General features: G+C 33.2%; 2 protein-coding genes across 2 annotated transcripts; both read right to left on the reverse strand.

Annotated features, from left to right (window-relative positions):
- Nucleotides 1-15,597: 15,597 nt before the first annotated feature.
- Nucleotides 15,598-49,621, reverse strand: LOC118187252 (uncharacterized). Its single transcript, XM_035357435.2, has 5 exons — nucleotides 49,489-49,621; nucleotides 38,590-38,701; nucleotides 33,978-34,117; nucleotides 25,638-25,836; nucleotides 15,598-15,985 (listed from the first exon to the last, which is right to left on the reverse strand). The coding sequence occupies exons 1-5, from the start codon at nucleotides 49,529-49,531 to the stop codon at nucleotides 15,745-15,747; spliced, it is 735 nt and encodes a 244-aa protein (XP_035213326.2). The 5' UTR covers nucleotides 49,532-49,621; the 3' UTR covers nucleotides 15,598-15,744.
- A 6,254-nt stretch (nucleotides 49,622-55,875) lies between these two features.
- LOC118187255 (uncharacterized) lies at nucleotides 55,876-231,989 on the reverse strand. The gene is made up of 27 exons (XM_035357438.2): nucleotides 231,697-231,989; nucleotides 140,464-140,815; nucleotides 137,211-137,339; nucleotides 133,210-133,331; nucleotides 125,393-125,686; nucleotides 125,035-125,283; nucleotides 122,650-123,042; nucleotides 118,746-118,843; nucleotides 113,994-114,389; nucleotides 110,310-110,583; nucleotides 108,370-108,631; nucleotides 105,064-105,302; nucleotides 104,776-104,976; nucleotides 97,064-97,686; nucleotides 95,850-96,062; nucleotides 92,386-92,656; nucleotides 88,856-89,200; nucleotides 84,314-84,662; nucleotides 79,010-79,319; nucleotides 75,348-75,682; nucleotides 70,303-70,811; nucleotides 69,033-69,296; nucleotides 66,685-66,969; nucleotides 63,063-63,259; nucleotides 60,518-60,816; nucleotides 58,622-58,859; nucleotides 55,876-57,455 (listed from the first exon to the last, which is right to left on the reverse strand). The coding sequence occupies exons 2-27, from the start codon at nucleotides 140,807-140,809 to the stop codon at nucleotides 57,449-57,451; spliced, it is 7,248 nt and encodes a 2,415-aa protein (XP_035213329.2). The 5' UTR covers nucleotides 140,810-140,815; nucleotides 231,697-231,989; the 3' UTR covers nucleotides 55,876-57,448.
- Nucleotides 231,990-260,986: the final 28,997 nt, after the last annotated feature.

The following is a 260,986-nucleotide window of genomic DNA, read 5'->3' on the forward strand; positions in this document are numbered from 1 at the left end:
GCAGTTACTTATACGATGTCGTATGATCTACCATTATTTTAAGAGTTTATTCAATTAATTGTTTATTAATTCTGAGTTTTATTCATAAAATACATTCAAACCACAGTTGAGAAATTCAGTTTTTGAATACCCTTTTGGAAACAGATTTTATTTACATAACGTTAATTGCCCGGTATGAAAACGGCGTCAATATTCACGGGCTTAAGGTAGAGTGGGAAGTGTGATAATTTCAGGCGAGAGCGCTGCAGGAGAAGATGAATCGGTTTACTAACTCAATTCTTTATGGACATTTCGTGGAAAGAGTGTTAAGTGTTACCAGAGCTTATGGTTGACGTTCAAAGAACTACACGCCGAAACATCTGGTTTCAGCATAATGGAGTGCCTGCACATTTTAACGGCACTATGTGGGAATACCTCAGTAGGACATATCTTGATCGCTGGAGGCAGAGGAGGACCAGTCACATTGCCACCCTGATCCTCCGACTTGACTTCCCTGGATTTATGCCTCTGGGGATTCATGAAGCCTATTGTGTACGACGTGACCGTAACATGGACACGCATCCGCGATACACCTGCCCATTTTGAAAAGATCCATGAATCTATGCGTCCAATTTGTGAAGCATGCAATTTGACATATGAAAGAAATTTTGAATATCTTCTATGATTTAAGTCTATTCTTTACTAAATGTCATACTAATACTTTTTTCTACATTCTTTTTTCCCATCTACGCTCTAGCGGTCGCCGTTCGCATTTTTGGACACAGCTCCTATATAAATCTTGTTTGCAATGGTATGACAGACCAGCATGTTAAGTTTGACAACGACCTTTTGAGACACCCTGTATATGTTCAAAATTCAACAAATGTTCAATAAGGTAATATTGCTAGGGTCTTCAAAGTTTTAAATTTGATATCAGAAGTGTATTATTATTCATTTCTACGTCTTATAGTTGAATATTTAAAGGTTTATTGATTATTTTGTAAGAATGCGTAATATATAGGTGGATCCTCCAGTAAGCAAATACTTAGGAAGTCCAAAACTATTTGAGAAAAATGTATAAACGAAGTCTTTAGAATGCCAACCACTTCTATTCCCATTTAAATTTTAATCCAACAAGGAAAAAAACATTAAATTACTCTATTACTCATTCATCTAAAAAAGAGAAATTATTAAACTCCCACAATAGTCTTTTCTTTTTCAATAGGTTGCGTTTGAACATGATTATCTTTGAATGATATGACAGATTTTTGCATTTTATCAACTTCCTATGGCTATAGATTACACATATCAGCCAGTTTTGTTTTCTGATTAACAAAAAACATGAAAAGCAATAAAAGATTTGGGGCACTAATTTGGAAAAAATAATTATAGGTTGATGATCAGTGATCGAAAGGGCAGAACAGGCTACGGGCAGATGTCCTTAAACTTCTTTCTCTAATGTGTGTTTCAGTACTCAATAATCTCGAGCAATAGGCAATTTATTTTAACTCTACATGAGTTTATAAGGTATTTTCTTCTTCCTTTCTGCATGCCTTTTGGAAGCACTCTCAATGCGTTTATTCGGAAGATCCGATGTTCAAATACTAACGAGAATATTGCAATTTTCTTCGATTTCCTTGCTCCAAAGAAAATTCTAAAAAAAAAATGTTTCTACAAGTTACATTATAATTATTAATTATGTACTTTTTAATACAGCATACAAAATGATAATATAGCGTTATATAATCATTATAGCATATAAATATATACATTATTTATAGCAGGGTTCTTAAACAGGGGAAAATGGAATCAGCTTTTTATTTGTCATTGAAGTATATATCTTAAGTTTATAAATATAAAAAAAATTCTTTTATTCAAGGCGCCCGTGAGCGGCCGGGCGGTAAAATAGTTGAACACTGGTAATTCCGACTTGGGTTCGAAATCAGACGAACGGGTTGGGTGCATTGGCGTTTTCGTGATTTTTCCCATGTGTAACGCATGTAAGAGCTAATTCCCCTTAGAAAGTCCTTCAAGAAGGCAGATAGCCCTAGTGTGCTTTCAGATAATGAACTAAACTTTTATTCACGTTTTAGGATGTATCAACATTTTGTTTTTTAATTTATAAAATACTATGAAAAATCATATAAATCTGGATAAATATATATACTTATCTTTCGAGCTTCAGAAAGAAAGGGAGAATGATCTTCTAGCAGTGGTGAAATGGGTGCATGGGGCAAAAGAATGTTTGAGAACTGCTGATTCATAGCATAATATAGTAGCATATCTTATTTAACACAGTATAAAAAATCCATATTTATACACATGATAGTTTTATAAAATATTCTCTCCTTTCGTGTGTCTTCGCAATGCAGTCTTAAAGCACGTCCGGCTAGCATAGGGATTTCGAATCCAGCTTCCATGTCTCTTGCTCCCATGGAAAAAAAAATATAACTCTACAATTTAAACTCTAACGTACTTAACTAGTTCTTATGTTTATAAATTTTTAACCTCATTTCTCATATTTATGAAATCTGAAATTCAGAACATTTTAAATTCTGTGTTTAATGGATGCGTCTGTTAAGAAGGGCAAATCAAAATGCCGATATTGAAAGATACACTTCTATACAACTGCTCTTTAGGTATAGAAGAAATGAGAAGTCTCTGATAGAAATACAATTTACCAGATTAAAAATTTTACATCTTGACATTTTTGCAATCATAAAACTGCAATTTTTAACATTTCTAGTGCTTGCGTTTAACATGGCACTTAATAGTTAATAGCATATAAACATAGCACTATTATTAGAAAATAAAGTTTCTTAGAGGATTTGTAGATGCCATTCCAGTGGTTCATATATGTTTTTAATAATAGCAGAAGTATACACGACGCATACATGTTAGCAGCATTTGCACTGTGCTTCAAAAAGACTGCATTTCTATACATTTTTTTAATCGCCGATGGTAGAGCACTGGAGGGGTGCTGTTTAACAATCAATTAACAATCAATTAAGGCAAGCAGACGCTTCGGAGTGCAATAATTTTAGTTGCGTGCTATGTATTTATAAAAATACACACAATCTGATTTTTAGTGAGCCTCTAGAGCAAAATTAACAAAACTAACTTTCCACAGCCGTATTATTAACATTAAAATTTCACAAATTATTGCTTGAAATATCATTACTTAAAATTCTTGTGAACCATGTATCAATATTTTTAAGTGTGTGCGTGTGATTATGGCAAAACCTCGAGGGCTATCTGCCTAAGAGAAGGAATGCCTTCGTGGAGGATTTTGTAAGGGAAACTGGCTCATATACACGTTACACAATCAATATTTTTAAGATTTGTAAATATTTTGTATTTTTAAGATAGTGATTAGTTTTCAATGTAAAATCTTAATAATATGTTTGCAGAGTCAGTAAGTTATTTTAAAGCAGGAGACATGCAAAATCAGCAATACCCTTCCCGGGACTCGAACCTGGACCTTTCGAATACGCGCCGAGTCTGCCAACCGTTATACCTGGAAGACATGCATGAAGGAGGAAGAAAATTATACTCCTCCTTTTAAAGGGCGACTAAAGATTAGGAGATCCAGTCGCCAAATCCTGGTCGTGAAGAATTATCATCCATTGTCTTTTAGTTCGGGCGCCACTGTATAGACATTAGGATTTTTTTAAGCAGGAGAAGAGAAAAGCGTGTTGTTCCCTCGACGGGACTCGAATCTGAAACTCTCGAATACGCGCCGAGTACGCTACCGTTACACCAAGAAGGCATGCTGAGAAGAAGGAGAAAATACCTTATATATTTGTAGAGACATTAGATTAATTAGAAAAGCCAAAGAGATGAAAAATTAACTACGCCTTTCCCGAGAATAGAATCGCGGAACTCTGGATACCGGCCCAGTGTGCAGACCACCACACCACGAACGCACGCCAAGAAGGTGGGAGCTATATCTTATATATTCTACGTATATAGAAACAATAGCTTAGAATAGCTATTGTTACTTCGGAATTCAAAATTTTGGATTTAAAGAATTCAGGTATATACGACTCCTATGATTGCCGCTTTATAACTGAGTAGTAATCGATTTAAGGAACGCAGTTTTGGCAATTATTTGAAAGGCCATATTTGTAGATCACAAAACATATTTTTCATTAAAAGCATAGAAAACATATTAGAACAGTTAAAAAACATTGCAAACTATAACTTTCTCTACAGGTCCTCATACAAAAATTAAAATTTTATAGATTTTAAGTGACATTGAATATAAGGCTCCAGTTCCATGGTAAATCAAATGAGGTTAATTCTTCAGGCTACTCCAATAACTATTGCAGTAGCCTGAAGAATTAACCTCGTTTGATTTACCATGGAACTAGAGCCATGGATTCTTGAGCAATCACTGACTGGCTATTATACTAGAAATCCTGAAGAACCATGCAGAAATCAAACAACATTGTTTCAGATGAAATTAGGGATAAATTTATATATCTAGCAGCATCTGAATTCTTAAGCCACTAGGTACTGATAAATTTCTTCATGGATCTAGTTCCAAGTTGTGCAACCGGCTAGCCCCTTACAAGTTTCTATGTTTTCGCAACCAAAAGTAGATATTTTCACATGCTTTGGCATAACCACTTCATTCACTAGTGTACAACTGCACTTTCTTCATGGCTCGGCTTGACAATGCGGGTTTTGAAGGTCAACCTGTTTTGTTTTGTTTTATACGGGCGCAGCCCTTCCGCCTGGTTTGTTGAACCTTATGAAGAAAAGCGGGCGAAACCCTTTCTACAACAAACGACACGAGCCGGCGAGCCGGCCGTGTCCAAAAAAAAAAAAAAAAAAAAAAATCAATTTAGCAGCTTAACAGAAAGAAAAGAAAATTAGGTTAGTATACTAAAAAGAATAACACGGCACATAAAAACACAAAAACATTTAAGCTGTCCCTGGACCTTTGCATATAAAGTCTTTCTCTCCCTTTAAGGGTAGTTTCCATAAATTGAACGCTTTCAGTATGTTAGCTCGATCAATCAGAGATACTGATGACATGTTTATGAGAATTGATGACTTTCATAATGTCTTGTGCAAATTTTACTCCTCTTTTATAATTTTGAATCATTTCTCTTACACTTCCGATTCCCTGTAAGGCTCTTACCCCCCCCCCCTCGGTGAGTGTACAACTTTCAATAAAATGAATGCAGTCACCAGCAATATCACATTTAAGGCATAAATTTACCCCTGGAGGTGGAATCTCTGTAAGTACATAGGAAAGCGTCCATGCCCTGTTACTAATTGATTATAGTCTTTATCGCAAAACATAGGCATATTCTTCTTAATTATTATATTTAACAAGGCCTCTGATCTTCTACCTGTACAGTCATGAGGTCTACCTGTACAGTCATGAGGTTTTTTTGAAGCAGGATATGTGAAAAATGTGCAGTGCTGTCACCGAGACTCGAACCGTGCACCTTTCGAATGCGAGTCAAGTATGATTCCAGTTACACCACGAATGCATGCGAAAAGGAGGTAGAAAATACCTTATATACTTCCCCTTTTAAAGAGCGATTGGGGATTAGGGAACCCAATCACTAAATCTTGGTTGTGACGAATTATCCTCTACCACCTTTTAGTTCGGGCGCCACTGCACAGTCATTAGGATTATTGTTATTATTAGTAGTAGTATTTGGGGGGCGAAGCAGGAGACATGAAAAATGTGCAACGTCTTCGCTGGAACACGAACCCTGGACCTCTCGCATACGCTTCGAGTATACTTCCAACTACACCACAAGAGCATGCGGAAAAGAGGATGAAAATGCCTTATATGGCTATGATCAGTTGTTTATATCAGAAAATTTCTTTAAACTTTTGCTCTCTCCTTAGCATTTCTCTTTTTTTAATAGTAAAAATATTTAGGCAAATTCATAATTTTTATGAAAGCTTCCAGAAAAAAAGAGAAACAGGTATTTGTTCTGCTGCATTTAGAATTAGTCACTTTAAAATGAAGCATTTAAAACTTTATTTTGATAACAAACAAATATTAAATTCATAGACCTGCTATCACATTTCAGTTCTTAAAATGTAATATCCTTGTAACGATAATGATAGCAAAAATATATATATATATAAATCCTGTTCGTCTGAAACCTTCAAATATCTGCAGATGATTAATTACCATGCGAACTGATAACTCATATCAAATAAGCTCATATCACCATTCATATCATAAGAACTGATATGTTTATTTATTAGATAACTCCAGTCACCATTGATACTTTCATACTCGATTTAGCACTTTTTAGTATTCTAAAAAGTGGAGATCTGTTTGCAGTATTTTCTTTCTTCCGAATAATAATATGAATTAGTAGTTATTGCACTACAAAATTATTTAATTGAAGTGTATTTTTTCTTTGCATTCAGAATAACAGGGTTAGGAAATATAAGTTTAAAATCATCAAGCAAAGAAATATATCCTTTTTATATCTTCATCTAATTTTGCCCCTAAGAATTAAACTGAAAAGGATGATGAATATTTATAAAAATTTGATAAGCTGCAGCAACTGAATCCCACGGGGTAAAGATAAATCTAGCAGACGATAATCAAGTTTCAGGCATTTTAGATTACGTTTAAATAAGAATGAAGTCACAGAAAAGTAATGAGGTATTTTTAATTAAATGTAATTTCTCTACATTGAGCTTGCAAACGAAAACATTTCAAATATCCTTAGTTTAAACAATTTAGCGGTGGTGAATTCTCACTTGTGCAATTGTTTTTACAGTATAATATCACTTCCTTTAAAGTTTTCTGAATGTTGGTTACTGAAACGCGTACAGCTTTATAGGAAACAGGAAATATTGAGAGTTGTAAAAGCAAAAAGAAATAGATCAAGAATGCTTGGGTTTTAGAATACTTTATTAAATGAAAATTACTGCAGAAGAGCAAATGTTTATTTCAACAACATAAACATTAGCTAAAGTTCCATTATGTTTGTTTAATGCCTAAATGGCTGAAGGTATATTTCGAGCAAAGAGAATGAATTGGAATTAAATACACATTACTTCAGTAAACGTGCTCTTTTTGACAAGGCTGCATTTTTGGAAGAATACATAATTGTCCACCTTTTGGAAGAATACAAAATATCCATCTTTTGAAACAGTATGAAATATCCATCTTTTGAAACAGTATGAAATATCCACATTTTTTTAAGAAATATTCAGAATTCGCCAACTACAGAGTTTACTACTTCTGAAAAGTTAATCTAACAGAATTTTCTAAAAGCAATAAAAGTTTCTATTTAAAATTTATTACTTTTCAAATCACATCTATATATTTTTCTTGCATATAATTGCACGAAACACATTTTTCGGGCAGCTATTTTAACTTCAGTTATGGTCCAATCAATCATCAATTGTACAGCTGACAATGTTCTCTTTTGTATCCAGTCCAAGTAGAATTACTAATTTAAAACGTGAGCTAGAAAACTTTAATACATAAATATATTATGCAGCATTCATTATATCAATTAACAAAAATATTAAAAAGAAGAAAAGGAGAAAAATATCAGGTATGCGCTTATTTTTTATCTTCTTATAAAATAATCTTATAAAATAAGTATCGATAAGGAAACCACTACTATCTATCATGCTACCGGGATGGAAACAAGGATAAAAATAAGTAAGGAAATACGGTTTACATTACCGCATATTCCGACGTAATTTTCATTATTGGATAACATGATAAGTTCGTTATACACATCATCGAATTATGTTTCATTTTCACCATCAGTGTTGATCTCATCCATAAATCAATAATCGTTTGAGCTAGATTATTAGACGCATGACACTTTTAAATGACTTCTGAATTATGTAGTGTTTAATTTCATTTCATGCTTTCTAGCCTGGCATAATGCATTTGGCCTCCTTTTGTAAAAGATTTTCACTTTCTAACATCCACGTATTCCATTGGTGTTTTACATTTTCTTTGATTGGTTTATTGATACACACATCTAAAGATAGAACAGATGACGTTAAATCTGTCTGTCTGGAAGAACTGCCCTGTCTATATTACATTCTTTCAACAATTTCTTTGTACTTTCCGTTAGATGGGATCTGCACTTGTCTAAAACTAAAACTTTTTGGGTTCACTTCGGTAACAGCACACTTTTGCAAAACATTTCTTAAGATAATTTTACACTGTTTTCTTTCCCCCATTCTTTATTGTCAAAATGAAGGCAACCATCGTTAGGGAATATCATTTCGGCATCGTCTTTTAAAAATAATCATAGATTTTAATTTCGTACCTTCCTTTTAGCAGGAAAGCGAGGTGAGATTTTTCGTGACCTTATTTTTATGTATTCTTATTATTCTTATTCTTATTTATTATTTCTTATCCTTATTCTTATTTTTATGTAAACCGTTAGTGTTCTTTTCAGTTGTTCTATTTCCTATCATATCAAGCATTAGTGGAGTTTTTTATAAATTGTTTCCAATATGTTACAGTAAATATTTTTTTGCCTTCGTAGGTCATCAACATACTTATTGAAACTTACCAGTCCGGTTTATAAATCTTTTGGAAGCCTTTGCAAATCTTTTGTTTTTCTTGTAGAATTAAATTATTCTCTACGATTAATCGACTACGCAAACTCTAAGTTGCTTTTCGGGATTTCTTCCTTTTTTATGTGAACCGTTTTATTCTATTCGCCTCAATTGTTTTATTTTCTATCATACCAAATATTACTAGAATTTCATCTAAATTTCCAGTATGTGATGGTAAGTAATTTTTTGCATTCGTAAGTCAATAACATTATGGAAGCCTTTGCGAAACTTTTGTTTTCTGTCGTAGAAATAAATTATTCCGTGCCATCGATTGATTACACCAATGCAAAGTTGTTTAAAGTTTTAATTTCTTTTGCATTATTTTTGCCCACTTTAAAGCAAATAACCGTACGCTGTTTCTTGTCACAATTAATCCATTCTGCAATTTCCTGGAACCCATTTCGTAACACTTTCTTCTCAGATAAGCCATTTCATTACTGCTTTACAAAAAGCACAGTTATACTTTGGGATATTAACTGTGATTACATTTTTTTCCTGTCAGGTATGGAGTTTTCGACAACCCCAAACATCCTTGTAGCATCATGATTTCTATTTACTTTCACAAATTGAATGAATTTTGTATTTGAAACTAGCACTGCATTTGTTTTATTTGGCAGGAACCATATAGACTAGTAAAAGGAACGCTAGATTAACTGTATTTCAGCTAAAGCAAATGCAATTTACCGATGCTCCTCCCATGTTCTCTTCAAAATCCCGGCTTCAAATGAGTACAGAAAAAGAAAACTAATTTAGCAAATTCATTTGGGAAGTGCATTCTTACCCTAAATTTATTTCCCTTTTCTGCAAACCCTATAATAATAATTTTATGCAGATCTGCATTGAATACAACCCATCCACTTTGCAAAATTATTTGCTGCCTCAAGCATTTCCCCCTACACATTTATTGTTAACATCATCGCTTGTCAATCGAGAACATCAGTGCTCGAAGCCTGGGAAAAATCTTCGAATGAATGACTTCAAAAGATACGAGCATCGCACTTGTATATTTCATGTTTCTCGTAAGGAAAAGGATACGCATTATACAGTGATATACATAAAAATTTTTAAATGTAATCTGAAGTTATACGTACGCGTTATACACTGGAATATATACGGAATATAATTTTTCTTGCAATATTTTAGGCCAGATAATGTTTCAAATAAAAGCTTGTAATTTATGTTTATGTTCACCAACTGATATTGAATGGTAATACGTTTAATTTTAGATATAGTATGTATTCTTTAACCTTCGTTTTCTTAGTCTGAACTTTTTAACGAATCCTATTACTAAAAATTCTAAAACATACAAAAATATGTACTCAGTTGTTTAATAGTTTAACTGCATGTTTATTATTATATACTTAAAAGAAATAAGAACAGGAGTTTGTAAAATAGGTTTTTGTAAAATATTGTAAAGCAAAAAATATTAGAAAAGAAATCATGCTTTTCCAAAGCTTTTATTAAAAAAATATACTTTTTATTTTTTTCTCGGAAACTAATTCAGCAACTGCAAAATCGATCCTAATTGTTATGAAAAACATTCTAATAAATATAGAATGAAAACAGAAGCAAAATCACTGAAAATGAAGGAAAAAGAAGGATAAAATAGACAACCTTGTCTTTGGCACATATTTTAAGTGAAACTCTATCGATTAAGAGAGCAAACATTTACAGGCCCTTCTTCGAAAGAAGCAAAAAAATTCCGTCTGGAGAAAAATAGTTAAATTTATAAATTTTTCTTTAAATCTTCCAGAAAAATGTTTAGCCTAAAATCATTTTGTCTAAAAATGTTAATAATACCTTCATAAAAATAAACGAAAGTTTTTAAATATAGGATACCATTTAAAGGGTACCTAAAACCCTTAAAATGCACTCAGCATTCAGATACTTTAGACATTTCAGCTGTGTGTTGTTATCTTATTTACACAGTACTTGAAATAGTAGCGAATTGTCTTAAAATGCGACGTTAAGCTCTATGTACACTGCCAGAAAAAAAATGGGGTAGTTCTATAGCTCCCAGTCTACTAGACCGATTGACGAAATTCAACTTTATGTTTTCCATGTCCCGAAAGCGCGACTTAGGATATGTATTAGATTTATATATGGCATTGTTCTAATATAGATATTTTGAAACAAAATCGGACTTTTTCTGAAATAACATACCATGCTTTTTCCATGATTCCATTCTACGACTCAAATTACGCCAAGTAGTTCTTAAAAAACTAGCTCTCAAAATTTTAGCTCTCCAATATTAATTGAGTTTGGTATATATTTATTAATCTCTCTTTTTTTATTAAACTTATTTGATTCTTCCTTTCAGATTTCGAAATTCGGGTTCAAACCAAATAAAATTCACCCATTTTTTATGATTTATTTTTAAAATTTGTGTTTTTATATAATTTTTATAAATTCTTCAAAAAACATTTTGAATTATAGTCTATAAATTTTTTACGATCATCTTAAAACAGATGTATTTCTAAACATACTTGCAAAACATTACAGTATTCAAATTTTAATGAATATTCAAATTTTAATAATGTATTCAAAATTTCCGAAGATATACGTAAATTTTTATATTGGCGTGTTTTGAAATTTGACATATTTGTTGAAAGCGATAAAACATCAAATGTGGTTTAGGCACTTTGCTAAAATTATTTGAAAGTAGGAACGATGTGACTTTTTTTCCGCTCATGCACAATGTAAAATGTTAGGAACGACGTGCCTCTTTTTTCCGCTCCGGCATAATGGAAGGGAAAGGAAAATTGTTTGCTCTATATCAGGGTTTCTTAAACTGTGGATCGCGACCCCTAAGGGGATCGCGATACCTGCAGCAGAGTTCGTCAAAAATGAAGCAGTTTTGATATTTCTTTAAGGGGGCTCATACACCTTAAACCCCTTATGATCTTCGAATATGTGGCTGTTGCAAGAATTGGGATATTTTATTTATTTTAAAAGCAATTATTTCCAACTTTTACAGCTGACTACATAATGTAGCTGCTTTGGGATCTAGTTACCAGAAAGTTTGTGTTGCCACAAACATTTTTGTAATTTAATCCGCTTTGTGGCAAAATGTTTCGTCATGTTTTAACATTGCGCGCATGATATTTTAAAAATGGCTAATGGTACATACTTGAAGTTTGATGGAATTCTTTATACGGGCACTATCTTCTAACTGAACCAAAAACCTGATGAACATTTTAATAAAAATTTTATGCACGAAAACATTACAGATTTTTTTAATAAAATACATTTTATAAACTCGACTCCAAATAATATAAAAATTTAACATGAAATTCTTAGAATTTTTGGTTCACAGTAGTTTCCAAATGGTACAAAAGCTACATATTAATTATGGAATTAAATTATGCAACAGAATATTTTAAACTGTGCGCGCAATTAATATTTGTGGCAACACAACCTTTCTTGTTACTATTTCAGAAAGTAACTATATTATGTCGTCAGCTGTAAAAAGTTGAAAGTAATTGCTTTTAAAATAAATAAGTTATCCCAATTATTGCAACAGTCACATATTCGAAGATCTTATGGGATTTAGGTGTATGAGTCCTCTTAACTTATTACCAAATATTTTTACACAATGTATCTGAAAACAGATAAAGATAAGACAATACAGACAAAGAAGAAAACGAAAACGTTTCGACACATTCTTTTTGTAATATAAACGTTCACTTTCCTTACATTGCACGTGACGTTACTTATTTAAACTTACTTACTTTTGTCTGTTACTTATTTAAAATTTTCACATTGTTCTATGTCTTAAAATTAGAAATTAAAGTTAATGACCTAAAACTGCAATAGTATATTACACTACAAGTGAAAAAATTGACAGTTTCACTCACGCGTGCGTCGGATTTGAGCAATACTTATGAAGTATTTTACTTATGACGTACCACACAAATTTCGTAAATATTATAGAGTCCTGGGGATCTCGAAAAAATCTTACTGATAAGAGGGGGCCCGTGCAGTGGTGAATAAAATTTGACAAATGGTTAACTACCTAGCCACACAGGGTCAAGACGTCTGTCACCCGACTTAAGCAGCTGCCATGATCAACGTCCATCGCCGTTCTTCACAGAAGTCCTCAACCGCAGTATATTGAGTGCCTGTGCTAACTGAGCTATGCTAACTGTGCTAGCTAATTGTGCTATACACTGTGCAACAAACGTGCATAACAGACCTAGCGCATCATGTTAAAATTTCTTAAGCATGATATATGTCATGCATGTTTATATCCCTGTTTATTACATATGTGCACTATGTATAGTAATTTAAGTGTCGGGGTATAGTATTTTGTATCTTAAACGCATGAGTTTTGTTCATCTGTGTATTTTGTTTTCAGCATTGCGTTATATGTGTTTATCACAGCATATTTATTTTATGTGTATGACCAATGTGTATCGCACCATATGCATCTGTCACTGTATAAGTATTTGCCTCAATGGCAGCACTGAATGTACATTACTATTGCTTCTGTACTGCGCGCGTAATATGCTCATGTCTCCGAATGATAACTTATGTGTCACGCATATCGTCTCCTGCATATCTGCATTTTGCTTCTTGTATCTTTTGTATCTTTTGTGCATATGAGTACTGCACTACAGTATATGTGTATATGTGTTTATTATTGTAAATTGCAAGATTGCAATAATTGCCAGACAGCAATTTATCGCCAGATTGAAATGTGCGCCTGTGTATGAAATAACCAGACTTTGGAAATTGCCATTTGATTTGTAATTATGCTATTGCAACAACACCGTGCGCGGAAAATGCTTATGTTTGATTTTAATACGTAATGTGTATACTGTAATGTTTAATTATGTGTAATTATGTTTACTTGGGTGTTTTAATTATGTTGATGTAATGTTTAATTATATGTATAATGAAATTTGCGTAATGTGTTTTAATGCGCAATGTATGTAACATGTTTATATCTCTGTTACTTATGTGCAATGGGTATAGTATTTTATGTGTCGGTGTATAGTGTTTTGTATATTAAGCACACGCGTTTTGCGCATCTGTGTATTGCGGTTTGTATCAATTGTGCATGAGTCTTGCCTTACATATGCTTATCACAGCATATTGTATTTTATGTATGTCTAATGCGTATCGCATGATATGTATACCCTGTACAAGTACTTGCCTCTATAGCGGCATTGCTCGTACACTACTATTGCTGCTGTACAGCGCGAGTAAAATGCTAATGCCTTAATTTATTACTTATGCGTCATGCAAATCATTTCCTGCGTTTTGTATCTTTTGTCCTTATGAGTATTGCATTACATTTGCTTATTATTGCACTTTATATCATTGTATATTTATTGCATTACTTCTATTGCACATCGTATTACCTCTATGGCTGCATTGATTGTACACTACTATTGCTACTGCACTGTGCGCGTAATATGCTAATACCTCCGATTATTACATATGTATCCTGTGTATTTGTGTATTGCGTTATGTAAATTATATGCATATGAATTCTGCACTATATGTGATTATTACTGTATTACTGTATATCATATTACCTCCGCTGCATATTGCATTGCATGTGTCCTACGTACTGCATCCCATGTATCTGTGTACTGCGTCTGGTATCAATTGTGTATATGAGTACTGCATAATATGAGTTTATTATTGCATTTTGTATTACTGTATATTGTACTACCTCTATTGCATATTGTATTACCTCTACAGCCGCATTGATTGTACACTACTATCGTACTGCACTGCGCGCGTTAACATGCTAATATCTCAGATTATCACTCATGTGTCCTGCGTAATGCGTACTGTGTACATGTGCACTGCGTTACGTATGTTCTGAGCATGTGAGTATTACATTATATGCGTTTATTATTGCATATTGTGTCACTGTACATTGTATTACCTCTATTGCATATTGTATTGTGTTTTGTATTAAGCGTTTAAGTGTTTTTGTGTACCTTCTCAAGTGTCTTTAAGTTCTCAAGTGTCTCAAGTGTCTTTAAGTCTTTAAGTTAAGTGTCTTTACGTGTCTGAAGCGTCTTTGGTGTTTAAATGTTATAGATGTTTTTAGTATTCATGCATTCTTTTTATTTATTTATTTATTTATTTATTTATCTGCACATTTCATGTGTGTTTATGCTCTGTTTAATGCACAAACAAGACTGCCCCACCCACAAATGTACATCAAATTTCAATGTAGCCCAATGTCGCCCTTGTATGGCCATGTTTAATCTGAATGGAATATCAATAAGCTCCCGGTGCGGCCTTGTGCGGCTCCAGGGAGTTGTTGCATCTGGATAGTGGAAGGCGTGGGACATATGCCTGCTTACCCCTGTTAAACACCAGGCGTCCCCGTCCTCCGTCACCTGTCATCACCTGATAAGAGGGAGCCGCGACTGAAAGTTTAAGTGACACTGCCGTAAATTAAGAAGTTCGCCAAGTGAATTACTCTTGGCGCAAACTGAAAAATTTTCGCCAAGATAAATTTTTGAATTTCTCCGTAAATTTCGCACCAAATTTTACAAAATTTCATATCTAGGCATAATTTGAGTCGTAGAATCGAAATATGGAAACAAAATTCTCATATTATTTCAGAAAAAGTCCGATTTTTTGTCAAAATACCTATGTTAGAACAATGTTATATATAAATCTAATATATATCTAAAGGCGCGTTTTCGAGACATGAAAAATGCAACTTGAATTTTGTCAATCGGCCCAGGAGAACGGGAGATATCGAACTGTCCCCTTTTTTTTTCTTTTCCCGCAGTGTACATTTTTTTTTTTTTTTATTTGGAAACTATCTGTTTGTTGTTTTATTTAGTTGTCTATTTCAGAGCGTCTTTTCGGTCAAAACGGAAATCAAAATTTCCGCTGCAAATGTTTCCCGAACTTTGATTTTCAAACAAATTATTATACTCCTTCTTTCACACCTAAAGATGACTTTTCTCCCAGCATTCAAAGCGACTAATGCGATGCAAAATAAATTATTTGTTTTCATTCCCAGTCTACCTTGTTGTATGTTAATTATTTAGATATTTAGAAGGAATGCATATTTACAAACAAAACATTACACTTTTATTTAATATTAAAACATCTACACATAGTTCCAAATTTACAGTAGAAATTAGCATTTTGTTATGATTTTCGTTACTAATGTTACTGAAGTTATATCAAAAGCAGTCACTTCTCCTGTTTGCTATCGTAATTTAAGTATTCTAAGGTAAGTAGCAATGAAAGTTTAAGAGAGTCTTCCAAATCCAGATTGGGTATGACAGGCGAGAGTTCTTGCAAGCCTCTAGCAGCACAGATAGAGTTTGCGTAGTAAATTTCACGAGCAATTTCTACAGTAACATATTGGCCATAGCTGGAGCACTGTAGGGATGCATATTCGGCGGCACAGGAAATAAAGTAAATTTGATTTCTGAAAATTGAAAGAAAATTATTTTTTTCCAGAAATAAAAATTGAGATCAAACGGGAAATATTTTTCTGTTCTACTTCTAGCATTATATTAGTAATAAATTAGTATATTCAATAAATTTTTCTACTACAAACTACAATAATTTTTGAATAATACGAATAGGATGTTCATTATTATTAATTATTGTACTTCATAAAATTAAATACTTTTCTTTTTCTTATAACTGAGTCAAATAAGTGTAAATGTAAAAAGCAGTAATCAGCTATAGAAAAAAATCGATATTACCTGTTAAATACTTCCAAATAGAATTGCAGAATGTTTTAGAAAAATGAATTGTACTAAGTGCTTCTTTTTAAAAATAAATTAGAACTAATTTACGGTACTAATAACTACTTAATGAAATAAACCTAGTTAATACTAATCTGTGAGTACAAGGATTAATTTTATAGTTACAAATTGCAGGAAAAGGCCTTCGGTCTACCAAAAAATTCTATCGAAACGAAGAAAATTGGTATTTATTCCGAACGCAGTTACACGTTATCGATGATACGCAGCTAGCCGACTAGTTCCTAGTCGCGATACAGGCGATTTCCTAGTACTTTTCTAGTAGATATTCGGGTTAAATTACAGGGACCCGAATATCTTTCAAAACTGTTCTGACAGTTTCGCCTTTGAACTATATAAAGCTATGTGTTTAAAAGGCAACGGTCTTTGCTGTGTTATAAAAGGTACGCCTTAAACAGCTTTTTCAATCATGTCAGTTTCACCAAAATTATTTGATGTGAATGATTCATTTACCAGTCAGGGTCGATTTGGTACGCAATCGGGTTCTGTAATGGAAAAGATAAAGATAACTAGTTGGAAACTAGACAAGTTATTTTGGCAGTGACAAGAAGGATGTTATTTTGGGACTAAATTTTGTAATGGCTTTTGGACATGATGAGCTGCATGCGCTGGTAACTATGATGGTTGACCACTTTTGTAAAGAACTCATTGAAAATTTATCTTCTCTTATTCTGTGTTTGCCGCTGGAGAAATATTTCGTTTTAGATTAGAACTTTTATGATGATGTTGTCATGCTCATCAGACGAATATGCATATACCCTATTTGGGCAGAACATTAGACAGACAAACAGCAGTTCATATTTCTTTTTTGGGAAACCAGAAAAAGAAGAATTAATTCATATTTTTAATGAGGACTGGCCACTGCTGCCTTTGGTACTTTTAAGTCATTCGGTCAAAAGCCGAGAATGGTCTTGAGATTGCTTCATTACAATTTTGGATGGGCATATTTCTAACTCAGTGAGATGTTAGATTACCTTGGTCAAACGTTGACATATGTATTATTCCTGTACCTTTGCTGACGATTGTTATGACATTCTGCAGAGGATGAATTGTTATGACTGCTTTGATTTGTTATTTCCAAGTGATTATTCGTTATTATATTGTGTTAGATATAGGGAAATAAATACCTTTTGCCGTATGTGACCTCATTTAGGTATAGGTTTTGCTAGATATTAAAACGTAGTCCTCCTCTGCGAGTTGGCCATGCCTATATTACTAGTTGATTAACTTCAGTTTGCGTATGAGTAAATATTTTCTCACATAGTTTTGCATTTTAGAATATTGCTACGAATATTATTCGTATGAATGAAATTTATTTTAGTGGAATTATATGTGAAATGTAATATCTTTTGTATAACATATTATGAAATACTTGAAAACACAAAGCTCTGCCAGAAAAACAATGTTACAGGGACAAGTCTATTTAACACTGAGGTAAATATCTATCTCGCTAAACTGGAGAGATATCGCCAAGATAGCTATGTTTATGTTTATCACCAGATTTGGCGAGGCAAGAGTATCCGATCCTTATATGTATCTTTAACCATATATGCCTTCGAGTAATTTCGAGAAATGGAAGGTATCAGAGATTTCTCAACCCCGGGGTAAAGTATATAACAGAAGACTGAGCATCAGAGTTGAGTTCCGAGTTGCGAGCTTTGCTCTTTAGACGAGCTTTGCGTTTCGTTGTGCTTCACGTTCTTAGAAGTCTAAAGTGGTAACTACATAAAGCTAAAATAAATTTATCAAGCTATCATCGGTTCCGTGTGCATCGTATCCATTACGAGCCTGTACGCACGCAACAATTTTTGGTGTCAGAAGTGGGACTGAATGCCATGAAACGAGCGATGGATGAGCAACTGAGGCAACTACTAATAGCTTTTGTTGTAATATTGCTACGAATATTATTCGTATGAATGAAATTTATTTTTTTAAAAAGAGATAAACGCGGAAAATAATGCGTTAAAGAACAGATGAAGGCGGTCCAAGATTCCATTAAAGAGAAGATGAAAGCTGTTCGAAAAACGATTGAAGTAGGTCAGGAGAAAATGAAAAGAGAAATTTCTGCCATATAACGAATACGTTTGAGGATTATGAAAACAGAGTAGATACGGTAGATAAAGATAATAAAACAGAGTAGATAAAGCTGAAGAAAGAATTTTCTCGTCGAACAACAAATCAACAACAACAAAGCTTCTGCTGCTGCTGTCAAAAACGTTAAGAGCTTGAAGAAATCCATATGTAGACACTTTCTTTGAATCCACGCGTATGTCTTTACGATCCTCTCTAAAGCTATCCCCGTATAATGGGAAGATCTCCTGTCAAGTATACAGGACTCAATTCTGTACACTGTGTAACGCAAATGGATGGAATTTCGAAACTAAGACCTGTTATCTCGCCGCTTCTCTGAGAGCAGACGAAGTGGATATCCTTGCAATTCTGCCGAAAACAAAGGCTAGACTTGAAAGCTCTATCTCGCGCGCTGGAGCTGCGCTTTGGAGAGAAGTGTTAAAAACACTACAACACACTTCAGTTGATATCTCGCCAACAGGAAGCCCATAAAAACACTTCAGAATCTCGTCATGGATGTCGAAAGGCTGCATCATCTCGCCTTTTCAGACTGCCCAACAGAAACGAGAAAAATCCTGTGCCTAAGATATTTCAGTAACAGCATCCGTGATCCTGCGATACACAAAGCCCTGCAAACGGCAGATGTCAAAGATCTAAAAAGCTTCTTTAGTTTACCCCATGAAATTCGATGCAGCCCAGGAAGACTACTCGTTTAGACTAGTCAACTGCGCAATTCAATGTCTTGAAGCGAAATATGAGTGGAAACACGTCGATTCTAAAATGTGGAACTGCTGTGGTGAAACTCTCGTACGAAGAAAACGCTAAAAACATAGGGGTTAATATGGGGCATACATAGAGTTAACATGCGTAACATGCGTAATACATGTTACCTCTCCCAGAACAAATGAGGGAAAGTAATTACTGACCATCTCGCGGGGCGCAGGCTGCCAGATACTGAGAAGCCCCATTTTAAAATGTGTCAGATTTCTTGAGTGGTAGCAGTAGTGGATACTTCGTCATGTGTCATATAAATGGAGTTCTTTCCAATATGGTCACTCCAATTATATCATCATCCGAAAAGATTTCGCTCAAGAATTTAAAGTTAAACTCATTTGGACACCACCCTGCGTTAATCTTCGAAACTATGCCTGTAGATAAGTTGACACCTACGGAAAATTAAATGTTAACATTACATTTAGAAACGTCGCCTACCATCGCACAGAAGATGTGGCAAATATTAAAAACCCTTTCATGCTCGGACTGAATTTCTGAGGAAATACAGTTTTTCATTGTACTTTAAAAAAGAACTGCATTCTCCTTCTGAAGACATAACCGTGTTCGAAATTAAAGAAAAAAGAGTTACATCCGTCCTACAAATCATAGGTCAAGATGTCATAGTACCAGCAAGAACAGAATTTTTACTTCCTGGATAAACACCTGGAACAGAAATTTCCGGGTGCGCCAAAATAGAATCTCCTAACAAATGTAACAGAATAAAAAGAATACTATTAGCCTTGGCATTCATCGATCTATTAAAGACGGTCATTGCAGTGATAATTTTCAACGTAAGTGATAAATTGAAAGAAAAAATATGGTTGCATTATGTCCTCCAGTGACCTGTGTTAAACGAACCAATAGTTCTCTAATCTTTCTGTCTTCAGAGAACCTAACATCGGACTCATTGCGGATGTCCAACTAAACGATGAAGAAAGGAGTACTGCCAAACGTGTCATTCAAGAATTTCAAGATGTTGTCTCACGTACATCTCCTGACGCAGGTGAAACCAGTTCCACAGAAGGCCACTTCGAAATAATGAAGACTTTGCATAAAGTTCGAGAGCTCTCTTACTGGTGTAATGCAAGGACTAACGTGCAAAATCGCTGTCAATCTTGCGATACGTTTGTGGGTCAAAATGGACCGAACGCAGTCGATGGAAGTTGCAACGTCATAACGTAAGAACGCTTCCTGGACACATCAGCTTCAACGTCTTGGAATTTCTGTCACGAACTGCTGATGGCAACAAGTACATCCTCGTTGTCATTGAATTCTTTACAAAATGACCTGAGGCGTAGCCTATTCCTATCCAAAACTATCACACTAGCAGAGGTTACGATACATCATTGGATTTCTAGGTTCGGATTGCGTCTTCAGTTAAATTCTCATAAAGTAAAGAATTTTACTTTGGCTATAATCAAAGAACGCTGCAAACTACTCGGCATAGACAAAACCCAAACGACACCTTTACATCCGCATTTAGACAACATAGTAGAGAGATTTAATCGAAACATCTATAATAATGTCGCTAATGGTTTATAGAAATCGACAGGACTGTGATCAGAAGCTACCTCTGTTCCTACTCGCCTATCGCAGTGCTATTCCCGAGACTACCAGTTATTCTCCATCCCAGATTCTCTTCGGTCGGTACTTTCGTCTGTCCCTATTGATCTGTTATTTCGTCGCCTGCGGATGCGCTTTCATTCCCTTAGAGTACATTCAAGATATCAAAACGCGTACCCCTTAGAGTACATTCATGTACTATCTACTAGATGATTATAAAGTTTCACGGACCGCATGCAAAGGAAGCAATACAGCGTTTGTAATAAAGAATATCTCAAATTTTTCAAATACAAACTCCCAAATCCAATGCATATTGAAACAACAGCTTCATTAATATACTGTAGCACAAAATGTTTTTTCCTTATTATTTAAGTTTATATTCCCCCAACCAAATGTTTACCAATGAAGACTTAGATAATCTCACAAGAGCTCAATACCCAATTTTACTCGTGGGAGACTGAAATTCAAAAAGACCCACCTCGAACTTAAAAATTACTAACTCTAATGGAAGAATTTCATAACAGTTTCCCAATTAGCATGGGATCAAGGTTATAGAGCGCACATTTCCAACTCGTATACATAACAATGCATAACAAATACTTGAAAATCTACTGACTTACAGTATACATCACACCTTACATGTGGAAGTTTTGGAAGACATAAGCTCAAATCACTTTCCAATGATGTTCACCTTTTATGGACTGTATTGCATCGGCATTAGAAAACAAAAATCACAAGCTGGACAAAATTTAAACCCCAGCTAAAAAGTCTACAATGGAATCCTCAGCTTTGTACTACAGCCAACACTGAGTTTGCTATTACTATAGGCTGCTGTTGAGAAATTCGAAATCGCCTACGGTCATATGTACAAAGCAATGACTCCACCGGCATTCCATATGCAGCTCCCAGTTAAATCTAAAAAAAAAATGGCACCAAACAAGCTCGCGGATTTCACAACATATCCAGCAAAACAATGAAAGAAGCTCGAAGGAAATGTTATACCTGCTTACAAACATCATTAACGCATATTTTTAACTCACGTTTAAGATTAGCATAGTTCCTTCAACAATAGAAACATATAATCATAATTACTTTTCTCAAACTGCGGAAAGACGTCTCTGAATCGCTCTACTTGTCTCCACAGAAATTTGACTTCTCCCATTTACTGCGTTTACGTTCTAACTTACTTATCAGCTCGAACCAGCCTGATTCCATCGCCGTTTAACAGCACAGCATCTTAGTGCTTATTCTGCATACACCGCCGCTTGCGTAGAAGCAAGTCCAAAGATAGGGTAAAGCTAACATAAGGCCTTAAGCAGACAGGGGCATAAACACCAACATGGATAATAACAGACCTAGCTTCTGCCTTACAGTGTTACGTCAGCCTGGTGGAAAGTATCTACTATCCGTTCAACCCAGCCTCGGGAAGTATGATAAGTAGATAGCCTATTACAGAGCCTACACAGAAATGTACATCAAGAGAAGAAAGAAAAGAATAAAAACATGAGAGGTAAGATTATGATCCAAAAAGTGAAGCAATTCCCGGACAGAACCACGGTTAAAGCCGACAGTGGCTAAATGGATCGTGGATCGTACACCACCGTGATCCACGATCAGCTCTATTTGTTTAGTTCAGAGTTGACTTCGGAGTATGCCGTATCGAAGAGCCCGGGTTTTAATTCCGAAGAAGGTATGGATGTAAACTGTCTGCACTTTCATAGCAGGCAGCGGTGGCTCACCTGTTATTTGTTGCCTCCATAATAAAGTGCCCACCGTTTCGGCCTTAGTAGTGGCTAACGGCTATTTGGAAATGAATAAAAGTGCGAGCTTATCGCTTATCTTTTTAGAGGCGCTTTGCATATTTTTAACTCACGTTTAAGATGTGTTATGTTTCCCGTTCTTAGGAGCTTAAAATTTAATTACTCTCTGTCTATCTGAGAGGACCTCAAGACTGGTTTTGTAGAAAGCTCTAGAACAGGAAAGGGTGTCTTTCGTGAAAATAAACTTTATCAATTTATTATCAGTTCTGTGTGCATTTAATTCACTAAAAACCTCTACGCTCGCAAAAATAATATATGAAAAATTATGTTTTCATCATATTAGCTATACAGTTTTGAAAATTCAAAAAATGCTGCACTTATAAAATTCTCAAATTTAATTTTCAAGCCTTCTTTAAACAAAAATATATACCGCATCCGTATATGGCCTTTATTTCCGAAAATGATGGTCGTAGACATAGATTCCCGATTACGAAAAGGCTTTAAATGTCACAAATATTTATGCTTTGGCAATTCTAAATTTAAAGAAAACAATTTTGTAAAAATTACGAAAACTAACACTGTGTACGTTTTTCTGGTCCTTAGAAAAATTTTGTATATGTGCAAAAAAGTAAATGAAATCCAAAACATTTGACTCCCGTATGTCAAAATTTGACCGAGATATGTAATTTCATAATTTTCGATGTTTGAGGTTATTTTCAACTCGCATTCGGGGGTTAGGTTAATAATTAGATAAGAAGTTGACGTAATAAATAAATAAGATTTAATTTGATGTTGATTTCTTTCCCCTTAAATCCCATACAATGATATGTTTTTGTGAATTACTAGTGTCTTTAATGTAAAATTATGTTACATCTGATGTGCTGAAAGAGTTTTTAGACAAGTAATTTATAAGATTTCAAAGTCTAAAAATTTGCTCTTCTTCACAAAGTTTTCTGGCTTTAGAATCATAATCTGACAACAGTAAAGAACATCATTAAACTAGAAGTACGACATTTTTCCTTTTTAATTAATGCCAATCATTTTATGAATTGGCTACAAGCCAATACTGAAACCTGCTAAAACTTCTTAGAAATATATTTATACAGATGGATTATTTTTACCAATAATCTGCATGCTCATCATTTAATCTCTTGGTATAAAAAACTTTTTGCAAACTTATATTTTTTCAGTTACATAGAAATTTAAACGTATAGTTCTTCGAATTCTGTCTGGATCTTAATCACATACTTCCCTCAGTTTTTTTTTTTTAAATAATAAAGAATACAAATTTTCCTAAATGTAATAGTGAACAGAGGAAATTTTTTCAAGTTAGATTTCGCAAAATTTAAAAGGAGAACATTAAAGTTAGATTTGGTAATTTTTACAAAATGGATATCTTTAAACTGGAAAAAAATCTCAAAGCTTTCGGATTTTATAATTCGCCCAAGTCATTTTTTAACATTTTGTCTGTTACCTTTATTTATTAAATATCATGTTCTTCGCACTTATCATGTTCTGAATTCAAAAGCAATATCACAAAATATTAATTAGAATTTTCGATACACAATTTCTCGCGCTGGAGATAAATTTTTCCCGTACAGTTTTGCCGTTGCTCGCTTTGAAATCGTTGAGTTTGTTAATCATAAATTCGTTAAAAGTTTGTATAGATTTATATTTAGTTTTACTAATAATTTAAATTTTAATTCAGACTTTCCTATAAGCCTTCATTCCCCTAAGTGTCAGTGCCAGAATAGTTAAATTTGGTAGCGAGCGTGACGAGAATGCAAATTCTACCTTGAGGAGGAAATTTTAAATACTGAGGTTTTAGAAGGGAAGTGAGAGAGTTGGGCTCGAGCATCCGTCTCTGCCGTAGGTACAATTGCTAATTGCTGGTTTAAGTGACTAAAATGCATTTATTTGCTGCCACTAGTTATAGACGAGGTCGAAGGTCGGTATCTCGCTGAGCCCAGTAGATTAGTTTAGCACTTGTTAAACATTTCAACTTTTTGATTTTTAATTTATCTGCTCTTTAGTTACCGCCCAACTGGAGGCGAAGTTTGTTAGCGTCAAGTGGACGCAGTGTAAATTTTGAAGAGTTAATAAAGGGTTTGAACCCTTTCCTCTGTGTAGTTTCCTGTTACTCCTGTATCTAGCTAGAGGTTAAAGCACCTGGACACTACAAGTTTTTCAAAATATGAAAGAGATGATGAAACAAATTCCAAATTCCTAATTGGGGCCCATATTCGAGTGGAGGAGTACGTTATTCAAAATTTGATGTCTCTAGGAACCGTTGTTTTTTCACAGTGCGAGAAACCTATATACATCCCTGCTTAATTTCTTTAAATATAATTCAGGGCTCTGATATTTGGTGGCAACAATTTGAAAAGTGAAATGCCGTTTATAGCAAACTAACGCAAATGCCAAAACGAAATTAATAGCTCTTCTGGGCAAATTGAACCTTTGGGTTAAAAACTCGAAATATGAATCTTTAGAGTGATTTGGGTATTTTGAGGTTGGAGGCGTAAAAAATGAGCAATGCCCTCGTTGGGACTGGAGTCTGGACCTTTCTTTATGCCTTGGTGGTGTGACGGTAGCACACTCGGCGCGTATTCGAAAGGTCCAGGTTCGGGACCGGACGAGGGCATTGCTCATTTTTCACGTCCCCATCATCAAAACAACCTAATAGCTCTACAACTCTTTACATCATTTAAAACATTCTCGTAATTAGAAGTACGTTTCTGTGACAAGCGGTTGTAAAAATAAAGTCTGGTTAAGAATTTTGTGGAGCACGTCGAGTGTACAGCGTGTACGAATGTGGTTAATACCCGATGTTGAAATCGCAAGGCTAGAGATGATTGCTGGTGACATTAGTTACTAATTTTGGAAAGCGGATATTTCTTTCGAAATTGAAGCAAGTTACCATATTTAGTTAGTTATTGTCTTTATAAGTGTCACCAAATAAATATTTCGCTAAAAGCTACGAAACCTGTGCTTAAGATTAATTTAATTATTCCTAAATTAAATAATTCATAATATTATTATATAATTATATAATTATATACATAAATTGCTTTTAAAATATTATTTATGCATCAAAACAATTTCAGAAATAAAAGTAAATTGAAAATAAAAGCATCCTTACAAGCACAAAAGTTTCCAAAAATCCAAATGTTCAGTTCCAGATGTTTTACTGATTGCTACATTGCCTCTACGTACTATATTTAAAATAAGCATTTCGATCCATTCGTGATAATCCCAAAAGAGATCGGGCTTGGAATCAATACAGACATCCGTATAGTTGTCCGCTAAGTACTCGAAGCAAGGTGCAGTTACCATATAAGCTGAAAAACAAAAGTAATCATTATGATTTAGAAGTTACTTCAGGACTTACGCATTAATGCTGTTCTGAAAAATGTTTGATGTAGTCGCGATTTCTGCCAATGACTGGATACTCCATTGTGGTCTACAAATTCACCCTTTCATGTTCATTTTCTTACCTTGAATAAAATCGCCTAAGACGTTAAATATATATATATATATATATATATAAAGCCATTTTCTGGTGAACTATTACAATTAAAATACATTCAAATGGTTCATCGGCTAATTCTGGATACAGAAAAGCAAGGACATTTGTGGAAGCGAGATTTTCAATTAATTTCAATGCTCCTCCTCCTGACGAAGTGGCATTGAAATTGATTGAATTCCTCTTCTATTATGTTCCTTTTTTCTTTAAATTTCTTTAATGTTTTGAATTGGGATATTGCTTGTTTAAAAAGTTTTGGTTTAAACATTAATGGTTATTAAATTCTTTTTTTTCATTTATGGAATTATTTGGAATTTATTACTTATGAATTTCAGTTTTTGGTCTTTGGGAAAAATTGTTTCTAAATTTCTTCCTTTATGTCATTACTGATCATTTTTTAGTATTTTAATGCGTTAAAATACTAGGTGTGATTATATTATGTTTTTACAAAATTGTTTTGTAATTATATATATATATATATAATTACAAAAGTTGAAACAAAGTAACAAAAGTTACAAAGTAAGAAAAGTTGTGAGAACAATAGAAAAAAGACCAATTTCGGTCAAAATATTTTTGCGCAATGTGCTGTGTGAGCTTTCTGATCTTGACTTTCAAGTTTTCTATGTAAAACTCATCTGTAAATGTAAATAATTGCTCTGAAAAATACTTATTATTATTTTTTTAATAATAAAGCGTAAAAAATTTCCTAAATGTTTGTGTAGTGACCAAAAAAATTATTTCAATGCAGATTTCGGAAAATTTAAGAAAGGAACAGTAAAGTTAGATTTGGTAATTTTTACAAAATTCATATTTTTAAATTAAATTAATCGTAAGCATTTAAATTAATCGTAACTAAACCGTGCTTTTCCATATTTTTAAGAGAAGATTTTTTCATAGTAGAAATGAAATACAATTGCTATTCTAGTGCAATTAAAAACCTATCAACGATACCAAAATGTGATCTTTAGAGCCGAGGTCGAGAAACAGATGTACACTAAGGGGGAGAAAAAAAAGGAGGAGGGTACAGTTTTATGTCTCCCGTTCTACTGTGCCCATTAACGCAATTCAGCTTGGGTTTTTCTAAAGCCGAAATTAGAACAATACTGTTCTAATGCACGTATTCTGACGCAAAATCGGATTTTTCTGAATTGCCACTCCGACGGCTTTCCATATTTCGAATCTGCCATACAAATTTGTCCCCAATACCAAATTTTGTAAATTTTGATAAGAAATTAAAAAGTAATTGAAGAACTCAGCTTGGAAATTTTTTTTAAATGTTGTGCCAAAATAATTCACGAACTTTTCAGTTTATGGCAACATCTTTTATCATCCTATTTTAGAGTGATAATGTCGCTGAAACCTGGTAGTTCGGTACTAGGTTCGATTCCTGGCGAACAGGCTGATTTCTTGGGTATTTTCGTGGGTTTCCTTACGTCTGCGCATTCATTTATGGATACAAACCAGTTTCTCTTAGAAAGTCCTCCACGAAGGCATGCCTCTCCTAACACACATAGCGTTTGTCTGTTTTACTATAATTCGATAAACCAAACAAAATAAAATCAAACATACTTTAAATTTCTTAAAATATCCATATTTCGTAAATATTTCATTTTTTAAATCGCAAGATTAAAATATTATAACATAAAGAATATAAATTTTATGCAAAATAAAATTTTGTCTTCTCAATATCCTTTGTATTTTCTTGAGGAATTCTACAAATATATCCGCAAACATCCAAGCGGTTTTGATTCCTTATATACTATAAATTCTTTCTGAATCACCTCGGTTTTTTAATATTCTTATGAATAGAGGTAACGCCTTTCCATTTCATCAATATATGCTCAGCATAAAGGAGTGAAACTGCTTTGATCATCATACCAAGCTAGGAATTCTGTTAAACAGCCAAATGAAAGGAAGTAGTAGATTGAGTTTTGATTTATTAGTTTTAAATTTGGTGTCTCGTTTTGTCAAAGAGTTTGATTTCTTTGCAGTTGAAAATATTGATATCAAGGAAATCAGCCATTTTGGTATTGGTATTAGTTTTGCAACATATTCGGTAGATATTTCGAAATCATTAAAAGTAATATCATAAATGCATAGCTCCCAAAAAGGAGAAGAGGTAGTTCTGTATCTCCCATTCTACATTTCTGTTTAACGCAATTGAACTTGCATTTTTCCAATCTAGAAAGCGCGACTTTAAATGTATATGTATTTATACTAAGATTTATGTTCTAACATGTTTATTTTGAGACAAAATTAGTTTTTTCTGAAATGACATGCTTTTTTCCCATGTTTTTGAATTTATGAGTGAAATTATGCCTAATTTGTTGAAAACCTTATAGAGTAATACGAGAATATATATTGGCGAGCTTTTTTAACTTTGCGCGAAGAATAATTCACGTGGTTAACTTCTTAATTTGTATTAACATTTTCACTTCCTCCTTCATTCTGTACATACGGAGAAAAAAATGCTTCGATTCTCCTTTTCAAGTACTTTTATTTTATATTATACTTGTTTCTTTTTTTTTAGAATGTTATTTTAATTATTTGAGTTGCGTGGATGATTTTTTTTTCAAATAATTATTTAAAAATTTTCATGTCTTCATTCGGACTGTGAACTTTCGGAACATTCGGAAGTCCATTTATTTGCATAAATGTTTTTTAGTTTGATTTTAATTGTTTTAATTCCATTTCTTTCGAAAAGAATCACGCTAAAGGATTAACCAATAACAAATAGACCCCAAAAAATCAATATAAAAAGAAAATTTTAAAAAATGATATTAAAAAGATTTGAAAAGAAATCTGAAACATTTCAGATTTTGAATTACGTCCAAAGGGGCTTTTTTTAACATTTTGTCTGTTACTTTTATTTGTTAAATATCATGTTCTTCGCCCTTAAACCATAAAATTCAGTTCAAGAGCAATATCGCAAAATAGTTTTAAATTGAGCATATCTTTAGAATTTCCGATACGCACTCTCACGCTCTGGAAATAAAAATGTTTTTTCTGTACAACGTTGCCATTGCTCGCTTTGAAATTCTCGAATTTGTTCATTCCTCATTAGCATTCTGACATGATTCTAAAACTATGTTCTGGCCAGAAGTGGTATGTTGAAATTAAAAAGCGATAGGAAAGGAAGTTTAACTCAGCATTTAACTCTTAATAAAATTAACATAATCCTTACAATATTACTATCAGTTTTGCTTCGTTAAAAGAAGAAAAAGCTAAATACAAAATATAAGAAACATTTTTTTTTTTAAATCTGAATGGTTTCAGATATTAAACTACGTCCAAAGGGGCGTTTTTTAACGTTTTGTGTGTTACCTTTATTTATTAAATATCATGTTCTTTGCACCTAAACCATAAAATTCAGTTCAGTAGCAATGTCGCAAAATAATTTTAAAATGAGTCTATCTTTAGAATGTCCGGTACATAGTTCCGCGCCCCGCTGGATATAAAAAGGTTCCCCCCCCCCCGCTGTAGAGTGTTGCCATTGCTCTCTTTTAAATCGTTGAGTTTGTTACTCAAAAATTCGTTAAAGCTTTAGAAAATGTGAAATCGATAATGAAACGACTTCCAAATTTCAAATTTGGTCTTCCACATACCCATATTCGTAGGAGGATTACGTGATTCCAAATTCGATGGCTCTATGTACCGTTGTTTTATCACAATGCAAGAAATATCCATACATTTATGCAGATTTTTCATTATTTAATTTCTTCAAATATAATGCAGGACTCTAACATTTGGTGGCAACGGTTTGAAAAGTGAATACACAGTAATATTAACAATACAGTATCTAATAATATATCTTCATTTCTACTTACCTTTAACTTGATTCTCACCCCTTCTTTTTGCCGTTCTTTTCTTTCTTTTTCGCAAATAATCCATAAAAAAATTATAAAAGGTGAATGTGCGACTGAGCAAAATCGTAGAATGGATGTCAGTTTATGTTTGCTTTGCTGTGATGAGTCGGTTCTTGTATTGGGTTCGTAGGTAGTTTTTGAGGGTTTCCATTGTCAGTAGGACGAAAACAATTATTTTGTGGACGAATCAGCTTTAAAATTTAGGGAAGCCTTTTTCTCCGAACGTATTGAAGAAGAAAATTATGCTGACATTTTTAACACATTCAGAACTTGACACTAAAAAGCAAGGGGGCGAGAAATACGCAAGGAACATGAGTATCCACATTTAATTCTTATGTGTGTATTATCCTATATTAAAATTAAAATTTCGAACGCAGATTTTTAAATAATATCTTGTTTCATCAAATTTGCGTATTTGTGATGTCGTTGAGCTTTTGAAAACGTTTAAGCGTGAACTCTCTATAGTCTTTTAGACACATCGAAACTATTTCATCTTTGCAATTGGTACACGTTAATGAATTTCCGATATTTTTTCTGTTAATTTTCAGTTTGAGTTGTTAAACGTCATGGCAGGGTTGTTTCTCTACGCAACTCGGCAAGCTAATTTCATCTTAATGATTGGTAACTCTACGATTATGTGTGGCGTCTCCCATACGAGAGGTGTCAGGTTCGAATCCCAGTCGATTCGAACAGTAATTTCATGATATTGTATTTAAAATAAATGATTAAATCAATTAAAAATAGAGACATTAAATAATGAAATGCTCAGTTCAAAAATAATAAGAGATTAAATAATTCCAAATAATGAGATATTAAATAATGGCAAATTAAACCATTGAAAATACTTTAGAAAAAAAATTAATTGAAATTGATGTGATCCTAAACATGCTGTTCAAGATGTCGTTTCCATAAAATCGAAAAAAAAATTACCTTTGCCTCACAAAAATACAAATGATCAAATCTGACGACATTCAAACACGTCAACATCAATTCGAAGTAAAGCCAAGATATAGCGACGTCTCTTCCGGATGACACGTGATCCAAGACGACCACGCCTCTTTTCTGTGATATCACTTCTCCCGGCTAAGTAAAGTGGCTTACTACTGTTAACCACCACGTTTGCCCTTCGCTTAAATTGAGCATTTTAAATCGTAAACCATAACCAATGAATACTGATCGCTCTCAAAAACCGTAACTGCAAACAACCTACATTCCCGAATTCCACAATCCTTCAATTGAGCAAAATTTTGTCTGTCGTCTACTTTCATATTTCGTGATAAGCTGTACTAATTGAAACTATTATAAATGTTAACGCCTGAAACCAAAAAGACAGCCTGAAACCGAAAAGACAGAAAGTTGAAATGTTTAAAATAAAATTTTTAATTTCTTCTTCAACCTGCGCAGTGACAGAAAATCAAATCTCCGCAGTTTTCAAGAACTCAGAAAGAAACTCATGTAAAATCTAAATAAATAATTAACAAGGTAAACCTCACCTACAGCTTCTGACACAGCTAGCAAAACTAAAGCCAATTGAAGTAATCCAGTTGGAGGAATATGTCATCATCATACTTCCGCGTTCAAAACTTACGGAAATACCAGTAACTTATAGTCATGAAGTACACGCAAAGTTAATACGAAATCGTCATATTATTACTGCTAGATTTTATAAAAATGTTATACTATTAAGTACGATTTTTTTTTCTAAACACTTAGAAAGCACTTGTTCGAGTGTGTTATAATTCCATTTTGTTTTAAAAAAAGCAAATGACAAAACATGAGAAAAAAAACAACCAACTTGTTTGCCATTTGTTTGCAGGAAGAGCAGGAGGAAAATTCAAATGTGATTCGTAAACATTGTAAATTCATTCTGACAGACGAGAAATAGATATTTAAGGTTCATACGAAGTTTTTAACAGTTAATTTTTAGTTAAAGCCACTTTCCTGTCGCTTCTAATTTCAACTGGCAAATTTCCTGCGAGAATGTGTTTTCAGAATCGCGGTTAAAGGCAAATGAACAAGAGCAGTATTTAAAGTCGAAGTTCCACTGACTTCGTTAGAGAGCCAGAGATTCTGACCACGTTTGACTACACTCTTTTTAAGCTATTTCTACGTTCGGCCGTATTTCAGGCCCTTGATAGCTTTGCCGTTTAGTTAGCGTTAAGGGGCCAACTCCTGTGGAATTTTGATAGCTTCGGCTATATCTTTTTAGTTAAGTTTTATTTCTTAGTATTCTTGAGTTCAAGCCCAAGTAGAGGCTTTTCTGTACGTCCTGAGAGAGGATCGACTGTGAACTTTATTTTGAGCAATAAAGGGTAAGTAACCTTTCTTAATATTCTGTCCCCTGAACTAAAGCGATTATTCGCTCTCAAGGTTCCACACATTTAGCTGTAAATTCTAGGTTGGAACATTAAAGATAAATAGAAATAGACTAATGTATATAATTATCTATAATTTTCCTTAACATTTCATGATAATTTATATATAATAATGCTAGGACATCAGTGTTTCGCAAAAAGAGAAAAAGTATTTTTAACGTAATTGAGTTTCCACGTGAAGTTTTCTAACTGGAATCCTATTTATCATAACGCCAAGGTTTTGAGAATGCTGGACTTCTTCCAACGAAACTGTAGTCAACGATTATTCGTCTTTGTGTGTGCTAATTTTCACTTTTGTTTGTTGAAATACTTTTTATTTATTTTAAGTGGACAAAGATACATTTCTTAGGTGTTACTTTAGTAAACGCACGCAATATTATACCCTGATATTCAATACGTTTGCCTATGGAAAGGTACGCTTACTCACTCTGAAAATACACATCCATGATAAATATTGCTGCTGATTACGATATTTATTCTTCTTTTACTTACCTCAAACCACGTTCCATTACAAATATACATGTTGCTAGAACATTCAGAAATGCTTCGTCATCGTTTAAATATTATTATTAAAATACAATTCCCCTTCGGTACTTGCTTTCATAACACATTTGATTTCAGATTCGGTGACTTTTATGAATCACCTTTCATGGTAAAATGCCATTTTCTTTTGAAAATGGCGATATTCTAATTCCAAGTAACATAAAAAGTACCATCAGAGTTAAAAATTTTTAAAAATGGTGCCTTCTTTATTACTTTAAAAAGCAACTCTCGTCCCCCTGTAAGAATACAGGAGCAAGTGCATTTAATATGAAGTTGGTGATATATCTCGGTAATTTGGCGATATATCGCCAAGCTGACAATGGTTTTAACAACGTGTTTTGTCACCAAATTGGACGAAAAATCGCCAAAAGTCGCTAAATTTGGCTACATTTTCGTCCGTTGCCTGCACCACCGTAATATATATTGAAATTGAATAAATTTAATTGACCACTATGTCAGCTGTAACCGTAATTCTACCCTCATATTGTTTTCCAGTAATTCTGAGAAGCAGAATGTACTAGAAATATCTTACGGCCGGTTGAAAACTATTTAAGGCCGAAGAAAGAGCATCTGCTCTCAGTTGTTTAGTTTTGTTGCTTAGTTATTGTTGTTGCGAGTTGTTTAGTTCCGCCTGAACTCAGATATCTGGGTTAGCGTTCTCTTTAAATTCGTTTTGCATTTGTCTTATATTTAACGCTCTTAATAGTTTGAAGTGGTACTGGTACGTACCAGTGTGTTAAGCACTGGTACGAATACTGGTACGCACGCAGTATTATACTCTTAGTTTGAAGTGTAACTACTGATAACTGGTACGCACGCAACAATATAAAGGTGAAATAAACGCTTTAAAAATGGATTTATAGGCAAGTTACGAAGTCTCTAGTTGAAGGGGTACAGAGGTTTCGCAACATTTAAATAACTAATCATGACCTTGTTATATTCAGAAAACTTGACGAATGCAACATTTCGTTATATCTTCAGTTTCATACTATCGAAGCATTTTTGTTTTTGAAAATATGTATGGAGTTACAATCAGTTAACGTTAAAAATGAAAACAGTGTATAATTTTTTAGAACTGCAATTTTTGCTAAATACATTTTTTGGTTTATTTTTGTGCACTATTTAAAATTATTAATTTCAGTGTATCTAAAAATATAATTCACTTAACTCACCATAATGAAGAAGAGTGTTATTATCACATATATTATCCATTAGCCGGACAATCCCTTCATACTGATCGTTACTTTTAAATATTGGTTCGTGACATACTTCTTCTCCTGTCTTCAGACATGCCAGAAATTGTTTCATTATTCTGAAAAGGAAAAAAAAAGATGTTTTAGCAAGATATTCTATTAGTTTTTCAAGTAAAAGCTTTTCAAAATGAACATTTACATAGAATATCACTTTAGGAAACAGTAAAAAGCACTGCAACATATTACAATAAACTTACTTTTTATTAGTTTTACTTGTAAATATTCAATTATTGTATTTTTCTCCTCCTTCCACACATTTCATAGCAACTAAATATGCTTATGTAATGTTTACCCGGAGCCACAGTTTTTGGTAACTTTTTGGCTTTCGTACTAAAATTTTCTTCTAATTTCCTTAATTTTGCAGCACAATGCGCAAAATTTTGACCAAAATTGGTCTTTTTTCGTTTGTTCTTACAACTTAACTTTAAATTATATACATATAGTATATATATATATTTGTTGATTTTTCTTTTAGTTTAAATTAATTCATTTGTTACGTGTAAAAATAAAAACGTGTTAGTTCTTCTTGGCAATATGTTATTTTTATGGAAACTATATTATTAAGTAAAAGTAAGATGTATCCTCAATTGTTTGAGCCACTAGGGACAGTCATGACCCTCGTAAGCCGTGATATTTCCTCACGAACGCACCGAAAATGTTTGCGATATATGCTCCCCTCGTACTAGTTTTTTAAGGAGTACTACACGTTATTTACAAAGTGATCAGGAGAGTTTTTATATGTCTTGATTTTTAGCAATTTTGTTCTTATGGTTTGTGTAATTGTTGAATGATTTAAAGTTTCAAAAATGGGAACTAGTAAACGTTTTTAGTTATTAAATGTATTGGTTACATTCTAGATGTTTGTTTTCACAATATTTATTGTTCCACCTTGAAAACTTGAACTTCTAATCCTGATGGATTAAAGGAATAAAATTATCATTATTAACCTTTTTAATTCACCCTATGAAAAAGAAAAATAAGAATAATGCATATGAGTTACTCATGGCATTTCTATAATGTAGCAAATTACTTAGATGCATCAATAAATTAGTCTATTTTTTCTCCGTACAACAAAGATTTCCCTATAAGTAGGTCTAATTCCATTCTTTTGGCCCATTTTGTGATATTTTTATATGTTATCAGCTATTTTTTTAAATTATTATTAAACACGCCAATCAAATTTATATAAATAAAACGTTTTCATATTAAGAACTCATATCGTTTTACTTCCTTATACAAAGTATAAAGGAAGTATTGTAGTCGCGAAAAGTTTCAGGCAGCATATTTCAACAAAAATATCCATTTTAGCCGCTATCGAATGCAATTTAACGATGTTTTTGCGTGACATCTGTACGTAAGGATAGAATAAAAGACTCATTTCCTCAAAAAAAATTATAAAACTGTTTTAAAATGCATTCTGAAGAGAAATTTTCCTGATGTCTGTACGTACGTATATGTATCTCGCATAACTCAAAAACGAGTAGCCTCAGAACGTTGAAATTTTGTATATAAGACTGCTATAACATGTAGATGTGCACCTCGTATTTTTTTTGCTATCGGCCACACCAAACGTATATAAATATATTTATACAGGGTGTTTCATAGATCATGGGAACAGCTTAGAGGGATGATGGAGCGTACTAAAACATGCATTTTTTGTACAGGAATGTAGGGTCTAAAGTGACGGGTTAAGGCAAAAAATAAAAAATAAAAAAAAATAAAAAAAAAAAAAAAAAAAAAACGACACGAGAGGAAAATGTGTTTATGTACAAAATCAACGCAAGTGCTTCTTTGTAGCAATACAGTATTCACAATAAATGTTCAAAAAAGGGAACACTAACATTAATAGGAACTACAGCTGTGATTAACTGGTAATCGGTCTCTGTGTGAAAACGGGTCATTTGAAGCCACCTCTGACACTAGGAGTGGAAGAAGTGCACGATAACCTCGCATTGAAGAATCTATCTATATGCATGAATCACCTCAGACAAGTACAAGAGCACGTCGTCTGCAGCTGAGTCCTTCCATTTGGAGAGTATTGCTTGAAAATGGTTTGTACCCATACCATCTGCAGAGAGACAGATTACCTTCTTCGAATTCATTTCCGTCACTGGTTCTTACAGCAGTGTGCGGCGCAGGCGGATTTCCCACCGGATGTGCTATTCACGGACGAGGCCACTTTATCACAGGACGGCATCTTCAATAGCCACAACATGCACGTGTAGGCAACTCATAATCCTCATAATCCACACGGCACACGTCCACATGCATTCCAAACCCGCTTCTCCGTGAATATGTGAGCGGGTATTGTTAACAACTACCTCATAGGCCCATACCTCTTACCTGCACGTACAAATGGCTTATGTTATCATAGTTTTCTGCAAGAGGTGCTACCTGAATTGCTACAGTTCCGGCTGTCGTTCGTAATCGCATGTGGTTCCAGCATGATGGTGCACTAGCCCATAACCACGTGCGGATGATCCGCAATTACTTGGATGGGACATTATCGGGCCGATGGATTGGTCGTGGTGGACCCGTTCGCTAGATTTATCCAGCTTAGATTTTTTTATGGGGCCATCTGAAAAGCATCATTTACGAGACTCCCGTTGACTCACTGGAGGGGACCTCGTTGCACGATTATCCATTGCGGTTGCAAGCGTGTGCGAAATGCCTGTCCTTTTTCAAAATGCTCGTCAATCCCTTCTGCGACGTTACCAAGCATGTATTACTGCTGATGGTCGCAAATTTGAAAATTGTGAATACTGTATTTCTACAAAGAAGCACTTTGCGTTGATTTGATACATAAACACATTTTCCTCTTGTGCCGGTTTTTTTTTTTTTTTTTGTCCCTGCCTTAACCCGTCACTTTTGACCCTACATTCCTATGAAAAAATGCATGTTTTAGTACGCTACATAACGCCTCTAAGTTTGTCCCATGATCTATGAAACACCCTGTATATTATATACAGGGTGTTTACCACTCTGTTACCTGCCTCAGTGATCTCAGTTTCTTTACGCTTATATGTTTGTAAATTGTGCATTTTTTGCTTTAAAAATGATTTAGTTATGTTGTTATCTTCCGGTTGAGGTTTTTATATCTTTACGAAATCTGCAAGCAATATTTGTAGAATTATCAACAATTTAAAAGCTATTTAAGTACGGTTAAGCCTACTTTTTAAATAATATGGCGGAGATGTTTGTTTACATTTGAAACAACAGAATAGTAGATATTTTTGCCAATCTAGAGAGACTAAGCTTCGAAACCACAAAGATAACGCCTTTATTTATTATTGCGAATTAAATTATGCTTAATTCTTTCTGGAATTTTTTTCGAGGAAATAAGTGTTTAAGATTTACTTTTGGGGTTTTATGTATTTTTGCCTTGTTGCAAAGTGAGAACTAAATTAACTAAATGAAACATACTGAATCGTCTTTGAAAAACTCTTTCTTTTTTGTTTTGTTTGCTTCATTTCTTTAATACATCGTTCTAGATTTATTATAGTATTTGAATAGAACGTGTGGCAACGATTAGATAATTCTTCAAATGATCTAAATTTTGTGCATTTTGAGTTAAAATATGAACGAAATATAACGCTGTTAAGTGAACCTAGCGCCAGAGTGTCGCTATGGTAAACAAATATAGTGAATTTTGAGAGTGCATTTATTCTTCTGTGGTTTATGAGCTATCGACGAAGTATATTTAATTCAACTTAATAAGTTTAAATGAAATGCAAGAAAAAAATGTTGTATAATTTAATATTCCGTACAAGAAAGTCATGGAATCAATCACAGGAAGAATTATTTAGAAAATATTTCATGGCCACGGCAATTTATGTGCATATATATACTTATGGTAATTTTAAAACTGCGCTCAAAGATTTATAAAGTTTGGTCTTCTTAGCTACCATAAACTGTATTCAAACTCTAGATAGACTGATAGCGAATAATCGCTAAATCTAAAATTAATAAATGAGATTTGAGAAATGTGTAAAGGACACTTTCATTTTAACTAAAGCAGAACAAAATGCACACACATTCAGACAGCACTTATGACGACACTATGTTAGACAGCACTATAGTCAGACAGCACTAGGTCAGACAGCATTATGTCAGACAGCACTATGTCAACAGCACTATGTCTTTTCGAAGTTGTTGCAAAATAAAAGTTGAATGCAAATTATAATTTAAGTAGCTAGTCGTGAAACAGTACTCAATTCAATTCGCAAATCTCGCCGGCTTAAGTAATCAAATATCGGACGCTAAAAACGCAATGCTAAGGAATTACTTTCTACCAGAGTTGACGAAACTAGTAACGTGCTCTCAAAACGCAGAAACATTCTCTATTTTATGGTCAAAATTTCTCAGCTTAAAATACTCACGAACTTGATTTGCATTCTGGTAGAGAAACGGAAAGGAGAAGTGGCAGTAAAGGTCTAAATCATAATAATTGGTTAGATTAGCATAAAAAAAGTTGCAAATTTACACAGAGAATGTTACAGAACTGAGCTGTTAGCTATTAAAATTTACTTACGAACACACTGGCTCGAATTGTTCTTCAATTCTTGGGAAAAAATTAACAGATGTCAGTAGTTTCTCACATCTTCGTATAGAAGATCCTTTACAAAGTTCTTGTTGATTCTGACCTATATAAGTATGCAATCTCATTATTTTTTATGTCATATCTTCCGATAGGCATCAGACTAATAACTCTTTGCATGTTGTCAGTGCAAAAAAATGCTACAAGAATTTACAGCGAAAATCTTCGATAATACGCTTGTTAATGTAATTAGTAACTCGGTAAACAAAATGAAAATGTTTTTGAAATGATGTGTTGTAAATGTCTGTAAGTATTTAAAATCCTTTTCATTATATTGCCGCTTTTGTATTCTATTGTGTATTGAGATATTATGTATTATTTTATTTGCTTAATTTTTGCAATCAGGGTAATAAATTTTTTCAGGGTTTCATTGTTTGTGTTTTTAAACCTTTGCCCACGTGTTTTGTATAGATGTGTTTATTTCTTGCATGACTGATCAAAATTACGTGTACCACCGTTAGGGGCTTAATAAGGCTTAGTATAGTTATAAACGGGGCATTGAATAATAAAACGGGACCACTCAGGCCCACGAACACCATACTGTTTTAAAACAACTAAAGCAAAAAGGATTAACTACTGCAGATTTAAACTTCTTCTCTAAAAACTTGTGAGATCTACCAGCCACTTCCACAAATAACACTTAATTACAAACTTTGTAATATAAAATAAAACACATGTTACTTACATATACAAAACATATGTTACATAAATCTACAAAAAATAAATTAACAATATAAATATGAACATTTTAGTTTTAAATAAAACAGACAGAATATCCGGGACTTATTCAATATACAATTCTATTTCGTTTACAGACACATATTTTAAGAAATTTGACAATCTTAAGACATCATATTTTTACATAAATCATTTAAGGTATTAAATTTAGCAATATTAGGGATACTTCTTTGTACAATATATTTCATAGAGGAACAACTAAAGAACAGGTGCTCTAAATTAGCTTTTGTTATACTACAAGAACAAGCACAATTTTTAATCGAGAACCTCTCGTAGTAAGATGGAATATGTCTATGATGAGTCAAAGCGTGATTAAGATACTTGTCGCTCATACACCTTCTTTCGCTTACTATTGAAATTAAATTGTAAGTGAACCTTCCTTTGGAATCAGGGTCATTTCACCTTACATGTCAAAGTCACATTTCTTTTTTTCAGCAAGGATTTCAGGCAATCAAAAGAAGCTTTTAAATCAAAATGTATAACTTGACTTTCAGTGGCAGACTTTGCCAGTCTATCGGCTAGCTCATTACCGATAGTGCCGATATGGCTCTTCGTCCAAAAGAGTTTAACATCTCTAAAAGTGCGAAGAAAAATGAGCATGTCCTTTATCTGTTTTATTAGATAGTTATCAGTATGAATGTTCGTAATTGAAGTAATAGCACTATAGATCTCGACAGGATGTTATGTGAAATTAGAAATGAGCCAATACAGGGCCTCCCGTAAAGCTACTAGCTCTTCCTGATAGACAGATGCGTTATCAGATAATCTATACTTTCTTTGTATACTTAATTTTTCACGAGAAAACTCGCAAAAAGCCGCCCCCTTGACCATTTAATTTAGAACCGTCTGTAAAAATAGTATAACCTGACATAATTGGAAGCCCTTATACCAATTCAATTTCTTCGATAAGGCTGTGTGATAATATGATACTTTATCTAGTTCAAACTGTCTAGCAGAGAAAACATCACCGAGGCAATCAACAGTACCATTGCCTGCTTTTAATTGGTAAATAGTATACTCTTTTCAGCCAAATATCAATCGGAATATATCCAGCCAAAATATGAATAGCCGCTGTCGAAACAGTTCTAAAACCCTTAGCAATTCCTAAGAGAGTTCTACATTGAATTTGTAATATTTTCACGCGCATTCGGACCAATGCAGTTGACCATGAATCACATGCATACAGAATCTTTCTCTCAATAGCTCTCTTGTATAAGAGAGTTATTTCTTAAGTACATTACCTTCGAGATTCTTTTTATTGAGTCTGTTAAGAATGTAAATACATTCGGTCTTTATTTGGTTCAAATGTGGTAGAAAAGTAAGCTTTTCGTTAAACGTAACTCCCAGATATTTTATTGTCTTAAAACCCTTGCTTGATTGATTATACTGTTGCGTGTTTTTCTTTTCTGACACCAGTTGTTACGTTATTTTTTTCCTTCCCGTTCGTACCGGGTTCCTGTGGATTTGGAGTGAATAATGACGACACGTCCTGATGAAGTATCGAAACGCACTTTATTTACCAATATTAATCAGTACAGCTCCATAAAACTTTTACACTCGTCGAAGATCTACAATAAATACGCTGGAACGATCAGCGACACAGCCTTCACACGGACATGCAATAAAGGGGAAGACAGCTTTACTGCTAAACACCAGAGTACAGTTCCCGACTCTGCTCGGTCGTTCTCGGAACTCCACGTACTCTCGAGACTCTCCACGCTATAAATCGCTATGCACTCGACCGCACACAGAGTACAGCTCCTGACTCTTCGGTTCAGTCGTTCCCGGAGCTTAACACACTCTCTCGACGATGCCCTAACCGCGATACACTAAGAGACTCTTCGATGCACTCGACGATCCACTCGGCACTCGCTGCCCGGCTGTCACCTCGGTCGAATCCGCACGGACTGACTAACTCGAGACTAAGTATCACGCACTCGACGAGACACACACTAACTGACTGCGAATCAGCAGGGTATATATAGCTTTCGGCTTGTGTTCGAGAACATTCTGGGCTAAACCGGTAAGAATTCGTTCTAGAAGGTTCTCCATCCGTCCGTGGCATATCGCCCATTTTGTCGCCAACTGTCGCTAAATGGGCGATTTCTCGCCAAATGTGGCAACCCTACCTTCACTTGCCCTTTTATGCAACACTAAAACTGCTTTGCGGAAAGCTATATTACCGCGCCTAGACATTTCGTAGCAATACAATTTACACCTAGGATATATTGATCTAGAATGTTCCCTTTCAGAGGATTTATATTTAGAAGAGATCTGTATTCCGTTATCTATACGAATAATTTAACATTTAAACGATATGAAGTGGACTTACGGCAAATATGAAGATCGATTAATCACACTGAGGTAAGGGAATATTTTTTTATACTACCAAATTAAACGGAAATAGATCCTTGAAAAGGGAGCGTAATGGAGGGAATTTTATGAAAGAATAGTCAAATCACTGAAAACAAGTTTGAGTAAAGCAAATTAAAGAGCTTCATTGACTGCCAAAGTATTAGAGATAGTTCTGATCGACAATGAGGGAATCATAAATTCGAGACCTTTAGCGTATACCCATTTGAAGACAGAAGAAATATTTCATTTAATACCATTTCTTACTTCATAGAAGAATTATAAATTTAAGTGAAACTATTTTTCGAAGAAACATCTGGAAAATGGATAAGATCACCACAGCATTTCCCTTCGGAAATGATCAGGTAAGAGCTTATAGAATTAAAAGTAAAGATGAGATAATTCGGAAACCAGTCTTACTCCTATACCCATCTGGAATACAGGACTAAAGTGCTTCACGATCGACTTGAAAAGAACTGTGGCTAAGTTTACAGACATTATCTGAATTTAACTCTTAAATGCATGAATTTTCATTTTTATTTTAAAGGTAAAAAATACATTAGAATTGGTATCAAATAAAATAGGAAAAATGCTAAAAAAAATCTAAACTAAATTTTTATTTAAATTTTTGAAAAAAACGTTGTTAACTTTTAAAAAATAAAATGATAGGTAAATGCGTAATAACAATTTTGTGTAATAATACATAAGTTATAAACTTGTTCAAACAGTTTTAAAACTTTGACTACATCAAAATAACAACAAACGCAAAATCAAAAATTCGTAAATACAAATGTCCACACTCTACACAACAACTCGCAATAATGACGGTTACACCGTTAGTGTGATGCCACTACACTCAAACCTTCAAAACTATATACGTAAACAGTACGTTTCCAATTGGTTACACTATGCAGTAAGCTGAAATTTGTGTTTTGATTTGATTTACATGACTAAATATGAGTATGTTTCCAAGTGACAACTACATGCATTTAAGGGTTAATATGGTGAATACTATGTTAATTTGTTTGTCGATTTGTTACTGAATATTTGAATAGCATAATTTGGTTGATTTGATTTGATAGATTAATTGAAATTACGGCAAAGCCACTAGGGCTACCTGCCTAAGGGGATAAATGTCCTCGGGCGGACTTTCTAAGGGAAACTGGCTTGTACACACATTACACTTGGGAAACCCACGAAAACACCCATGCAGCTAGCCCATTTGTCTGCAATGACCGTTACACCGGTTATTGTTATGACCATTACCGTTACTCAGTTTGGAACTAACAGTGTTCAGCTATTTTACCGCTCGGCCATTGGTGAGTCACGTATAATTTGGTATTATATGTAAGTGTAATTTAGAGTTTCTATGCTTATTATATTATTATAAGTTTATTTTAAAATGTTTAACGAAGATTTGTAAAAGTTTGATACTTATTAGAAAGAACTTTAAAATTTATTAGACTTATGTAACAATTAGAACATTATATATTTGATATTAATATGTATAAGAATTTGAGTTATTTCGGGGACGTGCAGAGAATTTTTATGTATAGATGGCACTAGGCGAAGATAATGTTTGATTATATTTTCATCAGCGTGTAAAAAAAAGAAAAGGAACTCTGGCCTGTGATTACACAATCGTCAGTTGCTCGTTTAGAAGTAAATGTTTTATTGCTGTCTATGAAACAAGCTTCATTACTTGTCGTCAGAGCTCAGTTTTTCACAACTATTAGGCTATTACGCATTATTATATATTGTGTATTACTATAAGCCTGGTGCCCAATCCAAGAAGATTTGACAAGAATTCATCAAATGCAGAAAATTATTCATAAAATTAAGCTTACAACTAAAATGGCACAAAAACTCAAATGGGATTTCCAGTTTTTAAGTTTTAATTGGCGGAAATTTAGTACCACATAATTTATATAACTTAAAAGGAAAAATTTAGCAGTAATTTCAAAATTATATAAGTACTTCATATACTGCATCAGAAATATCTATTTTAAAAGTGTGATTTTACAAATATTCAGGATGATAAAGCAATATTAAATCTTTTAAAAGTAGTTCAATGCTAAAAGGATATTCATTTAAAGGATACTGATTGCATCCGAATTTGAATGCTTTAAGAATATGTTATACCTTGTCACCGCTGTTAGAGTAAAAGGAGGTTTCAGAAAACTTAAAATCAAACATATATATTCTTTTTTACTGAAGAATTAAATAATCCAGTTTATTTTTAAAACACATTGTAGGATTCTTCACTGTGTAATTCTAAATAACAGTTAAAAGTGAAGAATCTTAAGAACTGGTAAGCGAATAATCGCTTGAGTTCGTGAGGCAGTAAATAAACTTGGAAAGTGTTAAAAGACCCTTTATTATTCAAATAAGATTTAACAGAACTCCTTCTTGGCGTTGTACAATAAGCCGACACTCGGACTTCAACTTAAGAGACTAAGAATTAAACTAAACTAATCTTAACTAAAGAGATATAGCCGAAGCTATCTAAATTCTAACAGAGTTAGCCCATTTACACTAACTGACTGCGAAGCTATCAAGGGCCTAAAGTACGGCTGAGTGTAATAATAGCTTAACGGGAGAATAGCCTAAAAAGGTGGACACGTGCTAGCCAGAATATTTGGTACCTCTCTCACTAAGAAATAGAAGTTCGTGGTTAAATACCGCTCTTCCTCATTAGCATTCTGACATGATTGTAAAACTACGTTCTGTCCAGAAGTGGTAAGTTGAAATTCAAAAGCGATAGAAAAGGAAGTTTAACTCAGCATTTAACTTTTAATAAAATTAACATAATGCTTACAATATTACTATCAGTTTTGCTTTGTTAAAAGAAGAAAAAGCTAAATATAAAATAGAAGAAACACATTTTTTTTAAAAATCTGAATGGTTTCAGATATTAAACTACGTCTAAAGGGGCGTTTTTTAACGTTTTGTGTGTTACCTTTATTTATTAAATATCATGTTCTTTGCACCTAAACCATAAAATTGAGTTCAGTAGCAATGTCGCAAAATAATTTTAAAATGAGTCTATCTTTAGAATGTCCGGTACATAGTTCCGCGCCCCGCTGGATATAAAAAGGTTCCCCCCCCCCCGCTGTAGAGTGTTGCCATTGCTATCTTTTAAATCGTTGAGTTTGTTACTCAAAAATTCGTTAAAGCTTTAGAAAATGTGAAATCGATAATGAAACAACTTCCAAATTTCAAATTTGGTCTTCCACATACCCATATTCGTAGGAGGATTACGTGATTCAAAATTCGATGGCTCTATGTACCGTTGTTTTATCACAATGTAAGAAATACACATGCATTTATGCAGATTTTTCATTATTTAATTTCTTCAAATATAATGCAGGACTGTAACATTTGGTGGCAACAGTTTGAAAAGTGAAACTGACATTTATAGTGATTCAGCGCAAAATCGCAAAACGGAAACAATACTCCTTCAGGGATTAAGCCCCTTTTGTCTAAAAAGCCATAAAATCAGTGAAACACATTTTAGTAATTATACTATTATTTATATTATTTCAATGTTATTTACATCTTATTAAAATGTATTTTAACACTTTCGTTAAAAGTTTTAATTATTACAATTTTCTGAATACATAAAGCTAGGATTTATTTGAAACGACTTCAAAAGTTGACTATAGAAAATAGCAGCCTATAGAAAATTGGCTGGTATTTAAATGGATTACACACTGATAAAACCACGAAAACATTCATGCATGCATCCCGTGGCAGGAATCCAAACTCGAATTGAAATCTAGTGTAAAACTGTTTTAATCCCTTTGGCCATTGATGAGACCATAAGAGTGCTGAGTTTAGCAATAATACGAAATTGAATACGTATAAGAAATGAATTTGTCAAAATTTTCGGAAAAATTACTGAATTATGTACTCATTTTAAAATTATGAGGAGTTTTCACTTGTTTCGTAAATTTTACTTTGAAAGAAAACGTATTTGTATAATTTTATGGTAAACATTTATTTAATTTCATGTTAAGATACACTGCTCAGAACCTTCTATGAAGAACATCTTCAGTATATCAAGACAGCATAACTTGTACTGCAGTTGGAATTTGGGTCTATGTCTATAGTATTCGAATTTGAGATCTTCATATTAGCCATCCAAATCGCGAATTTTATTACAAAAAAGTGCCCATTATCTGTCTAGGCTTCCGTACAAATTTAGAGAGTGAGCCTATTGTGGTACAAAAGCATCCAGGTTCCAATGCTGGAACAAATATCGTTGCAACTGTCCATCTCTTCATACGAGGCAACAATGGCCGCCTATTAGGTGCCTCCACAATAAAATACTGAATACCTTAGGAATGACTGAATGGGTAAGTGCCTGCTATAATGTTAAAAATTTTTTTAATATATAAAAGTCTGAAAGCTTTCAGAAAATAAAAATAAAAAAAAAATTTAAATAAATTCTATTTTTTTTTTTTTTTTTTTTTTTTTTTATTTTATTTTATTTTCAAAAAATTATATATAAAAAATCTGAAAGCCTTCAGATTTTACATACATTTTACATTACCTTTGTTAACATTTCGTGGATTACCTTGTTATGTTAAAATCATGGTACCAATATGTTACGGTGAAATCAAATGGCGGTACCAATAATGTTATGGTTTCCTAAAGGTCTGGTACCTAAAAGGTTTCCTACTCTGTTGACAAAACACTTAAATTTTTTAACAGTAATATATTAATATCAATAAGCCCTGTACATTTGCGTTGTGTTTTCGGATTAACCCTGAAATCAATTTGAGAATGAGACGGGTGAAAATCATTGAGCACACACACACAAAAAGAAATAAATAAACATTGACTGATCTAGAAAAGTGAGCCTATTAAAATTTTTTTAAATTATTTATTACTATTGATTAAAATTTTTAAGAGTTACTTAGTCCAGTAATTTGTAGGCAATTAATATTCAATCAGAACTGTTAACATATTGATTATTACACAGTGCAGAATTAACTTAGTAAGCAAATCATATTCAAGCTGAACTGTAAAATATTGCTTTCAACAAAATGCATACCTCTACAGAGTAATATTACTTCTATCTTAGACTCAATAATATCAAACTATTATTGCTATTACATTCAGATAAATATGATTAGATAAAACTTTGGATAAATTAACAATACCCTCCCCGGGGAGAAAAAAAAAGAATAATTAACAAGTTATACATTCCAAAAAAAAACATTTCACACAGAGTAATCAATACCAATGTAATTCTGGTTATTGCACATAGTAACTTTCTATTTTCAAAAGAATGGTTTAACCGGGTAATATGTTAATTAAAATCAGCTATTACATCCTACAAGCAATTTAATCCCTAAGAGGAGCAAAGAAGCTCAAATAATGACACCTTTACCAATCAATCTTCACCAAGAAAGAAATTCAGAAGTTCAATTAAATAATTTAATGAAGAATAAATTTCCTTAACCAATCTGACTAATTTACATTCACAGTTTCAATTAACTAATTTAAATAATGATATATTTCCTTGGCCAATCTAATAATTTACTTTATGGACAACAAAAATGATTTCATTAGAATTAGGTTAGTTTACTCAACTACAAAATTTTTAATTCAACTAATTAAGTTATTTCAATCACTATTAACTATTTTAGTTGTTAGAATTACTTATTAGAAATGTCTATAAAACTTTACTATAAGAATTAACTACTAAAACCCTTTTTCGTTTTTTTTTTTTTTTTTTTTTTTTTTTTTTTTTTTTTTTTTTTTTTTTTTAATATCAGACCAACAAATAAAAGAAAACAAATAAAAAAAACTTATCTTATGAAATACAAGCTGCAGATGAACAGGAGGAGGAGAAATGCCCTCATATTTAAAATTTATCAAGATGCCAAGGAGGACGGCTGCTGAGCGTAGTAGAAACAGAGAAGAGTTCAGGGGTGGATAGTTTTCCAAAAAGTCCGGCAATTATTATTGATTTAAGAAGCACTACGGAGGTTCTCCTTGATGTCCAATCCAATATTGAAGTTAGCATTTTTGTCGTAGCGACACCAGCGCTAGCGATGCAGAAGACTCTTGATGGCGGCAATTAATTCTTAAAGATTTGGAATATCGATGTAGATGAAAACTCTATTCATGGAGGAGAGACTGAAATTTCTTCTTAACGGCACTAGAACTAGGCATCACTAGCGATGCAGATGAAAACTCTATTCATGGAGGAGAATATTGAAGTGTAGCATTAAGTAATAGCAACACAGGAACTAGCGATGCAGATGAAAACTCTATTCATGGAGGAGAAACTGAAATTTCTTCTTAACGGCACTAGAACTAGGCATCACCCTTCTTAGCATTTTTCTATTGTAATTATCTTTGAGTAACTTACATATTAAGGCACGGCAATTAGGAGCCTATAATTTAGTCGAGGTCATAATGCGTGCAACTAAGTCCCTCGTTCAAAACTCCAGGGCAAGAAGCCCGTAGATCCAAAGGCGAAAAAATGCATTTTCCGAAATGAATTCAGCTGTCAACGAGACAGCGTCCGATGGTAAGTAGAAAGTGCAAAAAAGTGTAAAAAGTGAGCTCGTCCCCTAAAACAACCCGTTAAAAGGGAGAGCGCCGGACTGCCAAGTTGGCGCAACCCATTTTTCGCCGAAAGTTGAAATAGTTGCAACCACAGCATACCCTCATGTTATCAAACTCGCCAAAACCACTATTTTGAAACCTCAACGGAAAAATCCATGTCGCCAAACCCTCGCCAAATAAACACCACCTGCGACCGGGGGAGTTAGGAATTTCAACAACCCTGCAAGGGTCCCAACGAAAGAACGCTGAAAACTCGCAAAAAGTGACTTTTCAACCGGAAAGAAGGCATTTCATCCCCCTTTAACTAAATCACAAGCGAAACGAAGAAAAATCTACTAATTAAAGCTCATAACTGAAATGCAATTAAAGTTAGAAAAATGAAAGTTATGCCAAATTAAAGAGCTAATTTTTCTGCAACTAATGATATTAAATACTAAGAAATCAAATTAAGTTTTGACATGAAAAACTGAGTTTATTACGCAGGAAAAATACTTATCCATTGTTTGCGTGTACAAGAATGAAGACGCAGTTCGCGTAAACTCGGAAAGCCAAAATATATTACACTAGAATTAATAGGCCCAAAAAGAATATAACCAAACTTGTGTAGCTCAAATTTTGAATAATTACAACTTAAAATTTTGATTTTTATGAATCACTTAATTAAATTCGCTACACAACAACCTTTATTTATTAAAAATCATGTTCTTCGTACTTAAACCATAAAACTCAATCTTTCAGCAGCAATATCGCAAAATAATTTTTAAATGAACATGCCCTTAGAATTTCTGATACACAGTCTCGCATATACTATCTTTTCTTTATATCCATAATAGAAGACGAAAATAGTTGAAGTACACGAAATTTGAATAATAGGGAAGTAGGACAAGATACCTGCGATACCTGCTCTGTACCTTTCGTACTCCTTTGAATGTAGGAAATACTAAAATATACACAAAGGAAATACTAAAATAGTTATATCATTAGAAGTTTTCCGAAATATTAAACTACCACATATGCAAGCCATGTTTCCAATTCCCCATTACGTCTTTAAAGGTGCAAGTTCATCATACGCATCAAGCTGTTTTATATTTGGATTACAACGGAAACCCACATTACCGTTTTGATCCATTCAAAATGTATGACAAATGCAATTCTTACCTGAACATATCGCGAATAAAAACCCAAAGAGGATGAACCACATTTTAATTCAAATTTTACTCGTCAAATAGCATCAAATTTGAAGTACTGCAAAGAACCAAGGGAGTAATATCCTAGATAAATTTGAGTTTCTACATTTATATTGACAGTGGTATGCGGATGTGTTTATTTGTACAAACCTGAGCTAAAAAAATACTCTCCGGATATCCTTTTATTTGAGCAATTAGTGGAGCGATTGTGATTTATCTGATTTGAAAGATTCCATACTTGAACACTTTTTGGCTGTTATAAAAATCCTATTAATTACTAATTATGCTTGTTTAAGGAAATCCGGTTGTTGAAAGGATATCCGTTCATACTGCTTTCTAAAAGAAAACACTTGAAGAATTTCTTTTGTTTACGTTGTCTACTCGTCACTTTTCAATAACCACTTTTCAAGAATTACCGTTTTGATATTGTTGTGGTAGGAAGAAAGTAGCGAAGACAGGCAGTGTCTTAGCAAAAACAGAGGTAGAAGTCAATTATGGTAGCTTATTAAGAAAAAGAGAAGAAGAGAGAAGAGTCTCGAGTATTAAGAGAGAGGTCTCGTTTCCGGAAATTTTGGTTTAATTTCTAATTTAGCTACGTCATTATTGTTATGTAATAGTCGTATAATAGAATGAATCTAGAAATGATGCAGTAAAGAAAATGTTATTACTGTTTCTAGAATAGAGAAGGGAAGTACCCAAATTAAAATGACGAATTAAGGAGCTGTTGCTAATTTTAAGTGTAATTTCGATTTATACTTTTTTATCTTAAATAACTCCTCCTCCTTCAAAGAGGAAAATGCTTGATGATAGAGTAGCCGGAAAAGATAAAGCGTTGAAGTATTAGAAGATGAAGAGAAACATAATATGAAAATTTACTTTCATTTTAAAATATCAACGATAACAAATCACGTTAGAGAAATTTTTATGTAAAACGAAAGTGCAATGAATTTCAAGCAGAATCGAATTGCGCTACGTTGCAAAAAAAAAAGATGAAAGTTCAACCAGAAAAACAGTTACTTTATGTTTCCATGGAAAAGGTATTCTCAAATAAACAGCTCTTCTCATCATTTCCATTTATGCCGTTCACGTACAGTAAAATTAAACTAAGTTTTCGGCTATTTTATTTAAATAGCTATTGGCAGATAAGTGATGGCCTGATTTTAAATAAGTGGAATCTGTGCTCGAAATCTACGGTAGATATAGATTCTTAGGCGAAAGCATAGAATGTTTATAATTATCTGGATATCTGGAATTGTAACGTTTCAAAGCCCTCCGCCTATACGCATTATCCTTGCGTAATTTAAGAAAGACTTTAAAGGCATAAGATTGCTTGACGTCTTTAAAAGTTTACTTAATTTTAAACAAAATAGTTCTTCTGAGAGAGCAAATCTTTGTACTAACCCAACAATCATAAAAAACTTCACGAAGTTCTTCAGTAGATAAATAATCCTTTAAGCGCTCTGCGCGTAACTTACCTCAGTTATTCTTCAGTTACGTACACCACGCGAACAGGCTACATAGCTTCAACCACGATGAAAACTTTAAAAATAACCTATGCTGTTCGAAATTAGAAATATTTGAAATGATGTCTATTTTATTTCCATTAATATAACCTCATCTTACAATTGTACACTTAAAATCTTGCTGTACATCAATTATCGGTTGGTTTAACTGCGTTTCGTTCATCCATAACTCGCATCGGAGAGTTACCATCTGGTTCCATAGCCCACAGGCTTTTCTTACCCAGCGAGTAATTCCATTGAACATCTGGAAAATGTTTTAAGTCTTCGCCAGTCGGTTTGCAATTAAAGGTGAGCAGCAGCGAGACTCATAAGAAACCCATGCCAATGTAACCCATGAGTTTGTCCATGCGTATGTTCTATTCATTGGCAGTTTTATGCGCGATGAAACTATATGTAAGAGTTTGGTTAAAAGTAACGCAGCACATAACTCTAGTCTTGGAAGAGACTAGGTTAGTTAGGGAGCAACAGTGTTTTTGATTTCAAAAGGCTAATCTTGACTGAAGAATCAGAGGTAAACGATTGAAATGAAGGTTGGCGACTACATAATAAGCCTCTTCTGAAAAGCCTCGTCACCGCATCACCTACGTATCACAGTATGCAACTTCTTTGCCTTATCCATTGCCTCCATTTTACCATTCAATTCTATCAATTAGAATTCAATTCTATCAATTAGATTCTATCAATTAGAACAAGTAATAAAATTTTCATTAAAAACTAGGAAAATAAAATCCTCGAAATCCTTCGCGTTTAAATCGGAGCTTTCCAATAATTTTCTTCGGCGATTCTTCGCTTCTAGTTATCTCGTCCATGTGCGCCAAAAAAAAAATATGCTGACCAACTGATCTGTATCTTTGTGTGTTTCTATAGCAATTCCATCGAGATCTTTTACTGTACATTTATTTACAGTTATATACAAGACTTTCTGTCACCTGGCAGGTATATGTTACAGCATAGTGCCTTTTTGCCATTTGGCAGATACAATGCATTATGTCTATAGCGCTAAGATGCCCAACACCTTGGCGTGTCCGCTTATTTAACGTTCTATAAACGTAAGAAACTATATGCGCAATGCGCCCTCTGGTAAAATTCACCACAATCGAAGGAGGCCAAATCATCATATGTTTTTCTTCTTTTCTATTCGGTATATTATTTGAGATTTAAATTGATGAAAATATCTGGATGGTTAAGATAGTATCTGTGTATAAAACGTTCAACATTTCTGGTTACTAGTTTTGCTTTTTTGGCACGTTTATTTACAAAATTTATGCAAACTGTTAACACACAAAAATACAAACTGAGCATTTGAAAAAGCGGCAGAATATCAAAATGTTTAATTTAAATATTTGTTTTGAAGTTGTGGAGGATAACGATTTGTAAAACTGTTTAAAATGCAATCCTAAGCTTTAAAACTTTTATTTTGGAAAACAGAAAAAAGTGTTACTATTTTTATGTATTTAAAACTGAATTTTAAGATTTCTGTACAATCAATAGGATATTATAACTCTTATTACAATGATTTAATTTTACAGTATTCTGCGAATTGTTTTGATGTTAGTTTTAAGATATTATGAGATAAATGAGCTTTAAGGCACGAGGTATTTATTTTAATTATTTATTTATATTTTAGATACAATAATTTTCATCATTAGCAGTGATATCAGCATCTTGTTTAATATGATTCATGTAGGCGAAGAGACAATATTGGCGAAGAAAAAAGAAAGCGTAGAAAGAAAAAGAAGATGTGTACCACGATGAACGTACTCAGCTGAAATATCCATGTTTACAAGTAACGATTTCGAAAATGAGAGTAATAAAAAAGTCTGAGAGAAATCATTGAGCAGTTAAAAGTTTTAGTTTTGTCCGCGCAGTAGACAAATATCCATATGAGCATATAAAAATGTATTCAAGACGGATCATTGAGGATTGAAAACAAAGTTTGAAAGTTGGACAGAACGCAGTTACGTTGGTTGATCATTTTAATTTAAAGCATTATTCGATTCGATCGAGAATCAAAGGCTTAGATGTTATTAACTGCATTGCATAAAAATAATTGATTATAATAATTGATTATAATGCATTTTGGGCCGAGAATAAAGCTATAAAACCATCACATTTTTTTTTACAAGCAGGAGATGTGAAAAATGTGCAGTGCCCTCACCAGGACTAGAACCCTGGACCTCTCGAATAGGCGTCGAGTATGCTTACAGCATCCGAATCCTGGTGGTAACGAATATCGGTCACCACCTTTTAGTTCGGATACCACTTGAAGAGTCACCCGGTGTTTTGAAGCAGCATTCGTGATAAATGTGCAGTGCCCTGGCAGAGACTCGTATCCTGGACCTCTCGAATATGCGTAAAGTATGCTTCCAATTGCACCACGAAGGCATGCGGAAAGGAAGGAGAAAATACCTTATAAAGTATTCCTTTCATTTTTAATGGCAATGCTCTTCATCCTTTGGATACTATTGTTGCTATCCGTATTGTCAACGTTCCACAGCTTATAGTGAAAACGAGATTGAATCTGTCCATCTTCCAGTCATTATATGGATTATGTCATAAATTTCAATCTTCAGCTGCAGATGTAATCTGAAATCGTTTCACTGCAATTCTGTAGCAACGTACCATTGCTATACTCAATACCTGAACCATCCTTCCTCAAAAACTAAACATGCAATCTCCTATGCAAATTAGGTTTATGGCAATCCACATTTTGCACTTCCAAAAACTGTTATTGCTAGGATCAGATGGAAAATCTTATTCCTTAAAATCTAGCCACGAACCCTAAACACAGGGTTAAAAGAAGATATAATGAATAAAATAACGAAGTGAAAGCACTGCGCAGTGAGGTAATAGAGGACATAATTTTATGAGTAGCCTTTTACAGAGAGATATTTCGGTGACAAATCAAGATCTCCGCAGAGATGAATAAGTATTTCCCCTTACCATGTGTTAGCGTTTCTTTTCAAAATTTTACTCCCTTGATGTATATTTCCTATGTATAAAAGCATAACTTTGTCGGCCATACCTATATATTGTTGTTATTTGTAATGCATTAAAATTTCATTTGTTTCTTATTAATAAATTACAGGATGAAAGCGACAGTCAGCCACCTCGAACGAACATTTTAAACATTTGCATTTAATTTGTCTCTTGCAAGGCTTGGATTCTCTGCAAATGGTATGGGGGCAAACCATTTTCATGCAATACTCTCCAAACGGTGGAATGACTCAGCTGCAGACGACGTGCAGTAGCTCTTGTACTTGTCTGAGGTTATTCAAGCACAATGTTCAAGATGGATTCTTCAATGCGAGGTTGTCTTCTTCCACTCCTAATGTCAGAGGTGTCTTCAAATGACCCGTTTTCACACAGAGACCGATGCAACCTCTCGAACATTGCTGCTTCGGCATACGCCTGTTCAGAAACCGTTCCTGGTGCAACCGTAGCGCTGCTCTGCAGTTCCCATTAGCAGCACCATACATGAGATGCATGTCAGCTTTTTCCCAGTGCGTAAACTCACCCATCACGCTCGACATCAGAGTTGCGAATAATCCTCTGATGCATCGCATCGTGGTTGTCCGGCTCACTACCGCCCTCTGCCGCTGCATAGCCAGCCAATCACAGCTGTAGTTCCTATTACTGTTAGTGTTCCCTTTTTTGAGCATTTATTGTGAATACTGTATTGCTGCAAAGAAGCACTTTACGTTGATTTTGCACATAATCACATTTTCCTCTCGTGTCGGGTTTTTTTTTTTTTTTTTTTCCTCGTTCTTGCCTGAACCCGTCACTTTAAACCCTACATTCCTATACAAAAAATGCCTGTTTTAGTACGCTCCATCACCCCCTCCAAGTTTGCCACATGATCTATGAAACACCCTGTATATTCATAGAGTTTGATACTTGCACTTCATTTACATATGCTCTCAGAATTTAAATGATACTGCAGATTAGTTCGCAGCAATAATTAATCATTTATTTGTAATTCAATTTCATTTAAATTTTAATTAACTTTAAATTTGCTTTTTACAAATAGAGAATGTTTGTTAAATTCAAATTTCATTCCTTGCAGCAATGGCGAAAGAGAAATATTTAAATTTAATTTAACTTTTATATATACTCACTCTGCTACTTGGCTCGGTAAGATCAGTTTTTTTTTATTCTTATAGACTGGGAAATTGTGCATTTTTTGCTTTAAAATGGATTTTGTTTTTATGTTCCTGTTGAGGTTTCTATGGCTTTTGATAGTATGCATGCAATATTTGTAGAATTATCAACAATTTAAAAGTTGTTTAAGTGCTACTAACTCTAACGCAGCCACCATTTGTTTACATTTGAAACTCTTTAGTACAATAGTGAATTACGTCTATTTCTGCACGTTCAGTATCTTGTTGTCAAGTGGGACCAAAAGTAAACTTTCAGTTTTGTATATCGAAAAATCTGCTTTCTTACCCGTTGACCGAATTGCGTTTTTTGCGTAGAAACTCTAATTTCATTTGAAAAAAAAATTTAACTGTTTTAACTGCATCTCATGTTTTATGTTTTTGTATATTTTTCAATTCTCAACGAAGATGTTTGAGGTTTTAAGTATTTTTGTTTTGCCACGAAGTGAGAATTGAATTCGGTGAATGAGAAATGTATATGATGAAATTCGCGGAAATACGTTTAAATGAAATACAGCAAAAATCGTGCATAATTTAATATTCAGTACAAGGAAGCCATACATGCTATCTACATCAGATTTTTTTAAATGTCTTTGCAAATATTATAGTTCGTCATTATATGAGCATAAAAATAAATGCAAATGGGAACTATTAAAATGAAAACATATACAGAAAACATTAACTAAATAAAATTTATTATTGATATAAATTAAATGAAACATAATATACAACAGCTTTCTGAAAGGTATCTCCATAATGTACAAAGTGATGTAACTTAATATACAAAATCAAGAGCAAGAAGAGTAAATAATATTTACTAAAAACAGAAGACACTGTAGTTCTTGTTCATATTCTTCATGTTCAATGTTAAGCTTTAAAAAGAGCAAATGCTTCAAAATCAATAATTTGTATTTGAATTTACAGGCAAAATAATGTAAATATGTTATGTAACTAGAGGGAATTATTAGCGGTACAGTACTGCTAATGTATATATACACTGGATCATTTATATATCAGATCATATAAATATATCTTCAGAAGTAAGATGTTTTATACGGTCCATATAAAATTTTACGTGAAGTAGCTTATAAAAATTGTAACATACACAGAATAGGAATGTGTGTAAATGAAAATAAAAACACGTGAGGTCATACAAAATAAATTATCTGCAAAAATATGTGTCTGATTGATGGATAAGAATTGCTCTGTTGTTAAGAATGTTTTCTTTTTTTTTTTTTTTTTTTTTTTTTTCCAAATAAATTAACAGTGCATTAAGTAAATCAAAAAGAAATTGCTTTGTCATTTAATGTTAAAACATGTTCTATAAATGGAAATGTAATTTTTAATATATTATCGACTCCATGAGATTTATGATTTAATAAAAGCAGTTGACTCATTAAAAAATATGTTAAAAGTGGATAATTAAAAACATTTGTAAATTTTAGAATTTTCGCATGTGTTATATTAGTTGATAAAAGCGTGTCCGATAAAAATGTATGATTCAACTCATAACAGAGAATCACAAACTTTTAAAACAAAACTATAGTATTTTTGAAGCGCTTTTGCAAGCTGAATACACTACATTTTAAATATCAATGTAAACTGAAAATGAGCTGCAGTAACTTCGATAAGAAGTTCGATAGTAGAAAATATTTATGCAATAATATGCAAATTCGTATAAATACTAAGAAAGAGAATCTTATGAATCCTAGTAGCAAAGTGTAATAGTAGAATTATAAAATGAAAATTTTTTCACTCTTAAATATACGTTGAAAATTATTTAATTTTGACTGAAAATTATCTTAGAAACTTCATAAAATGCATTTATTTTACCCCACTAACAGTAATAGTTTCTTACAAAATTGTCTTAAATTCAAATACTTATTTAAAATTGTTATCAGTGCAACGTTTAATGTATCATTGCATACACAGAAATGAAATGTGTCCGAATCCAGCTCAGGACCATTTACATTTATATTTTGCTAATATATATTACTAACTTCTGCTCTCAGATACCTTATGAAGAGAGTAAAGTCATCCTTTACCTCAGTTTATGTGAACCATTTTCACAGTTATCAATGAAAACAATACCTTATCTGAGGTAATAACAAAATAAAAGCGGAAAAAATATTGCAGAAAATCGTCTTAAAGCTATTGTGATTGATTGCCCCCGTAATATCTCTTTTCAGAATCATTGATGAAGAAAGTCTTTTTCTTCTTTATCTGATGTGTAAATTCATCAGTTTGTTCTTCATGATCTGAAAGAAAAAATACAAATATCATGAAATTTGCTCACTAAACGTCTCTAATTTGATTTTCTGAATTTAAACTTTTTCAAATTTACATTTATCACTTTTATATTGTTCCGAAATGCCCAGCTGCTGTGAGATAGTTTCCCCGCTTCCAGAAAGTGGCAGGAAAAGGCAGGGTTGCCACATCTGGTGATATTTGGCAACACAATTGGCGACATGCTATAGACGAAGCGAGAGCATTCTACAACGTATTCTTAGCGGTTTTCCGCGGGAATGTTCTCGAGGGTAGGTTAAAGCTATATATATACCCTGCCTGTACGCGAAGAAAGAATTATCTTGAATTCAGTAGGGTAGCAGTGTCTTGAGTTCAGAAATGAGCTAGAGAGCGACCTAACCGAGTCGGGAGCTGTGCTTTCCCGTGAAGCTGTTCTCACCGTTGTAGCCTGAAGGCTGTGTTTCTGATTATTTAAGCGTGTTTGTAGTAGTTTTCGACGAGTGTAAACGTGTTTTGGGAACTGTCCTGTGTAATTCTGATAAATAAATTGTGTTTTGATTCTTCATTAAGTATTATTGTCAGTTATTCCAAGTCCACGAACCCGTAAAATGCAACAATATTACAGTCTGTTACTTAACTAGAAACTTCAAAATTATTTTCCGCTTCCCTATTTGACTCGTAACCGTGAGAACAGCAGCTTCAGAAAAAGGGTCGAGTCACTTGATTTCTCCCTTCACTTCATTTTCGTTTAGCATGGTCCGCTTCATGAAAAACACGCGAATGAAGGTTGATTTGAACTATAGGTACAGACAGAAATGGGCGGGGCACCAGAATTACACAATTGGTGGTACACGTAGTGGCCCGTCGTCCTAATTGCACACCCACTTTACCACTACATAATTCAAGGACAATTACTGTACTTTCATCTGAATCTTTCTCGTTTAATTTTATTATTATTATTACCAACTCAAGTAAATGCATACATATCAAGAAGGGGTTAAAACAAATAGCAACATATTGCACATGATGGGTAAAACTTACGATCATTTTCAGATCCAGCACGCTTGAGAAAAATGACAGTAAAATTTTAAAAAATCTGATATTTCATATACTTGTGGTAATTAATGGCTTACTGATTCTCTTTAGTTCTTTATTTACAAAACTGCATTTCATTTACCTTTCAAGATTAGGTGAAGTTTCATCCAGAACTAAGCTGCTTCCTCCCAGTTTCAGCGAAGAAGGCTGAAACTGACTTCCGCCATCATACATATCAAGGGGATATAGATCTGTTGCTTGGACTTGTACGGATCCTGAACCACTGTCACTAGTATTTTCATCTTCTGAAGTTATGAGAGCCATCCGAGATGGCGCTGTCCTATCCATCATCTTCCCCGCAAGTGCAACTAGTCGCGGACCTGTAAAAATAAGATCGTGTTGTATTGGAATGTCTCAATTCTGAAATAATACTACATTATTTTGAAAAAATTTTAAATTTAACAGTAGTAAATGAAAAATTTAATGTTTTCCTGCCATTTCCTTTTTCGTTTTTGCTAAATAATATATACGCATTGCCATTTATGCATTGGTTAACTTTTATTTTGTCACACTTAAACTAATTACAGAACATTTTGTGAAAAGATTTTAAAAATTTACTATGGTATATGAGTACCACCATACAGGGTGTCCCAAAAGGTCGTTTACAAACTTTACGTACTGTTCTCTCAGACCATGACGAACAAGTTTTGCAAAGAAAGTTGTGTCAGAAAATCAATCTGTGTGATGCTAAAGCAACGTGATCGAAAAGCAAAGAAAGGGAGTAGAAAGCAGCGTTAACATGACTTTAATTATAAGAATTCAGTGATACAGACGAAGGAAGTAATGCAGGTTAATGGTTACAGGAAATATTCAAAATTCCTTCCAACCACCACAACGCATCTTCATAACTTCGTCTCATGGTTAACGGACTCGTTGAAATTGTCCAAGTATGTCATGGACACGTGCCGCCGCTTCCACTATACTGGCAACAAGATCGATGTTGGATGTCAGGGGTGTTTCGTATACCAGAGATTTTACGTATCCCCACAAGAAGGAATCCATGTAGGATAAGGGGGGAGAGAGAATTGCCCCCCTCAGTTTCCCACAGGAGAGCTTCTTCTATGGTAGATTCGCATGCCGTACATTGCCAATTTATGTGGCTGCCTGCTCGGAAAGTCTACCATCACTTAGTCTGTTATAAAATTGTTTAAATAATGGATGACTTATGTCTTTTTGGGAAGAGCTCACGGTATATGCATCTCGCAGCCTATCTATTTCCATCCACGGCCCCATAAATGTAATGCATCCTTCTCTTGTAACATCCTCGCCTGAAAGTATCCTGATTTCCACCCTCCAACATGCTTGCGAACATCGCCCTCTAGCGGCGGTTAGTCACGATTTCTGACACAGCTTCCAAAGTAAACCTTACTCTTCATGATCAGCCTCAGTTTTAATAGGAAAACTTCTATAACTTTTTCTCGTTGCCATTAATATGTAGAGATTTATATTTATTTTAATTAACCAATTTTTTTAATTTGTTATAAGCCTGCATTTTCCGTAATTGCCAGTGCCAGATTATTTTAAATTTGGTAGCGCACGTGAAGGAATGCAAATTCTACGTTGAAGAAAGATTTTAAAAACCAAGTTTCAGTAGGAATGATAGAGAGTTAGGCTATTTCCGTTACCTCTGCAGCTTAAGCGTTTGCTCGAAGAGATATTGCTGGTTCGCGGGTCTTAATTCCATTTCCTTGCTGTCACTAGTTTCCGACGGGGTTTAAGAAACAGTATTTAGCTGAGCCCTGTTGCGTAGTTTTGTTACTTATACATATCTTCAAATTTTTAGTTTTGTTATCTGAATTTCAGTTACTACCCAAGAAGTGAGGTAGTTTGTTAGCGTCGAGTTGAAGTAAATTTTAAGGAGTTAATAAAGGGTACTTTTAACCCTTCTCCTGTGCAGTTACTACTCTTCTAGTTTTCACACAAAAGTGAATCTAGTGAACTCTACAAATATAAAAACAAATAATTAGTAATAACTCACCAGACTGGTAAGATGTAACAGGAGTTATCCCAGGGACCGTCCTGGAAAGGGTACCATACATGTTTGGAACTGCGGGCAGAGACATTGTCTGTTGAATCTTCGCTTTATTCTCTTGATCTTTTGTTAATTTATTGTAAATGTATACTTTCCTCAGGTACATGCACAACATTACAATAGTAGCACAAATCAAGTTTGCCACAGAAATTGTGAGATCTCTGTAGCGATGTAAAATTTGTGTAGATACGACTGTCCAACCTATCCAGACGAATGCCATTAAGAAACAGCATGTAAATATCCACCTAAATAAATAAAAAAATATTAAAAAATATATTTGATTTATACAATTCGGTTTATTTTAATGAGATTAACAAAAGCGATTTATGGTGATCTGAGCAATTGGAAAAATGGGGAAATATAGTTGCAGGTTTAACTTGTTATCATTCATGAAGGAAATAATAACTGACAAAGGTGTAACTTCCTAGGTGTATAATATAGGCTAAATTTTCTTCCGTAACTTATGGTCGTCTTACTATAACGTATGCACATAATTTTTTTAAAATACATAAATTCAGCCGTGTTAACTTTCGTCTTTGGATATATTCCTGGTGTTATTTCCTAGTAGCCTATAAATAGCCTGAAGCCATTTATGACTGCTGAATAAATCTATGTAAATTCGTATTTCAGTTTTAAATTTCTGTTAAGATTGTTAATTTAATCTGTAATCTATTTAAATAAACATAACTATGTTACTTGTTAAACAAAGATTTCATAGTTCTTTTGACTTACGATTCTTTAATGAAACTGAGCTAAACAGAGTGAATTCAGAATGTCTTATCTGTGTTAATAAACAACACATCAAGAACAAAATTTCGATTGATATGTATTAAAGTAATTATTTATTTGATAAGTATTAAAGTAATTAAGTCTTAAGAATATTAATGTTTTTCTTTTCGCTGTCTCCTTCCTTTATTCTTTTAAAAAATAAACTACAGAGAAATCAGAAATCAACAGCAGTATTTAATGTAGTATTTAACTATTAATGCGAAAGGCATTTAAATTTGAAGAGAGCATTAACTGTAGTGTGAAGGTGAATTTTGATTGAACGGATACGTCAGGAAAGCTAAACTTCCTCTTACATTTGAGAAAATATTTCAGAAAGAGACTCTGGAAGCGAAAATTTCTTCCTATTGTAATTAACGGAAAAGAGAGAAAACATTTCAATCAAATTTAAACAAATTTTAAAATGTGATCAGAATGATCACAGTAAAATTAATAGCACTTAATTTCCGTTTTAGAATGAAATGTCATATAAAAAGTAATCTTTCAAGTAGTAACGATTTCAAAATATTGTAGAAAACGGAGATATATACATTTATACTTATGACGTAATTGCAGAACGTTTAAATCCGAACGTGTTAAAACACATAGGTTTTATTGATAAATCTTTAAATGTTCACACGAGCTGGTGTCATCTACGTCAAAGTGATTGAGTGGAAGAAACCAGTCAGGGCCTCTCCTTCCAATTCCCTCATCTGTGAGGCATGCTAAGTTTTGAAAAACTTATCAATAAATGATAGTCATTTATTTTATACTGTAAATTGTATTTTTACTGCTTGAATTTCTTCAATGCGGGATTTTCCAGGACCTACCTACAATTCACCTTGCTTCTCGAAGCCCACGTGACAACTGGTCACACCCTTCACCTAAACCCAGCCCTTATAGGACTCATGTGAGATATTTTCACTGTGATGCGTCCTCAGCGACCCAACTTCAGAGAGCCGGAAAATCTCATGCATGCTGCATGGTATTAGCGGCATAAAAGTGGAACTAGAAAGGAGGTTTTGGAATTTAAAAATCATCTAGAGAAATATCCCAGAATAAAAATCGTTCCCGGATCAACATTGTTGGCTTTTCTTATTTATTAGACGTAGGCTTTAGTCAAGTCAATAATTTAGTATACAAAACAGGTTACGATCTGAAAATGTTTGAACCAGATGAATTAATATTTAATTAATCTTATGGTAATACTATAAACATTGGGTCAATACATCCAGGGCAGCCATTACATTGATTAAAATCAAACTTTTTTGCCATTAGAATCTGTTATTGTTTCTAAAAGATAGTTTCTATTTGTAAAAAGAAAAATGTTAATACAATAATAAAACCATTTTTAATTCAAAACGTTTATTCCTAATCTTAATCTGACTGAGATCTAAGTTACTTGTGTATAATTACTTGTGTTGTGATTATATTGTATGCTATATATAATACAGAGAAATGTGAGGGGGGTCGATGAAGAAAACAATTCGTTTGAAATGGGCTTTGCAAGAAAATGATTGAAAAGCCTTGGTCTAAAACCACGAATTATTTAACAGTAAAAAACATTTCCGTGAAAGCCCAGCTTAGATGTATTCACTTTTGAATTCAGGTTTTAGAAATTACATGCTATATCTTCCATTTGCGTTATAATAAAAATTCTTTGTGAAAAAATCATGTAGATGGAATGTGGGTAAAGTGCATGACATCATAAATATATATTACAGACCTGGATTCTTTGTTGTTATCCTTGCTACTCCAGGTAAGAACAGAGAATAGAATAGTAATCGCTAGCATCAGCATCACGTACACAAGGGAGATGACTAATTCGTCTTCAAACGTAGTTGCCGGATGGCACCTCCATTCACCACCATGGATACCCGTTGTTGGTGGAATTAGTATTAGCCATGCTGATGACAACAGAACCTGAAGTAATGGATTTTATTAATCCTGAATCCATTTTAAAATCACTAAATCGACATTTACTGGACAAAAGGATAACGTTATTTTAAACACGTTTTCATTACCATTAAAGATTCAGTTACAAATATTTATTTTCAGATATGAAAATATGTCTAATTCCGTAGCCTGTGAAGACCTACTGCAATATTGCACAATATCATAATAAATGAGCAAAAAGGCAAAGTTTTAGTAATTTGTCAGCATAAACGTTTAATGTAGGATAAAAACCTTACATTTTTCTTTATTCGAAAACTATACATTTTAATCACTTGAACATTAAACTTTCTATATAATGAAACACTTTATTACAGGAATAATAAATCCGTTACATTGTATTAATTATATAGAGAAGAAAGGGCTATAATATCGCAGATTATGATTCGCCGGGTAAACATCCTTCTTCCTTAAATTTCTAAAAAGCGCACATTATTTGTGATAAGTTGTTCTAAGCAGCAAAATACCTAAATTTGCCTCTTATTTATTTTACATTCTTCTCCTGCTAATTATAATCTAACACATAATAAACAGAAATGATTGAGTACTTTAGTATTTTACGTGTTTTCATCCCCTTCATTATATATATTGTAAAGGTAATAGATCTCAATAACAATAGATCTGCCAGATATAGATACAGTTCTGTCATGGTTAGAATATTTTGTCTAATTGTACTGGTGTAACGATTGCAATGCCACGTATTGTCAGTAGGAGCCCACCAGCGGCCGAGCGGTAAAGTCACTGAACACTGGTAGTTCGGTCCGAGGTTCGAATCCCGCGAACGGGATGGCTGCATGGGTGTTTTCGTGGTTTTCCCCATGTGTAACGTGCATACGAGCCAGTTTCCCTTAGAAAGTCCTCCACGAAGGCATCCCTGCTCTTAGGCAGATAGCCCTAGTGTGCTTTGCCATAATTAAATACACCACACCGTATTGTCAGTAGCAAGTATCCAGTACAAAGCACTAAGCGATACTCACGCATTCACCCCCACACGAAGTCACATTTCCTTTGCCCGTTTAACACATTGATGCCGGTCTGACTCACCAGTGAGTCATACATGTCTGTTCCGTGGGTCATACTTATCTGTTCGGTGGGGCGGCATGACCCACCGGTGGGTCATGCTTGATTGTTCCGCGGGTCGGCATATCTCCCCGATGGGTCACGCTTGTATATCAAAAATTACTAAAATACGCTTGCATATCAAAAAATACAATTATTATATTGTATTATAAAATATATAATTTTATAATAATAATTTTATTTTATTTTATAATTTTATGATTTTATAATTTATAATTTTTATTTTTTTAATTTTAAGATTTTAATTTTGTAATTTGGCGGTGCGCCGCGCCACGAAATGGACCGTTCATTCAAGCGCTGCCGAACGAAAAGAACAACGAATATCCGCACCGCCGTCAAAGTGTTAAAGAGCAAAATGTTAATAGCTTGTGTGGACTGCACATGATATTATAAAAGTCAAGTTGAAAAACTTAACAATATTCATTCTCTACAACACGTAATAATGCCGCTTAAATGGGCAGAAGAATGAGTAAGGATTAGAATTTAATTATAACAACCAGTGCCGCTTTGAACGGGTAGAGAGAAAATAACTGGGGCCGAGTGCGTGGTTGTTTCTCACCGATTAGCACGAGGTTCTTGCCGCAGGCACTGCATGGAGCTGCAGTCATTATACCAATAAAAACAGACAAAATATTCTAACTTGCCTATGTTTAAAAAACCTTTCACATCGCAAGAAACGACGAGAGAATTTTTCAGTAGCAATAGTTTGCATTATAGATAAAGGAGAAGAAAACCTTACTCGTGAAATGTTAGCTTCTCCAAAATATTTGATGAAAAGATAGACTGGAGGAGATTGTAAAAAGAGAACTTTTCTTCACTTTTCTTTTAGGGTAGAGTAGAAAGTTAATTTATGCCTTATGGCGCTCCTACAATTTTGTCAGAAATCCTTTGATTTCATACCTAATTTAAACGCATATTTATTTACAGCAATTAATAAATAATTTAATTCATTATTATAAACGCTTTTTATTACGAAAACAAATGTAAAATTATTTTTTACAGAATATACATTCTAAAATAAACCCAAAGAACTATTTTCTAAGAATCCATTTTTATTTATATGCTTCAATTAGTCAAATCTTTGAAGTTAAAACTTCCCTAGAGAAATCTTTTAAAATTTTTCAAAGTGTTGCATTATGTTACGCTGTTATGTACTTATCATTCACTTGTTTTGGCAAGTGTTTCACAAAGCGACGCTACACTCCCTATTCTGCTGACTGTAGAGTCTTAGGTCACGATTGACTATGGGATTGATAGTTACCATTGTCCTTAGGTTATGGTCAACGGTATTGTTAGGTTTAAATTCTTTAACAATCTACTTAAATTTCCAATCTAGTCCTCACCACTGACCTGTTTGTTGACCACCAGTACCTATAGATCATCGATGATCAATTATTTTCATGGCATTGATATGATTAAGTTTAATTTTATTTCAAACATTCATCGAAATTTTCACTGATACATTGTTGACCTGTAGATGAACTTTCAGTCACCACCAACCTATAGGTCATCAGTTATCAGAAAACCTTGATCAGCATTGATGTACTTCAATTTAGATTTCAAAATCTCTTAATTTATGTCATCGTTCCAGGCTGTTGATCTATGAGTTGAAACCCAGTGCCTAGTAGTAGTAGGTCACCACTAACCTAAAGTGTTAACAACAACCGATTTTCTATAATTTTGATTTTAATCTGAAAATTCTATCAAAAATTTGCTGCACCTCAGCGTACTCATAAGCCATTGATTGATCTCTAGTGACCATCAGCTTGTATGTTACCAGTAACCAACTATCTTGATAGGTAACGGCATATTTCAAGTTACCTTAATTTAAAAAAATTATTAAATAATTACAAATTTATTTAAATTTATTGCACTATTTATCATATTGATGACTGGTCACTAAAAGTAATTATGGTGAACACTCTTGATGATCATACCTTCGGTTTAAGATTATTTCAATAATCCATCTAACAACATATAATTTATAATACAGCTTAGCGATAATTTTTTAAGAACATATTCGACATTATTAATTAATGAAAGCTGTTTCTAATGCCATATATTACATGTCTGCTTTTAAATCTTTTAAGTACTATTTTATGATTTACTTAATAAAATATACATTATTCCTTGATAAAAATTTAAAAAGAAATTAAAAAATAAGTATCTTGAAATTCTTATCTTATTTTGAAACTGTATTGTAATTTGTAAATTTGTAAAAAAGTTATTGTTTATCCTGTAACCAAATCAATATGTTCTGAAATACATAATCGCAAGCAGATTACTTGTTCACAATTTTCGTCTCGTTAACATACCTGAATAATGACAAGTCCGACTGCGACGACTAATAACGCAGCTGGACTTGTTAAATGGTAAGATTCTCCCAGGAATTGGTTTCCTCTGTATCCCATCATTCTCCAAATGTTCATGACTTTCACAAGCATACCAGAGAAGATAATGGCATAAGCAAGACCCAGACCAAATCTCCTGACACCGCAAGTCCCTTCCGTGGGGGCGAGGATAAAAGCAAAGTTGACTGCGTAAAGCAGGAGCAATCCGAAAAGGATCATGTATCCAAGAACTGTAGTTCCAACTGTGACCTGCACATAAGGAATTTGGAGAAAATGTATGACTATACAGGTATTAAGTTTCACTTTCTATCATAAATTACTCACTTTTCAAAACGGAACATATAGTAAATCTTCAAAATTGAGTTGTAAAGGTATTGGTTACTTTTTAGGCACTTTTGTAAACATAAATTTTCATAGGAATGTATTTCAAAAGGATTTATAACAAATGTAATGATTGTAATTAATAGTCAGAGTTGTTGAAAACAATGGTCCATTTTATGTAGATGAAAATATTTCTGTAAATTACAGTACAGTTTAGGTATAAATAATACAAAAGTAGTTTATACTTTTCTAACTATTTGTATGTAAATTAATTATATATTAGTAAGTTCAATAGATTTATTTAGGCAAATGATATATGTGGTGCATTTTGGTGTTAAGAACATTTTTTGAGTCATCATCCCGTGACACCAGTTTGAAGCTAACTGGAGATGGTAGCTACGCGGCGATTAAAAAAAAAAGGTAAACATTTTCTCCAAACGAACGACGGATAACTTAATAGATAATGGTGTGTTATGTTTACTTTTCATATGTTATTGTTCGGAAAGTTTCTACGGTAGAAATTACGAATTGTAGCGCACGAGATGTATACGACTTTAAAGGTCCACTTTCATTATAAATGGAGGTTTCATATGTGTATTTACATATTGGTACCGAAATGTTTTGTACGCAATTTAGAAACCGATCTTCAGCATGCATTTTACAAAATATATAATACTCTTTTTATCATATCCGTAGACAATATGTAGAAACTGGGGAAAATACAGGTTTATATAACTATGATTTATTTGTAAAAATCTATCAATTTTTTGAAAGACAGAGCAGTGATTTTTTAAAATATACAGAGCCTCTTAAGTCAAAGGAAAGTAAAATTTCGTCTGATATTACAAAGATTGGCATGCAAACTCTAATAGGTAATTATATAATGAAATTAAGAATTCAACTAACTACTTTGAAATTCGTATTTACGAAAATCTATCTTGAACCAAAAATTCTTAATCGTTCCTATAACCATGAAGATAAATAGTTTTTTGGAGAGTTAAAACTTTGTTCATATGTCAGTTAGAAAGTTAACAAATCAAAATACATTAACATTTCCAAAACGACGGCATGACTTATGCTGTCCTTAAACATATTTCCCGATAAAAAGCTACAGTTTAATTAAAAATAAATTTTGACTTTTGAATGTTTCATTTTATTTCTTTACTAATACCTGACTTAAAGAAGTGCTCTTCAAGTTACAAAATCCCGCATATAATTTTAATACTATTTCTAACTTCGGAAAATATATGAATTACTTCATATTTTAAGTCTGAGGCTAAAACTGTCATATATACTTCAGGTATAGATTGAACTTAAAACACAATTTTCACAGTATTTAATTTAAAACGAAATAAGGTTTCAGAGATTTAATAACATTGCTATATTAATTTTACATTTTCGCATTTTTGAAAATGAAATGCGCAAAATTAAAACATAGATTTGCTAATTCAGAAGTCAAACAACAAAAATCAGCGTTATATTTTCAAAATTTTCAACAGATGGCGGCACTTGCTTATGCCTGTCCAGGCTTTCTTATTTTATCTAGTCATTATTTCCTATCTTGTTCATTTGCGGTTTTGCAGCTGAGGATGGTGGTTCGGTAAAAACCATCGAATCTAGTCCTGCGAAAAATTTTGAAAATATAACGCTGATTTTTGTTGTTTGACTTCTGAATTAGTATTTATTCGGCGTGTTATTGTGTCTTAATTATAGATTTGCTATTTAATATTTATAGGACCTTACTGAATAAAAGTCGAAATAATAGGTGATTTTTATTATATGAGCAGCTTTCGTCATTTGATATAACTTAGATAATTAATTAACGTTGTATAAATATATTTCACCGAATTTATTGTTAAAAACTAACTCCGGACTATCAGTTATAAGTTACACAGTAACAAAATCGCTGCCTTCGTTAAACCAATCAGAACTTTGTTTAACGTTAATAAAAGAACACTCTCCAAAAATCCGTTGAGTTAATATAAACCTACCTGGAAAGAAATGAGGAAGTATGCAGCGCATATGATGACTAGTAGGACACCAAGTATGGATAAAGCCGAGACGATGATACCCCACATGCTTCGGAAATTGGAATATATTCCTGGTTTCGGCAAACTCAATTCTTCTGGGTTAAGGGCTAGTTGATTTAAACACTTTTGGCACTGAGTTACACAAGCGGATTCCTTTTTAATGCCGGAAAGGAAAGAAACGTCTCCCATCTTCAAAGCCAGCTCATTATCTTTCCACAATCCAACCTGAAAGGCACGAAATTGAATAAACACTTGTAAAGAATGTTTCAGTTTCATAAATTTGGTACTTTTCATGGAATTTTTCTGATGAAGTTACATTAAGTTTGCCTGTTATAAAATTATCAAAGGAGCTGCTTTAAACTACGCTACAGAACAGTTAAAAATCTTAAGCTTGAAAATCGTTACGCTAACTCAAAATTCAAAATAGAATTTATGCAATTTATTTAATACGCTATGAGCATTTTATTTATTGCATTATGTTTACAACAAGGTTTTGAACTTTTTTCGACTTCAACTAGCAATTGGAAGATCCGCAGTTCGAATACCAGTGAGAACGAAGTTAATATTTTTCTTGTCTTAGCTTCATAAAACCAAGTAGTCTCAATCGCGATTAAGCTAAAAATGCGTTGGACTTTACTTGATTTGACAGAGTAGCTTCATTTACTCTTAATTAAAAGGAAGCACACTAAATCAAATTATATTATAGACTTTTCTACAAGCGTTTGAATTGCCATAACTGTCTGCTTATGGCTGAATTTTGTTGCTACTAATTCCTGTAGTTGCTACTAATTTCTTTGACGAGAAGTTGTTCTCTTGCTGTGAGCATCTTTATCAGCGGCAGTAATACATCACTGAATCTTACTGTACTGAATTATGGATTCTTATGAACTACTGATACCCTATTTAAAGTTTACAACAACTTTTCAATTTAATTTAAACTATTCGAACCTGACACACAAGGCTGATGTACCGCAACCGTGTAGAATATAGGTAAAATAACCCAAGTTATGCCTTTTACATCAAATTGATAAAATTACGTGAAGTACACATTGATTTCCAATAAGCATCAATATGCTCTGTGGAGCATTTACGTTAGTTTCTTTGAACTCCAATACTTTAACAACAGGTTTTTCTCAAATTAATGCGATCGATCAAATCAGAAATATAAATATGTAATATATTAGGTAATATGTTATCGAAGTATACAGCATTCACTTCAAGAACAACTTACTTGTTGGTACACATGATGAACTTTCTCTTTTTTCAATTGGAATATTTGGTAACCCATTGATATTTTCAGTGGACCGCAATCTCCATCAATGCAATTTACTGGTGGTCCTTTCACAAGTTTACGCATTTCTCTCCATAAGATTTGTCTTGCATCCCCTCCACAGTCTTCCAAGTTCGTAGCGGCGTCTCCGTGAGCACAGTATCGTCTCAAATAGTCATGAAGAGCTTCAGCGACTGTCGTGACAGCAAATACGGTGTGATACACAAAGGTGTCTTGACTTAGTGGCAAAGATGTCAAGCTTTCCGTGCCTCTGCAAGGATCAGGGAAAAGTTGCTTCAAAGGTACTGAACTTTGGGGTAAATGGCAACGAAAGTGATGCTGCCAAAACTCATCAAACCATACATCGGGAATAGGATAATGCTTATTTAAATTGAATCCAGAATAGTATTCACGAAATCCAGGTACTTCGTATGTTTCTGGACGTACGAGGAAGAAATCCACATCGGTTCCTGGAATTAAAAATATATATTAGTTAACTTTTGCAAGAATTTCTACCATCAAACAAATATTTACATTTGCAGATGATTGCCAAGGAGAGATCCCCCAGTGACAATGCAGAAAGAGAGTTGCAAAAGGCGATATTATACAATTCCACATCATTTGCCATTTTATGATTTCATACATCCATCCGGATTGTTCAAGGCTATGTAGATTGTATGTTCTGCTTGTACCTCAAGGTAAAAGCAATTGAAAAATTGTGTGTTGCAACAAATTCGTTGTTTTTCTGAGCAGTTGCACTACAGCTTTGTTATATTGGTTACATCCAAACTCCAGAATGTAGTCACTCCAAGAAATATTTACGGGGCAAGATATTTACTTCTAGCCTTGACCACATGAGTTGGCCAAAATGCGTCATGTACTGTAAATCACCAATGGAGTGTGTGGTGACCATTCTTATTTCTGTTTTTGGAAAATTTGTCACTATTTATTTAGAGGGCATCATTTTATTTTGTTATCCAATAACACTGCATAGTACGTACCTCTGGTCTGGTCATTTCCCTGAAACGAGATTTATACCATCTGATTTCAATAAATTTATCATAATACCCCCACTAGAAATTTTATATATCTTTCGTCTGGGAAGTCTCTACATTAGTTATGCGATAAAATGTTATTTTTCCTTAGCAGGTGCCAAGAAGAATAAAAATAAATAACTCACACTAGGGATGTTTTACTAAAATACTATTTTAAAAACAACTCATATTGCATTAGTTATTATGCACAAAAAAAAGAACTGGAAAGCTCATTTTAAAAAATAAATATAATAATTAAATAGAAATCAGAATTCAACCATTTAAAAAATCTTGCTTTGTTTATCCTTGAAGCAAAGGTATGCAACTGTGTTAACCCATTTACTACGCAGGGTGGATAAGTAAAAAATGTTTAAGTTAATTTACATTATTATGAACTCGCTCACTGAACAAAGACTAAAATCACTAAGCACGTAACAAAACTCCACACTACAAATGGACAAAATGACTTCGGGATTTGCTGTCCTCCTTCTTAACTTCACCAGAAAGGATATAAAGACAAAAAATATTAATAGAATTATCCATGAAAATACTTTAAAAGGACTCTAGTCTGTAAGAAACTATTCCTTCAAACATATAAATGCTCATCAAATTTGATTTCCACATCAAAAACAAATAACAGTTTCTATCTTATTGTACCTTTAATTATAGTCCTGCTAGTTATACATTTTCAATAAGTATTTACACATCATGTCACAGAATGACTCAGCGTGTTCCCTCATGTTTATGCCTCACAGCAAGTCGTCATACCTTAAATGAGGTCACAGATTGTAATTTATGCCAACAAATTCTATGCTTTTATAAACGAAGATTTTAATGCCTAGAGAGTCCTAAGAGGATGCTGACTCTGCAGTGGCTTTTCAAATGTGTACCAAATATGCTGTATAAGATTTAGGTGTGCAAATTCGCTAACCATATAACTATATCATACGGAGAAAACAACTTTACCCGGAAAATCGTCGACAATTGAGCTCTGTGTGGCCATGCTTATCGTTCATAAAAACAAATCCCTCTCCAAGATCTTCCCGAAAAAGCCTCACATTGGGTTCAAGAACTTCCTATGTCACAGTAACTGAACTGAAGTTATGGAGTGGTATATACAACCGTCCTCATATAAGATGCCTCCATAATAAGATGCCTCCACATAATGCCTCCTCATATAAGAATTCCACTTACAGCAAAGTTGTTAATTTCCTTTATGATGAAGGGAAGACAGCGGATGCTAGGTTTTCTCCAAATGAAGACTGATCGAGATGTTACCACATTGCTGAGTGTAGTAAATTGTGACTGACTACTGAAGACAAATCTTGCTGTTTTCAAGAAAACATCGCATGGCTCCCCCAAACCATAAACTGTTTTCGACTATCTATTGAGAAGCGCTCGGGGCGTAAAGGCCATGCTATCGGCATCTACGCACACTTTGGCCAAACTTTGTCATTCCAGGCGCAGCAGTAAGCCCTGCCAAGCTCTCTAGTCATCATCTCTCTAAGTCATCGAGCATTTAATGCTACATATCGATCATCCGCAGGTGTCGTGGCTCTTGGATGGTCTTAGGTGAATTGCCTTGTGATGCTTCTTGTAGTGTGGAGTTGATGCTAACTCCAATACCATCATTCGAAACTCTAATGAATATCGAGCAAACTCCGTTTGAGATTAGACAGTCTCAGATCCACTGATAAACCTTTCGTTTCCGTCATCGTCTAAATGATTGGTAAACCTCATTTTAACTAAAATCAGTCAGTTTTGTGACACTTTTTACTGCAGGAAACGCAGTTCTAAAGATGTAATTCGCAGTTTCTAAAACCAGTTCTTTTCAGGTTTTCTCGAAACGCGGATCTTATTAAACTTTTAACAATTAATAGATGAATATATTACGTTAACCATCCCGACAATTCGATATGACATCAAGTTCTAAGGTAGGGGTTCCTAATGTGGTCATTATTGACAACTTGGAAATAAATAATGAAGGGGATTCCAATGATGATCATAGGAATGATATCCGAATATGCACCAGCAATGAATCGATATAAAAATTGATCCTATTGATCACAAAAATTGCGTTAATAAAAATGATAATTATTATTAATTGATAAGAAGCTGTATCATGTAGTAAGAAAGAAATTATATAAAATAAATATGTAGGCAATTTTATGTTAGTTAATCAGTTATTTATTATTCAGCTTTTACTATGACTTCTCCTTTTCGTATTCCTCACCAGAATGCAAATGAGTGTACAGTAGTTAAACTGAGGTTTTTGTATTTTAAGACAGAGTGCATCACTGTCATTGCGTGCGTGTTACTCTACCAGTTTCTGTTATCTCTGATAATTGTAATAATTATTCGGCTCTGCGTTCTCTTACTGCCGATACTTTACTTCTGATGCTCCTGTAGGATTAGCGAGTTGGCTTCTAGTGTAGCAATTAATGGTAGAGTTTTAACAGAGTCCACATTTAACTAAAATTTGACTGTTCATTTATTTTCACCACCACGAGGTGTGGTTATATTGTAGCACAAGAGTGCCTTTGTGGTCGAAACTCTGTTTAAATAAAAAAGGTTATTTTTAACCTTCCCACAACTTTCTTGTTGTGTAAAACATAGCAATGATTCACTCCACGTTTTTTAGGCTAATTGGACTACCTAGCATTACTAGATCAAGTGCAATCCCTCAAATACAAAGAAAAAATACACAGAAATTATTTAATGTACTTTAAAAATAAATAACAAATCAATATTCTTTAAGTACATTATATTTTATGCAGTAAGTGCAATAAAAAAGAAACGCATTTAAAAGAAGATTTCAGTGTTAGCTTCCAAAACATTCGAAATTTGAATGCGCTAGCATGGCTCATAAAACCGCTTAATTACGAGCTTGGTATTAAGATGCAAGAACTGAAGAAGATATTGAAGAAGGATGCTCACGCACAAGTCTTATTCAAAGCAGATGACGCTAAGTTTTGATTTAGTTTGGTTTAGTACTTGATTACGTCAAATGGTTATTTACGTTATTTGATTACGTCAATCAATAAATGGCTATTTTTCAAAGGGGAGGATTCCTTCGTGGAGGACTTTCAAGGGGAAACTTGCTCATGTACACGTTACACAGCGAGGAAACCATTAAAACGACCAAGCTGCCCATGCCAAGACAGTATTTTTACGAAATAAATAAAACATAAAACTTTATCCAGAAAATTTAATATACTTTTCACTTAACTCATTTATCCTGCGTGATATTTAAAATGATTTTCAGAAAATAGTTCTGGTAAGTTTCTCTTTTAACACCTGAGTGTGAACTGTTGTTTTCCCTTTTGTTCTCTCAATTGTGTCCCTGCGGGACTTTTAAGCTCCAATTTTAAATTTTAAAAAAGCAATGAAAAACTAATAACATTTTTGTAAGTTTAGTGTGAGATGTTTCTCATGCACAAAGAAATATAACAAAAAAAGTTACAAACTCTTTTCAAAAATTAGAGTAATTTCGGGCATAAATGGTTAAAGAGAATCTGCATTTGTATGTATACATAATACAGTTAAGTAAATTTGAATTTTTTTTAATTGAACTATAGTAATATCGTTCATCTTCGGACCACATTTCTTTTTACCGGACGGGAGTTAACGCATTTAAATTCTATTATTATCTATGTTAGAGGAATACAATAATTAGAAAAACTTTTATAAGACACAATGTTTACTGTAGAAATTTATTCCAGTCCTTCAGAAATTTTAATCTATATTTTTGTATTTCGATGATTTGAATGTTATTGCAGAATATCATGAAAGACAACAGAAATTTTTAGCATGTATATCGATTGATCGAGGATATTAAAATATTCGTTTAAGAAAAAACATTGATTTTGATAAAAAAAACCGTAAGCCAGTAATGTATCCTTCAGATGTGATTCTGCCATACGTTAAGAAATACAGTGTTTAGGGCAGTTAGGGAAGGAAGAAAGGACTTACCCTGTAAAGTTCGGGCAAGATTGAGACCACCTTTTTTAGTTTCGATTGAAATCCATACGAAATCTTCAATTACTGACGCCTGTTTGGCAGCTTCTAAAACATTGTGTAGTACATCAGAATCTTCCAGTAATACAACATTGACTCTGGACTCTTGATCGGGTCCCAATTCTTCGGTGAATAATGCCGCAAGATCGGAAACACTCATCTCGGGTTTGATCACCAGGGATTCAGAAATGCACACTTTTCTTTCCTTGGCTAAGTCTACGAAATTCCAGAAAATACTGCGATCATTCTCTGAGCCCGAATGAAGAAGGGTGACCAACCGCCAATCAAATCTAGAAGATAACAAATTATTTAATGCCTCTATATTCTGGAACTGTTAGATATAGTTCGACCGCCTTATCCGCGACCATGAGCGCAAACACGCATGCGCCATTCTGACCGAATTATTCTCAAAATAGGGTGGAAGGATGAGGTCTTTCTTTTCCTCCAGCAAAGCTCTTTCCGGAGAAGAGACCTTTCACGTCGCAGCAAGTAATACCGCCCCTTTTGGGCGAGTCTATATGTTTTGGCAGAATGCCAACCAGGGTTGCGCTTGAGACAGTCGAACTATATTTATTTTTACCTCATGATATATGCCGAAAAGATATCAACAACGAATATTCAGAATTTGCTACATGCCTTAACAATGAAAAATGTTCGAAAATCATATTTAACTACATATACTGCTTATAAAAATAATTAGTTAGGTAGATACATTTTGAAAATATAATGTTTTATACTGTTTATCACAGATATTGAAGAATAAAGAACATTGATAAAATATTTATAATAAATTAAGACAGTTGCTGAATTTGAATCTTTTATACTGTTTATCACAGATATTGAAGAATAAAGAACATTGATAAAATATTTATAATAAATTAAGGCAGTTACTGAATTTGAATTCTCATGTTTGATTAAGTATTTATGTTTTTAATACTTTTCCATATTTCTTTATTGCGCACGTCGACAGGCGATTTTAGGTAATACACATTACAGTAAAACACGAACACAGTGAATGAATAAGATGAAGGCCTTCTAAATATATATATTTAAATATTAAATTAATTTATTATTTATTCACATAGAGCAATGATACTAAAAAGATTAAAGCATTTATTATCTGTTTTATAATTTTAAGATTTTTCATATTTGCAGATACTGAAATATCGTTTGAAGTGCTGTATAATTCTTTTAACGAGGAAATATATGGTGGATATAATGCGGAATAAAAGAGTTAATAACAGTTTAAATCCTCAAAAATTAAATGAAATAAAGATATATTATTGTCATAAAAGATGTGTTTATAGCAAGAATAAGCGTAATTTACTTAAATTTGCAGGACTAGTTCCGAAAATTAAACAGAAACTTCTTCTTTGACTGCAGGAGTAAAAGCGATGATGGGGAAGCATGTACTCACGCGAGAAAAATTAACAAAGCATTCAGGAAAGTTTCATCTGAGGAAGAAGAAACAAAGCCGTTCGCATAAGCTATTGGCAAGAAAAAAAAGAGGAAAAGAACTATTAAATAAATTCTTTAAAATCTGAAGGTAAAGATTAGAATTAGGGCCATTAGCTAGAACTGAAAGATTTTTATGAATATGAAACTCGAAAAAACATTTATAAGCATTTACAAAACATTTGTAGCTTTAATTAATGATCCTGATCCTAATCCAGTCTTCAGCTTTTCAGGAAAAGATTTCATAGTTGTTTTTACGTTTGTAAACAGAAGGCGCCAAACACGTTTCACCCCCTTTCCTTTGTTGGAAATTTTTCGAAATTTTCGTCAATTTTTTTTTTTTTTTTTTTTTTTTTTTTTTTTTTTTTTGGAACACATGTTTCTCCCTCCTCATTTTTACTCCTACGACTAAAAAAAGAAGATTCTATTTAACCTTTGAAATCAGGCTTGCAAATTTAAATATCTAATATTGATTCTTGTTGCCGATTCTTGTTGTTTTAACATTTGTTCTTTAGCTGTTATTTTAGTTACTATTTGTACTATTGCTTACATTGATTATTATGATTTAGTATCAGAATTTTTTACAGAATCAAAGAGCGTTTTATTCATTATTTCTCTATGCTCCACATTGTTTCAATACTGGCAATTTAAATTCTCAAGCGCACATATTACGAAAATTTGTATCCCGAAATGATGTTAACAGTAAGAGTGTTAAAATAACTGTAAACAACAAAATATATCTCGGAATCGTTTCATCAAATCATGCTACAGAGCACTGCTTGTCAGATGTTTTTGACCCACGAGCCGGTAAAATTTACGAACACATTTCACGGACTATGTGTTCCTCCCCCAAAAAATATTAAAAACTTTACAAATTATTCAGGAATTACTACATAATTTAATTTTAACATTCTTATTATCATTTGCCTACACTAATATTTAAATGTAAAGATAAGTAAATATTGTAATTATTATATATAATTAAATAAATCTTTGAGACAAATCATAGAAAATTGTAAAAAAAATAATCACAAAAACCAATGCATTAAAAAACAGCGGACAAGTGACGGTACACTGGACCAGCGATTGAGAATCCTTGGCTTACCATACTGAGGCGCCGCCTGTCAAACTCTAACGTCGCTTTTCCTTTGCTCAAGTGGCAACAGCTGAAATAATCAGAATTCATAACAACAATTGAATTTTGTTAAAAAAACTTCGTTGTTATTTGCTTAACTTCTCTTTTCTTAATTCAGAAGTCAAACAACAAAAATCAGGGTTATATTTTCAAATTTTCACAGGACTAGTTTCGATGGTTTTGAAAATTTGAAAATATAACGCTGATTTTTGTTGTTTGACTTCTGAATTAGTATTGTTCGGCGTGTTATTGTGTCTTAATTCTGTTTTCTTGTTAATAAAATTAATTAAAGAAGTTCATTTTATTACACTAATAATACAGTTGCGATTATTCAACGGACTTCAAAGAATGATATGCATTTCTCCACTGAAAACTAACATGTATCATCTCATACGAGCATTCGCTACTCGCAAATACACGTTCGTGGCTCCACGTAGGTCTCCTAATTCTAATAAATGTAAATTAAGCAGACACACTTAGAAAGCTTGAGGTAATGCATTGCACAGTATACATGATAACATGCACAATTGCCAGATTTTAATATTTTTCTCTTGTAAAGAACGATAGTTATATTGTCATAATACTTCTGAATTTGGAAAGACTGGAGAATAGTGTTTGTGGACCTGGTGGTTGAGAAACACCGCTATAGAAGCATCGTGAGGGGGAAAAATTACGTATTCTGTTAACAGACTATGGACTTTATCAATCCGTTGATCGCTTAAAACTATTAATAAATACGTGTAGTTAAACTGTTATTAATCTAGAATAAGCAGAAAAAGTAATAATTTAAAAGTTTCCAAGGTTCAGAAGAGTAAGAATTTAGACAGCTAGCTCTCGAGTAAATCTTCATATGTTCACCGGGATCAATGCAATTTGAGATTATTTTCATTAATTATTTATATAGTCATATTAAGTTAACAATTGATCAATAAACATTAAAATGATTGGGATTGCTTTTCTCTTTGAGAATATTCATAATAGCAGATTTTATGGTTCTAATTAATTTAAAAAATTCTGAATTTCCAACCTCTTCAGAAGATCCACAACCACTTGCACTTCGACGTTAACTTGTTTTCCTTCTTTGGGAGAGCTCCTTTTCTTTCTCTCGGGAGCAGCTGGGACGAGTCCAGTTGGAGTTGAGATTTGCGGAATGAGAACCGATTCAAACAGTGGTGAAAGATCATCGGCCACCACGGGATCATATGTTAGTGCCGCTACCATGGCTCGGGATCTAAGGCCAGCTTCACTATAGGGTAAAGATCCATCACTGGCAATGAAACTGAAGATCTGTTCTTCTGCCTTTTGCCTCCGACCACAGTGATCAAACACCAAAGCACCTGATTGTAAAAAGGAAAGAAACAACAAAATTACTTTGCATCAAAGTCCTTTATAGACGTTTGCTTTTGCACTAAATTAATTATTGCAAGGCCTACATGCTTAGGCTTCAGCCTAGTTTTGATGAAGAACACCACAGAAGATATAATCCAAAAAATCTCGGAATTTGTTTCTCCTAAACATCAATCTCTCGAGTAATTTTTGATTAAGAGAAGATTATGTTAAGGCAATCAAATGGCAAAATTGAAAGATAACACACCGATCTTTGCTGACTGTTAATTTGAAACTTGTGATAATTTGTTTCTGGATCAAAATTGAAAGAGATTAATATTTGATTTATGGATAAACAATACAATACAAGTTAAATTTTCATGTGCCTTAATTATCGTGAATTAAAGAAATTTCTTCATTCCTGGACATAACTCAGTATTTTTAATTAATAAAAAATAATGTCAAATAATTTTAAAGGAAAAGGAAATTATTATTATACATTTACTCGAAGGTTTCGTAACATAGTACTTCTAGAAAGTTAAATTATAAATACGAACACGGTAACCATTTAAGAATCGAGGTGATGTTAAAATTGCCTAAATTTCCTTTACTGGAATAGCTAATTTAAGTAATATCAAACGATTACTGGATACAGGACTGGAAAGCATTGATAAATATAACAGAAAATTACTATTACTTATGAACTCTCTTATTTATTTTTCATATCTCTAATAACATAGCCTAAACAGGAAGTTCTAAATAACAAGATTTACTAATTTCATTCACAAAAAGCGTTAAAGGCAAACAATATGAACATTTTCAAGAGTACAAAAAGCAGTTTAGTCGAAATACGCCGAATCGCAAATTTTATTCAGACACATTACCAGCTTAATACATATTGCAAAATTAATTTAAGCACTAATAATATCTTACTGTATATAATGTATGCGCATTTGTTTGGCATACAAAAATCAATAATTGGAAAAACTGTTTAATTATCCACAGAATCAGCAAGTGACATTAAAACTAACCATAAATGAAACACGAAAGCTCAGTGGTCACTGATAGCGAGTTTGCCATATCTTTTGACGTAATGAAGGATGAAGAATCTTCAAAAGTAGAGAGAGAAGCTGGTGTCATCACGAACTACTTTTCCGGCCTCAAGGCTTGGCTTGTATCCTTTACCGGCTTCAAGGTACCGTAATTTCCGGAAGAAAGGCCGCATCAGCGTAAACGCCGCACTCGAGAAAAATGGCGGGAAAAAAATTAAAATTACACAGAAACGCCGCATCAGCGTAAACGCCGCAATAGATTAAATTGCGCGTAACATCGTCGTGGGCGGTATAGATGCAAAAACTCAACCTAAGTCCTGATATATGACATACCAGTTAAGAAAAATGCATGAAATGAAACCATAACTCAAAAATAAATTAAAGGTAAGAAATGTATAGCTTCTGTGCCGTTTAGAGACATTTTCAAAAATTTTCCGCTCCCTAATTAAAAACTATCCAACAAGTACTTGTACCCAAACTGATGGGATCTGTATTTGGCAGAATGCCAAGAAAAATCCATTCACGCTGAAGGGGAAATACGTCAGAGTTCGTTATTTCGAAGCAGGTGGAGTCGTGTCCGCCTTTGAAAAAAATTGCAGAAAAGGCAGGTGGGGAGAAGATGGGTCCTGGAAGATTCATCGAATGGTAGAGGAGAGAGACTATTCAAACTGATGAGAATGTTGATTTGAAAGGGGAAAGAACGTTATTGTTCTGAGATCTCGTTTAGGGTGAATAAGGCATGTAGGTCCGTTCAAGGGAAAGAATGTAAACAAAATAACGTTCGCAAAAAGCAACTGAGTGGTCTTTTGTGTGGGAACAGCACCAGTCTATGCACAATGACAAGGCCATCCAAACTATGTACAATGACCATCATAGGAAATATTTTATTTTTAGTGCACCTAAACGCCGCATGGGTAGAAACGCCGCACCCGCTGAAAATTTAAGTTTTAAACACTTAAACGCCGCGGCGTTTCTTCCGGAAATTACGGTAGTTTAAAATAATATAGGAACTGGTTTCAAGCCATCATTTCCGCTATATGCGACAGAACTTTCCATTGCCAGAGTATTCTTCCATCCGTGAAGACCATTTGTTACGCACCTGTTAAATTTCGAAATCTCAGACCTTATGAGACTCGACAATTTTCTCAACAGAACATTGGATGTCAGAAGTGTAATAGCAATATATGGTTATTATCGTTATTACTTATTCACATACTTTTTTGTGCTTATGAAAGCATACGAGCTTTGCCATATACGTTTTAGCCGATTGGCCATGCGACGGAGTTTGTGTTGGGTTGAGTTATTTGGATTATGCCAAAACTCACAAAACCTATCCGCTTTAGGGAAAGGATGACTTCTTGGAGACTTTCTAAGGGTAACTTGTTCATACTCATGCGAAACATCTGCACGAAGATAAAAAACATTAAAAAATGCTATGAAAACTCTCTTGTAGCTAGATCCCACCAGAGACAGAACGGCAAAGTCCCTGAACACTGCTAGTTCGATCCGAGTTTCAAATCCGTGAACGGGCTGGCTTCATGGGCGTTTTAGTGAACGAGTATACGAACCAATTTCCCTTTGAATCTCCTTCACAAAGACATCCCTCTTCTTAGGCAGACAGTCCTCGAGTGCTTTGCCATATTCAGATAAACCAAACCAATTCTTGCAGCTAGCTTGTCTGCCGATATCGGAGATGGTTCGAACTGCCAGTGTTCAACGGTCTTTTCGCTCTGCCGTTTTCATTACAGGAGAGCACATAGTTATCAACTGCAGCTGGTATTCATAAGGGCTATGTTATAAATTATTACTATTATAAAATACAAGCATAAATTTATATTTATTCATGCCTTTTTAAGAAGCTAAAATATGCATTGCTACTGATATCCTCTCCTTACGCCTTCTTCTCCTCTTTTTGAAGTTTTGTTAGAAAGAATGTTGGTTTCCTTCCTTAACATTTGAGACTTCTGTTCTTGCCTGTAATTCTAGTTCATCATACACATACATATTTGTATTTTTCTATTAAATAAATTTAAAATGTCTCATTTTGGACGTTTTCGTTTTTTTAAATGATCAATTTCTGCTATCATATTTACAAATCTATACATAATACCCGATAACGTCTTCGGGATCTTTATTTTTTGGCAGCACTGGGTTGCCACATTGACAATTACTTTTTCTAAATCTTTGAAAAAAATTAAGCATTATTCAAAAGAATTTGCGATGGTATTGTTTATATATGGAATTTAGCTACATTTCATTAGAGCCTCACACACATCATTATAACTTATAAAAGTTTATGAATCCATATCTTAAAGAACTTCACAATTAAAATGACTACGGCATAAACAACTGAAGAGCAGGCTACAGTGTAGTCCTTCTGGATAATATATATGCAAAAGATAATAATTTTATTTATAAATACAGAAATTCTATGAATTGCTTTGATCAGCTCTCTGTTAAACTGGCCTAGACTTCAACGCTCTTTTCATGACATCTGTGATCCCGAGATCTCACAATTCATGATTTCTTTCTTTAAAATGTTAAAAACTCTGTTTATGTGCCCTAGCTGCCGGAAAGTTTGGTTGAACTCAAGTATTCCATTGTTAATACCGCATATTATGACTTATATCGCGTGCTTTTAATATAAAATATGAGATCGAAATTTATGGGTGCGCGTTACATATAGGATATAAAAATGATAGATTTAAAAATAAGGGGAAAAGTGAAACTACAAAAATTATATTTATGCATATACTGAAATGCTGTTTGTTCAAAAGAAATAACGTTCTTCACGAACTTAAAAAATTTCCTTATCTGATAATATAAAAAGTGAGTCATATTGGTCTTCAGTTATATCTTCAAGCACATCTTCGAATTCTATTTCGCTTCACCACCCCTCTTTTTCTGATCCATAAATAAATAATCATCTTCCATTCCATCTAGATTGTTAGGTATCTTGCATTTTTAATGACTTTTGAATTAAATCGGGTTTAATTTCGTTCCATGCTTTTATTATCCCCTCACACATCATTTCTAGACTGGCAACACGCATTTGTCTCCCTTTTCCTTCTTTGCTCCTACCTTGCCTACGATGTTCACTTCAATATCACAGATTAAAATGACTGCAGAAAGGAAAAAGTGCCCTCTTATCTCAAATAATATGTCTTTTTCTCGAAACCCTAGAATAATATCCTTGTGCACACCTGCATTGAATTCAAAGCACCTTCTCTGCAGAATTATTTACTTTCTGAAGCATTTCCCTACACACATATTGCTCCCCTTCTCGCTTGTCAGTTCAGTACACCATTATTCAAAAGCCTGGAGAAATTCTTCGAATGAATATTTCAAAAGATAAGAGCATCGTCCATGTATCTTTCAGGTTTCTCCGTAAAAAAAGGGGTGCGCATTGTAAGGCGAATATATATAAAAACTAAAAAATATAATTTGAAATTATAGGTGTGCGTTATATGCCGGAATATACGGCACTTATGACGTTAGCAAGAAGATTCTAGAGTGAGGCTCTAGTGGCTCTATGAGTGTGAGGCTCTAATGGCTCTATGAGTGTGCGGCTCTAATGGCTCTATGAGTGTGAGGCTCTAATGGTCTCTCAAGTGTGGCTCGAAGTCGAATACCGCATAGAAGTAAGTGTATATATAAGTGAATACCGCATAGAAGTAACAGCAGGAAGCCGCACTGAAACTTTGTGATAACATGAATATAAAATTGTTTAACTGGCATTTATTTTGTGTCATTCATTGCTCATCATGGATAATATTTCTTGAAACATAGAATTTTAAGCTCGATGAATCATTTATAATCACCCTGTCTAATCACTCCGAAAACAAAATGGAATAAAAGCTAAAAATGTTTAAACCCTATCTTCTTTGGTACCAAAACCAATTAAAAATGCTAAAAATTTATTCTTTTTCCCATAAATATAATTTTTTGCTTACCAAGTTGTATCTGTGGTAAAATAGTGGAATTAGAATTAACTTTCTCCAAAGCGTAGCTGAGTGCAAGAAGGTTCTGGAAAGATTTCTCTTCCACTATTCGGCTGCATGTGAAAAAATTGTCTCCCGGTTTGTGGACTGGAATCATGACTCCAATAACGAACTCCTGATTGGCTGGTATCTTCATAAAAGGCAGAGATAAGAGTGCGGTATCAGGTTTATTTGCACAAATTTCACTGTCGTTGCAAAAGGACAGCACTTCTTCCAAAGGCACAGGCTCTTTTTGTTCATTGTAACCCCGCGTTAACGTAGCATTGATGAACAAGCCATGATCTTCATCGAATATACCTACCTGGAAATAAAATCAAACCATTGATATAAAATTTATTAGATAAATTTAAGTCACAAACGACATATTTGTAGGTAGGAAGGAAAACGTTTAGAGCAAAAACGTTTAACTCTTTCACAACCAATCCGGCCCACTTAGCCCTACATTGAAACAACCAGAAGCGTCCGAAAACGGCCGAGATTGTAATCTCATTTTCTTCCCTCCCTCTAAGATATGCAGTTCGGTATTTTGGGCGGTTTGGTATTTTGAGGATACAGGTTAGCGAAGGGTCTGGATTTCAAAGAGTTAAGAGATATTTGCTATGCATAGACTGATTTAGAAGAACTTGTTCATATTTACAATGTATATGAAATAATGTACGATTATAATAATCCAGCCATTAGAAAACAGTATAAACTAGAACGAAATCTATTAATATCTATTAATCGTGCGAACTGTTATTTATTTTACCGTAATATTTAATGTGATAAAAATTTTTTAACATTGTAAAGTATTTTTCCCGTCTTTCTAGCGTGCCTTCATGGTGTGATGGTTCTGCAAGCTGGGCCGGTATTCCAGAAGTCCGTGGTTCGATTCCCGGCGAAGGCTTTGTTAAGTTTTCCTCTTTGATGCTTCCAAAATATCCAATGTCTCTCCAGTGGAGCCCGAACTAAAAGGGTTGTGGATGGTGACTCTCCACACCCAGGATTTGGCGATTGGGTCCCCTAAAAACCCCAGTCGCCCTTTAAAAGGGGGAGTATGTAAGGTATTTCTCCCGTCTTTCTAACGTGCCTTCGTGGTGTAGTGGTTCTACACGCTGGGGCGGTATTCCAGAGGTCCGTGGTTCGATTCCCGGCGAAGGCGTTAATTTTTTATCTTTCATGCTTCCAAAATACCTAATGTCTCTACAACATAACATTTTTACTTTATAAGAAGAATGCAATTTATTTTTTTCATAAATGAAAAATCTATTTAATTTTGTTCTACTAAAAACTGCTTAAAATAACACGCAAATTTGTTGCTAATCCACTTAGTCACTTAATAGAATACGAAAATCGTAGCATTCAAACGCAATGTTAAAAAAAGAGAGAGTTTTATTCTTAATAACGTTAACGTTTAAAAAATCCAAAGGAAATAAACTGTGCAACCCGCAAATAAACTGTGCAAATTTTACGATACTTAAATACAGATGCTTTCACAGTTTCACAAAGATCAAGGCGTCTACTTTTGTTAATAAACTAGACGTCTACCTGATCACTCTGATAACGCTTTACAAGTGCAAAGAATGATTAGAGCGATCCAACATGAAAAACGATCAAAATCATAGCATGAGTGATACGATTTCAACGATGTCAAAATCAGCATAGATTAGAAGAAAAAACATTGACAATCTGCCGTATGAAAAGGTCCCATGCAATCATTAATAAGACATCTTCTTGCCCTGTGAGTGTTAATTAACTGTCTTGTTGATAAAGTTCAACTTTTTTCATTCATGTGGTGACAGTATATACAAGTAAATCCTTCAAATGACCTATAGATGTCTGTCGTACCAGCAAAAGTAGACATTCTCGGCATTTTTCATATACGAAAAATATCTGATGAGTTTACTTCCACTTAAATGCAATAAAAATAGATATCGATTGCAAAGTTTATTTTCTATGAATTTTTAAAATGTTTCACGGTCTTCATAAATAACCTTGTAACTAATTAAACGCAAGGAACTATCACTTTCTTCTAATAAAAATACTTGTAAAGTTATTCTTTTAGCATCTCAGCCGCTTCCGTTGCCATCTGTCTAAAATAGCTATCATAAAAAACAAAAAAAAAACGTATAAAGCGTTTGACATGTCCAGTTAGTTATTTCATCCAATCCAGCTAGTGTAATCTCATAAAAATGTTTTATGATTTTAATAAAAACTAAAAATATGGCCATTTTTGCTTACAGTAATTTATTCAATTGTTGGAGTCTAAAGATTCTAAAAATTAGAGCAACAGAAATCGTACAACGAGTTGTACTAAATATAGCAGCTGATTGTATACTATTTCTCTAATATTACGATATTACAAAAAATACGTTAACATAAATAATATTTTAAATAAGTATAATGAATATATTTTTAAAAAATGTGAAAGCTTTTAATGAATTTTTTGAATTTATCTAATAGATTTTATATTAAGCTCAAAGGGACTTTTTTTTCATTTACATACATATACAAGTCTTGAGAGCCTTTCGGCTAATGTTCTTTGAGCTAAAAATAGGAATAGAAAGAAAAATAGAATTTCCGACAGACATTCTCGCACGCTAGAGATGAAAATGTTTTTTCCCATACAGTGTTGCCATTCCTCGCTTTGAAATCATTGAGTTTGTTAATCAAAAATTCGTTAAAGGCTTACAAAATATGAAATGCACATTAAAATAAATTCAAAATTCTGACTTCTAAGTGTCCATATTCGGGTGGAAGACTACCTCATTCAAAATTTGATGATTCTAGGTATCGTTGTTTTTTCACAATGCGAAAACCATGCATACATTCATGCAAACTTTTCATTATTTAATTTCTTTAAATATAATACACAGTCATAATATTTGGTGGCAACAATCTGAAAAGTGATTCAGACTTTTATAGTGATTCAACGCAAAATACCGTTTTGAGACTAATAGCCCTTCTGAGCAACGCTTTTTTGAGATAATAATAATTCACTTAAATATATAGAATATATAAATAATATTTTAATTATGCCCCGAAACAGAATGGAATGAAGAAAATGATTTCAAAGCATTTTATTTTTAATATACAAAAGCATTTTTCTGTTTAATAATTAAATACAGGTTCTAAAGTATTGATAAGTATGTCTTTCTCACTCAAACATATTTATATTTAATAAATGTACTGCTGTACTTTACAGTATATTTTGGTGATACTGATATTAGCTCAAATATCGGCTGTTTCATTTTATTTTGTTTTTATTGAAGATTTTCATTATAGGAGACACAACTGGTGCTCTGTAGCAATCATCATATATATATTATTCCTGAAGTAATATCTTTATTTTCCTTTTGCCTACACAACAAAGCCTGGAAAATCTCTCTTTCTCATAGTACTACGAAAATATTCATGAAAACAGTGTAAGGTAATATTATCACAAAATAAATGGCCAAACTAAACACAATTAATACTGAAACATTTCTGCGCAAATTATTAGAGCAAATACAGCTAGACAAGACAATTCAATGCATTTTTAGTATTTAAATCCACAACCATTTTTAAATAAAATATGTTCCTCGCATATATGGCGGGTATAGAGTAACCAAATTTTGCACACATATAGTCAGTGCTTCCCCCAAATATGTGCAGCTCGAAGCCTAAATTTTAAATTTCGAAATTGTTTTTTATTTCCTTTATCTTATGTGCGAACTCATATCTGATTAACAAGCTCAGCGATTTAAAAACAATCTGTTTCTATTTGGCAAAGCATAAGATATTATGTTTTAAATTTAATCACAGAAGCATGCGATTTAAAGGAAAGTAGTTTTTAAATAATTTCGAATTAAATTTGAAAAATAAATATCTGACATCTTTCCAAAAGTCAACATATATCGCGCGGAAGGTAAAAATACTTTGTTATGAGCAGTGGCAACGCACTGCTTCTAAATTATTAAACATGTTAACCAAGAATTTATTAACTTAGTACAAAATATAAAAATAAATCAAATCAAATAAAATGAATTCGAAAATCGAGTTGTAAAGTGCGTCTGCTCGGAAAGAAGGACTACACATGTGTGCAAAATTTGTTGGTTATAGGTTTTAAATATGGTGAATTTCTTTAAAATATAGCATGAAAAGGTTACTTATACTAAAATGTCGATATAATGCTTTACCAACATTTTATGTAGACGTTTATAAATACTGATGAAAAGTAATGAAAAGTTTCATAACTTAAAGTTCTATAATCGAATTGATTTATTCGGTAAAGCAGCTTTTATAACTGGAATCACTCGAAACCAATATAGTTTCTACACCCATAAAAACGAACCCAATAGCTGAATATTTGCCTAAATTTGTTTCTGACTTAGCCTAGCTTTCTTGTCAATCAAATTTAGCAAGTTATAAAATTTAGCAAATCATAAGCTGTCAATGTCTTTGTTGACAAAAGTGGAACATATATTGTAAATGATGGCAGGCAAATTAGACTTACGAATAAATAATTAGACTTACGTTTAAGAACGCTCTAACATCTCCAACTTCTCTAAAGTTAAAAAGGTCGATCTTTCCACTGACGTAATTTCTGCTGCCGAATTTAATAGGTGTCCCATCTAGTCCCGTAAAAGTAATCTTACGAGCATGTTCGAAAAGGTTTTCGCGAACCTTGAGTTTATTTTTCATTGCTGCGCACCAGCCGGTGTTCTCAGGGCATAAATGCTTCTGAAGACTGTCCAGTCCCAAAGCAAGTGTCAGAAAAGCATTCACAGTGTTTGGTACCGATCTGTCCTGTACGAAACCAACGTTTTTAAGATTTTCAGCCTGATTACGAGAGCAAGAGTTACCCCGGCAGTTGAAGACCTGGAAAAGGATTATCCATATAAGAACAAAATGCAAAACAAAATAGCATATATTGAGAAACGAAAACTATATTTATTAAAAATAAACATTTTAAATATTTAATAAAACAAAATAGGTAAATTTGTTAATGAGACTTACAAAAAAACGACACAAAAGCCGATTACCGGATTTCCACTCATATTTTCCACCTAGCAATGCATTGAAATTTTATTTGCATTTTTCCATTAGTATTGCATCGTTTTGACATTTATGATTTGAATGGTATTTTGCATAGATTCTTCATTAAGCTATACACAGATGTGGCAGGTATTCTCCCACTTAAAGAACTTTCCAAACATGTAATTTCACCTTACTTCTATTATTTGCGTTATTGTAGCTTTATCTACTGCTGACGTGTTCGGTCTTTCGAAATCCGTGTCTTCTAATCGCCCATTTCTCTTTCGTTGTCCCTCTTAGGAACTGAGGTCAAGACTGATTCATGTGAGGTGCCCTGGGGCATTATAAGGTATCTGAGTCAGAAACGTCGGGTTATATCAGTTATCTCCAGATACGCCTCACTATCAGTCAAATATTGTAATGTTAATATTCCTATATATTCTAATTGGAGTGTATGCGCCTTACATAAACATGGAAATTTTGAAAATAATAGCCAGGTATCATTTCTGCTGATAATTATTTTCAGATTTATTCATTATACTATAATTATTTTCAGCTGATAATTATTAGAATAATTATAACTAAATAATAAAGGTAAAAGTATGATAATTTTTCTAGATTTAAAAATCAAAGTTTGACAATCTACGAATCTTTTTTTAAAAGTGTAAAATAAAATTTTTATTAATTATTTTACATTCATTATTCGAATGGCATATATTTCTACAAGAATTCATTAATACTAATAAAATGAAGAATAATATTTATTAATATAAAGGCCAGAGTTTGCAGGTAACTCTGGACGTTTTCTCATTAATTTTGTTGAAAACATTAAAAGCTTTGCACAGTTATTTATATGTATTCAAAACTGGTTTTGCTCTTAGATGAAAATAGAATGTTTCTTAAAAGCATCAGCTTGCGGAAGCACCAGTTTCACTTTACACAAACAAAGAAAATTGTCCATTCTTTCCGGATTTGCATAATCAGCAAATATTATTATTTTAATAATAATTAAACGTTAACTAAATTGTATAATTAAAAATACAATGAAATCTTTCATGGCGACTACCTTCCTTAGACGATCACTACTGAAAGTACCTGATGTTTCTGAAAACATAAATAAGCATCGATATCCAAAAGCACCAACAGTCGTGACTTTTAAGATGACCAATTACACAGAAAACTAAACTCGTTTTTCGCCATGCTGTGTTTTTTTTTTATCACTTAGTGAGTAATAAACAAAGATATTCACCTAAATTGTTTTTCCCTAACGCATTTTTGCTCGAGCATTTTGTGAGTTTTACAATGAAATTCAGAAAGAAAAAACTATTATGGAACAATTCGTAATTATTAAGATTTTGGAATCGAATTTTTAGCGTCATTACGTCACTCAAAACTGCTTCCTTATTTCTTATCTTATCCTATATTTTCGAAACAGTTTATGTAAGGATGACTGACATGCATAATATATTTATGTTATATTTGAAACTCAAAATAGTATGAAAAGAGAAGTATTCTAAGAAGTTTCCATTCTATATCTTTTAATTTCCCCTAGAATTGGAATATTTAAATTTAAAAGTTTGAAAGAGAGCTGTAGGAAATTATTGTCAGCCAAAGCTTTCAATAGTCTTTGGATGGAAGCATTTATTTACAAAATACACAACCTCGGCTCCCCGGTTTACATTATACACATAATTAAATCCTATCTTACAGATAGACACTTTGTCGTTCACATTTCAGACACTTACTCCACCCGTCGAGCTGTCTTAGCAGGTGTTCAAAAGGGGTCTTTATTAGGCCCTACATTATTTACGCGAACGACATTCCTCACATACTCAATACTACACTAGCAATGTATGCTGATGATGCAGTGATCCTTGCATCAAACATACTTGCATTCAACACCTTCAGAATCGCACACAATGTATGCTGATGGTACAGCGATCCTTGCACTAAACATACTTTGTAATCTTCCATTCAACACCTTCAGAATCGCACATACGCACTGGACACCCGGCTCAGAAAATGAAAAACACATATTAATGTACAGATAAGACCATTGCTATCCTATTCACACGGAAAAAGAAGATTAATATGAATTTTCAATGTTATGGTACAACCCTTCCGTAGGCTAAGCAAGTCGCTTATCTTTGGAAGATCCTCAAAAATTCTCTCACATGGTCCCCACATGTATATTCTATTATCCGGAAGCTTTAGGTGTTTTCGAAATGGTTTACAACTGAACACAAGAGTTCGTGAGTTCCTGTTCAAGTATTCGTGAAAGAACGGACAAAAAAGTAAAAATAATGGATGGTCCTCTGCAAGGCGAGCTTAAAAATGATGGAAAGATCTACACAAGAAATGTTGTGTACAAAGAGATCTTTGACATGTGAATTAACATTTTATTATTTAAATCACCTTTACTTATTCAGCTAGCGGTAGCTCTTAAGAAATGTACCGCCAGTGGTTTCCTTCATTGCACTCTACTTTAAGCAATTAAGCAAGTAGAAGGGGAAAACCCAGTGGGGCAGTAAGCAAAGAGGCGTCTTCGCAGCCTGCCCTGGGTAATTCAGCTTGAATTAGCAGACACCTTTGCACAAATCATTTTAATTAGATTTTATAATTTCTAAAACAGCGGTCATTTCGTACGACCGCCGGGCTTTCTAGTATGTATATATAATGTGACTTTTCCTTAAAGTGACCAAAATATGACCTTTTCCATAAATATATTTAAGAAATATATATAAATGAGACCTTTTCCATAAAGAAACGGTTACGCGTTTCGTCAGATACCAGAGCTCAATCCTAGATGAGTTTCTGAAGTAAAATTTCAAAGACATTTATTGTATATTACTTAATATGTAAAATAAAATATATTTTATTGACATGGTGTCAATATATGAACAAATTTATTTATTTGTTTTAGATTTATATGTATGAAGCTGAGTGATTGTTTATTATCTTGTCGATGAAATTGGGCAATCTATCATAGGCGATCGAAAGCTTAATTAATTAGAAATGAAATAACTCACCTGCTCCCAGTATTCTCTTAGCCAAGGATTACGACTATTGTTCTTAACATCCAAATTCATAAAATAATCTTTGAATTGTGGTATTTCTTCAGACCTCGATCTCAATACTAATGCTCCAGTAGACTGGTCCGGAAACATCTGGAAAGGCTCTAGTGCATCGTAGGCCACCCACACAAAGTCTCCAATATGAGATCGACCAAGATGTTGCAAACGTTTCACGGCGCTCAGTAATTGTGAAATTTGAGATGGTGGCAGCAAAAGTACAACAACTCTGTTGGATAAAAATACATTTATATGAGATGGATGACATCTTTTTTACTTCCTTGTACGCAGTAAAAAGGAAGTATTGTAATCGCGAAAAGTTTCAGGCAGCATATTTCAACGAAAATATCCCATTTTGACCTCTTTCAAATGCAATTTAACGATGTATTTCCGTGATATATGTACGTAAGGACAGAATAAAACACTCGTTTCCTCCAAAAAAATTATAAAACTGCTTTAAAAGGAATTCTGAAGAGAATTTTTCGTGGCGTCTGTACGAACGTATGTACGTACGTAGTATCTCGCATAACTCAAAAACGAGTAGCCTCAGAACGTTGAAATTTTGTACATAGAACTGCTATAACATGCAGATAGGCACCTCGTGTTTTGGTTGCAATCGGCCGCACCAAACGTATATAAATATATTTATATATATATCCACTCTGTTACCCGGCTCAGTGATCTCAGTTTCGTTACTCTTATATGTTTGTAAATTGTACATTTTTTGCTTTAAAAATGATTGAATTATGTTGTTCTTATCTTCCAGTTAAGGTTTTTATGCCTTTAGTAAATCTGTATGCAATATTTTTAGAATTATCAACAATTTTAAAGTTGTTTAAGTGCCGCTAAACCTAATAATGTTTTTGATGGCGGCCATTGCTCTTGTTTACATTTGAAACAGCAGGATAGCGGATGTGTTGCCAATCTAGAGAAACTTAGCTTCGCAACAACAAAGATAACGCCCTCATTTATTATTTAAATCATGCTTAATCCTTTCTGGAATTTTTTCGAGGAAATAAGCGTTTAAGATTTACTTCGTAAATTTTAATACAGATATTTTGAGTTTTTATGTATTTTTGCCTTGTCGCGAAGTGAAAACTGAATTAATTGAAAGAGAAATACTCAATCGTCTGTAAAAAACTGTTTCTTTTTTGTTTTGTTTGCTTAATTTCTTTTATACATCGTTCTAGCTTTATTATAGTATTTGAATAGAACATGTGGCAACGATTAGATAATTCTTTAAATGATATAAATTTTGTGCATTCTGAGTTATAATATGAACGAAATATAATACTGTTAAGTGAACCTAGCGCCAGAGTGTCGCTATGGTAAACAAAGTGAATTTTAAAGAATGCATTTATTCTATTGTGGTTTATGCGGTGTCGTCGAAGTAGGTTTAATTCAATCTAATAAGTTTAAATTAAATGGAAGAAAAAATGCGTATATTTTAATATTCCGTACAAGGAAGTAATGTGGTGTACACATCAGATTTTTTTATTCTTCAGGTTCAGCATATGAACACAAGAAGCTTATTCAAGAGGTGCTATTCTAACATTAGCTTCACACAAAATTAATTATATGTAAAATGCATTTCATAACCATCGTATGATATGATATACTTCTTCCATTGATAGAACAAAGCAGTTTCACTTGTTACTGTTAATTTTGCAGTAACAAGCAAAACTACTTTGTTCTTGTCAATGGAATTATTCCCGAATTAATGAAAATCATAACATTTCGCATTTATAATACTGTACAACAAAAGTTTAAAAAAATATTAAAACCTAAAAGAGTTCAGATTTTAACGATTGCCCCTTTAAAATTTAATAGTTTATCAGTTGAGATTATCGACAGAGATGGCCCAGACATTTTAAACGATATGAATTCAGACTAACTTTTAAACGGGAGCGTTATCTATCTTTTCTATATTTAAAAAGGGAAAAAATATATAACATAGTTCTATAAAAAATTTAATTAGGTATGTTATGAATTAAATGAATTTTCATTCAAATAAATCATATTAAAATGTGGAAAGTAATATTAAGAATCATAGCTATTACTTTTATACAGTTGAGTTTGTTAATTAATAACAGGTAGAACAAATATGAGAAAATAATAACATATGTTTTTTCCAAATGGTAGTGAATTTAAAGTGAAACAAAGTAAAACTGCTTTTCGAAACTAATAGTCCTTTTGGGGGTAATAAACTATACTGGTCACCTAAAATCTGCAAAAATTACATTAAAAGCGTAAACACCAATCATGTACATATTTATCTTGATGGATATGAAAATGCTTTTACAGCATGTTTAAGAACAGACACTGTTAAGTGACACATAGTGATTGTAATTCATTTTGCGAGTAATAAAACAATTCGTTACTTTTCGACTAATTCGATCCAAACGTAATTGTTGGCGGGAAATCCAACTGCAGAAGAGAGTAGCAACTCTAGATATGTATCCAATTTCATGAAAGGAATAACTTTTTCATTAAATTCTAAATAAAGACAAAAAAAAAATCTGAAAACTTTCGGATTTTATATTATGCCCAAAGCAACTTTTTTTTTCATTTACACACACATACACGTTTCGACAGCCTTTGTGCTAAACGTATTTAAAAAACAGCATGGCTTTGGACATTGAGATAGACAGTCTTGCGTGCTGCAGATAAAAATGCTTTATTCTGTTCAGTGTTGCCACAGCTGGCTTTGAAATTGTTTAACTTTTTAATAAAACATTCTTTCACATTTTACAAAATATGAAACAGATAATGAAACAAATTCGAAACTTTACCCCCCAAGTGTTATATTCGGGTGGAGAACTTCGTTATTAAAAATTTGATGGCTCTAGCTACCGTTGTTTTTTTTATAATGCGAGAAACATACATACATGCAAGCAGACTCTTCATTATTTAATTTCTTTAAATATAATACAGGGCGATAATATGTGTGGCAACAACTTGAAAAATGATCTTAAGCTTTTAGGGATTCGCCTCAAAACGCCGTTTTGAGGATAAAAACTCTTTGGACTAAAAACAAAAGCATACATAATTTATAAGCTATATTAGTCTAAAATGTGTAATAATTCCACCAGAATCTTAAGCCGATGAAATCCGGTAATATAAAATCGGTTTGGAAGCTGCGCATTTTGGTCTTATAATACATTTGAATAACAAGTAACTTATTGCCTATAATCAGATTCAGATTTATGAATTACATTTTATTCTTGCGGCAATTAAATAAAATTAGCCTGAATTTTAATATGAAATAATATAAGTGAAATAGAATTTATTCCATTTTCAATGAAAAACAAGGATTAAATAAAAAAATTGTTTAGTTTTTACAGAACAATGTCTTGTCATTTTTTTTTTCGATCTGTGTATAAAATATATCAATCTTTTAAAGAATTGTAAAGGATTTATACCTTGCTCCTGCATTTTGTTTAATCTTAAGTCGGTGTGCTATAATATCCATTGTCGGGGCCATATCTTCATCGATTCCTACTTTCTCAACTATAGCTATTTGAATATCATGTTCACTAGCTTGTTTCTCAAATTCCTGGAATCCTTCTAATCCCATAAGAGAGCTGTCGCTGACACCAGTGTATACAACAGAAACGTATTTCCAGTGAAAGTACCTGAAATATGTATAAAAGTATTGTATTAAACTGAAAAACGTAAGTATCATTTACTCATAAACAACATCAAGTTTATAAAAGATAAGTATTATTCACTTATAAAAACGCAAAATTATAAATGATGATTATCATTTTTTCATACGTTATTTATGAGCCTAAAAGTTACATGCCGTTTACTCCTATGTAACGACTATATTGCATTCAAGAATTTTTAATTTAATAATTAAGCAAATAAAATAATTAATAATTATACAAATAAAAGATATGTATGAAATATGCTAAACTAAACCTAATCGTTGGCTAAAAGTAATTAATTAATTTACTCCATTTCTTAATGCAAAGATATAAGTGCACTTTAACTGGTCAACGTCCGAGCGTAATTATTTTATTAAGAAGCTTCATAATGTTATTAAAAATAATATACTTCATAATGTTATTAAAATAATGTACTCATTCTATAAAACAGTTTTGAAAAGGAAATCTTTAAAGTTAGATTCGCCTGTGGATAGTTTGCGAACGGACGGATGGGTCTGTCGAATTTTTGTGATCATTAGTAGCGCAGAAACTAAATTGGAGCAGTACGTGAACGGAATACAAAACTCATGTAATGCATCAGAAACATTTAGTATCACATAGAATTTGATACATATTAAAAAATAATTTAGCGGTTTTAATTCTACGTTCGAACTGATAAATCAATCTATGGCAGCTGGAAACTTCTGTAATTTCTATTTAATCTTATGACAGTCACAGCTTACAAGACATTGTTACCTTCATAAAATTTCGTGAATTCGTAAAATTTGAGGACAGATATACGGTTTCCTTGCCGTTGAAAGAGCATGAAGGAGAAATACGAGATCATTTTTAGCTAGCATCAAAATTATTTGAGTCGCATTGACGCAGATTTGAGAAGACTTTCTTTCTTAGTGACTAATGTACCGTATTATAACTTTGAAAAATGACTCATAAGGTTGAGACATATACAACTAAATAACACATACCTGAGAGTATTGACGATGGAAGTGATGACAACTTTGCTTGGCATACTCATTCTTAACAAATGAGTGTATCTTGGTTCACCGAATTCTGGAGCTACTACAAATGGCGCAACAGTACTCATTCCCAAAGGCATAGTCAAATCTAACAGAGAGCTCACTTCATCCTTCGTTCCGTCAGCTATAAAACCTACTACGTTCCTTGGAGAAGGTAATGAATCTTTATCTTCTATGATTTCTGTGAGAAAATTCGACACATCCATAGCTACTTTTTCTCTGCTGTTGCAAGTATCGAACACTATCAGGCCAAGGTCAGCGCCTGGTAAGATATTGGGATTAGAATTGATTAGATCCACTGCCCATAGAAGTGATTCAAAGTTTTGGAATCCTCTTGAAGTTTTCAAAGGACCACATGCAAGAGGGTTGGATGTTGGCTCATGGATACCTAACGTCACAGCAATATACAAATCTTGGGATGAAGGAATTGTTACGTGATTTGTTGAAGAATACTGGCAGCGAATACAGTCTTCGATGCAAGTCGACATAACAGAATCCATTGAGATCTCACCTTGAGGCCTATAAGTGACCATACTGGCCAGTTTTGTGTATTGTCCGGAATAGGTTCCTACCTTTAAAAAGAAACTTTAATGAATAATACGTCCAATTCTTCACATAATATTGAATGCATTTAAACAGTAATCAAGACTTTAAAATACTAAAATTACATGTAACGAATACTAAGTCATCTTATGAGATTGTTAGTTTTACATATGATTATATAGTTAAGACATAACATATTAATTATGCATATAATTACCAAATTAAGACATGTGTTAAAATAATATAAGGTATCACGTATAATCTTCCATTCTATTGACAATATGGTCGTTTTTTTGCATAAATGAAAGCAAAGTTGTTTCTAAAAGATTATACTTGAAGAAATCAATGATAGTTGCTATTGTTACAAACCTTCTTGATTTGAACTTAAGTCACGATGAGATCCATAAATTTCCCCGTGACCAAAGAGCAAGGTATTGCTCTAAGTATTAGCCTAGGCTTAGACCAAATACGAGTACACATTACGAGTTTATCTACGTCTTCTGAATTTTGATAGAGGGAAGGATCTGAAGATATCTTACTCTTCTTGTTCTGTTAAAAACATTCAGGGGAAGCTTTCAGTTCGACAGTATTCTAAGCACCCGTACGCCGCAAAAGCACTACGCGCTTACAAACATCCATGCCTTTTACGGGATTCAACCAGCCTGTTCTGCCGCCGTGGCAGTAAATTGGCTGTTATTAGTGACGCAAAAATAATGATGATATTAATACGGAAAGCTATTTCATCCGAACTTGGAACTTTTAATACATCAGATACTTACTGTGCTAAGCATTTTCACTTCAACAGACTATACACTTTAGGGCCTTTGACGTTAATTTTTAAATAAAGCCTAGCACAAAATCCTTTAGAAAAATTATTCTAAACTGGATACGAAAGAGAGCTTGTTATAGTGAACGCGAGTTTGTAGAAAATTTTAAAAGCTAAAAAAAAAGGAATTTTAGGCAAACGTTTCTTCTTTAGAATTTATTACCTGCAGCTTCCTTGGCTCTAGACGGATGCACTAGTCATAGCGTCCTTAATATAAGTATAATTTGATCTTATAATTAACGATTTTAGATTACAGACGATATAGGTAATGTTACGCCGTGACGTATCTTAGAGATGCAAATTTATGTTAGTAAATTTTTTTGTCACTAAGCAGCACTTGAAGTCGTAATGTGACATTAAAAAATTCTAGAAAACAGCCTAATTATTATTTTTTTTAATTTCAGTACTATGTTTTGATGTACATAGCTCTCGTTTCAAAACAAAACTAAGTATCGCTTTAACAGTCTGTGAAAAATTGGTTATAGGTGAAAACATCATGACAAATATCGTGATAGAAAACCGCGCGGAGAAAATAATGCAAGGTGAAAACAACGCAAGTGGTAGAAAACATCGTGCGATAAATGAAAGCAGCGAGAAAATATAGCAGTTCTAAAACGCTGTAGTAAAACAACATTGTCTTCGGAAATAAGGCGCTTCAAAAACTTCGTAATTCGAAAATATCGCGGTAAAAAATAAAGCACTTACAAAACCATCGCATGACGATAACATCGCAGACATACGTTCTTCAGGCTTTAAAAGCTGTAAATGCATGTTCGCATAATAAGAAGAAAGAAGAAAGGAAGAGTATTTTGCTTTTATTTTTCAAATTTTTGAATTCACTAGCAAAGTTTTGTTGAATAATTAAGAAGAAAATTTAAGCTTTCAAAAACTGAAAATGAAGCAGTTAATAAAATTTTAAACTTACAAAATTCACTAATTAAGTTCATTCATTAACTAATCTCTTTCATGAATTTTATAGGCAATTTTGCATGAAAAATATAATCTAAGGAAGATTAGAATAGGAGGATGAGTAACTGCATGAGGTTATTTTTTGTAAAATTCTTTAATTAATTATCAGATTGTAAAATTGTTTTCTTTGTTAATGTGATGTTCGTTTAATGAAAATTAAATCTTGTTATATTTCAGTTTATTCCTTTTGCTAAAGTGCTAACGTTGTCATGTACAGTTTGCATGTAATCATTTGGATGTCGATTGGTTATGATGAAACTTGTAAGCTGCATAATACTTCAGTAGGGGGATTTAAATTCAAATTCTGTTAACTGCTATAAGTAGCATTAATTTTCTACACATTTTTAAGTTTATCATCGTTTCTTACTTTTTCAGCAAAAATTAATAGTTAATTCAGGAATATTAAATATAAAAATGTAAATATTCCTCATTCCTTGTTCAGCTCACAAATCATTATGCAAATATATATTCACAAATTTCAAAGCTTGAAACACGCATTTTGAGATGTTATCGTCTTGCAACGATTTCTAAGAGCTCTACTTTTTATCAAATCTTCGACGATGATACTTCTGAACCGTCTTATTTTCGATTATGGTGTTTTGTAGTTTTAGAATTGTGATGTTTTCTCATTGCTTTCTTTTGTCCCATGATGTTTTAGAACTGTGATGTTTTCTTGCTTTCTTTCGTTCCATGATGTTTTGTACTATGACGTTTTTCCCATGCCTTTTTACTTTACAGCATTTTCGTTCACGATGCTTTTGTAGCAATATTTTCAGTGAACACCGCATATTTCAAGGAGTTACGAGGTCTAAATTTTACGATAAGGCTATTAAAACCACAAAATTAAAAAAAGATTGAAAAGAATCATCAGACCGAAAAAAAATTATTCAGTAGAAGAAATTTGAAAACTCAAAACAAACTTCATTTGAAAAATGAACTTTTGATTTATTTCATGGGTAAAGATTACAAATTAATGATAAGTATCTGGATTCTTAAGCAGAGTTGTACAGAAAAAATAAAAAAACTAGTTTCAGTATTAAATTTTAAAATATCTAAATTGAAGTTTGAAAAAGGAATAAAAGCTTCCGGAAACATCCTGCACACAACTTATCTAGAGTCCTTAAGCCATGTAAACAATGGTCACATCCTGCTGAAACAACAGATTGGTTCTATTTATGTGCCTTCTACAAAAGTCAGCGGCAAGGGTATTTTTAACATTGCAATGTCTTGTTTCCTATGTCTTTAATAAAAACAAAAGGTTAAATGAAGTTTTCCTGAGCTATCTCCGATGAAATGTTTAAAGACCATATTTCCGTAACATCTCTTCCACGAAAGCACCTCATTCCTTGGGTGTTACTTGTTTTGCATTTTTCCTTAATCAAATAATTCAAATCCACCTATCTTCGAACAAAATTCCTAACTTCGAATATCGCAAATTCACATATTTGCTTAACGAAGTTATGCGTTTTATTTCTATGTGAAATGGAAGGAATTCGTAATTCAAGCTTATGTGTTAAATAAGTTAAACTTCCTCCTTCCATTGCGTAATATGGAAAGGGTAATGCAATGCCGCTCATAAATTCTGTTACATTAACTGATCCTGAGTTTGATAAGGGGGAATAAATTGACATTATTATCTACAAAATTTACATTATAATTATTTCTTTTCTCTTTTGATGTATAGGCAGAATTCAAAATATCTTAACAGCTTAAAACTCCTATTTTGGATGGATTCTGCCAGGAAGTACTGAACATTATGTTTCTGATAATCAAGCGGGAGTTGCATTGCATACTTTTCGTGCTGAGGTACACACTAATGACACCTTGAAGCAAAGGTTACTAGGTTAACAGATGAAGAGGAATATTATGAAATACACTTTCAAGATTATTACCAGCTTAATTACGACGATAGATTCGTCGTCAAGCTTCCATTTCAAATTTCAATTAGAAAAAACTAGGGAACACAGGAGAGGCTGCAGTCGCACATTTATTTGCCATGGAATGCAAATTAAAGAAGAATCTTAGCTTGCAAAAGGGTTGTAAGGGATTTATAGCCGAATATGAACATTATAAATCTTAGAAGATTTTGCGAGCTTTCATTCGAATTGTTTTTTCGGAATTTAATTTTGCAGATCTTGCTTCTAGAGAAGAACCCTGAAGAACATATAATGAATCAACTGTGGTGGCAGGGTCCTAGTTGTCTGAAGCTCCTTTGGCTTGGTCGAGTTCTGTATCACTCAACATCACTGAGAATCAGGTTGTGTTGATTGAAGAAACGATTAATGTTATATTTTCATGTCATATTGATTTGCACAACAAAAATTTAGATACTCTTTTAAATGGCAAGTATTAGGTACCTTATTAAATGACATATCTTTCTTATCAAAAATTGTACGAATTCTAACCTATTGTAAAAGATTTATCAAAAATGTGAAAGTAAAAAATCGATCACCAAGTTGTAAGCCTTTGAGAAACATTTTGCCTATAATTACTTTAGAATACAAAGAAGCCTTAAGGCATTTAATATCATATTTATTTTAAAGACGACATACATTTACTGAATTCCAAAAAGCATTTGAAAAATAGTACATTGGTGGCATTGAGGTCTTCCTTTGAAGACGACCGGGTGGGATATTGCATTCAGCATTCTGTGTTTAATTATAAGCAACCATTAATTAGTCCATCATCTAATAGACTGAGTGAACGTTTGATTGAACAATATATTCCATACTTACATGCAGGTATTAAATCATATTTTTAAACAAAATTCCTGGAGCAAAGAAACTCATGAAAAGTTTTATAGCAAAATGTATCTAACACAAACATAGTTTATATTAGATACATAAGATATAAAGCGAACACTTCTACTCAAGTATTGAGAATCTTGCTAAAATCTATAGTACAATTAGAAAGACCATTTTGCAACTGTATTATTGACTATAGGGAATAAGCAAATAACTTTATAATTTGGCAAAGGACGTTGCGCAAGGACCACTAATGGTTATTTGGCATTATTCGTTTGCTTTACATCGAAACCTGCCCTCACGTAGAAGTTATATGAGATTTAACTACCGGTTCTTTTATTGCTGCAATGAAGAGGTTTCCTGCGTGTCAAAGTGTGCGTAGAAGAGTTTCAGTGATAATACGTATAATTTTGTTGGAGGGAGTAGAAAGTTGCGTGAGGTGGAAATAACTTTAACCCTTTCCGGCTCGCTAGCTTTTAAAATTGGAGTTTTGATAGGCAGTCTAATTAGGCCTAGAGGAGTACACAAGTAAAATTATGTGAAGATAGCACTTATCGTTTTAATTCTGTGGGATTGAATAGAGTTTCGAAAAGAGTGCTGAAACGAGCATTGTTGTCAATGAACTAACCGATGAGAGGCGGAGAAACAAAGAATGCAGACTCTCAGTTGTCCTAGATTATCGGTGAGCCCAGTCTGGGCACACCTAGGGTTCGACGTTTCATTTTAGGCAAGATTTCAGGGTAAATATTTAAAACTAATATAGAATAAGGAGATTAGCATACAGCCAAAAACAACAAAATAGAAATTTCTTTTCAAACAATTCTTTTTATACCCTAAAAAAATCTGGAATATATCTTTGACAAATGAGGGTCTTGAAAAATTAAACATGGCTAAAAATGGATTGGTTTGTGTTGAGCTGCCATCTACTATAAATAAAGAAGGTATAACCTATAGTAACCTATAAATCCTTTTTCATTCAATTTTTCTGTGCGTACAGAAGGAAATTTTTAGGTGTGTCCAGACATTGTGCCGCAAAGGGTTAAGGAATTTAAGTAAGTCAGAAGAATTTAATAAGTTTTGGTCAGACGCATACTGTTTTTCCTGCATCTCCACATTTCGACGGTATATGGGAAAGCGGAATCAAACCTATAAAATTTCATCTCAGAAGAGTGATAAAAGAGAATGTGTTCACATTTGAAGAGTGACTATTTTATTTGCAGAAATAGAAGCTTTTTAAATTCTAGTCTTTTTATTTCTATTATTTCAGATATGCCAAGTTTGGAACTCCTTCTCATTTCTTTATAGGGGAAACTAATGCAGGTGTTCCAGAATATGATTGTACCAGTCTTCAAGATCTTCGTTCCAGGTGGAATCTGCTGCTGAAAATAAAGCGAAGATTCTGGAAGAGACAGGGTTGTAAATATTTACATACCTTACAAAATAGATAAAAATGGACAAGATATCGGCCGAATCTGGAAGTTGGTGACATTTTTCTGTTAAAAGGTTTAACTTCTCCAGCTATGTTGCACATTGGGAAGAATATTGGAGGTATATACAGGACCAGATAAGTTTTCCCATGTGGCTAAATTTCGGACTTTTTACGTAGTGTTTCCGCGTTCCTTAAATGAGTTGATCGCCTAAGCATCAAGAAACCAATTCTTGAGGTTGGAAGTGATGGTGGAGCGCCACATGGGAGTTGTACCTGAGGGTTGAGTGCCGCTTGAGAGTAGTGTTTGGATTCTTCATTTAGCTCTCTTTATTCTCTGGCGACCTATTCCGTGCTAAATGGTTAAACAGCTTGCTGTTATTATAAATAGCCACGCTTTTGGAGCTATATTGATGTGGTTCTGAAAGCCTAGTACTGTCTTTACTGTGTGTTGTATGGCGCTGCTGACTACCACTCCTTTGTTTTCATTATTACGTTATGTTACATTGTTCTTAAGTTAAAATATTCTCTTTGTTGTTAGAGTCTCGTTCGCCGGATTAATTTATTTCTAAGTTTTAGCATACGACCTGGATTCCAGACAAATGCGAATACTATAAACGTTAATGTTATTTTTCTATTTGATAATTTGTACTTCTAAAAACTATTGTATTGTACCTCGATTTCCCATAATATGCAATACTATAATTAATTTTTCTTTCCAAATCCTCTCAAGCTCTAATAATCTTAAATCATTTTCTCATTTTACCCAACTTTTTATACTCTCGTGATGCTAAGACCGTCATTTCGATAAAAGCATAAATGAAACTGATTTATGCAAATCCAAAGGTGGTAATCTGACGGCAGATGCATTCGCTTCTTGAAAATACGCAGAAATGCAATTATTATTCTATGATAAAAATGAATGAAATTCTATGTTAAAAAGGACTTGAAATTTTTTAAGGAAAGCAATTTAATCAACTCCTTTTTTTTATTTTAAATTATGCCAAACATTGTTTGGTAGAACAATGAGGATTTATGTTTTCTGAGTTTAATAAAAATAGATCGGTAAAATGTATATGTTATTCAATTTTACTATCGATTTCATTGCGCAGGTACTTTCTACTTAAAAGAAAACGTGATCGTGAACACTTACCTTCAGATAGTTGAAAATCTTTCCTGAAATCTTTCGAAAGTTATAAACTTCTATTGGTAGTTCACCGTAACCTCTGTCAGTGAATTTAAATTTCTGTCCAGGTTGATCCAAACGAGGGGAAAAGCTTGAATAGATATGTTCTCCAACAAGTTGTTGTAGATGCGGATGTTGCGCCATTACAGGACACAGACCCATGTCAAGCTGAAAGATAAATGTTGCTATTAAATATGCAATATAAAAGTCATATACATAAAATATATGTCACAAAATGATAAGAACGGAACATACTTGGCATAATTCATTTCGTACTGATGCGATGCCGGCAGCAACAGCAATAATTGCCTGAATGGTATTTGTTGTTGACTGCAACGGCACGTATTCTACAAAGGGAACATCAGAGCTTGCATTTTCTTTGTCCATCTGTACTCTCATCTCTTCCTGCCTCCATAATTGTTCGTACCAGGGATTCCGAGGGTTAGACTCCGGTAAAAGTTGACTGTAATGAGTGGCAAAATCTGAGACTTCTCCTGAAATAGACTCATCAGTTTAGTTCCAGAAAACAAACCAAAGTCTACAATTTTTTATCAGCAAAATTTCAGATTTATTTTGCACTTCTTGGTTAAACGTAAACTATAAATTATTAGTCCAAAGGGATTTGAATCCCGAAGGACTATTAGTTTCGTTTTGGCATTTTCCGTCGGACTCATAAATGTCGGTTCACTTTTCAAACTGTTGCCACAAAATGTTAGAGTCCTGCATTATATTTGAAGAAATTAAATAATGAAAAATCTGCATAAATGTATGTATATTTCTCGTATTGTGATAAAACAACGGTACATAGAGTCATCGAATTTTGAATAACGTAATCCTCCAACGAATATGAGCATGTGGAAGACCAAATTTGAAATTTGAAATTTGTTTTATGATCGATTTCCTATTTTTTAAAACTTTGACGAATTTTTGATTAACAAACTCAAGGATTTCAAAGCGAGCAATGGCAACGTTGTGCAGAAAAAACATTTTTATCTCCAGCGCGTGAGTCTCTGTATCGGAAATTCTAAAGATATGCTCGTTTTAAAACTATTTTGCGATATTGCTGTTGCACTGGATCTTATGGTTTAAGTGCGAGGAACATGATATTTAATAAAGAAAGGTAACACACAAAATGTTAAAAAACGCCCCTTTGGACGTAATTTAAAATCTGAAACATTTCAGATTTTTTTTTTTTTTTTTTTTTTTTTTTTTTTTTTTTTGTTATTTATTATGCTTGAGAATTTTATATTTAAATATACTCTCGGTTTCTTTCAATCTTTCCTTGAGGAATTGCTACAGATATTATCCTATAAAAAGTTTAACAAAGTAGTTGATTGTGAATTAATATGATTAATTATTCAACTATAAATATGTAAGCTTGTTGAGGCACTGATACAGAATCAGCATTTATATTACAATAAATTACTAAAATCTATTACAAGAAATTACTAGAAGAATTTTAAAGAACGAGCACACTGGTATTAATTTTTAAATATTTATTGCTTTTAACACGAATCTTTTATAAATGAATGCGATACGACACTCAAGGAAAATTATTTCGATCATATGAACAGCTTCATTCTACGTATTAATAATTTCATTTCTCTTTCCAAAATTCTGCACATTCAGATTTTTTATTTCAAAGTAATGAAAACTTTCTAATTTTGAAACGGGATCCCGTACTGTAGGCTTGTTAATTTTTTTCTAAAGATTTATAAAATAAGAAACAAAAAGGTCCCTTCGAAGAGGAAAAGTCTCTTCAAGGAAATATATAGAGTAAAACTTTCTAGAAAACAGCATTACGTTTATAATTAATAAATAATATACAGATATCTAATATCACATATTTAAATAGATAAATATATTAAGATAAACATATGTATTACGAACTGTAAATAAAAGGAAATAGACAGTTATTATAATCACCAAAGCATATTTATAAATATTATTTAGTGTTAAGATAAAAGTATTACTATGATTTTATGCTTTCAAAGCAAATTTTTAAAACATTTTTGATTAGACGTAATAATAGTAAATCTGAATTCCATTATTATGAACATTTGCGTTATTTTCAGAGTAAATTCCATTAACAACCGAGGCAACAACTACACGCAAGATCAATGCGGTGAAGCAAAGATAGTTTGTTCCAGAAATGCGAATCCGGATAGCCCATTACGAATACAAGAATTACATTAAGATATGAAGTGGATACTCCATGCGTTGAATATATATGTTTGTCGACATTATTCCTGAAATTATCTAGGGGCTTAAAGGTGGGAATTTCGAAGACCAAGGAAATTAAGTACCGCCAAGCATGTCTGACACTGACGGATTAGTAACTGCTGGACACGGTCAAAAATATCGGAAGTTTCTTTGACTGTAGCAACAGCACAGAAGAGTCTTGCCGCGAGATCCATTTCAGACTCCACAGGATCGTGATACAGATAGCTATTGATAGCGTTTCACAGAAAGAAATCAAGTATCGATAAAACAGGTGAAGGTAGGGACAGAAAATCGGTCCAGCACGCGGAAGCCATCGTAGCGGGAATAACCTGTTCAAATGCCTAGAAACAGCCAGTGCAAAACTTACAGGCGCTCTATGTCGGAATCACATGCTGTGGCTCACATTTGCCGGAAAAACGTCCAGTAATTTGTCAATAACCTACTCTAAAAATCCCCAATTATTCGCGGCGGTCATGCGGGTTGGTAAAAGGTACGGCCTGACTAAGCAGTCGTCGATCACTTGAGCCCACAAATCCCATTGTGCTAACTGAATACGTTATCTCTATTGAATGTGGCCTCATCTGTGAACAAGGTGGTAAATTCACATCTCGGACGCTTTTGTTGCAGATACCATTGTGTCAAACGTACACGTGCAAGATGATCATCGAGGAGCAGTAACTAAATCCCTTGGAGATGAAAAGCATGTAAGGACCCGGCGTTCAGAACAAGCTGTGCACTTGCAACGAGACGTCCTTAAGGCAGAAGCAACGGCTCGTATGCTCTTACTGCCAGTCATCTCTAGAATATCCAATACACTTTCTTCCGTAACGACCGAACGTGGCCTGATCTCAGTAGTCCTTCTACTTCTTAATGACCCATCTTAGCACACATTTCGATGCACACCTGCAAACACACTCTGGGGTATTGATGTCTATCTAAGAAGTGTTCTGCGGCTCGTCCATTGTCCTCAACTATTCTATACTCTAAGTATATTTCGTATATTTCTGCTAGCTGACCGTTCCTATACCGTTGAACGCTCTTAGTATGCTAGTAACCGATCGAATGAGGACATCCTCATTTCCCCCTTCAGCGCTCTCGTGCACAACTCCACCTAGCGGCGTACGATGACGTTTGCTGCCATGGGCTGCTGTGGAAATCTCTGTCCTTATGATGTTCCTACCTCCCCTAAAAGTAAGTCGCTACATTTTTTAGACATCTGTATATTATTCTATTACATCTAAGTTTAGAAATTTCCTAACATTCTAGTTACGAAAGTATATTTTCTCTGATTGCTAGAGAATAACAAATTGAAATAAATATCTACAGAATGTACATCACCTTGTTCAGGTCTTAAGATTAGAGAACCAAGAGCAACTTTCTCAAGTCCTTGAACAATATTTAATCTTTCACTCCATTCTCCTAATCCAACCATTACGAGATCACCAGAATGAAGAACTGATGCTTCTAAAAATCTTCCCAAACCAGTTATTATCCTTCTTGTTGAATCAGCACTGGTTAACAGGACAACTACACTAGAACCTTGTTTCTTTGCTTCAAGTAGTCTTTGAATCAGCTTATCCACTTTTTCATCAGATAAATCCTAATTAAAAGAAATTTTAAAGAAAATGTTATACTTAATGAGAATACATTTTATTATGCTATTAAAATGTTATTAAATTATAATGTTCTATAAAGATAAGGCTTTTGGGGCATCCAGTAAGTCAGTTTTAGAATTTGTAATGGATTTTTTTCTTTGGTACATGTTACCCCAAACGCACATTTTTGTGAAAATTTACGCAGGTTTTTCCGAATATCTTTAACAAGGTTAATATGAAGCTAATTATTTTCTTCCATTATAAGTTGCTTTTGGAGCAAAACTGACAGAACCATCATTATTAAAATAAATTTCAAGTTTCAGGTTAAATAGAATTGAAATAAGCGAGTCAGAGAGATTGATCACAATAATATTTTCAAACGTACCACATTAAAAGAATGTTAGCAAGTGTTGCTCTGCTTTCTTACAGCCACTTCAAAATTCCTTTTTATGCTGACTCTATGTCATACTTAGATATAACAAAGAAAGAAGGTTTAAATGACATAATTAAACAGAACTGCAACTTAGTTCTTGCAATTTGATGCAAAGCCATGCCATGTCTGGAGAGGGTGAATAAATTGCTTCAAATAAAACATGACGTCGAGGCATGTTCGCTGATGTTACTTATAATTCTTCTACAGTACGTCTGCAGTGTGTTAGTGGGTTTTTTTTTTTTTTTTTTTTTTTTTTTTTTTTTTTTTTTTGTGTGTGTGTGTGTGTGTGTGTGTGTGGTATGCGAATTGTTGTGTACACTTTCTGAGTAAAGTATGCAAATAGATAAAATTCGTATGTGGACGAGTCAGGAAACTGTTTTTAATCGTAATTCGTTCCTTTATCATAATCCTTGTTCATTTCTCCATAAACAGCTCGTAAATCCGTAAATCTGTAAATCTGGGCCCACTCTTCATGCATCGGGCAACAAACGCCAGTTTTCTAGTTCGTGAGCAGTGTTTTGTGACCCAAGCTGGGATTTTATGAGGGCCAGTGTTTCCTCTTTCAAATATTTAAATGATCTGTTCACTGATACAAAACTAGTTACGCCCAGAAGTGCAGTAATGGTTTCAAATGTCCCTTAGAGATGGTAGTTAACAGCCCTGTACAGTATAGCAAAAGTACTACATATGAAGCGGCATCACATTGCCAAACAAACGGACAATAAACAGAAAAGTTCCGAGTTGAAATAAAATTGAAGAAACGATCATGTTTCTGCTGACAAACCTTCAAAATTCTGTCAATTTTCCAAAGAGAAAGCGTATTCTTTTTTAAAATCCATATTTTTAGCATATTTCATATTTTCACAATTAGCTAGAATTTGGCATCGTTTTCTACTGTGTCCTTGGTTTATTAATCATTTTGTCCATTGCAGTCTCTATTTACCCCTGAAGTCCTTTTTGAATCATAATTTAAGTAATTCATTCTAAAAAGTCAATTTTGTTTCTTATTAAAAAGTTAAAAATAAGGATAATTTCACATGAGGTTTCATGTTTCAGAATACTGAATTTAAGTTCTTATGACTTTTTGAAAGATAAGAGAAACGCGAATTGGAAATTTAAAAGTCATGAAATACCTCCATCACATTAGTCATCAAATAATCATAATACCATTACTACGGATAATAGTTAAGGAAACAAAATTGCTTTTGGATCTCTCCTCCCCAATATTTCTCAAACCTTCAATGCCTTACTTCTTCGTCAACTTTCAGTTGTTGTCCAACACATATTCCTTTCTGTTTCGCAGCTTTTTGGAATGAATGCAATCCGTGCATGGAAACTGGTGTATCCTCGTGAATAATGGTCACGAACCGCCATCCATTATAATCGAAAACTTCTAAGGCAGCCATCATGAGAGATTCTGCTGCTGCAGATACTTGCAAAAGATGATGATTGCGGCCGAGTTTAACTTCAGAATTCAAATGAGGTGTCAAGTCTGATGATGAAATGATGCTGATGTTAAGAGGCCTGTAAGGAGAAAAAAAATAATGTGAACAAAACTTTCCGAGGAAGTTATCTTAAAGTTGTCTGAAAATGGATTTTAGTTTAGTTAATATTAAACTGATAATTTTAATTATTGTGTCATATTATCTTCGCAATAAGATGATTTATCTTGGTTTCGAACTATTACGGATTAAAAACAATGAGTGGTATATATGCCCAGAATACTATTTACAAACACAAAAAGCTTAAGGGAGCTTAAGTGGCAAGCTTAAGGGAGGGAGTTGATGAACACGTAAATTAAAGGAATTTAGAATTCAGGACATAATTTATAAATGAAAAGATAAGGTTTTCACATCACGCAATGTGAAATGTGGCTGTGAAACCCTGCATTTTCGGATTTTATGCGCAAAAATACTCGTTATTCTATTTATGAAATGGAGTCAAAAGTTAAAATTTAATGATGGGCACCACAAGGGTTGGTTTGGTTTATTTGATAATGCCAAAGTACTCAAGAGATATCTGCCTAAAAGGAGGGATAACTTCGGGGAGGACTGACTAAGGGAAAATGTTTCGTATACACGCTTTACATGGAGAAAGCTCGAAGCGCCCTTGTAACCAGCCCGTTCAAGAGATTCAAACCTCGGAACGAACTGCCGCCCAGTCGGTGTAATGGTTAGAGAGGCCTGACTGCGATACCGAAGGGCCTGGATTTCGAATCCCGGAGAAGGCATGGTTGTAACTGTCCGTCCCTTCATAGGAGGCGATGGTGACCCACCTATTAGGTGCCTCCATAATAAACAGACCGCCACATCTGGCCTTGTATAGATTAATGGGCTCTGTTACACTGTAACTGTTCACAATCGGCCATTGGGGAAAAAAAACTCGAACCGAACTACCAGTGTTCAGCGACCTTACCGCTCGGCCGTTGGTGGGCGATGGGCACCACAAAATTAATTCATTTAGACGTCTTATCATCAAGAGCATTTTGGGGTATGTACTTCAGGAGGGAGTAGAACGATCTTGCACCCAGGGATTGGGGAAGATATACAGCTAAGAAATCCTTATCGGAATTTTAACCCACATATGCGGGGTTTCAGACTAGCAGTCAGCTTCCACTAATTACTATAGTATTCAAAACGGCAGAGGGAATAACCAAAATGGTGAAATAGCACAAGATTGGAGAAAAGGATTTTTTTTAATTTGTAAGGTTTACGATGGTTAATCAATTATTATAATTTGAATCTTTATTATACCTTCTTCTTTCTTACCAATTTGCATTCTAAGAATGTAAATTAGTTGTTAGAGTATTCAAGTCGATACCCAAATTTGATTTCAAGTTATTTTAAATACTCGAGAGTCGCGGAAGTTTTACTGTAAGTACAAGTGGTGCATTCTGTTTAATTTAAAGATTTAATTTTATAAAGGCTATTTTAACCTTCGTAGTACTTTGTCATCTAAATTTAGAGTGAAGCGTTAACTCACTCCTCAGTCTAGTAGACTCTAGAGGGCACTGGATTACGTTTCTGCTCAAATAGAATTCCATAAATTTTATAAAACTCATCAAAAAAGAGGGATTAGTTAGCAAAAAAAGGATGAAATGATTTCGACCATCAAACTGATTCGTTAAACTTCTCGTTACTTCTCGCCATCGAGATGACATCCGATTTTGTAATTTTTGGTGAGAAATTTAAAAATTTATCTTTGCGCATTTTTTCAGTTTACGCCAAGAATAATTTTAGCAAACTTCTTAATTTATAGCAACCTATTTTCTTTTTTTTTTTTTTTTTTTTTTTCTCTGCACACAAGCGGAGAAAAGTCATCGTTCATAATTTCAAATACTTTTAACAAAGAGCGTAAACCACGTTTGGCATTATTATCGCTTATGACAAATATTCCAAATTTCAAAATGCGCCAATATTAAAATTCCCGAATATCTTACGAAATATTGAATAAAAAACTCTAATTTCTTCCAAGTATTCTTAGAAATACATCTACTTTAAGATGATAGTAAAACTTTTATAGGTTATATTTCAAATTTTTTTGAAAACTTTATAAAAATTATTTAAAATTACAAATTAAAAAAATAAGTAATAAAAAATAAGGTGAGTGAATTTACAAAATTTGTTGTCAATTAGTAGCAGGAAAAATATTTGAAAACAATTGAAATGCAAGCTGACAATAAATCTGTTGCTAGAAGTATTTCTACAATATTTATGATTAATAACGAGATTGTAAAGCCTTGCTCAGTACATAACCAGATATACCGTATTTCTGTAATGCAATTACTTTCTACTGGGCATGCACATCAAAACTCCTTCCGCTCCAATACAAATATTTGATACAGTTAACGAACAGCTAAACAATACATATTATTATGCAGATAGATAACAAAGACTAACTGATAGGATAGATACATTTAATACTGTTATACGCAAATAAATAAAACATATTATTAAGCTAAAATTATAAATACTACTCGTAATTGGTACTAGACAGGTATACTAATTGGTACTATAATTTAGGGCTGCTACAAGTGAGTAATCAAGACTTGTTATCAATGTTACACTTAACTGAATGCATTTGTTATATAATTTCGGTTTTGAAGCTCCATATCACACATAATTGGCATATTTTTATTTAGGACAATTTTGAATTTTATACCATTAGCAATGTGAACAAACTTTTGCTAGATAATGTAACCAGTAACACAGAATTACTCAATTATGGGAATTCCAACAGACTCTGCGCGTTATATGGAGTTCCTTACATGGCTTTCTAAATATTTTGATTAAGTTATGTTTTCTGAATACGGAAAAGCATGCATAAGGAGGAAATGCCTTTGTGTGGGAGGAGCTGGAGTTTTCTAAGGCAGTTGGCACGTACTCAGGTTACATGTGAGGAAAGCCACGAAAACATCCATCCCTTTTTTCTGAGTTCGAACTCGGGTTCAACTACCAGTATTCAGGATCATCTTAACCCCTCGTCTACTGGTGGGACTATAAAATATTTTCATTAATACATAACGAGCACTTAACAAAACCAAAACACTCAACACAACAAACATAAAATCGACAAGAAACTCCATACAGCTAATTCCTTTCACTATATTGTAAAACAAAAAAAGAAAAACTTAACATTAAAAGTATATACCGTCTCGCCCCATATGTGCTTAAGAAGAAGAAATATTTCAATTACTGTTAAAAGAATACAGATGTTGCAAATAGAAAGTATTATATCGATAAGATTTTTAAATGTCATGTACATAAATACTACTCAGACATTAGTAATATAACACTAAAAATATAATTTTAAAAAATCAAAAATTTATTTTTGGATAGCATGAGTATGACAATGAGGTAAATTATTGCCGCCTTAAGGGAAAACTACGAAAACAATGTTTTTGATAAACTGTTTAGAGAAGTGGAAATTCTTACTTTAAAACAGAAGCTCCGGCCAATGTTTCATCCTCGGAAGTAGTCGAAACAAATGCTAAGCTAGACATTTGTTCGAGATGTGAATTGGTGACATAAGTGGCCAGCTTCTGAGTTGCCAAGAGGGCTGATGAGCAAGTGTCTATGACGGCAATGCCCAACCTTGCACCGGCTAATGATGCACGATCTTGGTTGATTCGATCTACAGTCCAAAGGGCGGCTTCCAAATTTTGTACAGCTTCAGAATTGATGACTGATCCACATTCCATCGGTGATAGTCCTGGTTCATGAAGTGGTACAAGAAGAGGAATTAGGATGTCTTCTTCACGACTTCCAATGTCCATAGATTCATGACTATCCAAATCTTGCAACGAATCTTCTAAGCGAGATTGCCTAGGTCTGCAACAGATATCCAGTGCGTATTAGCTTAATGACAGAAATTACGTTAATTTAGATATTGAGCATTTTTAAATGCTTTAATTTAACATTTGGAAAAATACCTTAATCGTTTAAAAAATAATTCTCCATATTTTTAAGTTGAACAAATAATTTACAAAGAACTTCAATAAACTTTATAAACTTAAGATATTCAAATAGAAGCACAAGTTATTTTGAGTACAGTGGGCGTTGCTTAATGTGATCGCGGTCATTCGAATATTGTTATCGAATTGTCGGAGTTCCACCCAGTGGTATACGAAAGCATGAAAAATGCATCGCTTATTAGGATTAACAAACTGGTTAATGTTATAAAAATATCATTATGAATTTCTTAAAATAATGCCACCAGATAAAATCGAAATGGAATACAGAAACTATCAAATGCTAGAGACATGCCGCAAATAAAGGATTAATTTGCCAAGAACCTTGATTTTGATTTAAGGCAATATTTAAGATTTAAAATCGCTTCTCAGAAACGACAGTAAAGAACTACTTTAAGCATGCCAAGCTTTTAATAAATGAAGAAATAAAGACAGATTAACGACTAGAAACGCCTCAAACTAACATGAGTTGCGAAGAATTTAATATTTTGGTAGATATTGACGAACATACTCAGGTTGCAGCATCCATGATAGAAGATATCTGCCTGTTCTTTTTGAAGCGACTCCGAGTACGTAATGTGATGAACTTCCTGGGAAAAAAGATGACAGTAAAGTTATTTCCGGAGATATTATGACTCTGAGCAATTGGTAAATGAACTTTTCCGTTAACAACTGCAGATAGCCGACTATTAATTGCTTTTTTTAATTAAAATGTACTGAAAATGCGGATTTAGATGTATCTGGTTTCATCTATATTAAATTAATTAAATTCTATTGTTATTTTGATGAATGTTTTTCTTATTGTTTAATATTATTAATCGGTTAATGTTGTTAAAATAGTTAAAGACAAACGTGATCTCATTAATCCGCGCCTACTATATACATCTTTCCATCAAATATGCAAAATGTTTTTCTCAAAAATATTTACAGCAAAAAAAATTAATTTTTCATGTAAAACGGATTTTAGGGTTTTAAAAAATAGATCAAATTTACATTTTTGATTGCTTCGCAGTCATAATAAGTTTCGTAACCGTTTTAAATGTCCTGTTTGGTAGATTAGTATCCGATATGCTTAAGTAGAATGTCATATTAGCAATTACTTTTATGTAAATATAAACTTTTAAAAGATTATTAATTCATTTGTCTTGCTTATAGACTTGAATATTTTCAGTCTAGAACTGGAACTGGAAAATGCTAATAGAGCAAGTCTAATAGGAATAGAAAGCTTATCAAAAATAAGGAGCTCATTAAATCATTTAAAAAATTTGTAAACAAATGTACTTAAATGATAATGAAAATATGCTATATTTTGATTTAAAATGTATGAAATGAGTTTTACCTATTTTCATGCAAATCTAATGCAATTTAAATTGAACTAAAATATGGACGATTTCACTTAGCTCTTAACTTCCGATTACACTGAAATAACACATCGTTACGCATATACTTGTGAAGTCAAATAAAATAAACCCACAACGTCTTCGCATATACGTGTTATCTTACTTGTTTGCATTTGTCTAAAGCTAGAATTTCATTCATACACGGTTCAAGTTCATTCATCAACACCGAATGCTTGCTTTCATCAGCTCCGGCCACAAATTACAACCTTTTTAAAGGATCATTATTCATTGAAATTGAAGCCAAAGAAATCGAATTGTTAAAAAAGACACAGGAACTGTCTAATTTTGCAATAGAGATCTACTCAAATAAAGAAAAGAAAAGAATACTTTATAAGATGCAACGAACAACTCTTCGCTTCTTTTCGCAAAGATTCTACTCGTAGAATTACCTAAACCACTGTCCCAAGCAAAATCACGACCTTTTATTAAAACAAAACCTGATGTGCACATCATATGACACGGAATATTAAATTATACGCCTTTTTTCTTGCAGTTCATTTAAATTTATTGGATTGAATTAAATCTATTTCGTTGGTAGCGCATAAACCACAATAGAATTAATGCACTCTTTTAAATTCACTAAATTTGTTTACCATAACGACACTCTGGCGCTAGCTTCACTTAACAGAGTTACATTTCGTCTATATTAAACTCAGAATGCACAAAATTTATATCATTTGAAGAATTTTCTAATCGTTGCCATATGTTCCATTCAAATACAATAATAAATCTAAAACGATATATAAAAGAAATTAAGGAAACAAAAAAAACGAAACATTTTTTCACAGACGATTCAGTATTTCTCATTCAATTATTTTTGTTCTCACTTCCCGACAAGACAGAAATACATATATCAAAATATCTATATTAAAAATTACGAAGTAAATCTGAAACAGTTATTTCCTCAAATAAATTCCAAAATGGATTAAGCATGATTTAATTCGCAATAATAAAAGAAGGCGTTATCTTTGTTAATGCGAAGCTCAATTTCTCTAGACTGGAAATAAATCCGCTATTTTGCCAGGTTTAAAATGTAAACAAACATGTCCGCTATCGCAAAATTCATTAGGCTTAGCTGCACTTAAACAGCTTTTAAATTGTTCGTAACTCCATAAATATTGCATGAAGATTTAAAGGTATAAAAACCTTAAACGGAAGATAAGAACAACATAATTCAATCACTTTTAAAACAAAAAATGAACAATTTATAAGCATATAACAATAAAGAAACTGAGCTCACTGAGACGAGTAACAGAAGGATATATATATATATACATATATTTATATACTTTTGATGCGGTCGATGGCAACCAAAATACGAGGTGCACATCTACATGTTATAGCAGTCCTACATACAAAATTTCAACGTTCTGAGGCTACTCGTTTTTGAGTTATGCAAAATACGTACGTACGCACAGACACCACGAAAGGTTCTCTTCAAAATTCATTTTAAATCAATTTTATAATTTTTTGGGGAGGAAAAGAGTCTTTTTATTCTGTTCTTACTTGCGGATGTCACGCAAAAACATCATTAAATTGCATTGGATAGCGGTCAAAATCGATATTTTCGTTGAACTATGATACCCGAAATTTTTCGCAATTACTATACTTCCTCTTTACTTCGTACAAGGAAGTAATAACGTTATTGAGTACCTAATCCTTTCAACTAACATTTGTTTTATTTTTTCGGTTTAATTACAACAATGGTTAGGTTTATTTAAATCATACGTACTTTCTTAATCAGAAATATACCTACTTTTTGCCACAGAATGTTAAATCTGCGGATCGCGATTTTTGTCGTACACGCGAAATATTAATGACATAACCAGCGCGGTCGGCAACGGTTTAATGCACAACTACGAGCCGTTCACACTAAACTCGCAGACTACCATTTTGTTGCCCTCTTTATTGATAACGTATTTCTTTTAGTCTTTTTAACTTTATTATTGAGCATTATTTTGTTCGCACTTACGCAATATACAATTCAACAGCTAAATTGCACATTCCTGGTGGCCCACGTTCGGGTTACGTTATTCAACATTTGATGGTTCTAGGTACCTTCGTTCTTCAAAAATACGAGGCACATACAATAGATTCATGCATGCACAATTTTCATTATTTAATTTCTTTAAAAATAATGCAGGGCAGTAATATTTGGTGGCAACAATTTAAAAAGTGATATGCCGTTTTGTTTATTTCTTTCTCTATCCTGAAATACAATTAATCAGTCTGTTATGAATACGACCAAGCAAAGGAAATTTCTGTTATTTTCTCAGCTATTACTTTCATAATGGAGCTCTATTACTCTTCCTAAAACAGTAATAAAATTTTGTTTGGATTCATTAACTTTTTTCTGCATTACAAGCTCGAAACGATTTTTCTACGTTATTTCTACTATTGATAATAATAAGATATTGATATAAATTCAATATTATATTGATATATTAGCTCAATATTGTATGATTATATTGAGCTATTGATATAAATTCTGTTTTAGAAATGGTTAGGAGAAAAAATTATAAAAAATTCATAATTAGAGTTTTCACTTGATTTTTGTTTTATTCATTCAAGTAACATATCCAACGAAAAGGAAAAAAATAAATTCCAAATTAGAAAGATTGTTTTAGCACGGTTTCAAAATAATCGATGGTCATTATGTCGAAGTAATCGATGCTTATTATATTTCTAGAAATATCAGTAAGAGGTGGAGAACTAATGAAAAATTAAATTCATTACGGAAATTTACTACTGATTAGGCAAATATGCAGTTTTTGAGGGGGGCGACGAATACCATGGAACATGGAAAAATTACTTACCTTACACATCCACGACAGCCAGCAATTGAGCATTGAGAAGGTAGACTTACAAACTCGTGATCCAAAATTCGAGACCCTTGACTTTCATACACGATCACCTGGAGAAATGAAATCAGTAAAACCATTAAGATGCCTGACACTAATATATTAATCAATATTCAATAAATTGTAATATATATAGTAGGTATTACATATTACAATTTATTGAAAATTCTACAAAGGTTAATTGTTAACATTTTGCTTATTAAAAAAAATTTCTTTTTGCTATGTACTTCGGAAACAGAGATAGGTAGAGTCCAAATGTTCTTACGGCCTTTACTAGGTATTTTAATCATAACCTTTAAAATTCATTTAAAAATTAAGCAGCATTAGGTGCTAATTTTGAAATTGTTAGTTCTTTCGCATTTTTTATAAATTGAACTGAGTCTACATTTCTAATTTCTTAATATATATATATATACAGTACAAAGTCCGTAATCCGGACTCGTCGGGACTTCGGCGATTCTGGATGAAGGGTTTTTCCGGATTATAGATCATCAATTTAAATCTGGTAAGATGACATGCAGAATTTATGAAATAAAGAGCAATTATGATCTAAAGGGTATCAAAATTTACCAAAAAAAACTTCATATTTATTTGTTTACTTTATTAAACATTTCTTTCAATGTAATTTGTTTAAGTTGCTTCTTTTTTTTTTGTTTTGTTTTGTTTTGTTTTGTTTTTGTGCTAAACGCGCATGCGTAAACATTAGACGCGCATTTGCAAAAGCATACAAAAAAAGGGTTTGTGGCTTTGAGGTCCGGATTATAGATCATTCCGGATAATGGACGTCCGGATTACAGACTTTGTACTGTATTATAGTTGCACCTTAGTTTTAAGCTCAAAAAACTGTGTTGTCCATGGCCGTTCAAACGCAAGAATTCCCTGATTTGGTCCGATACTTTATCAGCATTTTTATTTTTATTTTTTTTTTTTTCCGAAGTGAAGGAAGTCTTGTAATCGCGAAAACTATCGCATTTCAGATGTCAACAGACTTATCCATTTCGTTATATCTGTGTTTACGTATGTATCTCGCATAACTTGAACATTATTACCCATAGAATGTTAAAATTTTGTACATAGGGCTGATGTGACATTGAGTTGTTTACTTCGCTTTTATATTTCAATAGGCAGTGCCAAACGTAATACAAGGTGATTGTTGATAAAGTTGCGATTTCAAAACGCTTTAACTTTGAAGACCGATTTTTTTTTTACATATTTGAATTCTACGACTCAAATTGTGCCCAAATATTAAATTTCGTAAAATATGTCGAGAAACGTACCGAGAAATTTGAAAATTTATCTTGGCGCAATTTTTTCAGTTTTTGTCAAATGGCGAAATTCTTAATTTTATGGTAACCTATTTTTCTATTTCCCTTTCCACGAGTGGAAAAAAAAGATGCAACTTTCAATCTTTCAAATAATTTTAATAAAACGTGTAAAGCACATCTGACGTTATTATGGCTTACAAAAAATATGCCAAATTTCAAAACATACTGATATATAAATTCATGTATATCTTTGGAAATTTTGAAAACATTCTAATACTTTGCAAGTATATGTATAAATAGATCTACATAGATAGATTGTATTTTAAGGTGATAGTAAAACCTGTGTAGGGTATAATTCAAAAATCGTTCGAAAAATTACTAAAAAATACAACTTTCAAAAGTAAATCAGACAATGCCTGCTAATTTTATTTGGTTTAAACCTAAATTTTGACCTGGGAAAGAAAGAATCATGTAAGTTTAATAAAAAAAAAGATATTATTAAATATATACCAAATTCAATTACATTGAAAAGCTAAAATTTTTAGAGCTAACTTTTAAAAAAATACTCATGCGATTTTTACAAAACTTGGCATATTGGCTTAATTTGAGTCGTAAAATCGAAATATAGAAAAAAAATATGTACGTCATTTCAGAAAAAGCCCAAATTCGGGTCAGAATATCTATGTTAGAACAATGCTATATATAAATCTAATATAGTATATATCGTAAGTCGCACTTTCCAGACATGAAAAATGCAAGTTTAACTTCGTCAATCGGACTAGTAGAACGGAAGATATAGAAATGTCCCATTTTTGTTCAAGGTGTACAGCAGACGCCGCTTAATGTGATCACGGTTAATGTTATCATATGGATATTGTTACTGAACTGCCGAAGACATGTCCGTCTGTAATGGAAACATCAGAAATACCTCGCGTATCCTGATTGACAATTCGGTTAATATGATAAAAAAAATTACAGAATAGGTTTATAAATTATATTTAAATCCCCAAATAAAACATAAAATTGTGAGATAAAATCAAAATGCATTATAAAAATTACCATTTAACAGAGAAATTTCAACAAATATGGGATTATAATTCGCCAAACAGCTTGGTCTCAATTGCATTCAATTGTCAGTCACGATACGCGAGATCTTATTCATGTTTCCCATAAAGACGGACGCGACTACAGCAGTTCAATAATAATAAATATCCGAATGGATAACATTAACCGCGATCACATTAAGCGGCGTCTGTTAAACTTGTATTTTCAGGTCTCGAAAATGTGATTTAGGATATATATTAGATGTATATATAGCATTGATTTAATGTAGGTATTTCTTGAAATGACGTACCTATTGTTTTCCATATTTCGGTTCTGCAACTCAAGTTATGCCAAAATGCCAAGCTTTGTAAAACTCCCAAGAGTAGTTTTTAAAGAATTAGCTCTCAAAATTTTAATTTGTCAGTGTTAATTGAATTTGGTATATATTTTTTATAAGTTAAAATTAGAAAAAAAAGGAAAGGAAAAATCTGAAAGTTTCAGATTTTAAATTAGGTCCAAAGAGGCGTCTTTTTTAACTTTGTACAGTGTTGCCATTGCTCGCTCTGAAATCGTTGAGTTTGTTAACAAAAAATTCGTTGAAGTGTTACAAAATATGAAATCGATAATAAACCGAAAACCAATTTCAAACTTCCACATTCGCACATTCTATGGAAGATAACATTATTCAAATTTTGATGGCTCTAAATACCGTTGTTTTATCAAAATGCGAGAAACATGCACACATTCATGCAGATTCTTCATTATTTAATTTCTTTAAATATAATACAGGTCTGTAATATTTGGTAACAACAGTTTGAAAAATGATTCGTCTTTTATAGTTATCAACAGAAAATCCCAAAACGAAATGAATAATCCTACAGGGCAAATTATCCCTTTGGACTAATAAAAAACGGCACCTTAGTCTGATGCGGATTTTGAATAACTATCAATTGGAAGATGATTAGGCACATATTCCTCTTCTTCAGAGAAAAAAAAATCTGCATAATTTTTCCCTAAGGGGGAAAATACTCTGACAACATCAACAGCAAGCAAAGCATTTTTTCCCTAATTTTAAATTTTACATTGGCATGTTCTTTCCCAGTGAGAGAAGCTCTCCAAGAACTAAGTTTAGGGGTACTGCATTGGGCAAATAATTTCCAGGAATGTTATGAAGATTTCATAAAAGAACGTTTCGCCTTTTCTAAATTAAAATGTTGTGAAAAGTACTATTTTATTTACATGTTTCTAGTTACATTTACATTAAATTAGTCAAATTCCACTGCTATTTTGGAGGATACTTTTTCTCGCCATTTAGTATTATCCTTCGATTTTTATTATCCATGTAGCCGCGGACAAATATTATCCCATTAAGCTGCACCTACTGTTCTGTTTCAAGTGATTTGTAATCCCCTTTGTCATCTTCCATAAGCAATTCAAGATAGGTGGAATGACAATTTGAGTTTTATTTTCATTTTTTCCCATAAAATTATTGAAATAAAATGTCTTGACTTTTTGCAATAATAAATTTTAATAAATGGAAGAAATATTACCTGTCTGAAGTGTACTCCTCTCTGTTCATTGTACAAGTACTGTGTAAGAGACAATTTACTGCCTTCTAACTTCTCATCAGCTGACTGCCTTGGCGAGCGCCTACGAGTGTCTTCCACGCTGCCACTGTCTCTTCCTACCAGAAATTCCACCGGTTCCAAAAACTGGGAGACAAACTCTTTTCTGTTCATAGCTCTGAGCTCAGGACAGATGCCAGGTCTGTCTTGGCATTTGGACTCCCAGGCTTTATGGAAGGCAGTTGCTAAAGTGAATATTGATGTAAGTGCAGGAACAGCTCTCGACGTTCTAAGCAGAACTTCTAAACTACTTTCCCTCATAGTTCTATCAGTACAAAGAGGAAGTGCTCTGTAATCCGGATCCGTAATTCCAGCAAACTAACTCAAAACAAAAGAAGAAAAAATTATTTTGTGACTGATACAAAGAAAAATGAGTTTGAAAAGATAATATTGTTTTAAATTCATTAGAGTTCAACCTATCTAGTGCAAGTACACTTTATTTTAATGAACAGCTGATCGAAATTTTTGATAAGTCTCTCGTTACCAAACGTTAACTAAGAAGACTTTAAGATAGGTTTGATTGGGACCCATTTACGAAATCTTGAAAATTACCGTACAGTTAATATAATAAAGGCTTTTAAAGGCTATTTCAAATAATTGAGAATATAAATGCTGTACACTTACCTACAGTTACACTTAAATATTTTCACGCAATTTCATTAGCAAAGTAAAAAGTCTATATATTTTTTTCAATTTATTAAAAACTAATTTATGTCCTACTACATCATTTCATAAAGTTACATACTTTTTTGGCATCTCAACATTTTTGCAAATACGTGCAAAGTTTGGCTTCCTTTTTGGGACGTGATTGCTGCGTTTATATTTTTCTTTGCTAAAAATTTAACGTTCAGTATGATCAGGAAGACATTTTGAAATTATTATTAAATGAAAAGCTTGAAGTATTGTTATCGTCAGATGTTAGAGATGATTAACTGCTAGAAAGAACAGAATGTTTGTGCAATGTAAAGTATTTTGTCACGCTGTGTAATTATTCACTTAGTTAACCCTAGAATTTTTACCAATAAGGTTTTTAAAGGCATTTTCTGCTCCCAGAGAATCACATAGTATATTTCTGTCTAATGAATATAAATAATATGCTATAGTCTCTACAGCCAGGGTATCAGTGTTCGAGGATATTCTACAGGCTATCTACAATATCACCCTTACAAGTAAATGAACTTTTAACAAAAGGTACATGAGAAAATGTTAAAACAGACTTAAACAGTTTGTAAACGTTAACTAAGAAGGTTTAACGTTTAAAGTAAGAAGGTTTAACGTTTGTAAACTTTAGCTAAGAAGATTTAACGTTTTTAAACGTTAACTAAGAAGGTTTAACGTTTGTAAACGTTAACTAAGAAGGTTTAACGTTTAAACTAAGAAGGTTTAACGTTTGCAAACATTAACTAAGAAGGTTTAATGTTGTAAATGGTTGGAATTTTTGTTTTCCGTCTTCTTTCAGTCCAAAATTTACAATATCAGATTTTACTTCCTTGCACGAATTAAAAGACGTATTGTTATCTCAAAACATTCCGGGCATCATATTTCAACGAAAATATCCATTTTCACCGCTCTCGAATCCATTTGAACGATGCTTTTGAGTGACATCTGTACGGATGGACAGAATAAAGGACTCTTTTCTTTAGAAAACGGATTGTAAAATGAATTTAGGAGAGATTTCTTTCGTGACGTCTGTACCTACATGTTTCTTGAGAATTCAACAACGAGTAGCCTTAGAACGTTGAATTTTTGTTTATGGGACGGCTGTAATATGTAGCTGTGCACCACCCTTTTTCTTTGCAATCGGCCACAGCAAAAACGCAACATATATATATCTATAGTCCCACCTAGTTTCCTGGTTCGGTGAACTGAGAATTTTTAGTCTTATACATTGGTAAATTGTGCATTTTTGGCTTTAAAAGTGGTTTAAAAATATTGTTCTTAAGTTCAGTTTAAGGTTTATATGCTTAGTTAATCTGCATGCCATAATTGCAGAATTACAATGTAAATGTTAAATGGTGCTAAGCCTAACAAAGCTGCCGTTTATTTGCATTTAAAACTCTTAGTAGAAAAGTGAATTAAGTCAGTTCATTCACCAACTTCAGTGTTTTAAGAGACCAAATGCAAACTTTCAATTCTGTGCACGGAAATTTTGACTTCCTGCGCATTGACCGAATTGCTGGTTTTTGAGGAGGAACTCTAATTTTAGTTGTACAAATTTTTCTAAAGTTAGTAGTTTTCTTTAATATTTTATGTATATATATATATATATCAATCACACACATATATGTATTTGATGTAAGATTTGTTTACCTTGCATCCTTTTAGTGACATTAGATATTCCAGAAACCAGTAATCATCAGGATTGGAGAAACTGGTTGTGCCTGGTAAATTCGACCAATACTCTTCAAACTGCAGAACTTTCTCTGGATATGGTGTTATAGAATAGAAATGACTTGTGCCGGATAATGTCCTTCCCATTTCAGATAGAAGAGATGGAGGAGGTATCCAAGAAAATAACCATTGGATTTTAGAAGTTAAATCCGGAAACTCGGCCATGACCTGCTCACGGTAAACATTTTCATAAACAAAATTATAAAAGGTAGTCTATTTTATTTTTGCTACGTATACAGCTGACGTTATTGAAATCAAAGGAAAATAAGAAACTTACTTGTAGTAACATAGCTGCTGGCTCTCCACCCTTTGTAATTACGATGACGGCAGCACCGTCGGCCAACCCAATTGTAGCTGCACGAAACGCCCTTCTGAAAGATCGTAAGTCCCGTCGATTCGACTTGGGTCCACTCAAAACTCGAGGCAGGGCATAGATATTGCTAATACAAGTAGCTCTTCCTGTTGCAGTAGCTTGTGTGAGTTGCTTTGTTACGCTTATGCTATATTCTTCATCTTCGTGAATAATTACAATATTGGACCAACGTAAATCTTTCGTGGCAGTGAGAAGTACCTGAAATTTTGCAATTAATCATGATGATGTATCTAAGTATTTGCAATAATGGGATATTTCTAGCTTTTAAAACAAAAAAAACTTTAGACGAAGAAACATTTTAAAAACAAAACTTAATTGATAAAGAACCCCATGAGGATAAATAATATCCTATGATATTTGATACCCTTATACATTATAAGGTAAGAGCATATTGTAGCTACCAATTTGGGTTGACAACAGAATGCAGTGCGCGTGTTTTGCATACCTGCATCCGTAGACAGCTAGCAGCCAAGCAATCAGTGTACACCGACTGTTCGAAAAGTTCAGACACGCATTTTCTTCCTAGCATATAATCATAACTGGAATAAAATTGCAAATGCAGTTCCCAGGTGTCATCGTTCGGTTGCGCAAGAGGCTTTAGCAGGTTTGTTCAGAACGATGAAAGAAGAATTTCTTCTCGCTGCAGGACAATTCGTCCGCTCAATACAAACTGACGTTGTGGTGCAGTTTCTGGCGGAAAATTATCTGCCAGTTCTTACACCTTCCATATTCACCTGATTTGGTTTCCAGTGACTTTTTTATTACTGAAAATCAAACTTCACATGAAAGGTCAATGCCATCACGTCGTAACCGACATTCAAGCCACAGTGACACGCAAGTTGAATAACATCCCAAACAAGGACATTTCTGATAGTGTCATATGTTTATTTGAACACTCTGCGCTTCGCAATCAAATGAAGAGGGATTACTATAGTGTGCAAATTAAGGAGGACAAATTTATTTTTGACAGAATTTTAAGTTGGTTGCCAGTTGGCACCACAGGTCCCTCGAGAAGCAGATTTATCTGCTTTAATGTCGTCTGGATGTCTGCCGTCCTTTACTTAGAGCTGGTTTACATAGTAAATTAGGACTATTGTAGCATATTTAAGCTTGTTTCTGTGAGAAGAAGAAATTACTTTTGAATATGTTTTAAATTCGTGTTGCGTTCTTTCATTTTAGTATACTAAAAATGGATATACTGCCTAGAAAGAGAGCAAAATATAATGTCGTCGAAATCCCAGGATGGAAAACTTTGAGGCAGATTATCCTTTTAGATTTATTTTAAAACTTAACAGGCAAAGTTCCAAGTTATAATGCGATCTGAATGAGTGCACAAAACCAAAAGAAACGCGTTATTTTTATAGTAGACAAAGCTTCCCAGGTGCTTCTATACGCGCCTTATTTCAAAGGCACCTTTTAGACAACTCTCGTTCTTCTTTTGTTGCCAAACGAGTGTTGGATGCACCCAGCAGGGGTGAAACCCATATAAGCCTCCTTCAAGCACTTTCACTTGCCCCGCTTCGAGCTAGCCGGAAGGGAATAGAAAACTCACTAACTGCGAACACAAGTTATTTGTAACAAAAGATATCGCTGTTAACAATCATACCTCCATGACGTAAGAAATATTGCTTCCATGGTTGATGTTGGGAAATCAAGCGTTTCTCATATTCTGAGGAGACACTAAGAAACTGGATCATTTTCTCAAGAAATGAAGAGCAGATGTGAAAGGGAAACAACTGCCAAATCCGATCGATTTCGGCTCTGAAGTAGGTACAGGTACAGGTAAAGTATGGGGGACACCACCGATGTACCACGAGTCAACTGGTAGCGTCTTCTCATGCTAACTCTTAAAAAATAGAAAGAAAGAAAGTGTGAAAGAAAGAAAGAAAAATGCATCATGTTTATAAGGATTTACAAAGAAAGGTTGAGGAAATGAGCAACTGAAGCTTTCTAAATAATCTAGAGTTTACCTATTATAGCACATCGTGCACTCCTACGGAAGCCCCACATCCAGTATTTATTAAGAATCCAGAGATTACAATTTAGTCTCGATTCTGCTCTGAAACAACATTATTACTCCAACAATTAACAACCTTAAAAGCGATCTATTGTCTACTGGAATTGCTATTCGTTCGTCAAGTTTGCCACGCATACTTCTCAAAGCTGGTCAGAAGATCAGAAACCAATTAAAAAACAACTTTTGACACTTCAAATGAAGCAAAGTGATTCTTGTGACCAAAAAATACAAATCTTTTGGTCATAAATAATTGAAAAACGTTACTAAGACGAATCAAGGGTGAATTAATAAGATTTCAATATACCTAGGAAAACCATTTGCTTTAGTATTCTTTAACGGCAGATCGCAGTAGAAGTCACGTTCCTGTTGACGGAATGAGGAATTCATCGTAGTATATAAAATTTTAAAAGCGTAGGATTATGTCATCCTTGATAACCCTTGCAGGGCAATTACAGAATGCCATATAATTCGAAATCTGTCAGAAGGTTCGTGCTGAGAAATAAAATTATCGTGCTAGATTGAACTAGAAATACATCAGACTAAAATCCGATTGAAAACTTTTGGCACATTTCTAAGGAATATCTTAGCAAAATGGATTATACGACAAAAAAAATGCATCATTAAAAATGCTATAATAGTGTGGTTCTGTGACAAAGAAATGAAATGTATATATATGAATATAAGACTAGTAGAGTCAATGCATTAGCGCATTATAGTGGTCATTTCTACTAAAAGAGGATATATTTCATATTAATGTTACTATTATCACTGTATTTGAAGGTAGTTACATAAATTATCAAACAAAAATTCGATTTGTGAGTTTTCTCCAATTTTCGTTAATCCAGTCTCAAAACGTTTTGAATAGACGGTGTACAGCGGGCAATTTACCTGTAAAGTTATGTCGTGTGAAGTGGTGGAACGATTCAGTGAGGCCAGCTGTCTCATAGATGCTCAGAAGATATTGCGGCGGAACAACTTGAGGTAGATAAAATAGGATGCAGGACAACTGGAGAACACAATAAGGTTCAACAGGACTGCGCAATGAGAAGTACAGGCAAAGAATCTCTGGTATAGGTATATGGTTGTACTGCAACACTAATCCGCCGGGCATTTTTAAACCTGTCATGCAGGTTTAAGCGCATCGTCAGTATCCTTCTGCATTTAAGAAGGAGGAAACATTTTCCAGTTTCTCTGATATTTGCATTGTTCGATAAATGCCTATTTGTTTATTGTCATATCACAATCACATAATATTACTAATAGCACCACTGTCTTGAGATTGAAGGTTAACCTAACGTGAATTTTCACATATTTTGTAGCTTTTAAAATTTGTTTTTCTGTTACCGTTCTTCTCTAACTAAAATCTATCAGACTTTGAGAAATGCATTGCATTTTATTTAGCATACATACACAGAAATTCTTTCCATTATTTTAAGATGCCGTTAAAATTTCTAAATTTTATAAACTTCGCTTTGCATTATACACTCATGTCCATAAATTAAGGATAATTAGGAGTCACGCGGAAATCGAACTCTAAAATAAATATATCACCTGTAAAATCACTACACACATCTTCAAGAATCATATGCAAATTTCAGGAAGTAACCACATGACACCGATGGTACGTCACAATGATGAGAGTGTAAGAGAGTGATATATAAGGAATACAGGCAAAGAAGTAAAATTGTTCGCAGGCGCTTTATAAGCATTTCAGTGCAATAACCGAATAGTTATGACACAAAGGACGCATTTGGATGATTTTTTACGTGGTAGAATTATCGGCCGTCTGGAATGTGGGCGTACCCAACTGGAAGTATCAGACGAACTTGGAATTGCCCAGTGTCATCTCCAGGCTTTGGCAACGATTCTAAGATGATGGTAATGTGAGTAAGCGTTACAGCACAGGTCGCTTCAAAGTTACAACACCGAATGAGGACCGGTATTTGGCAGTTACTGCCAAAAGAAACAGGCGGAGCACAGCCTCAGACCTGTCTCGTCAGCTCTCTTCAGCCACTGGTACGACAATTTCAAGGTAGACCGTGTACAGACGCTTAGGATAGATTGGTCTATATGCTCGTAGACCTGCCAGATGCGTTCCACTTACTGCAACTCACTGTCGCCTGCGGTTAGCCTGGAGTAGAGAACATGCATTGTGGACACCATACAGTGGGCTTGTGTGATGTTTTCCGACGAGTCCAGGTTTAGCTTGCAGCCTGATTCTTGCCGGACTTTCATATGGAGAGCTCCAGGTACCCGTTACCACCAAGAAAACATCATTGAACGACACCGTTACGGTGGTGCAGGAGTGCACGTTTGGGGTGGAATTATTCTGGGTTCCAGAACTGACCTGTATGTTCAAACTGGAACCATGACAAGCCAAATCTATCGGGACGTCATTCTGGAACAACATGTACGTTTGTTTCGGGGCGCCATGGGCGCACAATTTGTGTTTATGGATGACAACGCCCGTCCTCACCGTGCAAACATCGTAAGCGAATGCCTTCAATCAGAGGATATCACCCGTATGGACTGGCCAGCATTCTCACCGGACTTAAATCCAGTAGAGCAGGTGTGGGACCTGCTTGGCCGACGAGTTGCAGCCCGTCAACCTTCTTCTTCATGTCTACCGGAACTTCGGAGAGCATTGCTTTTTAAGTGGTGTAATATCCCCCAGGATCAGATCAATAATTTGATACTCAGCATGCCTAGGCGTTGTACGGACTGTATCGCATCGTGTATTGCATCGTCTGGGAGACATACAATACATTAAAAATCATACCAACCATGTAATATTGGTTTTTTGTAATTTGCTCCAGGGAGAAAAAATCGCTAATTTTTTTAATAATATCAAACATATAGCATCTTTTTTTGCTCTTTACCTTTTGTTTAATAAATAAGCTTTACAAATAAGTCGATTTTGTTTTGCTTCTAACTCTTCCTTTGCCTGATTTTGCATTATCCTTAATTTATGGACATGAGTGTAGAAAACAACAGAGTGTGACAACACATAGACACGATTTAAAAAATTTTAATTGTATTAGTTACTTTTCTAAAAAATTTAAATAAATCTAATTTTGCATAAGAATATTTCAATCAAAAATTCACGAATCGCTATATTTCTATATACCTCGTACAGACTAGAAGTTCCATTGCGAATTCATATTCATTATGAAGTTTTATGAAAAACTGAATAATTGTGTTAGTGCTGCCATCTGTTGACAAATATCAAATCTATCACTAAATAAGACTCTTTACTGAAGCAATTAGTAATATTTCATCAATCAAATACCAGACTTTTTACTGACTTTTACAAAGTTATTGCAATGATTTAATATTATGTGTATCTATTGAATAAGAAAGAATATACCTTTCTCTTCAATAACAATATTTATAAAGAATGTACTTATGATCAAATGTATCAATCACTGCGCAGAAGCACATATACCCATGGAATATACGAAATTTCTTTCAGACCGGAGACTTGTTAAGCCGCTGGCCGACAGGGGCCCCAAATTTCGAAGGGCCCCATGAACACATAGTGGTCTGGTAACACAAGCTTTCTTTAATTAATTTAAAAAATTATTAATTAGAGCTACCTCAGAAATATAATACATTAATTAATCCATTTTATTTAAAAGCAACAAATAGGAAATTGCTTCTATTTGCAAGCAATTTTGTGCTCCCAGAGGTGATCGCCATAAAGAAAATCACTGTCATTGATATGTTTAATCTCTTCGTTTTTTAAGAAATATTGGTCAGTTTCAGATATTACGGAAGTGGTATGTCTGAAACATCTTAACAGCGGATGAGCTATTTAGCAGTAACGACCTTCCTCATTTTTAAGTAAGTATGAAGACACTCTAATCAAAACTCATCTACGATTGTTACAAAGCATACCGCTGCCATATATATTTAACATTTTAAATAGCGTTCTCGCTCTTCAGTGTTCGGAACACATGTCTTAATATAAATGTGAGCGTGCGTCGAATACGGCTTTATTTTGTTTATTTTAATTACAATAGTTATTACAGGTTCGCATTTTTTAAACTGGTATTTACAGGATTTATATGATGTCTTTCGCGAAAAAGGCAAGCAGTTCAGTTTAAATTGTGAATATTAAATATAATTTCAAAATTATGATATTTCGTAATAAAATAAATATTTCTCCTTTCTTCAATTTAGCTTCGTTCATAATAGTCGAAAATTCTTCAGGTATTCATATTTTCATTTTTAAAAAAAATCCAATCCGGACAGGTATAAAAATAATATTTGTTTTTTAATAATAATTTTCAACAAGTTCATTAACAATTTATGTCATTAGCATAGCTAACAAATAATGTTTCGGAAGGGAGACATTGTGTACCTTTGCTACAAATTTCTCTTCCGAATGTACATTATCACATTTATCAAAAATATAAGGAAGATTGTAAGGATCTTAAGTTTTACTAACGTTTATTTTATTTTAAATCTTTACTATCACTTCTTATTTTCTACTTCCGGCCAGAATTAAAAGCTTTAACTTATTTATGCAAATTTGTCTGGCGAACGCCAAGTACTTAAGTTGTGGCTTTTTGCCAAGCAAGAGAGAGGAAGGAGTTTGTAAAAGCAGGCCGCTTGCCTTAGCAGTTTTTACTCGGTTGCTGGTTGCCTTCCAGGCCAGAGGTTTAATCCTCTTGATAATTTTAAACGTATTGTAGTGTTAACAGTTCTCTGTACTACATACGGCTTCCTGTTAATATACGGCCAATCTTCCACGTAGGCCCTTGTTTATTATTCCAAAGTTAAGTTATAGTTAATATTTTTATATTCTTACGTTCAGACCACAAGTGGTTGGTCTCTGCATTCCGAAGTCCGGAAATTATTGTAAAGAGTGAAAAATAAAGGGTTTCGTATACCCTTCCTGTGTATCTTGTCTACTTCCCACATTTATTGAATATAGCTTTAGTAAGCTCCCTGTTCTGAGTCAGGTTCTTGAATGTTCCCCAAGCAAGTAAGGAGAAACACTGAACCTGATAAGATAACGATAAAATTCTTTAACAACTGGACATTGTCTATATTAGTGATTCTCAATTAAATTTATTTATGAATCAGTTGGTAATTTGTGATCGATTTAGATTTGGCGATTGGGTCCCCTAATCCCCAGTCTCCCTTTAAAATGGGGAGTATATAAGGATATTTCTCCGTCTTCTTAGCATGCCTTCGTAGTGTAGTGGTCAGCACGCTGGATACGTATTCGAGAGTTCCGTGATTCAAGTTCCGGCGAAGACGTTGCTCATTTTTCATCTCTCCTGGTTTAAAAAAATACCTAATTTCTCTACAAAGGTCTTCCCTCTTTATCACCTACTCTGCTCCTATTTGCGAAATTTCATTTTAAAGTTCTCACATCTTGGGTTGGTTCTTATGGGCGATCACAGTTTTTGCTTCTGAAGAAAAGGGACCTGGATCAGTACTCCCTATTAAAAATCTACCTAAAAGTAGGTTTGCAGTTTTGCCTAATTCTAAATATTTTCAGCTTTCATTTTCAGTCAGCAGGAAAACCGGAAACTATTGTTTGGAAAACAAACATAAATTCATGCATTACTTGCTCATTTTAATTACTTAATCATTAACCGAATGAAAGTTATAAACCGACAAAAATTATCCTGTCTCAGTGCTACCCAAATTATATAACGAGGTTTAGATTTTAATTGGGAAAACTCCTTACCTGAGCCATTCTTTCTGGTGGCACCGTTGTAGTCATGGAAAGCTCGATGCTTGGTATTAGGTAGTCTCTGAAAGACTCTGCTACTTCAGGGGTGCTGCTAACACCACTCATATCCACAACACCTAAGGAAAGTAAAATAATATTTAATTTCAAATAAAAGTTACAGTAATGCCAATAAAAGCGAACGTAAAGTAATCCTCACTTTTTATAAAATTTCTAACATTATTGACAATTGAAGGAATATGTAACTTAATAATTCAAATCAGAAAAATTCATAAAATGTTTTCTCTACAAAAGCCCGAAGGGAATTAAAATTTATAAATAGCCAATGACAATGCCAATAAAAGCCAATAATAATGCCAATTTATAATAAATTTTATAAATAGCCGATAATAATGCCAATAAAAGTCAAAATAAAAATTTCAATTATAAAACAGTAATAATACCAATAAAAGCAAAAATAATGCCAACAAAAGTCAATAATAATGCCAGTAATAATTGATCACCACTTCTTATAAAACTTCTAACGTTATTGATAACTGAAGGGATATGTAACTTACTAATTCAAATTAGAAAACTTCACAAAATATTTTCTCTGAAAAAAACCTGAAGCGAATTGAAATTATAAATTTAGTACACGCTTTGAACCAGAACATACTAAAATAATAAAAATGGTGGAGGTTTCTAGTTCATGAGATACTAGCATTCTTTCGTGAATATTGTTATTAAATCATGAATATATAGAATGTTTTATTTAATCAAAGAGATCCTTAAAAATTCCATAAAGCTCTGGAAATATATGAAATCACTAAAGAATGAAATGTAGTTTTAGATTTTAAATTAAATATTACTTTTCTTAAAATATGTCGTCAAAGTATGAAAGTTAAAGAAGAAAATTTCACTTTAAGGAATCTTCAGAATCTGGCACGAAAAGAGATACAGCGCCATATATGGCTCTTTTAAGAGGGCCCACCAGCTGCCGAGCGGTAAAGTCGCTGAACACTGGTAGTTCGGTCCCAGGTTTGAATCCCGCGAACGGGCTGGCTGCATGGGTGTTTTCGTGGTTTTCCCCATGTGTAACGTGTATACGAGCCAGTTTCCCTTAGAAAGTCCTCCACGAAGGCATCCCTCCCCTTAGGCAGATAGCCCTAGTGTCCTTTGCCATGAATAAATACACCAATACGTTTAAGAGGATTAACTCAAGTTGAAGAAAATTCGCTGGTAAGGGAAACCCTGAGCATAAATTCAGTAAATCCATGGTTCGAGGAATCTTAAGTAATGGGCATTTGTAAACATGATTCTTTTTTCACACAATATATCTATATGCATATATATCGTAGCGAATGAATAGGATAATGAGGAATAGCATGCCTAATAGGATTATTAGATGTTCAGAAGATAGTGATATTGGTATTTTTAATACTTAAATTTTATACGTAGTTTTTATAATTGTATAATGAGTCTTGTATGTCATCATATATAGCCGATTACATCAGAAATTACTACACCCAAACAAGAAATTTATATCAAAATATACAAGGTCGATCGCATTACATGCAGTGTTGCATATTGCATTCACTCCATGAAGTCAACAATATATATGCGGTTTTTCTTTCCGTTGTTTCACTCACTGAACATTCCTTCTTGGTCCTCACAATAAGTTAATTATATTACCTGAGCATTGTGAGGTTCACATTGTTAAGTACGCTACAGTCCGCAAAGAGAGATTATCTGGCAAACCTGGAAAATATTTTAAATCCTTCAGTGTTGGGAAAAAAATCTGATGTAAATACCATACGACTTCTTTGAACAGCCTATTAAATTCTATACATTTCTGACGCATTTTATTTAAACTTATTTCCTCGAATTTCATTAAAGATATATTTTTCATTCACTTAATCCAGTTCTCACTTAGCGGCAAGGCAAAAATAAATAAAAACTCAGTATCTTCATTAAAAATTGAAGAATAGAGAAACATAAAACACCAAATGCAGTTAAAAAAATTAAAACAAATTTTACAATTAAAATTAGAACTTCTACGCAAAAGCAAGCAATTTGACTAGCGGGCTAGAAGGCAGATTTTTCGGTGCACAAAACTGAAAGTTTATTTTTGGTACTACTCGGCAAAAAAACGATGAAGGTGCAAAAACTGACTTAATTCACTCTTCTGCTAAGTGTCAAATATAAACAAATATGGCTACCCCGTTAGGGTTAGTCGTTCTTAAATTGTCAATAATTCTACAACTGTTGCATGCAGATTAACTAAAAGCATAAAAACCAGAACATAAGAACAGGATAATTCGATCACTTTTAAAGCAAAAAATGCATAATTTACCGACATATAAAAATAAAAAAGAAACTGAGCTCACGGAATCGAGTAACATATGGGGTATATATATATCGTGTGTACGATTTATATATATATATATATATATATATATGTATATGATTATATATATATATATATATATGTATATGATTATATATATATATATATGTATATATATATACCCGATGTTGTGGCCGATTGGCAACCAAAAAGGGAGGTGCACAAATACAAGTTATGATAATCGTATATACCTCCGTTTTGTGGAAAAAGAACCCTTTATTCTGTCCTTAACTACAGATGTCGAGCAAAAACATCGTTAAATTGCATTCGATAGCAGTCAAAATGGATATTTTCGTTAAAATATCACACCCGAAATTTTTCGCGATTACAATACTTTCTTTATTTCATACAAGGGAGTAAAATTGTTACAAATGTGGCAATTCTTTGGCACCATGGATGAATTAAAAACGCAGATGGAAATTAAGATTGCAGATACTCTGATACGTGTTTGCTAGCGATATTGATACAGCTTTGGTGCATAGCCGTGGTTATAATCGGAACCTGAAAAACAACTCATTCAAAGACGCAAATCAGTTCGAGATGTATAGCAGCTTTCGAAAGTCTGATTGCAACATATTGTTGCTTTTTTTTTTTTTTTTTTTTTTTTTTTTCTGATACCAGTTGTTACGTTATTTTCTTCCTTCACGTTCGTATGGATTTGGAGTGAATAATGACGACACTACTTGATGAAGTATCGAAACACACTTTATTAGCCAGTATTGTCAGGACAGCTCCAAAGTCACGTTTTACAGTCGTCGAAGATCTACTATACACTCGCTGGAACAATCAGCGCAGCGACACATCCTCCAGGTTATCAGGCTGTCACGGTGGAGACAGCTTCACGGCAAAGCACTAGAGTACAGCTCCCGACTCTGCTCGGCCGTTCTCGGAACTCCACGTACTCTCGAGACTCTCCACGTTACAACTCGCGATGCACTCGACGACACACAGAGCACAGCTGCAGACTCTTCGGTTAAGTCGTTCCCGGAGCTTAACTCCCTCTCTCTCTTGACGATGCACTAACGGCGATACACTAAGAGACTCCTTCGGTGAACTCGATGCCCACTCGGCACTCTCTGCCCGGCTGTCAATTCGATTGACTCAGCAGGGATTAACTCGCTAGACGAGACACCAACTCGATACTAGCTATCTCGCACTCTATGCGAGGGACACATACATTCGCCCTCTCGACTAGGCACACTCACTGACTGCGAAGCAGCAGGGTTTATATAGCTTTCGGCTTGTGTTCGAGAACATTCTGAGCTAAACTGGTAAGAATTCGTTCCAGAAGGTTCTCCATCCTTCCATGGCATATTGGGACAGTTACAGACAGTAGTTAGCTTGGCATATGCATTTGGTAAGTTTACTGTGAAAATTAACTCAAATTTAAACACAGATCATAAGGAATTCGCTGCTGAATATTAGTTATCTTGAAATAAGATTAATGTTGAAGTTTTGAAAAACCTAGTTACTTGTAACTTCGGACTACAATCATATGATTATTGCAGTTAATAATGTAGTTTGAGCTTGGAAAGTAATACTCTAAAAATATAACAAAATATTTTTTTACAAACTTTAAAAATTTTAATGTCATCAATTTAAACAGACATACCAATAGTAAGAGTTGAATTTTCGACCATTTTGTCACAGAATTTAGGTCCAGATCTCAGCACAGGGAAAAGAGAAGTTAAATGCTCCATAGCTAAGGCATTGTGTCCACAGCTGTCAAATACTTTCAAACCTGGAAACAAAGATATTTGTATGTAATAATTAATTAGTTATCTCAAACATATTATTACAGTTTACAAATATTTCCATGTAATTCATATTTAACTCTTGAAATATGGTATTTCAGGTTTAATGAGTAATATTGCAAGTGATGATGATGTCGTGTCTATGACAAAATGCAATTATATAGCTCAGAAGCTGTCAAAGACAGCTTTTGCAGCTTCGGCAGCTCTATCAGTATAAAATAGGTCCACTGGGTCTTCAATGCCGATGTTAAACAGTCTGGCCTGGATTTCTGGGCAGCTGAAGATGTGATGGCGAGACAGTGGTATGTCATCTGGGCAATGAGGACAAATGTTGGTGTAACTACGCTGTCCGTCTTCAGAAATCCTCATCCCTTTTAAGTGATTTGTCGTCCTAAGTCTGGTTATGATAGTCGATATTGCTCTGTCACAGTTCAATTCCGGGATGGTGTTTCCCTTAACTTGACCGATTAGTCTTTTTTGCTGGCAACTGCATTGGCATCAACGAGGGTTAGGCAGTTGGATGGCTGAAGAGAATCACGGGATGCCTTTGCAAGCTTTTTCTATGAATATTGCAAGTAAATGTCCGTTATGCATATCAAGTGCAAATTTATTTGACATCAACAGTGGAGAAAGTAAATTGTTAGACAAAAGTACGATAGACGTTGGTTGTTGAAAATTATACACTGACAGTCATACATGTTTTAGATGACAAGATGCAGAATGTGTTTTATAAATTATCATAATATGTATGAAGAAAGAAAGAATATTCAAATTCATTTCTTTTTTCAAGGAGTACTTATGCAAGTTATTCGGGTGACAAGAAAGTGATTTCAGTTCTCACAAGTCGATAGCGTAATGTTCTTTTTATAATTCTTCTGTCAATTTTATAATTATGTTTTCGTTGTTGATTTGGCAACTGGCACTTTTAGGTTGTTCTAGAAAAAAATTCGTTTATTTTTGTTTACAACTGTTAGTTTATGGTCACTTTTAACATGGGATGCAGAAATAAACATTTTCGACCTATTTCACTTTATTTATTTTCATAAAATCAAGAAATATTTTGAGGCTCGCAAAGAGGTATTGAGAATTTTATGGTGTTGATTGCTTAATAGAACCTACATGTCAGAATTGGTTTAACAAATTTTGTTTTGGAGATTTTTTTCCTTGAAACTGGCCAACCTTCTAAAATTGATGACGACAAAATTAAATCTCTAATTCCATGGAATCGTCATAAAACTCTACGATATATTTCACAAAGTTTAAATGTACCATACATAATAATTGAAAATCATATAAGATGTATTGGACTCGTTAAGAAGTTCGATATTAGGATTCCTTATGTGTTGAAAGAAATTTACTTAACACAACGAATCAATATTTGCGATGCATATTTAAAACGTAATGCAATCGACCTTTTTTTTGAAATGAATAATCACTGATGATGAAACATGGATCATCGACAATAATCTTAATCGAAAAAGATCATGGTCCAAGTATGATGGATCAGCACAAATAATATCGAAAGCTATATTATACCCATTAGATAAAAATACTGCTGTCAGTTTGGTGGGACTACAGAGGTGTGTATTTTGAGCTACTTTCGAGCAACCAGACGTACAACTCAAATGTTTACTGCGCAACAACTTTAAGAAGCTGGAGGAAGCAATCGAAGGAAAAGAAGGGCAGAATTGGCAAATCGCAAAGGAATCGTGTTCCACCACGACAACGCGAAGTCTCACACATCTTTAGCAACACGTGGGAACTTATTGGAGCTTAGTTGGGGAGTGATGGCGCATTCCTCATATAGCACCAGGCTTGCACCATCTGATAATTGTGTAATGAAACTTCTTAAATGGTAAAAATTACAGTAATAACTATGACCGAGAATCGTACTTGGTTGAGTTTTTTGCTGATAAAAATCAGATATTCTATGAAGTTACTAGAAAGATGGGATAAAATCATTAAACAGAATGCAAGATATTTGACTGGTTAAAGGTCATTTTTTGAAAACATTTAGTTTTATTTCATACTAAAATAACTAAATTACTTTCTTGCAAAACCCGATAAAGGTAATTAAAGACCAGAAAGGATTATGACTGGCGATTCTATTAACATCTATTACATTTTATTCCTCCTTATATGCCATATCACTAGCTATAGCAACGTTCATGGGCTTTTAGCTGTATGAATACGTGTTTGATGATCCAGAAAACACTTAAGGTCTCAAAGCTTAAGCACTCCCCAGCGGCCCAGCGTTAACATCACTGAACACTGGTAGTTTGATTGAGCATCGGTAGTTGGAGTTCCGATCTCAGAAAACGGGTTAGCTACAGACGATGTTTAGTTCTTTCCTTCATGCACATGTGTGATGTAAATAGAAGCCTTAAAAATTAAAAGCACGGCCGCCCACAGGGTATAGTGTTTAGGGAAGCCTGACTGCGATGCGGAAGGGCCCGGCTCGAATCCCGGAGAAGCCATGGATGTAAAATAGTCTGCTTCTTCATAGGAGGCAACGCTGACAACCTATTAGGTGCCTCCAGAATAAAATAGCCACCACCTCTGGCCTGGAGCAGCCATTGCCGTTATAAGGCAAGCGCCCGCCATTGGAAAACAAATTAAAAGCAAAATATTTTATTGAACCAGTTAATAAAAATTATATTTGAATTTTTTTCATTGTTGTTTTATCTGCGAAAATTTTATTAAGATCATTTGAGGTAAGTAAAGCTACTATTCAAAACGAAATTTTGTTTAGATTTAAATGAATACCACGGCCGTATACGAATTTTTATCAATAAGTTCAAAATAATATTACTTCTAATAATACACTTATTAGGTCCTGAAATTGTCTATTATCTAAATGGCAATTTCATTTTCTTGTGAATTTGTAGGAAAATAGGGTTAAAAACTTTCACTGATGAAACTTTAACCTATCATTTCAGACATAAACTGCCATACGTACCTTTCCAGCTCTTTGTGATAAGTTATACAGTATTTTCATTTCTATTGCATGTATAGTATTTATCATACACCTGAAATTCATTTTTGTGAAATATCCACCTTATTAGTTTACTATTGGTATAATTAACGGTTATTTCTGAAAATCGTATTTACCAATGCGAACTCCCGGTATGAGAGAACTACTGCTAAGTTCCCCTGATTCCGAAATGAGTCCGCTCTTATGATTGAGGACATCTACAGCCCATCTCATGGCTTCGAAGACTTGGACACCGTCGGGAGTGGGGTGTCCACATCCATAAACACCTTCACCAGGATGATGGATTGGTAACACTGCACCAAGCGTCACGTCGGCTTCAGGTTCCACCGTCACGTGATGAGGTGCCACGGAACACGATTCCATTCCGAAACTCTGAGCATCAGTTTGAAAGCACAGGTAGACAAGCAGCGATAACAAGCAAAGTACATGATGGCCTGTGGATTTAATGTCCAGTCTCTGCATTGATATCTGAAAGAATAAATATGTAATTATTATAATGACTGAATATCTAAAAAAATTATCTACAAAAAGAAGTGTTTGAAAACGAAACAAATAGCACTGCATTTATAAAGAAAATATAAAATTCATTTTCATCATTTAAACAGTTTCCACTTACGTAATTAAATTGCAAATGCATATTTGCCGTTAAAAGACGGGTTAATGGATATTTACCATTATATGTCTTTGTGGCAAAATAACTGTTTTTTTATAAGCGAAACTAGCTTTTATTTGCTTTAAACATGGAAAAGACTCAAAATCTTCAATATAAGTAGTAATTCCATCACCAGAAGCCTGAATTCGTACATAATTATCATTGTTTAATGCTTTAATAAGTCGAATATTTAAACGGGTCAGTGGAATAAAAGAATAAGAGAATATTTAGATTCTTTAAATTTCAAAGATGTATGGGTTATAATATCTTAGACAGTATTTATATAATTAAAATTAGTATTAGCACAGAATTACACTCGAAACGACCTGCAATTTAAACATTAAAGAGACTTTTTCCTACGAAAATAACTGCCAAGGAAGACATGTCAAACTTGAATTCTTAATGCTTCTTAGAACAATAACGTGTATGAATCTTCAAATATAAAAATATAAAACGGTTAAAAAAGTCTGAATGGTTTTATATTTTAACGGTTACCCAAAAGGGTTTGTTAAGTTTTTACGCTCTCTCTAAGCTCATAGTCTACCAGTCTGCTCCTATACTCACTCCCTGCTAACCCATTTTTTGTTTATTTTCTTGTCTTTTTACCTTAAGTAGTGTTTTCTTCGCTTTTTAGCTTAAGTATTGTTTTCATCGCTTTTTAGCTTAAGTATTTTTTCATCGCTTTTTAGCTTAAGTATTGTTTTTATCACTTTTTAGCTTAAGTATTGTTTTCTTCGCTTTTTATCTTAAATATTGTTTTCTTCGCTTTTTAGCTTAAGTATTGTTTTCTTCGCTTTTTATTTTAAGTATTGTTTTCATCGCTTTTAGCTTAAGTATTGTTTTCTTCGCTTTTAATTTTAAGTATTGTTTTCTTCGTTTTTTTATCTTAATTATTGTTTTCTTCGCTTTTTATCTTAATTATTGCTTTCTTCGCTTTTTAGCTAAAGTATTGTTTTTTTCGCTTTTTAGCTCAAGTATTGTTTTCCTCGCTTTTTAGCTTAAGTATTGTCTTCTTATTAATATAATAAGAAGACAATACTTAAGCTACTTAATATAAGTACAGTTTTCTTTGAACTTACGCCATATATAATTCAGCAGCAAAATCACAAAAAGTTTAAAAGAAACATACCAGCATATGTTAGGAATTCCCGATACAGTGTAAGTGTTGGCATAACATTTGCTATAATTTTTCCAGTTTTTTCGCAATTCAGCATATGAATGTTAAAATTTCTTATCAAGATAACTTACAAAACTTTTTTTTGTCTTTCTGTTGTCAACATTTTGATAATATATAATAACTACATTATAATAACTACATGTATATATATACGCCATATATAATAACTACATTTATTAAATTCTTCGCTTTTTAGCTTAAGTATTGTTTTCATCGCTTTTTATCTTAAGTACTGAATTCTTCGCTTTTTATCTTTTGTTTTCTTCGCTTTTTATCTTTTGTTTTCTTCGCTTTTTATCTTAAGTATTGTTTTCTTCGCTTTTTATGTTAAGTATTGTTTTCTTCGCCTTTAACTTAAGTATTGTTTTCTTCGATTTTTAGCTTAAGTATTGTCTTCTTATTATATTAAGTACAGTTTTCTTCTCACTTACGCCATATATAATTCAGCAGCAAAATCACAAAAATTTTAAAAGCAACATACAAGCATATGTTAGGAATTCCCGATACAGTGTTAAGTGTTGGCATAACATTTGCTGTAATTTTTCCAGTTTTTTCTCAATTCAGCATATGAATATGAAAACTTCTTATCAAGATAGCTTACAAAACTTTTTTTGTCCTTCTGTTGTCAACATTTTGAGACTTAACTGCATTTATTAAATATCACGTTCTTCTCAACGATCTTTTCATTTATTTTAAACTGCTCAAATGTTTATCTTTCATTTCCCACTAAGAGCTTTCTATTTTAGTAAAAACAACTGTCTTGAAATAAAAGCAAGGAAAAACATAATGTGTCTTGAAATAAATAGCAAGGGATAATATAATGTGTCTTGTTTATCAATATATATATACACATTTCTTTCTAAATTGGCTTTGTTATGTAAATCGATATGCGAAAATTTACAGAGAGCTTCCACAATTAGAAGCACGAGACAAATGACGCTTATTTTAGCTGATGGGAATGAAGATATATTTATTGCTAATTCATATAACAATTATTGAATCCATTTATAATTTTTGTTTATAGCCTATTTCAAGACAAGGAAAGGGGAAATACTAAAATGATACAAATATGCTTAAATTTCCTCAAATCTGATAATAATTCCGAATCTAAGCTTCCTTTTTCGTTTTAAAAAATAAAAGTAACATCGTTTTACGAGGAAATAAAAGGGAGAATACAGCCACAGATAATTTAAATAACTCTACGTTTCTTCTGATGAGGTGGGAAAATGTTTAACAAGGTGAGGAAGAAAGAACATAATTGTCTTTAGCCCGAGCCCAAATGAAGAGGAAAGAAATGAGATAACTCCTACTACACAGACACATACTAATCATCCTTATTTTGAAATTCATTCACGAGTGACAAGAAAGGCCAAGAAAAAAATAAGGCTACGGTTGAAAACTGATTACTTTGATCCTAGAAAAATATCCTGTTTTATACTGTAAGAAATGAGGAAAGATTACACATTAAGTTCTTATATTAAAGATAAAGGGTGAAAAACATTCTCATCACATACACAACAAGGAAAGTTTTTTTTAAATTCTCGCCTTTCTTAAACGTTTTTGAGGTGAGGTTTTTTTTCATTTTTCTTTCAGTTTCGGTTGAGGAAGATTGCACATTTTTTTTTCTTTTAAAGATTAATTAAATAGGTGCATTGCACTTGTCTAAATAAATTCCACAAATTGTTAAGTAATAGTTTGTACGTCTTGCTTCATATAATTGAAGGAAAGTTAATATTTATTGGAAGATGATCGGGTTAAATATATGACATAAAAAGCGATTTTTTTTCCATTTGCAGACACATAACGTATCGAGAGCATTTGGGTTAACGTCACACTAGGCTACAAATATTTAAAAACAGCATATCTTAAGAATTTCTTATAAACAGTCTCGCATGTTTGAAATAAAAATGTTTTATTCTCTGCAGCGTTGCCACTGCTCGCTTTGAAATTGTTAAGTTTGTTAATCAAAAATTCGTCAAAGTTTCATGAAATATGAAATAGACGATAACACAAATTCCAAATTCCAAATTCGAGCTTCGAGTTGCCCATGTTTGGGTGAAGGACTATGTTATTAAAAATCTGATGACTCTAGATACTTTGTTTATTTACAATCCGAGGAACATACATACATTCATGTAGATTCCTCATCATTTAGTTTCTTTAAATATAATGTATGAAGATAATATTTGGTAGCAACATTCGAAAAGTAATCCGTACATTTAAAGTGATTCGATGCAAAATGCCGTTTCGAGACTAATAGCTTTTCTGGGCCAAAAATATTTCATTCTTTTTCCTCACATTCTGTATTTGCACTTATTATTTTATACCAGAATAAAACAATACTCATATAGCATGAATTTGTTGCATTGTTTCTCTTATAACATAGCGTTTTTACTTCTATTAGACTAAACAAAACTTTCGTGATTAGCTTTGCCATGCTGAAAGTTTCATATAAAGCCAAAAGCAGAATATCAAAGAAAAATCTTAAATATACAGAGTGTTTATAAAGTCCCGGACAGTTACGTGAAGTTACGTGAAAGGCTCAGTTAACTTATAAAAGCTTCAGGGGCACCTCACATGAATAAGTCTTGGCCTTATATCCCTTTCCTAAAAGGGATACAAGAGGAAGGAAGAAGAAGGGGAACAAAAGACGCGGATTTTGAAAGACGGAACACATCAGCAGTAGATAAAGCTGCAATGAACTGGAACGTAAATAACAGAAGTAAGGTGAAATCGCATGTTTGGAAAGTTTCTTTAGTGGGAGAATACCTGCCTTGTCCAAGAAGCCTAACAAAGAATCTGCACCATACGTTTCAAATAATATATGGAAGGAAAAATAAAGCGAATGAAATACAAATACAAAAGTAATAAAAATTCTTTAAAAAATAAAAGGAATATAATTCAACAATAAAATAGCCCTCAGAGAGAAAAACTTATTTACAGCAGAGGAAGGAAAAATATTTTCGAATACTTTTTAAAATTTTGCAGCCTAGAGCTAAAATGCTTGGAGGGGGGAACACGCGAGGGACAAAAATACGAGAGGAAATACAGTACACTTCTTCAATATCAGGTCCTTTTTCTTTTTTATTTCCTGGTGTAAACACAACATAAGCCGTACCTGTTGACATATGTCTTTTAACGACAAGTCCTAACCAGTCACCTTCACAATTTAGCATTTTTTTAATTACAAATGGCAACAACAATACCAATGTCATCTTGCAGTTCAAATTTGTTGTTAAACCGGGTAAATTGATAAATGAATTGGTTTGGGTAGATAACAGACGTATTTAGAAACAATACTATCATTGTCATCTCAGAAAATAAACTCGCGTTTCAGACTGAAGATATTCTTTCTATCCTTTCAGATCATCTTAAAAACCTGTTTTACTTTTTTTCTGAGCATAGGGAAGAAATAGCTTTGAACATAAAAGCCTTGAGGGTGAACCCGCTATGCACCAAAAACCGTTCATTTCCCACTGTTTGGTTCATCCATTATTTTCCTTTCCCTAACATTTACTATTTTACAAATGGCTAACTTCAAGATGAGTTTTGATTTAAGCCAATAACTTTTATAATTGTCTTTTCTCAGGGTCTACCCGATCGAATGATTTAGACTGTAGTGTTTAAGGCGTTGGTCCCACACCAGCAGCCACCGATGCTATTATAAATTATTAAAATCAAGTACCTGGATGAAAAATGAAGTAAAGGATCAAGATAGACCAAAGGCGCAATTTGCCCAGAAGGGCTATTAATTTCATTTTGGCATTTTGCGTTGGTTCACTATAAACGGCGTCTCACTTTTCAAATTGTTGCCACCAAATTTTAGAGCCCTGCATTATATTTCGAGAAATTAAATAATGAATGTATGTATATCTCGCATTGTGAAAAAAACAACAGAACTTAGACATCAAATTTTGAAAAAAGTAATCCTCCACTCTAATATGGGCATTTGAAAGCGCAAATTTAGAATTTGTTATATTATTTATTTTATATTTTGTTAAACTTTAAAGAATTTCTGATTAACAACGATTTCAACGCGAGCAATGACAACACTGGACGGTGGGAAAAAATTATCTCCAGCGTGCGAGACTGTGTATCGGAAATTCTAAAGATATGCTCTTTTTAAACTATTTGCAATATTGGTGTTGAATTAAATTTTATGGTTTATGTGAGAAGAACATGATATTTAATAAATAAAGGTAACACACAATACGTTAACAAAACGCTCTTTCGGGCGTAATATAAAATCTGAAAGCTTTCAGATTTTTTTAAAGCAATTAAATGTAAAATTTTAGTGGTGAACAATCTAACAGAAAGCAAATACACAGCAGAGAATTAAAAACTAAACGATTAAATAATATACTACAGTACAAATAAAAGAATTTAAAACTATAATAAAATGAATAGTTGAAAGCTTTTTGGCCGTGCTTTTGCATTTTTGAGTGTGTGTGTTTGTATGTGGTGTATGTAATAAATTGAGGATGCTGAGAGAGAAGACATCACTTATTTTTCAGTGACAAACGACATGGTTGCAGATGTGGCTGCTCTACAGATGGAATGCTAACAAAAGAAGGAATTTGTAGAAGTTCACATAGATAATAAGAAGCATTATTTTGTTTTTTGACGCTTAATTCTTACCATCCACACCATTTTTGGGTGCGTTATGCACTGCCCAATTTTATATATCTTTTGCATAGCAATGATATTTACAAACTTTACTTCTTCGTTTAGATTCTGGATCTACTATTGGATACGAGCTGTTGCAGTGCAGGAGAATTCCATAAGCAAGCATGAACGAATTAATTTGTAAAGAAGCAGTCAAAAAATTATATAAACAATTAAAACAGGAAGGGGATATAGCTCAATTAAAATGAAGAATTAAGAATAACTATTGCCAAATTTAAGTTAGTAGTTTCCTGTCACATTTTACAAACACACAGGCATATATACTTGTCTTGAATACATTATTGTACTCTTCCAATAAAGAAATATATATTGTCATTATAAATGAATAATACGAAGAAAGAAACCCATAAATACTGTTACGAATTTTATATATATGTAAATAATTTTAGTGAAATTATATATGACATTGTTATATCTTTTGTATAATATAACATGAAATACTTGAAAAACCGAAGCTGTGCCAGAAAAATAAGATTCATGGACAAGTCTACTTTAACATTCAATTGAATGGCTATCTCGCAAAGCTGGCGAGGGTTTTTGCGATAAATAACCGAAAATGGCCAAACTTGGTAACCATTTGACGACATTCTAGTAGCTGTAATGGATTCCTACAACCGTATCTGGCACGTAACAGCAACCGTATCCGGCCCCTATACGTAGCTTTAACCGCATATGCCTTCCACTAATTTTGAGAAATGGAAGGTACTAGAGATTTCTTGGCGGACGGGCTAGAACTATATAACACCAGAGGGAGCATCAGCTCTCACCTTTTTAGTTCAGAACTGATTTGACGTATCGGTAGATCGTGCGAGCTTCGCTTTTTGATTGCATTTTGCGTTGTGTGTTGTTTCAATTTATTAAATTTGCAGGTAGTTTGAAGTGGTAACTACAGATTTAGCACTCTTATATTCAGAAGAGCTGTACGAGTACTTTTATCGAAAGTTCCAGAACTGCAAAGTGTAAAAAAAAAAAAGCTCTAATGCGCAATTTTACTTCACATAGAAAGAAGAATGAACGATCTAAGAAAATGGAGGTTTTGCTACAAAAGAATGAAAAAAAAAAATGATAGAAGATAAAATTTATTAGCAGCTTTCCGGTATATTAAAACTTTACGTTTCAAAGACCTTATCATTAATGATAATTCATTTCTAACACTTAAACTTCAGATAAGTAAATAACTAAAAAATAAAAATCTAGTTTTACCCAGTAGTCTTTATCCTCATACTACTTCAAGGCATTTTTTCCCTGAATTCATCAAAATGTCATTCGAATAAATAATAAGGTCTTTTAGAAGAGTGAAGGTCTTGAAAATTTTTCGTGTTGGGAATTCCAAAGAGGAGTATTGAAGACTGACTTCTTGCTGCGAGAAATTACAGTATGTAGTCTTATCGTCAGAACTCCAGCTGTTGCGTAAGATTTACCCAATTCAAGGTAACTCATCGACGCACGAGTATATCACGTTATGTTTCTTACACATTATTACACTGCAGAATTTTTTTGTTAATTACTTGCGTTGAATACAAATATCTCATAATTTTACTCGATTTTCGTCGTCAAGGTGAGTAATGTCACTTCAAGGACGACGAAATTCAATCTTAAATTTTAGATACTGAATAAAAGTAACTGTACATTAAAGGCCTCTCTAATCATAATGCGTTTCCAAATAAGCGACTATAAATTCAATAATTTTTGCATTGCTATTTATCATACTTTAATAATAAGACCGTCATTAAAACTTAACTCAGATTGTTAGGTAGTAATGTTTAAAGAAACTCATCCAGTAAGGTTCATATAACTATGATACTCAAATTCCTTATAGTAAATAACCTCGCCCTAAATAATAAGCAGTTTGTTCGAATATGTTGTTATTTCAAACAGATTGACACTTATAATTTAATCATTTAATAGTTTTGTTCGTACATCATACGGACAAGAATATTTGCATTCTGATTTGCCCGTATGTGGTACGAGCATCAAATTTCCGAAGTTTTAATTTTGACTGTCATATATCATTTATTTTTTATGTTACCAAATGGAGTTTCCTGACCGTAAAAATAAATTTGATGTCTTTCGTTTTTTTTTTTTTTTTTTTTTTTTTTTTTTGCCACTTAATTCGTTCTGAACTACTCCAATTTCTTACAGATACATTATGCTCAGTTTCCTCAGTGTTTGTCTCAGTGTCGTTTTATTACAAATAAACTTTTATTACCTTATTTTTAAACAGTATACAAAATAATCTTTAAGTTACATTACTGTAATTTGCATACTTTAATTTCTTCCATTTCATGTTTTAAAATATACCAAAAATTATCCTTCCTAAGGGTTCCTTATTTTAAAATAGACTATACCGAGATGCGATATTAAGTTATAGATAAAATTTCCATATGTGTAATAAATATGATAAGAAAAACGATGTAAAATATTTATTACTTCCACGCGGGGGGGGAGAGAAAGGCTAATATTGCATAAGTACTTGATGTAAAATAAACTTAATACTTCGACTTACACGCGTGTAAAACGACAACATGACAGGGGTAAATGTAATTTTTATCTGCCGACATATACACTTTGATTTTTACATATAAATACGGTTTTTTTCTCATGTAATTCATCTAAAAAACGCAATTTTCTTTCAAATTCTCTAATAAAAAAAACCAAACAATATTTTGACTATTTTCTGAACAGACGGTTCTTCTTTCAGCTTTCTTAACTTAAATCACTGATTCTAGATCGATACATCCTATCAAGAAATTTCTCAAAATAAATGAAGACGTTTGAAAATAATTTTAATAGTACAGATGTCAGAATTTCGTTAAGATAAAATCTAACTTTCTATATGCTTTTCATACAGTTAAAATAATCCAGTTATTAAAATGCTCATGACTTTTTAATAAACCAAATAACCTTCCATATCCTTACGCGCAAAATTAGCATAAATACGTTTAAATATTTTGAAAAGCCCAACTATAAATTTAAAACTTATTTTTACCCAAAATAGCAGTAAAAATTGTCAGATTGAGCTATTAATATATTCTTCGAGATTATATATTAGTTGGCTGCATTTCCTACATTTGGTTGAAAAAAAGAAATCAAGTAAAGCTAACAAATTCATTCTTGAAATTAAAGCTTAATATTTGAATTTTGTTTTGTTTATAACTAATAAAAACGTCATTAACGTTTTACCAGTTAAATGTTTTCGCTCTACAGCGACATTTCAAAATCTGTCTCACCGCCCCCCCCCTTAGTACTCAAAACGATCTATTCTATAAATATTTTACTTTATTTTTATTGTTAGAGTTTTGGTGTTATTGAGAGTAATACTTGGTAGAAAATCTTAACTGCCTGCCAAAGGAGCATACTAACAGATAAACAGGACATGTCAAACTACGACATGTGAGGAAAAACATAAGATGAATAAAAGGCGATTAACATGAATAGTATAAACCGCTTCGTTATGTCAGTAGAGTCTACTTGACAATTCATTTAGGTCAGCAGGTACTTGACTAGAATTCCATGCGATAACTTCATATAAATGCTACTTAGAACACTCTTCTAGATCCCTATTTCTAATCTAGTCTTCATCAGCTATGTTCCATGCATCAAATCGCCACACCGCTCTGGAGAGAATCACGGCTACAAGCCACGTCGATAACCAAAATGTGACACACCGCGGATAGGTACATCGAAAGAACACAAAAGTCTTCACACATTTCTTGGCTTCTCTCGCGGCATTTTATAATGTTGAACTTCTCACTTCTTCGGCACTGAGCAGCGACAAGGAGGAATTCAAATTTTCCAACAATTTTGAAATTTTTTTTAACTGAAAGCACATGTCTAGATTCAACGGTTAAGGAAACAATGCATATTAATATCGTTTTCGACACCTTCTATGCTTTATAATCCAAGATACCTAGCTTTCAATAAATGAAGTTAATGACATTATAGCTCATTCGTAAAGCAATTAACTCCTTGTGTTCAATAGCAATGAAGCAAATTCCGCTAGTATTTCCAAAAAAATGGAATTATAATGAAATGTAGTTAATTATTTTGCCAGTTAACTCCTTGGTCAACAGCAACAAAAAAAAAAATTCCACATCTTCCTATAAATGAAATCAATAGAATTATTGTTAATTGCTAAAATAACTAAATCTTTGGTCAAAGCAACCAAGCAAATTAAGCTGTTTAATGAGTATTCATTTCAGATAGAATTTCAGTACCAGAAACATATATATTAACAGTCTTGAATTGATGTTTTGGGGATTCAAACTGAGGTGTCTTCTCTGAAACGGTTACATACCTTTATCTGACGGTTTCGGAAAGCAATTGGGTTAATGGTATATTCTTTGACAGTTTACTTTGCCGTTACAAACTGCTGGTATTCATAAGTTAAATAAGGAAACTTGCCATCTAAGTAATTCGTCAGGTACTGAAACCCAGACGAAGTATTAGCGTAGAGCAGTCTTTTGCTGCTAGCCTGCTAATAGGCAGTCTATTCCTAATTGGAAAACAAGTGTAAGAATGATTTCTAGCATTTTTAGAATTCTCGCTATTAAACTTTACTAAATTTTATTTAACTCTCAAATTCAATGAAAGCTTGCTTTAGCAATTTAACGTTCATAGAAATGAAATCAAAGCAAATTAAACCGACTAGGATTATTGCAGTTATTTGGATTACGACAAAGTTCACGACGGATACCTGCTTGAACAGTGCCTTTGTGGCGGTTATTTTCATTCAGGTTTTATTTTATTATAGCGAAGCACACTGGGCTATGTGCCTAAGGAGAGGGACGCCTTCGTAACAAAAACTGACTCGTATATACATGTGGAAAACATACACATGTGTATATATATATGTATGTGGAAAACGCCTACGCAGCCAGCCCGTTCCCCTGGATTCGAACTCAGGTCAGAACTACCACTGTTCAGCGATTTTACCGCTCGGCAGCTGGCGGGCTCGACTTCGTGGAGGACATTTTAAGGAAAATGCTACGCATGAGGCAAACGATGGAAACGCAGACCGCTCCCAAAAATTTGAACCCAGGTCGAGCTATGTTTTACCCCTTGGCTGCTGCATGGAGGGCTCCAAGGTTGTAGTATTTATTATGATCAACTAACCTGAAATACACGCATATTAAAGCCCATCTTCGAGACTATGTGAAATGGCGTACAAAATTCTCCAATAAGCGAATATAAGAAGATAATTTTAAGAAATTCCTGTGGTGCACATCCTTTGCTATTGGCTATTGAATCTGAATGCAGGTTGAGCATTGTTATGCGATCATTAAATATGCATGCTTCTAGTCCTGGCTGAGGTAGAAATAAACAACAAAGGAAAGTGAAACGTAAGATAAATACAGATTATGTAGATTTGCAATATTTTTCTCCAATGGTGAGATCTTGCTCGAAAATAATTCGTCAGAAATAGCATAATTTCTCTATCAATCAATCATCTGATCTGTGACAATATTGTCCAGAATGCATTACGAGGACTTACGAGGATAGTAATAGGATACACGCAAACAATCAAGAATCGAGGAGTTAAATCCGCGGAGTTAAAGCCGCATCCTTAGTTTCGGGACAACAATGAGACTCTGATAATTACTCTAGGGCGATTAAACTTTACAATATGTTGAATTCAAAAACATTGAATTTAATAAAAAATTTAAATGGAAAAAAATTTACAAAACTGGGATTAGAACTTAAATGATAGAAGCTAAATAGATTCCCTTATGTATGAAAATATAGAATTTTATTTCATTTATTGATTCCAATACCTCGGAACTGAAATAGTAGACCTAAAAAAAATTTAATTAAAAAAATCTGCAAGGTTTCAGATTTTAAATTACGTCCAAAGGGATTTAAATTATGTTTTGTGTGTTACCTTTATTTATTAAATATCACGTTCTTCTTCGCACTTAAAACATAAAATTCAGTTCCACAGCAATATCGCAAAATAGTTTTAAATTGAGCATATCCTTTAGAATTTCCGATACAGAGACTCACGTACTGGAGATAAAAATATTTTTTCTGTACAACGTTGCCATTGCTAACTTTGAAATCCTTGAGTTTGTTAATCAAAACTTCGTTTAAAGTTTTACAAAAAATGAAATCGGTCATAAGACAAATTCCAAATTTCAAATTTGGTCTTCCACATGCCTATTGAAGTTCGTAGGAGGATTGCGTCATTCAAAATTCGATGGCTCTATGTATCGTTGTTTTATCACAATGCGAAAAATATACATACATTTATGCAGATTTTTCATTATTTAATTTCTTCCGATATAATGCAGGACTCTAACATTTGGTGGCAACAGTATAAAAAGTGATTCGCCGTTTACAGCGATTCAACGCAAAATTGCAAAACGAAAACAATAGTCCTTCAGGGACAAAGCCCATTGGACTAGTAACAAATTCTTACTTTATTAACAACTCTGCGAAATAAAATGTTCATCATCATTCACTGAATATTTCAAATTAAGTTAACAAAATTTACTTCATTTTTAGCAAAATATTTCAATAAAGGATAATGAAATGTTCATCATCACCACGGAATGAATGTTTCAACCGTTTCTCATGAAGCCTTAAACTTCATCAACTAACTTCCTGACAGCCTAAAAATACTACACTAATCCTTCATATTGTGTTTTCGGTACAAGAGGGATTTAGTAAAATGAGCTACCTTTTATTATGAGAGCGTGATACTGCAAAGGCACATTAAGCTCTTTAGTTAAAGCCTAACTGGGCATGTCACGCTTCATGCGTCCGTCAAGCGCAAGGATCCTGCACGTATTGTGAGATTTAAATGCGCTAGGTAACGCTACGCTGACTCGAGAGTGTTCACATTTAAATTTGGACTTAAGGACAAGAACTGAGATGATTTTATGTCTTTTTGAATGAAACCAAGGAAATCTGAATTGGATGTATGTCTGCAAGCATGTCGTAAGGTGGAAGAATCGTGCATTTCCCCCTTTCTTTAAGAGAAAAATACAATTAAAAAGAAGTGTATTTATACAATAAGCTTTTATTTTAAATGTATGTAATCATTAATGAGCTAGAAGTATAAAAATAATTTATGATACAATTTAACAAGAATAATAGATTCCAAACAATGAAAAAAAATCTAAAAGCTTTCAGATTTTATATTATGCCCAAAGCGGATTTTATTATTTTTTTAACGTTTCGTGTGTTACCTTTATTTATTAAATATGTTCTTTGCACTTAAATCATTCAATTCAGTTCAAGAGCAATATGACAAAACATTTAAAAGCGCATATCTTTAGAATTTTCGTTAGACAGTCTCGTGCGCTGGAGATAAAAATGTTATTTTTTCCGTATAGTGTTGGCATTGCTTGCTTTGAAATCGTTGAGTTTCGTAATCTAAAACTCGCAAATGCTTTACAAAATATAAAACAGATAATAAAACAAATTCCAGGCTTTCAGAAGACCATATTAGGGTCTCCACCCTATATGTCATTCTTCCTACGTTATTCAAAATTTGATGGTTCGAGGTACCGTTGTTTCATCACAATGCGAGAAAAATACATACATTTATGCAGATTCTTCATTATTTAATTTCTTTAAATATAAAACAGAGTGATAATATTTGGTGGTAACAATCTGAAAAGTGAAACGGACATTTAAAGTTTCCGACGCAAAATGCCAAAATGAAATTAAGAGCTCTTCTGCGCTAAGGCCTTTTGGGCTAATAATTCTATTTACAAAATTCATCTACAATTTTATATTGCGAATAATAAAAGATCGGGGGACCCATGATAAACTAAAAAAAAGATAATGATGACTTAACATTTGGCATTGCAGTTACGTTAATATATTGCGTTATTTACACGCCTCACACTTTTATTATTCGTGATATAAAGTTTTAGATGACCTCTGTAAATAGATTTATTTAATTTCTTATTCTCATTAAACTTCAGGATAAATTATATTTTTTTCCTTTTAGTGCATTAATTATCATATGCATTTTAAATTAAAATTTTAATTATTTAAAAACTTTTTATTGAATTTTATTTTCTTTTTATAATCTCAATTACAGGTTATCAGTGATGAAATTTTTGGGCATTACTAAAACACAAACAAGAAAATTATAAAACAAAGAAAAATAACTGAACGTCATTCAGGAAATGAAGAAATAGCTTTAAATATTCAGTTTCGGAAACTGAATGTAGTACAGCAAGCGTCTTATTTAAAGCTAAAAAACGAATATCGGCCGTTTGTTATTAAGTGCATCAAGATGGCACATTCAAAAGCAATGTATTCGCAAGAAACGTTTTTTTCTCCAATCTGTTTCAAACTACAAAACATTTTTTTAATGTAAAAAACCATTCAATTAATTTTTTTTTTCATTATTGCTGTTGGAAAAGAGGCATAAAAGCTTGTTTTATAATCTGTGGAAATTTGAAGACTTTATATGCAACGCAGTTTTTTAGATGCTGAAATTTTAAATTCGTAAGCGTCAAATAGATTAAAAAATGGAGCGATTTTCGAAAATTCTTGGTAAATTCAGAAATTAAATCACAGTTTTCATTCAAATTTCACTTAAAGTTTTTGTCCACTCTATTTGATGGATAAATAGTACAATTTTGATATACTTAGCTTGTGCATTAAACAAAGATAAGTGGGAAAAATCGATTAAACATTAAATAAAGCATTTAAGCGAATTTTGGAGAGATCCGTTCAGCGCATTGCCTTGTAATTGACAAGCAGTTTATATAAAAAACTAAGTAATTGCTTATAAAAAATAATCTGCAAATGATTTTATGCTGAACAGAAAATAAATCTTCATTATAAAAGACAAAAATATAATAACTTATTTAATGTATTCCACAATTTGTAATGTATTTGGTCATCTTTACATCTGTACCTGATTTTTATAGCACGTCCTTAATATAACTGTATACCTAACATGTGCGATAATAGTGAAAAGTGTTCCGCTTAGTCTCAGCAGTCCCCACCATGCACCTTCTTTCCATGTTCTAGTCCTTACTTCAATGTTTTCGTTTCGTGGCCAATCCCCGGAGGACACAGTACTAAGCTCTTTAATTATGTTTATTCATGTATTTATTTTTAATTCCATCGGCGGGATCCAACAGGCTGAAAACCACCTAACCCAGTGGGCCAGCTGTTCCGTCGATGGCGAAAAGAAAGAAAGTGTATTCACCTGAGACTAAAAATATCTTCATATGTATTGCGTGTATATATGAGTATGGGTTTCGTTGGTGAAATATTAAATAATTATTAAAAGCATTAATTGTGCTTAATGTAAAGTAAAAGTCAAATTCGCTAAATTTAATCAGTAAATACCTTAATACAATTCATTCATCATTTTCTTTCTCTCTCATTCCACTAATCGGTTAAAAATGGTTACAGCCGAAAACATCGCGGACGAAAACGTCGCAGAGAAAACAACGCAAGGCGAAAACATCGTGCTACAAAACATCGTGGGAGAAAACATCGCAAAGAGAAAACATCGCAGTTCTAAAACATCGTGGTACAAAACATCGTCGTCAAAAATAAAGCGGTTCAAAAACTTCGCAGTTTGAAAACATCGTCATCGAAAATATCGTGGTAAAAAATAAAGTATCTACAAATCATCGCATGACGATAACATCGCAGACATACTTTTTTCAGGCTTTAATAACTGTAAATAGATATTCCCATAATAATTTGTGAGCGCAAAATGTAAAGAAGGATAATTTTTACTTTCACATTTTTTTATTAACTAATAAATTTTTTCTGAAAAAGTAAGAAGGAAACTTAAGCATAGAAAATTAAATGCAACTTATAGATTATACTTTTTATGAAAAATTACCAGTAAAAACTTTATAAAAAATTATTTATTAAGTGTCTTTGTTAGTTAACTATGTCGGTTTAAAATTCTATTAAGTGCTATAAGTTGCATTAATTTTCTGTGCTTAAGTTTCCTTCTTATTTTCTTAGCAAAAATTTATTAGTTAATATAAAATATGAAAAACAAATTATCCTTCTTTCCATCTTGCGCTCACAAATTATTATGGGAATATCTATTTACAGTTATTAAAGTCTGAAAAAAGAATGTCTGCGATGTTATCGTCACGCGATGATTTGTAGATACTTTATTTTTTACCACGATATTTTCGAGGACGATGTTTTCAAACTGCGATGTTTTTGAACCGCTTTATTTTCGACGTCGATGTTTTGTATCACGATGTTTTAGAACTGCGATGTTTTCTCTTTGCGATGTTTTCTCCCACGATGTTTTGTAGCACGACGTTTTCGCCTTGCGTTGTTTTCTCTGCGACGCTTTCGTCCGCGATGTTTTTGCCGCGATGTTATCGGCGGACACCCACTAATCGCCCTCTTAAAACGTAATAGCGCAAGTCATTTCAATAAAACAAAACTTAAATTCCACCTGCAACAAGAAAATTCATTTCTGAAGTTACGATGCATTAATCATCAAAGAGAAAAACGAGTGAGAATTTCAAATTCTATCTGAAATATTAACTTAAATTCAACGTCTTGTATTTCTGAAAGGGTTTTATGTAGACTGTAATGCTACAAATGTATGGGAATAGAAGAAAGATAATGCAGCTTTGGATATTTAAATTAATTTTCATATTCATGTTTTTGTCATCCTATTGGCGAAACGTAACAGTAGCAATTAACTTCATGAAGATAAAAAATATATTTGGTTTCATTTAACCAAAATACAATTAGATAACCAGTTAATTGAAACACTTTGAAATATAAGCTGAAGGAAACGTTTCAGGAAAAATCGCGACTAATAAGAATCAAAAAATATAGAACATCCAAAGTGGTAACACCTTAGAATTCAACAAAGACTATATGCTTTTCTATTCGCAGCCAACGACGAATACAGCGTATACGATAATTAAAACTTAACATTTTAGAACCTTGAGAACGTTGCACGCTTTGCTCTTTTACAGAAACAATAAACTTCCTTCAGAAAAATAATAAAAATATATAAATAAAGGAAAGATAACATGTAAAAAGAAATCTTTCTTTTTATATAAATCTGGAATCATGTTTTACTGTGGATATACAGTAAGACCCCGTTTAACGCGGGGGATACGTTCCATCAAAGTAGAGCGTAATGCGAAACAGCGCTAAACGAGGCTATCTTTACATGTAAATATTGGGGTTAGGGGAAGATGGCTAGGAAATTGGTTAGGTATTAAATTTAAAAAGTGCGTTTTTTTAATAAAAATAAAACCAAACATTTATTTCTTAAAGCCCAAACTAATACCACATTATTATTTCTTGCAAAAATAAAAACAAAATATAAATAACAAAACGAATATTCTTAAAAAAAGCAAATAAAATTCTCAGTCAGTCATATTTAGTTAGCCTTCCGCGTTTTCAGTGTTCTGCCTTTTTGTGACAAAAGCATCTAATGTTGTTTGCCTTTTTCTTTTGCGTTGTTCTCTTAAAAGTTCTTCATAAACGGATAGAGCATCTCTAACACCACGCCTTACTTTTGAGCTCCTGTCAAAATTCGGATCATTTTCAATGAATTGATCCATTATTTCAGTTATGGTAGACAAACTCCTTTTTACAAACGCCATCGAAAGTTCTTTTTGCTCTTCTTCTGAATCACTGCTGTCAACATTTTTGTTTTCTTCATGTTCAGTTAATTCCTTGAGCTCATCATTAGAAAGACTAGCCGCTGCTTCTTGAATTATTTCTTCGACATCTTCCACATTTACCCCTTCAAAATATGTCTGTACAATACCGCACCAAACAAGAAATACAAGTACACTCTTTCGGATATGTATTTGAAACCTATCGCTGCATAATATTTCGTGGAATCCCCGTATGCTGCGAGCGATTTCGTGGAATCCCCGGGTTGAAATAAAAGAGCGCTAAACCGAAACAGCGCTAAACGAAACAGCGTTAAGCGGGGTCTTACTGTAATTATAAATCTGTAAATTACATTATACGCAAACACATACATACTAATGCACACCTACCCACTTTGACATATCGAAGTATAGCGCGATAGACTTCGATTTCAATTAAACTTTTAGTACAACTTACCGATTTCTAAATAATTTTCGATCTCTAAGATCGGTTTCTCAACCTAAGCAAAGATTTTGAATAAAAGTCTGTCGATTCCAAGGGCGATCAGATATAGATCCCCGTTCTTCAGGAACAAAAAAAATTGCCTTGAAAAAGAACCATGTCTGATCGCCTTCGAAATCGATAGATCTGCGCCATCTATGATTAAATTTATCTCTCCAACGTTAAATCTACATTTGGTCTTCCAATTAAAATTTCTATAACTGTTATATTTAATCATTTGCTACGATTACATAGATTGTATGAAAAGCATTCGCAGACTGTCTGCTAAGGACAGGGATACCTTCATGGAGCACATTTTAAGGGATACTTGCTCGTATTCACATTGCACATGGGGAAGTTCATGAAAACACTCATACAATAGACCGTTCGCCAGAATATGAACCCGGGCTGAACTGCTAAAGTTCAGCGATTGGTTTCCGTCTGATCTAGTGGGATCCTCAAAGTTTTACGTGAGAATATTTTATAAATACTCATACCCTTATTGCAGTTCACGGAAGCTCTTTCCACCGTTATATATTAAACACTTGGAAACTGAACGTCTGTATGGCATTAAATGTTTATACATGTTTTTAAAAATGTATCTTGCAGGATTAAAATGCAAAATTAGCATACGTCTTTACAAAATGCATAGTATTTTATTAATAGCATGAGATTAATATTTTGAAATAACTACCGTATTTTTCAGGCGTAACTTCCCCCACATGTATTTTCCCCTTAGCATTTCAGCTTCCTGTTATGCAAATTTTTTAAATATTCGCCTAACTTACCACTACTTTAATGCGTCAGAGAATGGACTACAATAAATTTTAAAATGGATGCTTTCCTGTATTGATTGGTTTCGTCTTACTACAAAACCAAACCCACGCAAAATACCCGCGAAGGTCACGCCGAGCCTAACTCTTGAACTTTATGCTATCCTAATATAAGAATCGACCGAGAACAGCGAATTGATATTCAGTCTACAATTTCGCCAAGTCAGCTGTACACTCACTTTATTTAATTACTTATGGTGATCTGAAGCCTAAGAAACAGATATACAACAATAAGAACAGACAAAATTACAGGGAGGTAAAAAGGAAGATATCTAATTATACATTGTTATATTAATGCTATTACTATACATTCGTATTGAAATGTAAGCTTCATTTAAAGAAATATTATTGGGATAGTAGTAGTTTATTCATGACTACTTTTAATTTTTTACGTTCTTATATTAACTGCATTCTTCAGGAATTAAATTATTGGCATAACTTCGCCCTTTCGATTTTCAAACAATAGAATTAGCAAACGTATCTGATATGTACACCACATGACTTCCTTGTACGGCCTATTAAATTATATACATTTTTTGCTGCACTTCATCTAAACTTATTTCCTCGAATTTCCTTAGAGATTTATTTCTCATTCAGTCACTTCAGTTTTCACTTCGTGGCAAGGTAAAAATACATAAAACCTCAAAACATCTTTATTAAATTTGTAAAATGCAGAAAAACCTAAAACATCAAATACAGTTAAAAATAGTTAAAGAAAAAAATTTTTTTGCAATTAAAATTAATGTTTCTACGCAAGAACAAGTAATTCGGCCAAAGGGCAGAAAGACAAAAGTTCCGGTGCACAAGCGCTTAAAGTTAACTTTTGATCCTACTGGAAAAAAAGGCACTAAAATGGGTGCACCAACTGACTTAACTCACTACATTACTAAGAGTTTTAAATATAAACAAATAGCTTCTACATTAAGCCTAACGACACTTAAACTTTTAAATTGTTGCTAATTCTGAAAGCATTGCATGCAGATGACCTAAAAACATGCAAACCTTAAACATAATTCAGTCACTTTCAAAGCAGAAAATGCACAATTTACTAGCATATAAGAATAACAAACGGAGCTCTCCCATTCGGGTAACAGAATAGGAATACATATAGATATACATATGTATGTATACACGTTTGGTGCGGCTAGTTTCAATGAAAAAAGGAGGTGAAAACCTAGATGTTATAGGAGTCCCATGTACAAAATTTCAGTATACTACGACTATTCATTTTTGAGTTATGGGAGATACATACGTACGTACATAAGTATGTATATATGTATATATGTGACGTATATGCGTATATTATACGTACGTATATAAGTATGTACATATGTATATGTGCGATGTATATGCGTATATTATACGTACGTATGAAAAAAGTCTCATTCGAATACATTTTAAATCCATTTTAGAATCCGTTTTGGAAAAGACAGTCCTTTATTCTGTCCGAACGTGCAGATGTCAAGCAAAAAAAAAAAATCGTTTAAATAGAATCGAGAGCAGTAAAAACGGATATTTTCGTTGAAATATGATATCCGAAATTTTTTGCAATTATAATACTTCCTTTACTTAGTACAAGGAAGTGAAAAAAAGCGAGAAATAAGGTTGTAAATACGGTAAATCATGAGCTTAAATATTGTACTTTCACTTTTGTATAATTTTTTTATTTTATAATAATTTTGTATTTTTATAAACATTTATACCATTACAAACATTATACCATTCTATACTGTAGTTCATAAAAGCTTTTTCTGGCGTCATTTATTAAGCACTTGGAAAATGTACGTTTAGAGCTTTGACAACGCAGGATGCCTTGCAGGATGAAATCACGAAACTAGCATACAAATTTTCAAAATGCTCTATGCTTTTATTAATAGCACAGAATTACTATTTCAAATTAAGTAATAAAAAATACTGCGATTTCTGAATATTCATTATATTTTTGCATTTTTGTGACATGTAAGAATTAAATGCAATTATTTCATATCCCATTTTCTCACTGCACACTCTACATAGGTATCTGCTAAAACCAGTTCTTGCTTTATTTAATAAATATACAGAAAAAATTAGGTCATGTACTAAAGTTCAAATGCGAAAGTATGTCAGATGGTTACTCTGAAGTCAAGTTCAGATTTTCCTGCAGATTGGGCAACTGTCCCTAATCGACTATCGAAGGAACAAAGCGATTCGACGTCTTGTCTGCTGAGGAAAAATTAATCACCCAAAGAACGGTCCTTTCACGGGTGGTTTTCCTATCTTGAGGCTACAATTACCTATGCAAACTATAAAAAGGAAACCTTTCGAAAAAGAATAGAACATTTGTGAAAACAGAAATACACATGTATGCAGAATGATTGGCATATAATACCTATTTTAAGCTGACGCCTGGCGCAGGAAAAGAAAGGCGAGTGTCCATTTTGCAAAATAAATTTTCATCATCAAATTTAAGTAAAATCTTTGCAAAATATTAAATTTGCATACGAAATCCATGTTTAAAAAAGAGCTTGTAAGTCATCAGTCTGCCAGCAAAGGTTAATATAATATTTAATTGCATAAAAAAACAAAGTTTTCAGATTTTATATCATTTTTTAACGTTTTGCGTGTTACCTTTATTTATTAAATATGATGTTCTCACCTAAATCGCAAAAAAATTCAATTCAACAGCAATATCATAAAATATTTAAAAACAGCATATCTTTAGTATTTCCGACAGACAGTCTCACGCGCTGGGGATAAATATGTTTTTTCACGTACAGTGTTGCCATTGCTCGCTTTGAAATCGTTGAGTTTGTTAATCAAAAATTCCTTAAAGTTTTACAAAATATGAAATAGATAATAAAACAAATTTGAAATTGAAAATTCGGGCTTTCAGGTGTCCATGTTCGAGTGAAGGATTACGTTATTCAAAATTTAATGGCTGTAGATACCGTCGTTTTTTCACAATGCGAGAAACATACATACATTCATGCAAATTCTGCATTCATTATTTAATTTCTTTACAGGGCGAAGGTAATTTTGTGGCAACAATTTAAAAAGTGATTCGCCGTTTATAGTGAAACGCCACAAAATGCCGTTTTGAGACTAATAGCCCTTCTGGACTATTTCCCCTTTATGCTAAAAATTATTTTTTTAAGTAATATGAAATCTCATACGTTTAAAGAAATATTTTGAAAGTCAGTTTTTAGGAATAATAAACATACAGAATTAAGATTAAAGTAATTGAATCACATTAATCTGAATGCTTCCAAATACATTAGCATACTGGCATATTTTAATATGCTGTTTCGCACTGGAAAAGAGTTAAAGTGCGGAAACTATCGTTTTCATAAATGCATCACATTTATTTTTAAACTATTTACATTTACACATTTCACATGTGTGGCTATTAATGTCAAGACACTTTTGATTCATGATTTTTGCGTTAACGTGAAATTTTGGTTAGTTTAATTACGACAAAGCACAGTAGGGCTTCATGGGGACTTCATGGGGAGACTTTCTAAGGGAAGCTGGCTTTTATTCATCAATACACATGGGAAAAACACGTAAATGCTCGTATAGTCAGGAATCTGAACTACCAGTGTTCAGCGACTTTACCGCTCGGCCGCTGGTGAGCCCCAGCGCTAATGTGAATGTAGCCTTTAGGAAGTACATTCACATTTTTCAGGATGAAGTGCATAAGGAAAATTAAGGACCCCGAAACCAGTATAGTGGTTAGTGACTCTGACTGTCGTAGCGAAGGGCCCAGGCTCGAATCCTGGAGAAGGCATGGTTATAACGGTCGTCCATTCATAGAAATTAACGGTGGTTACCTAATAGGTGCTTCCGTAATGAAATGGCCACCACTTTCGGCCTTTGTAGTGGCGCAAGGCTAATGGCTATTAAAGTGCCGCGGCCATTAAAAAAAAGGAAAGAAAGAAAAAAAAATGCCTTGAGATTTATTCCGAAGTTATTCCGTTATGTAACGTGAAAACGAGCCAGTTTTCTGTAGAAATTCCTCTACGATGGCATCCTTTCTCTTAGGCAGATAGCCCTCGTATGTTTTGCCGTAATCAAATAACCTAACCTCCAGAGCTCAAAGTGCTTTGCCTTGATGAAGTTTAACTCTTTGAAAATTGCTGGAATAAAAATGAATTGAATTTCTTCCGCAAATATCTTCCTTAAAACTTTCTCTTGATAGTAAGTTGAGTTGATTTTTTTTTTTTTTTTACTTTTCTTATTTTCAATTTCCTTACTGAAACTTTCTTTGCATTTACGGAATACGGTTTACACGTTTACTCCTCGTTTTCGGTAGCATATAGACCTTTCTTTATTCCAGTCATTTATATAAACCCCCTCTTCAACGAGGTTCACAGTGTATTTCCGTTTAACTCTTGCTAAATAGTTTTCAAACTGATCTATATTGAGCTGCATGCCGGCAAATGCTCGTCAATATTATGTTTTCCAGCCTTTTTAAGTAGTAAATTTTGGTTTATTATTTTATTTATTGTTACTATAGATGTATTTAAATACTCTGCAATTGATTTCTGAGTTGACATATTTTCTCTTGTTACCATCGATTTAACTTTAGTATCATTAGAAACAGTGCGTACCTTTTTCGAGTACTCGATTGAGGTCTTCTTTCCACGTATGAGTAATGACTGAAGAGATTTCTCTTTCCGATTAATAATATTACTTATTTCGCACTTAGAAATTTTAATATTAGGAATATTTCTCTCCGGAAAGCGCAGAAACGTATCCTTTTATCCATTGCTTATTTACAAACGCGACATTTTGAAAGGATAATTTAAAAATAGCAGAAGATATTTATTATTTCAAATAATAAGCTGTTGCAAGAAAATTTTTATTCCAAAATCTTTCTTCTTTTTAACTCTGTATTGAAATCGTTCTAAAAATGTGTTAACACCCTCCGTAGAACCGCTAAACAAAGATCTGTTTGACCTTGATGTCATGATACAGGAAGCCAATTGAAAGAATTGGAGTAGGCTGTTTAACCTCAAGTCTGATTCATAACGCATGGGTGCGGTAAGTTTTAGAATTTAAAATTTCATAACGCATGGGTGAGGTAAGTTTTAGAACTTAAAATTCATTCGAGGGAATTATGAGTATCCCGAAATAAAGTCTGTTACCGAACAACATTACTGACTTTTCTCTGACTTCGAACCTAGTGGAAGCAGGCTTTAATTAAGTCAATAATTCACTTTGAAAAACAAGAAATGGGTAAATATTTTGGATGAGGTTATTTAAGTATGAAGCAGTTCGTCAACATAAGTGTAATTTATAACAATTATAATTTATAAAATTAATGTTGTATATATTAAGCGTATAACAGCCAATAACAATAAAACTAAGACGCGGGGAAGAACAAGATGATGATAATTGTGGTACAGATAGCCTTCAACAATTTTACTGAATTATTTCATTGCTTTTATCAAAAGAATCATGAACTGTCTGAAAAAATGACATCTTTGGAGAAATCATGAATTGTCTGGTCAAAGGTGTTTCATCAAAAGACATTTGACCAGACAATTCATGATTTTTAACGTCATCAGGAAACGATTACCAGTGTCATCAGCAAATATTGCAATAGTCTAATCCAGAGAACATTTTAGACATGCCTCATTAAATGATACTTTGTTCAGCTGCTTACGTATTTTCGATCACCAAGATAAAATAATTCAACTGGTCTTCTTTAGTTTTGATTGTTTGGGGGGTCAAGGTCTTAACCTTTGCTTTGGAATTGGGTTGTATTTATTTTTCCTGTTATGTTCCTTCGTGATTGACTGTTTCTATCGGTGATTGCTTAATCCAAGTTGTCCGAGTTTCCTATTCGTAACTTGACCCTGATAGATTAAGATTCAGGCATTAAAAAAATAGTAATGCAGGAGGTTAATAGGTTCTTATCCTCCGTGATAATCACTTAGCGACTAACAACCGGTTGGTAAATTGTTTATTTTGTTTACCATAATCTATATATTTTTTAATTTGAGGATTATAAACATTAGCACATTTTTTACATCTAGATAATGGTGGTATTTACCCAGTGGGTTTGATATTTATCCCTTGGAGTCAATGAAATTTTATGTGACATATTACGAAATAATATAAAATAAACATGATGGGAAAATGCACATTTCAAAATAAAATATATTTTAAAATTAATAATGCTTTTTAAATATATATATATATACATTTTTGTAAAGAAAAATTTATATAAAAAAGATGAAACGCAGGAATTCAAGAAAACACAACCAGAAAATACGAAAAACGAGAAACTCATTATCATATACAAGACGTTTGTAAAATTAAAAAGGAAATTTTAATGTTCGCTACCTATACAATGGAAATTTGAATGTGCCAAAAAGGCTCATACAGAAGGTGCTTACACATTTTTAGAACAAATTTGGGACCACTTAATTAATGTTTGAAATGTACTGGATTACAACGACAGCATCGTGATTTCCATGATAGAAGTACCTTTCGTAAAATTTTCAAATTTTTATTCCTCATCCACTTTTTTACAGAATCTATCAGTCGTGGTCGGCGTGCTCTTAGAAAGACCTTTTTTCAAGAGACCAGAGCATAATAGCCCATAAAGTGAAACGTCAGAGGACTTTGCCCGAATACGTTGAGAAGGTATGTCTGCAATATCTCCATCAGTCTTCATTTTTTGAAGGAATACAGTGGCATTTTTCTTCAAAGTTTCTTGTTGCTTTGCCTTGATGAAGTTTCACTTTTCGAAAGTCACTGGAATAAAAATGAATTGAATTTCTTCCGCAAATATCTTCCTTAAAACTTTCTTTTGATAGTGCGTTGAGTTGATTTTTATTTTTAGTATAAAGAGGCTTTGTCCCTGAAGGACTATTGTTTTCGTTTTGCGAATTTGCGTTGAATCACTATAAAAATCCGTTTCACTTTTCAAACGGTTGCCACCAAATGTTAGAGTCCTGCATTATATTTGAAAAAATTAAATAATGAAAAATCTGCATAAATTAAATGTATGTATATTTTTCGCATTGTGATAAAACAACGGTACTTAGGGCCATCGAATTTTGGATGACGTCATCCTCCTACGAATGTGGGCATATGGAAGACCAAATTTGAATTTTGGAATTTTTTTATTATCAATTTCATATTTTGTGAAACTTTAACGAATATTTTATTAACAAACTCAAGGATTTCAAAGCGAGCAATGGAAGCACTCTACGGGGGGGGGGGGGAACCTTTTTATCTCTACCGTGCGCGTAACTGTGTATCGGAAATTCTAAATCATTTTTAAATTATTTTGCGACATTGCTACTGAACTGAGTTTTATGGTGTAAGTGCGAAGAACATGATATTTAATAAATAAAGGTAACACACAAAACGTTAAAAAAACGCCCCTTTGGACGTAATTTAAAATCTGAAGCCTTTTAAGTTTTTTTAAATATTTTTTTTATTTTACTCAATTATTTTTTCAGGTTTACACTTTTCTCCTCGTTTTAAGTATCATATAGACCTTTCTTTATTGCAGTCATTTATGTAAACCCCCTCTTCAACGAGGTTCACATTGTATTTCCAACTCTCGCTAAATAATTTTCAAACTCATCTGTATTCAGCAAATGCTCATGAATATTGTTTTTCAGCTTTTTTAAATAGTAAATTTTGGTTTATTATTTTATTTATTGTTGCTAGAAATGTATTTAAAGACTCTGCAATTGATTTCTGAGTCGACGTATTTTCTCTTGTTACCATCGATTTAACTTTAGTAACAGTGCGTACCATTTTCGAGTACTCGATTGAAGTCTTCTTTCCACGTAGAACTAATAACTGAAGAGACGTAGAAGTAATGACTGACTCTTTCCGATTAATAATATTGCCTATTTCGCACTTAGAAATTTTAATATTAGAAATATTTCTCTCCGGAAAGCGCAGAAACATATCGTTTTATCCATTGCTTATTTACAAACGTGACATTTTGAAAGATAAATTTAAAAATAGCAGAAGATATTTATTATTTTAAATAATAAGCTCTTACAAGAAATTTTTTATTTCAAATCGTTTCTTCTTTTTAACTCTGTATCGAAATCGTTCTAAAAATGTTTTAACACCCTCCGTAGAGCCGCTTAACAACGATCTGTTTGACCTTGATATGCCATGATACAGGAAGCCAATTGATTGAATTGGAGGAGGCTGTTTAACCGCAAGTCTGATTCATAACGCATGGGTCCTGTAAGTTTTAGAATTTAAAATTCATCCGAGAGAATTATGAATATCCCGAAATAAAGGCTGTTGCCGAACATTATTGACTTTTCTCTCTTCGAACCTAGTGGAAGCAGGCTTTAACTAAGTCAATAATTTACTTTGAAAAACAAGAAATGGGGAAATATTTTTGAATGAGGTTATTTAAGAATTAAGTAGTTTTACGCAAAATATTAGAATCTGTGATCTTGTTTCGGAAAACTTCTTTATGTTAACAAAATTTAAAATGACAATAATACCAAAAGGTAAACCTGGTAATCCATTTTTTTCGTATTCTGAGTCTAATTGTTATATTTAAATTATATATGTGCAGTTATTTGTATTATGATTATGCTGTATAATATGCATAAAAGTGTAAGGGGCTCGAAGAAAACTACTCTTTTAAAAGGGGTCAATGCAAGGAAATAATTAGAAATCTCTGATCTATAACTTGTGTTTATTTTTTCAGTCATAATTCGGAAATGCTAGTATTATTTTCATGTACTTAAATTTAAAATCTTAAATTTAAAATTATAATGCAAGCCTGTGTTTTCATAAAGTAAAATTCTTAATCTTCCACAGAAGGATCTTTCAAACTACAAATTTATCTTTACATTATTTTATTGATTAAGACACAATGCTAATTCAGAAGTCAAACAACAAAAATCAGCGTTATATTTACAAAATTTTCACAGTTGTTTGTGGTTTTTTACATGTGTAACGTGTATACGAGCCAGTTTCCCTTAGAAAGTCCTCCACGAAAGGCACCCCTCCCCTTAGGCAGATAGCCCTAGTGTGCTTTGCCATAATTAAATACACCACACCACACCACCACATCACAGTTGTTTGACTTCTGAATTATTATTTTATTGGTTCTAAGATCAAAATGTAATTTATTTTTGTATAAATTTGGGATCTAAGTAATTTCGGAAAGAGTAGAATTTCATTTCGTAACAGTTAATGATGCAAATCGTTTTCCCACTTAAATCTCATTAGTAATTTTATAACTAATCGTGGACAACATCGCTGTTAACATCAAATTATGTTTTATAACTCGCTGATCGACATAATTAAAAGTATAATCATATGATTACTTCAAATATGTCCCAGATACAAATTTAGTGGTTTATAAAGTAAATCAGTACTCTGGATGGAAACTTGAGGCCCACCAGAAGCTGAGCGGTAAAGTCGCTAAACACTGGCAGTTCGGTCCGGGATTCGAATTTTGGCGAACGGGCTGTTTATATGGATGTTTTTGTGGTTTTCCTCGTGTGTGACGTGTATACGAGCTAGTTCCCCTTAGAACATCCTCCACGAAGGTATCCCTGCCCTTAAGCTCTCGAGTGCTTTGCCATAATCCAATAAACCAAACAAAACAAAACTAAAATGAATTGAACCTTTAAATACTAACGTAAAAATATTCAAACATAACGCATTGAAACGAACGTAACCGATATGAAACACTCCCTTTATATAAATTTTCCATATGCTGATATAACCTCAAAGTATAATTTAGAAGTCGCCAAAATGTGTTTGAAAAAGAAAGATTAATTTTTTTTTTTTTTTTAGTCCAAAGGCATTTCAGTCCCGAAGGACTATTGCTTTCGTTTTGGCATTATGCGTCGGACTCATAAACGTCGGTTCACTTTTCAAACTGTTGCCACAAAATGTTAGAGTCCTGCATTATATTTGAAGAAATTAAATAATGAAAAATCTGCATAAATGATTGTCTATTTCTCGCATTGTGATAAAACAATGGTACATAGAGCCATCGAATTTTGAATGACGAAATCCTACTGCGAATATGGGCATCTGAAATCCCAAATTTGGAATTTGTTTTATTATAGATTTTATATTTTGTAAAACTTTAACGAATTTTTGATTTACAAACTCATTGCTTTAAAAGCGAGAAATGGCAACGTTATATAGAAAAAAAATACTTTTATCTCCAGCTCGCGAGACTGTGTATATCGGAAATTCTAAAAGATATGCTTAATTTAACATTATTTTGCGATATTGCTCTTGAACTGAATTTTATGGTTTAAGTGCAAAGAACATGATATTTAATAAATAAAGGTAACACTCAAAACGTTAAAAAAACGCCCCTTTGAACGTAATTTAAAATCTGAAAAATTTCAGATTTTTTTTTTTTTTTTTTTTTTTTTTTAGTCCAAAGGGATTTGAATCCCGAAGGACTATTAGTTTCGTTTTGGCATTTTGCGTCCGACTCATAAACGTCGGTTCACTTTTCAAACTGTTGCCACAAAATGTTAGAGTCCTGCATTATATTTGAAGAAATTAAATAATGAAAAATCTGCATAAATGATTGTCTATTTCTCGCATTGTGATAAAACAATGGTACATAGAGCCATCGAATTTTGAATGACGAAATCCTACTGCGAATATGGGCATCTGAAATCCCAAATTTGGAATTTGTTTTATTATAGATTTTATATTTTGTAAAACTTTAACGAATTTTTGATTTACAAACTCATTGCTTTAAAAGCGAGAAATGGCAACGTTATATAGAAAAAAAATACTTTTATCTCCAGCTCGCGAGACTGTGTATATCGGAAATTCTAAAAGATATGCTTAATTTAACATTATTTTGCGATATTGCTCTTGAACTGAATTTTATGGTTTAAGTGCAAAGAACATGATATTTAATAAATAAAGGTAACACTCAAAACGTTAAAAAAACGCCCCTTTGAACGTAATTTAAAATCTGAAAAATTTCAGATTTTTTTTTTTTTTTTTTTTTTTTTTAGTCCAAAGGGATTTGAATCCCGAAGGACTATTAGTTTCGTTTTGGCATTTTGCGTCCGACTCATAAATGTCGGTTCACTTTTCAAACTGTTGCCATAAAATGTTAGAGTCCTGCATTATATTTGAAGAAATTAAATAATGAAAATCTGCGTAAATGTATGTATATTTCTCACATTGTCATAAAACAACGGTACATAGAGTCATCGAATTTTGAATAACGTAATCCTCCAACGAATATGAGCATGTGGAAGACCAAATTTGAAATTTGAAATTTGTTTTATGATCGATTTCCTATTTTTTAAAACTTTGACGAATTTTTGATTAACAAACTCAAGGATTTCAAAGCGAGCAATGGCAACGTTGTGCAGAAAAAACATTTTTATCTACAGCGCATGAGTCTCTGTATCGGAAATTCTAAAGATATGCTCATTTTAAAACTATTTTGCGATATTGCTGTTGCACTGGATCTTATGGTTTAAGTGCGAGGAACATGATATTTAATAAAGAAAGGTAACACACAAAATGTTAAAAACGCCCCTTTGGACGTAATTTAAAATCTGAAACATTTCAGATTTTTTTTTGTTGTTGTTGCTGTTTTATTTTATTTTATTTTATATATATATATATATATATATATAAAAGCGACAAAGTTAAACCAAGTTTCGTACTTTTAGTGCAAGAATTTGTATTTATTGCGTAGATGCAAAAACACAGAATAAAAACTATTGCCTCAACAAATGTTGAAGTAGTATTTGCTTTCAAACAACGTTTTTAACCTTAACGTTTAAAATTAGAAATGAATTGTCCATTTTTTTTTATGTATACTGAGCAATGCTCAAAGCTGTTTGTTTCTTGATTGGCTAAGTAGTGAAAGCAAAGCTTATAAAGACTACTTTCGTATGGGGAAAAGGCCCACCAGCGGCCGAGCGGTAAAGTTGCTGAACACTGGTAGTTCGGTCCGAGGTTCGAATCCCGCGAACGGGCTGGCTGCATGGGCGTTTTCGTGGTTTTCCCCATGTGTAACGTGTATACGAGCCAGTTTCCCTTAGAAAGTCCTCCGCGAAGGCATCCCTCCTCTTAGCAGATAGCCCTCGTGTGCTTTGCCATAATTAAATACACCAACACCAAACTATGGGGAAAAGTGCATTCGTGAAGAATTTTCTAAAATGCATTGGCTCATGCCTAAGGGAAGATAGGGGAAGATAAATTATATAAAAGAATGGTCAATTAGAATTTATAGTTGTGTGTAAGTAGCTACGCATATACTGTATTTTCTTTCTTATTTTTTTTACTATCGGTCAGGTTCAGAAAATTTTTTAAAAATTCACTTAATTTCCCCACCTTCCCTTCTCAGTGTGAAAGAACCAGCTCCCCTAAATTTTAAAATGGCTTCATCCCCCGTAGTGATTGATTGTTTTCATGTTGGTAACAAAGAAGAGCTCTCGCAAAATCCCTGAGAAGGACACTCCGAAACTTTCCTTTCTAAATATTGAACTTTATGCAAGCCGACCCATCACAGCAAAACAAATAAGAACGGATGTTCAATCTACGATTCCTTGAGAGGATGCACATTCGTTCAGTGGGCGTTTCCTAATTATTTATACATGATTTAAGGCCTAAGATGTAGCATATGAAAGGTAGAGATTCAAGTTATAGACTCTCGGTCATCTGGCCTGTAATCACGTATGCGTCCCCAGCCTGGGCAACAGATAGTGAAGTTAAGAAACTGTAACTACTTCAAAACAAAGGTAGTACACATCATCACCGAAGCACCGTAAAAAGTAAGATCTGACTGGAATATGGAAACCATTCCGGACTTCATTTCAGACATCCTAGCATACGAAATCCTAGCAGAATATAAGAGATACCGCCCATCTCCTAAAATAAATCACGGACCAGTCAGGATTATCTCCCTCTTTGAAGACACTAGCCTAGCAGCTAACTTCCAGAAGCAAGGTACTTCACGGGAGAAAATCACTCTAGAGATAGACCCAACTTGGGATTCATCAAGGAACTGGAAAAAGCAGGCCAATCCATCACCTGATGAAAATTAGTGTAACCCCAAAGTTTCAAGTTACAGAGAAGTAGAAATGAAGCTATATTAATAAGATATTGTAATGTTGATATTACTACGTACTTTTATTGAAGCGTAAATTTCTTTTAAAGAAGTAATATTTAGATACTTACCTATAGATTATCCATGTCTGCTTTCCATTTCTAATGCTTTTACTGTCACTGCGTGCTTCGTAATTTAAATTATTTGAAAACTTTGCCACTCCTTTTTCGTACGCTAAAATTGGCAAAAAAATGGGGGGTGCAAGGAAATACGGTATAAAAGTCGTTGAGAATTATTTCATGAATAATTTTGATTAAAAAGCGGTGTTAGTCATATTAACAAAAAAACAAAATCTCATTCAGAAAGTTAACTTTTAATTAATGGATATAGCCCTATTTTAATGAAAATCATAAGTGTACGAACACTTTTGGGAGCCACTGTATATTAGGGAAAATTTTGTACTTGTTATGAAAAAATAAAATTATAAGACATTTGACTTCTGTACGACAAAAGTCGATTGGAATGTTTAATTTGAAAATTGGCAGTTTTTAATGTCATTTTTAACTTAACCTTGAAAGACCGGTTAATAAAATTAAATCATTCGAGGAAATAATTTTAAATGAAGTGCAGCAAAAAATGTGTATAATTTAAATAGGTCATACAAGGAAATCATGTGATATCCACATTAGGTGTTTTCCTAATTAAAACCCTCTGAACATAAGTACGTATGTATTTCTAGTTATATTTATACTAAATTAACTTCTATTCATGCTTTTGTTACCGTTTAATGTTATCCAAGGCAGCCGCAGACTAAGTCGTATTAAGTTGCGCCTACTGTATTCATTCTCCGTTCTCACCCGAAGCAATTGATATCATAGCGGGTTTCACGTGTTCGGTTATTCCTTTCGTTAGAGATTCGGAAGCTTCTTGTATTACTAGATAGGCCATCCGTGCTGCCTTTTCTATAGCAGTGAAATGTTGCCCATTCTTGCGATGTCAAAAAAAAAATTATCGGACACATGTAGAAAAGAAAGAAGGTCACAGTTGCAGCCGCCAGAGACAATTTCGTCCTTCATTCCATCAGCTAGGTCATTCGGGACATCAGTCACTTATTATGCCGTCTTCATACACGTGGATGTAGTTTGTGATTTTTATATCGTAGGACGGGAAAAAATACAAGAACTTACCTATTGCATAATTCATTCTTTCTGTAAGATAATCTTGATTATGGGATCTATACGTGTCAGCAAACTTTTCCAGTACCTGATAAACCTCACAATAGTTCACAGGTGTGCGATGCATCGAAGTGAAATATTCCGAAATTACTGATTAACGTTTATGTGTTTGTTGTATGATCATTATTAGGTAGGGGAATATTTAATTTATTGAAATAGGAGTCAACATAAATAATCTTGATTACGGGATCCATACCTGTCAGTAAACTTTGCCAGTACCTAATAAACTTCGCAATCGCTCATGGGTATGAGATGCATCGAAGTGGAATATACCGAAGTTCTATGTGTTTGTTGTATGATCATTATTAGGTAGAGGAATATTTAATTTACTAAACTGTGAGTCAACACAATTTGACAGCTCTTGCGTAGTTTGTAAAACCTGTGAGGTTTCTATTTACTTAGCTAGTAGAATTACAAATTCAGTAAGGTGTTATCTATGTTCTTTGCAGTGAATTATCATCACCAGAATAGCTAACCGTCAAGCGAACAGAAACATAAATAAAATCTTCAAGTATATTCTACTTCACTACTTGTGAGTGCTTAAACTGAATTGTACAAACACTAATTTCCCAGCCAACCTAGACCTGGTTTAAAACTCAAAGCTTCCTTTCACAAAAGATAAAAATTCAACATTATAAATCTACCCTATGCAAGACTGCAAGATTATCTAAGACCGAGGCAAAATTTCGAACACGTATGTACCAAGTAGGCCAAAACTCCCACACTCCTATTTGCAAAAATTCTACACTTATATCATAAAAGAAAAAAAAAAACTCAAAATCTTCCAAGAAAAATCTTAAAGCTTTCAGATTTTATAATAAGCCCAAAGAGCCTGTTTTCATTTACACACATATGCACATTTCGAAAGCATTTGGGCTAATACTCCTTTGGGCTAAAAATATCAAAAAATGCTTTAGAATTTTCGATAGACAGTCTCCCGTGTTTCAGATAAATATTTTATTCCGTGCAGTGACGGTATTGCTCGCTTAGAAATCGTTGAGTTTTTAATCAAAAATTCGTTAAAGTTTTATGAAATATGAAATAGATAATAAAACAAATTCAAAATTCAAAATTTGGGCTTGCATGTGCCCATATTAGGGTGGAGGACTACGTTATTCAAAATTTAATGGCACTAGATGTCGTTGTTTTTCTCACAATGCAAGAGCCATACATACATTCATGCAGATGTTTCATTTCTTTAAATATAATACAGGGCGATAATATTTGGTGGCAACAATTGGAAAAGTGAGTCAGCACTTTAAATGATTCGACGCAAAATGCCGTTTCGAGACTAATAGCCGTTCTGGGCTAATAAATTCTGAAATGCACAAACCCCGTGAAGAGGCAGAAAGGAAAGAATTAAATAACATTTCTTTAGTAAAATTTAAATATAAAAGCCACAAATAGAACATTTGGTTATAATGAAATTTATAATGAAAACAGATTAGCAAATAGCTTACTCAAATACTTTTTAGATCTTTCTCTTAAAAGTGTTCGTAATTTGAATATAACGAATTAACATGCCTTATATATATTTCGTATGATATACTTGATATATATTATATGCCTAATATATATTTGAATATTACGAATTACATTTTTGTTAAAAGTGTTCGTAATTTGAATATAACGAATTACATGCCTTTCAGGTACTAATAACTACCATAATCACTTAAACTTTAAAAATAAGATAATTAATAAAAATATTTTGAAATCCTTACCTCTGTGCGTCTAACACAGCGGTTCTCAATCTCTTTTGCATCAATCACTTTTTTACTATTACTATATCAGCCTTCTTTCCAAAAGGAGCCCACCAGCTGCCGAGCGGTAAAGTCGCTGAACACTGGTAGTTGGATCTGAGGTTTGAATCCTGCGAACGGGCTGGCTGCATGGGCGTTTACGTGGTTTTCCTATGTGTAACGTGTATATGATCCAGACCCCTCAGAAAGTCCTCCACGAAGGCATCCCTTCCGTTAGGCAGATAGTCCTCGTGCGCTTTGCCATAATCAAATAAACCAAACCAAACCTCATTTTTAAAAATCGAAAGCTACGTATATACATTTATTTAGATTGTAAGATTCTACTTGTGTAGAAGCTCAAATTAATGCCACTCAGACCCTATTAAGCGACCTTGATAAGCGACTTATTGCTCTAATCTGAATCAAAATGGTAAATTCCTAAGAATGTAAGAATAACCTCTATTAACTTTTTTAATTTAACAGAAGGTGCCACTTGTGCTACAAAATGGAACTCCGCCACTTGGGTGTATTTAAATGGATTTTTAAAGTTTAAATTCAACTATCCTACACGAAGACTACACAAAACAGGTCTACGTAGACTGGCTCAATTACTTAATGGCATGCTTTTGAACATCGGCTAGCAAAATGGCTAAAGCTGGAATTAAACTTGGCAAAGCTGGTCTTAGGACGTGATGGCGAACGAGGGTGTCCGCCGATAACATCGCGGCAAAAACATCGCGGACGAAAACGTCGCGGAGAAAACAACGCAAGGCGAAAACGTCGTGCTACAAAACATCGTGGGAGAAAACATCGCAAAGAGAAAACATCGTGGTATAAAACATCGTCGTCGAAAATAAAGCGGTTCATAAACTTCGCAGTTTAAAAACATCGTCGCCGAAAATATCGTGATAAAAAATAAAGTATCTATAAATCATCGCATGACAATAACATCGCAGACATGCTTTTTTTCAGGTTTTAATAATTATAAATGGATATTCCCATAATGATTTGTGAGCAAAAGGTGTAAAGAAGGATAATTTTTACTTTCACATTTTTTTATTAACTAATAAATTTTTGCTGAAAAATTAAGAAGGAAACTGAAGCATAGAAAATTAAATGCAACTTATAGATTATACTTTTCATGAAAAATTACCAGTAAAAACGTTATAAAAATGATTTATTAATGGCCTTTGTTAGTTAACTATGTCGGTTTAAAATCCTATTAAGTGCTATAAGTTGCATTAATTTTCTATGCTTAAGTTTCCTTTTTATTTTCTCAGCAAAAATGTATTAATTAATAAAAGTAAAGTATTAATTAATAAGTAAAAATTATCCTTCTTTCCATCTTGCGCTCATGAATCATTATGGGAATATCCATTTACAGTTATTAAAGCATGTCTGAAAAAAGCATGTCTGCGATGTTATCGTCATGCGATGATTTGTAGATACTTTTATTTTTTACCACTATATTTTCGACGACGATGTTTTTAAATTGCGAAGTTTTTGAACCGCTTTATTTTCGACGACGATGTTTTTTACCACGATGTTTTAGAACTGCGATGTTTTCTCTTTGCGATGTTTTCTTCCACGATGTTTTGTAGCACGATGTTCTCGCCTTGCGTTGTTTTCTCCGCGACGTTTTCGTCTGCGATGTTTTTGCCGCGATGTTTTCGGCTGTAACCCGAACGAGGCATTTAAAGCTGTAAATCATTCAAACCTTTCGCTTAAACACTCAAGCAATAAATTTGCTTTTTGACTAGAGAAAAGAATTTGAGAAATAAAACATTTGAGGACTACAGAAAGAATTAGTAAAGGTCCAAATCATAATAATCCATTAATTAGCATAAACCTTAAATTCGAGGCTGATAGCATTCTCCCCCCTTATAATCAGCCATTTTACAAATGATTCCATTTTCGAAAATGCATGACGAGAAGCTACTTAAGATTACATAAAGTGTCAATAAGATGTTGTAGCCTGGTTGGGGTATATGCATTCTTGAAAACTTTCTTAAGTCTTAGCAATGACTGTCTGCATCATAGCCTGTGTGAAATAATAAAGCATTTTTATGATATTAAGGGGACCAAAATTTACAAAAAAAAATTGCAACATTTATTTTGTATTATTAACCATTTCTTTTAATTAAGCTTTTTTTGGGGGGGAGTGCATGCATGCATTAATACTTCCCTTGGTGCAATTTCTTCTAGTTGCGAGCCTCTGGAACATATCGCGCATAATAGAGATATCGTCTCTGTGTGTGTGTGTGTGTGTGTGTGTGTGTGTGTGATTATGGCAAAGCCTCGAGGGCTATCTGCCTAAGAGGAGGGATGCCTTCGTGGAGGACTTTCTAAGGGAAACTGGCTCGTATACACGTTACACATGGGGAAAACCACGAAAACTCCCATGCAGCCAGCCCGTTCGCGGAATTTGAGCCTCGGACCGAACTACCAGTGTTCAGCGATTTTACCGCTCGGCCGCTGGTGGGCAATAGAGATATCGAATAACTAACTTTTGAACATGTCATCAAATTAAAACGCCGTCGTTAAATTAAAATGTCACATTATAGAGTCACATTTTATCTGGATAAACATTTTGAATAGTGGCCACTTGATCATAGGAAATATGTTTCCTTACAAGAAATTTCCAATCAAATAATATGGTGTCTATAAGGAAAGTAATTTATTCTTTCCCTGGTTAAAATTCCTTCTGTCTTTATTACTTTATTTTACAAAATGATCTAAAGAGTGCAAAATTTCCTTTAAATAAGAATGAAATCATAACCTGTATAAAAGGCTATCAAAAACTTGAATCTGATAAAAAAAGACCTACAAAGTTAAAGCCAAGGATTCCCAACATTTTCCTTGCATCAACTCTTTTTAAAAGAATGGTTTCCTTTATCGGACCCCTTCCATTTTCCTTACATACATACGCAACATAATCATAATATAGATAATTCCAGGAAAATAACTTAAAGATAATAAGTGTATTAAAAATACGAAACATTTTGAAAAAGTCGTTTATTAGATTCGTCTTTAATTTTTTTTTTTTTAATTATTTTTCATATTACAGATATAAAAAAAAAATTTCAGAAACAAAATCATAGGTTCTAATAGCACAAAACATTCCAGCTTAATTAGCATGATGACTGAGTAGTAATGCAATTTTATTTTAATATGTGGCATAAAATTCCTTAATTTAGCTTTTAATTTCCTAATTTAGCTTCTTCGTACTTTTAATTGTATTTTCCTGTTTTTTATTGTGTTCTTCTGTTCTTGTACTTTACTTTTTTATATTTCACTGAAAAAATTTTAAAAAATTTATATTTAAATAATATATATAAATTTATATTATTGAAAAAATTTATATATTGAAAAACTATTTTTGCTTTTTTAAATATATTAAATAATATTTAGCATGCTCATATTTCCCCATATATTTTATTTTATGCGATTTCTTCCTTATCACATGATATAAGTTTGTATCAATAAACAATTAATTATCAATTTTATTAACTTTTTAGCCCAAAGAGGCGTTATCCCAGAAGGGTTATTAGACTCAAAACGGTGTTTTGCGTAGAATCACTTAAATGCGATGTATCACTTTTCAAATTGTTGTCACCAAATATTATCACCTTGTATTATACTTAAAGAAACTAAATAATGAAGAATCTGCATGAACATGTGTATGTTTCTCGCATTGCAAAACAACAAAAGCACCTAGAGACATTAAATTTTGAATAACGTAATCCTCCACCAGACATGGACACATAGAAGACCTAATTTGGAAACTCGAATTTTTTGTTTTGTGTATTTCATATTTTGCAAAATTTTAAGGAATTTTTGATTTTAAAAACTCCATAGGTTCGAAGCCTGCAATGGCAACACTGATAGGAATAAAATATTTTTATTTCCAGCACGCAAGACTGTCTATTGGAAATTCTAAATGTATACTGTTTTCAAATATTTTAAGTTCAAAATGCTTTCAAAATGTGTATGTGTCTCCAAATGAAGAAAACGTCCGTTTGGGAGTAATATAAAATCTGAAAGCTTTAATTTTTTTTCTTTTTTGTAATTACTGTGATTTCAATTACGCTGATGATGAATTGCAATTGTACATTCAGTTATCGACCCTTTAATATACATGATTCGCCTTCAAAATTTCATCAATCTCCATGGGGGAAGAATCTAACCCATTGGGAATCCCTGGTCGAAACCTCAGTTCTCCAACATAGGCGGTATTACAACATTGGACACTAAGGAATCCAAGGAGGTGATCCAACGATTCGAAAAGCATTAAAGGCACACTGAGAAGCGGGAGGAAATAAGATGTGATTTGAGGCAATAATATATCAGTCGGTTCTTTAACACAAATTGCTCCAACGCAAATTTTTGTGTTTGTTGCAAGGGAAGGAAATTGTAAACTATTAATGTAATATTTTAAAAATATGACAACATTTCCTTGCAGTGGTATCTAGTTGTCAGAGAAGTATGTTCAATGTGTACTCTGAAATCTTCTGAAATCTGAAAAATTCTAGTGGCTGAAATCACTTCATGTTTTACAGGTTCATTATTATAAACGTTTTTTTAAAAATCTGATTATTATTGCTCAGGTTTCATATTATGTGGTGAGATTTAATTAATAATTTGTGGTTAATAAATATGATAGCTAAAAATTCTGTACGTTTTCAATTTATGCTTGCTTATTATAATCATCTTTTCAATTTGTTGGAGGTACTGAAGCAATGAGAATCGGTGCACTTTTGCAGGATTAGTTCTGAAGGTCCTATTCAAATTTTGGAAGCTAGTCCTGCAAATTTACGCAACTCATGCCGATTTTAATTGCTTTATTATCTTATTATCTCAAGCATTTGCTCCTCGGTGTGTTATCTTAGTTAATGTTTTCATTTTAGTAACTGTTTTGGAAAGAAAAAGATACCGGTAAGTTACCAGTAAACCGGGTTTAATCCGCAGTTTTAGTAAATTGCAATAATCAAAAAATAAGATCTGAAAGCTTTCCCAAACGGGCGTTTTTTTTTTTTTTTTCATTTACAGGCACGTTTCAAGAGCATTTGGACTAACATTCCTTTCTGCTAAAAATATTTAAAAACAGCATACCCTTAGAATTTCTCTCGCGCGTTGGCGATAAAAATGTCTTATTCCCTACAGTGTTGCCCTGCTCGCTTTAAAATTGCTGAGTTTTTTAATCAAAAAATTCGTTAAAGTTTCACAAATTTTAAATAGACAATAAAACGAATTCGGGCTTTCAGGTGCCCGTGTTCGGGTGGAGGACTATGTTATTAAAATTCTGATGACTCTAGGTACGGTAGTTTTCTCACAATGGCGAGAAACATGCATACATTCACGTAGATTCTTCATTGTTTAGTTTCTTTAAATATAATACAGGGCTATAATATTTGGTGGCAAAAATTTTAAAAGCCATACAGCTATTTATAGTCATTCGAAGGAAAATTCCATTTCGAGACTAATAGCCCTTCTGGGCTAATGCCCATTTGGGCTAATTAAGTTAACTAAGCGCATTTTTCTTTATATAAAATTAATTTATCTACATGGAAATAAAAACTGGCATTTCTCGTATTCTACACTATTACGTTTTTTAATAATCTAATTAATTTTATCTATATTAGTATAGCAAAGCGTTCTGAAATGAATATTTAATTTATCATTAAAATTCAGAGCATAAAGAAAAGAATATAGAACTTCATAAAATAATTTATTTCTGCAGAAAACAAACATGGAATCTATGGCAAATTTCTCACGCTTTAATTATAATCCTTTCAATATGTGGCTTGGATCACATGAGACAGTTAAATGCGACAAAATTGCTAAACTTAAAAAAGTTAGCAAATATTTAAAATATGGATCACTGAAAATATTTTGACAAATTAAATTCCGCCCCGTTTGAAATTCTGATATATCTTTATTTATTAACGAGTTAAAAATATTATTTCCTACATTCCTGGGTAATTTTTATTTTCAGAAAAGCAGTAAGACATAAAATGAAGTGATGAGGCAGAACAAAAATGTCACATCCTTTTACATAATGAATTTAAATGAGTCACAGCTCTTCTCGGTTGGTTAACGTAGTGTTTAGGATAATCTATGCTTGGAATGGGAAGATTTAACTAAACGATTAATTACGGAAACGTAGAGAATGCTGTGATTTTTATCTTTGAATATGTTTCAAGATAATATTTTATTTAATAAATAATATTAATTTATTTTCTTAGTTGCTGTTGAAAATCTAACACTTAAATTTGGCAGAGTTTCTGTTAGCTCTGTAGGGAAGATAAACTATTATATGAAGTTCATTTTCAGTTTTTTTATTAATAATCACCGTGAAATTATGTTGTCCTTAGATTGCTCGACTAATTATTTTTTATTCTAATACTTATCTTAACGTGTTTCTGTCATTTAACTTATTAGTCAAATTCTAATACTAAAAATAGAATAACTCACTTGAGACGCCTCAGACTTCAAAATTTAGAATAGAAAAGAGTGTACATCATAGAAACTTTTGGAATTTAGGAGGAATAAGGAATGGAACCCCATAATTTAAGTATTTTAGCCTGGAATGCTGGCTTTCTATTCCTAATTCAGAAATTTGATATATATTTGGTGTGGGGCCACTTCGGAGCATTTTCACCTTTAATCAACGAATAGGTTGGTTTTGTGTGATTATGACAAAGCCTCGAGGGCCATCTGCCTAAGGAGAAAGATGCCTTCGTGGAGGACTTTCTAAGGAAAACTGGCTCGTACGCGCTTTGCACATGGCGAAAATCACTAAAATGCCCATGCAGCCAGCCTGTTTGCGGGATTCAAACTCTGGCTCGAACTACCGGTGTTCAGCGACTTTACCGATCGGCCGCTGGTGGGCCTAGTTAATGAATAAGAAAAGCGCTTTTTGGAAAAAAAAAGCTATCTGAAAACAGTGTTGATCATATTTCTTTGCAGAGGTCATATAAATGGGGTAGGAAAGGGGACTTACTTCGCTCATGATAAACTTGCTCTTTTATCAATATTAAAGCAGAACTGCTTTACTTTGCCTTAATTGAATATCATTCCAGTCAATATACTCGTTTTTTTTTCTATATGGCGTATTATGATGACCTAAAAGATTCTACTTCACTGAAAATTTTGATTCGTGTTCGATGGGAAATTTTGGATCACCCACCATACAGTCCTGACTTGGCTCCCTCAGATTTTCATCTGTTTGCCCACATGAAACGCTGGCTAGGAGGACAGCATTTTGCCACATACAACGAGCTGTAGATCAGCGTACAGGATTGTCTGAAACAACAGGCGGCTGCTTTCTAAGACGAAGCTATTGGAAAATTGGTACCACGCTATGAAAAATGTATGAATCGGAACTGCGATTGCGTCCAAAAGTAGCTTAATGTTGTATCACATTGTACCATATAAAATGTTCTTGATTCTCACTGTGATTTTTCATTTAGTGACCAATCGGACCTTGAAAAAAAATAACCTACGTATATAGACTTTATCTTAGCCCTTTGAATTGCCCTATTACATAAAAAATATTCGTTCTTTACTCGCAACAAAATACTGTTCTAAACATGTATACGTGCGATTATCGGATGAAACATCTTCGATTTTTAATGACGGACTTATCAATGGTGAAAGGCGTAACGAAGCTATTTATTCCATGCTTCTAAAGTGAAGACTTCGAAAACTGTTAATGAGCAACAAGCACATAACAACCAAATTAAAACAAACGACTATGCTTTGCTGTTATTGTAGCAAGAGCAAGCAAGACAAGAATGACCGGAAGAAAGATTTAACCGCTAAACTTTCTTTACTAAAGAAAAAAAAAATGCGCAAGTATTTTACACTTACAATGCGTGTCAAAAAAATAACTAAGCATTTTCAAAATTCCGCTTCTATCTATGCTCCTGAATTTAACAACCGCTTCAAGTTCAGTTTCGCGCCTGAAGTTATCGATGAGCGCTGAAGTGGAAATGTCGCTCTAATAAGCACTTTTTTCGCTACCGTTTCTTGACCTTTTCTTCTCAAAGATTTTCCTCATTTTTTAAACGCAACATTCCGGTGAAATCAGTTTCTAGAGCTACTGAATATCTAATGATAGATGTCTTTATTAAAAATCCATATATTCCAAATTTTGATTTAAAGACCTTTTTGGAGGGGAGAAATTTCTAGTAAAGATAAATATTTACGTATTATACAACCATGTATTAAAATTTAAGAAGCGTGCTAAAATGAAATACTTTTAAAAAGTGCATTAATTTTTGGGTGCTTAATGCAACAAAGTTAGGATTTCTTTTTTACTTCCTTGTACAAAATAAAGGAACTATTGTAATCGCATAAAGTTTCGGGTTCCTATTTCAACGAAAATATCCATTTTAACCTCAGTTGAATCCATTTGAGCGATGTTTTTGCATGATATCTGCACGTATGGACATAATAAAGGATTATTTTTCCGAAAACGGATTGTAAAATGGATTTGAAATGGATTCAAATGAGATTTTTTTCGTGACGTCTGTACGTATATATTTATACATCTCACATATCTCAAAAACAAGTAGCCTCAGACGTTTAAATTTTGTACATAGGACTGCTATAATATGTAGGTATGCACCGCTTTTTTTGCAATCGGTCGAACCTAAAAAGTGTATATCACCCTGGTTAACCGGATCGGTGAGTTTTTATATTCTTATATGTTGGTCAATTAAGCATTTTTTGCTTTAAGCGTGATAAAATTATGTTGTTTTTAGGCGCCGGTTACGAAATTTTTGCCTTTCGTTAATCTGCATGCAATAGTTATAGAATTATCAGCAATTTTGAAGTTTTTAAGTGCTACTAAAACTAACGTACCGGGCATTTGTTTGCATTTGAAACTTATCAAAACAGTGAATTAAGTCAGTTTCTGCACCTTCAGTGTCTTTATGCAGAGTTTGACCAGAAGTGAACTTCAGATTTGTGCATCCAAAAATCTCCCTTCTTACCCGCTGGTCGAACTGCTTCATTTTGCGTTAGAAACTCAATTTTGAATTGTAAAAATTGCTTTTTAACTGTTTCAACTATATTTGTTATTTTATGTTTTTCTGTATTTTACAATTTTTAATGAAGTTATTTTGAGTTCTTATGTATTTTTGCTTTGCCGCACAATGAAAACTGAATTAATTGGTTTGGTTTGGTTTGTTTTATTTAATTTTGGCAAAGCACACTAGGGCTATCTGTCTAAGGGGAGGGATGCCTTCGTGGAGGCCTTTCTAAGGGAAACTGACTCGTATACACGTTACACATGGGGAAAACCACAGAAACGCCCATGCAGCCAGCCCGTTCGCGGGATTCAAACCTCAGACCGAACTACCAGTGTTCAGCGACTTTACCACTCGGCCGCTGGTGGGCCCTCTGAATTAATTGAATGAGAAATATGTTTCTAAAAATAAGAAAGCTTTTTAAGCTTTTTTAAAGATTGCAGCCAAAAATTGTTTATAATTTAGTAGGAAAAGAAGCAGTACAAAAGAAGCCGTTTTTGCCGTACAAAGAAGTTATGTGTGTCCATATGAGATTTTTTATATACTTTTACATAAAGTTCGCCAAACAGCTAATTGTATATTCATATTAATGATTGAAAATTGGAACTATAAAATTATTTACTTTGCAGGACACAAAAGAAGAGAAGAAATACACACTGAGGGCTACAACATAAAATATTTTTAAAAATTTAATGCAAATTTGCATAAATTAAATCCGTAGTTTTTAATTTTTATAAATAAATTACCAGCATTTAGATTTTATTTAGATTAACACTATAAAATTAATAAAAGGCTTAAAAACCTTTTGCACGTACTTAGCAGCTTCAGCAGTGGTACAGTAAGTCAAAAAAATGTATCACGATGTTTTCATCACTAAATTTTAATTTCACAAGAAAATACTTCTTCCTTGTGTGACCTTTTATTGCAGTTTCACTGACACGCACCCAAGTTTTGAATTTTATTTCAGGGTCTGTAAATTTAGTTCATAATCTAACATTCGTTTATGTTGGCATATTACCTATTTCGATCTACTTTGGAACATTTGTTTTCAAAAGAGGTTAAATATGTTATTCAGGATGATATCCGCGAATGGACACGAGGAAAGTTATGAATATGAAACACTAGCAATCGGGTCTTTACCTGTTTTTTTAGGTCATTTTAATATGTATGATTATGAAGAATGTAAAATTGAATAGTTGGTCTAGTAAATTGATGTAATAATTGCTTTGCCTTTTAAGGCAAATGCTCATCTAAAAAGTTCATATTCACTAACAATCTTCATATCTTTCAGGGAAAAGACTCATTTATATTTAATAGGTTTTACAGAGGGAACAGAAGCTATATCGAAATCCGTAAATGGTACGAGATCCATGATTAATGAATATCACAGTTCCTTGCATATTTTTCCTCCTAGCTTTTTAACGCTAGGTTATGAAATTTTTAAAAAAGTCGGCATAATATTCCCTTTTTTTCTGTTGTACAGTTATTCCCCCTCTCTGAGCTAGTTTAATGCTAAATGGTATTTCTTTGATTATTATTTTTATTCAGTTCGTTTAATTTGTATTTTCATTATTAGCTTTTTATACACTTTATTTTCTCTTGCAATTTATTATTTGAAAGGTATTTTGTGCAACGTTTTCGTCAAGCTGCAGGGAAAGAGCCGGTGCTCTCACACTTAAAAAACTTCCCAAACATGTGATTTCACCTTGCTTCTATTATTTACGTTCCACCTCATTTTACCCTTATCTACTGCTGATATGTTCTGTATTTCGAAATGTTTGCTTCCCTTCTAGTTCTTTCTTCCGATGCTCCTCTTGGGAACTGATGTCAAGACTCTTTCACGTGAGGCATCCCTGGGGCTTAAAAGGGTAAAATGAGCCAATGCATTGCTCAGAACAATGTATTCGGATTCGCTCAATATCCACAGATATACAGAAATATTAATATTATTATGTATTCTTATTTGAACGTAGGCTTCTTCTGAAGAAATAATGGTTTGGCTTATTTAATTATGGGAAAGCACTCAATCGCTGTCTGTCTAAGAGGAAGAATGCCTTCGTAGAGGACGTTTTAAAGGAAACTGGATTGTATACACGTTACACATGAGAAAAACCACGAAAATGCTCATACAGCCAGCTCGTTCGCATGGAATCGAACCCTTGTAGGAACTACCAGCGTTCAGCCTCTAGTGGGCCGCTTCTGAAAAAATAAAATTGTGACTTTTCATTTATATTCTTACTGTAACTACCTTCTTCGGAAATTAGTGACTCGCACATTCCTTACTCGGTTTTCGGACGATAAAATTAGCTTAAAAAGGGGAAAAGCGCGGAGAAATATTACATATATTAAGTAAAACAATACAATTTTCATTAAAAACGAGTTTTTAAAACGCATACAACACAAATTAATATTATCAGATATTTCCAAATAATGGTTAGCTTTCTTCAAATATCTCGAAGATAATTTCAGCTTCTTCCTGCAACTAACCTATTCAATATTTGAAAAGCAATATTGGAAAATTACTCTTTAACATCAGAAACTGGTGGATTTAACAAAATAAAAGGTCGCTAACGAGATCTTGAAAACGTTAAATTTCACTACTTCTAATTTGCCGCAAATTGTACTGAATAAGTCATGTGCATTTATCAGTTTTGTTGCGTTCGTGGTTATTGTCCTGGAAACGTTCCTTTTAGTCATTCAACCCAGGAGAGATCAAACTCGATCGGTGAGCTATTTGGGCAACAGTTTGAAAATATTGGGAATATCTATTAACTAACGAGTCGTAGCGGAAATGGCTTGATAAATCAACGCAGTCAGGAAATTCGTTTTTTTTATTCCATTGTCTATTAATATTTCCGACACCAACAAGTTTTCATGTTTCATTTACTTTCTGACAAAAAAAAGGGGGGATTATCATTTTGCTCTCAATCTACTACAGTGACTGGTTACCAAAATTTACCAGATTTTTTTTTTTAACAGAAACAAAACTGTGGTGTCACAGTTTTATACAGTAGTAGATTTTTATAAAGGATTCTAAATAAATATAAATATTTTTAATAAATATTTTTAAATAAATATTTTCATAAATGATCCCTTATTTATAAATGATTTTTATGAATGATTTTATAAATGATTTCGAACTCTTAATGATTTTTTAAGCATTTCAACCTTTTGACTCCCCCCCCAAATAAATAGTCATTTAAAGAGTTTATTTAAAGTTAAAAGAGTTAACATATTGGCAAAACACATGGTTAACATATTGGGAATAATTAATATAAAAAACGAAAATTTTATTGATTTTTTTAAAACATTATTACAGAAAATATGGTAGTTACTCTAAAACACCACTAGAACTGTACGATAGACTAAAACAATGAAAACCGTGCACTGGTATTTTGTGCGAAGGGATTCAACTTTTAAACTACATCGCAAAAATGTATGCACTGTTTTTTATTGACAAATCTCACATGGAAAAAGCGGTCTGTATTTTCTGGCACATGTGTTGATGCTTTCACATTTTCGCCCACGTACTTCACTTTTGTTGTTCTTACCAATCCCACTTATCTGATAATGATCAGTACAAGCCAACGACATTCATCTTGGTAAGAATTCAAATGCACCTGTCCTTGGCAAAAGCCTTGAGCATCATATAGGTGACAACCCGAGTTTGGCTCCTCCGTCTCCAATTTCGAGAGAGAACACCCCATCGGGATGGGTTCGAGGGTCTCCGACTCCTTTTCCCTTACCAGCAACCTCTCGAGAGGAGTTTCAGCTCACCGCATATTTAGAACCTCCCCGTGCCACACAGACACTATACAGTTACAAACATCCATATTCCTCCTCGGGATTCGAACCCGGGTCCTTCGGTACAGCAGTCAGAGTCACTAACCGCTATCTCCGTTGGGCGGCTCTTTACTGTTTTTCGAAATGTTATCAATCCTGTCGCGACAGAAATTCGAAAAATCTTTCAATCGTAAGGATTGACCTTCACTCCTTATAGCAAACATGATATACGAATTTGTAATTTGTAGAGTCAACAAAATGAGAAAATAACTTACTAGCTATTGCAGACGCGATATTTAAATTTTGTTGCAAAAATACACATTAAACTATGTTATGGCAATCTACAAGCATAGTATCACACGAAGGGAATGCCAATATTAAAGAGACACTGCATTTTATCCTGACATTTCTCCTACACGCCAAAAGATGGCGTCCTATTCTAAGCATATAAGCATGTGGTTGCTCAAGAAAACGGCCAAAGCTATCACCTGTGATTACGTAAATGACTCGCAAATTTTCAATCACGAAATCCTGTATGAACACAGATTTACTAGACCTCTGGCGGCTCACCTTTTTGCTGACAGTTTCACTATTTAAACATTGCTCACACGGGCTGAATTTTGTATATATTGTATGTAATGTACATAGTTTTACATTGTATAGTTTTTCATATTTTGTGTAACCATTCATTTAGTATGTGCATTATTGTATTCATTGTATTTAGTATTTGCATTATAAACTGTTAACTTATCTTTGCATCAATATTTCGCATTGTCACGTCCACCTCAGCAGCACAATCAGATTCTAATTTTTTTCACCTCTCAGACCATTTCTCTGATTCCAGGCTTCATTCCCACCCCCCCTTTTCTTCTCCTTAGTGAGATAACCACGCCAGGAAATTCTTGCTGTCATAGTCCGTAGGGCTTAATTATGAACGAGCCGGCAAAATTACACATTTGTGTAATAGTTTTGGCAATATGTTTGCAAGTTGAAGAGGAAGAAAACGGACGACTTAATATCCTACAGAATTTTGATAGGTGGTTTTAGTGCTAGACCACTGGGAGTGAAAAGGTTAAAGAAAGTTAACCCTTTCACTTCTCTAGCCTAGAAATGGAATATTTGAAAGCAATTATTAACTTACAAATTTAATATATTCTTAAATTATTTGTAAATTATATTTTAATTAAAAGTCTGAAATTTAATTGCAAGTATCCATATGTTTTAATTAATTTTTCAAGATACAGAGATTAGACATATTACTACTTTGAAGCTTGAGAGTAGCGAATTTGAAACTTTTAAACATAGAATCCATCTATGAGGAATAGAATCCGTTTTTAAGAAAATTTCTACTTGGAAAGTGCGTGGAAATAACATTGTTTATTTAAATCAGCTATCCTAAAACGCAAGCTAAGTTTAATTTTTATTTTAACATTGACATGAAGTTTTACATAAAATAATAATAAAATAAACGAAAACTTAAAAACCAGTTTAAAAGTCCCTATTAAGTACTTCAACCTTCTCAGTTAAGTACTATTTTTACCCAACTGAAGTTGAAGGAACGAATGCGAATCATCGTGACCTAATTTATTTAAATGATTTAGGACTGTGCTCTCAAAGTGGTGGCCCCCGAAGACATTTCAATTATGTATTTACTGCAAATATTTCACGATTTTGTTTATTTGAAGACAGAGTTTACATTTTTTCATTTGCGTTGAAAACGGACATAAATGTTTCACCAGAAAATATATAAATAGAGCTAATTAATTTACAATGTGATAATAATGATGTTATTCAAAGATTTCAAGATATAGATTTGATTTACTTTTATTCATGCTTGTGAAACAGTTACGAATTTTTACACAAAGAATAATCGCTTTGTTTGGAAAAACATTTACAAGTGAAGTCTTTTCCACAATTGAAATTAATTAGAAAAGAATCCGACTAATTGATAAATTTTAATTACAATCCGTTGATGAAGAAAATTTTTTAAATTACTCTTCAAGTTTGCACCTTCAACAAAGACGTTGTAGTAAGAAATAAAGGAGTTTATAATTATTTATAGATAAACATGTGTATTTCCACTTCCTTCTACGAAGTATAGAAAGTACTGTGAATCGCAAAAAATTTCGAGTATCATATTTCAACGAAAATATCCATTTCAACCGCTCTCAAAACTATCTGAATGATGTTTTTTGGTAACATCCGTATGTACGGGCAGAAGATCATTTTTTGCCAAAAAGGATTGTAAAATGGATTTAAAATGGATTCAGAAAAGATTTTTCCACTGAATTCTGTACGCACGAATGTATATAGTATCTCGCATAACTCAGGAATAAGTAGCTGTTATGTATACATACGTATACATATACTCTGAAGTAATGACCAGCAGGAATTTTGATTTGTTGATTCATAATGAATACGAAATTAGACGCGAAGACAGATTATATCTTCATTTTTTATTTCAGCAAACATGTTGCGGCCACAATCAAGTTGACACATTAATTGTATCTATTCCAAAAAAATTCATTTTATATAAATTTGCTGTAGGAAAGAAGGAGCAGACAGACTGCAGTCCAGCTAGGCCAAAGCGAATGTGTTATGTTCAGAGGGTGAAATCTTAATTCAGGCTGAGTTAATTTTGGTTCTCAATGCATTTTGATTGTATAGTTAATATTGTTATAAAATTATTATTGGCTGTTTTAGTTCCATTTACATCACCAGAATTATGTAAGAGTCATATGACATGTCTCGAAATCACCCAGTGCAAATAGAAGTTACTATTTTTAGAATACAGAAGGGAAATTAATTTACGCTGCTAATTTAATCTTTTACATGTTCTTTATTTTTTTACACACACACACACACACACACACACACATACATATATATATATAATTCCTGCGCGAAATGTTTGAGGCAATATTTCTTTTACTATGTCTATATCAGATCATGGTTTTATAAATTTGAAATATAATAACTGTTTCGAAAAAGCAACGAAAATCTTTGTTATTGATATCTATCTTTTGTAATAGTTATGGTATTATGATTATTACAAAAACTGTTCATACTGTAAAGATTTATAAATATTTATAATAGTTAATATCCTTTTGCGGTGCAATCGTATTTCAATCTAATTATCAGAATAAAGTTTTCTGCTTCATTTTTTCTAATTTAAACTGAGTTACAAAATTATTTATACATTACGTAGTAAACTATCTCATCTATTCAGAAGAAAACATTTACCGAGCTATTACTGAAATAAATGTCTTCAGAAATTGCATGCAAAGTTAGGAATTGTGTGTGTATTTATTTATGGCAAAGCACACTAGGGCTATCTGCCTAAGAGGAGGGATGCCTTTCGTGGAGGACTTTCTAAGGGAAACTGGCTCGTATACACGTTACACATGAGGAAAACCACGAAAACACCCATGCAGCCAGCCCGTTCGCGGGATTCGAACCTCGGACCGAACTACCAGTGTTCAGCGACGTTACCGCTCGGCCGCTGGTGGGCTGCAAAGTTAGGAAACTTCTAATCATTTTATTATGAAAAGTCTTGCAAATTACATTCCTTAATTCCACATTCCCATCATTACTAATAGCGAATTAGGTATATTAAATAAAATGTAACAGAACCATTTTGCTGTCTAAAATTCGTTCTTTATTTAAAGCAAAAAAAAAAAAAAAAAGTTTTTCGAAAATTAAATATTTTGAATTCTATACCTGAAAATTTATATTGACATCTTTTCATGCTAAGGCTGCAAACTTTCTTACAAATTGCATTAATTATTGATTAATATATATTAATATTAATTAATTAATATTAATATATATAATTTATAATTAGAAAACTTTCCATATATATCTTAATTACTTTAATCTTAATTAATTACTTACATCTTAATTTAATTACTTTTTAATTACTTTTATTTTGAATATATATATATATATATTTCACAGCGCATCACCTAAGTTTTGCTTTCTAAAATCATCTTTAAAATCTTTTAAGACCTTAAGCAATTGAACACATTAGAGTAGACGCCGAGATTTTTGGGATATTACTCTGCTGAAGGACAGCGAAAGATCGTTCACCTTTCAGAACGCATCAAAGGTTCAGTTTCAAAAAAGGCGAGATGTATCAATCATTCATTTAGTATGATTGATACATTTCCAAGCCTCGCCACTCACTCTGCATGAAATCAGAGCATCAGTCGCGTGTCTCTTGTCTTCTCTCGAGGGAGACGTTGCATTAATTGGCACCCATTAAGATGTTCCAGCCGAATGAGCAACGATCATCTTCATGGAAAGACGAGAAAAATGTCAAAAAAAAAAAGCTTTGGTAAAATAATGTAAAAACTAAATAACGTTGTGTTCTGGAGCGAATACTCCCGTTTCACGGCTTGCTGAAACACAATAAAAATCCGACCTACTTATACATTCCTACTCTGGACAACATGGAACGAGATCCGCCTAACTAAGGATGATTCCGGACATGGAATTGCTGGCACACGACAAGTAAGAGTTACACTCCAGTGTCGTGTCAAATTGCTCGATTTTGAGAAAAAAACTTCGTGAAGTTACGACCTTCCTACATAATATACTTTTGTCATGGGCAAAAAAACGTTTTTAGGGTATAATCTATAAAACACTTATCGGATAATATTCGTTTGTTTCCTTTTCGGGTTCTGAAAGCTTTTTAGAAAACACATTTTCCAACTAGGTTATGGATGAAACATTAAAATTCCTAAAAACTATACATCTAAGAAAGCTTCTTCATGTTCTAGCTTGTCGTAACACGTAATTTTTTATTAACATATTTAAGTAATATTTGAATCCTTAAAATTACATTTATATGATATTCCTTAATTTCTGGAGGCAGATGTTCCGGAGAACCACTGTGCAGCCGTAAAAAAGAAATAAAATTTATTGAGAGGGATGACATGTTTTTCCAGAACAGTATTTTCCTCGTTCATTATTTAGCTCTAAAACAGTATTGTGAATACCGTGAAACTCTATTCTGCTCTTTGCAACCACTGATTCTGATTAACTGATTGAGTAAGGCAAAGCAATTTGAAGGCTATCTGCAGAGGGAAGATGCCTTCATGAAGGATTTTTTTTAAGATAAACTGGCTCTATTCACATTACACATAGAAAAACCATAAAAATTCCCATGCACCCTACACGTTTGTAGGATTCGAACCTGCGTCGAAGTAGTGTTCAGATGCTTTACCGCTCGGCTATTGGTTGGAAATCACTTATTCTCAGAGCTCTTAGATTGCCTTTATACTAATAAATAATATGTTATAATATCTTTAACTTCACATTTCGAATATGTAAATAGAAAATTTCTTTCAGCAAGATTGGCACTAAAGTTCTCGCAATTTAAATCTATATATCTAACTTACATTGTGCACCATACAACTAATTTTTATACAAATAGTGCTTCACTCTTTGTATATAGTTAGTTGTATGATGCACCTGCATCTTATTCCCGTATAGACGGATGACTCTTTGCGTAGAATCAAATGGACTAGTGAAGTTTACTATGCATGTTTAAAAGAATGACATAGCCCCCCCCAACCAGTATAGTGGTTAGCGTCGCTGATTGCTGTGCTGAAGGGCCCGGATTCGAAAATGTATAGCGTCGGTGCGGCATAGCGGCACTCTAAATATGCGGCGAGACGAAAGTTCTCTCGTGTGGTCTGGTGGAAGAGGAGAGGGGTGGGAGACCTTCGGACCCGTTCCCCCGGAAGGCTCTCCATCAAATTGGGGGCGGAACTGAGCAAAATCGCACTGTCATCTGAATGGTGCTCAAGGCTGTTGCCAACGGCATATTCTAGCGCTCCTTGCCACGAGTCATTTAGTGGACTTGGGCTGGCTACGTCAGAGAAGTGAACATAAAGCATGAACAACAACAACAAAGAAGGACATCACATGAATACTTATCTCATCTTAGATGCATTAACCAATACTAAGACCAATTAATAAAACTTTAATACAAGATTTCCCTTACAACTATTTTCTGTAACAAAATATTGTAATATTAGCAAAGAATATTCACAAGAGGCAGAATGGAACAAATGGTTCAAATGAGCTAAAATTCAAATTTCTTTTGATTCCCCATGAATGAATAATTTTTCATAAACCTAAAGTCATTGTGAAAATGAAAAATGGCCTCTAAACCTTCACCATCGAAGGCATAAGGAACAGAAATGATCTAAGAACTTCAAGACAGAAATAAATATTCCAAATGCTCAGTAGCAGCATTAGAAATTTTTTAAGTGATCGTTCAATCACAATTGCATCAAATGTTAATGGTTAAAAGTAATTTGCTTTAATAGTGTACCATGATGCGGAAGGAATGCTTAGTCCGTTTTCAAGTTTCCCTTTTCTTTTTATAATTAATTTCAGCTTCTGACTTTTCAATAATAGTTTTGTGTGATTCATTTGATTTCTACATTTTTCTTACAAATCTTGCAATTTTGCTGACTTGTTTATCAGCCCAAAAGGGAAATTCCCCCAGAAAGGATATTAATTTCGTTTTGGCACTTTACATCGTCCACTATAAAATGGCATTTCACTTTACACATTCTTGCCACCAAATACACTGACTACCAATAAGTATTTGGACATCTGTGATAGAAAAGAAAAACTAACTTTATTCAAAATCAATAGTCGGTAGAGCCTTCACGAGAGGTAATTACAGCATGGACCCTCCAGGGCATACTTTCCACAAATCTTTGTATGACAGCTAGTGGTATTTTCTTCCACTCGCCTTGGAGAAGACATAGAAGTTCCTTCACCGATTTTTCACGGTTAGTGCACCTCTGAATTCGGCAATGCAACTCGTCCCAGAGGTTCTCGATAGGGTTCAGATCTGGACTCTGGGCAGGGCAGTCCATTCGATGAACCCCATTGGCACCATACCAAGCCTTGGTTAACGTCGAAACATGACAACTGGCATTGTCGTCCTGAAAGTAACAGGGGTCCAACCCGTAAACCTGCTACAAAGTAGAAAGCACATTGTCATCCAAAATAGTGCAGTAGGCATCGGAGTTGAGCCTACCAGGAGAAACACCGCCAGACCATAATTCCACCTCCGCCGAACTTGACTGTTGGCACAATGCATTCTGGCAGGAGACGTTTATCTCCAACGTGTATCGGAAATTCTAAAGATATGCTCTTTTTAAATATTTTGTGATACTACTGTTGAATTTAATTTTATGGTTCAAGTGCAAAGAACGTGATATTTAATAACGGTAACACACAGAATGTTCAAAAAACGCTGTTTTGGGCGTAATATAAAATCTGAAAGCCTTTCAGATTTTAATTTTTTTAATTCATTTCCTTTTAAAGCGTCTATTAGAACTCTTCTAAACAGTTTAACTTTCAATACAATTTTTAAATATGTATATAAGAGATGGGATGGCTTTGTAAATGAATATCTGAAACAAAGTTCCATAAACAAACGCAAAAGGGAAACAACGGAAAGAAATAGCCAATAATTGAAAATAACGTGGTTTGATAGAAGAGTCTAAGCATCATGAAATAGAAACAACGGAAGGAAACTAATTCAATTAAATCTGCATCAAATACTCTTCTGTTCCCTTTCGAAGTTAATAAGCGAGGAAATCGCAACAGGGTGCCTCCGTTAACCAACGGCGGATGTGCACTCGCCCCAATTATAGAAAGGCTTCGATCATTTGGTGAAGGGGTGGATCTTCATTTCCTTTCATTCGGAATGAGGAAGAGTTGTAACGGAGAGGAAAAGGAAGTTTGTTTGTTTATCCCTTGTTTTGTTTGATTTTTATCAATTTCAGAGAAAATGTATTTAAAGTCGTCAATAAATACTGTAAAACTGCGTTAACCGAACCCCGCTTAATGGAAACGGTGAAGAAAAATATAAAAGCACCAGAATCAATAAAATCTGAAACTATTCTTCTCAGTTTTTTAAATTTAATTTCCTTTCAATCATTAAACTGAAGGTAACTAATACATATACATAAACAACTAACATTAATATATTGTTCCTGACACTAAAAATTTGAAATCTCTGCTCAATAGATTACCTTTAGGTATCCATTTACATTCACAGAATGATGTCTGTAAAAATATGTTGGTTTCCTATTTAACTAAATAAGGTATGGTATGGTATATTTAATTATGGGAAAGCACTCAACGGCTATCTACCTAAGGGGTGGGATGCCTTCGTGGAGGACTTTCTAAAGGAAACTGGCTCGCATACACGTTACCCGTGCAGAAAAACCACGGAAGCGCCCATGCAGCCAGCCTGTTCGCTGAATTCGGACCCCAGACCGAATTACCAGTGTTCAGCGACTTTAACGCTCGGCGCTGGTCGCTCTTTACAGCTGATATAAATCAAATTTCCGGTATATTCCACGTTTTTTCGTGAATCAGCCGTTGCTGGCGCATATATTATTAAAAATTTTGAGCTTATATTCAGCAATATTTTCAGTGAATTGTTTGAGAAGGTAATTTCCAAATGCGTTCAGTAATGTATATACAAGGCCTTTGATATAAAAGCAATTAATGATAATTTTCTAAATTCGAAAAAGGTTTGAATAAATTAGTAGAAAATTTTGGTTATAGAACAATACGCGGCAAACTATTTTCTACAAAATGATACGCCAAAATTGCCTATTGGCTACAGTTTAATCAAAAGTGTTTTACTTATTTCTTGTAACACTGTTCTTGTTTTAAAAATCAGTTTTCTCTCTCTCTCTCTCTCTCTGTTTTGGTGTTTAAATAGCGTCGAGCGGGTTGGACTCAAAAACAAAGCGAGTATTCTTATTGCAAAAATTCGGTACCGAGGATATTTATCTTTTGATAAGTTCTAATAAAATTTAATCAAACTTTTATCTTCAAATCTTAGAATAAGATTTCTTTCACGGTGTCAATTAATAAGTAAGAGAACATATGTAAGAACGTATGAGTTCAACAGTGTCAGGAAGTCATAAAAGAACTTTCCCACAAGATATCTTTTCAATGGGTACTTCACACAGCGGTATTTATGGGAGTGATATGCTGATATGCTTGCGAAAAAGGGGGGCTACGGTTCTCTAAAAGCCAAAAACGAGTGCAAGCCTCCATTCTATTAAGCTTCTGACATCGCTAACATATCAAAAGATTTGCCACTCGGGCTTGTGAGGGGCAAGCTCTCTCTTGGACTGTTCTCTCAACAAACCCAGCTTTTGTTTCTGACCACCCGCGAACAGTTGCGGTTGCATCTTTGACTATTGACGGGACATGACTGTTTGCAGAATCATTTATTGTGCATTGGACTAGCTGATTCGCCGTTGTGTGTTTTATGTAATTGTGGGTGCCAATGACGCGAAACATTTGAACGAGTGTGAAGCACTGACAAATTTTTCTTTTAGATTTCAGCGCTATTGGCAAGCAAGGAGTTTAATGGTCTAACGGCCAATGTAACTGGCATTTGACAAATAAATAAATAAATAAGTTTCATTTCAAGATTTTCCGAAGAGTTACTCACGTTTTTGGTGATGAAAACTGGACGCCAGACGATTAAAATTTTAAAATTTTTTCTTCAAATTCTTATCATAATAAATCCAATTAATTTACGGGAAATGTTTTCGCGAGTCGCACACAATTACTTGGGGGGGAAGAGCAGCTTACGGCTCGCGGACCACCAATTTGAGACCAATGATTTATATCATTAAACCGTAATAAAATTATTTCCAACAAAATTAATGGAAAATTTACAGCCTTATAGAAAGAAAAAATTCTTTAATTGACGACTAATAATTTTATTACTATCCGGGTTAACTGTTCTTGCTAAGTCAAAACATATGTGCATTTTCTAAATAGACATTCATTTTCAGATTACATCGGACATAAAAAAAAAGCATACATCCGTAAAAATAAATTTGCAAGACTTTTTTTTTTTTCCTTTTTGTAATTTTAAAGCTAGTGTGTGTTATCCTTTTATCAAGATCCCCTAAAACCCTTCGTTTAAAAAGTACGATTTAAATACAGATTCCCAAAATTTCCTGAATAGTTAATAAATGGTTAATGGCCGATTAAAATAAGTGGATATTTAGGAAACTTCAGTTCCCAAATATCCATTTCTTTGTGAACAATTACAATTTTTACGGCCTTTTTTCATTTTTCTTCATAATAAAGAATATTAAATGCCACGATATATGTCACCTTTTCTTAAATAACAGTAGTTCCTGTTTGTGTTATTTCATTAAAAATTATTTAAAACTTTCGAAATGTTTTCAGTTTCTTCTGTATAGAAATTATAGTCAAGCAGAACTTTTCAAATTTATCAAAACAATTGCAAAATTAATCATGCTCCTAAATCGTTTAATTCAAAGACTAATCCTAATAATCAATTTTAAAAATCAAATAATGAATATTTATGTTTTCAATAAAAGAAGCAAAGTCATGAGGACTATTAAGAATTGAGTACGCTTCACCAAACACGCTAGGTCAAAGTCTTCAATTTTGATGAATGTGTATTAAACTTCAGTTTTTTTAACCGTTCAACTAGTCACAAAAAAGTTCTTTTCTTCAAAATGCTGACACATTATTAAAAGTTGTTGACGCTAATATGGAAATACTGCAAAAGAGTTTAGTATTCGCCAGCTTGTTTATACGGTAAACGTATATGTATAACACTGACAACAAGCGTGAAACTATTTTCAAATGGCCAATGGAAGTGATTCTACTCTTGATAAAGTTTCGGTAGTTTTGATGCTCTGACTGTTCCGGTCACAGTTAAAGAATTTTAAAAAATAGCAAAGCAAGGCATTTTTCATTTTAATTCAAGTGATATGCTGAAAAAATTCGTTTGCATTTTCTTAACAGAGCAAAGGAAAAAATACCTGTTCGTAACCTTAACACGTCTAGAGATGCAAATCATGGATCACTTAACACGCAAATAGTAAAAAAGATCTATGTTTCTGTAGATATGCAGTCAAGGCTTCCGCTAAATAGAAACCATAATTGTAAAATTTTAAAAAAAGAAAAAAAATCTGAAAGCTTTCAGATTTTTAATTACGTCCAAAGGGGCGTTTTTTTAACGTTTTGTGTGTTAACTTTATTTATTAAATATCATGTTCTTTGCACTTAAACCATAAAATTCAGTTCAGTAACAATCTCGCAAAATAATTTTAAAATGAGCCTATCTTTAGAATTTCCGATACACAGTTCCGCGGATAAAAAGGTTCCGCCCCCCCCCCCCCCGCCGTAGAGTGTTGCCATTGCTCGCTTTGAAATCCTTGAGTAGTTACTCAAAAATTCGTTAAAGTTTTACAAAATATGAAATCGATAATAGGACAAATTCCAAATTTCAAATTTGGTCTTCCACATGCCCATATTCGTAGGAGGATTACGTCATCCAGAATTCGATGGGTCTATGTACCGTTGTTTTATCACAATGCGAGAAATAGACATACATTTATGCAGAGTTTTCATTATTTAATTTCTTCAAATATAATGCAGGACTCTAACGTTTGGTGGCAACAGTTTGAAAAGTGAAACGGACATTTATAATGATTCAACGCAGAATCACAAAAAGAAAACAATAGTCCTTCAGGGAAGCCCCTTTGGACTAAAAATCTGAAAGCTTTCAAATTTTATATTAGGCTCAAAGGACGTTTGTTTTTTTAACGTTTTGTGTGTTACTTTTATTTATTAATGCAAAGAGGCAATTTACCCAGAAGGACTTTGTTAATTCCGTTTTGGCGTTCTGCGTTGATTCACTATAAACGGAAAATCACTTTTTAAATTGTTGCCACCAAATATTAGTTAATAAATAATATTTTCATTTAAAGAAATTAAATATAATATTAAAATATTATTATTATATATTATTAAATTATTATCATTTAAAGAAATTAAATACAAATTCATTAAAATGATATTTTCATTTAAAGAAATTAAAAAATAAAGAATCTGCAAGAATGTATGCATGTTTTTCGCATTGTGAAAAAACAACGACACTTAGAAACACCAAATTTTGAATAATGCAGTTCTTTACTGAAATATGGGCGTCTGGAAGCCCGAATTTGGAATTTTTTTTATTATCAGTTGCATATTTTTCCAAACATTTGTAGAGACATTAGGATTTTTTGGAAGCAGGCAAGATGAAAACTATGCAACGCCTTCACCGGGAATCGAATCGCGAACCTCTCACTTACGCGCTGAGCGTGCAGACCACTACTCCACGAAGGCACGCCAAGAAGGAGGGAGAAATAACTTACACATTGAAGAATTTTTGATTAATAAACTCAACGATTTCAAAGCCGCCAATGGCAACACTGTACGCGGAAAAAATTTCATTTCCAGCACCCGAAACAGTGTATCGGAAATTCTAGAGATATGCTGCTTATTGCTGTCGAATTGAATTTTATGGTTTAAGTGCGAAGAACGTGATAGCTAATAGATAAAAAAAGCCCTTTTGGGAGCAATATAAAATGTGTCTGTTTTTTTTTACTTATTTATAAAAATGTCGTAATCCGTTTATGCAACGGAAAATCACTTTTTAATTAAAAACGGAAACTAAGGCGGAACTGACTCCCGTTGTCTTAAATCTTTTGTTATAAATATGTGCTTGGGGAGTATTATTAGAAAGACACAGAAAGATTTTGTTCCAATTTACAAACAGATAAAATATAAATACAAGGAAACGTATAATTTACGATTCTTTTGGGATCTGTATTTTAAAATATTAAATGCAATAAATGCACCAAACAAAAAATGCTTTTCAATCAGCTATACAGTGATACCTCCGTATACAAACGCTTTGAAATACGTCTAATTAGTTATATGTTTTATTTTAACCCAAAGATTTTTGTTTGGTATACGATTATTTGTTTGGAATACGAATCGACTCCGATTAGTCACCTACATGTCTTGTTTACATATTTTTAGCTAATGCTACGACTGCCGAAGAGAGTCAGGACGCCTTGCTGTGTATTACTATTCACTGTTTTTTCGCGTGCATGTTTTTTGTAAATCCATTAAGAATGAATTTCAGGAAAGTTAATGAGGAGCAACGAAGAAAATTATTAGGATCATGGAGGCGAAAAACGATATCGTTGAAAACTATTAATATGACATACGTATTCGGGATTTGGGTATTGCATACCGTTTGCGGAATAAGATGGTGGCTATGATTTATAAAGGCGATTAAATCGGATTACACTGCGACAGGAGTAAAATGAATTACCAAACAATGATCAGAGATGTTACAGCATGTTAAAAAAATTGTTTTTGATCCGGATATCGAAAAAACATTTATACAGTATCATTACCAATGCTTCATTTATGTGCAGTGTATATTTCAGCCACTGCATTTGTATTTTAATATTAAACATTGCGAGTTTGTTTAACAAGAACGGATTAATTTCTTTCTGTTTAATGTTAAAAGTTCGTTTGTGAACAGTTCCATGACGTTTCTGGAAAAGAAACTTCCAAAAGTAAAATTCAAAATTAGGCAAAAATGTGACCTCACTTTGTAGAGTCATTAGGTTATTTTGATGCAAATAAGCAATTCCCTCTTCGGGACTCGAACTTGGACCTCTCGAATAGCTGCCGTGTGTGCTACCGTTACACCACGAAGACATGCAGAAACAGGGAGAAAATTCCTTATATACTCCCTCTTTTAAAGGGCGATTGGAGATTAGGGGAGTCAATCGCCAAATTAAGGTTGTGAAGAATCGTCACCCACCACCTTTTAGTTCGGGCGCCACTGTAGCGTCATTAGGTTATTTTGATGCTGGAGACGTGAAAAATGAGCAATGCCCTCACTGGGACTCGAACCTGGACCTCTCGACTATGCGCAGATCCTGCTACCGTTACACTACAAACGCATGCAGAAAGGAAGGGAAAATGTACCTTATAATAAGTTTAGCGTAGATGTTTTCAGAGAACTTTTTTTCAGGGGAAACATTTTACAGAAATATTTTTGCTCTGTAACAGATCTGATCTACTGATCGTCCTCAAACTCGATAGAGATATTGAAAGTCTATTTCATATTAAGGCTGATTTTTCCCCCAACTTTAACTGTTTTACTAAAATTAAAGTTAAGCTGTTTGGCAACTTAATCCCTTACTTAGCGACATTTCTCTGTCTCTTGATCATTTTTCTAATCAATTTGAGCTTATCTGGAGACTTTACTCCAGTTTAAAAAATTTATTCAGTAATATTTTAATCATATTGACCAAATTGTTGATCACAATAAGCAACGTATTTTCCTTATTTTGGCATACAAACGGGCTTGACATCAGCAATTTATAACAAATAATAACATTAGCTGCAATCATACGAAGCGGCATCTACTATACTCCGAAATGCAAAAATACAAATTTAGAAACCAAAATGCAAAAATACAAATTTAGAAATGCTAAGATAAACGCCTATTAGAGAAAACCTTGCAACTGGGTCAGGGAAGGTCAGAACGACAGACGAACTCTCCCGGAAGTATACCTAAATGTAGAAACATCCCTTAGGGCTGACTACTCGCAACATCCGTTACCATCAAAGACGCCCTCCTTTTGGTCCCAGACAAGCTGCCTGGTCCGAGTTCAAAAACATCGGTGGAGATCATCCAATGCATTAAAGGTCTTTCGTGTTTACCAAATATGCTGGCTCAGTTAAATTCTGAAAGAAGAGGCGTTTGTGGAGGTTGAATACATTCTGTCTGGTTCGTGATGTACCGAAATAAATGGAGTTGAGGCGTTCAATACATTTCAGACGACTTTTATCAGTTCTAAATTCGAAAGAAGAAATATAAATAAAAAAATTTTTTTTTTTAATCTGAAAGGGTTCAGATTTTAAATTACGTCCAAAGGCGCAGTTTATTTAACATTTTTCTGTTACGTTTATTTATTGAATATCACGTTCTTTACACTTAAACCATAAAATTCAGTTCAAGAGCAATACCGCAAAATAGTTTTAAATTGAGCATTCCTTTAGAATTTCCGATACAGACTCTCGCGCGCTGGAGATAAAAATGTTTTTTTGTACAACGTTGCCATTGCTCGTTTTGAAATCCGTGAGTTTGTTAAGCAAAAATTCGTTAATGATTTACAAAATAGGAAATCGATAATAAAACAAATTCCAAATTTCAAATTTGGGCTTCCACATGCCCATATTCGTAGGAGGATTAAGTCATTCAAAATTCGATGGCTCTATGTACCGCTATTTTATCACAATGCGAAAAATATACATACATTTATGCAGATTTTTCATGATTTCTTCAAATATAATGCAGGACTCTAACATTGGGTGGCAACAGTTTGAAAAGTGAAACGGACATTTATAGTGAACCAACGCAAAATCGCAAAACGAAAACAATAGTCCTTCAGGGACAAAGCCCCTTTGGACTAAAAATTAAACTAAAAGGCCAAACGTTTAGTTTATTCATAGATCGTAATACATACTTCATCTCGTTTCATAAATTAAGTTATTAGCTCAATTAGAGTTATAATTTTCCTCAAGAAATTATGAGAACTTTCAGTCACACAATTGGTGGTGCTAGACACTCTTTTGTTAACTAACTACGAGTGCATGAACATAATTTGAAAATACTAACTAAGGGTTCTACTTAGTACTATACTTGGCCTCAAAGCAGGAAACCCACAAATACTGATTATATTGACATTCTGAATCATTTTAAAGCATTTCCTTGTGCAGCATGGCATTTCGTATATTTTATCTCATGGAACGTTTGGATTCAAAAGCAGAGCCAAAGCTTGATATTCCTTATACAATAAAGGAAATATTTAGCGATTCCTACAATAAACCAAAGCAATATAATAACAGAAATGAATTAATCTTAAAGATTATAATACAGATACTTTTTTTCCAGTTTTGTTAGGGTCAATGAGACTGTCGAGGCTACATATCTCTGATACCCATATCATTTCATGGTCTTTCAGTTTTAACATTAGCATTTCTACTTTTTTATCTACCTTGAATCGGCTTTCTACGTGTATAAACAGGAAATGAACTGCGCGAAAGATACAAGGTTAAAATATTTTTAGATTTGTGTCCTATTCATTGTAGTAATGGAACCTACTTATCAGACATTATATCAAATGATTTCTATATTGAATATTTGCAAGAAGAAAGAGAGTTATTTAAAATTTTTATCATTCGACAAGAAAACAACTGAAGTTGAACGAGATTTAAAAAAAAAAAAGAAGAAGACTCCAGCGTCTTAATTTAGAGCATGCGTGTCAAACTGGCGGCCAAACAATCCGCATGCAGCCCTTGAAGCAATTTTATGCGCCTAACGAAGCTATTTCAGTTACGGCGTTCCAAAGATTTCAAGAATTTTATTAGAAGCCAAAGTTTACGTTATTTTCATTTGCGTTGAAAATGAATAACATACCTGGAAATCTATATTCTAGCTAATTGATGTACAGTGTAATATAAATCTTACTTAAATATTTGAAGGTACAGATTTTATGAAATTTTATTCCTGCGCGTCAAAAAATTAATAAACTCAGTTACAGATTTGCACACTAGGAATAATTGCTTTATTTGGGTATACATTTGAACAGCCTTTTTCACAGTTGAAAATTTATAAGAAAATAGCACGATTGGCCCATGATGTGCAACTTGTATACAAGCCAGTTTCCCTTAAGAAAGTCCTCCACGAAGGCATTCCTTCCTTTAGGCAGATAGCACTTAAGTGTTTTGCTGTAGTCCGATAAACCAAAACTGACTGACTGTTGATTAGCATCCACAATGAAGATAATTTCTGGTAATTTATTACCAAGGTTACAAACTTTATCGGAATCCAAATATTACCAAGTGTCAAGCTATAGTCAGAAATAAAGAAGTCCAGAATCAATACATGCAAATACGTGTATTTTTGCCGCACAAATGGGATAGTGGTTAGTGATTCTAATTGCCGCACCGAAGGGCACGAGTTCTAACCCTTAAGAAGTCATGGATGTTTGTAAATGTATAGTGTCTGTGCCGCACGGGGGCACTCTAAATAAGCGGCGATCCGAAAGTCCTCTTGTGTAGTTGCTGGTAGGTCTAGAAGAGTGGGAGACCTTCGGTGCTCTCCTTCAAAACTGAGTAAAGTTGTACTGTCACCTATGTAATGCTCAAGGCTGTTGCCAACGGCAGTCGCAATCTTGAACTCTTTGCTACAATGAATTTCTTGGGCTTGTTCTTATATTGCTGTCGGACAAGTGAGATAAGTCACAGAACAGCACAGCAATGTGTATTTTTATTTACGCTTCGAAGAAAAATTTAATAAATAATAAAAGTGATTAGTTTATTATTTATTCTCGAGTTTTTTAACCACTTGTAAATTTCTTCTGAAAGCTTCTGAAACACTTCTAAACTCACTGAAAGGTTTCATAATTTGGTTATTTTTAGTTTAACTTAATGATGAATTACACATATCAAAATTATTTGACAGAAATTTCAGGATAAGAATATAATATTTAACTATCAATTTATTTGAATGACAAAATGTAACCAAATAAAATCTCTTATAGGTACCAAACTTTAGATTTCATATAGAAAATAAACATTAATTAAAATTTTTTCAGTTGCGATATTATCACTATTATTAACATTGTATGATAAATTTTAGGGTTTTTTTTTTCAGGTTTAATGTGATTACGCAAAGCCTCGAGAGCTATCTGCCTAAGGAGAGGAATGCCTTCGTGGAGGACTTTTTAAGGAAAACTGACTCTTATACACGTTACATATGGAGGAAACCCCGAAAACTCCCATGCATCCAGCCCGTTCGCGGGATTCGAACCTCAAATCGAACTACCAGTGTTCAGCGACTTTACCGCTCTGCCGCTGGTGGGCCCTTATAAAGCAATTTAAAGCAAGCAAATTAAAAATTTATTTTGAGTTTGACACCACTGGTTTAGAGTAACAAATGCTGCAAGAGAAGATTTCATAATTTACTTCACTATTCTAGTCTTTTAATTAAACAAACTATGAATTTTAAAATATGGATTTAGGAATAGTCAATCTCAGGATTTCAAGTTCTCTTACGGTTTGGTTTGGCTTGGTTTGGTTTATTGGATTACGGCAAAGCACTCGATGGCTATCTGCCTTAAGGGAGGGATGCCTTCGTGGAGGACTTTTAAGGGGAACAGGCTCCTATACACGTTACACATGGGGAAAACCACGAAAACACCCATGCAGCGAGCCCGTTCGCGGGATTCGAACCTCGAACCGAACTACCAGTGTTCAGCGACGTTACCGCTCGCCCGCTGGTGGGCAGTTCTCTTACGTATTAAACAGAATGTTATAAACTCCATTTAATTTTCACAAAAATTTGTCTTTCAATGTTACTTGTTTTTAAAATAAATTACATTTTTTTCCCTTCATATCTACAAAATTAACTGAGAATTTCTAATTCAATGACAAATTTCGTATAATTTTAAATTATTTGAAATGAAAATAAAACTGAAAATAAATTTTCACTTAAAAAGTAACTTAATGTTGTTCTTAATTATCTTCTCACAGTAATGATAACAGTTTGTTAAAACCAATTGTGAATAAATTTAGTTGTAATATTTTATGAAAATGCAGTCGATATTTGCTTAAACGGTATACTTTATATCAGTAGAAATCATCTGAAATACGATGTAACAAAAAAGCTCTTTATGTAGCTTAACACATATAGATAGCATTTATATAAAGAGGCTTATTGAGACTGAAAGTCTAACAAAATATACTTATGACAGTATTCTCCAATGAACTGCATGACATAATAAGCTATTGCCAAGCCTTTGTTTAACTCTTAAGCTTTTCTGATAAGAAATCTTTATCGATATATATATTCGAGAAGAGGTATAACAAAATAATATACCTTTACTCTGATTAAACAAAAGACTTCTGTCGTTAGAAATTCAGTTTAACTATGCATTATCTTTTACAAGACTATTTAAACGTGCTACACGACTTTTAGGTATAAAAATAAATTAGATATAACTTGCATTACCCTTAGCTTGTCTGCGCTTTCATATTGTACAATGATTAAATGAAACAAAATTTTCACGCTGTCAGTGAAATAAATGAAATGAAAAGAATATTAGCCCTTTCCGCTTGAAGATTTGTTCCAAGGTTACAACCTATATAAACTCATACAATCTTCTCACTAACGTTTCCTTTATATGTATGTAAACATTTAAATGTTGATGGCAGAGTGCCGATACTTAAAAGATGCAGATTCGTCGTGACACAAATTTATGTTTTATTGCTTGACACACGTAGCTAAACCGGCGTGAGATATGCGCCCATTCTTAGAAATATTGTCACATTTTTTTAAAACGTATTTGCAGCAAGTGAGAAAAGTAGCGGCAACAAGCCAACAAGAGAGAGAAGATGAGAACAATGAGTGCAGATGATACTTCAAAGATCTGGATGAGTGTTATAATTTTCGTTCAACTTCATTTGAATTGGTTAATATAAATTTCACTTCGCAAAACATAGCGTTACATAAGCACCTGCATCATTACTATTATGTACAAGGGGTGATCAAATGAAAAGGTACGAAACGACACGGTGGGTACAAATGTAGACTTTATTCAAAATATACACCATAGGCCTGAGCACAACAATCCCACTGATGAATAAGCCGCAGGATTCCTTGTTCCCAGAATTCCTGTGGCCGTGACGAGACCCAGTCCTTCACAGCGTCCTTGAGTACGTCGTCCGAGTTGAAGCGCTTCCCTTTCAGGTGTTTCTTCAGTGAACCAAACACATGGAAATCGCAGGGCGACATGTCCGGACTGTAGGGCGGATGGTCCAACGTCTCCCTTTTGGCCAGTTCCATGTGTGTGACTCTGGAGACGTGTGGACGCTCGTTATCATGGAGCAGAACCACACCCTTTGTGAGCAGCCCCGGTCTTTTGTTCTTGATGGACCTGCGTAGGCGTCGGAGTGTCTCACAGTACACATCGGAGTTAATGGTTTTTCTGTGCTCGAGGAATTCCACAAGTAGCGGACCTTGAACGTCGAAAAGGACGGTGAGCAACACCCTGCCTGCTGAGGCTTTGAACTTTTTAGGCGCAAGGTAATGAAGCATGCTTCCACTGTATGCTGTCCCGCTTTGCCTCTGGTTCGTAGTGATGGACCCAGGTCTCATCACCTGTGACTCCAATCGCATCCCGAGATGTCTCCTTACGTTCTCCCATGGCGGAATATTCAAATATTTAACTGTTATGTTTTTACGTCGTTTCGTACCTTTTCATTTGATCACCCCTTGTAAGAATATGTAAGTTTAGTTTTGGTATATCTGCCTAAAGAAAGAGAAGGCTTTTTAGTTTATTTACGTATTTTATTTTGGAATGCATTAGAGAGCTTTTCTGTCTAAGGATGCATTCATGGAGGACTTTCTAAGCAAAAACTTGATTACAAGTGTTACACATAAAGAAAATCACGAAAATGCCCATGGTGCCAACCCGTTCGCCGGGACCGAATTGCCAAATGTCCACTGAATTTATCTCTCGGCTGCTGATAGTCCGGTAGGCTAGGAAAAGATATGTCTTCGTGGAGGACTTTATAAGAGAAACTAGCTCGTGTCCACATTAAAATAGAGAAAACCCACGAAAAATGGTATGCAGCCATACCATTCGCCGAGATTCGAAACCGGGTCGAGCTCCCAGAGTTTAGCGACTTTATAGCTGGACTAATGGCGAGCCTGAATCTCATCTAAGAAGAATTAATCTTGAAATAACATAATTTAGACAGATTTATCCTAAGCACGTTACTATTTTAGAACATAAAAGAAAAGTAAACAAATTAAATAGAAAACTTAAGGGGTTATTGCAAATAAAGTTACGATTTTATCTGGGCTAGAAGATAAAAATATATAAGATAAAATCCCAACTTGTAGATTTCTGAAAGCGGAAATATTTTGCTTCCATACTTCCTGTTGTGTGCTCATGCCCTCTTCATCTATTAAAAAGTGTAAGCGATATTGTTGTATTTAAAAATTCAAGAACAGCAGCATGTCTTCCGCCAACTTAATTCTATGCGTTTTCATCAACAATCTTTTGTGAGCAATGAAAGAAAGTATTCAAACGGTTATGATGTTGTACGTCTTTACGCATCTACCTTTATCCGCTATCGAAAACATGATTACTTCGTCTTCAAAATTTTATATTACAATCATATATGAGGGGAAAATTCCACGAGTTTAATAAGAATTAGATTTTCAAACAACCCACGACTACATATTCCAAATTTTCAGAGAAGGTTCATTGGGGTCAAACTTATATTCCGATAAAAGAAAGTAAATGAATTTTACTTATAAAAGAAACCAAAACAAAATGATAATAAAATGAAATTTCTTAGTTCCTTGAGTAAACATCTGCTAAACAGCATGTGGGCTTCAAGTGAAAGTTTGTGTTATTACGTGATCCGTTATATTTTTTTATGTAGAACTTCCTCAGCTAAAACTATTAAGTGAACTTACGAACCATGGCAGGTGCATCCGTTACGCTTGGACTCCACCAAACTGAACGACATGAAATCTTCAGCTAGATTCGTATTAAATTGATCACGGGCGCACAACAGACAGAAAATTGTATTTCCATCACTTTATTTTTGCAATCGCCTGAGAAGCCTCGAACTCTGAAGCATTGATTAGGGTCAATCTAAGGATGTTTACGGAAGATGAATCCAAAGGAAAGTAATAACTGCATGAACCGTTTCAAGTATGTTATCAAAAAGAGTTTCATATAACGATGTAAAAATGCTTTATTATATACCACAGTAGAACCGCGATATATAATTGTTGTAACTTTCCCTTTAGGCAGACAGGGCTTTTGTGTTGCCTCGTGTTCACGTTATACATGAATAAACTTCGAAATAATCCCATGAAACCGTCCGATTCAAACCTTAGAAACAGAAACTACAACGAACTACTACTACTTGGCTGCTATTATTAGTGATACTTTTGTCGGCAAACTGTGATGGTATGAATTAATAAAGGAATAAAGGTTTCATTACCATATATCACTGGTCTCAAACTCAAATTGCATGCGGGCCAAATGCCTCACTTAAAAACAGCTGACGTGGCAATTTTTTTAATAAAATGAAAACACTTTATTAACAAAATCAAAACTATTTTAACTAAATTTTAAATTTGACTTACTAAATATTTATCAAAATATACAAAAATAATAATAAAAAAGATTAAGAAATATCTGAAAGGGTTCAGATTTTAATGGTTACCCAAAAGGATTTGTTAAGGTTTCTTATGCTCTCGATAAACTCGCAATCTACCAGTCTGCTATTGCAGTCACGCCTGCTAACCCATTTCTTTTTGTCCTTTTAGCTTTATTTTTAAGCATAGTTTTCTTCGCATTTATCACATATATAAAACAACAGCAACATAACAAAAAAAAAAAATCTGAAAGCTTTCAGATTTTTATACTACGCCCAAGCGCCCCCCCACCTTCTTTTTTTTTTTTTTTTTTTTTCACATTTACAGGCACATACATGTTTTCAGGGCATTTGGGGTAACGCCACTTTGGGCCAAAAATATTTGAAAATAGCATATCTGTAGAATTTCTGATAAACAATCTCGCACACTGGAGATAAAAATGTTTTATTCCCTACTGTTGCCACGCCTCGTTTTGAAATAGTTGTGTTTTTCAATCAAAAATTTGTTATTAAAGTTTTACAAAATATGTAATGCGTAATAAACCAAATTCGAGCTTCCAGGTGCTCATATTCGGGTGGAGGGCTATGTTATTCAAAATGGCTTTAGGTACCGTTGTTTTTTACAAACCGAGAAACATACATACATTCATGCAGATTCTTCATTATTTAATTTCTTTAAATATAATGCAGGGCGATAATATTTCGCTGCAACAATTTAAAAAGTGATTCGTCGTTTAGAGTGAAAAGCCATAAAATTCCATTTTGAGGCTAATAGCCCTTCTTGGCTAACGCTAAAATTTTAAAAGCAGCATATGTTGAAATTCCCGTTGGTGAACTTTGGCATAACATCTTTTGATTTTTTTCAGTTTTTTCTCGGTTTATCATACTGATGTCCAGTTTTCTTAGTGAGATGGGTTGCAAAACTGTCTTTGTATTTTTTACATTTTTTGTGTTAATCACACATGCTTGAGATAAAAATATTTTATCCCAAATCAATCGAAATCAAGCAGTGGCAACACTATACGTAGTGTTGCCACTGCTTGATTTCGAATTGTTGAATTTGTTAATCAAAAAGTCATCAAAAGTTTATGTCTCTAGGTACCGTTGTTTTCTCACGGTGTGAGCAGCATGCATACACACACACACAGATTCTTCATTATTTAATATCTTTAACCCTTTTTCTTTAACCTTTTAATTTCTTTAACCCTTTTAATTCTCCGGTATGGACACACCTAAAAATTTCCTTCTGTACGCACAGAAAAATTGAATGAAAAAGGAATTAGAGGTTACAATAGGTTACTCAGAACCTTTTTTTTCTCGTCTAAACTCAGAATGGATCAAAAAACGCCCACGATGGGTGAATATCAAGAAAGTGTTGTTTCATCGTGATAACGCTAGACTGCATACGGCTCGAACAACGCCGCAAAAAATTAGTGAATTTAATTGGGGGCTTTTGCCACATCCTGCTTACTCCCCAGATATTGCCCCAAGTAATTTTCACTTATTTCGTGCCTTACAAAATCTTTTACTGGGAAAAAAATTAAATTCTAAACAGGATGTACACAATGTAGTTTCAAGTTTTTTTTGGTATCAAAACCAGAGTCTTTCTACAAGAATGGCAAAAAAAAGCTACGTGTAAGATGGCGAGACATTGTAGATAATGGAGGAAAATATATTATTGATTAAAATGTTAAATTGGGTTTTTGTATATTATTTAGAAATTTACCAAAAAAATGCGCACGAATTTATGTACTGACCCAATAATTACTGAAACTTTCAAATAACACACACTTATCATGAGGACATTAAATAAATACTAGGCTTTTATGTTCAGAAAATGTCATTTTTCATAAACATAACATTTACGTTAATATTACGTATATACAACTACCTCGTTGGCTACCGCAGAAAAATGGTTTTAGCTGGTAGAAAAACAAGCGTACTAAAAGACCTTAGAAAAAGGTGCAGCAATCCGAAAAGTGCAAAGGTGCACTTTCGAACTGATTATTATTCTGCATATTTTGACCCTTGAGGCACAAAATAATATCTTCGATTACCAACCGTTATACCGCAAGTGCAGTGAAAGCGCTATCGCTTTTCAGAGCGTAAAAAATCTTTAAAAGAATTTTGTGTAAATAAAGCTCTTTTGAAAGCGATGTTAAACTAAGGTTACATTTCCAATGAGTTACATATTCTTGTTACTATTTAGGGAATTTTTCATACGCATCTAATTCGTTTTAACGTTTCATTTTTTTCCATCTCCTAAATTAGATTTTCTATGATTTATTTGAATTTAAATTGATATTGCATATAACAGAATTTATCCACCTAAAAAAAGACGATTTTCCATTTAGAAGAATGTTTTTAAAGTAGGATTAACTAGTTATTTAAGATATAATTTGGAATAATTATTTGGCAAAGTCAACTTTTTTCCCCCTTGGAAAGAAAGATAGGGATTAAGTTAAGGAATTTTGCTTAGTTTTAACTGAAATAGCAAAGGGGATACAAATAGCGTCAGCAAGAGGAGTATCTGTATGCTTCCTACAACGCTCTTCGCGTAAAACACGGTATGTAAAAAGTCCATGAATTAGAATATCGTTTAGAATAGCGGATAAAACCTCTATTTTCTAACATGTAATCTCAGCAAACCGATAAATCATCACAGAACAAAGAAAAAATCCTCAAATGAGCATTTTAGCAGATTAGTACGTACAAATCCTTAGTACTAATAGCATCATCTTCATTATGTGGCAGATTCTTTAGGTATGGTGTAACTATAATTCTGGGGGGAAACACTCCGTTCTTAGTTGGTGTTGGTGTATTTAATTATGGCAAAGCTCACTAGGGCTATCTGCCTAAGGGGAGGAATGCCTTCGTGGAGGACTTTCTAAGGGAAACTGGCTCGTATACACGTTACACATGGGGAAAACCACGAAAACACCCATGCAGCCAGCCCGTTCGCGGGATTCGAACCTCGGACCGAACTACCAGTGTTCAGCGACGTTACCGCTCGGCCGCTCACTCCGTTCTTAAAACTGCGACTTATAATCGTTACTAAAACTTACATATTATATGATTGCAGTAGCGATTTGTGCTATGGTGCCAAAACTGGCAACTTTTCGCTTTTTCTGCTCAATTTTGGCCTTTTTGTCCTTTAATGCATAAGTACCTCAATTTTCACCTTAGCTTCCGAGTTCGAAATAGTTCTCGAGAACAAAAGATGAGTAGCGAGTACTATGAAAAATGATTCTCTGGCTATTTAATTATGGCTAAGCACTCGAGAACTATGTGCCTTAGAACTGAAGCTGTTGTAAGGGGGAAATATTTTACTGATGTGTTCCACAGAAGGAATATTTTCGCAGGTATTTTCTGTCGGAAACTAGTTTATATTCATCTTAACCTGGGAAAAACCACAAAAACGCCGTGAATCCAAGTCTTTCCGCTAAAACCTGAACCTGTGCTGAAAGAATTGTCTTGTTCCTGCTGAAACACGGTGGTAAATGAAACAAGGAAAAAGTCATTAAATTACCAACTTCGGCTGTGGGTTTTTTTTTTCCCCGTGGGTGGTGGTGTTATTATATTTTATGCAATTTTAGAATATATACATTCATTAACCAACTAACCAAAATTATCACTCTCAGAAATTATTAATTAAAACTCTAAATAAATTGTTCTTTACTCGTACAAATTCGCGAATGTAGATTAATCTACATGAAGGCTAGTAATGCGTCCACATTATATGACACATTTTAATAAACAACTCAGAAGAGGAAGCAAGCTCAATGCGGTGAACTCTATACCAAAAAGGCGTTTGACCTTGTTCTAAAATTATTGTTTACTTCGCAGTTAGAACATGCCCATAACGGTATCTTCAGTAAAAAGTTGAAAAAAGTCTTGAAGAAGAGCATACATCAAAGGCATTTCTTATTTCCAAAATCGCTTCAGGCAGTATTACTAATGATATATTGTTATCTTGTGTGTTCCAGAGTTCCTATCATAACAACTGCGTGCGTATTTTATGTTTTTCAACTGCACTGCGGTTTAAAGTTAGATTTCTATCACTATACGCTGGGTTGTGTCAACAGGTTGATCGCGTCTGCTAGGTGATACTTTTTACGAATCAATACACACATCATATCACAAGAGAGTATGCTTAACTTTATTATTAGTATGATTTGTCATTGTACATCGGTCTAAAACTGGCAGCTCCAGAAGCAATTTCACGCTGGCCAAGAATATATTTCAATTACGATTTTATTGCAAATATTGTGCTTATAGCTTTAACAGAATAAAGGATATGATTGTACTTATGTGAGTGACTGCGGCTGAAGAAAAAAAAATAGAATTAATAGACTAGGGCTTTCTTTTTGTCCCTGTATACTTGTACACCAGGTCAAGTGACTCCCACGTTGGTACAGTCAAATTTATTGCTACCCAACCGGAATAGCGGTTAGTGACGCTGACTGCCGTATCGAAGGGTCCGTGGGTGAATCCTGGAGAACGAATGGATGTTTGTAAATTTATAGTGTCTATGCGGCATGAGTCACACTAAATATGCGGCGAGCCGAAAGTCCTCTCGAGAGGTTGATGGTAGAGGAAGTGGAGGTGGAAGATCCTCGGACTCGACCCCCCCGGGCAGCTGTCCATCATAATTAGGGGCAGAACTGAGCAAAGTCATACCGTCACCTGCATGGTCCTCAAGGCTGTTGCCAACGACAGGCGAAATCTTGCAAAACTTGCCACGACGAATTTTTTAAGTTTGTTCTGATGTTACTGTCAGACAAGTGAGATAAGTCACAACAACAATATAAGTGTAGTTTGCCAGTGGACACTTGGGGGCGCTTCATTATTCTGTAATTTCCTGTTTTCCATTTAAAGTTAAAAGTAACTTATTTAATGGTTAATTCAGCATATTAGAATTACCTGAAATAAATGACAGACTAAGAATTTAGTATTTTGCTGTCAGTATATTTGAATTGCAAGGTATAGCCAATAGAAATTTCGTGCTGGTACAAAGATTCAGACTTATGATAGGAAACAAATATAAATTTGAATTTTATGCTGTGTCTCATTATTATTGCTGTTGTTTATGTATGTTTTAATAAATATTCAATAATTAATTTAAATTATTAATGTTTTAAATTTTTTAAACAATATTCCGGTCCGTCAGTTACTTTCAGATCGAGCATTCAATGCAATTTGAGCTTGAGACAATTGATTTATTTCCTGGTCTACCTTTTTCTGTTTTTAATTAAGCCAACAACACTCTAGAAAGTGTTAAATTTCACGAATTCAGGAATTATGCAGCAAATAATTTTGTGCATAAAAGATCGATCTCATCCGTAAAAAAATTTGCCATCCCTGCTGTAGACCACACTAAGAGCTCAATTAATAATTAATAATTATAAATTCAATAATAATTAATAATTTTAATTACAAGTAAATGCTACTATTTGATTAATCGCCTTAAATCTATGTGTCTCACATGGCCGGTTTAAAATGAGCCTGTTGCGCACAAATAAATCTCATTAGTGCATCAGTATCATTCCTCAATCATAGATGCTGTTGATAATTTGAGTTGGGAACATTCGTTTTGAATTGGGAAAGCTAAAATGCAAGTTAATTGAGTAAAACATCAAACTGTATGGCATGCATTAAAATTGCATCTAACTCCATATCAAGAATCAGGTCTTGCAGAATTGCTTTTCATTAAAGAATTTTTTAATAGCTTGGTCTATTGAGATTACGTCAAGGAACACTAGAGCTACCTACATAAACTTTTTTTTATTTATGAAGATATATATATACACACACGGCTGTCAAAAATGAGTAATTGAAAATGCTTTAGAGCAGAGGTTCTCAACCTTTTGACTACCACATACTAACAAAAACTGAAAATTTAGTATTACCACTACATTTTACAATGATTATTTTTCAATTTCTCAATAGAAATATTAAAATATATATATATATATTGCCATTTGCCCAACCTATTGACTCTTTGTATTAAATATTAAAAAAACTATTAGATTAAAAACTGATAACCGTTTTAATTATCAAAATTTCAGTTATAATACTTTAATTCTAAAATTTAGTGTGAAATTTGGGCCCGTTTAAGAGAGTTCAATTTCTTTATGACTGCTGTTATTTAATTTAACTCTAACGGTAAATTAGGATCTCACTTTTAACTTTGGTCTGTATTTATATTTCAAATTTAACATGGAAAAAATCATTGTTCACACAAAAAGGTTGTGCAAAAAGGCAATAGAAATCTGATAGCTTTATTTGAAATGCATTTAAATTCTTTTCTTTGGTTAAGCCAAAAGTCAAAAAGAGTGTTATTTTCGAAATCTTCAGTTAGATTTCGATCACAGGAAATTTCTATCAACCCTTCTTTTTCTTTACGAGATTTTTGAATTTAATAATTAAAAAAAATTATAACTAAAAAAATTCTGAAAGGTTTCAGATTTTAAATTACGTCCAAAGAGGCGTCCAAGTTTTGTGTGTTACTTTTATTTATTAAATATCATGTTCTTTGCACTTAAACTTATTTATTAAATATCATGTTCTTTGCACACATAAAATTCAGTTCAGTAGCAATGTCGCAAAATAATTTTAAAATGAGCCTATCTTTAGAATTTCCGATAAGCAGTTCCGCACGCCGCTGGAGATAAAAAGGTTTCTTTTACCCCGCCGTAGAGTGTTGCCATTGCTCGCTTTTAAATCGTTGAGTTTGTTACTCAAAAATTTTCGTAAAGTTTTATAAAAAATGAAATCGATCGTAAAATAAATTCCAAATTTCAAATTTGGTCTTCCACATGCCCATATTCGTAGGAGGATTACGACATTCAAAATTCGATGGCTCTATGTACCGTTGTTTTATCGCAATGCGAGAAATAGACGTACATTATACAGATTTTTCATTATTTAATTTCTTCAAATATAATGCAAGACTCTAACATTTGTTGGCAACAGTTTGAAAAGTGAAACGGACATTTATAGTGATTCAACGTAAAATTGCAAAACGAAAACAATAGTCCCTTTGGACAAAGCCCCTTTGGACTAAATACTTTGTTTCTTTGCGTACCACCTACTTTCCTCTTGCGTACCACTGGTTGAGAACCGCTGCTTTAGAGTACGACCCACATTAAAATTCGGGTATTTTTTCTGAAACGTACTCAAAGTTGTGACATTAAAAACCTACCTTATTAAACTCACTAATTGAACTCACTAATCCCATTTCAGCTATAACTATGAATACCAATATTTAGACGTGCAGTCATTTTGAAACCTTATCATAGAAAATCCGACAAAAAATACTGCAGCTTCTTTCAGGAACAGAAGTTACAAAGAATATGTTCTTGGATCATATTTCACTTTTTAAAGTCCATTATTGCGAAAATCTTTAGGCATAAAGTCTCCCACGAGAGCATCGTTTTTACCTATTCCATCTCGAGTGATGTGCTGCATTGAAGAAATGGATTAAGTTATTGGGTTAAGGCAATGATTGTCTTCATATTACAGCGGAGAAAAACACGAAACTTACCCTGCAACGAGACCCTTGCCAGAGCTAGAACTAAGATGAAACTGCCTATGTTCATTAGTTTTACCGCTCAGCCGCTGGTAAGCCGGTTTATTAACTCTTTGAAAACCGAAGTTTTCGCTAACCTGTACGCATAAAATACCGAACCGCCCGAAAAGATTTTCGAGAGTCACAATAATTTCCTCCCCTCCGCATCCATTAACGCACAAAGAAGAGTGAAGATTTCAAACGTCATTCTGTCTATTTCCTAACAAATACAGATAAGAAACCACAAATAAATCCTTTTAGGACAAGCTGTCTGCAATAAACTGATACAATGCATTTGGGTAAACTGCACCTGCTATTGCATACCTTAGGAGAAGGAAGAAAACAAGATTGGAATTTTGGCCGTTTTGAGCGGTTGTGGTCGTTTGAATGAAAGGTCGTCTGAGGCGTTATGGTCTTCAAAGAGTTAGTTAAAGAAACGTGAAATTACTCTGTACATAGTTAGAGGTCTAGATTCCTCTGTCTCAGAGATGAAGCAATAACTAATGTAGTTTTGTTAGTTTTTTATGTGTAGCAACAACATCAACGCCAACTTTTAGTGTGCGTTGTCTCCCATTTCAGCTATGTGCTGGCGGTTGAAATTTTGTGTAAAATTTAACAGAAAGTAAATTTGAGAGAAGACTAATTTTTTTTAATTGTATACTGTTAGTAACTAGTACCTGACGGGATCAAAACAGAACGTAGTGTCAGTTATCAGTTGACTGACATGAAATTTAACGTGCTAATATTTGAGACAAAGCTAGAGTTTGCAAAATAAAAAAGGGCTTTCTTGAATGTGCTTCTAAGTCATGTCTTCTATTGCTTGTTTGCAATTCAGTTCTGGCTAAAAGTCAAACGTTACTAGGTCATTCCTTTCGCAATACCAGTCCCACGAAGTAGTATTTGTTCATCAAACACTTATGGACCAAGCTTAGTGACAGACATTGAAAAATCGAATAAAGAATGTTTACTTGTTCAGCAGTAATAAAAAATATATTTATTTACTCATCGCAAATCGTACACCGGTCAAGTGACTATCCTTTATTAGCTGTACTCAAAAGTTTCTCGTTACCTTTCTTTTTTTTCTATGCAAGAAAAGAATAAGATTTTCACCTTTTCTGAGCAAGAACCGGTCGTACAATAAATGTGCAGGATAAGTGATGTCTCCGTGTAGGAGGCAAAGGTTATAAAGCTGGTATGTTCAAGATCAAATCCTGTTTATACGAATATGTAACCATTCAAGACAGATGATAAGAAATGATAAGATGTTTGGCTATGCTGCAAAGCCAGATAAGAATGCAGATTACTATTTTTTTTTTTATTATTTTCAGTGTTTTGCACGCATTTACGATGAACTTAATATCCATTGGATCTAAGAACAGAATCAAATATTAATTACAGTTTCTAAACATTTTTTATTACACGACAGAATGAAAAATCATTGCATGCTGAAAATTTTAAAATGAAAATTTGACTATTCCCCAACCGGGTTTTTTTAATACTTTACCATTATATAAGTATTTTAATTGTTTACAATCATCTAATATTAGTTCTTATTTTAATCGCTTCGTCACAGATGAGACCCTTAAACAACGACTTTTAAAACTGAGTAATTAATTCAGAATTGATCTCAGAAAATTATTTTCAACCAATTTCTGTAACTTTTTATTGGAAAAGTATTAACATTAAAATTCAAATAAATATTTTATTATATATATTACTTTATTACTATATATTATTACTACCTACAGATTACTTTATTACTACCTACAGATTAACTATATATTATTTACAGCTTTAGCGCAGGTTTTAGGCTTTCTAATTTACTCATAATTAATTTTATTTAGAATATATATATAAATTAAAGGTGAAGTAAAAAATCGGAACGTAAATTAAATATAAATTTAATTCCAGAAAATTATAAAGGCAAACCTATTTTTATCTCCGGGAAATGGTTACAGAAACCAGGGTACAGGTGTAAATAAAACGGAAGTGATTAAAGAAAATTTTGAAAACACAGAGCATGATACTGCAAAAATAAAAAGTGTAATAAAATTGCCGGCAAAATTAATCTCTTCTGTTTAATGCTTCAAACAGAACATGTCAAGGAAAAAGTGTTTTGAAGCTTTAAACCAAGTTGATTAATGAGTTCTGAACACATGTTTCGTTCCTATGAACTATTTGAGATTTTACATCGCTTTTTCACTGCATAAAATTATATATTTTAAAATGATATTTCGATACAATATTTAAGAAAATTATTAGTTTTAAATTATATAAAACTTATATTATGTAATAATTCGAAGAACAAATTAATTATTATAAATAGCACAACTTTTATATTAGATGAATCTAAATTATTAATTTAGGCTTTATGATTTACCCTAAATTTCAAATAATGAAACTTTTAGTTTTTAAAATTTTCCAAATCTCGGAACAATTTATTCTACCACCACCCATTTATTACCCACCAGTGGCCGAGTGGATAAAATTGCTAAACGCTGGGAGTTCGACCCGAGTTTGATCCCAAGCAAACGAGCTGGCTCCATGATTGGCTTTCGTAGTTTCCCCAAGTTTGCCTTCTTGTTGAATGTCGTTGTATTATGTAACATAAATACGGGTTAGTTTTCTGTAGAAAGTTCTCCACGGAGGTACCTCTCCTCTAAGCAGATAGCCTACGTTTGCTTTGGCAAATTTAACTAAACTTACCTTTTTAAGTTCCGAAATGAATCTCATTGGGTGTCCATAGGGTTAATTTTCCTGGGTATGAAATTCACGTTCAAATGTTTTTCCAACATAAGAGTTTTAATCCTAGTATGTGTATTTCTTCAAAAAATATTTATTTATTTATCTGTTTATTTTGAAATTTTATTAAATTGTTACGAGCACATATAGAAAATGTTTAATTTAAAAGTTTTTCTTTTCCCCTGGAAAGGAAAACCTGTCATCTACCTACAGATAAAACAGCTACACACACACACACACACACACACATATATATATATATATATATATATATAATTAAAAAGCTAGGTAGCAATTACTAATATAAAAAAGACCTATTTGGTCTAAATATATATATATATAATAGTAGTAGGTAGAAACATTGCAGCGATCTTGTTAATATATATATATATTCACACCTGTTGTTATATTCACATTAAAGAGAAAATTACGATTATAACCATTAGAGTGGACCGAAGAAAAATTTTTTAATTATTTTTCTGTCGCTATACCCGGAAAAGTTGGCTATCGCCCAGCTAAGCAAAATGATTTTTTTAATAAAATTATATTTTCGCTTGCGCATCACTCTCAGGCTTTGACAAATGGTGAAATTTTGATGTTTTTGTCACTTTTTTTAGTTACTAAACTCATCACAATCTAAATGTTATAAATCATAAAGTTTGGGACACAATTAAAACGAAAAAAGTTTCAAATCTGTAATTTCAAATTATTTGTTTGTGCCAAAAGCTTGAAAAAATGCAATTTTTTGTAAAAATAGCAATATTTCCTATTTTTCGATACAAACCTTTTAAAACAGTAGCTATAATTATCAAATGTTATGTAGCTATATTGCGCAATTGTAAATGTTATCTAACCATGTATGTTAGCAACTGATTCAGACAATTCTCATGGCATTGACAAACACATACTGTAGAAATTAGGCAGCTGGTACGTTTTATATTTAACTATTACGCGTTTCTATGGCTCAAAATGAAAACTAGTAAAAATTTCACTGACGGTTCTTCCTGCAAGTCATCAACTCAGTAATTAATGAAATCCATTCTTTCTTTGCTCATTTGCCTGAAAATTTGATCCTTGCAATGATTTTGGATGAAAGAAGATATGTCAGAGAACTAAGGCTGGCAAATTGTTGAACGCTCGATCACTTTCCAAGAGAAAGACCGAATTAAGACCGAGGCCACGCTGAAACTAACGACAACGCCAAAACTCAGATTCGAAACAAGACTATTTCAGCATGATTTTATGAGGTAATTGCAATATATCTCTCCTTCTCCACTATTAAGGAACATTACGGATGAAGACAGCCAACATCAAATTAAGTGTCTGGTACATCGCCTCACCCAAATTTCTAAAGCGTTCCTTGTCACACCCAGGCAAGTGAACGGTGTGTCAGATTTGCGACCGAAACATTTACAAAGATGCATGGTGCTGACGCAAAAGACGGCTTGATTAGAACGGTTTGATTAGGACGACTCTTCTGCCAAGATGTATTATGCCGGAATTTTCAAGGGGGAAAAAAAGGATAAAAAAATATTTTAAAGCTTTCAGATTTTACATTACGCCCAAAGCGATTTTTTTGACGTTTTTATGCGTTACCTTTATTTATTAAATATCATTTTCTTCGCACTTAAACCATAAAATTCAGTTCAACAACAATAGCGTAAAATAATTTTAAAATGAGTATATCTGTAGAATTTTCGATACACAGTCTCGCGGGCTGGAGATTTTTGTTTTCCGTACAGTTTTGCCATTGCTCGCCTGTAAAATCATTTTGTTAATAATAAATTTGTTAAAGTTTTACAAAATATAAAATAGATAATAAAACAAATTTCAAATTCCAAACTTGGTCTTCCAAATGCCCATATTCGGTAGAAACGTACGTTATTCAAGATTGGATGGCTCTAGGTATCGTTGTTTCATCGCAATGCGAGAAACATACATATATTTATGCAGATTTTTCATCATTTAATTTCTTTAAATATAATACAGGGCTTTAATATTTGGTGGCAATAATTTGAAAAGTGAACTGACATTTATAGTGAACCAACGCAAAATGCCAAAATGAAATTAATAGTCTTTCTAGCCAAATTGCTGCTTTGGGCTACAAACTAACTTTAAAATAACAGAATTAAAACTTTTAATTACATTCCCCCTATTTTTGGAAAAAAGTGAAAATGTAAAATTATCAGATACTGCAAAATATTGTTATCTTTACTTAAAACTGTGGTTCTCGATCTTTTTGAGCAAATAATAAATAATATGAAATTATAGGTTTTAAAATGTTTCCGTGTTCCTCAAAATTCGCATTAAGAACAAGTGCATTTCGATAGTAGTGGATTGAAAGTAATTATAAAAGATAGACAAAAATCAGCAAAATTTTGCCTTTGTTCAAAACTCTGCGTGCGATGCGGGAACGAAAGATAACATGAAAACGTTTTCTTCATTTTGCATAGCTAGGTGATATGCAACTTTTTCGAGGTATTTTAACGACACGAAAATAAGTAACAGTGTTTCTTCGGCCCACCCTCATACCCATGTAGCCGTATTCGGACCCTAATCAAACAATTAGCAGTCATTGCTTTATCTATTAGACTATAAGTGGATTTTTTTTAATTACTTAAGTTAAAGACATCGATGAAAAACTGTATATGTGTTTGAAAACTAAAATTTTCATGCGGGTAACAACATATTCAAAATCTTAATCATAATCCGTGCATTCTTTCGAACACTTCGGACATTACAAATGAAAAGCTGCTAACATTGTAATTTACTTCTATCAGTCTCATTTTTTATAAAAAAAATACCCCAAAATTGCTCCTTTTTTTACTATTCATAGCTAAACAAGAATAAATTTCTTCAATTTGAATAGTAAGTTGTAACTAAACAATAGAGTTTTCTTCTTCTTACGAGTTTAAATAACTTCGTCTTTAGGAGAATGACAAGTTATGCCATGTGTGAATATGGTTTGCCATTAAGATTTCTGCACAAAGAGAAAAATTGCCCAAGACTGAATCCTTATTGATTGTCCTTGCATTGTGGATCAAAACAGAGCGGCGTAAATCTTTTCCGCATATCAGCGGAATTTTCTTACATGCTTTGTTATCATTTCGCGGCAGACAAAAGGACCCTTGTATAATTATGCGATATTTGCAAGACCACCAGATGTCATTATTTTCTTAAACAACGATTTAAGCGGATACGAGTATCTTTATCGTCTTTCAGACATTAGCTTAGTCGTGGTTTTAAAATGCGTTTGAAGCAGTAAAATAATCAACATGATACTGAATACACTATTTTCCTTTATAACAAATAATGTACAGGCTACACAATTAAAAAAATAGGACTATTCTATATCTCCCGTTTTGCTGGCCTGATTGACGAAATTTAATTTGCGTTTTCCATGTTTCGAAAGCCCGACTTAGGATACATATTATATTTATATATATTGTTCTAACATAGATATTTTGACATAAAATGGCACATTTTTTTTAAATGACATATCTTTTTTTCATATTTCGGTTCCACATATTCGGTTTCATATTCGATTTCCATATTTCGGTTTCATATTCCAATTAAATTTTGCAAAATTTGGGGAGAACCCTAACGAGAAATTTAAAAATTTCATCTTGGCGCACTTTTTTCAGTTTCCGCCAAGACTAATTCACTAGGCAAAATTCTTAATTTATGGTAACATATTTTCCTTTCCCTTTCATTGCGCACGAGCGGAAAAAAAAGGAGCATTGCTTATTCTTTCAAATAATTTTAACAAAGTACATAAAACACACTTGGCGTTATTATCGCTCATAACAAATATGCCAAATTTCAAAACTCGCCAATACATAAATTTACATATATCTTTTGAATACAAAAGTCAAATATTTTGCTGATATACCTGGAAATACATCTATTTTAAGTAATGGTAAAAATTCTATAGGTTATATTCAAAATGTTTTTTGAAAAATTTATACTAAAAAAATAGAAATTTTAAAAACAAATCGGAAAACAGCTGCGAATTTTATTTGGATTGAACCTCAGAATACTTATGTTAGAACAACGCTGTAAATAAATATAATATAGATCCTGAGTCGCGCTTTCGAGACATGAAAAGTGCAATTTAAATTTCGTCATTGGGCCCAGTAGAATAGAAAATATAGAACTGCACCACCAACTCCTCTTTGTGTGTGTGTACACACACACACACACAAAGAGGAGTTGGTGGTGCAGTTCTATACACACACGTGTGTGGGCACGCATGCGCGCAAGGCGTACATTTCAAACATTATTCAGCAAATGACATATCTATTTGAATTACGTAGTTTCGTATTAGGGGAACAATCTTGCAGAGATTGGCGAGTTTCTGCAGAAGAAAAGGAATTTTAAAAGTCTGATGAGAATCCACTACAATTAAATTACGAAAACAATGTTTTAAATTGCGCTCCTACAAGATTTTCTACTTGCTTCTATTTTCTTATTTTCTTTTTTTTTTCTTTTTTTTTTTTTTTTTTTTTTGTATTGAACTGCGTATAGATAAATTTTACTGAGAAAACACATTCATTCTCGTTGCTGATTTCTGAAAACTCTGCAAATAGTTTAAATTTGTGGATTAAATCTTATTCATGTTTGAATAATTACTTCAAGACGAGGGTATGACATTTTAACATTACACTATTGCTCACTCACTCGCACCTGAGAAATAGATGGTTTATATTTATATTCCCTCTATTGACTAGAATTTAATTTCTTTTTTTTTTCCGGTAACTTTTGACATATGTTGAAAATATCGAGTAGTGTTGGTAAATTACTAAAAGATTATCCATCTTGAGATCCTACAATTTGATAAACATTCGTTTCGAATTAGTGCCTACGCCCTTTAATAAACGTTAAAAATTCACCCTTACTTAACAAATGCAAAACCCTAGTAACTGCTGATGCCATAAAATTTGATTAAAAGCAATAATATGGAATATTATGATAAAAAACTGATAATTGTTTTTATCTGCGTGATATCAGATTCAATGAGGATTTAAAAGATAGCTTTTATAAATTAGGCATGAAAAGAAAAAGGTAACTAGTTATATAATACCATATAAAAACAACTGAAATTGCCTTTATATATGTATATATATATGTAATAGATTTTGTAGCAGAATACAGGTGACTGAATACGAAATAGCGAGAATTTTGATGTCGTAGAATGCTGAAATGCCGATCCACAATGAATAAGAAATTTGAGAGTCAAGGTATATTTAATTCAACTTTTATTTCATTAAACACGTTGTGGCCACAAGCAAGTTGCCACATTAATTGTGCCTATTCCAAGAGGTTTACATTTTTACTAAATTTGCAGTAAGAAGGAAGCAGCAAACAGGCAGCAGTCCAGCTAGGCCAAAGCGTACAAAACAAGTGCGTTATGTTCAGGGTGAAATCTTTATTCAGGCTCAGTTAGTTTTGGTTCTCAATGCATTTTGATTGGACAGCTAATATTGCTATAAAATTACTATTGGCTGTTAGAGTTTTAGTTCCATTTACGTCATCAGAATTACGTAAGAGTCATATGGCATGGATTAATCTTGAAATGACGCAGTTCAGAGAGAGGTTATTGTTTTTAGAATACAGAAGATAAATTTACGTTGCTAATTTAATCATTCACATATTCTTTATTTTTCTTACATTTATAAATTAATATAAATTTCTGCAATGGCTGATTGCTAATATTCCTGATGATAAAAGTGTATCTTAGAAAATCATTAGATGGAAAGTGCAAATATTGAAGCAACAGTTCTAATTATAGTACCTCGTACACACTTGAATAACTTTCAAATGTGTTTGAAGTTTGGTCTTCAGTTTCGTAAGAGATAATTCATAAAATTCCCACCATCATCTGGAAACACATTTTCTAGTAAATTGTGAATTATCCCAAAATTATCCTTAAGAATGGAGAAATTCACATCTCTCGCCAGGTTGGATTAGCGTGATCGAAAACAAATAAAGTAAAATGCTTAATAGATTACTAAACAAATGGCTGAGTGAAAAAGCAGTTATACTTCCGCTTCTCACGTATTTTAAGCCAAGTTTCCAATTCAGCGAAATACCAGAGCCGTCAAGCGCTTGAGGGAAAAGCAGTAAAAATAAAATTTTGGAATAAACTTTTTTTAATAGGTAATTCTAATTCATAATGATTTCTAAAATGTTCCTAATATAAAGTTAAATTTAAAAAATATAATTTTAAAGTATAATTCGAAAATTATAGCAAATGGATCAAGTTTCTGGTTTGAATCTAATTTATTTTCTCGACAAAATTAAAGTGGAAGACAACAGATGCTTGAAAGATTTAAATGCATGGAATCACGTGGAAATGCGGAGCTAGTTTAAATTATGTTCTGTAGACTGCACTGGTCTTAAATTTTCCCCAAACCGAATCCTAAAATGCTCTTGAATCTTTCGAATCTCTTTAATACTTTAACACTTCACGTAGGATTAATAAGAAAAAAAAAATTACTTAAAAGTCTTCAATTAAAGCAAAATTTGAAACCTTCTTTTAATGATAAAATACACTTTTTAGAGATATAATTTAGAAAATTATTTAGTAAATGGTAGTTTAGTACGAACATTAGCAATGAATTTCTATTGGCAATAATTTAGCTACATTCAGTAAAAGTTCAAATGTTCAAATACGGAGTTCAAATGTTTTCAATATAATTTGTCAGAAACACATCTGTGCGACAATTCAAATTTTTTCTACACATTTGTTCACAATATTTTTAAATCAAAGCAAATGCTTTATCAGAAATGCCTTCGCAAAGGAAGCTCATTAATAGCACAGCGGATCAAATCGCTGAACACTGATAGTTCCATCCGGGGCTAAAACTCCATCTAGTGCTAGCTGCATGAGTATTTTCCTTATCTTTTCCCTCTTAGATGGAAGTAAGTAGTAGTTTCCCTCAGAACACCTTCACGAAGGCATCTTTCCCTAAGTCAGATAGCCCTAGCGTGATTAAGAAATCACGCTAGGGTTATTATCCATTATTTTGTAAAGGGTTTGCATATACTAAAAGTGACGGATATTTACGTTACTCAAGAAAAAACAATGAGTCTAGATAACCATTCAGAAGCAAGCAAAAAAAAAAAACTGGATACAAACTACCTGTTTTCTGTGGTCTTATGCGTTCGGCTGCAAGTGAACTTTTAATGCGAACTCGAGTAAGTTTAATAACTAGTATTAAGAGAATACATACTCTTACAGTTTTCCCTTACCTCTCAAAACTAGAATTTAAACATTAAACGTAAGTAAATGCGGTACTTTTCCGTTTTGCCAGCGCAAACGATAAAGTCGCCAATAATGGTACAACTGATGCCAGACGGAATATCTTCGCTGGTAACCTTTTACGCCTCATTTTCAAAACAAGTCGTAGCCATTTCTTACCAGATTGATTGTTTCTTTCAATACTGGCATACAATTACATAGAATATTTACAAAGGTAGTTCAATTTTATGCCCTAAGGCCATTCGCGGTCATTAAGTCAATTAGGATGCAACCACACCGCTCACCCGAAGGCGAAAATATAGAAAAGGCAAAATCAAGGGTTAAATCCATCCATTCTAATGAGAATGCACTAGCGAAGTAAAGCACTGCGGTTTTACATAATTTCTGAGTAAGCTATTCGTACGAATTGAAATAATTCTTGCATTTAATCTTGTATTTTAAATTAAGATTTAACTTGAAATTAATGTAGATAATTACTGAGAGAATTATATTTTTTTAGAGTAGTTTACGTGAGATAAGATCACTTTGAGTCACGTGATACGAACCGGCGAATCAGGATGTTGAACCATGATAGCATAGTAAATTCTTAAATTAATGCCTTTTTACAAATTTATTGTCTTTATTTATTGGCCTTTTTACAAAATTTTAAACTATATTAAAATGTTTAGGCCTTCAAAATAAAAAATTCTTAGAACTAATATTTGTTAACATTTTTTATGCGTATACTGTATGTTGTCGCCAACAAAGTCTGCTTGGCGAGATTTGCGCCGGCGAAACGGAAAAGTACCGTAAATGCATATAACTTATATTTTTTCCAAAACAAAAAAATTAAATGGCACTATATAACTTAATGTACTTTTATAACACTTACATTTTGTACAGTTTTCATGCATTATTCCAGCTGTCCAGTTGGCTAATACAGCTATACTGTGAGAACTTTACCAGCTCATCCCACTACCAGTTCGATTCTCGGCGGACCTGTAAACTAAGCCCGTACCAATTTTTTCTTAAAAAATCCTCGTAAGAACATCCCTTCTAAAGAAGATAGACTTCGCAGGTTTGCCTAATTATTTAATTAGAGAACTAACGATTATCTCAGTTTATTATAAGAAAGATGCAAATATTTTAAATACAGTCGCTGTAGTCACCACTTATTATACATACAGTTCATTTCATTATAGTGATCGTGCTAAATGTCCCAGCTGACGAGCAAATATTAAAGACATTTCTTTTGTTATAACGTTCCTTTTTCTGTGGAACTGTCTGTTTCTGTAGAAATGTCTTTCTATTTTTCTCTTTATTTTTTCTGTAGAACGCAAAGAGTTGTTACAACAACAGTCAACTGTATTCAATAAATATTTAATTTCTATATTAAATGTAGTGCACTAAAGATATTAAAAAAACTTTTGTCAATGATAAAAGAATAAAATATAAAATCTGAAAGCTTTCAGATTTGATGGCTCTAGTTACCGTTGTTTTTTCACAATGCGAAAAACATGCATACATTCATGCAGATTCTTGATGATTTAATTTCTTTAATAAAGGGGCGATAATATTTGGTGGCAGCAATTTAAAACGTGATTTGCCGTTTATAGTGGAACGCCACAAAATGCAGTTTTGAGACTAATAGCCCTTCTGGGCTACTGCCCATATGGGCTAAAATGACAGCTAAGATTTCTTAATAATGAAATGTTAGCTAAATATAAAACAAAAGAGTTTATATAAACTGAAAATGAAAATAAATATATCAAATATGAGAACAAATTTTCACGATAGATAACTATTAAATAACTAAAATTAAAAAAAAACCATTAGCATTAATTAATATATTTTGTAGCCTATTAAAACATTTTCTTATAGTAGATGTAATTTACGGCAAAACATTTAAAGTTTAAGTAAACATTCAAAGTTGTAAACATCGAATACGTAACTAATTAAGGGAAAATAGTGGGGGTGTTTTCGTGAAGCAGTTTTTTAATATATGTGAGATAATAATGTTCACGTGCTACTTGGAAAAGCGACATAAATATCAGACAGTTGTAAATGTTAAACAGACTGTTCGCTGCTGCGAATAAAACTTGAGTTGAAATACCAGCATTCAGCTGCTTTATCCGCTTTTCTATTACTGTGAAGATTTCTCTAAAAGTATTAATAATCACAGATTGTTTTAAATTACCTAACAGATTCTTAAGTACTTTCATTATGAAAGAATTCAAGATTGTTTAAATAAAAGTGGTGCGTCTTATTAATGTTGCTTAAATATACTTAATTAATGTTACTTACGTATATAATGCTGCTCATTAATGTTAGAATGCAATATACTTATTAACTTAAGATTAAACAGTAATAGACTATTTATGTTATAAGAGCAAACGTTTATTTCATATGTAATAGTGTATAAACAAAACAATATTAAACATCATTGATTATTTCTGATTAATATTTGTTCGAAATAAATATCCATCGTATACGATCCATTTTATTTTACTACTTTATATAGTTTATTTAACATTTAATACTATATCATTTTTAATTAAATATACTATCTTCATCAAATCTAGTTGTGTTTTACCCAACGTATTTATAGTAATAATTTATTTACATGGACGAATATCTTTCATATATCTTCCGTAACAGTAATGGCCAATCAAAACCTTAACATTTTTAATTGAAATGAAAATTTTCTTTTTCATACGCCCTTAGCATTTATAATACTTTCTTTTCCCCAAATTACATAAAACTTTTATAAATAATTAGAGAATCCGTAAAATGATTAGAGAAAGAAATTATTTATTACTAAAATATTTATAGTTATAATCAAGGAAATTATTCATAATGTTAATAACAAAAAAACTGCAAAAATCATTATGATTACAAGCAAATTGATCGGTTATAACAATTTACATGTTATATTGATGAATTTCACTACATTATATATCGTGTTTACTCCTCTGTCCTGATATTAATATCGAGTGAGTATTCAATCAGTTATCATGCTATAAATAATACAATTCAGATCAACATTCGTGGTTTTTTAATACGTATTTCCACGCATATTAATTTTTAAAAATCAAAAGAATTTATTTTAGTATTCTATAACAACAAAATAGTTGTTGCTCAAATATATAGATAGCTAAGTGGCTATTTAAAAAATAACCATTTTACTGTCAGAGAATTACGAAACAGATAAAAAATGAGTGTAAAATTAATCTCACAAATGTGAAAAACCGTTAACTTTTTGTGTGCCTTTTAATCGATGACAAAAAGGTTTCAAGAAATTTATTATGGAATTTGAATTCTTTTGCGATGCCACATATCCAAACTTCAAACATTTAGCATTCTAAAGAACAAAATTAATTAATCTTACCTTTATTAATTAATCCGAGTGATTTGATAAATTCCCGTATCTGTGAAATGTCAAAATTGCTATCACTTAAAAACAAATTTTACCGAACATTCCAATAGGTAATGTATTCAAAATCTTGCAGAAAAATTTTCCCGCGTTCCAGTCAAACGCAGCTGGTGCAGAGCCACTCGTAGAAAAGGTGCACGTGTTACGGCGGTTTGAGACCATCGAATGAACGGTGTTAGCGTTTTGAAAAAGGGTTCCCACAGTGAGAAAAGATGACTGCAACAGGTTGTGCTGTTACGCAGGGTTGCCCTCGAAGAGATGTTGTACCGGTTGTTAAAGCGCCGAGTTTGAAATGAGGTTGATTTCAGAGGAACTCCGGTTCTTTCTCTCTGAAAACGTTTATTGACTTTGAATTATGAGAGGAAAGTTTCCTCGCGCTTTTCTAAGTGACAAAAACTAAGAAAAAAAATTAAGTACAACCAATCTTTCACATACTTTTTTTTTTCCTTAAATAAATAAATAATAGCACTAGCACTTTTGGAGGTAGGTTGAAGTCTTCTATTAAAAATATACCCTCTTATAAAATGAGTGCATAATGTACTTTCGCTAAAAATGAATACTTCGAAATATTTTTACCTGTTACAAATGGCAATATAAACCATTCGTTAAGTGCGAAATAAACCTTAAAAATTACTTGAAATATGTGCGCTAAATTTCTTAAACGAAATGTTAAAATACAAAGTTAAAATACCATGTGATATGCATTTAAAAATTTAACAAACCACTATATCTTATATTCAATACATTAGTTTGTGAACTTTTACTGGGTTTTATATTACATGCATTCCTTAATTTGGTTTATTTATTTAAGGTTTCATGGTACTTACGTATTATCGCAACCACCTTAGAAGAAGACGCCAGATTCTAGCAACCATTTCTGTAAAAAATCGCCAAACTGCTCCAAGGCGTCGCAAGATTACGTAAGTACCGATTTTGTTACTTATATTGGTGTCTCGAATATTAGTAAGTTTAATCGAATACGCCAAAGCAAATCAGGGCCAGCTACCTAAGCGAAGATATGCTCTCGTAGAGAAATTTTTAAGAAACAATGCTTCTTAATTACGCAACACATGGACAACAACCACCAGATAAACCATTCATACCCGGTTTTCGAGTTAGCAGCGTTGAGCGGTCTTATTAACGACTCTTAAAAACGTTGGCGAACAATAGTTATAGGCGGTCGAACAATAGTTATTGAACCAAATTTCTAAGTATTTAACCGAATGGACAAATGGGACTTTCTTTCCGAAGAGAGTCAATTTGCAGTCCGGTATATCTTAAACTTTATACTTGCTGATAACCAAAATTTGAGACTTTTCTGGATTGATATTTATCTTTCATTTCTGGTACTATTCCTCAGCCTCCGGAAACTTGTCCTGTATTCTTTCTAGACCGTGATTCGGCCTTCTAGAACTAGTAATTTGGCAGTGTCATTGATATAACCCGCAATCATAGTGTTGTGATCGTCTTTAAATTTTGGAAAGTCATTTGCATAAATCTAGATGCAGAGAAAAAGCCGAAGTAAAAAAATTCCGATGAGTTGGTAAAGATGTTGAATTCCGACAGCCGAACCGCTGGAAAAAAAAACAGGTGTAAGGAGCTTTGAAGGCGTAGTAGTAACGTCAGGAGTAGAAAGTTTTTAATAGGCTGAGAGCGAGGAGTTAACAAATAATACTTCTAGATTGGCGAGAGAGGGAATACTTATATTAATTTCGGAGTCATAGTTAGTTTAGAATAAAAATAAAATAATAAACATTATTTTATTCTAAATTAATGAGAAGTAATAAGAGGTAGCTAAATTATAAGAAGAAATAAAGGATAAGGGAGAAAATTCAATAACAGTGAGCACAAAGTAGAAAAGTTGTAGTTCTTAGCGATTAAATAAGCAACAAAAAACAAAAATTAATTTAACTGAAGGAGAACTGCTCCAGGTCTTTTTTATTTGAACTGTCATGGAAGTTGTAATCCAGCTGTGAGATACTTTCTTTGTTTATATTTTCAATATTACTGAAAATTTCCTTGCGACTTTTGCCATGTGTTTAGCTATCATTTTAATTTTGTATTCGTCGTGGATGTTACTGTTTCTTATGAGCCATCTATTAGCAGTTATTTATCTCAGTGTTATACCTTGTAACACTTCCAATTTATTAACATTAGTTTTACATGCGTAATCCTATACAGGACAAGCGTAAATGATGATGGGTTGCAGCATGATCTTATACACGATTACTTTATATCTACAGATAAAACTGAGTGCCGGAAAATTAAGGGCTTCGTAGTCCGGAACATGGAAGCAAAGTATGTTATGTGGGGATTCCATGTAAGTTTCTGTTCTAAAATAACACCTAAGTATTTAACAGCTTAGCCGAGGAGATGGTACTAATATACATGGTAAACATCATTTTCTTTTCCTGGTTATTAGAACTGCTTCGGACTTGTATACATTAATAGCCATTTTCCATTTTTGAAGTCAGGTTTCCAGTGAAAGAATATGTTGTTGTAGTGCTTGGATGATTAAACGCAGGGATGTATATTGTGTCATAATCGCTATGTCATCATCATACATGGCTAGTGTGGTGTTAATGTTGTGTGGTATGTCATCCATAGAAATAAAAAATAGTATTGGGCTTATTAAACTTCCTTGGGGGGACGCCACTGCGTATTTGCCGGCATGTGGAAAAATAATTTTTGTAGCCAACGACGCAAAATTTTATCTTTAAGATATGAATTAATGATGTATTACGTATCCTGGAAATCTCAGGGTGATTATTTTATAGAGGAACCTATCGAACATACAAGAACAAAAGCCTTAGAAATATTAAGAAACAATGCAGCAGTGATTTGTTGATTTTGGAGCCCTTTGGAAGTTAAGTTCTGTCACTCTATATTGTTGATGGCAGGTAGAAGGTTTTCTTCTGAATCCATGTTGTTGTGATATATAATGTAAATGAAATCCGTCACATATACATAAGAACTCCAACTTTAGACGATCCTTTATTCATTTGATATAGATAACCGTAAAATCGGCAAATATTTAAATAAATTGCATTTCATAGGATATTCATTGTCATAATAAGATGATAACGAGTTTGGTACAAAAACGAATGAAATATGTTTTTCAAAATCTAATTGGACAAAATTTTAGTTAAATTATACCCACGAAACGGCATTATATGTCGGAAACCTGAATATGTAATTTTCTTTTTTAAACTTCCATATTGAAAAACTATTTCACGCTATAACCTGTGAAAAATAACGCTATTAAATACATTATTCCCAACCTTAAAAAACAAAAAGCGAACATCAAACTTTTGGGTGATCATTCATGCGGGATGGGTAATCGCTTCTCTTGCAAACAATTATGACTCTCAAGTATTTAGACAGGGTGTAATAATAAGACGTTCTTTTAGGTATGAATGGTCATCAGATGTCCAGACCTAAAATCCCGAGATTTTTTTGTAATGGAGTTACTGAAATCATGGTGTACAGAAATCACTTGAAGTCGCTGGTAATTTTAAAAGATTCCATTCAAGTATATTGGCGATCCATACAAAATGTCTGTATAGATTCTTGTCTGGAATATCGTAGCTTATCTTCGGACTATATTTGATCATATCAATGTTATAATCAGTATTTATTACAGATATTTGCGGTTCTGTTACAGATTGAACACTGTCTAATAGAAGTTATCCTAATTAAAAATTTAGCATTGCAATAAATGTTAAAATGATATTTTTTTTCATTCTTGTTGATCAGAACTGCTTTTGTATAATATTTCGTTTAAACTAGATCTTCCTGTATTCCATATCACTGTTAAATTATCCTTGAAAGTACAAACACGAAGAATATCCTTAGAACTACTTGATGGAATCCAAAAATAAATGTCAACCGGTCTCTTTAAGGAAAACATTGCTGCATGTCATAAAAAGGTGAAATCTTTGCAAAATATTTGAAATAAACTGAACTTCTTTTGGCATACATTTATTACGATGTATTCCAAACCTCTCCGCGTGTGAGAAGATATCCCTCCCGAAAGTATGCCAACCTATTTAGAAGGACACGCACAAGCACTAAATGGCGAAAAGAGGAAAAAAAAAAAAAAGAATGCTTGAAGGCCACGACGACCGAGTCAAGAGAAGGTTTAGAAGCGTTTAAAGAGTCGAAAAAATGCTATTCAGCTTTGGAATTGGGTTACTTTGATCAAGAAGGTGGAACAGTTTTGGTGATTCTTTCTGTCCACCATCCTGAACGATGTCCTGCTCTTTTCAACTTGGGTATTTCATTTGCATCCGAAAAAATGTTTGATTCTTTGTTTTAAAGTCACACCACATTTTGTTTTTTATTCCCAGTCAGTCAATCCACCGTAAAAAACTTTTTTTACTATTCTCGATAAGTTGCATTTTGGTTTTACGAACTAAGATATAAATTAGCTGTTATTGCTGTATTTCTTCGTTGTATTTTGAAAACAAAAAGAAATCGATGGCTGTAAAATCACATTTGTGACTGAACTCAGATTCATTTACAACTAACTGGTCGAGAGAAAAACATCTGCTGAAAGTCTATAAAGAACATTTGGATATTGCCACAGAATTTTCAAATTTAATTAATGCCCATAAGATATTTTAAATAAGACGTAGAAAGTAAGCGAATTTGCACAATTGCAATTTACGTTAAAAGCTAATGATTAGATTAGAATGATCATTCCTTCCCATATGTCACAAAGCATATCAAACAATGATTTTCTTAAACACTCTTCTGAAACTCTAGGCTCACCAGCGGCCGAGCGGTAAAGACGCTGAACACTGGTAGTTCGGTCCGAGATTCTAATCTCGCGAACGTGCTGGCTGCTTGGGCATTTCCGTAGTTTTCCCCATGTGTAAACGTGTATACGAGGCAGTTCCTTAGAAAGTCCTCCACGAAGGCATCTCTCCCTTTAGGCAGATAGCCCTCGTGTGCTTTGCCATAAATAAATAATCCAATCCAATCTGAAACTCTAATGAAAAATCTGAAACGCACATACGTAATCTCGTCATAAGACTCCGAAGAATAAAAATTCTTAGTTTCCAGCTTAAGATTCCACTCAGCACTAGTTTGCGCTTTGAAAGTAAAATAAAATTATGATTATTTTCACAAATGAATAAAACTTCATTTTGAGCGTTTGATCATTCCATTAAATATTCTTTTTTTAACGTAAATAAAATTTCCTCTTATATTCCATATTCCATGATGAAAATGTGTTTATGAAATTTTATTGGACTGCATTTTTAAATAAAAATTTGATTCTTCAAAAATTAATAAATCCATTTTGACACCATAACCAATTTGTGTAATTTTTAGAAAGCACAAAAATATACGTTACTTTATCTTAAACATTCTACTGGCTAATTTATACAGAAAAGGGTTTTTACAATATCCTACATGTTGCCATTCCGAAAAAATATAACCCTTTTTCTTTTATTCGTGAAACTCTCGACCTTAATAAATTTTATTGTCTACAAAAATTATTTTCACTTAAAATTTCCAGAACTATACAACCTGTAATGCGCTTCAGATCTTAATTATCACGTAGAATAATCATTTAACCGATGCAAGACAGGCTAAATCATATTATAGAAAAACTTACATCTTAAAATTTAGAAAATAATAAAAACCTACTTAAAAAAAGGGGAAGAGAAAATAATACTAAAGTAAAAAAAAAAAAAAAAATCTGAAAGGTTCCTTGACATTGATGCTTTTGACTACATTTTAGGTCTTTACAGACCTGTCTCAATGTCTGTCCTGCTGCCATTCTCACTATCGCACGCCAGGTCTCACAATTTTCTCAAATGTCTTCCCAACGATTTGTTGACATTCTAATTGCGAATATTCTGTCTACGCCTGTGAGCAATATCAAGAGAATTTGCACATTATGTCGAATTTCTGTAAAACTAATGCACAGATTTTAATGAATTTTTATGAATATACATTTATAATAGAGAAAAAGATTTACTGTTCAAAAGTCATTTTATGCACACACGATTACCAGTACAGCCATAGTACATGGATGTCCAAAATCCGGGTTGTGATATCGAACAGAAACCGAGTCTGTTATGGGTCTCACAGCCAGACAGGTCGCGCAGCCTGACGGCATAATGGACGAGAGGTATTTGGGGAGTCTCCTCGTGGCAATCGATTCGACTCCTGCAGCAAGGCAGTTTTTAACTCCGGGATGGCTCGGAGGAAGATAACAAAATGAAATTGCTCTCCCGAAAGCGTATCAAACAGGCTTTATAGGTTTAAGTTCAGCAGATCTGGCTGGCCAATCCATGCTGCGAATATGCTAATTTTTCAGGCAATCGTCTACCAGCTTAGTGGTATGTGAACGAGCGTTGTTGTCTTCTTAAACAGGAACCCAGAACTAACTGCACCCCTTGAAAAGTCGAACATAGGGTTCTATGAACTCCTCTCTGTACCACATAGCAGTCAGGAAGACTTTCCAAACACATGCAAGGGTGTGCGGTGTACGAACGCCCAATGTAATGCCTGCCGAACCCATTTCACCTTTCCTTGATGAGGGAGGAATGGTATCGTGTTTCAGGTTCTCTTCGGATACAGATACCCTGAGAATTAGTGTCCGGACTGAATCTCGACTCATCTGTAAAACGTACGGTGTTCCACTGAAATCGGGTTTACGATGCATGTTATTTGCACCATGCTAAACAAGCTCTTGTGTGCTGCGGTGAACGGGACGCAATAGTTGGTCTTCTGGCATGCATCTCTATCTCATCAAACCTTTGCACAACTGTATTTCTTAAAACTCAGGTTCCAGTGGTACATACAACTGTGAGCTATGAAGCTGTAGTAGTACTTTGTCGCCTCACTTTAAGTACCAAATAAGGATCTTGATTTGTAATTGTGGATCTTGGTCGACTTTTTCCAGGTCTTCTCGATATTGATCTAGTGTCCGGAAACTATTTCCACTTGCAGGCGACAACAGACGTTACATTAATCTCTGTAGCCACCTACGCTTGTGATTGACCATACTGCCACCAATCTAACGATAATTCTCCATCTCATTCCGTCATCCATACATTCGTGGCTGTTCATTTTACCTAATAAAATTTACATAATTCTTGCAAGAAGCATGGCGAATGTCGTGAAGAAGTACGAGCACACAAATCTCCGAAAACCGCTCCGCTGGATTATATTCTCTCCACGATCACAACTTCACAGACACGCACGCGTACACTTACGTATTCGACTCTGAATATTTGCATAATTCTTCGGCGCCATAATCAGTACATTTGTTTCAACGTTTCGTAAAAATACACATAAATTTCAAATTCACTTACTTTTACACACAAGTGTTTATCTTCATACAATCCTTGAAATTAGAATTTAAAGCATCTCTTTGCACTTCTTTCTATACGCCCTGAAAGAATGGGGAACTTTGCTTATATTTATGTATCAAAGGTAAATCCTATTGGATTACGTGGTGACGTTGACCTTGAACTACCAATCATCAGCTACTTTTTATCAGGTTTCACTTAGTAGAATTAACCCAAAGGATCCTTTCACAGTTGGTCCTTTAATTTTCCCGTATAGTTTATAATAGCATTAAATTAGTTTTGAAACTAAATTTCTGCATTATTAGTTTTTTGTTTATATTTACTTTTTCATCCACATCCTTGAATCTGAATCGATCAATCTCGATGTCACATCGACCCCTATGGGTGTATACTGACCACATTGGAGATCCCTCGTTAAAAAAAAAAAAAAATGTAAAAGTCATAATTTAAAGAACATGAGAATGAAGCAATTGTTTTACCCTCACTCTGTAAAAAAAGTAAATATCATATTTTTATTCTTAAGCTTTTAACTTTAATGTAGTTTTGTGAGATAATTCCACTCAACTACTCATTTAAGGCTTTAACTTCTAGGCCATGACTGCTCGCGTTGGAAGTTAATCCTCTTATGTGTTGTAGGTCAGGATCATGTTCAACGTTTCAATTTACATTTAAAGGATACATCCGGTTGATTCATGATTTGTTAAATTCACATCATTGGATGAATACGTCCAAGCATTTATGAAAATGTAGGCCGTTGGGGCATGATATGCAAAGTACTATATATAGACACATAAAGGCGTAAGAAGTGTGACATAGTATAGGAAATTTAGTAATAGAGAGGCTACTAAAAATAGAAAGAAAGAGCGGTACGCTACACAATTTTCCAGCATGTTTTCAAAATGAAATTAAGTAATTAGTACTAATTTGTCTTAATTTTTATGTACTAATTTTAGCTAGCCTTTATTAAATTGTAATAATACTATTTAAAAATAAAACCTATTGTAAATATTCATTACTACTAAATAATTCTGCTACCTTGTTTTGACTTTCCTCTAAATGTTTTCTGTTTCAAGGTCCATATTTTTAGTAAGTAAATTACACGTTCATTCAATAATTTCCGCCTGAGAATCTTAAATTAGTTTATGAATTCAAATGAAATTTTAGGTGCCTATTGCAATTAGGCAATTCTAATTAGTTTACATGCAGCATATGAAGTAAATATGAATTGTTTCATCAACTTGAAGTCTATTTCAACCATGTGGAAAAAGTGAGCATTTATATTCTTGGGATGTCAATTTAAAATTTCGGTGTTGTAAAATCATGCAAATTGCTCACGTGTTAGGTTTGAATGCTCCCCTCTTACATTAAATTTCAGCTATTCCTTATAAAATTTATTATAGAGAGCGGTACAGTTTTATAAAAATTCCTATAGCAATTTGTGCGTAATATATGCTACAAGGATTCACAATCATTTTCTTGCATCGATCCCTTTTTAAGGGAATGGTTTTCTTTATTGACACTCCTTACATTTTTCTGTATAATATAGTACACAGTATAATCATAATACAAATAAATCATTTAAAGAAAATAATTAAATTAATAATATGAAAAAATTATTTAATAGCCCAAAGGGGCAATTTACCCAGAAGGTGTATTAATTTTGCTTTGGCATTTTGCGTTGGTTCACTATAAACGGCATTTCGCTTTTCAAGTTGTTGCCACCAAATGTTAGAGCCCTGCATTATATTTAAAAAAATTAAATAATGGAGAATCTGCGTGAATGTATGTATGTTTCTCGCCCTGTGAAAAAACAATGGTACCTAGAGATATCGAATTTTGAAAAACGTAGTCCTCCACTCGAATATAGCGATCTAGAAGCCTAAATTTGGAATTTGTTTTATTATCTATTTCATATTTTGTAAAACGTTAATGAATTAATGATTAATGAACTGAAGGATTTCAAAACGAACAGCAGCAACACTGTGCGGAAAGAAAAAATCTCCAGCGTGGCGAGACTGTCTATTGGAAATTCTAATTCAAACTCTTTTTAAATTATTTTGTGATATTGCTGTTGAATTGAATTTTATAGTTTAAGTGGGAAGAACATGATATTTCATAAATAAAGGTTACACACAAAACGTTAAAAAATCTCCCTTTGGCCGTAATATAAAATCTGAAAGCTTTCGGATTTTTGTATTATTATTTATATTTTATTAAATCTTCTGTATGGGATATAGAACAGCAAGAGTATATACTTCCTATTCATAAGTGTTGAATCATTTTTTAAAGAAACCTTTGCTTTGTAAATAGTAAATCCCTTTTAATCACACTTAACTACATCGTAAACTGCAATTGAGTAATCTATTCGAATTGTCTCAAATTTATGAAACTAAAATTTCTATTTATAACTTTAATATTTGATCTTAATTTTTATAAACGACGATTTATACTTGTAGTCTGTATAAAGAAAGACTTTTCAAAAGCATTCAATTCAAACATACACAACATTAAAAAAATGTTTTAGTCTTAAAAATGTGTTTGACTTAGGATTATTTACTTAAATAAAATAAAATTTCGTTATAACAGTTTTTAATCTATCATATGCTTATTTATATGATGCATCCATTTCTTTGAGAAATAAAATCTCACTGACTGTATTCTGCTTCACAGAATTCTATATAACATTACTTTCAAATATCAACAATATTCGGTTACGAAAATTTAATATTATGTCTCAGTTTTAAGGTCTTTTTTATGATGAGTAATTTTTTAATGTAAATATTAGGTGAAACTTAAATATGTATTTTTTCATTTCTTTGGTACTTTTCGTATGCAGAGCATTCGAAAAACTTGGGTATACGTTTTATTTCTTTAAATGTTGATCCTATAACCTATACCTCTTGTTCTAAAATTTCTTTAAAAAGATAGAGAATTTTATTGAAATATTTAAACATTGATGCCTATGAAGGCTTTGTAAATATGAAATATAAATTTCATATGGTTCTCGTTGAGAAAGCGTTTCAGTTAGTAAAATTATAAGATATTTTCTCCCCTCTTCCATTATGTCTTCGTGGTGTAACGGCAGCACACTCGGCACGTAATCGAGAGGTCCAGGTTCGGGTCCCGGCGAAAGCATTGCAAATTCTTCTCCACTCCTGCTTCAAAAACATCCTAATGACTCTACAGTGGCGCACAAACTAACAGATGGTGGACAATAATTTGTTACCACCATGATTTGGCAATTAGGTCTCCTAATACCCAGCCTCCTTTTAAAAGGGCGAGTATGTAACGTATTTTCTTCCTTCTTCCAGTATGTCTTCGTGGAGTAACAGTAGCACACTCCGCATATTCGAAAGGTCTAGGTTCGATTCCCGGGGAGGGCATTGCTCATTTTTTATGTTTCCTGATTCTAAAATGCCCACCAGCGGCCGAGCGGTAAAGTCGCTGAACACTGGTAGTTCGGTCTGAGGTTCGAATCCCGCGAACGGGCTGGCTGCATGGAGGTTTTCGTGGTTTTCCCCATGTGTAACGTGTATACGAGCCAGTTTCCCTTAGAAAGTCCTCCACGAAGGCATCCCTCCCCTTAGGCAGATAGCCCTCGAGGCTTTGCCATAATCACACACACCACCACCACACCACACCTGATTCTAAAATAACCTACTGACTCTATAAAATGTCAATAAATTTGTTTTCGAATATCACCACAAATTCTGCTCGTAAACTCATGTAACATTTTGTGCTTCAGGATACGAACAACTGGACTAAAATGTATTCTTCATGTGATAAAGTTAGATGTTATGTTAGAAATTTTTAAAAATAGATTATATGTTTAAAGGACGTTTCCACTCACATTCATAAAATTATTTGTCTCATTTTTAGAAATTTTGCAACCGAAAATACACGTTTAAACTCAAAACATATGAACATTCGTCTTTTATAACCTCAATAACCCCAATAACCTCAATAAAATGTAATCTATTTTGTTCTACTGCATTATTTTCTTAATGGGTGTTCAGAGCTCCAGGGTCTTTATGTTTACTAACTGAACATGATGTTTTTATCAATCACATGTGCCTTAAGTTATGTTATTTTACTCCGATTATTCTTCGTGATTGAAATATAAATCTTCTTTCAGCCATTTTATTCTGTAATGCGCTTTTATTATATGCTCGATTTACTGACTGTCATTTAATGTGGTGCAATTCCGCATTTTTTAATTTTTTATCTATCGCGGTTTAATTTTAAGTTATATATTTGTTTTTCTTGTTTATTTTTAATTCATTTATCTTCCGGCAAAACTTTTGAATCGTAATCAGCTTTCCGAATTCATGCTTTCGTACGGTTGACCAAAATTAATGCTCGAATGCGTAATAATATCATGATGTTCTAGTTTATTTGCAACACGTTTACCTCATTTAAATCGACCTATTATTATTATTAAAATTTGTTATTTAAAAAAACATTTTCGATCATATACTAAACCAGTGTTTCCAAAATTTTTCTCATTGCGAAACACCTTTAAATGATAATACGGATATAATATTAGATAAACAAAATAAGTATTTATTCAAATTTTTATATATCATACATGCAAAAAAGGTTTATCAGTTTGTTGACGCCTGATCGTCTGTTAAACGTAAACTTCTCCTTTACTGTCGTTGCCTAGCAACGAATCATGTAACGCGCATGTGCCAATATGGTTTTTTCTTCTCTAGGCTGATGTTTTGATGTTCGTATTGCTTTTTAATAGCTGCTAACTGAGCGGGTAGGTTATGAAGAAATTAAAGATTAATTTCAAAAGAAGTTTAATTTCGTTATTTCGTAATTACAGTCCAAAACAGCTTTTAATTTAAAAAGATACATAAACCTAATTAAATTTTAAAAAAGTAATAATATAAAAAAATTTAAACATTTTAAGTTTTCCATGACTTTGATGTGTTTCAGTGTTCGAATTGCAAATTCGTTTAATGTCAGTGTCAAAAATCTGACTTCTGTAAAATGAGAAATAAAATAAGAGTAGCTGGTTTAGATGTGTTCGTAAAATTTTCTGACAAACGTATCTGAAATTCGAGTAAACCTTTCTTTAAATTTTTGTTTGATGCTACAATCAGTTGTCAAATCAATCTATTTTTGGAAATCAGCTGTATTCATATCTGTCAATTTAGCTGTTGTCGTAAAAGGGTTTCGAATCAAGAATTATATTCAATTTTTAAGGAGTAGTACATTTATTGATAAAAATATTGCACTTAATAATTAGTACACATTTTTTATTTACTTATCAATTTCCAAAAACAAAATATTAAAAAAAATTACCAATTTCCAAAAAAAATTGTAAAACATAAAAAGTAAACAAACGTCCAAAGAAAAAAAATTAAAACATCCAAACAGAAATGTAAAACATCCATTTTTAAAATATAAGTGGCACTGAAATACTTCTTTACTTCTGAGTATAGAACAGAAAAGTTAACAGAAAAGCATTCTGCATGCATTTTGTTGCCAAAGTAAGCCATCTGGTGTCATGTTGCATTACTAAATTTATTATACTCTCGATTGAAACCAGTTTGATTTATTCAAAATACTTACAAAATTTCTTTTAAGAGTTGCTTTAAATATTATTAAATACATAAAAGCAGACAATGTTTTTCTGTTCTCTAACTTCAGTTTTCTTCGTGAAACACTTAAGTACTGTTAACACACTTTGTAAAACGCTGCACTACTTTTTTTTTTTTTAATTTTTATTTTCAGTGTTCTTATACTTACTTTATTTATGTGAGCTTCATTAGTATTTCTTGCACAGTTTTGAGAAACTGCTTGAATTTTAAATTCTGATAATACTTACGTATGTCAATAACATATTTTAGCCTTTTATTCCATAGCATTCTTTCAAATTTCCTTTCGATGCAAGCGGCAGTTCTAAAATATTTCGCGAAAATGTAAAGGCAAGTAGAGAGTATGTAAATAAGGAGATTTTTTAGTGAAATGTGTGAGCATAAACGGCGCGAAAAGACGGCAGAAGTCGTTGTTGAGATCAGTAGGTGACAGCGGTCCGCTGGCGTAATTCATCATTCCCGTGCGGTTCTTGAGTGGTAAGCATCATTACGTGAATGCGGAGCTCGCCGACATACATTTTATATATGGGGCTGTGGATGGACACAAAGAAATTCTTCAAAGAGTCTACAAAAGACTATTCGCAAGTATACAGCTACTATTTTTGTCCTCTTTCTGCAATCACCAAATTTATCCCTTGGTTTTAAACCGAAGCCAGTTATAATATGCTTCTGTATAATTGGGAATAGACTGGAATTAGAACGAACCATTTCTTGCCCACTATTAAGACGTGTTCTGTATTTTTTTTCATTCTGATATTAATCTTTACTATCTTAAATATTGTATCTAGTTTTACTACAGAATCAACATTAATGCAATATTTACCAGGACCACTGACCCTTATTTACGTTGCACATAAGAAAACTACGATTTTTAGAAAATGAAATGGAAAATATTTTTATGTTCTTAAAACAGGCATATGTCCGGCTTTGAGCATGTCGAGTTTTATTTGACCTGGCAGTGCTGACCTGGCATTTTATTACTGTCAGCTCATTTGGCAGCTTCGTTGCAACTTACCAGACATGGAGCCTTACGCAAAGAAACAGGTTTTGACTCTGAAGACCATTACAGAAATGTAGGGTGTAGTGCACAGACTGTTAACAATTTCCATGCAATGTTATGTTTCACTCACAGAAAAAGGATAGCTATACATCTTCCGTTCTATTGGGCTGATTGACGAAATTTAACCTGCATTTTTATGTCTCCGAAGCGCGACTTAGAATATATATTAAATTTAGGTATCGCATTGTCCTAACATAAATATTCTGACTTGGGACTTTCTCTGAAATGGCGCACCGTTTTCCATGTTTCTTTTCACGTTTCAAATTATGCCTAAGTATTAAATTTTATAAAATTTGGTGAGAAATTTACCGAGAAGTTCAAAGTCTTCTCTTAGCGCACTTTCTTCAGTTTGCGGCACGTATAAATTCCTTGGCGGAATTCTTAATTTATGGTAACCTAATTCCCTTTCCCTTCCATTGCGCACGATCAGAAAAAAAGTGTTCATCGTTCATTCTTTCAAATAATTTTTATATTATGTTTTTTAATCACAGTTTTTATTTTTAGATACGTAAACCACGTATGGCATTATTAATGCTTAAAACAAAGATGACAAATTTCAAAACTCGCCAATATGTAAATTCACATATATCTTAGAAAAAATTGAATAAAAAAATTCTAATTTTTGCAGCTGTGCTTAGAAATAAGCACATTAAGATTCTGGTAAATTTTTTATAGATTATAATTCAAAAAATCTGTAAAAATTACTAAAAAATATAAATTTAAAAATTAAATCAAAAATATCTGCGAATTTTATTTGAATTGAACCTAAATTTCGCACTTGAGAAAAATGTATCTAGTAAGTTTAATAAAAAAAAGAGATTAATAAATATACACCAAGCTCAATTAACATTGGGAAGCATCTAAAATTTTTAGACTTCATTTTTTTAAAAACTACTCGTATGATTTTTATAAGACTTGATACTATGGCATTATTATGGTACTATGACACTATTATGGTAATTCTACGACTCAAAAGTCGTAGAATCGAAATATGGAAGCATTTCGGTATGTCTTTTCAGAAGCAGTCCGATTTTGTGCTAAAATACCTAAATGGTTTTTATAACTCTAATATAGTATATCGTAAGTCACGCTTTCGAGACATGAAAAACGCAAGTTAAATTTCATCAATCGGTTCAGTAGAACGGGAGATAAGAATTGTTGTTTATTTTACTTGGGGGGGGGAGGAGATGTGAAGAGTGGACATCGAATGAAACAACACTTCGTTACGACAGTCAGAGTCAGTAACCTCCCGTCTGGGTGGCAAAAAATAATGTGCACGGCTAATTCTTAACGTAACTTTTAAATTTATTTGAATGCAAGGTGATGCCACTTACTATTTAGCAAATTTATCCACTGTTCATCATGGAAACCTACACTCAACTGAAGTAATTTCCTTTGATTTCAAGAATCCTTTTGTGCTACTTAAAGACGAGGAAGCTTATTTTCTAAGGCTTAAACACGTATTCTTTAATTTCAAAAGAATGTTCTTTGAAACGGAATAAAGCCAAAGTTGAAAAAAACTAATGAAAGATGTGTCTTAATTCTAAGCCACAGTAAAACAGTAATTAAACTAAATTCAGTTTCTGCTTTTAATTCTAATAGGGTTACTAGAGCAGGAGAATGAAGGGGTAGTGATCCTATAAGTTAACTATTCATATACTTTACAATGATCACATTAGATTCTTAGTAGGATTCTAAACATTTAAACAGTTGTTCTTTAATCAGAAATAAGTTACGAAGTTTCCTTGAGGAATTTTGCCAAAACTGATAGTGTGATACAGTACGAGAGAATATTTTAAGTATCAGATTATCATTAAAATGAAACGATTCGTAGGTTTAACTTCCATAAATTTCTTTCTTTCTGAACACAACATAGAAATTGTTTCTAAAATGCACAAAGGCCTTTATATAAATCATTTCTTAATCTTGAAAATATTTGTTAATATTGTTACGAATTTTGTACATACGTAGATAATTTTAGTGAAATTACATGTGAAATTGTAGTAATTTTATTTTATGATGGAAAATTAAAATCTAAAGAAGGAAGCTTTGCCAGAAAAATAAGAATACTAGGCCAAGTCTATTTAACATTGAGTAAATAGTTATCTCGCTAAATTGACGAAATATCGCCAAGTCGGCGATGGTTTTGGCGACTAATTTTTGCCACCAAATTTGAAAATTGCTAAAAACTTGCCAAACGTGAGATCATTTGGCAACATTTTGGTCGGTCTCTGTATGACTGTAATGGGCGTTGTAATTGAATAAATGTAATTGATCACTATGCAATTGTAATCGTATAACTAACCCTTAGATATAACTGGGTATGCCTTTTAGTAATTTCAAGAAATGGAATTTACTACAGCAGCGATTCTCAAGCGATGGTACGTGTACCACTGGTGGTACACAAGAAAAAAGTAAGTGGTAGGCAAAGAAACAAAGTACTTATAATTATTAAATTCCAAAATTAAAAATTTCAAAATCCTGCTTTCTAGCATTAAGAATATTGAAAATAAAACAAAAATTATTTATAGATAATTATTTATTTTGCTCTGTGATTCAAAATTTGAATTGCAGAATTGTTTTATTTAATGTATTATGGTTGGCGCGATTAACACATTTACTTGATATTTTTGGAAAGTTAAGTGAATTAAATTTAGGATTAAAGGACAAAGTGTTAATTTGTTTACCATTACAGATAAAATAAGTGCAACGATAAAAGAACTCTAATCAAAGAATTGTATAATAATAGTACTTTAAGCGTTTTACCACTTCTAGAAAGTTTTCTAACAGAAAATAATTCGAAACTAAAAGAAGAATTAGCATCCGACATTAAAAATCATTGTTTTGTACTAATAAATAATTTCAACATTATTTTCTCGAGGATACTGAAAAAGAAAATTTGATTATAAATCCATTTTGTTCAAATGTACCTGAAAGTTTATCTCGAGAAGAAAAAGAACAAGTGATAGAAATTTCCCGCGATCGAACACTAACTGAAGATTTCAAAAATAACACACTTTTTACCTTTCGCCTGAACTAAAAAAAGAATTTAAAGGTATCTCAAATAAAGCTATTAATTTTTTTTTTTTTTTTTTTTTTTTTTTTTCAGAACCTATTTGTTGAATAAGGATTATTTCCATGTTATATTTGAAAAATAAATATGAAACAGAATTAAAAATAGATCCTAATTTAGGGTTAAAACAAAGTGAAATAAGACCAGACATAAAAAAATTGTTCTTTCTTAATCAGGCCCAAATTTCACACTAAGGTTTAGAATTAAAGTATTATAAATTAAATTTTGATAATTAAAATGGCAACCAATTTTTAATCTAATGCTTTTTATGTGTGAATGTTTAATACAAATAGCCATCAATTTGTGTAAATGGCAAAATATATATTTTTTTAATATTTCTATTGCGAAATTAAAAAATAATAATTGTAAAATGTAGTGGTGGTACTAAAGTTTCTCAGTTTTTGTTTTGGTGGTACGCGTTAGTCAAAAGGTTCAGAACCGCTGTACTATAGGTTTCCCGGCGGTCTGATGAAAACTGTATAGGACAGCAGACAGCAACTGTTCACAGTTGCTAGTTCAGAATCTGTGATACTGTGAAGATCTATCCGAGTATTTTTGTAGAAAGTTCCAGAACTGGTGAAATGTTTCTTTTGGTAAAATATTTTTATCAAACTATTTTCCTCGGTTTTGTGTGAATTCAATGTATTACGAACCCGTACGTACGCAACAATGTATTATTTTGGAATTTTTAAATTGTTATTATGAATTCTAATTATGTATGACTGAAGTCATGAATACGCGAATTATTTTGAGCCAGTTTATGTAGACTATTTGTGTGTGTACTCTGTGACTATGTTACCTACCTATGACTATGTTTTAAATGCAATTTTATCTTATTTGATTTAAATTCCCCAAAATAACGATCTGTCCCCAAGATCTGTCGAAAAGGTAGTGCCTTTGTTCATTTTGAAGTTAAATATAAAGGTTATTTTAAACTTCTTAAGACTTCATCATTCGTTTCAGACTAAATCGATGACTCTCTTCCAGTCTGGTAGGGTTTGTAAGGCATTGACACAACCATCTAGCCGTAGCAGAAATCTATACATTAATTAAAATAAAGGTATAATTCCCTATGTCGTTATGCGTGTACTTTTATCATTGCGAGTCACTCACAGATATTATTGCTCAATGATGTCTAAGATATGTGATATATATACACACAGTGACCACAAAAGTCCTTTAAAATGAAGGTATAATTTCTTATGTTACTATGCGTGTACTTTTGTCATTACGAGTCACTCACAGATATTTTATTGATCAGTAATGATTAAGATATGTGACACACCGTGACTACAAAAATCCTTATTCTGATTTTATTTTTGCAACCGTTAACAACAAAAATGTTTAAAATGATGAAAGCTTTGTGTTTAAAAAAAAAAATTTTGTACAACATATGAAATCTAACTTTTTGCACGTTCTTCCGGTCCCTAATTTAGGACATTTTTACATTTGGGAAAATTTTGTACCCGAGATTAAAAAAAATTCAAAACATTTCACATTTATATGGCAAATATTGACCAAGATATTTAGTTTCAAATTTTGAGATATTTGACGTCATTCAATAACTATCCATCATTCAATGACGTCACTCAGTAATATCCTAATTCATAGATTTTCAATAAATAAATTAGGATAATTCGAGGTTCACCTTTTTCCCTTAAATGCCGTTCATTGATATTCTTTGGTGATTTACTTGTCTGCTACGTGTCTTTATTACAATTTGTTACATTTGGTGTGCCGAAAGAATTTTTATACAAGTAATTTTCTTTTCCAAAACCTAAAATTACATTATTAGTATTCTCAGGAAGTTTTATTACTTTAAACTCATAACCTGGCAATCATTACAAATTCATTTATTTTTCATTTTAAACTAAAGCAAATAATATTACGAGTTAACTATGTGCCAAATCTGAAGCCTGCCAGTGTTTTCTAGAACACGAATTTTGTAAGATTATGTAAATAAGATCTCCTTTCGGAAAAAAAAGAAGCTATGTTGATTAAGACGTTTTACAATGTACAGAAATGCTTGTCACGTAATCTCTTAACATTAGAAACGTTTTTCTAAACCATCTTCTATCTTTAGTTATGTGCAATGCAAACATTAAAGACATAGCATCGGTCAAATAAGTTCCAGAAACATTATGAATTGTTCATATACGTATTTATGCAAACATTAAAAGTATAGCATCAGTCAAATAAGTTCCAGAAACGTTATGAACTGTTCATAAAATGTACCTTTCCATTATTGTGAACAGTTCATAAACAAACTTTTGCATTTTCTTAATGAAAATGCTCTGAAAGTACCTATTTATACATTTCTAGCTATATTTATGCTAAAATAATTAAATTCTATTGCTAATTTTAAGGACATTTTTTCCCCATCGTTTAATATTATGATTCGGTAAATGTTGTCAAAATAGCGGTGGACAAAAAATGATCACATTACGAAGAGCAATGCTGTTTTAAACACCGCATACTCAATACCGTTTTTTACAGCCTTTTAGTTGTTATTACACATACCGACGGCATTTATGAGAGGCATGGATGATTTCTTTATCTTTAAGCAGAATCTGTGTTCGACATCAAAGTTCCGTTTATTTCACACTCTGCCAAACTCATCAGATTCCTATTAACAACATCTGCTTTATGAAGCTGAACCGGAAAGGTCAATTTTTTCACTTGGTCGATTAAAAAGTCCCTCCGGTGAACTGTGACCTAGAAGAGAGAATGAAGTTCCCATCTGGAGATGGATGAGAGAGTTAAGCCGGAATTCGGAATTCATTAAGCTTTGAGGATTAAGAAAAGCTTTACAATTGAAAACAAATTCTTTGTTTTGCATTATTTCTCCTCTGGTAAACTGTTAAATACCGCAAATGCATAATTTTAAGCTAGGAAAGTTTTAAAATTATCTCCAAAACTTATGTTGTTCGAATTTATTATGATTCTGGTACAGCCACAGGATAAATGTAATGTCAAAACAGATGTACTTTCTAACTTGGATGTTTTTCTCTCTAAATTCCCTGGAAAATGTTTTCCGCGTACTTCTTTTCTAGCACTTAACTCTTTAAATACCAGTATAAGTGAGTATACCAGTTGTGGAGACAGTGGTAAAAAAGAAAGTTTCGTTTCCCAAGTCATTTTAAATTATGTAATATTATATTTTAATATATAAATTTATAATTATGAAACATTTTTAACAGTCAAAATATTCGGATAGATAAAACTGCAGTGTTAAAATCCGCACGGTGGTGTGATGTACTTAATTATGGCAAAGCACACTAGGGCTATCTGCCTAAGGGAAGGGATGCCTTCGTGGAGAACTTTCTAAGGGAAACTGGCTCCTATACACGTTACACATGGGAAAAACCACGAAAGCATCCATGCAGCCAGCCCGTTCGCGGGATTCGAACCTCGGACCAAACTACCAGTGTTCAGCGACTTTAGCGCTCGGCCGCTCGTGGGCCCTAAAATCCGCACGAAAAGGTAACTCTGGATAAAATGGATTTCGAGCCTAAAATTCTGTAGCTTAGTAACATGATAAAAAGCGTTAGGAAAAGAGTTCTCAGTAAAAATATTTTGTTTTATGTGAGAAAATGATACTAGACGAGGAAAATATTAAATTTCATTTGTTTTCTTTTACTATTTTTAGAACATTTTACAATATCATTACTGTCTTATTATCATACAGTGGATGGACAAAAATATGGAAACACCTTGTGAAATGCATGTTTGAAAAGAAAGATTGATTTTAATGAAATATGTAGGTGGCGCTGGCGTTTTTGACTACTGACGCCACCTATACAACTTCGTAAATGTGCTAAACAGTTCAGTTGTTGTCGGAGTACTGTTATGTGAGGTTGTCATTGCATTATGTCAGAGTTAACAGACTTCGAACGTGGGCAAATTGTTGGAGCACGTATGGTAGGTGCTCCCGTAAGCAAGGTAGCCGAGGTGTGTAGTGTTTCAAGAGGTACTGTATCGAAGATTTGTTCCGCATATTTGAAAAGCGGAAAAACATTATCTGCTAAATCACAGGGCGGACGAAAGTGTGTCCTGAGTGATCGTGACAGACGATCATTAAGGGCAATTGTGACGAAAAATAAGAAGACCACAGCTGCAAAAGTTACTGCTGAAATGAATGTTGTGTTACCGAACCCTGTGAGTACCAAAACAATTAGAAGGGAGCTTCATAAACAGGGAATTGCTGGCCGTGCTGCAATTGAGAAGCCATTTATCAGTGATGCTAATGCCCGTAACAGGAAAAGGTGGTGTTTAAGTCATAAAGCCTGGACAGTAGAGCAGTGGAAGCGAGTAATATGGTCTGACGAGTCTTCTTTCACATTGTTTCCCACTTCTGGCCGAGTTTAAGTCTGGAGAACGCCATCTCAAGCCTATAATACAGACTGTTTGTTGCCAAGAGTGAAACATGGCGGGGGTTCTGTTATGGTTTGGGCAGCCATATCGTGGTTCTCTGCTAGCACCATGATAAATGTGTCAGTTCACATGACTGCCAAGACTATGTGAACATTTTGGCCAATCAAGTTCATCCCATGGTACAAACTTTGTTCCCCGATGGTGATGGTGTCTTCCAAGACGACAAAGCCCCTGTTCACACAGCTCACATTGTCCAGGACTGGTTTTCTGAGCACGAGGATGAGTTGTCCCATCTTCCCTGGCCATCGCAGTCACCAGACCTGAATATTATCGAACCTTTGTGGTCTACATTGGAACGGAAAGTGCGTTCTCGTTATCGACCGCCAACATCGTTATCTGAACTTGCCACCGTTTTGCAGGAAGAATGGTATAATATTCCCTTGGCAAACATACAGGAACTGTATTTATCCATTCCGAAAAGACTGCAAGCTTTTTTGGAGGCCAACGGGTTTCCTACACCATATTAAGCAAAGAAACATGTTTTTTTAAAGGTGTTTCCATATTTTTGTCCAACCCCTGTAGATGATTTCAATGTAAAATTGCTACATGAGCATATATCTTATTAATATGAAAACAATCAACTCAATGTAATCATCTATGAAGCTTTATTTTTAATTATTTAAAATTATTCTATTTACGCAAACATATTTTTTCCGTATGTTATTTCATATGCAGTATCCAAAATGGTCACTACGCTATCTTTATTTTCGTAACTATTGGTCGTAGACATGTACTTCCAGTTATAAAAATATTTTAAATGCCGCAAATAAACATGTTATGGTATTTTTCAAGTTTAAAATTCAAATATGTAAAAATTATGGAAGCTAAAGCAACATATGGTCTCTTAATCTATATGGTTTATTTAATAAAAGTTTATAGTTTCACTAACAAATAAAGCACAAAACGCTTGATTCACACAAAGCAAAATTTGATCGAAATATTTAGTTTTAAATTTATTTAAATAATTAATTAATTATTAAATATTTATTTATTAAATTAAAAATCTTTTTTCTTCCAAAAGGGCTTTGTCCCTGAGGCACTGTTGTTTTCGTTTTGAGATATTGCGTCGAATCCCTCTTAATGTCCGTTTCACTTTTCAAACTGTTGCCACCAAATATTATCGCTCTGTATTATATTTAAAAAAATTGAATAATGAAGAATATGCATAAATGTGTGTATGTTTCTCACATTGTGATAAAACAACGGTACCTAGAGCCATCCAGTTTTGAATGACGAAATCCTACTGCGAATATGAGCCTCTGAAAGCCCAAATTTAAATTTGGAATTTGTTTTATTATCGATTTCCTATTTTGTAAAACTTTAACGAATTTTTGATTAACAAACTCAAGGATTTCAAAGCGAGCGATGGCAATGTTGTGAAGAAAGACATTTTTTACTCCAGCGCGCGAGACTGTGTATCGGAAATTAAAAGATATGTTTGTTTTAAAATTATTTTGCGATATTGCCCTTGAACTGAATTTTATGGTTTAAGTGCGAAGAACATGATGCAGTCGATTCCGCTTATTTGGGACAAATCTCAAAGAACAGATACCAAACTAAGAAGGCAATAGAAAATGTATATGTTTAATTGGGACAACATTCCGCTGGTTTTACAAGAAGGAAAAGCGGGAACACCCAAAAGGAAACGCGAGGGGAAGGATCCAGACGTCGAAGAAGCACTAGATCAATGGTTTTCTATTGTTTAGTGGCAGAGGCGTAAATATCAACGGCTCGATATTGAAGGCGAAGTCAGAGGAGTTAGCTAAAAGACTGGGACGCAATAATTTCAAAGCAACTGACGGGTGGTTATCGCGATGGAAAACAAGACACAACATTAAATTTAAAAAAGCGCCCGGTGAAAAGGGCAGTGCCAACAAGGAAAGTTCCGAACAGTGGAAAACTACAAAAATTCTTACTTTTTTAGAGAATTTTTGTGCTGATGACATTTACAATGCTGATGAAACAGGCCTCTATTATCGTGCTACGCCAGACGGTTCCTTATGCTATACGCACATTGCACTGACTGGTTATAAAAAGGCAATGGACCGCATTACTATGCTATGCTGTACAAATATGTCAGGCACTGACAAACGAAAGCTACTGATCATAGGAAAAAGTGCTAGACCTCGATGCTTTAAGGGGTTAAGCATGGAGTATTTACCAGTGGAGTACCATGCAAACAAAAATGCGTGGATGACTTCTGAAATTTTTCGAAATTGGCTTACCAGTTGGGACCGAAATTTACAACATAAAAAAAGAAAAATTTTGCTGATTGTTGACAATTGTGCGGCACACCCTCATTTAGACAATCTACAAAATATACAGCTGGAATTTCTTCCTCCTAATACTACATCTTTAATGCAACCAATGGGCAGGGGGGGTAATAAAAAATTTTAAGACTTTGTATCGTGAGAAATTGGTTAATTACATATTAGAATCCATTGATGAAAATTTATTAACAACTTCCACAACAGCCAGAGAGATAAGTTCAAAAATTTCCCTTTTGCAAGCAATACAGTTTGTCGCTGATATTTGGCGAGCTATAAAAACCACTACAATACAGAACTGTTTTACTAATTGTGGCTTTAAACCCCTAGAAATTTCTGAAACTTTAAGCACCGAAGAAAATGAGGATATGTTGCAAGTTCCTATTTGTATTAACTATGAAGAATTTTCAACAATAGATAACAATTTACCATGTTACGATGATAATGAAAACTGTGAGGATTCAATCGTAGAAGGTATTAAATCAAAACATGGAAAATTAGACGAAAATGACGATGATGATGATGAGTCACCTGTGCCTGTGACTAACCAGGAAGCAAAAAAATGTATTGCCACGTTACAGCGTTATTTTATGCAGGAATGAAATGAAGGGAGCCCTGTATCCGCACTGAATATCTGCGCTGATTTTGTAGAAAAGAAATGCTACAAAAACAAAAAACAGACTACACTTGACTTATTTCTGTAATTTTAATTTAGAATTTTAGATTCATATTAATTTTAGATAAATATTAATACATAATTTTCCCATTTGTAATTTACATATTAGGAGATAGTATTTTATACTTATTTTTTTCCTAACATAAACATGAAGTATAGAACAAGCAAAAGAAATTTATGAATACAAAACGTAAGTGATGCCATTCACAAAAAGGGTAATGTTATTTTTAATAGTTCGCTGGCTTTGCCGCAACATTACATTTATTAAAATTATTGAAAAAAATATGTTTTGTTGTTTAATTTATTGTTTAATTTATTACCGGTTAATGGGCTTAGTTTCCAAAACCAAATAAATTTATTTAAAAAACTGTGAAATTCGCTTAATTGGGGCATCCGCTTAATTGGGTCTCGATGTGTCCCAATTAAGCGGAATCTACTGTATTTAATAAATAAAGGTAATACACAAAATGTTAAAAAAAAAGCCTCTTTGGGCGTAATTTAAAATCTGAAACCTTTCAGATATTTTTTAATTAGTTTTAAATTTTTTAATTAACATTTAACAAATTTATTGTATGCATTTAAGAAATTTTATTAATTTTCAGTATCAAAAAACTAGCATATCGAGGAAAGAAATGTGAGAGCTTAGTTTCAAAATGGCCCATTCCAAGGACACTATTTAGACTACTTACTCGCCATGGCCAGAATACAGGCTCCGCACAAAACACGATTCCCTCCAAGCCGACTTGCACCGCTTTGGTTTAGCGAACAGCGCCTCAAGTCCACTCTTAGGAGAATAGACGGAGATAATCTGCGAAGATGCAATGAATGAGTTTGCCAATACGACGACCTCGCGACATATAGTCACATCCAGTCCATACTGGGAAGCTCATCGCTGAATAGCTAATAATGGCTAAAGACAAAAAAATATCAAAAAACTAAACTCTTTTTTTCTCCTACAAGTATTAGGACAATTGGAGAGTGAATTTTTTTCCTTTCTAATCTCTTTTAGTAATATTCCTTTGTGATTTGTTTGTATTTAATATAGCTTAATTTTCAATTTTGTTTATGTATGGTACGCTGACAAGTTTTTGGCAGAAGTGATTAAAATATGTTAATAGTTTTCATATGCAGTTTTATTACATTAGGATAACCTAACAGTTAAAGAAAAGTGTTCATTCGACTAGAAATGTTTTTCGTTATTAATTTATGAAAATACGCTAAGATTTGGCTACGTGTTTGAAGCTTGCTGTTTCCAAAAACATAAATTCTGAAAGTCTGGAATTTTTTTAAACATTTCTATTGATCAAACAATTTTTTGACATGAGTGCTCTTCTCATAATCTGGTAACATCAGAAGCTTTTTTTTTTAATTTACATTTCATTTTTGATTCATCCAGACTTCACTGTTTTGCTCTTCTGTTTGTGTACTACCCCTGAATTTTCAAAAAAAATAATAATAATAATAATAATAATAATAATCACTGACTTAGAACTAAATATCTCGGTTAATTTTTCTCAGACTGCAGTTACACTTCGTAATCTTCATTTTCTAGAATGAATTTAACTTTTATAACAATCAATATAATCTTTATACGAACCGGACCATCATATAAAAAGTTAAATTTCGAAAGTTTTACGAAACTGCTTTTTGAATTTATGAAAGTTTTATTTAAAACATTTCTATGTTCGGCTAATATTGATGACAATGTCCACGATTAACTCAATCACAGTTAATCTTAAGATAGTTAAAAAACTTAGGAAGCAGAATAACCTATATTTCATTTGACACAAAAATGCGAATAGCAATTTACCTGTATTTGCAAGCAATTTAATCTGCTGAATAAGTTCATTGGTTTAAGTACATTCAATCAATATTCAAAACAAATGTAAGATTCTATAAATAAACAAAGAATAAAGACCATTAGAAATGAAGAAACTGTATTTGGACAGCAGTCAATGTGAAACAGAAAGTTAATGGCTGCATACTTGATTTATTTTACAATTGAGAAATTTACTTTCAGCGAATGATTTAACAATGATCGTATAAATTTAATTGTGAAATATTATTAATTTAATTATATAATTTAATTAAATACTGTTGAAACTAAAATCAACTATTAAATAATCTAACATCACGTAAATAATTAAAATCACTCATTTTCCTTTTCCTTTTTGTATTTTTCATTGACATTACTTTACATCGGCAGCTATACAGTCAACATGCTACTAAGCTTCCAGTAAAATTGTCTATTTGGCGTAAAAATCCACTTTAGACTACTGTCTGCTTTAGAAACATCCACGGCCAAAAGAGAGAGCGGTAAGTTAGACACATATTTATTGAAACTGATAAAAAATTGGAGGAGTACAGATTTACAGTGAACAGAATGGTAAATAATGCTTATAATTAACAACAGATTAACAGAATAAAACAGTAACACTGTAGAGACATTAGGTTATTTCGAGCCGTAGAGATGAAAAATAAGCAACGCTTTCGCCGGAAATCGAACTGCGGACCGCTGGAATACACGCCCAGTGTGCAGACCACAGCACCACAAAGGCACGCTAAGAAAGCGGGAGAAATACCTAATGTACTCCAACTTTTAAAGTGCGACTGGGGTTTTTAAGGGACCCAATCTGCAAATCCTAGGTGTTGAGAATTATCATCCACCACCCTTTTAGTTTGGGCGCCATTGTAGAGACATTAAGTATTTTTTGGAAGCAGGAGATGTGAAAAATGAGCAACGCCTTCGCCGGGAATCGAACCGTGGACCTCTGGAATATGCGCCCAGCGTTCAGACCACTACACCACGAAGGCACGCTAAGAAGGCGGGAGAAATACCTTATAAGACTATTGCTAAACAGACATTATACAAAGGTATTTAAGAAAGTATTAAAATGAACAGTCATTATGATTACCGTATTGACTCTCGTATTTTGCTCCCCTTTTTTTTTTTTTTTTTTTTTTTTTTTTATATATATATATATATTGGTGTACGAAAAATTGAAAGTAAAAATTATGCGAATAATTTAATTTGCGATAGACATTGCTTTAGTAAAACAAATAACAAATAAAATGTATTCATGTATAAACTGCCTGTAACTATCACAATATTATTTATTTTAAACAAAAAAAAACCCTACCTTCCAATAAGAATACATAGAAATATTAACATTGCATTACCTAGCAAGGTATTTATCATTTCTAATTAATTCCCTGTGCCTTGAATCTTGCCCCCGAACACCCTAGGCCATATAGTTTAGCTGGAACTGCTGTCTTGTCGTTTGTTGCAGGTTATCGCCATCGTCAATGTGACCGTTTTACTTTACTAATATAATGATCTTCAGAACCACCAGATTCCACCATTGGTTCATCAGTCAGCGCCCATGCACACAAAATCCATTGGCATATCAATTAGGAAGATTAAAACAACCATTACATGTTCGAATCCCCTTTAAAATTTAGTGAAACTTACTTTCTTGAACGCCTTGAGGAAGAGGAAAATTAAGTGCATATAAAAAATTTTATTTTTTCAAAACCTCGTCCTAAAATGCTAGGGGAAATACACGAGAAAATACAGTTATTAGATTCAGAGTGGATAAAATTAAACAGGTTTAAAAAATTCTGAGTTCGAAATTCAAAGAGTTCAATAATATTAAAAACGTTGCAGTTAATATAAAAATATTAGAATTCAGTCTTAACAAAAACAGTTGTTAATTATTTGTTAGATGATGACATCTAAAATATTCATTAACACTGAGCACTGATGTAAAATGATTTTACACAAGTTAAAAAAAAAATTAATATTAAAAGGAATTTCAGAAACAATATTCTTTTAATTAAGTTATGGTCAACGATCAACAATCAATAGTCTGTCAATAATTCCTCACCTTGTTTTAAAACTTTTGTACTAGCAGCACAGGAATTAGTAATTTAATAAGTTTACATAAACAGTTTTGTTTTGCATTAATGGTTTATAATCGTATGTTTTATCGTTTCTCCTTTTTTTAAAGGATGCTTCTCAATCGACCCTCGGTTAATCGGAATTAACTGTAATCAAAAAAGAAATCAATATATTCTTTTGCATGCATTTGTTTATCTCTTTTTCAGTACAAATAATTAGCTTATTCTAAGAATACTAATAAAAATACTTTTATAACTTGATATTTTTTTGTCATGAGACAGTTTCGGCCTTTCAGGCTACTGCAGTTTTCGCCATGTACCAACAAAAATTTTAATTTTTATAATAACTGAGCTCAACAAAAATAATTTGTAATTCTTTGTCGTATTAAATATCGTGTAGAAGTAAAAAACGCTCGACAGTGTAAAAAATTAATTTTACAGAAGAAAATTTCAAAAATTGTATAAATTAAGACATTTTTATCCGATGAAAAATAGCCAAAAGTTCTTTATTTTTAGGAGTTATACGAAAACTAAATTAAGTCGATTGATACACATTTGAATTTTATCTTTTTTCTGGCATGAAAGGTGTCTTTTAACGAACTTTATTCGAAAGTTTAACGTACGAAGTTGGCCTTGAAAGTATGTGTATACACCACCTCCTTAATAAAATGCTAAATTCAGAATATCTTTGGCAATTTTAATTATGCAAGGGAAATAATTTTGTTTGTTTTGTTTGTTTTTAAGGGGACTTATACTGCTTAAAACCCATAAGATCTTCGAATGTGTGACTGTTACAAGAATTGGGATAACTATTTAATTTTAAAAGCAATTATTTTCACCTTTTTACAGCTGACTACATAATATAGCTGCTTTCTGAAATAGTAATCAGAAAGTTTGT

The sequence above is a fragment of the Stegodyphus dumicola genome, chromosome 3 (genome assembly GCF_044657685.1).
Source record: "Stegodyphus dumicola isolate Sdum_Otavi_A_Nest chromosome 3, ASM4465768v1".
Lineage (NCBI taxonomy): Eukaryota > Metazoa > Arthropoda > Arachnida > Araneae > Eresidae > Stegodyphus > Stegodyphus dumicola.

Coding starts and splice junctions, on each gene's coding strand:
- LOC118187255 (XM_035357438.2), bottom strand. CDS start 140,809: ATGCAGAGACTGGACATTAAATCCACAGGCCATCATGTACTTTGCTTG. Junction 118,844..122,649: donor GAGGAGTACACTTCAGACAG/GTAATATTTCTT, acceptor TCATTTCTCCAG/GTGATCGTGTATGAAAGTCA. Junction 84,663..88,855: donor ATGTTAGAGCGTTCTTAAAC/GTAAGTCTAATT, acceptor TTTTATTTCCAG/GTAGGTATATTCGATGAAGA.
- LOC118187252 (XM_035357435.2), bottom strand. CDS start 49,531: ATGTGGTTCATCCTCTTTGGGTTTTTATTCGCGATATGTTCAG. Junction 38,702..49,488: donor TTTATTCGCGATATGTTCAG/GTAAGAATTGCA, acceptor ATACTTATATAG/GTCAGAATCAACAAGAACTT. Junction 25,837..33,977: donor TAACACTCTTCTTCATTATG/GTGAGTTAAGTG, acceptor TTTGTTTTTCAG/CTTATATGGTAACTGCACCT.